Source organism: Microtus oregoni, unplaced genomic scaffold (assembly GCF_018167655.1).
Source record: "Microtus oregoni isolate MIOR12 unplaced genomic scaffold, Mior012 000008F_ref0000371, whole genome shotgun sequence".
In the NCBI taxonomy this organism is placed as follows: Eukaryota; Metazoa; Chordata; class Mammalia; order Rodentia; family Cricetidae; genus Microtus; species Microtus oregoni.
Window position 1 is genome coordinate 48731911 of NW_024543067.1, and position 281742 is coordinate 49013652.

Sequence of the window (281742 nt, forward strand, 5' to 3'; positions counted from 1 at the left end):
ATACCCACATACATAAAATACAATAAGATAAATAAATCTAAAACTTTTTTTTTTTAAAAAAAAGCAAAACAAAACAGTTGTACCTTGGAATTTGAGGGGTAATGGTTTCAGAAAGTCCCAGATATACCCAAACCCCTGGATTCTCAAGTCCCATATATACATGGTGTTTGTTTATAATTTAAGCATATCTTCGTATATGTTTAAATCTCCTCTAGATTACTGTTACTGTTTAATGCAATGTACAGACGGTGGAAGCAGTCATTGCAGCCTGTTGTCTACGGAATAGTGACAAGGAAAATGTCTGGATGTGTTTAGTTCAGATGCAGTTTTTACAAACTATTTTTGAAGGCAGTGGTTTTTGAAATTGTCACAAATGAATCCTATTCCTGGTAGTGACTGTTTGGGCTGAACGGGTGTTCCTTCTTTCCTTGGCATTCGGGATCCTTCTCTCTCACTTGGTCTCGACTACAGACATTCTGTCTGCGGAATGACACTTTATGGACACCCGTGGACTAAACATACATGTTACACTCGTTCCATAACTGCATGCAGACATAGGTTAGAGACAACAATGATCACTTTAAATATTCTTAAACTTTTAGCGGTTTTTGAACACTAAAACTGTTTCAAAGTGACAGACATTGGAAATACAACTTCCTTTGGGTGTCAACAGCATTTTGGGACTAAAAATAAAACTTCTATACATTGAAAATTTACGTCCCCTTTCCCCCTATGATTTGTGTGTTGACACCCAATCCCTAATGTGTGGCTATGTGGAGGTGGCTTTTTGGGAGGTGACTAAGTTATAAAGAGGAACTGTCACGAATAGGAATAATACCCCATATAAAAAGACTCCAGAGAGCTGCTTGGTCCCTGGACCTGTGTGAGAGGACAGTGAACAGGTGCTCCTGTGAATCAGGAATGAACAATGAGTTCTCCCAAACACCAAATCTATGGCACTTTGATATTGGTCTTCTGGCCTCTAGAACTCGGAACACTGTGTTTCTGCTGTTTTTAAGTCAGCCAGCCTACAATCATTTGTCATAGCTTTTCACGTGGACCATGACACCCACCTGCTCTGAAGGACTGTGGTCAGGTCCATAACAGAAGTGGGGGATGAGGAGGATCCTTCCATAGAATCCCACACCCCACGGGGTTGCTGTCCTCCTGTTTTGCTCCATTGTTTATCAGAAGTTACAATGTTACAGATGTTACAGTTGTTCAGGACACAGGCCCAGAAGGGTGGAGTGAGGAAAACCCCGGATTAGTAGCCAGGATGACGAAAATGCCTGTTTGTTGGGGGCCTCGATTTAGCTGAATGTTTGTGAGTCAGCTGAGAACTTTAAACCTGGGCACTGCAGGAACTAGATGCCAGTTCTCCTCCAGCCAATGCTGTGTAACAAAAGAACTCTGGACCAGCTTCTGGGATGTGGAATGGATCACTGTGCGAGATACTCAGTGTTGCAGCTCTGTATAGGAAACAAATCTCTTTAGAGGGCTAAGGAAGGGCTGGAGACATGGCTCTCACGGAAGACACAGGTGAAGCTTGCCAGCAACCATGTCAGGTAGCTCACATGGCAACCAGCTCATCGTTGCCTGTAACTCCAGTGTCAGGGTGTCTTAGACTCTCTTCTGGCATCTCTGGGTACCAGCACATATGTGATACATATACACACATACATGTATATACACACATACACATAAGATAATTTCTTCAAAGCAGTGAACTAACAGTGTGAACACCCTGTTCTTACAGCAGTCGGGCGTGCATATGTGCCTCCTTGTTCTCCCTAATAGTACTCTCATAGTACTTTGTATATTTTTAAACTGATGTGAGAACTTTCTAGTTGATTACTTATAAACACACCTAGCTTTCCTCATTTCTCTTTTTATGCCTGGGCCCTTCGTTCCAAATCTTCATTTTTTTCTCTGTTAGAAGGCAGTAGGAAATCCATATATGTATGTAGACATATGTACTTATTTCACTAATGGTCACTGGTTCTGTTTTGAATGTTGATAGCAGGGGAGATGCAATATAAAAAAAGGAAGAAAACAAAGCATCAATTTAAGCTGTTTTTATATCACCTTCTAAAATTTTGTCCGTTTGTTCCTAATAAATAATTAACCTTATTTTTCCCCTGGTTAGGATTAGAAGACAGATTACAGGACCACTTGAAGATGCAAAAACCCATAGTTGTCCAAATCCCTTACTTAAAGGACACATTATTTACATGCATATCCTCCTAATATCTTCTAGATACTATCCAGATAGTATACGATATCAAATGCAAAGGCAAACACTATGCAATTAGTTGTTATAATACATAATTAGGTAAAATGACAATAAAAAGAGTTTGTATACATTCAGGAAAGTTGTATTATTTATTTATTTTTATTTATGTTTGTGGGTGTGTGTAAGTGTGTGTTCTGTGTGTGCAGGTGTCTGAGGAGGACAGAAAAGAGCATCAGATCCTTGGGACCTGGAATTCAAGGCAGTCGTGAGCTTCCCAAAATGAGCGCTGAGCGGTTAGAATTAAAGGAAGTTGTGAGTCTTCCACATGAGTGCTGGGCACCCAACCTGGTTTCTTTGCGAGAACAGCAATTGTTCTTAACCTCTGGTTGTTTCTCCACCCCACAATTTCAAAAAGTTTCTGAATATTTTCAGTTATGGCTGGAGGAATCCACAAGTGTGTATCTATGGTGTAACAGCTTGCCTATGCAACATGAAAATAAGCACGTGCGTGTGTGTGTGTGTGTGAACACACACATATATTGGGATTATATGCTTAATATATTTTAAAATTTAGGGTGCAAGTTTAAAATGTTGGAAGTCAGTGTTCATACCTCATTTCATTTTCTTCAGGTAGACCTACGTGGTCCAGATGTTACTCTGTTCAGCTCAGCACAGAGCACTGGAGACAAAACTTCTTGAGGGGGTTTCTAGACTTACTAATTCTGTAACAGTCCTTGCAACAACAAGGGCTTTTTCTAGTTTTACTCATCTTTGTTACAAAACAGAGGAACAAGCTCCCTTACAGGGAAGCCATTTGAAGCAAGCTTCTCTATTGGGCAGAAAACAGAGCTGGAAAGTACAGAAAACCATACTGTGGGACTTCAAATGAAGCTAGATTCTTGTTCTCCATTGTAGTATTGGGTCACCTTTCTGGGGAGAAGAGAGTCAAGTACACCAGATAAGGTCCTGCAGAGGGCTGCTGCTGTAACTCCCTGGATACAGTTTACCCATGGCTTTGTCTCTTACTTACAGCTGGCTTAGACAATGCTGAAAACATCATGACCAACACCTTGAAACCACTCTGACACTGTACTGCAGCATGTGCATTTGGTACAGAAACAAGTAGGCAGTTTTCCTGTGGGTCCCGTGAGAGATCTCTGGTGCAGGAGAATTGTCTGTATTCTGTCAATCATGTTTTAAATAAATGCTGATTGGCCAGGCAGGAAATATAGGCAGGAAAACCAGACAGGAAGTAGAAATGATGCAATGAGAAAAGGAGAATTCTGGGAAGGAGGAAGCTGATTCCTCCCACTCCTGCCCAGACCACCAAAGCAGCAGGATGTGATCTTCCCCACTGAAAAAGGTACTGAGCCACATGGCTAACATAGATCAGAAAAATGGGTTAATCAAGATGTGAGAGTTAGCCAGTGAGAGGCTAGAGCTATTGGGCCAATCAGCTTATAATTTATAGAGACCTATGTGTGATTTTCTTTGGGGCTAATCAGCAGGGGGTACTGGGCAGGACAGAAACTCCCAACAAGCAGGCCGGACCCACTCATGTTACAGATCTCAGTGGATCAAAGTGGGATGCACCAGCCCGATGGCCTGACTTTGATTCCTAGGACCCATGCAGAGAAGCCAGACACGGAGGTAGGCACCTATAATGAGAGACAGAGGCAGGAGAGATTTGGGGAAGTTTGTGGACCAGCTAGCCTGATGTCCAAAGAGTGGTAGAAATACAGAGAGATTCTGGCTCAAAAATTAAGGTGAAAGGAAAGAACCAACTCATAAAAGTCGGCCTCTGATCTCTATACTTGTGTGATAGCATGCATACATGAACACATGTGTACACACACACACACACACACACACACACACACGCCCTAACAGTAATAAAGACAATTTCACTGTGGGAAAGCCCTTGATCTGGCAGTAAATAAGAACACAATGTCTTCAGTTCTGAGAGAAGAAGGCACAATTTATTTAAGTCAAATTATTTTACAACATAGTCTTCATTGGACAGTTGTCAGCTTAACACTTATAGTTTAAAAAGTCACGATTACTTGCAAAATTATATATATATTTTTCTGTCTAAAAATATATTGCATATATGGAGCGGGAGAAGCCCTCGTGTCCACGAGGCAGAGTTTGTTCTTTTCAGGTTATTGCAGCCCTGTTATTTACAGACATTTCCGAAGCTCTGCAGATCTAAACGCACCTTTCCTTTTGTTTCGGCATTCCTGTTAACTAACTGTACCACGGCTTTTCTTACTAAGAACACAGCGACTTTAAACGCCCTGTATCTTTTCATCAATAGTCACATTATGCTTATTTAAAAAAAAACCCAGCTATAAAAATGTACAAATAGCCCAAATGTACAGATTGACAAAAGATGTACAAATTATATTTAAAAAAATAACAATGATTGATTTGATAGTAAAACTGCATTTGTGACCGAGGTCAACTCGTTTATTCACTCTTTTTAATTTTTAATTATTCATTTTTTAATACTGTGAGATATAGGAAAATAACTCTGCATAATTTATACAGTAAGTTGCCTTCTGATTGTTTGACCGTGATTGGGTGGTCTGACAAACGCACAGCGTTTGCGAATCTGTCTGAGTTTAGAAATCCCTACGACTTCTCAAAGTTCTGGGACCCACTGTCATTAAAAAAAAATAGTTATTTAAATCCTCTGTCCTTCAGGAGTCTCCGTACTTGTGTTAAACCTTAGCTCCTATTCTGACTATGTCTGGAGAGAATGGTCAGCCAAGTGCATATTGTCCAAAATGAGAGGGATTTTGTAATACCCATGGCTTCTTAAATACACACATACACACATATCTTTCTTTTAAATTCCAGTTGGGCAAAAACTTCATTGGCCTCACAGCCAGTGTTCCAGTTGCCATGTGCTGAATTAAGTCCTCCTAAGATAAGATTATAAACATCCTGCCTTGATTTTCACTAAGTCTCAAACATGACTGGTCAAGTCCATGATTCATTTTCCTAAGGAATCCTACAATGATGAGACCCGTGTGCTTGAGAAGAAACTGCTTTGGTCATAAAACTTATAAAAGAAAATTTATACTTCTTTCTCAGAACCATGGTATAACCATTCCATTAACCTAAATATTTGACTCATCGGATGATAGGAGGTTGAGAGTCCAAACTGGGGTACTGGCCCATGGAATGGTTCGTTTTTGTTTTTCAGGTAGAGGAAGCAAAAGTTTTTGACATTAAAAATAATATTTTTTTTAAAAGAACAAATGCAAAAGTTTCATCCAAAAGAAAGAACGTCCAGTTTTCTTGTCTCTTCAAGGCCGCTTATGCCTTTTAGAGTCCAGAGTATCCAGGAAAAGGGGGAGCTGGAACTTTAGCCAGAAGGCCACCGATGGTAAGTTCTAGTAGTAGCTGCCCAAGTGTGAAGGCACATGGGTGTTGGGATGGCGGGGGACGCTGGGGTTGGGGTAGATCCCAGCGGTGGGGGAGGTCCAGTATTGTGATGCAGCTCCGAAAAAGCTGGAGGAAGTGACAGGCATGGAGGACGGGTGGGGAGAGACAAAGTTCACCTTCTGTTGATGGGCATGGTAGGAAGGCATGTAGGAGATGTCAGACGGGTACTTGTACATGGAAGACTCGGTGGGGTGCGGCTGCAGGGCCTGGGCAATGCCGTGGAAGTCAAATTTGTAGGCATACCTTTTGCCGTGCACTTTGGTCATAATGTTTTTATCGTAATAATATCGGAGGGCCCGGCTCAGCTTGTCATAATTCATGTTGGGCTTGCTCTTCCGCTCTCCCCAGCGCCTGGCCACCTCATCGGGGTCCGTCATTTTGAACTCCCCATTGGTCCCCTCCCAGGTGATACAGCTGGCATTTGCACTGTCGGACAGTAGCTCCAGGAGGAACTGCCACAGTTGGATCTGCCCACTTCCTGCAGGCGGTGAGGAAACAAAAGAAATTGGTCTCAATGCTGATTCTTAAACATGGCAATTTGGGTCCTTTCTAAGAAACCCTTGATTTCCTCTTGTGTCGGAATCATGGAGACAACCCTCTTTTACCCTTTCCTTTAGAAAATAGAGGTAGGCCCGTAAGAATTGTACATATTCACAGGGCACAGGGTGATATTTTGGCAAGTGTGCACAGTGATTGATGTTCAAAGTGGGGTAATTAGCATGCCCATTGCTTCAAATGCTAGAGCATCATTAAAAATCCTCTCATCCAGCTAGTTTGAAAGATACAATAAAAACGGATAACTCCACTGCTTGCCACTGAGATTAGTGTATCACACAAGGTTAGGTCTTAAGACAGATTGTCCCAAAGGTTGGTAATGAAGTGTTGGCTTTGTCCCAGTAAGCTGTTATGCTCAGCGAAGCCAACTCCTCACATCCTTTTGCTAAGATTTTTGATTCTTTTCTCCTTAGGCCCAAGTCACTATCTAATCTCTACTTAGGACTAAAGTTCTTAGGCTACTTTTGGCCTTAAAGAGTGTCAAGCATCCCAGAACCTCTTGGGTGTTGCTGTGAGGAGTCACAGGGAGAAGGGACATCATGGACGTGGGGTACACCAACCTGGGCTTTTCTCCAGCAGAGTTCTAGGGTATAGCTTTTAGTGTTCATTTCTGCACAGAAGAATGTGGGCAGAGGTAAAAATTGCAGGAGGGGATGCTGGGTGGCCTCTTTATCTTCTGGGCAAGAACGGCCCCATGTTAAAGAGCTGGGAGAAGGCCCAGACAGCCTGTGTTTCCTGTGGTGCTGCAGATGCAGCAGGCATGTAGGCCTGGCTGTGTTGTCTTTAGTTCCCAATCTCCACAGTTTGGGCTTAGGAGAACACATTTGAGAATGGGTTTGAATGGTAAATCCTTAACACATTGTCGAGTCGACTTGATGTGCAACTCTTTAGGGACACACTTCGTTTGAAAAGGTTGGATAACTACAACACTCATATCAAAACCTGAGCACTTGGGGACATTTATTCACAAGCCCTGTATGAGGAGTACCCGAGAGCATCTTTCCTCACTACAACTTCTACTTGGGTCTTTACCGCGAGCATAAACCGCTGTACAAAGATGCAGGGCACACATTTGTTCTCCAGAAATGCCTTCAGCCAGTGGGCACTGCTACCCACTAACAGGCCCTGTTGTCTGTGCACAACGGAACGTTTGACTCAGGAAGCACACACAGCTTTCCAGACAGGGCTGGACTCAGGACTAAGGTTTCTGTGACCTTCCAGATGCAGTGAACATTCTGGAAAGAAAGGCTTGCAGGCTGAGGTTACTCACCAGGGTTGGCTAGGCGGCTGCTGGTTGGGCCCAGGATCTGGTAAGGATCTAAAGAAACAGCGACAACAAAAGAGGTTTGCTTCAGTCATCGTCAGACAATTGGACAGCAGCATAAACCCTCAATGGCTCTCCCTTTTGTCTCATAAATAAACTTGATTTTGATTTCATAGGAAAGCTTGACAAAGACCTTGGCCACGATTATGGCCCAATCAACATGGAACAGCAGCGGCATCATTTCTTCATGTTTGGTTTCTAAACTTTTAGATTATGCTGTCCTTACCCCAAACAAAATCACCCACACATTTGCAGAGCTGCTGGCTAATATTCAGTCACACAGTGAATAAAACTGGAGGATTGCTTGTTAAACGGGCTTCAAGGAGGCCCCGCGGTGAGTACTAGACGTTAGTCCCTTTCCAGTGCTGAAGACCTTACACATGGCTGAGGTTTCTGATGAACCATACAATCCACCAGGCAGCCTGGGTTCTCGTCCCAGCTATGTCATGAACTAAACAAGTTTCAGGCAATTTCTGAGTATCAGTTTTCTCAGCTAAAAAGAGTGGGTCGGGTACCGGGCCTCAGTTCCCTTCTACGAGAACACTCTGTGATTTTAAGCTTGGAAATAGCAACACTAATCAGAGTTTGTATTTTAGCTATGAAATGGTTGCTTGTAAAAACACTGTTTTTCCCCAATTATAATTGTAGTTATAAACAAATTAATACAGCTTCTTCTTAAAATCTTGAATTAACTTGTACATTTCTTAAAGCATTTTAGTCCATATTCTTTTTATTAACTTATTTATTTATTTATAAACTGACATAGTTTGGGCAGATGATATTGGATTTTCCCCCCCAGAACTTTTTAAAAATTTGCTCTACCTGACTTGGTTTTCGCTTGAATTTCACCCTTTATTCACCCAACTTGTTGTTGGGTGGAATGTTTGCCCATCCCAAAGCAAATGACTTGTTCAGCTCTTAATTCAGCTATATCACATGTAAAAGACAGATCTGTGAAGGGCCTTCGTGTGGGACCTTTCCCCAGAAGACAAAGTGGCCAGAGGGGAAGCTGAACAGAGGGTGCTGGCTCAGAGGAGAATTGAGCCAAGGTAGGGTTGTCAACTTCCTCTTTGCTGCAAGCGTGCAAGTATGAGCAAGGGCCGAGGTGGGGGCCGGGAGGTATGTCCTATTAGGTCATGCAGTAGAGGGTATTAGTGATTGCAGTCTATATGTCATTTCAGTGTTAAGTGTCTCTAGGTTCATGGCTTCAAAGGTCTTCCCTCTTATCTGTTGAGAAGATCCATCACCAGGTGAGAGCATCTGCAAAGTATGGCTTAGTGCAGTGTAAAAGGCTTGGAAAAGAAGTGGGGACTCTTTGGCTTCAGGCCCACTTGTCTTGTAATAATTCCTTTCTCCCACTTGATTTTTTCTACAAAATAAGGCATTGGGCCATTTCAGCTTGAAGTCCCTTTTCTGTCTGATATTTAACAAATGGTTTCCTGGGTCCAGTACTTGCTACTTAATTCACAGATACTCTCTTAGAAGAGACAATGTGTGAAGTAGAGTTGCCCTTGGTATACATAGGGAGTAGATGCTAAGACCTACCAAGGCTATTAAAATCTGTGACGGCTCAAGTTCATTACGGACAATGAGGTATTTGCATATAATCTATGCATATCCATTCATGTCCTTTAAATTATCCCTAGATTGCCAATTGGATACAAGTGCTACGCAAATAGCTGTATTGTATTGTTGAAGGGATAATGAGAGAAAGCAAGACTGTATCCATTCAGTACAGATGCACAAGTTTGTATCCATTTGGTACAGATGCAGATGCTTTCCTGAGTGCTATTGTCTGCGGTTGGTTAGTGCCTTTCTGTGGAACAATCCTTTTCTACACTATAAATATGTATTACTCTCATTGGTTAATAACAAGCTTACAGCTTATACCTGGGTAGGAAGTTAGGCAGGAAAAGTCAAACTGAGAATGATGGGAAGAAGGAAGGTGAAGTCAGAATAGCAGTCAGTCACCAGGAAGCACTGCTAAAGGACAGGTAAAACCAGAAGTCACGTGGAAATGCATAAATTAATAGAAATGGGTTAATTTAAGTTGTAAGAGCTAGTTAGTAATCAACCTGCACTATTGGCCAAGCATTTATAAATAATATTAAGTCTTGGTGTGGTAATTTGGAAACAGTTGTTGGAACGGGGAGCAAGTGGTTGGGATAGAAAAACTTTTGTTTACAGATTCCCAGATGGAACACACAGATGTGGAGGGCCAGCTGTGCACCATCTCATTCCTCCACTGACTGTGGAATCCACAACCGTATAACACACAAAGGCGAGGCTAGACTTCTGAACCAGGTACCTGGCTGGGGTCGCTGTTCAGTGTTCTTGCCCATGGTCTGTGCTCCTCCAAGGGGAGGACCTGTGGAGAAGAAAGCAAAGGTGGTAAGTGGACTGTTCTTCATGGGGCAGGAAAGTGCCCTTGTCTCTTATCCTCCAGAAGGAGGGCACATGAACTGCCATCCATCCACTCTCTCATTGACTCACGTATTCATGTTATTGTGAATGCTTCTCACATTGCTATGCTGGCATTGGCAGGAGATTTAGCAGCAAATATATATATATATATATATATATATATATATATATATAGTTTTTTTCTAGACAGGGTTTCTCTGTAGCTTTGGAACCTGTCCTGGAACTATCTCTTGTAGACCAGGCTGGGTCGAACTCACAGAGATCCACCTGCCTCTGCCTCCCGAGTGCTGGGATTAAAGGCCTGCACCAGCAAATTTATATTTTAACAGAAAATCCAACACTGAACAATGCCTGCTAATTCAGGGTTGTAAAATCCATTCGAAAAGCGGGACCTGGACTGGGGGAGTGGGTAAAAGTGCTTGCTGCAGAAGCATGAGGGCATGGGTCCAGATCCTGAGCATCCATGTACAAACAGCATGGTGTGGCTGCATGCATCTGTAGCGTGGGGCTCAGAAAGGGCTTGGCTGGCAGAGACAAGAAGATTGCTGAGGCTTGCTGCCAGTCAAGCTAGCCAAGAAATGGTGAGTTCCGGGTTTAATGAGAGACCTTGTCTCAATGGACAAGACAGAGTGACAGACCAATGTCTTCCTTTGGTCTCCATGTGTATGCATGGGTGCGTGCACACCCGTGTGCCCCCCAAAATGCACACATGTCTCCCCCACACAAATAGATCAGTTAAAACTAGGGTCTTTGCCCACGTCTCTCCTGAGGAAGTGACATTTGAGCCCAAATCACCTGCTTCCTGTGATTCTGTGTTTTATAGGGTTCCTCCATGGTGTCTCATGCATGCCCTCTCCATTCCTCCCTGCCTTGCCCATCTTGAATGGGTGCTGCTTTTTGTGTGCTCTATGGCTCGGCGTGACTGGCACCCTCACCTCTCTTCCCGCTGACCCATCCTGCTGCTTAGCACTTTGGTGATTTCTCACTATCCCGGCATCATTCACTATCCCTTGCTCACCTTTTATCCATCACACATCCTAAACTTTAGGGATCTGGGGTTCTCACTGCCAAACATGCCACTATGGTCTCCTCCGACCTCCACCCATCCAGGCTTACCTGTCTTCTCTTGCTCCCTAGACTGAAACCTGCCCTGTCCTTGTAGAGCTAACTCAAATGGCAGCAGGTGCACGGGCATTCCTTCCCACCACCCAGATGAAAATAGTTATGTCTGTGTGTGATTTCTCTCGCCTGCCTAAATATCTGGTCCATGCCTGGCTCATCTTCGTGTGTCCCCAGGGTCACATGCTGCATGCAGAATGAAAACACATGCATACTCGTCACTGAGATAGATACTGGTTATTGCTTGTACAAGCACAGTCTCATTCTTAAACTAATTTCCTTTATCTCCTTTTTATTTCCCAGCAGTTTTACTTCTTGGGAACAATAATATAGACACATTGGCTGAGGACTGATTCATCCTCCTTCACTACCCCTGTAATGGGAGATACTGGGTAGGTTTCAACAAACCTTCATCTCATCCTTGTTGGATAAACTAACGTCTTTGACACATAGCATCTCCTCATGTTTTAGCCTTTGGGCCAGTCTCTCTAACTGGGGCTAGGAACATTGGCATGATTAAGCCTTGTCAAGTGGAGAATCCAAGTCCTAGAGGTTCATTGTCCTGTCTGAAATAACAAAATCCAGAACAGTCACTCTTCCTTTACGAATCAACTTGTCCCAAGAAACCTTCAAACTTTCTAAGCTCTAAACCCAAGAGCAGCAAAACAAATGTCAGAAGTCTGAACAGCCCCTGCAGAGTCAGACTGATAGCTAATTGGACAGCAGGGAGACAAATGCTTGTTCCTAGTGTGTGTCTCACAGCCCTATTCCCGCCCCTCAACTTCTGGCTCCCAGGAAGTATTTCTCTCCCATAGAATGGTTCGCTATTTACTTACTTTTGTTGATGCCAGAGTTCATAGTATTGCTCCATCCTCCTCTCCTGACTGAGTCATAAGAAGGGTCTGTTGAGAAATAACAAATAGGGGTGCATTAGCTTTGCCTGATGCAGGAAGGCTATATGAAGATGCTCTCTTGGTGATCAGAAGAGGCTAAATTTATTTTGGCAATCGCTTGCTAAGCACCACCAAATCCCTGAAGGATGCTCTTCCCTGAGGACTGGGGGTTGGCTGAGAGAAAACACATTAGCTCTAATTTTGAGACTCATCTTATCCGAGAGCTGAAGCAGTAGGAAGGATCCTGAACTTGAAGTTGGAGGATTGGCTCAAATTCTGTCCCTGTCACTATTCTTTGTGAGATGTGGGATGGATCACAGACTTCCCTGATCCTTCTTTTTATGAAAAAAATTTTATATGAATTATCTGCCTGATGGGCTTATGCTCATAAGCAGGTGAGAATATCTGCCAGCTACCTTGTAAGATTTCCTAAAAATATAAATTACCATGAACTAAGGGGGAAAACCTGTTCAAAGATGACTAGTAAGGATCTCGGGCAGCTCTGAAGAGCTGAGGAGTGGTCTCCATATGAAAGGCTCCCTGGCCATGATGCTCCTGGAAGGCCAGCTCTAGCATCACCTCTTGACACCAGTGCTATAGAATGACCCAGAGGTGTGTCTGCACTGTAGGCTGCCCACAGTCTCTAAGACATTTCAGGAAAGGGTCCTGGTGTGACAGCCACACAGAAAGAGGAAAGGTCAGAGGGATAGCTAGAACTAGGGCTGAGTAGGGAATGAGAAGACGAGATGTCCCAGCTAGGAGAGGCTAGTACCAGGGCTGGGCAGGGAATGAGCAGACAGAGATGTCCCAGCTAGGAGAGGCTAGTACCAGGGCTGAGCAGGGAATGAGCAGACAGAGATGTCCCAGCTAGGAGAGGCTGGTACTCTACGGATCCTGAACTTTGTTATACTCAACTTTTCTGGTTCCACAACCATGTCCAGAAATTGCTTAAGTAACTGCCTAGAAACAGTCCCCATTTCCTTTCTCATTGTGTTAGTACCCTTGTGACATGGCACAGGCCTAGTAGAAAGGTAAAGGATACCGAATAATGACTCTGAAAGTCTTTCCCTGAACAACAAAGGAACCATAAAATCCATCGAAATAAATGGAACACAAACTTCCTCAAACAACTGTCTGACAGGGCATAGCGCAAACCATCCCCTTTGGCCTGTCCTGAGCATCTCAGACAAATTAGAATAAGGGCTGGGAGGGTTGATGGATGGATGGGTGAATGATGGATGGGTGGATGGATGGTTGGATGGGTAGATATATCTGATTGCCTGGCTTCACTACTACTGGCTAAGAGGAACCAAAAGACAGGAAGTGTCCTTGTGGAAAAATCCATGTGCACATGCACATTCCTCATGGCTCTGGAAAAGTCAGTTCAGTTTTTAAAATTATAGTCTTTAGCAATTGGCACAGAAAGCAAAACAGAACACGAGGGGGGTGAGGCTGGAGAGGGCGGCGGGGACCAGGACGAGGAGACACAACTCAACTTCTTCAAGTTGTAGGTTTTATTCTTGACCTACTTTTTTCTTTATTTTCTGAAAACAAATTCTTCTTGCTTCAAAACAAGCACATGGTAAGCCAACAAGCAGTGGTTCTGAGCTTGGAATGAGGCTGATGACTTTATGAACACTCTCTGAGGGGGGTCTGTGGAGTCCCAAGGACTGTCTGTCGCTTTAAGATGAGCCACAGGTGACTGGAGAGTCAACTAAGTGTTTCTTTGGTCAGGAACAGGTTGCTGGCTTCATCTCCTGTCACTGATTTGGGACCAACTTAGTGTACTGTGTCATGTACATGAAGTGCTAGGGAAAGCCAGCCATATAGAATAAGATCCTTCCATGTAGACATGACACATTCCCTAAAATAGTCAGGGATTGTCATCATGTGCCAAAGATGGAAAAGGTAGGTAGCATTGGGAGCCCTTGGGACTTGAAGGAGACCTGTCTGGAAGTGGGGAGTGAGCCACACAGCCAGAGACAGAGGTGGGTGGTGTGAGGCTGTGGGTGTGGATGGCATATTAGGATGTGGCGGGAGAGAAGAAAAGGACCAGGAAGAGAGGGTTGAGTGTTCGTTCAGGACCTTGTAGGAGCTAAGCCAGCAGCATCTCTGTGGCCTTCATGATTCAAACAATAGGATCCAGGGAGGTTCCCAGTGTATAGAGATATTGAGAAAATAGACTGTAAAGATTGTGTGGAATGCACAGAGGACCTAAGGGGTAGAAGCTGGGCTAGAGGAACAGAAGAGAAAGTGAAATTGAAAGTGATGAATGTGAGTGTCTTTTATAGGGTTACTGTTGGTGCAATGAAACGCTATGACCAAACAAGTTGGGGAGAAAGGGGTTTATTTCGGCTTACACTTCCAGGTCATAGTCCATCACTGAGGGACTTTAAGACAGACACTCAAGCAGGGCAGGAACCTGGAGGCAGGAGCTGATGCAGAGGCTGTGAAGAAGTGCTGCTTACTGGCTTGCTGAACATGACTTGCCCAGCCTGCTTTCACAATGGGGATGTTCTATTGGGATCTCACCAAGGCCAGCTGGCCTAGGTCTGAAAAAGCATGGGATAAATCCGGACTAGCTGAACATAGCAGACAATGAGGAATACTGAGAATTCAAGAACAATTGCAGTGGGTTTTTGACCCTACTGCACGTACTGGCTTTGTGGGAGCCTAGGCAGTTTGAATGCACACCTTACGAGACCTGGATAGAGGTGGGCAGTCCTTGGGCTTCCCACAGGTCAGGGAACCCTGATTGCTCTTCGAGCAGATGAGGGAGGGGGACTTGATCGGGGGAGGGGGAGGGAAATGGGAAGCGGTTGTGGGGACGAGGCAGAAATCCTTAATAAATAAATAAATTAAAAAAAAAAAAAGAACGCAGGACCGCGAGTCCAGAGGTGTCACCACTCACAGTGTGCAGGACCCTCCCCATTGATCACTAATTGAGAAAATCCCTTACAACTGGATCGTAAGCAGGCATTTTCTCAACCAAGGTTTCCTCCTTTCAGATGACTCTAGCTTAGGCCAAGTTGACATAATACTATCCAGGACAGAAGTAAAAAGGAGAGGACCCCCCACTAAGTTACAGGAGCTGGTGTATGACATCTGAAGTCTGAAGTGCCACTAAAATCTGTCTTAAAGTTTCCAACCTGCACTTGTCTCAGAAAGCTGTTCCGTAACTGTTCAGAATAGTTGCTTTTTCAGTCCATTCAGGGCGGTAGCTTGCAGTTACCATCAACTTCTTGTCACCTTTCCTTGTACTATTTTATTCTAGTTCTCAGGACAGAGCAAATGGACGAAAGTTCCAGAACATAGGAATGAATTTTCTGGGTTGTCACCACATTCTTCGGTAACTAAACATTTTGAAGTTGAAGCTTGAGGAAGGGCGTGACAGTCTGTCTTTTCTAAGATTCAGCAGACCAAGGGGGTGGGGGACGTGAGCTCCCACGAGCATGTCTTATGTCAAAGCCTAGCAATTCAACCCATTACTCAGCTCTCCCCTAGGTGAAAACAGAGGAGTTCTGACGCAAGGCTACTCCACCATCAGCCTATGCAGTGCTCTCCCTCTGAAGTGCACAGAGCACCGAGCAGCTGAGGCATCTGCGGGCATCTTCAGCCAATATGTGGCCCCGTCAAGGGAATCAGACGTGAAAAACATGGACTTGCCTCCTGTCTGCCTTCTTATTCCTCTCTACAGGCGTGGAAATCCTTTCCCTGGCCCCCAAGTCTGCGAAGCACAGCCAGTGCCCACTCACTACACAGTCCCAGTAAATGCCCCATGAAGGGGCTAGGGTACAGGAGGCATCTCCCTCATGTAGGACTGAATTAAAACTGGTGCTTTGAGAATGAAGTATCAAGATGGGAAAAGCCAGCCAAGAGCATCTGTCTATCTGCCTTGGATGTTTGCAGAACAGAGAGTCTTAGAGAAGAAGTGAGATGTTCAAGTCAACACAGCCCAGGGACCAGCATGACTCAGAGCTTTGAAAAAAAGGTATCATCAGGTCCAAGACCCACACCACTGTCACACATCTGAAAACACTTGGAGCAGAAAGGCGCTGACCTGTTTGTCAAGGACACCCCCACCCATTTCTCTCTATCCTTTTTACCCCCCCCTTTCCCATTTCCTCCCTATTACCTCATTATTCATCAATTCGTGTTTGTTGTTCGTATTCCACACATGCAGTTCAGGGCCTCACGGGGGGGGGGGGGGGCTTTCATGGTTCGGAGTGTGGGGCGACAGTGAGACCATGGCCTTGCAATGGTGTTGTGGACGGAACGAATGACTAGATAGACAATGTCTTCTCCTTGTTAAATACGCACAACCCCTGTTGTTGTCCACTAGCAGAAAAGAATCCAAGACTTACCCTCCTGAATGAGGTCTCCAGATAATTTAGGCCTGTGGTGTGGGGATTATAGACTATGTCAACACTGTCTGGGCAGTGGTCCACCGATTCTGAAGTGGAAGCTGAAAGTGTGCCCTCCAGGGAGATCAGGAGCTGGGTATCGCTCGTTTATGCGCTTGGATCAGCAGGGGACAGCCCATAGGATGGTGGTCCTTTAAGGTCATATTGTCTTGTGAAGCCATCACAATCGAAGTACATTCTGATATATATAGACCTGAAATGGCATTTATCAGAACTGGTCCCGTTGTTAAACAGGGCAATGGTATCACTAAAACGAGCGATTGTTTTCTCCTACTAAATGTCCTCCAAGTGGAAACTTCGCAATGTAGTCAGCCCTAGTGCCAGACACACAGACAGGCATCTCTGCAACTAACACGGAAAGGCTGGAGCAGGGCGCAAGACTGCTGCACAGCTTCCTACAAACACCCGGGGCCCCAGAGCCTGGTGCTGCCTGGGAATGCCCAGGGCCAGTGAGTGCAGACTCCTCTTACAAGCAGTGGTGGCTCCAAGCAGCGGAAGGCACACAAACAGATGCCACACATGTGGCACATGGAGTCTGTGTCTTGACAGCTGGCTTTGGAGAAGAAAAATTTGAGGTGGCCAAAGACTCGGCGTCAAAAATGTGACAGTTCAGGCCAACCCCCGAGTGACACTCTTGGGCCTTCTCTGTGGTGGCAGATGGCTTTATCAGCAGAAAATGATGCCCTAATTCTGACAAACTCCCTTTCTGCTCCAGGGAAGGCTGACACCCCCTGGATTTAAGGAGCACTGAGATGACAAACCCTATTGTGTTCTCTTTGCTGAGCAGCCACCAGTGGGCTTTGCCTAAGGTTTCTGGTTTCAGGCAGTCCTGAGGCCAGGTTTCGCCAAAGCAAAGAGACCTGGGCCTCATGCCGGGGATTCTGGACTTTGCCAGCCATTGTGGATAATTCAGCTTCCCATCTATGGCGCCCTGAACAGTTTCTCCATTATGCAATGCTCAGTGTGGCTGAATGCGACATTAAATGGCCTCTTAGATTCCAAGACATCCTCCCAGGGTAGAGTAATATGAGCTCCGAGCCCTGTTGGAGGGGGAAGGCTTTTGCTGGCTGTGATCATGGCATAGACACAGCGGTGTTAAATCAGTCTTGGAAATATGGCATTCATCTCTGGAAAGACCTTGTTTTCTGCTCTGATGCCTGCAGTCAACTGTCTGAGGCCCAGGTGCTTCAGACTCTACACAGCTCTTTACTCGGTCATGACATCATTCCCAGCCACCAGCAGCACACACAGAAGCCTCTGTTTTGGTCCCTTATTCCACTGGGCCCTGCTCTCTATGACTTGGTGGAAAAGGATGCACTTTCCTTGAAACTTCTCATTGAATTTCTGGTTTTTGTTGGGCAGGGCTGGCAGTCTCCATGCTGTTTATGCTTGGAAAACCTGGATCTGCTTGCCAATTTCTCGGGGTAATCAGAGAGTCCAATAGGTAAGGCGTGGTCTTTGGGGGCATGTGCCTGTGTGACCTTCTCAGCTGGTTCTCTGTCTGAGGTCTTGTGCTTCTAGTAGTTTCTATGTCTGTAGAGGTAGCTCTTCTGACCACCAACCTGACTGGGATTCTCTGCAATGGACTCTTCTTTGGGCTGAACCCCTCCTGCAAAAGCCAGCTTTGCTTGCTGAATCCCTGGTTTACAACTCAGGACCAGCATCTCAACTTCAACCACCTCTATGATGCCTCTGTTCACATGAGTCCTGACCTGCTCTTGTCTGACCTACTGGCCTGAGTCCTACTTTAAGTCCACTGCAAAGGTCACTAACCCAGAATATGTACAGTCTAAGCAGAGTTCAGGGCTCTGTCCTGGGGATGCCCTTTCTTACTAGAGTCTCATGGTGATTTCTGGGGTCAGCTGAAGTCTAATCTCAACTATGTCCCTATTCATCTGAGTTCTTTGGTCATGGTAGTCTGTCTTTTTGAACTTCAATTTCTGCTTCTCCAAAAATCAGAATAATAAGCCTGGTGGTGGTAGTGCACTCTTTTATTCATAGTACTCAGGAGGTAGAGGCAAAGAAATCTCTGGTCCACAGAACGAGTTCCAGCATAGCCAGGTCTTTACAGAGAAACTGGTCTGGTGGTGGTGGTGGGGGAAGCAAGACAACAAATGCCTTACAAACTCGCTGTGAGGATCGCCTGTGTTTTCCATAAAAGGGAATTTAAAAATGTACAAGACAGACACATCGTTTGTTCCATCTTGCCTTTATCACCACAGTCAAAGGCGGTCACAAAGCTCATTCAGGAAGGCCTTGAGAAGGAAGAGAAGCCCAAGAGTCCCAAAGGGTCTGGTGCCCTTGGACAGTGATTCAAGATGTGATTTTCTTCCAGAGGAAGAGATGGATCCGCCAGAACCCTGGTTTGAGAAACATGATCTCGGAACACAGAGATGGGCAGAAGCTAGGCATGATCAGCTTTTGCTTCTTCCATGACTGTGGGCTGTCTAGGTTCCTGTTTAATTGGTCCTGAGACTCAAGGTGAGTCCCCTCCTCATTTAATCAATTCTCTAAGGCTCACCCAGCCTTCCCTTCTGTGGCATTTTTGTTCCACAGAGCTACAGGAGATCTTGGCATCCCCCAAGACTGCAGAAAGAGGGAGGTAAAAAGGGCAGCCTTTGCTCTAGCTTGGAACTCATAGACGCAAGAGAAAACATCCTGGCTCACATATCCTTTTCTCAAAGATCTTGTCCTGGAATTCAAACAGTCCCTCAGCCTCAGGACCAGCCCCGCTTCATAGAGCACAATGGAGGTAGTGTTTAAAATATTCTATGTGCAGAGGGAAAAGAAGACACGTGAGGAAAATGCTGGAAAGAAATGTTGGCTTTGAAATACAACAAGTTTGACAAAGTAAGGGGCACCGGTTCTGGGCACAGCCTCACCACCATCCCACAAGGCAGTCTGCAGAGCCTGGGTCCTTCTTTTTCTCTGCCCTGTGGGCTTTCTGTCTAAATGGCGCAGATGTCGGAATGGACTGTTTATTTTGATAAGGCCTCAAAGTGGAGCTCGGGGACGCATGTGGAATAGGAATTCAGACTGACTAGATGAATTGGGTGTTTGCCAAAATTCCCGTCCACACTGGGTCGTGTAGACACAACTAAATTGCATACTTCTTTGGTCAGATGGACCTCAGGATTAAGAGGATTCCAGATAGGAAAAAGGAAAACATAACAGCTCACTTAGGTAGTGAAATGTTGTTTATGTTTGGCCCCCTGGTTCTGCAGAGAGGCCACTCTGCCCACAAGATGCCCTATCCTCATCATTTGACTTTTGCATGCCCTTCTTCCAAGTCCTCCAAGTCAAGACTCACTGGTCACTTGTTCTGTGTTTACCACTCCTTGTGTGCTCAACCGTCCAGTGTCATTCTTAAGCATGATACCTTGCTGGCTAGTCCAGTGTCTTTCTCAAGTAAGACACTTCACTAGCTAGGTGATCTCTACAGCAGAGGGACTGGATTTTTGTCAACGTTGTCCCCTCCTGTTCCACCCCTGTACTAGCTCACTGGATTTAATGCACACATCCCACTGCACATTCATTAACTTATCAAAGTTTTATTGATTGTCTGCTCTGTTGCCAGATGCATTTATGTGTCTAGAATACAACATCGACTAGGCAAACACCCTTGCTCTGTGGAGCTTAATTCAAAACACATAGTAAACACTGCAGTAGATTAGAAGAAGGTGCTGGATGTGATGCAGCAAAGCAGGCCAGGGGAGGAAGGCAGTGCTGGGTACAATGGCCTCACTGAAAACATATAATTTGAGCAAAGATTTGGGCTGTCTAACGTGAGCTTTCTGTAGCACCATCGCTCCCTCTGACCAGCACTTAGACTGTCCTCTGTGGAGAGCAAAGACTTCCAGGACAGTCAGTTCCTTTTTGTTAGTTCACATCTAGTGGGAGTTGCTTGATGTTGGAGGGCAGTAACATTAAAAACCCTACAGGGTCTTTTCACTGTTTGGATGAGGGACAGAAAAGGGTGAGTAGGCCCAGTAGTTAAACAGTCAGCTGCTTTCTGCTTATTCAGCTTTGGGCCCATTCCCTAATCTGTGACTTACGATGGCTAGTCAACATTTCCTGAGACCGGCCTTTTGACAGACAGCTAAAGAGCTAACGTGGTTTCCAGGGAAGGACAGATCTTTGGAGACGTCATGGGGAAAGAAGACAGGTCAAGTCAAGCTAAAGGAAACGACGTTGCTCTGCTCTGACCTGGTAGGTGAGCAGGCCATGCCGAACATGGAATCTTACCTCTGCGTATCTGAGAAAATGATCCCAGTTTTGGTAGTAGACTGTGGTCCTACTCTATCACAGAATGGAAGGCCCTGTTTCAGACTTTAAGGGACCCCAGACATGATCTAAGCCAGACATGCAAATGAGCATAGGACCCAAGGTCCAAAGCTGGGAGACAGCATATGTAGCCACGTAAGAATTTTAATAGAAATTGAAAATATGACTCAGAGTATCAAAAACCAACTTTCTTTCAAGTGATCTAGGCTATTGGGCAGTCCTGCTGAATGCCCGTGCAAGCAAGCTAACACTTTTGAGGCTCGCAGATTTTTCAAAATTATACCAAGAACAGCTTTTTTGTCTCTTTGGAAGAATGATAGCTGAATCTTACCAAGCACTGGACTGTTGGGATTTTGGCATGCCATTTAATGCTTTAAAGATATTCTGGGGGAAACAATCACATTTCCCCCAGACAGTAGAACTACTTACTACCAAGGGGGAGAACTCAGGATTTGGAGGCTCCACCTCTGTCTTCCACTTTCCATCTCATCAGCTCTGTGCTGTGTGAACCCAGGCGAGTAACTTCACCTCTCTGACTTCAGTTCATGAAAGGGATATTCTTGTGGGAAACCATTGTTTATTTGTAGATTTCAGACTTCGTAAGAGCTAACAGTATATTTAATCCGCACAATGATCATTGGAGAATGGATGAGTTCACATGAGGTTTCACATCCTCCAAGGTGTGCTTTGGAATTCTAGTTAATCTTTTCTGCGACTGTGCGTGCGTGCGTGCGTGCGTGCGTGTGTGTGTTAGTGTACCCACCTTGGTATGGGCATGTGAAGGGCGGGCGTGAGTATCTGCCTCTATTAGTAGCATTTAGTAGCATTAGTGTTATTATTTGGGGACATGGTCATTCCCTGAACCTGAAGTTCACTGTCTGGTCAGTGACTAGTGAGCCCCCAGGTTCCAGCTGTCTCTATTCCCAGGCTGGAATTCCACCTTGCCTGTTTTTGTTTGTTTGTTAAATGTGAGTACTTGGGGCCTGACCTTAAGTCTTCATGTCTGCGCAGTACTTTTCCCAGTGAGCCATTTCCCCAAATCCCTCTTTCCCAGGTTTTATTCATAGGGGCTAAGGAATTAATTTTTAGTGTGCTAACTAAGCTAATTTCTTCTGGTTTCTTCTTTTGTGGAGTAAGACTGAGTAAATATTTAACTCAATTGAAAAAGACTAGATTTTTCTTTCCCAGCAAATCCATCAGTTGTCAATGTTATTTACTGAAAATCTACAGGCTGGGAGGAAAGAATACTGGACAAAGCTCACAATTAGGGATGACAAGGTAATCTGTAATTAAGTCCAGAAATAGCGTGAGGATGTGGGGCTCAGGGAAGGGACTCCATGTGTAGAAGTAAGGCAAACACACTCTATGCCAGGTACGATTGATTTGGGCTTTGAAGGTTTGTTGGATTTTGACATGTAAGTAATTATCCTACTAAATATTATTATTCTTTCTTTAGCTTATGCCTGACAGGAATTCAAACAGCACTAAAGGGACAGGAGAGGCTCTCAATCTTCATTCGTGGGACCTACTGATCCCTGAGAGAGAGGACAAGTCCCTTACACTCCTTTTCCAGCCCCAGAGTCTCTTCGTCAAAGATTTTATCCTCTTTTCCTTCAGGAGAAATGAGCATTTTGTGATCTTCCATTGAGTCTTCTCTGAAGAGAGGAAGTTTTTGCATCTATAAATGTGCTCAGAAAAGATCTTTATGTGAAAATAACAAAGGATGCTACTTAGAGCACGGTTTGTTAACTAGAAGATGCACTCTTTTTATCTGTCTCAAGATATATAGGTGATAGACAGATATTAGATAGAAAGAAGCATGGAGAAAATTAAGGGTTTTGTAATTATAGTTTTTCCTTTGTATCTGAGCGTGACTTGTGTTTTTATCACACACCAAAACCCCCAGATGCTCATTCTTTGCTTTGGTTGTTAGTCTACCCTTTAATGACTGAGCCATCTCTCCAACCTTAAAATTCTTTATAAAATGATGCAATACTATGGTAGAACCCACGCTCATCCTCCTATAGATTACCAGTCATTTCATTACACTGCCTCACAACTTGGGTATCACTTCGATGCACACACATCACCGTATAAATAAGGCACAAAACCCCACTGTACCACTGCAAAAGTCTCTAAAAATCACTTATAATATCTGACACTTTGTAAGTCATTGTAATCCTATGCTGTTTAGAAAATGACAAGAAACTTGATTGTTCAATGGGATGCATGCCTATCCATCAATGGTTGGTTGAAGCCGCCGATGTGGGAGCCCTGGATATGAAAGGTTAGCTGCACTTTACCGAGGCCACTGCCCCTAAACAAGCCTGGGATATCTAAACCAGTATATTGGGAAAGACAAGCACCTCTGGGCTACTCTGTGTTGAGGTAGCCACCAGCTACCACTTGTAGACAATCTTCCTTTTCTTGCCAGTTAACTTGAGTCCCTTCTTCAGTCAACTGGACTGCTTTTAGTTTTCATCACAAACCAGACCACATGGTGAAGGTGTTAATTATCTAAGATCAATTTTGTTCTGACTTTTAACTTCATTGTGCGGAGTGAGACAGATCTCTAAATCAAAGAGAAACTTGGTAGAGATGGCAGGACAAATATAGCAACAGCCAGGCTAGAGATGAATTCAGAAGGCCAAGCCTACTTAACAAGTGTGTATTGCCACTGAGAAATTTGTGTCAGGGTTGGAACTTCAGCCACAGAGCACCCACAGTCAGGAGGCCCCAGCCTGCCAGTGTGGGAGGAACAGGAGGAAACTGAGTCAGGTTGGAAAGCTACCCAGGATGTCATTACCCACAGATACTTGCCCTTAGCAGTGTACCTTTGCCCCCCCCCCCGACTCAAGTGCTTACAGAAATCATGTTTTTTTTCTTTAATAAAAAATGCACCGAGGTACATGCATTTCCTTAGCATTGCCAGAAACATGGGTACCTGCAGCTGCCTTTATTTCTCCAGGAAGCATCTAAGAGCAGCTCTGATAGGTATTTTTAGCAAAGACAGGTGCAAGGAAGGCAGGTAGATCTAAATGAGAACTCCTGAGGTGGTCAAAATGACCTGAGGGGGTGGTGTCTCCTGGCCCAGGGACAAGAGGAAAACCCTGTAGTGTAAACCAATAGGCTAAGGTCATCATTAAATGTAGGAATAAAGTGTAGGCTCTTAAGGAGAAGGTGGATTGGGGATAGCACTGCAGAAACAATGGAAGCCTTCAATTCTAAGGACTCGCCACCCAGCTGCAACTCATTTCCTCTGTTCCCTAGTACAGGCAAGCTCAAATGTAGAGAGGAGTCTAGGTGAGGTAGCATCATCCTGGCAGGTCTTGTTGATGGACAGAGAAGTCTAGGTGAGGTAGCATCCTGGCAGGTCTTGTTGATGTGTATCTCATCCAAGGAGAACCATAAAACCGGATTTCCTGGACCACTGTCCACATCTCCCATTTTTCAGATTAAATTGATTGCAATGCTTGGTAATAATGTTACTCAGCATGATGCATCTTTTATGAAAGCTCATTGTTTTTCATTTCTCTTGAGTGAAATATTGGGCTCACAAAGCTATATGTACCATTATGTAAATTATAAAGTGTGGGCTCTGAAGGTAAGGGCAGAGTGAGGGCAGCATTGCAGAAACAACGGAAGCTACTAGTTCAAGGACCCAGCACTCCGCTATGGAAAGCTTTGTGAAACAAACTAACATGCCTCTTGGAACACAGAGAAAACTGAGAATTTTTGGACCACTGTAAGAATTAATACAGCCACGTAGATTTAAAAAGTACGCAACCCCACCTTCCTGAGGAATGGGTCTTTCGGCATTGTGTGATGGCTGATCATGTCAGGTTGACAAGATCAAGCAGACATCACAGGCCAGGCTGTGAGGAACTACCTTGATTAAGTTTATTGTGATGGAAGTGGGTGGCGCCATTCCCTAGGCTTCCATCCTGGACTGGATTAAAGAGAGAAGGGAGCTGAGCCGAGCAACCATTGTTCTCTGTTTCCTGACTGGGTGCATTGTGACCAATTGCCTTAAGCTCCTACCTCCAGGACCTCCCCACCACGATTAATACTAAACTGTGAACCTGAAGAAACCCTTTCTTCCACAAGCTGCTTTTGTCAAGGCTTTTATCGCAGCACCAACAATAATGGAGACATAGCGAAATGGAAACACTAAAGGAAAATTCAGAGCCTTTTCTCTGCCCTGGCTGGTGGGGGGTGGGGTGCTGAGGGAGGATCTTCGGGCTCCTTCAGCCAATAGCCGCTGAAGTATGACAACACTGTGCTGCGGGAGTGTCTTCCACTCCTTCAGCCAATAGCTGCTAAAATACCAACCCACGGGGGGGTGGGGGGGGGGGTGGGGGGGGGGTGGGGGGGGTGGGAGGGTGGGGTGGGGGGGGTGAAGTGGGGGGTGGGGGGTGGTCTATTTATCTTTAAAAAAGGGCAGCAAGCATAGGCCTGCTCTCTTGGTTCCGGTGCTTGGTTCAGGCTCCTGCTCTAGGGACTAGACTCCTTTTCTGATGGTTGGTGTTTTGTGAATTTTACCCCCCCCCCCCAAAATACCCCTTTAAATCCTAACTAGTGTGGGATTGTTTTGCGCATTAGTGGGGGAATGGTGAGGACAGATCTGCTTCGCGTCAAACCAGCGTGTTGATTTGGGCTCCCCATGTATAAAACAGGAACAATGATAATACTAAGTTAATAAGGTTTTATGATATAGATAGCAAAATTGCTGCAAATAAGGTATTTAATAAATATATGTTATAAATGTTACAAAGGGGGAGTATAAAAATATAGAAACAGGAATGTTGAGGAGAGAAGAAAAGCATTTTTCCTGGGGAGTCATTCTTTCCTTGGCTCCCTTCTGCATGGGCACAGACTGAGAAGCGTGTGTGGAGGGGGAGTGGCTGATAAAATACAATGCAGCATCTGGGCCCAAAAGACGAAAAAACCATTAGTCCCTTAGCATGGACATCTGCATGTTGAGACTTCCTTCCTTGTTACTTTGGGATGGGACCAATCACAGCTTCAGAGGGGATCATAGGAAGTGGAAGTCAAGGCTAGGGGAGAGGGGAGCAGAGGAGAGCAGAGAAGAGGGGAGGCCACACCCTGCAGTTCCCACAGGCAATGCAGCCAAACCACCAATCTCCCAACTAGAAATGGGATCTTTGGGGAGTGAGTGAAGGCCCACTTTTCACCTGCCTATCCAGTGGTTCCTATCTCCAGCATGCTTTGGTCATATAGGAGGAGAATCCTTCCTCTGGAATCTGTAGAGTGCTAAATTAGAAAAACAGTGGTAGAAACAAAACTCCCCGGAAAAGGGGCAGAGGAGACTAGAACCAGGTGAAGCCATGAGGCCTGGGCCTCTGAAGGTACAAGTAGGTACCTGGGTATGGGTGGTGTAAGTTGGGGAGTCAGTCCAACCTTTGAGAGTAGGTAGAATTCCATTCAGAAATGAGGAAGGAAATGTATCCTATGTGGCAATGCTATCCCACCTAAGGCCCCACAGTTGTCCGCAGGTGTGGGGGCTTAAACCTACGTGGGTCCTACAGTGATGAATCTGGGTTTCAGATATGAACATCTTAGAAGAGTAGGTGGTTGCTGCACAGCTCCTCACAGGACAATGTCAAAATTCCCAAGGACCCAGTGTGGCCTTCTTCCAGGAACGGCAGACCTCCTCTGAACTCTAAGCTGTCACCTCTCACAGGTTAGTCTGCAGTGTGAGGCAGATGTAACTGTGTGGGTGAGTCCTTTCCTTGGTGAGAGGATTAGTGAGATACTCAAACTTATGCTGAGGGCTGTGGTAGTGGGCGATGTGTGTGTGTGTGTGTGTGTGTGTGTGTGTGTGTGTGTTACAAAAAAAAACCCACACAAAAGTAATGTGTACATACCCAACGCCAAGACAGAAGTCCCCCAGCCCAAATCTACCTATTTCTCATGGAGGAAAGCGGGTTTTAATACTTCAAATCTTTTGCTCATTAGCCTGGAACAAATTTACACTTGTCTTAGGAAACATGCAAACTGTTTCCAGTAATTTTGAGAGCCTGTGTGCTTGTCACCGTGTGGCCACACGTGTGCAATAACAGAGCACACAGCACACCCGTGGAAGGGAATAACAGTTCTTTTACTTAGAGAAAGGAAGAATAATGGTTACTTAGAAAGTGTCCCAGACAAGCTGTCAAATTGAATTCAGAGAGTTGGAGTCTGACTCCAGGGCCGGGCTGGCTGGCTGGACTCCCCTGAGATTGGAGTTTCCTGCCTGCCAGGGCTTAGAGACAAGGATTCTTTGTTTTCAGTCTCTCTCTCTCTCTCTCTCTCTCTCTCTCTCTCTCTCTCTCTCTCTCCCTCTTGTCTCTCAAAATAAATAAATAAATAAAAACAAAAATAAGAAAGCCAACACATCTCTGAAAGAGGGTCAGATTGAAAACAGACAAACTATCAACTCTGGAATTTCAAAGATATCAGTTAAAAAACAACTGGAGAGAGAAAGCAGCTGTTTGCCCACAATATCCATATCATCCATCTGCCTCTGGACCACAGAGATAGCTGGGAAATACACATCTGCAGACCCACCCAGCGGCACACACACAAATGCTCACATTCTACACATTCTACTCTAACTGTTCAAGCCTGAAGACCTGGGTTCAAGTCCTAGAACTTACATGGTAGAAGGAACTAATTCTATATGGGTTGTCTCTGACTTCCACATTCGAGTTATGGCGTAAAACATTAAAAATAAGAAAGGTATAATCCTGTGCAGGCTGAAACGCTCTTACACAAAATGCTTGCGGTCAGAAGTGTTTCTGGTCATGGAATTTTTCAGGTTAGTGTGTGACTTTGGCTGGGTCCATACATTTTATGGCCTCTCATTTCTTGTCATATAAAAGGTACCCAGTAGAACTTTAGCTGTAGTATTTCCTAACTTTTGGTCCCTTTCTTACCCTCAGAGACCTTGAATGTGACAAGCGACTTTGCCATTTGGGAATGTGGTTTTATGGCATTTCTTGGCATTTCTTGGGGGTCTCTCCCTAGAAGTTTTTGAGCAACGTGACTGTCTCTGCTCTAACAGTGTCCTGCACAGCGCTGCACAACCCATTGGCCCACAGTACCTTCACATCGTTAGCAGCTGGCAACCCTCAAATATACTGGAATATTTTCCTAACAATGATGTTAATTACTATTATAATTTTTTGTCATAAATCACAATAATGTGCTGTTACTAATATAATTTTATCAAGCATTTTTTTTGGCATGTCAGACATCATGCTGACTTAGAAGGCCATGGCAATTATCCTCATTTTATACATGAGGAAATGGGGTGTTGGGGCTTAATCAAAAATGTCTCCCACGGGCTCATGTTTTGGATGCTTGCTACCCAGTGGGTGGTACAATTTCTTGGAATCTTTAAGAGACAGTGACTGGCTGCAAGCAGTGTATGGCTAGAGGTAGACCATTGGAGGGTATATCTTAACCCTTAGTCCATGTCTAGCTATCGTCCTCCCGGCCTCCTGATCTACCATGTGAATGTCACTACCACATGCCTCCTCTTGGCCATCACACACTCCCATGCTTTCTTTACCATGTTGCCCTGAAGTCTCCCTAAAACCACATCGTTTTTATCTTTTCCTGTTGAGTTATTTCTGCTGGGTATTGGGACAGGAACACAAACACTACCCCGAGACAGAGAACAGCAAACCCTTGCCCATGGTTGCACCGTCGTTTCAGGAGTGTAACACTGAACTAGGAGGTGAATGTTTATCTTAGGTGAACAGAAAACACCCGCCAATGAATGCGGATGCTCAGTGCTGAGATTCTAATGTGGGAAGCAGCCTCTGAGGGAGCAAAGAAAACCTACACTGGGGTGAGGCCTGTTCTGCCTCCAAACACGGGTGTCATCTAAGGAGCGCGGTGAGCCCTTGGCCTTATTGTCCTTGTCTGCAGAGTGGGGACAGAAAGGTAACAGACCTGTGGTCTCACGGTGCTGGTGTGAGGCACAGATGGACAATGGATGTGGAAATGTTTGCTGAAGGCTACAGAGAATGACTGCTCTTTCATGATTGGCCCTTGTCCTTATTATTTTTCAAAGAAGCTCTCTTAAGCATGGTCCATAAATGCCAGTCGAGCATCCAGCATTTGGGACACAGAGGTGATCAGTTCCTCTCCTCTCCATCCTTGGCAAGTAAGGAGACAGGCTTTTTACCAGCCAGTCAAGGATGGGGCTTCTGCAGACATCCACCGTTGGCAGCCGAGTCAGTGGTTTTCGGTTTTCACATTTCGGCATCGGATCTCAAAGGCTCTCACTGGGGAGCTCAGCACTCCACCGGCCCTTGGCAGTTGTGAGTTTCAGGAGTCAATAAACAAGGAGCTCAATATCCTCTGCCTTTTGGAGAGCTAGAGGTATTTCGACAGATGCAGGATTAGGGCTAAGGAAATTATCGGGGGGGGGGGGGGGCTTGAGTATCAGCCTCAGTATCCCCTCAGGGCTCAGAACTGGATGTCTGTACATGAAGTAGGGCTTGTCAAGCTAGGTAGCAGGTTAGGAGAAGCCTGGAAATCTTAAGAGGAAGAAAAAAAACCACACTCCTAGGGCCCTTTAGGTACCCAGTAGAGATTTAGAATAAATCCATTCTGCTTGGTCCTGGGCATCACTATTTGTTTTTATTTTTGCATTTATATTTTGCATTTGTATTATAAGAGGCTCTCTATGCAGTCAAAACCAAGGGGGATGGCCAAGTGGAGGCTATGTAGGAATTCATTTCTGGAAAGACAAGAGGGATGTAGCTGGAGGCAGCATGAAAAACTACAGAGACAGAGAGAAATGTTGCAAAACTTTGAATTTCCGCACCGAATTACATTTAGGAAAAAATAGCTAGAAGTGAAAGACTGTATTTTTAAGGAGAAAAAGCTTTGGCAATGAGGGCCCTTAAATTATACATATTTTAAAATTTTACAAATACATAATGCTTATGTACAGACTTTGGGAACTCAGAGCAATATTACAAAGCATATATGCAATCTGTGACAGCCAAGTCAAAGACATCGGTATATCCATTACTTCACGAATTTAATCCCTGGGGCTGGGGAGAAGGCTCACGTGGTAAATTGCCTGTGGATCAAGCATGGAAAACTGACTTCAGATCCCTGGTACCCATTATTAGCCTGCTGCAGTGTGGGTCTATGATCCCAAAGTGGAGGAGACAGAGGTGGGAGAAACCAGTATGATGGAATGGATGAGTTCTGGGTTCAGTGAAGAACTCTGTCTTGAAAATTAGAGTAGAAGCAGGCAAGGAAACACCTGACGTCAGTCTCCAGTCTCCACATGCATGGGAACACATGCATCCACACGCACACACACCCTCAAACACATAGTTACACATATGCAATTGTTTTTAATTGTGATATCCAAAATCATCCTACAGATACGGTGTTTTGAAATATTGAATCAACCGTTGACAGCCATAGCTTTCCTACTATGTTCTTGAAGTTGTTCCTTGGTCCCCACCGGTCACTCCATCTCTGCAACCTTCCCAACTCATGTCCTTCCCAGCCTCTAGTAACAACCACCTCTCTCTCCTATGATGCTGACTTCTAGTGAAAAGGGGACTGTCCTTGTAACACACTGAGGAGCTACAGAACCGTTTAGGGAGACACTTTCATTTTGTTCCACCTTTCTTTATGGAATGGAAACAATAACAGCTAGTTTGCAGAAAGGTGCAAAGCTCAAAAGCAAAGTTTGTGCACATGCCTGACACACTCTAAAATCCCGTGCAAGTGACAGCTAAGGCTGCTGTGGAAGCAGGTGACAATAACTTATGTCCTCGTTCAGTTTTTTAAATGCATTTAACTTGGCAGCAAAGGGAGAGAGAGAATGCCCAACAGTTCTATCTGGGTTCAACCAAGACTCTCCACATGTTTAAAGACATCAAGACCTGCGAAAATTGATTTCTGAAATGTCATCTTACTTTCTGCACAAAAGAACCCTTCGATATCTGCAGCCAGTTTGCTGGGAGACAGGCTAGAAGGGTGGTCACGTCCTTCTGAACGAAACAGCATCCTGGTTGATAAGTACCGAGAAGGCACTGACAGGCATCGTTTCCTCTTTTCTTTGTGCCTGATGCCAGTCAGCACCTGCCCTTTGCGGAGCAGGGAGCAGAGGCACCCATGGGCACACGCCCAGCTCTGATTCGAGTGCTGTGTGTGCCTCCTATTCAAAAAAAGACGGAGTCAAGGTGGCATTGATGTCTTCTATTTCTTTTTCCATTTAATATTTAAAAAAATAAAGATAGCTATTAGGGAAGAAGAGAGGCAGAGAGGTGGGAAGAGGGCGAAAGGGAGGGGGCAGTTTGTCAGCTTTGTATTGCTAATGTATTTTGTTCTGTGGCAGACTGGGTAGTACAGGGGGAAGGCAGCCGCTTAAGTGGAGAGCTTTACTGGGGACAAAAGATGCACCTGCAAAGCATGGGCTTAATCGTCTCTAGAGGCCAGGGCTGAGGCTGGGAGATAAATGCCCAGCACCACCTGAATGGGGCAGCCGGTGCGTTCGCCTGGATGCGGCAGTCAATTCATTTCAGAAGAGGCTTGCTACCCAGTAGGAGCTGGCGGCTCCTGCAAGCAGCCTGAATGAGGCAGCGGCGAAACAAATGCACTCTCAGCACAAAAGGGCCAGCAGAGGAGGGGCACCGCCTGGCAGGTAGAGCAGAGGACTGGGGGCTGAGCAGGACTTCTCAGCGGGAAGGAGTTGGTTAGCCACGCTTTTCAATGTTGCTAAACCAGTTTTTCAGCCAAAACCTGTATTTTAACCCAGTATGAACAAATAGCCATTGGTTTTTATCTAGCCCTAAATCTCATTGGTTTATTCTGATGGTACCAGCATGCTGTACACTAAATCCTAATACAGTAGTTCAAAAGCTTGCCCTCCCGTTCCCCTCGCCTTCTTTCCTCCCCTCTTTTACACTCCCCCGCCTTTCTCTTTCCTCCTTGCTCTCCTTCTCTTTCTCCCTCCCTTCAGTGGTACCTTCCCTTCATTCTTTACAAATCTACAAATCCTGGCTCCATTATCAGCCATCCAGAGCACACCTTAGAGCTCGGCACCTGACCTCAGAGCCTGAGGACCGGGATGCGATGAAACCAAGTGACTGGACCTCAGTGTATTTGTCATGAAAATAAATATTCTCCACTACAGACGTGTGTGACATGATGTTACAAGAGGTTATCAAGCTGTAGAGTGAGTGGGCGGAGCTTCAGTTCTCATGAGGAATCAACTATCTGACTTGGGGAGTCAGTAGCCAAAAGAAGAGTAGGTTGGGTAAAAGAGAAGGAAGGAAAAACAAAAACTCCTAAAAGTAGAATCATTATGTTGTATAATCCTTCCACTAAAGGTCCTGGTCATTATCAAATCGTAAACTGTTACTAGGAAGCACAGAGTTCTGTATGACTGAGGTGTGATCTTGAGAGAGACATATGGGGATCTTTGGGTCTCTGTTCCCTTCAGACTTCATGAGAATTTGGAATCAAATGGTCTCGTTTCAGAGAAAAGCCTGCAAGAGTGCCAATCCATTTGGTCTCTGTCCAATTTTCTGACAGGTATAGGTTAAGAGAAACTAGGGCAGGAGAGTGTCCAGGAAGAGAGATGCCTGTCGAATTCCCATCTTCCCACCAGTCCTACTCAAAGGTTTTCATCCCAGGACTCCCCTGTTGCTGTGGGAAGACTTGCCTTCACGCTTTCTTTGGCTTCTAATAATTATTTGCTTTCATTTTTTCTCTATTAGTTAACCAGATATCATGAACTATTCATCCATCCAAATACTAAAATCAGACAGTATCTGGTCAAATTCTATAATATTAATGTCATTAATAAATGAGTGTGCTCCTCCTCCATGTGTGTGTGTGTTTGTGCGTGTGTGTGTGTGTGTGTGTGTGAGAGAGAGAGAGAGAGAGAGAGAGAGAGAGAGAGAGAGAGAGAGATATGCTGGACCAAACCCTGGCCTTCTTTACACACTCACTAAAACCATTTTTTTAAAAGACAGTTTTCTTTTTTTCTGACCAAAATTAAATGAAATCAAATGAGATGGTTTGATTAAACCAACGCAAACTAGACCAGACCAACCTCTACTAGACCAAATCGTCAAACCACGGCTTTAAATATGAATGGACAATGCGGGATGCTTTCCAAAAGAAAACCCCAAAATGCAAATTCCCAAGGTAGACGCACACTTCATTATCCTCAGCAGGAGGGCCCCAAAAGTTAGCTTGGAAGGTAAGCAGAGTCCACTGTTCTTCTGTAAAGGCAACACCCTTTGCTCTCAGGGTCATGGCTTTAAATTCTATCCTTGGGATGTTTTTATGAGCTATTTCAAAGCCTCTCTTGGGGTTTTGAAACTAGTGGCAGAAAGAGGAAAAACAGGTATTTTAGTTTTTTTTTTAAATTTTGTTTACTAAAAAATAATTTCCTGAGCAAGAAATTGGTATCCAGACCTGGCACTAAGCACCTGTCTGAACAGTATGGAGCTGTGTCTGGTGGTGGAAATGCATCTGGGCACACGATGGGGGCAGACTTACCTTCCTTGACACTCAGCCTTGAGGACTGGTCTGTGTGGGAGGTCGTATTGTAGGCCAGCAGTGAACCTGAAATAAAAGTTAAAAACTAAATATCATGCTTCAGCTTAAGTCTAGAATGTTCCCCAAATATCTGTGTGTTAAAGCCAGGGTTCCCAACAACTTTAGAGATGGGACCGAGTAGGAGGCTTGTTGATCCTTGAGTGGGCGGCTTCTCAAGTGGATTGTGGGACCCCCCCTCTGGGATGGTGATGCTGTAACAGGATCTTTTCCAGTGTCTAGGAAAGCAGAAACCAACATGCACAGGGTTGCACATTGATTGCTCCGGCATCTCAGAGTGCTGCTGTATGGTCTAAAATGAAGTTGTGGTGCAAACATCTCTGCATCGGACTCCAGAGGAGCCGTTTGGGACGGATGATTTATTTATCTTTTGTTCTTGTTGTCATTGCGTGTAAAACACATGCTCCCTTCTTTCTTAAAACAAGATTTGTCCCTTTGTTTAAAGTGAGGCCAAGAGTTTTATTTTGTAAGATGGAGGCATCTTTGGGATTCTTCTCATGATTCTCCTGGGGACATTTTGAAAAGCCATCAAAACTAGGGCTGGGATCTGCTTTTACAAAGGACACCATGAGCTTAACACATGTGTTTGAGGCTAAGAAAGCCTTTCTAAACAACTGTTTTCCCTGGGGCATGTGGCCAAGGGGACTGACTGTTGGCCAGGCTGGAATGGCTTGATGGCTTGTCACCCAGTCTCTTCTTAGCCTTCAGTCATGGAGGGGCTTAGAAGCAGAGTGTTGTCTGGTGTGTGTGTGTGTGTGTGTGTGTGTGTGTGTGTGTATGTGTGTATCCATTCCCGTCGCCTTGAATTTTTGAGTGTTCTGGTTAAGTATCCAGAGAAACTCTGGGTCCTACCAGGGCAACTTAGGATTCCTGGCTTGGGTATCTATCCTTTCTAGCTCTGAAATAGGTCCCAGATGAAACCAGAAGGAGATAGATGGGTGCCATTTAGAGGCCGCTCTATGCCAAAGTGCAGATATGTGGGTAGCATTTTCTAAGTGACACATCTACCCAAACACAACATTCCATTCTCAAGAATATCGGTGATGAGAAAGCGACAGATTCGTTCAGTTTAAGCTGTGGTTCTTCGAAGTGACAAGTCCATCTGAGTATAGGTCCATCAGTATAGCTCCTCTTGGTCACAGGGCCCTCATCTGTACTGGGGAAAGAGTTAATACCTACTGAAGTGGATGGAGGCTGTGAGGCTTTTATAAAACCAAGTCTAGAAGGTGTGCCGCCCAGACCCTTACTTGTTTTAAGCATTCAGAAGAGGCTAGCAGCTATCATGATTACTTTTAGTTACAGAGGATGGAAACCCTTTACACAAGAGCTTGCGGGCACTGGCGCTGCCGTCTGGGATTCCAGCTAGGATTGGATTCTACCGCAATGAGAAATAATCCTCCATGACTGGACAGAGCTTCAGAAATGGAACCAAATGTTCCAAGAGAATACCCAAAACCTTTCAGAGGTAGGACCAAGAATGTCTCTGCCTCTGTCCCGGGCATTTTCTCCCTTGGGCAGAACCTTGCTGCTCGAGCAAATAAAGAAAAATGATGGTCTCTGAGCAGCCACGAGTCATTAGTACAACGTTAGGCCAGAGACGGGGCTCAGATAAACCACGTTTATTAAATTTCCCATGGTCAGAGTTCCTCTCTGAGCACACGTGAAGCCACAGGAAACTCCCAGAATGCCAAGAGAAAGGGTCGCCTGACCTCTACAAAGCCTGCATGAAATACATATTTCATGGTAACCTAGGGGAGAGATTTTGCCCCAAGACTGTCTTGGTTCAAGTTTCACTAGGGGAGAGGAAACCTCAGTGGGGGAAGGGGCGGCTGGTCTCTCCCATGGGTACAAATTTTCTTTTAACTGGTTTTTATTTTACCAGGTCCTCAGGCTACCTGCATTCTCTCTCTCTCTCTCTCTCTCTCTCTCTCTCTCTCTCTCTCTCTCTCTCTCTTTCTCTCTTTAAGGCAATTTCTCCAGTTGTAGGAAAGTCCTTCCTGGAGTCTGGCCTCCCACGTGGTGGCTTTAGTTTTCTTCTTCCTGCCTTGAGGTTCTAACCTAAGCAATCCTAGTACCGCTGAGTCCTGTGGAGTTTTCCCAATACCAACAGCCACAGTCAATGGCTAGATAGAACTGGAACCACATTTGCACTGCCAGGCACTCGTGTGTGTGTGTGTGTGTGTGTGTGTGTGTGTGTGTGTGCATGTGTGAGTGCTCTCCTACACCCCCTTCCTTAGGACACTTCCATCCTTTTCAGAGTCTTTCACTGAGACCTGGGGCCAGCTGATTAGGAGGAAGTGGGGATGGAGGGTGGAGGGGTGGGACAGCAAGTGTATGCTGCTGTCACTGACTTTTTTACATGGGTTCTGGGGATCAAAGCAGGTCTTCATGCTAGCGTGGCAAGCACTTTCTCAAAGCTATCTCCACATTCTCCCAAACATTATCACTTAGTCCTTGCAGGAGCCATGCAAAGCCATATATATTCTCCTTCCATAGCTGAGGTCAACATTCAAAGAAGTCAAGACAGATGTACAGGAGACAGGATCAACTGACTGGCTACTCTATAAAACATGTCCTTGGTTCAGAAGCTGAAGCAGCCTTTAGCTTAAACCAACACAGCTAAGATGGGCAAGAAAGTGTGTCTGTTTATTCCAACACTCCAGAGATTAAGACAAGAGGATCACGGAAAGTGCCAGTAGCTGAGATAGAGAGACTCTGTCTCAGAAAGATAGATAGATAGATAGATAGATAGATGGATGGATAGATCAATGAAGGTAGTAAAGACAGAAGAAGGAAGGAAGGAAGGAAGGAAGGAAGGAAGGAAAATAAATGGTGCTGGAAAGCGAATGGAGGTGCTGCCTTAGGGCTAGCTGTACATTGCAATCTTCATAGCTCCCTGCAAGCTATGCCTTCATTTAAACTGTTGTCCACTCAGCTATGTCATATGTCTGTATGACAGGATACATACATGTGCATATATATGTATCTGTTGATCGGAGACAAATCACTTTCAAATTCATGAAGCGGTAGCTTCTGGGAGTGAAGTAGCCATCCAAGGCAAGAGCTTGGGGACAAAATTAATTTTTTTCCTTTTCTTTCCTCCTTTCCTCCATCCCCTTTTCTCCCATTCCACTCCTTCCTCCTCCATTTTTCTTTACTGAGACGGGTTCTCACGTATCCCAGGCTGCCTTAACATTCATTACATAGCCCCGGATAATCTTAAATTTCTGATTCTGCTGCCTCCACCTCCCAAGTGCTATAAATTACAGCCACCATGCCTAGTTTTAGGGTGCACAGGATCAAACCCAGAGTGTCCTGGATACTAGGCAGGCGCTCTACCACCTAAGCTACATCCCCAGAACAACAACATCATTTTTTTTTTGTCTCGAGTTCATCCTAAAGTGCACTTCTGGGATATGAACAGAGGTGGGAAGGGACAGATGGGAAGGGGTTTTGCAGGACCGATGCCCTGAGCTTCCCTCAGCTCTGTGATCTCTCTAACTTGCTTTTCGTCTGGGACACCTGGGGCAGTGGAGGCAAGGGAACCAATGCCAGGGCATTTGTCTATGCCTCCCTTCTTTGCGTTACTATAGAACCCAGCAGCATCTACCTCCCCAGGCCCAAGACAACCAGTAGATCCCTAGCTCCCTTTCTCTGGGCTTCAGCCAGCTGCAACACTGAGTGCAGAGGCACTCCCAGGGCAGAGGAGGGGAGTCGGACCCTATACACTGAACACCAGACCAGCTACTAGTGAGGCCACTGGCCCTTTATCTTATTGGAATCCTGCCCTCCTTTCTTGGCCAGACCCAGCCGGAAGGCTTAGCACTTCCTCAGCTCAACAACAGGGCCATCAACTTTGCTCCACCATCTGAGGTTGCAGGTGCGAATACCACAGAATGCGGAATGTGTTTTCCATTAAGTTTAAATTAAAAATGGGAGTCGAGATTGATATCTTCTCTGGGGTGTCCCTGTCACTTGATGTATTTCATCCTCTGGGGCTGCCACTGTTTGAAAATGCGCGTTCTTCGTATATGTCCCAGGTCAGAGCCGGATGGACATTCCACCCAGTTCCTTTAAAAAACGAAAAGGAACAACAAAACCCTTTTTCTTCTGCTTCTGGCGTTCAGCCCAAGAGATTTGGGTTCCTAAACATCCCCAAACTCCCCCCAGTGGCCCTGGGATTGAACTGTCAGTTGGGGACAGATAGCACTGCCTCCCCAAGGTCAGCCTCATTGATCTTGGCCTGGGAAGAGGTAGATCTCACTGTCCACATTCTCGGCAAGAAACAGTGCCTCTGTACAGGGGGTGTGTCTGAAAGATTCTGGCAGGGCTGTCAATCACACTTCGGATTTGGAGAGGAGATCAGGGTGAGTGAGAGGGTGGGTTTGGTTTAATGGGCCTCATTCTAGAAGGCTTCAGAGGATAAAGGCTGTATTCGTTGGTACAGTACAAATGGAAAGCTTTGGTGGGGGGACAGGCTGGTTTGGCCTTCAAGGTGGAGACTGGACACGAGATTAGCTTGGGAGATGAGAAGAGAGATTTGCCTACATTCACATTCTAATTCATGTGTATTTGAGCATCTTGCACCAAAGTTGGCAGGTCGTCTGCAGCAGTGACCTTAACTCAGGCTGAAAGCTTCAGCTGCCCAAGTCTCAGAGGTCAGAGCAGGTGCTTTGCATGGGCCAGATGCCTTTGGATGGACTCCTGAAGCTAGCCTGCCTTCCTTGCTTAGGTCATGAAGCAGGGATCATAGAGTTGTGTCTATGGTGTCCACAAGGGGGTGTCCTTTCTATTTGTAGTGAATGACACTTGGGCTGGTGCCTGCCTGAGCTTTGTTCCCTCAGACGCTTCAGCTTGACTCCAATAACTGTGGGTACCCTGTCACACCCCCTCCATCTTCCTCCTGACGTCATACAGGTGCTGCACCTGGAACAGCTGAAACGGCCAGATGTGCAAAGTCAGTACGTTTAGGCAGGGCTCATCCACTGGGCAGGTGTAGAGGGGATCAGGATACTATTATTTCTTCCTTATTACGAGAGACCCCTCTTTAATTTAAAATTAAGTTTATGAAACTTAAAATATAGCTTTCTTTCTAGACAACAAGAATAGTCAAATGTCTCCTGTGAAAGTAAATCTGATGCTGGAACGTCTGAAAAAAGTGCCTTTAACCCATTGAGCCATCTCACTGGCCCCGCTTCCAACAATCCATGCTTTGGCTCCCCCCAGGTTCCCCTGTGCTGACATCCCTCTACCCTGTATCCTCCATCAGTACTGAGGGTCTCAGATCTTTCCCCTCTACCTCTTGCCCAAAGGGGGAGTGTTTAGGCCCCAACTGCTTTCCAACAGGATGATGCTAACGATCAGCCCAGACTCCCCTTACTCCAACCTTGCGCCAAGCCCTAACCTCTTTCTTAAACATGAGGCAGCCTTTGCAAGTCAGTCTGGGAAAACCATCAAGGTCTGAAGGCATGTTGTACCGCGGAAAAACGTTCTCAGCCACTGTGGAGGCGACAGTATCTGACAAATGGCCTCCTGTAGAGTCCACGCAGATAACCAGTACCAGTAACCCGTGGGTTCTAGAGGCTGAAACCCCAAGGGGGAAAAGTAGATTCAAAAAGAAAAGTGGAAAGGAAAGAAAATCGGAAAAATTTCCAGTTAGATCATTTTAAATCTAGATGCCTCCGAAGATTATTACAATCTCCGTTGCATTTCAAGAAAATTTAATATAGCTACTGTAATTTTTTTCTTGGCCCACAGGCACAGTTTTCCACTCTACTTTGTGTCCTAGGCACGTACATCGTACACTTTACCACAATAACCATCTTAGCACCAGAAAAGCGCTCTTGTGTAGACCTATTGCAGTTATCACCAGCCTCTCAGGAAATTTGGCTTGGGCTTTCAACGTGCATACTGGCTCTACCTCTTCTCAACTCTGGGAACCCTCTCCCAGCCATCCCCTTCTGGAAACTTTATTGTACGGCATCTTCCGTGATCTTTACACATGTTCTTAGGAGGAGAGAATCCGGTTTTTCTGGCTATGGTCTAGCCTCCAAACACCACACTCTGCTCCCTGCTTCCTCGCTAGCTGCTCACCCCTCTACCTCCACTTATCTGCCCGTGCAGGCGGCCTCCCAAGGGTGATGGTGAGCCCTGGCTGGTTCAGTGCATTCCCGGACCTTCTGAGCAGCAGGTATCTGGCTCATGTCAGTGTTTGTGGCTCTGCCTCTTTGGTGAAAGAAAGAAGAAGTGGGGACTTGGGCTGTGCATGGGTGGGTCAGAGGTCATGTGGTGTGAATGGGCTTCCCTCTTACAAAGCCCATTTTTTTTCTTTTTTTTTAAATTTATTTATTTATTATGTTACAATATTCTGTCTGTATGCCTGAAGGCCAGAAGAGGGCGCCAGACCTCTTTACAGATGGTTGTGAGTCACCATGTGGTTGCTGGGAATTGAACTCAGGACCTTTGGAAGAGCAGGCAATGCTCTTAACCACTGAGCCATCTCTCCAGCCCCCCAAAGCCCATTTTTTTAAACATATTCTTCACAAGTATCCACCATGAAAACGAACATTTTGGGGTCCTTTGTGCAGAGCTCACCGAGGTCTCTGTCATAACTTCTTCCTTGAGGATCTCTCAACCTCCTACACAGTGGAAGCTGGAGGAGTCTAGAAGTCAGGCTTGGCTGCACCCTGCACTGCTGGCCTCTGGGTCCCATGTGCACACTCAGTGTCTACTGTCTCCCTTGCCCTGCCCGTGTGTATCATGGCAGAATTTTGTTTAAAGAGCCTTTGCTTTTGTTTTTTGTTTTTCCTTTCACCAGGCATTTAAAGGCTGAGAAATAAAGTCATTATTAAATGCCAATCATCCAAAAGGGAGAGAAGACTAGGTTAGAAAACGGCCCCCTTTTAAAATTGTTATTTCTTGGACTGACCTCATATTGCAGCAAACTCAGACATGAGGTCATGGCTGTAGAGCTAGCGTCCCCTCTCCCAGCATTGCCAGCTGCCTTAGAGAGGAGGCTGGGTGGCTCAGAGGCCCTGCTGGAAACATCCAAATGCATTTATTTTTATTTTTGATTTCCCAACCAGTGTGTGCTGGCCCTGCTCTCCATAGCACTCTCTTACACTGAGACCATGGACTGCAATGATAGCAACTGAACATGCACTGGAGATGCAGTGCGGGGAAGACCAACCCAGAGCCCATGAAAAGCAGCCCCACAGTGTTGTCCGAGAGTCTCAGCATCCAAAGGGATCTTAGAGCCATCAAACCTTCCCAAAGCTCAACTCTTGCAATACTCCTAGCAAACTAAACTGTCCACAGAGGCCAGTGCATCTTGGTCTGCACACCCTCTCTTTGATCACCCTCACACAATATGACTGCACATCTGCCTTCCTGTGGCTTCAGCTCATCTTTGCAGACCCCTGAGCAGACCTTCAACACTTGGAGCTAGCATGGGGACAGCGCCTGGCATGGATTTCTGATAGAGAGTTAAGGCTGCGGTCACTAGTAAATCCAAAGAAATCCCATTCCATATCTGTAGAAATCCCCATGGAACTGGTGGGTACTTGGTACTAGGGAGCCTCCTATTGGGTCACTCTTTCTTTACTAAGCTTTGCCTCCCCCAACATTCTCTCTACTGTGAAGGTTGTTCTGGGAAGGTTTCTGGTGTCTCTTAATAAACCCATGCCAACAAGCTCATTTTGTGACAGTGGGGGAGGCTGCCCTGTAGGGTAGGGAGGGGAATCAAAATGATTGATAGGATGGGAGCTCCCACAATCTTAGATTCCATATATTACATATCTATGTTCAGAATTTCCAGTAAGAACTCTGTTTCCTCAGAAAACCTCCAACCAGAAACTCTATCTCTGCAGTTTTGGGTAGCTCAAGGTTCTGGAAGAGATATCTTCCTAGAGCCTAGTCTCTGGTGTCATCCTCCCCAGGTCCAAGCTCCCTGTTTTTGTTTGTTTGTTTGTTTTTTTTTTCTATTTTTGATTTGCTTCCCTTGACACTCCTGGATTGGGTCTTTCCCTGTGGGATTTGTAGGAACCCATGCGACCTTGGTGAGGTTCCTATAGTGAGGATGCTGCTTCTTGGCATATGTCCTTTGTGACTGGTGTAAAAGTGTGCACCTCCTCCCCTTGGCTGGCTCCTGGGGACCCCACGGGACCTCCCGCAAGCCGGAGAGCGCGTGGTCCACTTACTTTCCCTGAGGTAATTGAGATGTGACAAGAGCACTTCGGTGTTGTAGACGGAGGTGGCTCGGAGGAAGTCCTCCTTGTTCATTTTACACAGTTCCTTGCCATCCATGGTTTGGAATAAGGAGGTATCGATCTCCATCAAGCCATATTCCTTTATGGCCCACTCCAGCCACTGCCGGACATGCTCCTGTGTCCACAGTGTGGGGTCTGCAGAGGAGAGATGAAAAACATTAGCGTGAATGCCTGCCTCCGGCAGCCGAGGCTACCCCTTCTCCAGTTCTTCCCTCTCTCTCCTCTTGGGCCCCACTTTCCTCTTCCTCTCTCTTCTTCTCGTTTATCTTCTCTCTACTAGATCTCCTCTCTTCTTCCATCTCCCGTTTCCTCATCTGTTTTCCCTTTTCTTTCCCCCTGTTCACTGTATCTTTTTTTCTCCCCTTGTCTTTCCCTCTTATACTTCTCTCTTTTCTCCCTCACCCCTCACCTCCCTTCCAGATGGTCCCCCTCAGAACACCCCATCTGGCTCCACCCCCATCTGGCAATGCCTGAATCACTTAGCACTGGGAAAGGTTCTTAGTTACCTCAACATATACCCTGGCAGGATGCTATTTAAAATTTTTGGAGGGCAACTGAGACCTTGACCTAAGAAATCACGGCATCAAAATGAAAATAAACAATCCCTCAGGCCCAGGGACCAATGCCTCTGGAAAGGGGAGCCATCTGTGTCTTAAGAATATTAATGAGTGCAAGGAGGCGCACTGGTCTCTCAGATGCCTATAGAAGAGAAATATGTACGCTCATGCTTTCCCTGCAGCTCCATCTGGGCAGCTGGGAAACCCAATGATGCTATTGTTTGACATAAACCTAAGCTGGGCTTCCTTCTTCCAGGGCATAGCTGTGTTAAGATTTCTAGCAGACCATCCCTAAACATTTTCAGGATATGTAAATACTCATCGATGACAAATGGGGCTATAGACAGAAGCCTCTTTAACCGTGAATGAGCAAGAATAACACAGGACCAAGGCCTCTGTTCTCACTCGCCCTTTTCCTTCCTTTCCTTTCTCTCTCATCTTTTCCTGAAGTAGCAACTGTCTCAGGTGGGAGATGTTACAAGTGCCAGGCTTCCACGGACACGGTGGTGCATACCAGTAACCCCAACACTTGAGAAACTGAGGCAGGAGGACTATGCATTTGAGGCACCCTGTGCTACCGAGTGCCTCCCCCCCCAAACACACACACACACACACACACACACACACACACACGTGTGCGCACACACATCTATCACTATGAAATATAGGCACTAAAGCAATAAGTAAGAAGTGAGTTTGTGTTGGTAGTTCATGGAGCCTTGGGTAGAAGGGTCTGGGGTGAATTTGGAGAGTCAGGGGAGGAGGGTTCCTGGAGAAGAGATGGTATTTTTTTGCAGGGCAGCTGGTTGCTCCCAGTTTCTGCTTTTCTACTTGGCCTGCTTCACCTAGCACGCTTAGTTAGCAGGAAAACTTGTGCTCCTTTCTAACCAACTCACATTCCTCTCATTCTAGGGCCTGAAAAAGCTCTGGGCACAAGAGAAGTAGGCTCTCAATGGCCAGCATTGGCAGTGGGGAGGAAATCAGGTGCCGGAATCACTACGGGTTGTAAGAGAAATCCTTGAGAGGTTGAAAGGGAGCCCAGAACAAAGCTTGGGAGTCATATGTGACAGCTCCCACATGCCATACCAAGAATCCAGGGTGTACCTACCTAGTGATGACACAGGCCAGCTCTTTATCTGTCCCAGCTTTTCTACCAAGTGAATCTACAGAATGGTTTTGTTATACCCATTTTATAGATGAATAGGGAGTCATGGAAGTTTTGCCTTAGGAACTACTGCTGGGCTTCCCATAGAAGTCTTCAAAAGACGTCACGTAGTTGGAGAAGCAGATCCCTTGTGATCCCTCAGTCTCGTTATGTCAGGATCCTGCCTGAACTCATTTGGGACTGTAAAGCCCTGTGCAGAACCAAGAATTCCTCTGCCTCCAGCCCCCTTGGACATGTGAGTACTTGTGTCCTTCAGATAAACTTCTGGCTTTGTTCTTATACCTTTACTTTTCAAACCAAGCAAGGACTGTGGGTAGGTGGAAAGCTCAGAATTCTAAAGAAGGGTACCCAAGAGGGAGTTGGACTATATTATTTCATCTGTAGTGTCTCCTAGTTCCTGACTTGTACAATCCAAGACTCCACATTCAATTTTATGCCCTATATTTTATTTATTTTATTGTTTCCTCTCTTCGCATTGAGCTTGATCACAATGTTAATTCTCTCCCTCTCCAGCACTACGAATTATAAATCTTCCACTCTGGATCATGCTAAACTCTTCCAAATGTATTTCCTGGATGATTTGGCCCTTGTTCCTTCCCATCTCGATGTGGAAATGGTGATTAACTAGAGTCCTCATTTATACTTGTCCTAAAATCCCATCATAAATTCAATCGGTTGTTCCACTAATGTTTTATTGCCTTGATTTGTGGACTTGCCCAAAGGAGACTTTCCCCTGTGTCCAGGATGCTGACCTGGAGGAAGCCAAACTGTGTAAGGGTAATGCTTACAGATCTAGCCAGCGGGGGAACAACCCAGCAGATCTGGGCTCTTGAATTCATTATGCCAAATGTTTTGAAACAGCTTGATAAGAATTCACGTTATTTTCTCTTTTACTGCCTTGGTTAAGCCAGTCCACTAAAGACCAACCTTTGCCAATCCCCTGAAAAGCATTTCGACACATTTTAAAGAGTAGAGCAGCCTGGTCTCCCATCCTTCTTCCCATATTCACTTCCTTATGACAACCCAAACAAGAGGATGACAATAGACTGGTTCTAAGGCAATCTCCAAGCCCCCAATGGTTCTTCCCCTCAAGATTTCCTTCCTGTGCTGAGGTTGGAGCAGGAGATTTTGATAGCAAATGCCTGACCTGTCTTGTGGTGTGGAGAGAGTTCACACCATGTTTTCTTCGGTATGATTTTCCTGTCTGTAAGCAGGGAGGAGACCCCCTGGGCTCACTGTCACCAGCCTGTCTACCAAGGATGGTGACACACCAAACCATGTGACATTGTAGTAGAGGAAGCCATCTACGTTATACCTGGTACCTGTGAAACCCTGCTACATGAAGCTCTCCTGGCGAGGCGTAGATGGCACACACCTGCAGCTAGCCCCAGGACTCGGGAGGCGGGGTGGCCGGAGGACCGCTGAGAGGTCCTGCCTGGCTTACACAGAGAGTTCTAGGACAGCCTGTGCTACTCAGTGAACACCCGTCTCAAACAACCCAAACAAGCAAGCAGATAAATAAAACAGGTGGAGCTCTCCTTGCAATCAGCTCCCAAGCTTGAAGAAGATGCAGCCCAGGCAGCTTTTAATTCTATGAACTGCAGAACAACACCCCTTCCTCCTCTGCCTGGATTCCAGTATCTTCTACACCCTCTGCTGTGGGGAATTTAACCCAGAACTCAGAAATGTGGCTGTCACTCTTAGGAAAGCAGTCACAGCTTCCATGGCAGCAAACACTCGGGACAGAGGAAAGATGTGCCCGTCACAAAATCATCCTTCAATCTGACAGACAAATCCTCCAAACTCCCACAGAGATAACTAAGTGCTCTGAGACACGACTGTGTCTACACATTTACAAATGGAGGAAGCCAGCCTCTCCGGGGAAGTTATTTCGGTAAGATTAGCTTTAGCCCCCGCCCTGTAATTCACTTCGTTCAAGCTCTGGACATTTTGCCCCTTCCACCTGGCACCCACTCTAAAGTGGCAATTTTCAAATTCCCTCCATGTCCAGGCTGCAGAGTACATTGAAGTTGGCCCAGGTAACATCCATCCAATAGGTGGGAGGATTTAACAATAGCCCCCCTCTCTCCCATAACCAACAGCACCGATACCTAGGGGGGAAAAAAAGAGGCTATTTCTACATAATGATATAACTTGTGGCACACACGTGGAGGCGTTCCGTTTGTTAAATATAGTTATTTCTATTTTAAAACTGAAAGAGCTGGCTGTAATTTTGGGAAGGTGGAACCTAGCAGAGGCCAGGGAGTACACGCCTGAGGGAAGGGTGGACACGGAGAGCTGCACTCCTTACAGGAAGGAATGGCGGTGTGTGAGGCCGCCCCGTCCTGCTCTCTGGGTAGGTTTCATGCTGGGGTAATAGGCCACTCATGGGAAATCTGCCTTGTGCTGTGTCTGAGAGTGGGGCTTCTGGGATCTGCGTGCCAGGGTTCTAGTGACATTTGAGATCATGCCTTGGTTGGTAGCTAGAGAGTCTGGAGGGATGAACAACGTTCCCTGGTTTGTATTTCCCTAAAAGACGAGGAAGCTGGGTAGGGTTTCCATGTTCCAAGGGACAGGCCTAGCCCTCCCCTGCAGTGCCCGAGAAATGGCAACGTGGGCACTAGCTAGGCAGATGGTTCCCAAGGTACCTGCAGGCACAATGACTCTCCGTTCGTTGGTGGTCATGTTGGGAGGAGGGGGGCCGTTCTTCTCATCCATGTAGCTATTATAGTTCATGGGGTTGGTTTCGGCTCCGCCCACCAGCTTGTTGCATTTGCTGACACTGCAGTCCACTGGAGACTCCCTGGGGTGAGAGGAGACAAAGGTCACCACGGGGACAGATCACTCTAGCTTCAGCAGGGTTTGCCAGTCACTTAGACACACCCAAGGGACAATGATGGTAATGACGACTGTCCTCCATGCAAAACCCAGCCTGAATCTGTCATAAGCACGGGGCCTCCTGGTTGAACGCATTTCAGGGGCCCGCAGCCCTCCCAATCTGTCTGCCGTGTCTAGTTTCAACCAGATCACCAGTGACCAGCCCTTCCCACGTTTCACTAGTCCTTTTAAGAGAAGGACAGGGCCGGGCAGTGGTGGCGCACGCCTTTAATCTCAGCACTCGGGAGGCAGAGGCAGGCGGATCTCTGTGAGTTTGAGGCCAGCCTGGTCTACAAGAGCTAGTTCCAGGACAGGAACCAAAAAAAGCTACGGAGAAACCCTGTCTCGAAAATCACAAAAGAGAGAGAGAGAGAGAGAGAGAGAGAGAGAGAGAGAGAGAAGGACAGGCCCTCTCCACGGTCACTTTATGTCTTCCTCAGTTACAGGACCGACCACAGTATGAGATGGTCAGTCTGTCCTGTGTCTTGTCATTGCCATTTCTTGAGATAGTGCCATCACTTGCTATTGTACACATACCATTTAATGCATATTCATACCGTTTGCTTTGTCTGAACTTCCACATAATCCTTCCAGATCTGTGGAGCAAGGGTTACTACATCCCCTCTATGGATACCAAAACGGAAAGATGTGGTGACTGGAAGAACTGCACAGCTAGTAAAGGTGGATGCGGGACTCAGTTCCCAGGGTTAACCTTCTCAACTAAAGCCCACATGGAGAAGAGTTTGGCGATGCAAGGAAGAAGAATAGAACCCACGACTGCCTCCCTGATCTGTAATGACTCTTGTAGCGTTTTACGGGCCTGAGCAGTTGGTTCCCAGGAGAAGCAACAGGGACGTGCATAAGGGAGAAAACACATCACCCGTCTTGGACTGAAACAACACAGCCCAGTTAGCATCTGATATTTGCAGCAAATGGCACTGAGCAATGGACTGGGGTGCTAGGCTGACAGACCCCCTGTGGTCAGCTGATGCAGCTGAGTACACACAGAACACTCTACGGATCTCCAGTGACCGTCAGCATAACATCATGGCGCTCTCCGCATGCCAGGAGAGATGCCATCCTGACCTGCCCAGCTGTCGCTCAGTCCTTCCAAGAAGCAGAACCATAGCAGACTCCTAGACGGTGCAGTGGGGGCTGTTGGGGTACGATAATGCCGGGCAGCAAGCATCATCCTGGGAGGTGACCAGAACCATAGCAGACTCCTAGACGGTGCAGTGGGGGCTGTTGGGGTACGATAATGCCGGGCAGCAAGCATCATCCTGGGAGGTGACCAGTTCTCTTGAGAGCACCAAACCCAGCCTTCAACCCGAGGAGATCAGACAAGGTCTAGATTACAGTCCGCCAGCTGGGCACGCTAACCTCTTCCTTATCCCCTGGCCTGGCTGCTGTCTCCAGTCACTCTGCTCGGTCTTCTGCAGTGGGTAGAAACGGAGTGAGAGCCCCTAAGGAGTGCTGGGGAGTCACCCATCCCCACAGTCAGGAGTGCAGTCACCAACCCAGAAGGAGGGGGAGCAGTCCAGGGATCCTGAGAGTCAGGCAGAGCGGGGAGGCCTGAGCACATTCAATAAAGAAAATTAAATGAATTTGTTTCTTAATCTGAAAGGAAAAAAATATTGCAGATCACTTATCATGGCTGGGAGATAAATGCTCCACTGAGATATTAGAAGGCAGACGGTAATTTTTTCCTGATGTCTTACCGGGGAGAACATGGGCTGAAAATGAAAATAAGATGTATAACTTACATATGTTAGAATTTAAGGTTTTACTATTTGCCTACTGTTTTTCCAGGCAGAGAACCAAGAACCAGCCGTCAGAGTCCCAGATTGTTGAAGGTTTAATGTCCCCATGGCAGTCGGAGGGGAGGCAGTAGCACGTCGGGGCTTTTCACCAGCGCTTGGCCCTTTGGCTTCTGCCGCTGAAGGACTTGGCTTGAGATGAAGCAGCCTCAGTCAGACCAGGGTGCCTGTGTCTAAGCTGAGCTGGCCCGAGCACACTGCCCTACCCCCCAGGAAAACTATGCGCATGCATGCATACACACTCACACACACACATTTCGCCGCCCACGGCATACACACACATAATGAAAACATTCAGACTCTAACTTTACTACATATGTACACACACGCACACAATTTGCTACACTCTACACACTTTACCACACATACTACGTGCACAATGCCAGCACGTCCTACATAACCATATACTCCACTACATATACACATGTTCATACATCTGTGCACATACATGCTACTTCACATAGTACACATAAACACACATATACACATATGCATGGCCCATCATATACCTATACAAACAATACAAATATGCACACATATATCTCCTATACACATCCATACAGTCACACATACTCTAGCATATAAAATACATATTATATACACGCTACTACCTATATGTATACAATATATGCATTTACACAATTGTAGGCTGTCACACACATATAGTTATATAAATGTACATTCTCCATCACAGACATGCATGTATATGCTAACACACACACACACACACACACACACACACACACGAGCTCATACCACCACAGTCTTGTTGTCTTCCCCAGATTCTTGTTAGATGAGAAACCATCCAAATGCCAGAGAAGCCTGAAGAATTAAGTTGGCCTGAAACCAAGATAGTGGGGTTTTCATTGGCTGGCGGAGGTGGCGGTGGGGAGGATGAACAGCACACACACGCTTCCTGTGCAGGGTGCCCAGAGCCAGACAGCCAGGTTCAGTGGTAGCAGAAGAAGAGATGCCTTTTCCGAAGCCTCCCTTTCTTAATTTTAATGAATATCGGGGAGAAGAACTTTAAAACACTATTTTTCTTAGGAGTTGGGTCTTGGAATTTTGGCATTTAAAATTGGCTTCTTACCAGGCAGAGGTTAGAACCTGAGAAGTGCCCAAATTAATGGCTTTTGTGATTTGGAGCTGTGCACAGTGGGTATGGGTGGCAAAGTTGTCCCCACTCTGCAGAGTTAAAAAAAAAAAGATGAAAAAGAAGAAGAAAAGATGAGGCACGAAACAAAGCTTGCCTGATAGTGAGCAATGGCGGGCATGCCCTGGGCATGGCCAGGAAGCAGAGGCAGAAGAGCAGGGTCCCTGGGTTCCATGGCTGGCAGTGTCTAGCTGACCAGTGAGTGGCACTCCATTCGCTAGCCCACAGAAATCCTAGCTGTCGCCCCTCCTCCAGCCTTCTTCCTGCTGTCCCCAAGAGGCCTGCTACCTGCCTGGCTACCCCTCCCTGGCCTTCTTTGGAATAAGGCCCCTTTCTTTGTCTCAGACAGTTACCATCAGGGCCTGCAAAGGGACTTTCTTAGAGAAAAGGTTTGACACCCACCTGGGACATTTGTCCTCTTAGAGCCTGACTATTCTACTCTGGCTCAGGGTGGGAAAGGAGGAAACCATACCTCGCTGACTTGGGCACTTGCCTGCCAGGTTCGCTTCCATCCTCTTTGCCTCAACCAGATGGCACAGTCATGCGTCTGGTGACCACTGCCTGTCCAGGTGAAGTCTAACATAAAGGCTGCTCTTTAATGAGGCAGCTGTCGCCTGTGAAGAGGGCTTGAGGAAAACAAGAGAGGGGGAGGTGGGGAGCCCTGGAGAGGGAAGAGGTTTGGCCATTCATTTTGTCCATACGGCGTCTGCTAATTTGTATTGAGACCTGCACTTAGAGCAAGCAAGGGCTTGGGGCCCACAGGCAGCTGACTGTGCTGGGGCAGGTGACAAGAGGCCTTGAGGCTGCCACAATAGAGCAGGGAGGAAGTGATGGCTTGAGAGTTTAACTCTGAGCATCTCCACCTTAGCGCTAGCAAAGGCCGCAGACGGCAGGTCACAGCAATATGACATAACTATCCTAGGCAGACGTTTCTGTTTCTGTGTGTTTATTGAACACAACTTAAAAAGGCTGCCAGCGGTTCACGTAAGTGCCTTCAGAGTTTTAAGCAATATGGAAAGAGGTGTGAGCTCCTAAGAGGAGGGAAAGGGGTCCCCAATATCCTATTTCACTGAGAGCACCTGGACACATGGTGTATTGTCAGATCACAGATCTGCTGACAGTCAAGGGCCACCCAATACCCACAAAGCCTTGCCCGGCTCCCTGAGCCACGTGATTGCATTAGAGTCTATCCGCGTGTCTTTCATGTAGCATGCCCATTGCACACCTGAGGGATCTGAGCTGCCTTTAGGGTTTCTGTGGGATCCATGTGTGGAGGTGATTGATTGCTTTTGGTAAGAAAGTGTAGTTTCAAGAAAAGAAGCAAAACAAAAACTACACACAAAGCCACCACCACCCTAGCTTTCCACACAGGTGGCATGTGCCCTATCCGCCCGTGCAAGGTTTAGAATTTAGAAATGCAGGAAGGTGCCAGAGAGCTGCAAGTGACAGAGTGAAGGAGGCTCATTTTTCTGAGTGTGGAACAGGCTTCTCTGGGTGTTACATGCCTCCTGATGATGCTGGTCTCTGCAGGATGTCTCAGAGCAAGTGATGCTGAGTTCAGATCCTGAATGCTAGGTACCTAAACCAAGTTCTTGGGTTTGCTCCCCCTTGAACTGATAGTATTTCCTTCATGCACCGATTTCTCCAGTTCCCCTGGTCGAGACAGGATACAGCTGAGAGTTATTTGCAGACCACAGCTTGGATCAAGTTTCTGAAGTTTCTATCCAACACAGAACCTATGGGCTGTGCTGTTTGGAGGGCAACCCAGAGAACCAGATTCAACCACAACAGGAAAACAGGAAGGGAGACAGAGGAAACCTTCCACAACTCAGACAACCCAGACGATCTCTGATGCCTCAGCTCTATCTCAGCCCCTTCGCAAGACCCTTTGACCCTGGTCCAGATGGCTTGCTGCTACGATAAAAGGCAAGAGGGTATTGCAGCTTCAGAGACATGGATACCTCCTTCCCGTCAAAGACTCAAACATCTATGGAGCTTCCAATTAGCAGAAAGAAGTAACTCAGAAACCCACACTTCTCAAGGAACCTGGGAGGGATGGATGCCCTGTGAATCACTGGGCAGTTTGAAACATTCTGCCCCAGCGCGGTCCAATCCAAGTAGATTGTGAGTTACATGTTTGGGTCACATGTGTTGTTTTCACCTTACTGGTGGCTGAGATTTTTTAAAATATATATATATATATATATATATATATATATATATATATATATGAGAGACTGGAGAGATGGCTCAGCAGCTAAGGGCACTTGTTCCTGCAGAGGACCACATGGTGACTCACAACCATCTCTAACTCCAATTCTGAAGGATCTGATGCCCCCTTCTGACCTCCACAAGCACAAGGCATCCACATGGCACACACACACATACACACACACACACACACACACACTCATGCACATAAATAAATAAACGAATCTAAGATGGTGAAATGAGTTATAATAATAGGGTAAATGGAGTAAATGCATTGTTATATTAATATAACAACAGATGATTAATTCACCGACAGCCACCTAGACGTCATGCATTTTATCATACTACAACTTTTTAATCCATTGTGTATATTACATCATAGCTCATCTCATTCACAGTCTAGCCACAGTGCCAGTGCTCAGGGCTAGTGAGTGAATACTGCATTAGAGTTCTAGGTGACAGACGCAGGCCTGTCCCATCAGCCAAGAACCCCCAAGCTGTCTGCTCTGCTTTGTTCTCTTGTTGGAAGTTTAGAGCATTTGTACATCCTCCTCTACATCTACAAGCTTATTCTGTGTGGCCGTGCATGTGTATATATCCATGTAGGGATGCACACATGCCATGGCACGGGTATGGAAACCAGAGGGCAAGTGGAAGGAGTTGGTTCTCTCATTCTACCATGTTCTGGGGGCAGAACTCAGGTCTTCAGGCATGGTGGCAGGTACTTTGACCCACTAAACAATCTCACTGGCCCTCCCCTACAGTGTGTGTTATCATCAACGGGCTTTCTGAAAATGATCAAATCATATACAGGTCTTGGTACCCCCCCAGAAATGGAAGGTATGATCCTATTGCTGAATGTGGCACTTGTTTTGGTTACAGGGCACAAAGAAATAGAGCGAGAATTGAGTGAGGGATTTTCTCCCTGCCGGCCGGCGTTTGTGTTGCTAGAAGGCTCTGTGCAGGCTCTTGGGGGAGAACAGGTATCAGTGGTCTCATTCTGCTATGAGGCATGCTTGCTGTGCAATATGACTGGTCAGGCACTATGTGCCCCCTGATGCCATAGTGGCATGAGCCATAGTGGCATGACTCTACGATGGGTAACAGTCACTCTGTGATTGCAAGCCTACTGCCTGACAAGAGATTCATATCTGGTACCATCAACCTGGTCAAAAACCTGTGGCTGCCGGGATAATGGACCCAATAAGAACATAAGGTTGTTGTTTCCCTAAATGACCATGTTGTCCAATTTAAGTATTTGTGTTTATATCCATAGACTTGAGCCGCTCCCGGTCTAGAACAGAAAAGTTTTGTACAGAGAATGACTGTTAGTGCAAGACTCATATCTCCTCAAGTGCTGAGAAGTGACTGCTGAGCTCTTGACTCCTTGAAGTCAAGACTCCTTTAAGTGGGACATCTATAGCTTACACGTGCCAAGCGTACAGAATGCTGAGAAGATGGGATGAAGAGCTGAGGGATAAGGAGAAGGCCTGCCATAAAATGCTGACACACAGATACAGCATGGCTATTGAAATCACAAGCACACAGCAGCAGTGGATACTGGTGAAAGTCTGGACCCTTCAGCCTTCATTCACTGATAGAGGAGGTGCCCACAAGACACTGCTTCTTCTGGCGGAGGGGTTCAGAGGGAACGCAAATGGAATAACAGAGGGTAAGGGGGTAAATATAAGCACAATATGCGACAAACCAAGTACTGTTGTTGATGGTGTTACTTAGAAAATAAGAGAAGTGCAGTGTTCAGGATGGGTAATTTAAATGGACTATCATCTGTGTATTCATCTCATTTCTTGTCCTCTCTCTCTCTCTCTCTCTCTCTCTCTCTCTCTGTGTGTGTGTGTGTGTGTGTGTGTGTGTGTATGTGTGTGTGTACTGTATGTACTTGTATATGCATGCGTTTCTGTGCTACTGTGCATGCCTCTGGAGATCAAAGGACAACTTTGGGTGTTGTTCCTCGGGAGTCATTTACCATTTTGTGATATAGAATCTGCATCTTTCCCAGTAGGCCAATGTCCTCAACCACTGGGATTAGAGGTGCAAGCCACGAAGCCTGGTGTCTTTATGTGCCATCTCTTTCGCATAGTTAAGTAATAATAAGTCAAGGCCAGGCATGGTCTTCTCTTAAATAAAAGCATCTTTCTGACAGTCCCTGACCCTGGCTTTCTACCGTCCTTCATGTGAGTGCTTTGAGGATATGATTAGGCGCAGACCATGGCTGTGCCTACCTAGCTGCCTCTAAGTTTACTAGACCTTTGCTTCTGAAGAAGACATGAGACTATTTCAGCCGTTCAGAACCTCCTCGGTTACCTGCTAAGTCAGAACAAGGGGGACCAGTTGATGTTACTTTGTACAACCAAAGCCAGGGAAATATTCACCCAGCTTACGGAGGCACTTAGACAGGCTTCCTCTAGCCGGCGTCTGTGTGATCAAAGCCAGGTAAGACCCCAAAAAGTGGGTCCGGAAAGTCTGTTTACTTGCAGGATTTTCTGAGCTTTGTAACACTATCCTGGAGGGTCCAGGAGTCCTCAGGAAGCAGGGAAGGGGACAGTGGGCTTAGAGATGCCGACTTCTTAGCACCCATCTGTGCTTCAAATCCACGGGCTAACTCAGCCTGGGCATTGATACCAGTGGGAAGTCTTCCATAGGAATCTGTTCCTCAAATGTTCTAAAGCCTGAGAAGTTTGGGTATCAGTATGAGGCCATAAGCAGAAAATCCCATACCTGATCTTACCAGAGAAGCAACAGTCCAACAGCAAATACACAGGACTCTAACTTCAGTGCTGGGCAGTGAGCACAGGTGTAGCAGTGACTATCAGGTTTAGCCTGTGTCCCCATCTGTAAGATATCTCGCTATGTGTACAAGCATTGCAGAATCTGAGAGAATCTGAAACACATGCCAGTTGTTTCAGGAAAGGGAGACCCAACTTCTACCTACACGACATGACCTTGAAGAGGCAATCTAACTTTGGCCCACTTTCCTGTGCCTCACTTAGCTTTTTCCTTAAAATCTACAGGAGCTCTGCTCCCTGCCCACATGCTAGTCAGGGTGGAGACAAGAACTCTATTCTGTTTTAGGTTGGGGGACTGTCAGGCAAAGGCCAGAGAGAACCATATGTATAAATGGAGTAGGAACGTTCTGGAAAAGAAGGACTCTGGGGAAGATAAGCTAAGGTAGTGGTGCGCTAGGGTATTCAGGAACAGCTAGAGTCTTGTGTGATGGGGGAGAGGAAGGGAGGAATGGAGCCAGGGAGAATATGGGGCAGGCGGTGGGACTTGGCTAAGGACTTTAGGTTCTGTTATAAGATGCTGAAGGGTTTTGAGAAAGAAGGTTACTCTTATGAAAGGCTGACCTTCACTGTTGCCTGTTGGGAGACTATACCATGGGAAGGTAAGGGGAAAAGGGGGCGTGGGGTGCCTCTGCAGTGGCCCAAGCTTAGGCTTGGCAGACACTAGTAGTTTGAATCAGGCTGCAACAAGACCATGGACGCTCCAATATTGGGATCTGGGTTTTCAATAAGGAGCAGGAGCACCCTGTGACCTAGGCAGATTGGGAGACATTTCTGTACTGGCTTCATCACCAGAGGGTGCTGGCAGAATGGGATCATAGTGTGGGATGATGACGCACAGGCGGAGAGGGAGTAGCAGGAAGACGCCCGAGGAACCAGAAAGCCTGGACTGGTGGCAGCATGGTCTCTTTTGGCTTCCTTTCTACAGTCACAAGGTTAGAATATTGGCCTTCTAGGAGAGTGGCAGGGAGCAAGCGATACAAGACTGTGGATAAAGGTACTTGATAAACTGTACTCTGAGACTGGACCTACAGGAATCATGGCATAATCACCATTCTGCAAAGAGAAGCACTATGGAGGGCCGCAAGCTCAGAGACTCTGCACCCTGGAAGGGTGGCCGAGGTTTCACTTCCTGGTTTTAGTTAAATGGGATAGAAGGGTAGCAGGACTGAGGATTCTGGAAGGCAGCTCAGAGATAACTGCGAGGAGGAACTCCCTCCCTGCAGCACCACCAGCCCGCTCCTGCCTTCCGTGACTCACTTTCACAGTTAAGCCTCCTGGAGTTGATACCTAAGCCCCAATTCCAGCCCCAAATCCTATGGGCTTTGGCTTCCAAAACCCAGGAGACATTTTCATCTAGAGGTCATACCACTTGTTCAGAGAGGTTCCTAAAGGACATAGCGATGTCCCCCGAGGCACCACCTCTCCCCATCTGCCTGGGGCTGCTGACTGCACCCCCCCCCCCCCCCCCGTTTCAAATGTCCAGACCCAGCAGCCTCTGTTCTCTTCTCTCACCTGATTTGCTCCACTGTTAATTAAGTGTAAACTCTGGTAATTGCCCCTTTGATATGCCTCTTATGTGTCTCTCCTCGATTTCTGTAATCATTGCTGTCACCCTAACCCAGAACTTTGATTTTTTTAAAATCTGGGCTATTCTTATCTTTCTGCCTCTCCTGTCCCCAGTCCTGCAGACAACGATTGTTAGTTACCTCATCGGCCCCAACTCATGGCTCTGAGGCTGTTTGGTGTCATGCCAGTACTGAAGGCCAGCCTCAGCCTATGGAATGGGCTGGCTTCTCACCCTATCTGCCAAGGCCTTGTCTCTCTTTCTTTTTCTTTTTTTTTTTTTCATTTCTTGTCCCTTTGCTTCAGGGTGAGTGGATTACCTGGGAATCCACTGGGAATTATCAGGCAATGAAGAAGGCTAAAGGTTCCCCTTTGTGTCTCTGTATACAGTGGTCACCGACATTGTGGGGCACTTTGGAGTCACAGACACCGCCCTGCTCCTTTCCCTATGACAGCACACTCACTAAACCTGTGAAACAACAGGTGTCCTGGCTCTGGTTCAGACAAGATGAAGGTGCTACTCAGATAGGTTTAGACAGCTTAGCCAAAATGTAGAGGCAGGTCCTGAAGCCTGGGCCAGCCGTCCACGGGTTTGTGCTTCTTTCTTCGGTAGTTTGCCTGTCTCTGGATTCTCCTCCCCATTCCATAAGCGAAGCCCTACCTGGCCCGGACACCTTCCCTAACGCCCCTCCCACGCACTTCCGACGTACGAGGCTTGCTTCCTGCACGCATCCATCTTCCTTACCACTTCTGCACTTTCACTAGAAGAATGGTTGGGTCATCTTCACTCTTGTGAGTCGTGCCCAGAGAGGCTAAACATCCTCAATGACACAGGAAGGGCACCTTACTGCTGTTACTTCTCCAGAGGGGCTGGACTTGGCCCAGAGCCTGACACTAAACATGCATTTCTGAGTATCTGCCATGGGGTCTTGGGGCCTGATCCCCAACTTGGCTTCTGTGGGCTACACCTGGACCCTGAGAGCCAGACTGGCTTCCTGATCTTGTCCCACTCAGAGACCTCACTTGCCACAACGGACAAGGAGATGACACACACTCCCAGGTCAGCCCAGAGTGCCATCTGCTACTTCGTGCAGATCTCTCTGCCGGGGCGGCCTGGGGGGACCTGTCCTCAGGCTTCCCCAGCGGCATGAAGGTCAGCTCTGGCAGGCTTACCGAGATCCATTCATGTGGTCATACTCCCGCTTGACGTTGACCCTGACTGGCTGGTTGATCCACTCCTGCTGTGGTGGCAGTGGGTTGATTTTGTGGGGCTGCCCGTAGTCAGGACTCCCCGAAGCAGTCATGTCTGCCTTGGGGAGATGGGCTGCCGCTCCGTATGCTGAATCAAAGAGGGACTGGTCGTCACTCACCACCGACAGAGCCTCCTGCAAGCAGGGAGAAGAGACAAAGTTTAATGTCACTTTTCACCCAGGCTCATGGCACCCCTACTCTAAAGATGTCCCAGTGACGTGGGACTGCCCAGTCATGAAGCAGCAATTGCCCATGTTGAATGGATTCACGGTGTCAGGGGCAGGCTAACCCCTATGCCAGTTTAAGGAGTTCATTTGTAGGTGACTTTGGGATGAAAGGTGTCTGAGCAGTGGCATGGAAGAACCCTAAAAAAGGTGCTCTTGTTGAGTGTGCAGGCTAGGAGTCTCACAAGAGAAAGCGGAGATGGGAGGCTGAGCACAGTAGTGGAGCAGATGGTCCAAGCGTGGGTTCTGATTGCCAGACAGACAGCAGCACAGCTTACTAACTGTGTAGGACAGTTAAGTTGCTGGTGGAGATGAAAATGAGCGTTTCACAAGGGAGGCCAGGTAGAGCCACTCGAGAGGCTGTCGAGGTCTGAGCCACACAAGGGAATCAGGGAAGCCAGAACTTCAGCTAGGTTGATTTCACTGTCCTCATAGGTAAGCAAGAGTAGCTCTTTTGCTAAATTGCTAGGTGGATTAAATGGACAATTCTGGCCCAAGTGTTTGGAAGGAACACTGTGGTGTGCTGAGATCTTGCTATGAGGTATGAGCATGCCCTGCAGATCTTAGAGTTGGTTTTTCAGCTACATAACTCAGAAGAAAGCTCAGATGTATAGAAGAGGCAGGCAGTGTAAGGTCTCAGAAAGAGACTGTGGTCTTCCAGCTCACACCGTCTCCTCACCCGGTTAAGGTGAGGCTTTTGGTAGTGGGTTGAGAAAAGCAGCATACTCTTCCTAGAGACTGTGTGCCCACCAAAGCTTGGGGACAAGAGCCCCCCAATTACTCCAAATCACAGTTAGCTACAGGGATCCAAGGTCATGGTCTGGAGTACAACATTCATCAGAGCCAAGGAAGGCACAGACAAAAGCTGATCATGTTCCAGAAGAAATGGTAGCAATCTATAAATGCCTCAACATCTACACATCCTATTACATGAAATCTAGTTGTGAAAAAGAGGAATATACGGGAAATAGCGATAGCAAAGTCAAGCCCAGAGCAATACTCCAGAGATACTAGCAAGGATAACCATTAGCATTCAAATAACACTTCTGTTGGATTCTTGCTTCATCCTGGATTCCACTTCCTCTCAAATTCACATGCCAAAGCCCTAACCAACCCCCTTAGATTATGGCTCTACCATACGGCTTTTAAGGATATGATGAAATAAAAAAAGAGAACATGAAGGCAGGCTCTACATCCAATTGACTCTCTCATTATAATAAGAGATTTGGACACACAAAGACCCCAAGGATGGCTGTATGTCGGAGGACTGACCACATGAGGGACATAGGAAAAATGATTATCTGTAAGCCAGAACAAGAAGCTTCAGAGGAAGTCAACCCTGCTGACGCTCTGACATTGAATTTCCAGTTTTGAGAACTGTGAGAAAATAAATTTATGTTGTTCAAGCCACTCAGCCTGTGATGTGTTGCTATGGCAACCCTGCCTTTACAAAGAATGGAATAATAGATGATGAAACCCTTTTAAGTATTGAGGTTTGCCCACTTTCCCTCCATAATTCATATCTTAGCCTGGATGGTGTTCTCTAAGTCAAATATGCTTCGTATGCCTGGTTGTCTTTCATTCAGACCTAATGTGAGCTGGGACCCTCCTGTTTTCACCTGCTGGCCCTGTGTAATGTTCAGGTGAAGGCTGTGGATCTGGGGACCATTTGTATTTTGGTTATTAGATCCACTCTTCATTTCAGTGAAGGTGCTGCTCTAGATTTGTGTCCCAAACAAATTTAAACTTCTCCCTTGGCATCTAGTGTACAGCTCCAAGTTGAAAAAAAATGAAGTTATGACTTTACAGAGGGCTGAGCATGAGTCTTTGCCATGACTTAGGTACCACCCTAGCTTCAACAGTCTACTTCAATAATAAAAATGCAGATCAAGCCCCACTTTTGATGGCAGGTGTCAGCTGTGGAGAGCAGTCTCCGCCCCTGGTTAATCACTGCTCCGTCTTGGGAGCCCCAGCAGAACCCTGGAGACCTGAGAGGCAGAAGCAGACCCAGGATGCGCTGTTGGTCCCCATCATTATTGCCTTAAAAACAGGGAGGTCAGAAGCAGGAAATGTGGGACACACAGATGAGGCAACCAGGACACACAGCAAAGAGCTCTCACCAGGAAACAAATGGGGAGCTAAGGCTTGGGAGGCAGAACTTTCTGAGGTTTCTTAAGGAAGTGAGGTGTGCGGTAAGAAGAAACATATCAAGGCATCTGCAAGAGCAGAAAGGGCATGAAACCAGTTGGAATTAATTTTAGAATAAAAATTTCCTTTAAAATATCACAGGTGACTTTAGTTAGGAGGTAATGTCACAGGAGAAGAGTGAGTGCCCTGATTTGTTCCCAGACGCCCCATACTTCTGACCCTTGTTCCTAGGCAGCTCCATGTGCACAGATTTGTCTTCCCTCATGGTGCTCTTACCCTCTTCCCTCCGCCAGTCCCTGGTGCATATTATCAGGCCAGACCCAGTTCCTCCCAAGGCTGTGAATACAGCTTGGCCCCAGACATTCTTCCTCCAAGAACTCTCTGTATTTCTACCAGGGAAAATCTATGCTCAGTCACTTACTTTCCAAGAGCTCAGCCCTGCCCTCTCTGTCATGTGATTTGTAACTTCTCGCTACAGCCTCTGTGTAGTTCCAACTGCTTTCACTGGGCTCTTTTTCTTTAGCAGTACAAACTTTCCTGAAAATGGCCTGAGTTTCTGGAGTTTTTAACATAAACAGACACACAGACACACAGAAAGACACACAAATACACAGATGCTCAGACAGACGCACAGATACACAGACACACAGGCACAGATACACAAACACAGATATACAAACACAGACACACAGATATGCACAGACACACAGACATATACGCAGATACACAGATGAACAGACACATAAATATACAGACACACATATACAAGCACACACAGACATATAGACACACAGATACATACAGAGATACACAAACACACAGACACACAGATACACAGACACACACACACACACAAACACACAGACACACACAGAGACACTCCACATGCATATGTGCACACACACACTAGGGGGACTGATTCTATTTGCAATCATTGCTAGACAAAGGGCTTTCTCTTTAGTGTGGAGAACAGACTGTGTAGATGAATGAGGCTAGAAAGAGAGATTATAAAGAAAAAAGTTGTTTTGCTTCCCGTCTGGCTTTTGGACTGAATCTGAAAGTCAACCTAGTTAGGATAAGTTGTCAACAGCAATACAGTAACATATTTGGGAAGTTGGGGTCCCAAACAACATGATTTAGGGCCCAGGTGAAAAATTACAATTGTGTAGGACATTTTTGCCATGTCTGCAAGAAAACAGCATCCCTTTGTCATTCAAGCCAGAGACCATGCCCTTAGTGTCCTGCCTCTTCCATGAGGGACAGTGACAGAGAAGCATCCTCTCCAAACTGCCTTGGAGATAATGGGCATCAATGTCGGCGACAGGAGACTAGGAGATTACAGAGAAAGAAATTAGTGCTGGGTGACGGTGGCAGAACTTTGTGTCACCACTGGAGACTGACAGAAGTCACCGTGGGTAATGAGATGCCAGAGCTGGTACCAAGGTGCAGCTGCAGCAGGCAGGTGAGAATCACTGTGCCAGGGCATTCCTGCTCTCCCTGCAACCCTGCCTCATCAGCAAAGGATGCTACTTACTGGGCGTTCTAGGAAGCTCATTACTTGAGCTTTAAAGTTTTCAATGTTTAAACTCAAAGCCCTTGCTTATTCTTCAAACTCTTTGTAGGAGTAAACATCACGCTCTGGTGAGATGTTGGTAACACCTATCTTTGGCACAACAGGCAGGATATAAGAACATCATTGGGGGAGCTCACCACCATTCTTGGGGGAGCTCACCACCATTCCTGGCTTCTAACAAGTTTACCTCTCTTAGAGACTTGGGACAACAATGATTGCATTCAGAAAATACAGATAATTCTTGAAAAGACCTGTTGAGTCAATGTTACTTAAAAATGGGTTTCCTACTTTTGTGTGATGCTAAGTTCTAAGATTTCTTCTCACCCCAACATTGGTCACTAGGAGGAAGCTCCAAACAGGCTCAGGAGTTGGTTCCTCAGAAGTCAGGATGGGCTGGTCCCTCAGCCCCAGAGCTGTACACCCAGAAGATGACACCTGGTCCCTACTCCAAGCTGTTAAGTGTTCTAGCACATCGGTACCCTGTGGTATCCCCTTTCCCTAGAGCTCTTTCAGAGGAACTGTTGTGGTAGCAGGCTGAGCTCTGAGCCAAAGCAGTGGAGTGGCAGGCAGCCTGCTTTTGCCCAGAGAAACTTCCTTCCCACAATCCTCTGTTGGTACAGGGAGCCAGTGGATGTACACCACCATATGCCCCAATGAAGACTGCCTTCCTTACCTAGTATGGATAAGGTACGCTTCCCATATCACTTCTAATAAACTGGGTCTTAAATTATTGAAATAAACAGAAATACCAGACAATTATCAAAGCTCTTACTAATTGGAAAATTAGGTTTATATGAAACATATGATTCAGCACTCGCAGCAATATGACAGCAGTATCTGTTTTCATCTCTTAAATTTTTTCAAATGATAAAACAGACATTAAGATAAGTGAAGTAACATGTTCATGCATACAGAAAATGAGGACTGTAGTGGCATTTCATTTGTATTTTAATAAATAAAGCTTTCCTGAAGATCAGAAAAGTAAAACAGCCACACTGGCCAGCCGTACAGACTAGGCAGCAATGACACACACCTTTAATCCCAGTAGCCACACTAGCTGGCCATAGAAACCAGGCGGTAGTGGTGCACACCTTTAATCCCAGAGCTAGAGAGGATTATAAAACGGGAGGAGGCAACTCTCAGCTCTGTCTCATTCTGAGATTCCTGGAGGCAGGATCACCATTTTCGGACTGAAGTTGAAGTAAGAACTAGTGGTTGACTGCTTTGCTCTTGTGATCGTCAGGTTGAACCCCAATATCTGTCTCTGAGTTTTTAATTAATCATGCATCAGAGGATGATATGGGATTTCAATCCAGGCCTTCTGCTTGGGCACAGAAGCACTGCCACTCCCTGGGTCCTTTGAGTCAGAGAGGGTCTAACGACCAAACCAAGCGTGGTTGTTGTCTCTCCAGTTCCCAGTGCCATGTCCTTACACTGCTGGAAACTTGTTTCTCACCTGTAGCTTTGGGGATGTTACAAGCCCTACCTGGTAGGCTGTAAATGAAAGCAGAATCTGGGTACACTGCCTAGTCATCTCTTCCATGCTCTACACTCAGGTTTAATGCTGGTGCCAAGAGATGGCCTGAGCATGTTTGTGTTGGAGATGGTGGGGAGGGGATGGATGGATGGAGTGGACTAGATGGAGCCTGAGCAGTTGTTTCCTTGTCCCCTCTGTGTTTTCTCAGAAGGCCCATAGTTCAAGGAGAGAGGCAAATTTGCTAGTTATCTTTTTCTTTTTGAATCCAGGACAACCTTCCATTTTCTGACCTTAGATATCAAAGATGTCTAGATGTGGCCTTGGGACTGCAGGGCTTTCAATAGTAGCACCTGGACATCTGGGCTCAGCCACAGCCCTAGCTGCCCAGTTCTCCAGCTTGCAGATGGGGCATTTTGAAAGTCCCAAGCCTCCATGGTCATGTGAGATAATTCTCCCAATAAGCTTAATTATAATCTGCTCATCAACTTGTCTCTCTTATTGATCCTGTTTCTCTGGGAATCCTAATTCAGCTGGAGAGCTGGCTCCAGAGTGCCAGGAAGAATTCCTCACGGAAGAATGCAGAGTAAGTCAGGCCTTGGAGATGCTGTTGCCTATTCCAGGAAATAGGTGGTATTTATCTACTCCACTATATGTTCCCCATACAACCTCAGACTCCCTTCTGTATTTCTCTAACTACAGTTTGTCTAAACCTGAGTTAGCCCTCAATGTATCCTCCAGTGCAGGGCATTTTATCCCCACTTGGAGAAGCGCTCTCTGACACTTTAAGGTGAAAAGAATGATTTCCTTCCCAGGGTTCCTGTATTACAACAGTCCCCCGCCACAGCTGCTGCCATCCTATATCCCCGTAAGTACTTTATACCAGAAGGCTACAATCATGAACCATCACTGCCCGTGGACTCGTGAGCTTATTTATTTTCCTATTATTACATTTAAACCCATAGGTGACCCACAATATCCCATTCAAGTCTCCCCTCCTATGCCTAGAATAGCACTTGGAACTGGTAGGCACTAAGAAGATGACTTTGAATGAACGAGTCAGAGAGGTATTTGATTGATGAATGAGAAATCATTTGACTGTGATTTACCAACTTTCAACAACTTTGCACCATTGAAAATGTTCCAACTCCATGTAGGAACTAGGAAAAGAGCGCCACGAGAGAGGGCACATTTTGTCTCGTTTCCAGGGTGGACTCAGGATCCTGTCCAGGGCTTATGCAGTGCACGCTTGTTAGATGAATTTACTAGGTAGTAGGTATTTGAGGAAAGCTCAGCAGGCTTGTTTGGGATGCAAAGCAGCTAAATCTGAACCTTATGTAACTCGTTGACCATGGATGGCCATTTTCCAAGTACTAGCCACAATTCTTATGCTATTATTTACATCCCTTAGAAAGAGAATATACATGAGGAAGTCAAGTGGTCATTTGGGATGCGCTCTGGACCTCTGACTTGCTCTCTCCCCACGTCCTCATTGCTGTTTTGGAGCAAAAAAATTGGTCATGTAAAGGTAGACTTTTAAAAATCTTCTCCTTTTGGCCATGGTGGATCTTGTTTCTCTGATAGCACCTTCCCTTCTGAATCTCTCTCTCTCTCTCTCTCTCTCTCTCTCTCTCTCTCTCTCTTTCTCTCCTCTCTCTCTCTCTCACTCTGTATCTCTCTCTCTTCTCTCTGACTGGCTTGGGCACTGCCATTTTCCAGCCCCACCTCCCACAGTGTTGACCAGGAGCTCCTGGCAAACTCTGCCTTGGCTCTGCCTGAGGCCAAGGAGAAGAAAGCATCCTACGAATCCTGTCAGGATGTTTGGGGGACTCCCACTAAATCATGCAAGCTCAGGTGCTCAGGAGTCACTGGAAATAAAGACCAGCACTCTGGCTTTTGTTTGTTCTTGTTTTTCTTTTAGCTGACATCAAACAGAAGGTTTCGTTTCAAAGGCTAAAGACCTAGCTGGTGAGATAATTGTTAGAATCTGAAACAAGCATATGTTCAGTTTCTAAGCAGAATCTGCTTCACCATGCTGCATTTCCTCCTCCAAAGTGAGGGATGCTGTTCCATCTCTCCAGCTTGAGTCGAGGCCTCTGGATGGCAGAGACAAGACTCTTTCAATAGCTTCACAGCCAAGAGAGGGGATATCCGTGGCCAGCATAATGGAGACAGTAGTGCCAGCACCTGTTTGTATTTACATTGTTTACACAGCACAGGCTCAGCAAATCCCAGAACCAAGCAAGTGTCGGATTCGCTAATACAATTTTACGTCTCTTGGGATTAGTCACGTAGATACACGTGCTCATCTATATATACATACACACGTTTATTCCCCTTACATTCATAAATACATCTCGCTTTTGTCTTCCTTAGCTACATTACCAGCTGCTTTCCGTGTCAGTTGAATGAAGGTCATTGTCTAAATATTGTCATAGGATGAATGATGAGCCAACAAGTCCATCCCCCAAAAGCTTAGCTAAGGCAGACATAGACAAAGATTTAGAGAGGCAAAGAGAGGTATTCAGAGTGCTTGATGGTCTCCACACTCTATTCAGGAACATTCCAAAGAAATTTTCATCACACATCATCCTACGTACAGGAGGATTGAAATAAGATTCATGGGTCCCTGTGATAGAAGACAAACTCCAGATGCCTTTTCCATTTCCACCTGCATTAAGTCGAGTTTCCATTTCTAACCGAGGGAAGGGACAAGACATGGGGCAAAGAGGCCGTAATTTCCCATGGACTCATCCCTCTTGCTTCCCTTTGTCCTGCCCTAGATCTTGTAAGGATGGTTTCAGTGTCTGATGAACTTTGCTGGAGGTGAAGGGGAGACGTCCAATTCCCTGTGGCTATCCCTGTTCAGTGGATCCACGGAGCTCCCAGACCAGTGCTCTGCACCGCTAATCTCCGGCATATTCGCTACTCAGCTACTGAGGGTCACTGTGGGGAACACAGGAGGTTTGGCATTTTATTGCATTCTTTGCATAATGATATGAATTTCCTTCTCTTGTCAACCCGAGGGCATACCAAATGCTGACAACTCTCTTCCGAGCTGAGCTGCCTTCTTTGCTTTACGAACTGTTCTGCATCAGGAGAAACTCCAGCCTGCAGTGGGACTCTCCAAAGCACCATGAAGTTCCAAGAGGGGGCCCTGCTGTGTTCTAGGGCAAGCCTTCTGTTTCCCTTTCCTCATTTGTCACTAGCCACGTGCCCACTCCTTGCCCATTATTTTCCTCCCCTAGAGGCCCAAAGGGGAAGGGAATGAGAAGATAATTTAATGGAAAGTGGGATAAGGAACAAAGTTGGAAACACCTGTTGGTCGCCATGCTAGCGAGCCTTAGTAGTATTTTACCCAAATGGCCGTATCGGTGTTTACCATGTCTTTATTTCCTTTCCTTCTCTAATAGCTACTTTTCTCATTTCTGGAACCAAAATACCTGAGAAGAAGCAAATTAAAAGGGAAAGGGGTTATTCTGACTTATGGTTTGAGGTGTTCCCATTCACTGTGGTGGGGACGGTATGGTGGCAGGAAAATGAGGTGGCTGTTCACATTGCATTCATGGTCAGGAGGCAAAGAACGACAGTTACTACTGTCCAGGTTGCTTTGTCCCCTGGAATCCCAGCCCACGGGATGGTGCCACCCATATTCAAGTAGATCTTCCTTTATCAGTTAAACCTTTCTGGAAACATCCTCACAGACTGACCCAGAGACATGTTCTGATGGAGACTCGAAATCAACCAAATAGCAGTGAAGATTAACCACTGCACCCTTGGAGCCACAAGGAACTTTGTGGCCTTGTCACCAAATTTAGAGTCTGAGAAGTGGTCTTGCTTGACCTCGGAGGCTAGACTCTAGAACAGCTCTAGCACTTCTGCCCACTCTGTGTTAGTCCTTGCGAGTCATCACCAGGCTACAAGGATGGCCAAAGTAGTTCAAAAACTGTGTGGAGAGGACCACACACCCACACAGGGAGGCATTGAGGCCTTCAGCTCTCAGTTAGAATTAACCTCCAGTCTGTAAGTGACCACTAACTAGTAAATAGAGTGGGTGCGGCTCCTGAGCCCTGTGCCTCAAGGTCTGGCAGTCCTTCTTATATGTAGCCATAGTGATTGGAAATGTTCTATGGCTAATCGGTGGCAAGAGAACGCATACTCAGAGAATATTGGGGGTGATTGAGTATCCTTTTACTATGGCTTGTCACACAGCAGAAGTTAGCACCATGACTAAGAGAGTGGAGAAACTGAAGCACAGAGAGTAGTCTAGGTTTACACAGTGAAAGGAATCAATGTTGGGTAAGCTCCCCTGATGACTGTTGTAGAGTTATTCTCCATCAGGGAAGAAGCAGGTGTGGCCATAGCGCAGAAGCACAGTGCTCACCTGAGTTGGTACACTCCTAGACTTATCTCCAATACCATGAAGCAAAACACCAAGCAAACAAAGACCATGTCTTTCGACTAGATGGCTAAAGAGCCAGGTGGCCCACTCCTGTGTCCCAACACTTGGGACGCTAAGGTTAGAAGGACTCAGCGTTTGAGGAGTTGGTCTAGGTCACTTAACGAGATCTGTTTTTAAAAAGTAAAACTGAAATCGGTATTATTTGATCTGTTTCCAAGAGAATTGCAACCATGGACCTTCAAGATGTGACTTGGGAGTCTCATGGTACTGAGAAGGAAAGCAAGGCTTAAGGCGACACAAGACTTGTCTAAGGTGCCTTAACTCTGGAATTTTTGCTCTAGTTGCCAGGCTGAGGGATCACATGCTCTTCAGCCATTTCTAGTTTGCCCTCTCTTGTCCTAGGACACACACACACACACACACACACACACACACACACACAGCCCAACCGTTCTCAGAGCATTGGGAAGCTTGGCTTGCCCTGAGTCATCTTCTTGCTCACCTCCCATTCCCCCCTCCGAGATCTTTCTCTTTTGCCATGGTGTGAATGTGTCTCCTGTGGTCCCTGCCTTCAGGAATAGACTACTGTCACCATCCCTAAAAGTGGTTTAGTCACAAGGACACCCAGTTCAGCTCCTCTTCCTCAAAGTACTTCTCTGTCGCTCTTTCTTTATTCCTCCACTCTTGTCCCCCCCCCCCCCACCTTTCCCCACGTTCTGTCTTTCACTCTGTGAGAACAGCACAAGAAGCCCTTACTAGATACAGTCCCTTGGCCTTACATCCTCCCATCTGCAGAACTCTTGAGCCAAATAAATATCTTTTTATTAGAATAGGAAGCTTGTGGCACACGAAGACAGTCTCCCTATCTCAAATTGCCACTTAGTGGGGAGGGGCTTCTGCAATGGATGGCCCAGAGAAAGGTGGGGAATGAGAGCCCAGTGACAAAAGGATTCCTTGTAGATGAAAAGATTGTTTCTTAATACACTAAGAGGATGGGCCTCAGTAGCTTCAGAGGCCAGGATCCCTGAGGCCTCTCGGAACACGCCACACAACAGGACCCAGCGCCAGGCCTCGGACTAACTCTGCCTCCCATCAGATGCTCCTCCAGGTCTCTCATGGGTGGGTGGATGCCTTTGTCTATTCACTCTGAGTTTTCACCGTCACTTTTTTGACTGTAACCACATTTAAAAGGCATTTCTAAAGATCAAAGTCCAGCTCTCCTCCCACAGAGGATGATCATAGCGCTGAAGAGAAAAAGTGCTGAGCGTGGAAACTCACAGGAAGGGGGATAGGAGACTTTTCTGTGTCCCCAGAAGAGGATATTTCATGCTACGGTTTCACTTTCTGTTTCTCCCCCCCCCCCATACACACGTGCACGATGTATGTATGTGTTGACGTGCATACTGCATACATATGTGGCAGTCAGAGGTTGATGGCAGGTGACCTCCTTGTTCATTCTCTTTTTTTTAATTAACTCTTTTTCATGCAATATATTTTTGATCATAATCTTTCCCCTCTCCCCTTTCGATCTGACACTCACCAGTTTGGAAAGACTGGTTGGCTAATGAGCTCCAGGAATCCTTCTGTCTCTGTATTTCCAGAGTTAGGGCTATAGAACACACACTTCCTCATCTGGGTTTAATATGGGTGCCGGGGAACCGAACTTGGGTCCTCATTCTTGTAAAGCAATCTGTTATCGACTCAACTCTCTCCCTAATCCCTGCTTTCTAGTTCATCTTGATGAATCTGACCATGCAGAAATCTGCTATTTTTAGAGGACAGTGGAGACAGGGGTCTTGGTAAAGTTCTGTTGAGTTTATATTCTCCCATCTAACCGTCTGGGGACAGTCCCTTGAGATACCGAAGTGGAGGTGACCTAAGGCAGACCCCATGTTGTCACAGGACTGGGTAGAGTGAAGGTAGGCTGTTGACTGACTGTGGCTAAGAGCTTGGAAATGCTTTCCCCCATGCTGACAGGCCTGGTACCAGAAAGGGTTAAAAAAAAAACTCTGGGTGCCACAGGAGGTGATGATAGAAGACAATGCTCAGTCAAGAGCAGAGCCAGGGACCACAGGTCAGCCTAGCTCAGGTGCGCTGCCCTTTGGAGGCCACTGAGACACAGCAGACGCATGGTTTCTACTTGCTGTAGGACTCAGTTCTGCCTGATTTCTGCAGGTGGCAGTACCAGTCACATGAAATACTGCTGGACTCATTTTCTCCACCAAACTCATGCTGAAACTTAACCCCACAAAGGTATATTTTAATTGTATATGGAGGTAAGGGTCCTACAGAGCAGTCTGGACTACATGAGGTCTTGAGGGTGGGGCCCTTGTGATTGGATTAATGATTTTATCAGTAGAGGAAGAAAGACCCTGTCTCATTAGTTGCCCACACCGACTCGTAATTGAGAACTCCCACAGTAAGTGTTCTCATCAGACCCCAGTAGATGCTGACGTCATGCTCTGGGGCATAAAGTCCTCTAGCACCATGACGAAAGTAACCTTTATTGTTCATACGTCACCCAGTTCTGCTTTTTAGTTATAGCGATGGAAGACAGACCAAGACACTTTCCCCTGGTTGAGCCCCTCCTCTCTCAGTCCCATCTCAGAGGACTGCGGATCTTCTAGAACATTGCTCCAAAACAGAGTGCAGGGATTTGGGGTGTGCGTTCCGGGAGCATCAAGAGGTGTGAATGTGTCCCTGACCTGGAGAATAGTTTCCTGACAGCAGAGATCGGACTGAGGATGGAGAAGGTGAGCCAGGAGAAGCCTGTCTCCTGCATAGCAGCCCTGGCTGTGTTTGCTGCCATCAAGGTTATGGAGAAGACACAAGGAAGAAAAGTCCCATACTTTTCTCCTGGTTTTGCTGGCTGCTGTATTTAAAATGTGCTCTAATTGGGGCTGTAGTGGTGCACACCTTTAATCCCAGCGCTTGGGAGGCAGAGGCAGGCGGATCTCAGTGAGTTCAAGGCCAGCCTGGTCTACAAAGCAAGACCCAGGATAGCCAGGACTGTTACACAGAGAAACTCTGTCTCAAAAAACCAAAAGAAAACAAAAATGTATTCTAACTAAAGGCATCAGCTACCAGTCGAGATTTGGGATGGTGTGAAGCTGTATTGGTTGGGGGCTTTGGGCAGGTTACCTGTTTTCTTAGTTTCTGGAGCTTGTGAGCTATCTTCATGTGTTTTGATGATGTCAAATGCTCCGATTTCCCTGACCACACAAAGTTGAAACTTGGAAGCACGACCGCAGAGCTTCCCATATCATAGCCTGGATTCCTCTGACTGAGGAGTTGACAAAGAAACATAGAAGCCTGGAGCCAGGACAGAGGTACTGAGCTTTCCTGCCCCTTCCCTTGAGAGACAGGCCTTTAAGAAATCCCCGAGGCTTAGTCTGTAAGAGTTCTACCTGTCAGTTGGACCAGGACCTCAATCAAGGCCCGAAGAGATACCTGAAGACTCTGAATGACTAGGGAAGGAGATGAGGAGAGCATGTAAATCTGAAAGCCTGCTCCCTACCCGGGGACAGACAGATGCTTGTCCTTCAGGGAAGTGACATACTTCCTGTCGATTTGCCTAAGCATTGGGGAGAGGAGAAATCATAGGTGGCTGGTGCCTGGGAGGTATTTCTTTGACTCCTGGGGTCATGGGAGCTTTCTTTTTGCGCATATAGTGATTCTGATACCATCAGCTCCCTGAAGAGCAGGGCAGTACCAGCCTCCCTCTTCTGCTTCTCCCTTTGTGGCTAAAGTACTTCCCAGCATCTAGTGGGTAGACAACCTATTATCCCGATGAATAAAAGTCACAGAGCATGATGGGTAGGGCAGAGACACGTTCCCGCTCACCCAACACTTCTTCCACAGACTGACATCTTGCCTTCTGTGCTTTAAGCATGTTTCAGGAAGCCTTGACCATGACTCTCCATCCTGGCCTGGTCTTCTCTTTCAAAGCCAGCCACCTCCTATGGCTATTTCCAATGCAAAGCCACTGAGTGCCCTTGTCAAACAACAATTTGAGGACTTTTTCTCAAAAGCCATAGCCTGATCCTTCAGTTTTCTCATGTAACAGTTACCATGGCAAACAGCGACCTCAGAATCACCAGAAGCCCTGGGGGAAACATCCACATGAGGGGACCTCTGCTCCCGTCCCCCACCAGTCCTTGAGGAACTGCCTACAACAGGGGTTCAGACCCCACAGGGGCTGCCTATCAGATACTTACAATAAAATTTATAAGAGCAGCAATACTACACTCATGAAATAGCACTAAAATAATTTTATGGTTGGGGTCACCACAACATGAGGAACTGTATTAAGGGGTCACAGCCTTAGGAATGCTGGGAACCACTGACCAAGAAGGAGGAGGAAAGCAAAGGCAGCCCTGTGAAGCTACGCTTCCTGCTCACATTGACCAATAGGGAGGTCTGAGCCAATAGGCTGAGCTGGGAGATGGTCATTTCAGCTTGATGGGCAGAGCAGGCACAGAGACTCCACGTTCCTTCATTTCCTCCTGAGTTGTGGAGACGAGAGATTCCTGGATCCACTTCCCAGGTCTCCATTACTGTTTCTTTTCTATGATTCACGGCTGGGAGGCAGGCTTGGTGACCTCATGAACATCAAGTGGGGAGCAACTCAGCCTTGAGTCCTGAGGGTGCAGTATTTCTAGCTAGCACATCTGGATGAAGCATTCTATCCAAGGTGTTTAGTTTTTCTGTGGCCCCGGGGCATATGGTTACCATATTGTTACGGCTACATGTGGCAAAAAACCCTATGGATGGGAGGAGTGGAAGGAGGTGGTGTCTGAGGAGGGCCGTTTCTGGCCTGGCTCAGCAGCTCAGGGCCTCTGCCCATCTCCTGTGCTGTTTGTCCTGGTCCTCTTTAGCCTCACCTGTCTTGTGTTCTCATTCGATCTCTCTCGCTTCTTCTGCATCCTGCTGTCCAGTTTGAAACGCTCCTCTCAGATACCAGAATTCCCTGCCCCTCTGCTGTCACTCGTCACCTTTAGGTGAATGCCTGCTTGTTGGGTGTCTGTAAACACTAGGGTGAGAAGCAGTTTTCCTCCCTTGTGCTGAATCCAGCTTTCCCCTCACACAGTTGCCTTGGCCATCCCCTCTGTCTAGTCAAAGCCGACCCAGTCACAAACTACTCATCTTTCCAGCCCACTTCCCGACACTGTAGCAACCTCTCACGTGGCCCGAGGCCTGCCGCATGCTCCATCTTCACTAGCAATTTGGTGCTTTATCTCTTTACGTCACACTATTTCTTTCATTTTGATCTCCAAGTTATGTTTTTCCTTGTAGTTTTATATACATTTCCATTCTACCTCACTATCTAGATCGAAAGTGCTTCAGAAATAGATATTTGTTTAGGCTTTTCTATACATGTTTATTAGCACTTACTACCTATGTGCCTTGCTTCTTCATCCATAGAATGGGCACAATGATAGACGATCCTCCAAAGGATTGCCTTGAGTTAGTGTGTCTAAAGGACCCTTGCTGTGTTGGCTGCTAGAGCGGAGCACCCAACTGTCATCTCGGATGTTCCCGTCAGCATCAGAGTGTCAGAATCTGAATTCTGCACCTACTGGATGAAAATCCTGCGACCTTATATGAATTCTTTAATCTGTCTGTGCCTCAGTCCCCTCTTTGGTAAAAATGTTTAGGTTGCTGCCAAAGAGTATCTAATAATAGTTCCCCAACTCTGGCATATTAGGCTGTAGGCATTTTCTAAACATAATCTTATTGCTACTTATGAGTCCTGCTATAGGAAAACACCTCATCTGTTTACAACATTAGAGGATCAAGGTAGATGGCTTGCAAACTCACTCCCAGGGTTTTGAATCTAAATCTAAAGTCTGTTATTCCAGTAATCCTACAGTCCTGTTTGCTTGGAACCTTTCACTTCATGCCTGCTGGTCTTGAAAAGGCTTAGTAACCACTGTCTACACCAACTGAGATGACACATTATATAGCCATCCAGTCTACTTGCAAACATGGATATTTCTGTGCGTGTCAGCTCTGCGGGCTCCTCAGTGGCCATCGTTGCTCTCAACTCCAGGGGGAAGGTAAGGGGAACCGAGGACAGCCTGGTGTGTGCAGGAGAAGCCAGTGTCCTCTCATCATAAGGTTCAGACATCATCTCCGGTGCACAGCTGGTCTCTCAGCTGGCAGCCACCCTCAAAGCTGTCACCCACTGAGCTGGCCTTCATCCTCGTTTTACTCAAGTGCCAAAACGATTCAGTCTGGCACCACGACCTCCTGTCTCTCAGCATCCATCTATAGGAAAAGCAGATATTTTGTGAACAGGCCCTGCCATGGCTTGCCAATGAAAACACTGAAGTAGCATTGCGTGGAGAGACCATTTTTGTCAGCCTCAATAAAGCCATTGGAACAGCTACTCCGGTTGAAGCCCGCTGATGGTTCCTAGGGACTTGGGACTGGTCTAGTTACTCCACAGAAGGCTCTTAGTGTTCTACTCTTGGAAAGTTCCAGAGTTTCTTGCCCAGCAGAAGCCATACTTGTCATGGAAGCCATACCTGTCATGGTAGCTATGAGACTCAACCGTTCACTTTCCAAAACTTTAGGACAAATGGGAAATTAATTACAAGATGGAGACGAAGTGACCAAGACTCATTAAAAAGTTTTTTTTCTCTTCTTCAAGACTCCAATATCTATTACCTTGGCTATCATATTATCATATTGCTATGCTTTTTTGTTTCTGCATACTTGCCATCTCCCATACTTAGGATTCTCTCACTGATTCTCCGAGAGGGCCAGTCAAGGGTAGCAACTTTCTCAAAGATGGAAGCAAACTCCCCATGGGGTCCATTTGTTCTCCTGGTTCCCTCTGATCCTGAGCCAAGAAAGGTTAGATAGATAGCCTCTGTTTATAAATTCTAGGTTTGCTGGATAGTATATTTGTTAGTCTTTCCCAGAATCTGTATCGTGTTTTAGGTGTTATCAAGACTTCTCCGGCCAATCAAGCAGACATGGCACCTCAGAAAACAACCAGAGAGTTGCCTCCCAGCCTGAGGAGAAGGTGGCAAGGCGTGAGGTAAAGGGACTATCGAAAAGGGGGATTTCAGAGGACAAGAAAGCAATGAGCTGAGTGGGAATGCGAATGTGAACACTTCACTGACCAAGGGACTTTCCTGGTCACAAATAGCTAACAAGAGTCCTGGCTGAGCATGTCATCTCACTCTCTAGAATACACATGCTGGGGAGCGTTGGATCACAATGGCTTGGCCATTTCTCCCCAAAGTTCGTGTATTGACAACACATGACCCAAATTCACATCTGATGGTATCTTGAGGAGAGTATTTTGGGGAGTAATTAAAGTTAGATGAGTTCAGGAGAACAGAGTACCTGTGATTGTACCAGTGGCTTTAGGAGAAAAAGGAGAGAGATGTGTTTCAGGATGCTCTGTCTCCCCATCGATGGCCTCCTGCACACTATGATCCTGCAAGATGGCATTCTCCAGATGCCAGTACAAAGCTCTTAGATTTACCAACCCACAGAACTATAAGAGACAGTGTTTCTTCTTCATAAATTGCTTCACCTGTGGCATTTTGTTATAGCCACTGAAAACAGACTTAGAGGTGCTGAGGCTTGCCACCGTCAAAGGCCAATATCTAAGGCACTTCCATTGAAAAAAATGCTGTGGCTCTCAGCTGAAGGGATTTAGGAGGTAAGATCCCACAGAGATGGGGCACTGGGTTCTGGTGGGCTGGCGACTCAAGCCCTAAAGCTCAAGTCTTAGTGGTCTGAATAAATATAGTTGAAGCTAGAGGTGGTAGCTTGGGGCTAGAGGTAGCGTAACACATGACTGGTTCTCCTTAAAGGTGAAGCCATTAGGCATTGACTTGTTCGGCTTGGGGACAGGCGCTTCCCTTACTCCTATCGGGTTAACGGTGCTTGCTAGAAACCAGGATCTATACTGCTGCCATCCCCTCCTTCCTCCATCGTCACCTGCTATCCTTTCTGTGACTTCATCCGCCTCCCTCCTTGGATATTGCCCAAACATCACCTAGGTAATCATCCTACCAGCCCAGCTCTAGCAAGTGGTTCCAACCTGCGGGATGCTGCAGGCTGCCCTGACCCTCTGGAAGGAAGACTTATGTAATACTAACCTCCGAGACCCAGCCTTCAACACTGGTTTAACAGGGAAAAGATTCATCTGAAACATCTTCTCCTAGAACCCAAAGGGATGACTGGACCAGAATCCAGTGGTAATACGGGGGGCCGGGATGGGGAGGGCTTTCCCCTCACTCTAGTGGCAGATTTGCCCACACTCAATACTTTAAATTTAAGCAAGTGCTTAAGTATCGGCCTTTGATATTTATGTAGAGAACTATGTGGGTTAAGTGAGAGAAGAAGAGGGCTGAAAGTGTGCGGGAAGCTTAAGCAGGACGTTCTGGAACATGAGGTTGAATGTATTATAATTATGCTCTTCCAGGACTTCTCTGATCTAATTTGTGGACTTCCGTGGGCTCGGACTCAGAGCGAGCACAGGTGCTGTCTCTGGGTTCCATTGTTTGCTATGTGGTAGGAGATTCACTCTCAGTCCCGTGCAGGATGCTCCCAAACTCAATGGAGCAGCGCTTGGGATCTGGAGCCAGAAAACAAGATCACTCTCTGCTCACTCATTCCCACGTATACATCCTGAAACAGAAGTGCTCCCCACTCGGGTTTTCTTCTTTCCAGTCCTATGAAATCCACACACATTCAGTGGAAGACACACTTTCAGATCTTTTTGTTCTTTTCCAGGGCTAGGGGTTCTTGGTACAATCCTCTCTAAAGATGCAGACAGCAGCAGGGAGCCATAGCTACCAGCCAGGCAGCCACATGATGGAAGGGAACCCGTGGACCCTCTGTTGGGGACTGAGCGGCTCACCAGTGTTGAGAGTCTTTAGAAAGCACCACAGACATCCATTGCATTTACAGGGGCGCAATCCCATTTCAAATCATAAGACATCTGTGTTCCACGATTTCAATAGTCAGTCTTGCTTCCCACCCCCACTACATACAGGTCCCGGGGGGTTCATGGAAGTCTGGTCCCTGCATGTATAGGATGCAGACAAGAAGGCCAAGTTGGTGACAAGAAGGCATCCGCTCCTTTATAATTCCAGGGTGAGGGAGTCAAGACTCATGCTCGCTCCTAGGTAGGGGTGAGAGGCCCAGCCAGAGGGTCTGGCTGTGGCTCAGCAAGAGGAAAATCCTGTCAGAATGGCTTAACGATCTTCTAATATTCCCATGCAATTAAGGCCACATCTGTCTCCCAGGCCCCTGCACTCCTGTGCGAGCCCACAGACAGGAACCAAACAGTCTGTCTTGTCGATCTGGAAGGCAACAAAGAGCTCCATTCATAACTCGGGGCACTTTCACCATTTTTTTTTTTTTCAAAGTAAAATAGAGTTTTCACTTTGAGAGTAACCTGTGTGGCAAGAAAGCGAAGGATTTTTCCCCCCTAATAAATCAAATTCAACAGCCTAATAAAATGCTGGCTCCCCTTCCCCCATCCTCTCCTTCCCCCTCCCAACCCCTGTTCCACTCTGCCAGCAATCCTGGGACTAGAGAGGAGTGGGCAAGCCAAGGAGACAGAGGAACGTGAGCTGAGAGTGGAGGGAACCTCAGATTGAGGAGCAGGATTTCTGAGGGCAAGACTGTGCGTGTGGTGGGGGCGTGTAAGAAGTAAGGGTGGGGGCGCAGAGTGCGTAGGCAGAACTCCCCTACTATACCCACTTTCTTAGCTCTTTCAAGTTTGCTTCCTCAGTCCAGCCCCAAACATAAAGCCAAACTCCCACATCTTCCTTTTCCCGGGAAGGGAACTAGGGACCCCAGTTGGGGACCTAGCTGGGAAGAAGTAGGGTAAGGGCTCTTGGGCTACACCTGTAGCTGGAAACCCAGCAAGAGCTGGTGCATCTTTCAGAGCGAGGCTGTGTGTGCGCTCTCCCCTGCCTTTGAAGCCTCCAGAGAGTGAGTTTGCAGGAGATAAATGCTGATAAGCATTGAGTTGGTGCTTATCCGCAGCAAACACAATCTTTTGAGGTTCTCTCTGCTCTTGCAGGCAAGAGAGACTCTAATCAGAGATCAGCAGGGAAAATGCAAAGCCAAGCGGCATGGGCTGCTGCCTTTTTCTTTTTCTTTTGCTCCAATTTGTACACTGGAGAGCCCAGCGCGGATACTGGCAGACAGGACTTGAAAGCAAGTTACTGCCGAGGTTTTGCTCTATTTATTTCGTCGTTATTGTTTTGTTTTGTGGGTTTTTGGTCTTTGGTTTTGGTATGGACATCCGGGGATGAAGTCTTTTCAATCATGGACATAAAATACCAGAGTCAAACACTGACAACAATGGTATAACCTTTCGCTGTTGCTCAAAGTGCTTTTACAGTCTTGGCATTATCTGACCCTCATGACAACTCCCTAATGCAGCCAGGACAGATGGTTTACAAGCCTCAACGCCATACATCTAGACGTGGGGTGCCTGGAGTATAAACCAGATCTTTCCAGTTTCTGAATAGGCGCTGCTGGGCTATCCTGTGCAGAGGCTTGGCAATTAGATTACTAGAAGTGAGAGTGGCCTTGAACTTCAGCAGACCACCTGGAAGCACTTGGGAGACGCTGGCAGAGGTGGATGGAGGCAGATAGCAGGTTATCTGAGCTGTGCATCCTGAGTAATGACCTTCAGCTGCCCTGCATCTCAGTGCACCAGCTCCATGTGATTTCTGGAGGGGGATGCAGTTAGGAAGAAGCAGATGCTGACGGTGTCATGTGCTGGTGGGAAGAGTACTGGGTCTGGATCTCTGATTTCTGATCGACTGTGGGCTGTTTAATAGGCATCATTTCTCAGAATCTCAAGTTCTCCTTCTATAAATGAGAGCTATGTCGCCTAGGCAGGAGGATGGATGGAAAAGAAGGCAAGGAAGCAAGCGTCTGATCCCCTGTGAGAGAATAACCTAAATGAGTTCTCTGAGAATTGAGCTACGACAGCATCAAGTTTCATGTAAAAGTTGCCACAATGGAAGACTAAGGCGAGAAGCACAATGGTAGAGCTTGGGTAGCCTCGCTCATCCCTCTCGGCCCCAGTGTCCAATGTGCTGACTTGAGAACCTAACTCAAAGAAACACACAGGTGACTATATACATATCCATAAAGGTGATAGTTTATCTCCAGGAAAGTTTTGATAAAGCTGATTCTGGATCTGGTGGCTGAGTCCTCGATTGTATGTAAAATAAGCTTCGGGAACCCATGGCATTTGGATAGAGTAGACAGTAAGCTTCACAAGCATGGTGGCAAAAGGGCCTGGGACTGGCCTGAAAGAAAGTGTCTGCAGGCAAGAATGGGAGTTATGGTTCAAGGGAGTCATTTTAAGTTCCTCAATATGCCCTTGACAGAGTCCTGTAGCAGCATGGGAAAGTTGGGAATTACCGTTGGTCAGCAAGGCTTTCCCTCAATCTCTCTGACTCTTACAAGAATGTGTGTGTGTGTGTGTGTGTGTGTGTTTTACTTATTTTTTAAATTAATTTTATGGGTAAAGGGATATCTCAGTCAGTAAAACTTAGGAATCTGAGTTTAAACCCACAGAAGCCATTAAAAGTTTCTATTACCCTAGGGAAGGGGCAATAGAGCAGAGACAGAAGGGTCCCTAGAGGTCACTGTCCAATCACTAGTAATACATTCAGTAAGACACTCTCTTAAATGATAAGGTATAGATAGTATAGTCAAATAAGTAAGACGTTGACCTCCAGTCTTCCCACGCACACATATGTATGAGATGCATCCCCATCCATACACTGCATACACACACACACACAAACACACACACACACACATATGCACACCCACCCACATGCACAAATGCACATGCACACACTCACAAATTTAAAAAAAATGAAAATATGGAAAACAGGAATGCTCAAAGATATGCTCATGGTTTGGAAGGAAGGGTTAGATTCTCACTGATGGATTAAGTTACTGTATTTCTTTTCAGAGGCGCTTGGCATTAAATCTGGAACTTCATGTATATTATACTATTGAGTTACATCCACAGCCCTTGGTGTTTGCTTTAGTTTAGGTACTTTTGGTTTGTTTGCTTGCTTGCTTTCCTATTTGTTTCTCTTTTCTGGAGACAGGGTCTCCCTGTGTTGCTCAGGCTGATCCAACTCATACATTCAAAGCATCATACTCCCCCAACTGATTGCGAATACAAGTGCGTGGTACTGCGGCTGGCTCACTGAACTTCTCAGATTTGGACAGAAGAGAAGAATATCATGCTGCCAAAAGTTTGTGCTCTGGCCTGGGGCAAGTCATCTATGGAGAAAGGCAAAACGAGTCCTTTGGTCAAGCTTTACTTTGGGCTCCATACTTTATCAGCGCCAGTGAAGGTGGGTGCATTAATGTTTTCAGGGGAGCCAAAGAATGTGAACAGTTCACAAATGAGAGCGTGGAATCAAGCGGGCACCCAGGCCTCTCCTCTTAGTCCCTCAAACTCCACCACTCTCTCTATAGGATCTCTTGTAGACTAGACCGGCCTCCAGCTCACTGCATAGTCAGGAATGACCTTGAATTTCAGATCTCCTTGCCTCCTGCTCCTACCTCCTGAGTGTTGGAACTGATAGGCATGAGCTGGTTTCTATGCAGTGCTGGGGATGGCCCCCCAAGGCTTCACGTGAGCGAGATAAGGAATCCACAGTGTGAGCAGAACGCCAGGCCCCTTGTCTCTCTCCTGTATTAGCTGCCTTCCTTAGACTCCCACTGAGGACGTAAACCACCATCTCTGAGCAGCTTTGCGGATTTAATAACTCGGTCTGGGATGGGATTTCAGATGATCAGGCCCACTGAAGAGTTAAATCTAACGCAAAAAGACGTCTCCTGAGTTTCAAAAGGTAACCAGACTCCTCTAATTACATAAACCTATACTTTTGGAGAATGTCTGGCTAGGGAGACAGCCTCGTCCTGAGGTTGGTGGGTAATGCTTGCTTTGGGGCACCAGCTGGGGGTGCAGAAGGATGGGGGTCCTCTTGTTTATGACCCCCCACTTGCATACACAGAAACAAATAACAGTGTATTTTGAAAGCTACTAAACCTGTGCTATAAATACTCAGCTCATGCAAATGTTCTTCTAACAGAAAGTGTGCACACAGATAACACAACAGCCATCTACTCTTCGAGCATTTGAGACTGTTTCCCCACTGATCGTTCACATAAACAGCGTTTACAGAGTTCTTGTCTTGGGGAGCTAATAAACAACAGAGTTTACTGCCATCCTGTAGCTGTGTCTAGTTCAAGATTTGATATGTCTTTCTTTATTTCTTTCTTTTTTGCAGTTGGGGACATTTTTATCTATACTAGGCATGTGTCTGGCCTTTCTGCATTGGATACAAGCTCAGAAATCTTTCCAAGTTCCTATATTCTCAACCAGTGTTGCTCAAGTGACAAACACTGACTCGAGATATCGAGTCACCAGGTGAAATTTCAGGTGTGACAAGCCTACGGTAAGTACAGCTTTCATTTATGACCTCTAGGCATTCCAAAGTCTCATGGCTCCTACTAGCACCCAAAGCTGTGGTTCAGGGGCACACATTTCTCTTCCAGGGGAAGCTTTGAAAGGCTCCAGAGTAGGGGCTACTGCCTGTTCCCTTCCTAACGAGTTCTGACTATCATGCGTATTTTTCAATGAGCGTGTGCAACTTGGCAGACAAAGAAACAAAGTACAATGTGCTTGACTGTGTGGGGCAGGGAGCTGGGGACCCAGGGAGTGGCTGTGTGTTCAGCTCTAATAGCTTGTGTTTCCTGTTTAGTGGGGTTAGGTGAAAAGTTTAAAGAGGACTCACTGCCACCCTGGATAGCCAGTCTCAGCAACGATGCCCAAGTTTGGTCTCTGGATCCCATAGGGAGGGTTGAGCATCAGGATACAGGACCAACCACCCTGAATTCCAGGTGCAAGCTTCAATGCTGTCCTATTCTTCTCTAAGATGAAATGAAACTACCTCCCAAAGCCAGAGAGTCTTGAATGGTCATGTGAAAAACTTCTCATTCTTCAGACTGTTTTGTCTCAGGAATCTGAATGTCTCAGAGGGCTTGTTGTCTAAGGTGAAAGAAGGCGCCAAAAGATCTGGGGGAAATTATCTTTAAGAAAAAAAAACCACACATTCTCTCTAAATACCCACCTCTAGTCATTTGGCCACTAGGAGCCCCGTGCACAAAGAGTATCAAGGCTTCCTTGTGTGTTTGCCTTCCTTCTTGCCAAGATGCCCAGCCACTCAGTTAATTGGGATAACTCTTTATCATCGAGCTGAGCCTTTAAGCAATTCCAGAAACTCCACAGTCTCAAAGTGCTTCCAAGTTGAGGGTCAGCTTCCCAAAGAGTCGAGCTGAATGCCATCCCGGGAAGTACATTGCTTTCTTAGATGTCTCGCATTCTCAAAACAATGTCTTCACCTTGACCGTTTCAGTGCATAGGCTAGTCACCATTACCTGGGTGTCACTCGAGAGGAAGTTAGCTACCCAGGGAGGAACCAGAAAGAGTCTGGCCTGTGTGACTCCCACTTGTGGTCTCGGTCTCTCTCTTTAATGGCAATGGCAGAAGATATACTCTCTATATTTCCTTCTTTCTACCCAGCTCTGAGAGCAGCGACAACAAGAGAAATTTGTGGGCTACTTCATCCAAGACTTACCTAACAGGAGCCTCCCTGCACCTATAAAATGATCACTCTAGTAAACCGGGGACAGGGATAGGTACATTCCCCCACACCTCCTTGTGGGTAAAGAAACAAAGGTTCTGACAGGCTAAGGATCTCATTCAAGGTCAAGCACTGGCAATGGAATAGGGAAAATGCACCACTCTAGACTGCAGCTATCAGGCCCTTCCCGTGGGGGCCAGATGCTCTCTGATGCATTCTTGGTCCTCGAGCACAGTGGCCACAAATACATTAACGCTCTCACATAGATGTTACTTTTCTTTCCCTTTTGATCTCACCCTTTGGTTAGCGTGGGCAGTTTTAAGGCAAGATCTTTATCTTCCCATTCTTTGCTGTTTGAACTTGTAGTGGGCTCATTAGGGGTCCAGAGGCTTTTGCTGATTGATGGCATGCACTGGACATGAGCCTGCTGGCTTTGACATTTCCAAACTGCACACTTCCTTCAGTGACAGCGTGCCAAAGCAATGGGCCTCACTGCCATTTTCTCAAAACCAGGAAATGAAACTGGCCACCAAGAGCAAGTGACCGCGAGCCAGGGCATTGGTGCAAACCAAGCAAAACATGGTGTCGGCCGCCTAGGTCACAAGGAAGAATGTATCTCGTTTGCAGCTATCTTTGAAGAAAGGCTCTAGTCCTGCTCCTCATCCTGGCTCTGTCAAATCCTGCCTGCACTCCTAAGCAGGTTTAATTGTGCATGATAGTCAACCTAAGCCATGTCTTTTATTCTAACCACGGACCCTGCGTCTGCACAAGTTGGACTAACTCTAATCATTTGCACTGACTGTTCTGCCTGAGGCAGGGCTCTTTAATGTGCAGAATAACACAGTTCCTCTCCCAGCTGCCTTGTTCTGTCTCTCTTCCACCATACCACTCCTGGCCCTAAGACTGTCTTGATAGCAAGTCAAGTATCTGGCAATGTTTTCAACAGTTTTCTCCATGTGTGGTTACAGAGGTGTTTTCAGTATAAGCTTTCTGCATCTCCAGCAGCCAACCCTAGTCATCATCATGTGCTCTGTCACCCTCCTCAGTGTGCTGATGGCAGGCCAGATAGAAGAAGCATGTGCGAGCTGACTCGTCTCTGGAGAGAGCCATTTTATTTGAGCCTTTTTTCATTCTGATGATAGATCATGATGTGGGGGGATATGAGCACAAAGAGAAAGAGACAAAGAGAGATACACACAGGACAAAGAGAGAGAGAGAGAGAAAGAGAGAGAGAGAGAGAGAGAGAAGAGAGAGACACAGAGAGAAGGGCAGACAGAGACAGATAAGGAGAGAGAGAGAGATAGAAGAGAGAGACACAGAGAGAAGGGCAGACAGAGACAGACAAGGAGAGAGAGAGAGAGAGAGAGAGAGAGAGAGATCTTGAATGTTTTTCTGGCCACCTTTGAAAAAACAAGGAAAAGGAGCCACAGACTAAAGAGATTTGGTTAATTAGACAAATAAAGATAAGGGCATCAGATAAAAAGCCTACTGGATCTTGAATTTGCACGGCTTTGGGAATTTTCCATGCAGAGCATCTTCTACCACCATGATCTTCCCACCTGCTATATCCAAAAGTCATCTTTGTAGCTTGACTTCTGATACCCAACGAATTCAGATCTGAATATTATTGCCATTATTTTTCATCTTGTCTGGATCAAAATTTGGCCATGTTCACTCAGGGTAACAAAACTCAAAGGAACTAGAGAAAGCCCCAAACAACAAGCCACCACAAAGCCCCTCAAATGATAGAACCATGCAGAGTGACAGAGACGCCGTGTGTCACTGTTGTCCCCACCAGACCTGTGCCTGTTTCCTAGGCTGACTGCATCGAAGTCACTTAAGGTGCTTACAAAAGCCTCAAACACTCCAGAGTGAGTGACGGAGACACTTGGGTCCAGAAAAAGTAGAATTAATGTTTGTTTGTTTGTTTTTCCTCCCAAATGAGTTTTGCAGGTGGAAGCTTCAGAGTTACCGAATAAGCTGTAGGCACTCAGTGGAAGAACAGTCAGATTGATTAGGAAAATGCTGGTGACCATAGGGCCACTCATCTTTCTTCGAGCAGCCGCACACGCATTAGCATGGCCACGCACCTGACAAAGGCCAAGGTAAAGAGATCTTGTCAACTTCCCCACCGAATCCCCTATTCATTAAAACTCCTGCAGTTACCCTCAGTCACATTGGGAAGCAACATTGCAGTTTCTCAGAAAGCACCATGACCAGTCAGTCACAGATGGACTCTACCTGGCCAGGTCTTGTTAGTCACTGTTTCTGTCAGAAATCTCTCTAACTCTTAGGAATAGGAAATGTGGTCCGTCAAACCGACCTCACATACCCAGGAGGTCACTGGATTTTCCTTTTTGCTAGCTAATCGATTCTTAGAATCATAACTTGCTTTGGTTATGTGTTGGAAGCAATGAAGCATATTCCTCCCTTCATCTTAGGCGTTTATGTGTGAATGTCTTGTCCTCGGGGGGACTTTTCTAAAACCACCAACCTAAATGACACTCAGCCTGCAGCTCCTTCGTGGATATCATATCACGTGTAATGCATATCACGTTAAGAAATATGTATTTCTATGTCTCTCTCCCATCACATTTAGCTCTGTGAGGGCAGAACCATCCCTGGGACCATGCCTAGGCCATAGACAGTGCTCTGCAGCTATTTATCCTGTAAATGAACTACACAGCGTTTGAGCGCCCGGTCTTCAGGTGCTCTCCACATTCCTGAGACAGTGTCTCTCACCCTGTAGGTCTCAGACATCTATCTGTCTCTGCCCTTCTGACACTGGCGTCACTCACATGCCACCACACTTGACTGCTTTGTGGCAGTTCTAGATATGGAACCTAAGTCCTTGTGCTTACGAGGCCAGCATTTTACCAACTGACGTGACTTTGACAATGGTTCTGTGTGGGAATCAGGATTTCCTGAAAAGCTTGTTCAGGATGCATGGTTCTGCTTGGACACAAAGCTCAGGGATAGAGCGCCCGCCTAGGATACTCAAGGCCCTGGGTTCTACCGTCAGTGATGCAGAAAAGCAAAGGCCTGCGTTGTTCTATGTGATACCTCAGATCTCCCAAGTGAGAAAGAGGGGAGGTCTGGAATAACGTGTTAGTGACTGGCTGAGAAGGAGAAAGGAGATGGCTACCTCCATCTGTCTCTCGGCTTCTGGACAGGCATTAGTGTCTCTATGTCACTGTTCAGCAGATGGAAGTCCCACTTGCCACCTACCCTTTTCTACTCCAAAATTACCCTCTGAGATGTCTACTGAAGCATTCTGAAATCCCAAGATGAGAGGAGACACAAGTAAAAACACAGCTGCCCCTTCTAGCGTGATGGGTTTCTAGCACGTGGCTGGGAACTTCAGTTTTGCCAAGCGATGTTTTTCGCATAACTCCGCTGTGAGAGTTTTCTCCTGAGCCTGCCCCTTTAATACAAAGTTAAACGACTGCTTGCTTTGCTAGCTACACTTTCCTACTTGACCTTTTGTTTTGTGGTGGAAACTTTACACAAGCCGACCATCAAGACAGGCATGCTGGCTCCCTTTTTTATCTATCTGCAGCCAGGCAGTTTGGGCACAGGGGAGGGGTTGGCACACTTGTGACCCTCACAATTAGCTCCTGGGACTCCCTCCAGGGAAGCACAAGCATTAGTCTGGCCCCAGGGTGTGCAGTACAGGAAGCAGAGGGCACGGGCTAATGTGCATGTCACCATGTGGCTTATGGTCACAGTCTAACCCTACCTTCAAGCCTTCACAAGCTGCAAGAGCAACAGGAAATGGCCAGGGGTATATATAGCCACATTGTGTTTATCCAAAGGTGCTGTTTTGCACAGATTATGATGAGCTTCTTGCATTGGAAAGGACATGACATCCTCCTTCCCCCCCAAAGGCCTCTTTCCCCCAGAAACACTTATATAATGGATTTCTCCCTTGAGAGGGAAGAGGCTCATTGCACCCTCCTTGGCTTCTTCATTTTCATGTGACAGGACTCGTGAACTTTCTTCTGCAAGGGATTTCTGGATAGCTTCAATAGAGGTTCATAGGGGAAGGGAAATGGTGACAGGAAAATGCAGGTTGAGCCCGTCAACACAGCACTCCTGGAGAAACCATTCATTCTACAAACTGATCCCCCCAAGTGTTAATTAGATCTTGCTTTTCCCTATTGAACTCCCCTGAAAAACTAATCCATCTACCCCTTCATGGTGTATCTGCTATACACCCCTTGGACTGGCTGTTCCATGGTCCTGCCATAGGCAGAAGTGACAGAAAACCCATGGGAATTGAGAACTCTATGGCTCCGAACCATTTGTTCTCAAGGACACCATCTGAAGGAAAGGACAACCTGTGTCCTCTGAGTCAGATCTGTCCCGAATACAGAGCCTTTCTTTGCTGCTGTGGAAGCCAGTGAATCAATCAGCACCCTCGGACCTGATGCATGTCTTCTACATTGGCCCATAGCTTCAGTTATGCTGGTTACTGGGCCCTGCTTTCTACTAAACAAGCCCAGACACGAGTCTTAAAAATGGTGCCACTGAGGAAGAGCTGAACCCATGGAGGTGGACACCCAAGCTTTGGTGGGCACAAGCATACTGGTCAACTGGACAACTCAGGAGTCAGTCCTCTTTAAGATCTCCCTTTTCCCAGGACTATGGGATTGTGAGGATGAGAGATTGTGAGTGGAGACCAGCAGGCAGCACAGTACCCACACAGCAAGGGCATCATAACGCAGTTAGTGATGAAGGAATCCTGTGGAAAATGTGTCTGGATTTCAACCCTAACCTTTCTCATGCTAACTTGATCTGCTAATTCCTTCAACTAGGTGCAGAGTTGAAATTATGTGCAGCAAACTCTCTGATAAAATACCACTTAATAAATGGGGCTTCTAAAAATTCTTGGTTCTTCCTACTCTGAAGAGACATAGGATACATTTTGGAAAAACTGGCAAGCTCTTAGCACAAACATCTTGGAGAACGAGATTGAAACATTTTTACCCCTTGAGTTCTGCCAGCCAGTGCCAAACTCATCCCAAGAACCCATTTGGAAAAGTAGAATGGAAAGCCTCTGTTTAGACACTTTAAGGAACATGGTGGGGGGGGGGGGCAGTGGCAGGAGACGGATGGCTCTGTGGATAAACTGCTTGCTGTGTAAATATGAGGACCTGAATCCAAACTCTAGTACCTATGCAAAGGCCAGGAGTGGCGGCGATCATCTGGGTGGACCCAGTCAGAATTCATAGGCAGTGGTTATACCAGCAGCCAAGCTCCAGGTTCAATGAGAAATTGTGTCTCAGAAACTAAGATGGATCGAGGCAAAGGTAAGATTCCAGATGCTAACCTCTGAAACTCCCACACCCTTGCAGGTGAGCGTGCCTACACACATGTGCAAACACCACACAGATACACATACAAGAAGACAAAAGCAAAGCTGGTACTTGATAAGGTGCCAGTGCATCTTATACCCGGTACAAGGAAGCCAAAGGCAGTAAAAGGAGACCCACGTTTTTCTGAGCCCCACGTGCGCTTTGGAACCTCTGGACAGCCTTGTGTCTTCCATGGGAAGCCCACATTTTGCACTGGCCTCCACCTTGATCCTTTTCCTCCCCAAGCTATTGTTCAGTCTCACTTCTGAAAGCTGAGCACACACTGGCAAGGCCCAAGGCCTGCGGCTGTGTGTGCCTGAGATTAAGATTTTATCTGTTCTTTGACAACGTGCAGAGGAAATCCTGTTCCTAAACTCAGGGCCGTGAGAGGAGAGCAGCCAGCAGTTCGTCCCTCCCACCTGGGAGACAGAGCAGGACACCTGACCTGCCGGGAACATGGGCTCATTGTTTAGATGTAGAACAAGCTCCTTTCCGGTCCTTAGGTTAGTCAACCTCTCGCCTACATTCTTATTTTCTTTGAACTGTGGAGCCTAACGGTCCCCTGGCAGAGCTGGGTTGGGGTCCTGATGTACCGGCACATAAGGTTCCCTGTAGAGGAAATTCATAATACTGTCTAGTAGGATTTAGGAGAGTTCCTTTCCACTCCCCATGAGCCATGAGGTTCCCAGGCAGCCATGTCCTCACTGCAAGGATCCAAGTACTAAGGGAAGTCCACGATGCTAAAGGGTGTGTTCTCTGGTGGTTGGAGAAGAGGTTGTGGGAAGTTGTAGGCTCCTATCATTTCCTTCATCCTGGGGCTTGGTGGCCAGCAACTCTAGCAGGCAAGCTCCGGATGACTATTAGGGGATTAGCAGAAAGTGGCTAGTTTCTATAGCTTGTCATATCCCTGTTATAATGGAGGCATTGCAGGCTAACTTGGTAAAGTTGGCGATGTCTGTTAGTATAGAGGGCAGCGAGGACATGCTCTTCTCCATACTTGAAGGAGGATATTCTACCCTAGAACTGCCTGGGTGTTCACTCCAATTCTGTTATTTCCCATCCCTTCCTTTCCTGCTGAACTGAGGCAGAACTGGATTGTCAGCTAGTCCACAAGTATGCCCAGAACTCTGCACAAGAGAGAGGAGGTGCAGAACTTGCCGGCAGGGGGAGGGGGATGGGAGGGGCTTATTCCCACAGAAGCCACAGCAGTTACAGAAGAAACGATATGAACAAAATGTCAGTGTGAACACGCGGAGCACTGCACAGCGGCGGCAGGAGAGAGAGAGAGCCATCTCTAGGGGTGATATGCCCCAGAGCTTGTCCTGTGGCCTCAGCATCCTCACCTGCACAGCAAGGGAGCACAGAGAACCGCCAAGACCTTCAGCATTCTGCCTTTCCGTGGCTGATTAAAGAGTTGCAATTGACCCGATGAAGCTATAACTCTCCCTGCTATAGCAGTAAAGGGAATTAGTGAGCGTGATGCCTGGTCAGCTCACCTGTGTCCAGGTGTGGTCGAGCCCTAGCTGCTTCCTTCGCAGGGGCAAGCGGGAGAGGAGCCACGTTATCTACCTACGTGGAGGGAGTGTGCTAGCAAACCCTGAGACTCCATCACCTATATTCAGGCCTGCCCTTCTGATTCATCCTAAAGCTGGACTCCGCAGGGGGCTGACTGGAGTACCACCTTCTTGTTTGGTCTTGTTTTGTTTTAGCTCATGAGGAAAATGAACTTGCTCATCAGTCTGGAACTGGACAGAGGGGAAGTGGGTCCTGGGAGGGAAGCTTTACTTCTGCCCAGCACAGGGACAGAGGAGAAAGTAGGAATGCCTCATCTCCCTTCCCCCTTCAGTTCCTCGCTCTGCCACAGAAATGAAGTCAAGGAAGCCTGGGCTTAGAGAGCAGGAGCCCAACCTGCTCTAGGGTTGAGTTGCAACCAGCTTCAGGGATTGGAACCACTGAATGTACGGATGTGGGGGAGCCAAGAGAGCTCAGAGAGCATCTCTTCCCAGGGCCATCATACCCTTAGCCTGACATCAGTCACAGAGGAACCATTTGCACCATGGAAATAGGTGAACATTACATAAATCCACATAGGGGGCTGTTAAGCACTTATTGGCACCTGTGGCTGGAACTTCCTGCTTCTCATTAATCCCATTTATTGTGGAGCCACTCTCCAACTCTGGGTGTTGAGGGCTCAGTCTGGAGCAGGCTAGCCCCTGAGGTTGATGTTCACCTCTCCAGGCAAGCACGAGTTAGACCCAGCCTTTGAGTTGGGTGTGGATCTTAGCTGACTTCGTCATAGGAACCCACTGGGATGGGAACTGAACTGCTGAGCTCAGTATCTAGGCTTGCCAGAGCCACACACTCTTCCTTTGGAGGCCGTGAAGCTGTTTTACCTAGCTCTCTTCTAGTCTCTGACTTCTAACATCTGTTGTCCCAGCCACCACGCATTCAGGAGCCGCTCTTTCTCAGGCAAGGCACTGAATGCTTTGTATCCGTTATCGCCTCGAGTTTCATCCTCACCAGAGCCTTATGAAATGATTTCCTCATTTTCTAGTTCACGGAGGTGAGGCCTGGGAGGTTGACCAGATTATAAGTGGCACGGCTCAGAGACGAACTTGGACTTCACTCGCTACAGGGTCTGCTCTCTCCAAAGTCTGTGGCCTTGCTCCTGTTACACTACTCCAGCTGGCCATAGCAAACGAGACTCTTCCTTGATAACCTACCCCAGTCCATCGATACCAACTCCAAACAGGACTATCCAGTGGGACACAACTCCCAGGGCTACCGGGTAGCCACAGCACCCTTCCCAAAGACATCCTACCTCCCCCACAGTACACACTTCCTCTTCCCTCTGCCCCAGCCGTGGTCCCTCCCCTCCTTCAACCTCTACTCAAAACTTACTTCCTCCTTGAAGCTTTCTCTCATTAACCCCACCCAGTGTTGATCAATTCACTCACTTTGCTTTTATTCTAATAATGAATTCAAATTCACTCCAGATTGCTTTTGTCTCGTTTTTACCGTTGGGGTGAATTTTGATCGTCATTAATCGGTTCCGCCTACTACAGTCGTGCAAGATCTGTGCACAAAGTCACCTGGCTAGGGCTGTGTCTGTCTGCAGGCTTCCTATTCAGAGATGGGAAGCTCTTGACCTGGTCAGATGACTCAAATATCTGTTCTGTACTTGCTACAGATACCCCTGGCATAAAGAATAAGCAGAAGGAGAAATGGCCCAGGCGCAGGCGTCTCCAGCCTTCATATTGGAAGAAAACTTTGAGAACTTCCTTGACCCTGCTTGGGTACACACAGGACCTGTTCTTTCTAAGAGAGTCTTTCCCACTGCATCCCCCCCTCCCTACTCCTTCGGGGTGACTTGGGAGTTGAAATGCTTGATGGGGTAGCTGGTGTGGGGTCTGCAGAGGTAACTTTCCGTCTCACTGCGGGTGTTTTAGAAGCGTAAATATGTAGGTGTGTACAGTGGGCATGGGTGGGGAGAGGAGAGGTCTGGCCCGGGAGTGAGACAGCAGTTATATCCGCAGGGCATGGTTCAGCAGCCCCAGGTGATTTAGGTGGGGAGGCTGGGCCTCCGCTCTCCTGGATGAAGAGGGCAGCAATGTGGTAGTTGCAGCTGCTCTGTTTTGCATCTGAGAGCTTGTTTCAGAGAGCTCAGCCCGGGTCAGAGCCACTGCTGAGCGGAGCGTCCCATCTCCTGGCCAGACCTCCTCCTCCCCTTCCCAGTGTTATCCTTGGGGCCCTACTCCCCCATGCCTAGAATATGGACTAACTCCTCTCTACCATACAGAACCATCTAGGTGCCATGTTGCCTGCTTCTGTGTCCTGAACGTTAACAGGCTCCCCCACACGGACCGCCACTTTTAGACTGGCACACGGTTTTCACAAGACAGGGTTTGTGGTTTCAGTTTTTTTTTTTCCTTCATAAGTTTGCAGCTGCTAGTTTTGAAACCACCACCGGCCCTGAGGCAATTCAGTCAAAGAGAGAGAAGGAGGGAGGGGAAGAGAGAAAGAGAGTGAACCAATAGAGGGGACGATGTCTTTCTAAGCAGCCTTTCGTCCATCCTGAAGGTCTCTGGCCCAGCCTAGCTCAGGAAAGTGAGATGCCACCTGTGATGACGGTGCTCTACTTCTCCGCCGGGCCTCAGATGGGCACACTTGAGATCTGTGGATCAGAGTGACTTCGACGAAATGAGTTTCACCGGCCTAAGTGGCTGCCTGGGAGGTAACAGGTGAAATGCCAAAGGCCAGGCCCTTCATTTCTGACCTGCAGTGTCTCACAGCTACCAGGTCCTGTTGAATGTGGGTGTATGGGCGGGCATAACCTATAGGGTATTCCTGGGGCAGGAGAAGCCAAGGTCCAGAAGACCCTGAGTGATCTGGCACATGACACAGGGATCCTGTTGGAGCCTCATTTTTGTGACTCATTTTTGCATACCCAACCATGAGTAGTTAGCCGAACACAGGCTTGAGGTAAGAACAGAAACCAGAAACAAACCGAATCCAGAAAAAAAAATAGCAGTCTGGTCTTCCCCTCCCCCCTCCCATGCTGCCTGCATTTCTGGCCATTAATTTCAGTTTTTATAAGAGCCACGAGAACAAGGAGAGCTGGAGCCTGGTGTCACACCCCAGGCATGGCATGGAGAACTGTCAGCAGACCCCTGTAAGCCAAGCACGGTGGTGGTAGTGTGCCTCTCCTTTCCGTCATTCCGGCCTGAAGCCCTGGCTGTCTGGAACTGGAAATGGCACTTTTGCCATTGATATGAGGAAGGATCCTGGTGCTGCCTCCAGGGAAAGGAAAGGAGAACAGAGAAGGTGTGGCCGCCAATCGGACCTGAGAGGGTGGGGCCAAACCATCTCCACTTCCTTTGCCTGTCCACTAGAATCCCCCACCCATCCCAATCTCCTGTCACTTGTCTGTTCTCCAGTCTCCCCTCCACCTTTCTCACCACCCATCCCTTCAAGGTGATTGGAGCCTCTGACGGCCTGAGATAGGTTTTTTGTTTATTCTTTGAACAAGCCAACCTCATAACTACCTAACATGCAGGAGGTGCCCTTCAAAGTTTATTTAGCTGAACTGAATATGATATTGGTTATCCTCTTATCAAAACATGCACTAATTTTCCTGCCGCACATCAGAGATGCGAATTCTCCATACCCTATGCCAAAGGCTCTTTGGGGTCAGGCCACAAGCTGTTACCCCAACTCTCCACTAAGGTCACTCCCACTGATATGGAATACCCTTTCTTTGTTATTGCTTCCCCATGTGCTGATTCCTCTCCTTAGTGCTGACTGTTCCGCAAATCCTAGGTCATTTGCAACACCAGTTCCATGAGCACCTCTTCTGGAGGCCATGCTCATCCCTGGTCCTTCCCTATATAGGCACTCATTCCTTTGACGGCCTCTTGTGATGCTTCCCAATACCATTACTAACACATTGGTGCTTTTAGCATGACAGTTGCCCATTGTCTGCAAGAAACGAGTCCATGGAAGGCCAGGAGAAGGTCTCATGCTCAACCGACATCACCAGTACTGCCCACTTCATAGAAATAGCAGGTGCTCCATTGACATTTGACGATAGAAGTGTTGAAGGATGCATGGGATCTGTTACCTATTCCAGATTTCAAGAAGGGGATTTCTGAACCTTTCTTCCCACTCTGGACCACATGGTCACCTTCTATGGCACAGCATACTTATGGCACCAGGAAAGCATTTAAAAAATATTCCATTCCTGAAACATCTCTGCCATTGTTCCCTACATTCCTGGGCAGCCAGGTTGGCCAAGGCCTTGGTTCATGACATGCAGATGTGACATCTGTGCCCTCCTCCACAAAGTCCTCTCACATGAATCAAAGCCGATGGGGATTTTCCTGTTCCTCTGAATTATTTTCAATGGCCCTGATTACACTTTCCGGGCCTCACTTGCTGTGTTCTTTGCCACTGTCCCGCCCTTGTTTTGGATTTGGGGACCACCAAGATGACTTGTTAAATGTTTGTGGTCCCCTCTAAATTCATGCTAAACCCTCACCCTCGGCGCTACGGCGTGAGGAGGGCAGATGGTGGAAGGGTGATTAGATGGGAAGAAGATCCTCATAGACAGAATGACAGCGTGTGCCCTGTTCCCACTATATGAAGATATGGAGGCCCCAGTAATCTACAGACAGAAGGAGGGTGGCTTTCACCAGAAACCTAAAAGCAATGTTCATTGTTCATAAGCCACTCAGTCCAGTATACTTTCTTACAGCGACCTGACATGGATACTTCTCCTTCTAACTCTTTAGAAACACCCCCTCTCCACGGCTCCCAGTGCTTGGTATAGATGAAGAATACAAAGTCGGTGGTTGTGCTGGACAGCCCTAGAGCATTGCCTTTCTGCCCATTCACTGTTCCTCCCTCATCCTCCAGCGATGAGTTTTGTCCCTCAGCTGCCATGTAGCTGCTGGGCTAGCAATATGAGTTACCATCTCAAAGGTTACAATCTTGTCTAAAAATTCTTTTAAAGATCTGTTTATTTGTTTTTATGTATATGAGTGCTTTTGCCTGCTTGCATGTATGAACTCTACTTGTGAGCCTGGTGCCTGTGGAGGTGAGAAGAGGGTGTCAGAGCCCCTGGAACAGGAGTTGCAGATGTATGTAAGCCATCATGAAGGTGCTGTGGACTGAAACCAGATCCTCTGTAAGGGCAACCAGCACACTCAACTGTTGAGATGTTTCCCCAGTCCCTACAGTTCTTGTTATAAAGCAAAGGTCTGACAATTTATATAGTTTGACCACAGAGTCATCTTCCCTGTGGAAGCCATGCAAAACTCTTGGCTCAGAACTGCTTTTTTTTAAAAAAAAAAAATGTCCAATTTCTCTTTGGAAGGCAGAGCTACAGTTCCTAGAATCTAAGCAGACATCTACACTTGGAGGTGGCCAGCCTTCTGGCTTTATAAACCCTGCCGTTCGAGTGAGGTATCTGTATGAGATCACCATGCTGCCCTATTTCCCACCTGAGCGCCTTTCTCTTGCCCTCCTCCTCCTCTGGTTCAGGTATCTCAGAGGAGTCCTCTGACCCAGGGCAATATTTCCCCCTGCTTTTTATCCTTCTCTCTCCCATACTATACCAACATTTGCCACAGAACCTTGCTGGGTGAAGATCAAATATTAAATATCAGATATCATGCAATCATGTCAATGGTAACAAGTTTCCTGGTGCTCAAAGGAAGAAGGATATGGTAAGGTTTCAGGCAGGTGGGAGCTGGTGATGGACTCTGGGCAATGGGGTCTTTCAGGGCATCTTGTTATACCTGGCCCATCTACATTAGAACAGGGAAGCTCTGACTCTAGACCCTTTCAGTGGGGGCTGCCATCACTTTGGTGAACCTATTCCTAAGACAGAAAGGCAAAGACAGATGGGCCCTTCAGTTGGCAATATTTGACTTGAGCCAACTAACTGGTTTTAAGTTCAACATTTAGAAAGTCACCCAGATGGGAGCAGGAGAGGTGGCTCATCAGGGAAGAGTATTTGTGTATTTCCAGAGGACCCAAGTTCTCTTCTAGCCCCCACATCAAGTGGCTCACGACAACTGTTTGTAACTCCAGATCTAGAGGATCTGTTACACTATTCTGGCCTTGCAGACATGCGCGTGAGCACACGCCTACACCCACCCACCCACGCTACTCTTTGAAAAGAAAGCCACCCAGTCACTCTTCTTCCCAAACACAAGCTTCCAGAGAGCCAGGAGCCTGTGAGTTTCAGATTCATTTCCATCAACATGTTTGGTTCATGCAGCTGAGCATCTAACCCCATTTTCTTAGAAACAGGAAATCCCAGTGTGCTGAGAGTAAACAGATCCCAGCCCCAAAAGGTTTGAGTTCCTTTAGGAACTCCCTGACCACAAGAGTCTAGGGGGCCAAGTGCTGGGGCTAGGCACACTCGGCCGCCCATAACCAACTTGTTATATAGAGTTGCTCTCACTGCAGCTTGGCAGCTGAACCACCGGCCTGAACCTTTCTGGAGGCTGGTAGTAATTTGAGACATAAAGCAAAGGGTGTCAAGTGTCTTTGATAACTTGGCAGGCATTTCCCCTATGATTCCCATTATAGAGTCTTCCATTTGAAATTGCTTTTCTTTTTAGTCTTTTTATCTCCCTTGGGAGCAGAAATGTAAACCGTGTCTATCTTACCCTCCATTCCCTCCTCACATTCTAGTACAGGGCAAAGAACAGGTGGCCCTGAGTAAGCACCAGAGGGATGAGCGGATGCTCTAATGAAGAGCCGGAGTCGAGGGTGCGGCAAGAATGGAAGCTTTAGACCCCCAGGGCTCTGCCAGCCTTCTTGTAGGGCAAACATACAGCGTTGTCAGTCTTAAGGACCTCACAGAGAATTCCACTCACAACCTCAGACCTGGCTCACCAGGAATCCAGGTTTTGCAGGGGCCACCAGGAGCTTCCAGCCTCTCTGGGGTAGTTGAACACTGCGGGTTAGACCGGGTTAGAAGAGAATTCAGGGCTGCCATTCCTGGTGGAGGGGGAAGGGCAGGGGAACCTGAGGGGGCTTCTGCTACACAGAGGTCTTGCTGGTCGGTTCACTAGACAAAGAGCCCTCAGAAAGCTACCTTCCAAACCCCCGCCACACACAGAGAGGACGGAGAGGCCTGGCCTCTTTCTGACAAGGAGCCTGCTGACCCGGTTGGTGGGAGGGGCAGAAGAGTGGCAGACAGCTGCCCTGAGATGAAAGTTTTGCAGGAGTCATGGTGCAGGGATTGGGAGCCTGACAAGGACAGGTAAAGATCAAGTCTTCTGTAATTAGGCGTTGCTCTCCGCAGATATGTGTTAATCAAGCCGCCTATGCGAAGAGGCCTCCTGGTAACACACAGTTGGGAGATGCTGTGTCTTGACGCTATCAGATCAAGTCCAGCAGGCTGGCCCCCAATCTGCTCTCAGCCCAGCTTCCATCTGGGCTGCATTAAGAAACACAAGGAGGTGAGCTAAGGCCCAGTCTGCCTCGTCCAGGGTTTCTGGTTTTATGACTCTAGAGGACTTTGTGACTTCTATAATGTCACCTTTTCTACAGGTCACAAGAATGGGTTTTAGAGCCTACACCAAATATTAAAACAAAATATCAAGATGTCTAGCTTGGCTTGAGCATTCTATCCGAGGCCCAGAAGCCAGAATAGCCAGGACAACACATGCCACTCAAAAGTCGACTATAATGTAGCTCCTCATGGAGTGATTGTCTAGTATGCTAAAGACCTGGGTTCCCCAGGCACTACAAAAGAAAAACGAAACAAAACCTCAGAACTTTTACCGATTAACTTAATGGTTTAAGTGCACAACTATCAGTTATAGTGAAAAGGGATAATATTCGGTGATACAGGAAAACGTCCACAATTAATAATAAGAAAACAAGAGATTTCAAAGTAGTTGATTCCGAATATATTAAAATTAGACATGTATGTCTATATATTTGCACTGAGGAGATTGTTAGGAAATACACCAAAAACATTAATAGATTGTTATCTGGGTTGCAAGAACATTTTTCTGTTGTGGTTTTGTTTGCTTTTCAAATTGCATATGAAATTTAATGCAATGAGATTGTATTTTGGAAGTAATTATTTTTTTAGAAACTTCTTTAAGATACGCAACACAATTAATGAGTTTGTTTGTTTTTAAGTATCCAAGACACTCTGGGTCCAGCATACCCAGAGTGAACCTCCTTAAGGACTGTCCAGAGCAGCTTTGGTCAGGGGCTCAGAGAACTTCACCTTCCTTCCCAATGTCTGCCTTTGCCTCTTTCCCCCTCCTCGTCCCTCACAGCTCTTGCTCATTTTGGTTGGTGACTATTGAGGATCCTGTTAAAGCACCTGGCTTTCCAGCTCTCCTGTCTGCCTGCATTATTCCCCAGGAGCAAGGGCCAGTGCAGATGGGATTCTGCTTGCACAGTTTATATGAGTCTCGGTTGTCACTAGCTGATCTCCCCGCCCCTGTGCTCTCAGTACAGATGGAAGCCATACCACCGCTTAGATTTCAGCAGTTCCTAAATACCACAGTATCAGAAACTGGCAACCAGACAGTCCTAAGAAAGGTATTCAAGCTATAGATAAGCTGACAAATATTTAACATATGCATATGTATTTAGTATCTATAGAAAGGTGTGCATACTTACATATATATACATATACACATACATGAGAAAATAAAGCACACACAATACTTGGTCTTGATCATGTCATGAGACTCTATATATTCTTCACCTAACTGATGAAGAACCAATGCTCTGAGATACTAAATCACATGCTGGAAGTGACAGGACCAGCACCTAAACACTGTCCCAAAGGTCTCCAACCCCAGCCGTTTTGGAGCAAAGTGCTATTCTCCCTCCTCCCAGCAACACAGGCAGGCTGCTGGGGTAGTAGCGAGTTCTAAAGCTCCGTAATTACTGGGTTCAACTCAGTTTCCAGAAGAACCATGACAAAATTTGTGGAAATGTTCACAACAGCTCTCTACTTCCAGGTTCTGAGATCAGAAACGGAAGTTTCAAAATACCGAAAGTTCGTTTATGTTAAACACACTGGGTAAGCTAAAAGCAGGAAGTTCAAGAAAGCCTGATCTCAGGAGGTTTTTCAGCCCAATTTGGATCCACATCTGCGCTTCTGGATTTTCCACTGAGTCGACCCTCAGCTGCTCCTCTCTGACTGCATCGCGCTGTTGAGGAGCTAGCTGGGCAGGGCTAAATAAATACAGCCTGCTGCCATCCACTGACATCTGCCCAGCTAGCGGCCAGGCGCAAGGTAGTGAGCTGGGTGAACAGCGGAGAGAAACGATTGCAATTTGAAAAATATGGAAGTTTCTTTTCAGAAGGGCAAAACAAAGCAAACAAAAGCGCTCAACAATAAGTCATCAGAAGAATGGCCTCTATTCTTGCCTCCAGGTGCAGGAAATGAGTGGGAATCCTGCCACCCCCTCTTTCCCGCACAGACCTGGTCCTCCTGCTAGTCATATTCTGGCAGCGGAGGGAAAGGGAAGGGACGTGGTAGTCCAGTGGGTTGGAGATGCCAGCTTCTGTGGGCACCTCAGAATAGTCTAGGGAACAATGTCTGCACCCCCATGCCCACAGCTTGAGTAACTGTGGAAGCTTAGGCCACACAGTCCATGCATGGCAGGAGCTAGAATAGCCATGCAAGTCCATCCCATCGGGTAGCCTTTTTTGTCCAGTGCCAACCTCTCAGCATCCAGATGCATCCATAGACATGCTAGCACTTTCAAAGTACATGCTGGCTATTGTAGGGTTATGTATTTCAGTGTGACTGGTGCTGTGTTTAATTGGATCTTTCTCCATTGCAAATATAGTTTCCTAGGGATCCCTTGTCCGTGAGGTCTCCCAAACAAAAAGGCTGGAGGGCTCCCATGTACGCCGCTCCTGAATCCCTAGTACCACGTCAGAAGTCGATGGTTTTGGACAACAAGCAGGTGCAGCTGAGCTCCTCTCCTCACGAGCTAGACCTCATTCTTTTGAAGCTCAATTTCTAATCAGCCACACCCAGTTGAAACCACTCAGGAGAGGCCGTAGACCGCATCCTAGGGCACCCTCTTGTCAGCTTGAGGAGGTTGAGGCCCACACAGGTTACTACTGTCTCACTTTGTCAAGCTGTTCAGATGGAGGGCAAAGGGGATAGGACATGACACACAGAGCAGCCGAATGACCTCCAGGCAACTGTTTAACCTCGCCAAATCTCAGTTTCAGCACCAGAGAGCACTCATGGTAAGAAGCTCCTCATAGACCAGCAAAAGAAGCGAAGGGATCCTCCTCAGCCGTCCAGCATAGCCCATTAGTGTCTCCAGCCTCACTCTTCCCTTGGGGGGTAAACTCTAAGTGTCCTGGAAGTTATATGCCTGAGCTACAAGAGAATTTCCAGAATTAGTAAGAACAATTCCCCTAACTGTGATGAACACTTTTTTTTGGAGTGTTTTACACTTAGCAAACACTAAGTAAAAAATAAAATAATAAAATATTGGTGGTGGGTTGGGGGCAGGGACCACTATTGATCTGCTGGACTTCTCTGCTGACCACTTTGGAACCAGGAACCTGTTCCTTAGCCACATCACAGGTGTTCATTCCTGACTGGGTCCTTGGGCTTGAGCTACACTTGGAGCAGGGGTGAAGAGGGTGCTCTCTTGGGTGGCTCGAAGCTGAAGTGGGAGGAAGCAAGGTCTTTCATGTGGTGGAGCTGGGCCTTCTTTGAGGAGAGCTGTTTGTTTCCCGGAAGCCGAACCATGGGCAGAGGCAGAAGTCTCACCGCTTCTTCCCGCCTTGGAAAATTACACAGTGCACCTCTTTGCTTGGCCAATGGCTTCCAGAAGGGTGCCTAGCTGCCGTGCTGGGGTTGCCTGTCCTACCCCTTCCGAATGCAAAACAACGGTGTGCCCAGAGCCCACAGTGAGCCCATGCCCACAGTGAGCACTCGCCCTGTCCTCTTTCCCCTCCCTGCCCTGGAAAAAGCACACACGATGGTAAACAAGTCATTAGATTCAAGATTCTGCCCAATTTAGACGCTTTGTCTCCGTTTTCTCCAGAGTAAACCCTTGGTCACACCCACCCCAAACCCAGCTAAGACCAAAAGGAATGCAGGGCCCTGTGGCCAGGCTAACCACAGCTGACCCAGAGATGCCCAGGGCTGGACATTCTCCTAGGCTGGGAGAACACAGCCGGGAGGCTGGAGTTTGCCATCCTGGCCCAGAGGGTGGGTTCAACCCCCACCCTACAGCGTTTAGTCTTGGAACCGCCTTCCCAAACTCTCAAGACTGAAAACTCCACACCCTTTGAAGTCTGGCAAGAGTGCCCCATGATCTCCCTTATTCCCGTGCTTCCGCACAGGCAGGCTTCTAGAAAACAGAGGTAGGAGAAAATGAAAATCAATGGCCACATCCTAACCAGACAGAAGAAAAACTGCTGCTCCCCATGGCCCCCACCTCCAGCTCTGGCATGAGGGGCTGGGGAAATGGGCCCCTCTCCACTGTTTGAGGGTCTGTTTATTTTGCACTCTGTAAAGGGAAACCAGGCCCTTTCTGACGTTTTTTGACTTGGAGGAGGCGGGGCGAGCAGAGGTCTTGAATTTAAAGTCAAAACCAGATCGACTTCTCTAAACCTCCTGGAGCTTTGGCTATGACCTCCTAAATGGGCTGCATTGTGCGAACCAGGTTTGCTCTTCTACCAAGAATGAGCTTCCATGTCTAACGGGCTGACTCTCAAGCCCTCCGTACACCACCAACTACAGTGACCTTTTTCTACCTCCTGACCATGCAAATGCTCCCCAGATGACACTCCCAAGCAGTCTGGTGGGCCTTTCTTGTCCCACTCTACCCCTAGACAGCCTCGCCTTTTCTCTCATCCACATCTCGTTCACTAACCCTGCTCCTGTGTGGACAGTGGATTCTTTCAAACAATAAATCAGAGACTTTCTTTGTCCTGGAAATGTGCCACTTGCCCTCCATGTTATCCTTATCAGCAGACCGCAGTGCAGCAAGAGGAGGCCCCAGTGTGCTCGGGACACATGGGATATCAGTGCAAAATGTTTTCTTCACTTTTGTCCCCCCCCCAGCCTTGAATTCAAAGCATGACCTTTGTGGGTGGAATTCAATCAGGTCATCTCTCAGATTCCCTAGTGGGGAAATGAAAGTGGCACCGGCCAAACCTATTGTTTCCACAGCAAGAAGCCAGAAGTGCTATTTTCTCACTAGATCATGCAGCAGAATGAGGTAGGTGGGGGCTAGTGAAGGTAAAGGGACCCTGGTGATTCTTTAAGTCACTGTTGGTAAAACATAAGCAGCGTCCTGGTACACCTACAAGACTTCCATGGCAGCTTTTCAGCAAATGGCATGACTCAGTTCCAGTCCTTCTCTGTGGATCTCGCTACTTTTCGTGTAAGTCATTTTCTACTTGGACAGTTGTGAAAATAGTTTTTCCTCCTTTCTTCAAACGTCAAGAGAGCAATACAGTTAGGAAAAGGGGTGAAGGAAAGTGGAAACACCAGAAGGCCAGAGGAACTGCAAAAATAAACTCCCACTAATGTTAACACTCATGTATTCCAAGGCAGGAATAATTAATAGTATATGTTTCATCACTTAGCAACTCAGAGCTCTTATTCTGAAAAGCTCAAACTGTTTCACACATGTTGTGAGCAAGGACTTTGGGATCAGAGAGACCCTACTAGTTGCAAATTCTTTGGTCAGTTGCTTGAGTTTTGTGAACCTCAGCTCCTGTCACTGGGAAAATGATTATCATAGATGGAATCCATATAGCCTTGATGAGAAGGTAGAGCTAGAAGTCTTCTTTGTGCTCAGCATCACACCAGCACTAACACTACCAAGATCAACACCAGAACCACACCAACATCAGCATCACCAATATCAGCTCCACACCAACATCAGCACCATACAGCATCAACACCACACCAATATCAACTCCACATCAGCATCAGCACCACCAACATCAGCTGCACACCAACATTAGCTGCACACCATCAGCAACACACAGTATTATTACCACACCAACATCAGCATCATACAATATTAATACCACGCAATAAACATAAGCACCACACAGCATCAACTCTACACCAATATCAGGTCCACGTATCAACACCACCAATATCAGCTGCACACCAACATCAGCTCCACACCAACATCAGCTGCACATCAACATCAGCATCTCACAGCATCAGCACCACACCAACATCAGCTCCACAACATCAGCTCAACACAACATCAGCTTCACACAACAACAGCTCCACACCAACATCAACACCACACAACATCAGCTCCACAACAACATCAACACCACACAACAGCTCCACACAACATCAACACCACACAACATTAGCTCCACACAACATCAACACCACACAACATCAGCTCCACACAACATCAACACCACACAACATCAGCTCCACACCAATATCAACACCACACAATATCAGCTCCACACAACATCAGCACCACACCAACATCAACACCACACCAACATCAACACCACACCATCAGCAACATCATTGCTGAGTCTTTCTGCCAGTGTTGTTTTAAATAATACTGAGGTAAAAAGCACAGAAATTCCAAAAAGATCTTGAAAGCCAATGCCAGTCTTGTATCTCTATAGACTTTTAGATCAGAGAGTTTCCTCTGAAATTCTAGCAAACACTAGATAGAGATAGCATGCCTCACGCTTGCTAGGAAGCCTTTTTTGATCTTGCAAAATGCTTTTACTGCCATCTTCATTACAACATCACTCTGAGGTAAATTATCATTGGCAGAATCTCCATGATCTGCAGTTGAGGAAACCTAAGGCAGGGGAGATCCAGGCCCCGTCAAAGAGAGGTTCTTGTCAAAGCCAGTGAGTGAATGTTCTAGAACTCTGGCTGCCCAGAAAAATCTTGACTTTACCAGTTGGGAGTTACAGTAAGCTGAAACAAGGGTAGAATCTTCCAAGGCAGAAGACAACCATCCAGAATTATCCTACCCTTGAAGTTTATAGATGTGCTAGTCTAATTAGAGGGGTCTAAACAGTCACTCTAGGTCTCAGTAAAGCACCTGTCTGATAATACCTTCAAGGATAATAGTCTTTTCAAATATTCTTCATTACTCTCTACTTTTATCAAATATAAAAATGGCTAAGGGGATGACTTGTGGCCACACAGATAGTGCCATGACAGGACCATGGTTAGAATGACTAAGCTTCTGAGACCTAATTTAGCAGGGCCTGGAGTGGCCACGGAGTGAAGCAGGCGTTTCATCTATCCAGTCACTAGCAAAGACTTACCAAAAGCCTGCTCTCTTTCATACTCGCTCCCGCTTATCATTCAGGGTTCAGCACAAATGTTACTTCCTTAGGGAAACCTTTGACCTCTGAGACTAGGTTAGGTCCCCATGTCAGACTCTGAGGCACTCCCCAGTTCCCCTTTCACACAGAACCCTTAGGGCTAAATACCTGCTTGCTCAGCTTGAGTACAACTTCTGCCAGAGCAGGAACTACAGCTATTCTTTTCACTACTGTACCTTGGTCTCTGGCACATGGAAGCTATTCAGGGAATACATAAAGACATGTCATGTGCTTATGACACAAAGAAGAACTGGCAAAGTCCAGGCCTTCCCAGCGCTCAGGGCAAGCCTTACAAAGAAACATCCAGACCCTGAAAACATGATGGCGCCTTCACCTCATGCACATCATCTGAGAGGGATGGAGGGAAAGTATTTCAAGGCGGGAGAAGTTATGGTGAAAATGCACAGCTACAGGACCACTCTAAATCCTACAAGTAACCAGGATGAGGCTGCTTGACCCTGGACACTCGCTGTGGCCTGTGGGCAGGTGTACATTTTATTCTTCCTGGAGGGTGGTTTTGGTATGAATCAGGACCACAATAGTCCACCACCCTCAAAACTGGTAAGGTAGTTAGACCTCAGGGGAACTCGACCTCATTTTCTTGGAAGAGTCTGTCCATTTTCGTTTTAAACAACCCGACTCACAAGTTCATGCTAGAGATGCAGTGATAGACACAGAATTGGCCTCCACAATGACGTGGACCTGAACATGTACGATCCAAAAGCCACCATGGGTCTCATCAAGAGAGAGAACTTAGCAATGAGGCCAAATGTTTCCAGGAGAAGGATAGAGGGTTTAATCTGATAATGATTCCAAAGCTCTATGGAGTACAGCATGACATCCATAATGCCATTAGCTACGGGACAGGGCAGGAAGGCTGTAGATAAGTTACTTTACCTCTTAGGATACTAAGAATATACATCTTTGAAACCAAAGCACCCCCAAAATAAATTAGGTTTAGAAAGAATACTCTAGAGGGAAATTGACTTTCCTGGACCATCCAGCTGGTTATTTCCCCAATTAAGTTACTTTGTTCACATTGATAGTTAAGGAGAAGTCCTCTTACAAAGAGTCACAGAGATGTGTGAACTAAAGAAACAAACCATCTGTTAAGAGTATGGAGCCCTACGCAATAGGAAATCATATTTTCATGGTGGCATAAAGCAGAAAGCATTAGAGCTGAAAACAACCTTAAGAAGAATTTGTGTCCATGCCAGTATTTTTCAAAGAGGAAACCAAAGTTACTGTGTTATGTAAGGGCTACTCTTTGGCCAACCTTATTTTTCCAACAAGAAGGTATATACCAAGACCCATATTGTTCTTCAACAAATCGAGTACATATTCAGTCATGACTTGTAAATACCCTTTCGGTAAAATTCTATTACCTCCATTATCACACAAGGGAAAATTTAGCATTATATTTTTAGTGGTCTGCAGAGATTTGGTTGTGGAAACCAGGCCAGCATGGATGGTAACCGGGAAACACTGAACATCAACTGCACCTCATTTTGAAATTCATCATAGGGTAATGGTGGTAGTTAAGCCTGGTGGCTCATAACTGTAAAGGGGGACAGAGACAAAAGAACCATGACTTCAAGGTCAGTGTTATTACATAGTGTGGTTGAGATCACAGGGCTACAAGAGACTGTCTCAGAAAGCAATAAGACGACAATAACAAAAGGATTAATGGAAGAACCGATCTCCATGTACACAACAAACCCACTGCTCATTAAAAGAACGCATGTAAGCAGATCCTTCCAACTCAACCCAGAGTTTAAGATGATGGTTTGGGCAGTAATTTTATTGGTATTATTTAAAATTACATTAAATTGGATTAAAAAGTGCTTCCTTGAGTTGAGTGTAGTGGTACACGCTTACAGTTTCAACACTGGACAGGATGAGGCAAGAGACCAACAATTCGAGGCTATCCTGGGCTCTGTGGTAAAAAAAAAAAAATTACTTTTATCTCAAAAAAAATTCCTTCTTTGCACTAGGGGCATCTCACATCTCAATATAGCCACTCTCACTGTCATATTGGTCAGGGAAGAACAGGATATCTTCCTTCTAGCAGAAGGTTCATTTGGACAACAAATAAAGAAAAGGGCCTTAATCTTCCATTTGCTTTGGCCTCTAAGACAGGGACAAGAAGGCTCAGAATCACTAATAAGGTTTCCTAAATCTCTTCTTTTAAAATGTATTTTGTCCCTTTAATCCCATGAGCTCAGGGGTGTGTAATGGCTTTAAGATATCAGGGATGTATCATGCCTTTAATCCCAGAACTCAGGAGGCAGGTGGTTAACCAAGAGTTTGAGGCCAACCTAATCTATGTAGCAAGTTCCAGACCATCCAGGATTATAAGTGAGACTCTAGCTCAGTCTCCCTTCCCTTCCCAAAAAGGTGCATCCAGCAGTCATATCTCTAGGGGAGTTTCTTAATCATGAATAACTTAAAATCGGTGTGTTTGACTTTCTTATAGCACCTTTAAAATATTACTCCCTGTTGTAAGCTAATTGCTGAATGCCCCCTGTGGGCTTGTGTTCTGAGGGCTCATTTTCCCAGCTGATTGTGATGTTTAGGGAAGATATGGAAATTATGGGAGGCAAATGATGGCTCAAGGAAGTTGGTCCCTAGGGACAGGTCTTCAAAAGCTAAAACCCCATTCCTGACTGTAGAATGTTCTTGGGTTCCTGGTCCACTTTGAAGCAAGGAGGCATCACCACACAATTGCAATGACAAGAACTCTACCATGGTTCTCCCCTAGGATGGACTGAGACTCCCTGAAGCTATAAGCCCTAACAATTCTTTACCTGTATAAGTCTGTTTTGTTAAGTATTTGACCACCAGACACAGAACTATCAAATATAACCCCTTTACTCAAATAGAACCCAAGAATATGTTCCTGAAAAGACCAGAAAGCAATATATTAGCTGTCTGAATATGTTGTAAATATCTGGGCATGACATGAGCCATGGTAAAGATTTAGGACACTGTGTTTGTCAGAAACTGTCTACAATTAAACCTTATAAAACAGTTGATACCAACTAACAGAAGAATTCTGAAAGGTGCCTTTGCTTCCATTCAGTGATGTGACTTTTCTAATTTGAATGTGTGTGTGTGTGTGTGTGTGTATTTGGTAATTGTGATATTTAGTAATCTTTTTACCTTTGATCTCAGATTTTTGGGGGAAAGGCAGAATGTTCATTCAATGAGGTATATAGATTTGGAGAATAACTTTGTTTTATTTTCCAGGAGAGGAAGGCAGCAGGCTTGATCTTGCTTTAACAGTAGTAGTGTTCAGCTACATGGACTTGGAAATGTCATTCCTGTTGGTCAGGAATAAAGTCAATGCATGCAGTAGTTCAACCCTACACAGAAAATGAATGACCCAAGGAGTTCTTAATTTCAGACTGAAATACACGCACAACGCTTAAAATGCAAAGAGGAAACTTAATTTCCCATCTTTCCATTTGACTAATTCAGTCCAGGTAGGGTGGGGCAAACTTTCTTCTTCTTCGCACCAGCTCTGATGACATCATCATATTTGATGGCTTAGTGCAACACTAGGACAGAGATGTGACCTTCTTAAAGTGCTGAGAAGGCCGCAAGAGTAAAGAAAACCCTCCTTGGGCTCATTGGGTGAGGGCCACCATTATTCCCGACATTGACCCCAACAAAAAAAAATAGGGTTGGGGAGATACTGAGAAGAGAGGCCCCAGGAGAATGGGACGAGGCACCCAGATAGCATCTGTCCTGCCAAAAACGGGGATTTCACAACTCTTCCCAGGGAATGATCTGGAAAGGTCATGTGTTTTATAGGTGAGCATGTCCTGGCTCTAGAAAGGCAGACATAAACCTGAAAACAATGGGCCTACGTAGCTCAGGTTGGACCGGCTGTTTCTCTAATGGTCTTTGCTTTTGTTTGTTTGACATGAGTCTCTTTATCAACAGCACAAGCCTGGAATTCCTGAGTCCACAGTCACATCCTGCCATCTCTTTATGCTTTTTACGCAAAAACCCCATTGATTGAGTTGGGAGTTTCACAACCAAAACAATAGCCGGATACAAGGGAGGGAAAAGAGGAATAAGAACGTTTGATCTGTGGGGTGCACTGCTAGAGATGAAGTCTATGTGAACAAAGAGATATGAGTTAAGTAGCTAATTGGCCAATCCAACCAAATTCAACCATTTTTGGAAGTCTTAGTTCTGGGGGCGAGGGAGCAACGTTTGTTGTTACATTTAAATGCTGACCAGGAGGAAAATAGTATAACTTGTGTGTCCTTTACTTTTATAAAAAGCCCTCTCTCTCTCTCTCTCTCTCTCTCTCTCTCTCTCTCTCTCTCTCTCTCTCGACATAAGGCCTTGCTATGTAGCTCATCCTGCCCTGGAACTTAGTTCTCCTGCCTCACTCTCCTCAGTGCGGAATTAAAGGTGTATACAGCCATGATCAAAAATGACAAAGTACCTTTCCTTCGTGCATCTTTTGTGTCTGATACTTAATAATACAGGTAGAAAGTGCTATTGTGATATTAATTGTTATTATCATTGTCATCCTTACTTTGCAGATAGGAACTGAGAGGAAAGTTTGTGTTCAGGCTATGATCACAAAACTGAAAATGAGTGGGATTGAATTTAGGTATTCAAGCCTAATGCTTAAAAATCTGTGTGTGTGTGTGTGTGTGTGTGTGTGTGTGTGTGTTCATGACATAGAATGATCGTGAAGGCCAGAGAACAAGCTCAGATGTCGGTCCACGTCTTCCATCCTGTTTTAGACAGGGTCTCCCCTTGTTAGCTGGCCTACAAGCTTCTGGGGACTTGCTCCCACGTCTCAGTCTCTCACATGATTATAGGAATACTGGGATTATTGATGTGCACTCTTGCAGGCAGCTTTATACGAAATCTGAGGATTCAAATTTGGGGCCTCACATTTGGATGGCAACCACTTTCTTTACTGAATCATCTCCCTAGCCCCAGTCTTCAAATTTTCAAAAAATCCTTTTGTCACCACCATGGTATCTGACAAAACACTACAGTAAGCCTCTACCAATTCCACTAAGAATTTGCATCACCTTTCTTAGGCAAGAAGTAACTCGACCGCACACGGCATTGTTTGCGCATTGCGTTGTGTGAACATGAAGTTACATGTTCAAACTTCAACTGACAGAATATTAGTAGGGAGTTCCTCACAAGAAAGAGAAGTGGGCAGGCTCTCTCCTCTCTCTCTCTCTCTCTCTCTCTCTCTCTCTCTCTCTCTCTCTCTCTCTCTCAAGAGTCCAACTGAGGCTCCGAGTTTGGTATACCCCTGGCAATATGATTATCCTTCAAATCAGCAGCCCGGTTGTTATTTGAACTGGAGTTATGAATCGATGCTTTTCTTCAAGAAACCCTCAGCATCCCAGTCCTCCAGACTGTTACAAAGTCCACAGGGGCAAGGAGCACATTCTGCTCGTCTCAGTTCTTTTGTGCAGACAGAAAAGATGAAGTTAAGAAAGACAGACTAGCATGTCCAATGGCACCCAGCTGGCCTAAGCAAGACCAGGCACAAAACCTGGGGCTCACTTAAGTTTTTTAGAGGACAGACACATAGACTCCAGAAACTTCTATGAGCGCTAGAGAGCTTGTACAGAGGTGTACCTAGACTGGCTTGCCACCCATGTTCCTCATGACCAAGAAGGAAATGAAGAATGAGGCTTGTGGTGATTACAGACCTCTTAACTCCCTCTAATCAGAAGGAATTTAAAAACCCATTCAAATTAGTATCTCAAAACGGCCAGTCTACCTGTTCCCTCTCTGATGAGGCTGCCTCGCTAAACGAGTGCCCATGAGCTCCAGTTGAATGAAGTAGGAGACACTCGTGTGTTTTACAACACTCCTTTCTCCCTTCCAGAAAAGTCTGAGCGCTGAGACCCCACTAGACCTTACTATAAGACATTCACCTCTGCCCTTATTTTTCATCTCTAAGACATTTCTTTCTCCACACTCCATAAATGCTCTTGCATTGTGCAGAGTAATAAAACAGCCTCTCCTGTTTCCAATTATTTTGTAACAATTAAGCATGCAAATGTGGGAGTGACATTTAATAAACTTCTATGGACATTTAGGAGGACAGAAAAAATGAACCAACAAAATTCGGAATCATCAAAGGGCTCTTACAAAACCAGTATTTTGAGCCTTTAATTGAAAATGAATCAGAAACAGGCGTGTGAAATTTCCCATGAAATACACATAGGGTTTTAAAAAAAATTTTTAAGAGGGTGCTTTGGGAAGGGAAGAGTCTGGGTCAAACCCAGTCCACACTGATGGGAAGAAAAAGATTAATTGCAACAAACTCTGGCAGGCCCCACTGCCTGAGAATGGCTGGTCCACAAGACTCTTGGGGGTCAAAGGCAGGGAGAGCGGGGGGGGGGGGGTTGAGGGAGTGGGCTGTGTTGTTTCCTTCACTACAGTGCAGACCCAGACAATCCATACAGATCTCTGACTCTCCAGAAGGAACAGCTTAGCAGCCCAGAGCAGCAAACCCCAACCGCAGGATCCATCCCCAAAGCTTTCTGGGAAAGATGGTTTGTATGCCCTTTTCCTAAAGCAGAGGAAGAGAATGTTCATTATCTTCTGGGAAATACAGGAAGTACAGGTATCCCTAAAGCCTTGGACCCTATAGGGGTGTCCTAAAGATCATCGCTGAGTGAGATTTCATTATGGAATTTGTGGACTCTATTAGGGAGGAAGATGGAGTCATAACTGAGCAGTTCTTTACAGTGTGTCAAGGGCTAAAGGGAATTTTGTAAGAGAATTCAGGGGTCTTTTTTCTAGAAGGCCTGACAGTATCAGACCTGGGTACAAAGACGGAGGCAGACTGAAGTATCTGAAAACCAACAATATACGCGATGACTCAAGTCTCCTCCTTCCACTTGGTATCACCAACCCTGGCTACCCCAGTGCAGATGCACACCTTCACCCACGCTCTTCTTCCCAGAGAGTATCTAAATTATATTGTTCTTTGAAGAACATCCTTTCAACCTGCTTCTTTCTAGAGCTGTTACCATGAAGAACTGGGTTAAAGAATTTCCTATCACTTAACCACAATGAATTGCTCTTCTTGAGATGCCCCTGACAAAGAGTAGATGCCAGTGGGAGTATTTTCTTGTTCTAAGACACTGGTTATCATAAACAAAAAGCCCACCTTCGTAATGTGATTGCTTAGCTCCTCAAAGTGGTACCTACAGAATGGGTGTCCTTCCCAGTTCTTCATCTGGAGCATGACAGCAGTCAGGAATGGAACCAGAACCAGATCAAGGATCAAAGTCCTTGTAAGCCCCAGTGCCTTCACTCTGGGAACTACATTTATTATGGAATGTGTCCTTTAGGGGATATAGATCCATAATCTATGCTGATGGTCGATTTGCTCGCTTCTCACTTCCCAAGACACTGAATCTTGAGACCTAATCTGTCTTTTCTGCCCAATGCCCTCTTACTCTGCAAGAGTTCAAAGGAGGGGCATATCAAGAAGACGCTGTGCCAGTTGCTGTGAGAGGCGAGACAGACACACAAACAGTTGCCTTCATTTTCCATGTTTTAAAAATGAAATGAAACCACAAGTCAAATATATTCAGGTGGGCCTCTGAGCCCTGATAGTCTCACACGGGCCTCCCCACATGCTGACAGAATGCTGTGGGAGAAGAATGTGAAGGTGAGCATCTGGCCTTAGGCGTGGAGAATGGAACTTTAAAATAATAGATGCATTAGTGCTAAATTATGTTTGCTCCCAAGGATCCTCAGAGCTATGGTTTTCTTTGTTCTGCCAAAGGAAAAGGGAAATCTATCAGGAAGCTGGGCCAGTCCACAGGAAGTCTCACTTGGGCTGATAAAAGGAACTGATGTGCAGTGGCTTTGGATGCTGCTATAGTCAGTGCGCCTTGAAATAACAAGAACCGCTGCTCAAGAGAAACTGGAGACCGGAGTCAGCCTTGCTCGGCCGTTTCCTTTAGCCTTCACAGAACACTCCCTTCTTTGTGTTCTCATAACTGCCCAAATCTGTCCTCTTACTTAAAGTTTGTGTGTAGTTTTGGGAGCGCAGGAGTGAACGAGGATGAAGCAGAGAGCAGGAGTTAGAGGAGGAGGGGACAAAGAGCAAACGAGGGAGACAGAAGAGGAAGCGTGGTCAAGTCCAAGTATCTGCTCGCTTTCTATCGAGTAGAGTACCCGCCTTGTTTCTCCTCTGTGGCTCGTTATGGTAAAATAGAGCCCAGCAATTTCACAGTCTGTCTCTTGCCCGCCTGCTCCCACACCTGCAACAAAGTCGGGCTGGTTTTTTCCCCTGGATACACGGGGCTAAAGTCTTCCTATATAATTGGTGGTGGGGTCTGACCAGCAAGAGCTGTGCTCACAAGTCACGGTGGGCGACTAGAAACAGCAGAACCTATGCATTCCTCACAAGGTGCGTGAGCGCTCAGCCTCATGGTGCAGGCAGTTGGATGAAAAGTCTAGGCCCGCCTAGGCGAGAGAGCGCGTTCAGATCCCACCTGAACAGTTTGCAAAACCCCAGCTAAAAACAAATAGCAAATAAGAAACAAAACAAAACAAAACAAAACAAAAAAACATTGCTTTGATTGCTGTTCAGAGGCAAAGCGCTTGTCTAGAACATGTGCAGAGCCTCGGATCCAACGCCAGTAGGCAAAACAAAGAAGGAAGCAGGAGAGTTAGGCTTTGAATCCTAAACCACATGGACACGCATCTGTCAGTTTGGTGATTTTTCACACTGACTAAACTCCATAAACGTTGGATGCAATCAGGATCGGGTCCACGTAATGGCTTTCCCCTTTCTACCCAATAAATGACCTTGAATCAGCTACTCAGTTGCTCCAAATGGAAACAATACAGACCCATAGGATTGGTACAAGGACCAAGGCTAAGTATATCTTAAGGGCCAGAAATCACTGCCTAAAGGCAGATTAACAACCAGGTTTTTTTTCCTTATGACTCCGCTTATCCAAGTTTTTATGACCCTTAGGTGGAAAATGAATAATGCATCCAATCTAAGGTAAGGACTAGAAGAAAAGAGGCTTTAGTTGGGCCACAGGGTCCACACATGGCCAATGACACTACTTCACACCGAACTGGGGCCTTCTGGGCAGACTATGTTTGCCCAGAGCACGGCACCACTTCCTGTTTTAAGAAGCTGAAAAAAATTAAAAGCCTTCCAGAAAACTCATTAAGAAACTCAACATTCTTCTTAGACATCAAATAAGTTCTCAAAAAATATTGTTTTCTTAAGAGTTAAGTGTAAATGAATAAAAACCAGACAAATTCAATTTCCCTTCAATTAAAGAGGATTTTTTAAAAAGTCCAGAGTAAAGTTTTTGGAGCCAAATGTGTTTTGGGGTTTTAAACAAGACTAAATTTTTAAGAGTCTGAGACCCCAGTGCAGGATTGGGCCCTATTCTTAGATGGTGTCAATACACAGGGCTCAAACCATTGCCCCATGAATTGCCAGTGGAGAAAAAAGGGCTCCCAGAAACTCACAAAGCACCTTGTAACAGCCCAGCGGTGGCTGGTCTTGGGCGTCACCTGATAGAACAACTTAACCTTGAGATCTTAGAGCTACACTAGGCCAGAAAGAAGGTCAAAGGGTTCAGCCACCTACACTCCAAAATCAGACACAGGAGTGCACAACCTGGCCAGGATGAATTTTGGGATTGGAAGAGAATGTTGCCATTGTAACTCAGTTTACACATGAACAGATTAAACAAAGAAATGGCGTGTGAGTAGCAGAAGCCAGGGGACTTGCCCAAGAGCCAGGAATTGCTTTGAGGTGCAGCCAGGACTAGCAACGCTGCATGTGAATTCTCAGCCACACTCTGTCACAGAAAGGGGGTCTCAAGTCTCTGGGATCCGTGCATTTTGGTCAGAATGGTTTCTATAAATCTGTTTCCAACAGACCATTTTAATTTTTGCATATTTTAAATTGTAAAAATAATACATACTAATGATTAAGGAATAATATGCTCCCTGAATTCATGATATAAAAGATAAACATCTACTTTTTCATATTCAAGGGTACCTGGTTTTAATTTGCATATACCTCTAGAAATTATTTGGACATAAAAAGATCATATATACATGTGCTTAGATTTCTTCCAAAAACGGAATGACTATGCAGCTTGTCATTTTCATTTTTATACATAACTATATTTCAGTGCGAGCTTTCTAGATCAGAGTCTATAAGAATTATTTTATTCCATTTAACATTGGCACGACATCCTCTTGTGCATATCCTCCCTTATTATTTATCTAGTACTATCCTGATAATAAACTTCAATCATTTTTCATGTTTTGCCATTATAAAGCTGCTGCTATAAGCATCTTGTAGCTACATCTTAGGTATCTGAATGAACACAGATAAGGGTAAGGCAGTCACCCTTTCCAGCATGGCACAGTATTACTTTCTCGTTGTTCACTTAGGTCACGCTGGTAAGAGACGCACTATTTTCATTTAAAGATCTTTACGTAGGCACAGGCTTGGGAGTCTAAGCTGATTGTTTATTTGTATTTCTTCTTCCCGTACCTTTGTCCATTTCCTATCAAATAGTCTTTTTCTATTGTAAGTGGTCTTTGGGCCTGACAATGAGTCCGAGACACAGTCTCGGAGAGCTCTCGTTGACCTCCCCAGTTTGCCTGTGTGTTGTGTGGTACGAGTGAAGAAGCAGAGCGCCTTGGCCATGCTACTCTCTCCCTGAGTCACAGGGGGCCCTGGTTTTTTGTTTTGTTTTGTTTTGTTTTGTTTTACTTTGCTTGCTGTGTTAATATAGACATTGAAGTCCTGGGGAGAGAAAGAAGGAGGAATTTCCTTGACTCAAGCTCTAGATTTCCAAAAATGTCTAGATAAGGGGCTAGTATCCCCTCAGATAGAGGGGCTGTGGAGCTCTACACCACTGTCACCTTGCGACATTATGCCTAATGTCTCCATAGCATTAATCTAGGTATAAGTAGTCCCTCCAAATGGCCATTGCCTTCTTTGGAATCACGGATCATCAGAACTCAAAATAAGGAAGTAGAGAAACTTCTACTCTCTAGAAATCTCAAGAAGTGGAGACATCTTGTTTCCGTTGACAGAGGCGGGTCATTTCTAGAGCACTGACGTTGCTAGGACTATTCAACCTGGGTGAAGGAATAAATGATTGAGTATGGATGAAATGGTGAGTATCTAAATCAGAAAAGACTCTGTGGACATACACATTTCAACCCAAGCATATGCTTCTGTGGATTATAACAGAGTCAACATAAAGACAAGTTAGAAACTGAGCAATTTTTAACATTAACCTGATTGTTTTGCCTTTTTGCTGCATGAATGGTAGGATACAATTGCCCGCTTTCAGACTAGGTCTCCTTTCCACACAAAATCAATGAATCCGTGAATATTCAGATTGAACACATCTACGTCTGGTATGTTAGATCCTAGTAGATTTGTGAAAGTCACACGTGTCTAGAAAATCAAGGTTACAGCTCCCATGGCACCCGTAATTAAGGCTTCTTGCGTGTGAGCACTGAAATGTGACCTAAGGTCTTTCGTGACCTCAGATGCAAAGCTCCGACCGAGTACATGAGCCTGCTCTTGGGAAATCATTCCACAGTACTCAAGTCTGTGTCTTCCTTGAGGTTTTGAAAACTTTCATACTTGGAGATTTTGATCATAAAGTAAATGGCAGGTATGTTGTTCCCTAAAGATAGGAAATACCTTAAAGCCTTTGGGTTTGAGTGATTTTGAAAGTGCTGGAAAGTGGAAGTACTGGAAGTGTGCTCTCCCTTCTGTCTCAGCCCCTCCTGGGATGAGGGACAAAAGTCTCTGAATCTTGGTTTGATCAGATGAAATGTCAGCTCTTGGGATGGAGGCAATGGGCCAGACCTCTTCATGAGAGAAGGTCACACTTCTTTGAATTTCCATAGAAATTTGAATTGAGTCTCAGGGAAAAAACCCTTTTTCATGGTCAGTATCACCATCTGTTGACTGGTAAAAAGAGCTGCCCTTGTCACTAGGATAGCCCTCCCAATTAAAGAGATAGCTCATGGCGAGATTCCCCAGAACACTGGGCAAAAGGTCATATTTGAGGGAGCAAATGCAGCGAGCAATGTTTTTAAACATTTTTTCACAGTTTTGGGGATCCGATCAAGATCCGTGCGTACTCTGCACATGCTTAACCTCTGAGCCAAATCCCTAGTCCTTGGATTTTTGAAATATGGTCTTGGCATGTAGCTCAGTCTGACTGTGAAATAACCGTGTGTCTTGGGCTGTCCTTGGACTTGGGGTACTCCGGTCTCTACCTGCTAAGTGTTGAGAACGCAGGCAAGGGTAACGCTCCACTCTTGGCTAATCATATGTTTATCAAACCCAAAGCGATGGAATTTTCCCTCCCCCACTCAATGCCTGCTTAGTAAGCATCATCTTGCAGACCTTTCTGCTTCCTCAAACTCAACACTTGCTGCCTAGTCCTGATGATTTACTAGAAGCTTCTAGTCGAGTTTATAAAAACCCGTCTTCTCCATTGACTGAAGGGATTTGTACAGCTATGAAGACAATCATAAAAAATTTTAAAAATAATTATTTCTTATTGTATATTTTTTTAAAACTTGAGTTCTTTATCACAATATTTAAAGCTTTCCATATTCTTCTCTTTAATCTTTCCACCTCCTCCCCAATGCATTTCCTCTCCAAAGCTCTTGATCATATTACCATGTGCAAGTCTATCCATACCTCAAGGCCAGCTTCCAGATTCACTTATGCTAAGGGAGCATACGAATGTGCTTTGCAAGGGCCAAGAAACTGCACGTGCAACTCTTCTGATTGCATCTTTGCATGCGTGTGTGCAGTGTGGGTTGTCCTTTGCTTGCACGGGCTGCCATGACACCTAGCAATCCCATTGGTGCATGCAGCTCGTCCTCTAGTTGAGAATCCCAGACAGGTCACCACGTCTGACTCTGCACAGCAATTGTGCAGTTACATCAATATGGTTGGTCAGCAGACAGTGTCCACTTCACACAAAATACTGGTATTCTAGAGATTGCTACATCTCAAAGATGCGAGACCCAGGAGTAACAGCAAGGGGAATGGATGGTGATTCCTTTTATTACCCCTGGAGAAACCGAAGTGTATTATTAAGTGACATCATTTGGTAACACCATCTATTAATGAAGTGACTAACATGAATGACATGAATATGGCAGAAATGAAAGAAACAGAAAATGAAACAGCGTGTAGCCTTCTGCAGAGAAAAACACCTGCAGAACTTTGTAATGACTAAAAATAATGTATTATAGCCAGGCATGATGGTGCATTCCTGTAATCCCAGCACCCAGAAGGTGAAAGCCGAGAGCTCAGAAGTCCAGCATCATCCTTAAATACATGGTGAGTTTGAGACAGACTTTCCCCCAAACAAACAAAAGCATGCTGGACAGATGGCTCAGTGGTTAAAGTGCTTGCCACAAAAGTTTTAGAAACTGAGTTTGAATGCCCAGAGTTACATATAAATCCAGACAGACAAAGCACAAGTCTTTACTCCCAGGGGCTCTACTGCGAGATGGAAGGCAAAACAGGAGATTCTTTGGAAGACCCTGAGCCAGCAAGACTATTGTATATAGCAGCTAACAGCAAAGAGACCCTATCTCAAACAAGGTAGGAGGTGAGTACCAACACTCTAGGCCATCCCATTATCTCCATGTGTGTGTCCATGCTCACACACACATCATACACACACACACACACACACACACACACAAGATAAACAACGAAAACAAAAAGGTAGACAAGCTTTGAAATTCTGTCTTCAAAAATTCATATTATTCAAAACAAAAATATTATATGCCAACATCATTTAGCCAATCATCTAACTGAAATCCAGCAGTAGGCTTCCCATTCTAAATCCAGAAAGACAAATGATCCCATCTGAAAGCCTATCAAACTTTAGATTGTAAAACTTTAGTTTGTGGATATTTTTATGAGGTTTAAGGTAGGAAAAGGGGAAGTTTATTAATGCAAATATTTTTCTGAGATTTTTTATGTTTTTAGTGGGAGGGAATTGGACTAATGCTATATTTCTGGGGTGGGGGAAAGGTTTGATATCAGCCAAACAATTTTTAAAACCAATACCAACCTAACTGCTCAATTTCAAACTAAAGAAGACACTGAAAATTTAAATAATATGTCGTATTTAATGGGGTTGTTACTAAAGACTGTTTGCTTCCCTGTTTAGAAAACAGATCTATTAGGTGTGTCCTAATATATCCGAGAGTGTTTTATTTAAAGAGGCAAAAATTCATTCTTTATACCTGCCCACCATCAAAAGAGGGACCTCTTGGTTATTTAAATAATGGTATATTTTGGGTAGTTCTTGATAATGGAAACTTTTTTTACATTGCATACAGTCAAAGCAGATTCATTTTAAAAAAGCAGTTGTGTTTTCCAACCCTATCCGGAATTTTGGACATTGTCACTTTTTGTTGCTGTTGTGGTGTTGTTGCTGCTGTTGGTGGTTGTTGTTGTTGTGGTGGTGGTGGTGGTGTGTGTGTGTCTCTGTGTGTGTAGATGTAATTTAAGATAGGAAGAATACATCTGCCACCAAATTACAGAGTGTCATCAGTTTAAGGCACCAGCTATTTCATGATTTCTCCGTGTGAAGCTATTTCTGCATTCTTGTATGATTTTTAACTAACGTGACAAATGATGCCCGCGTGCTATAGTGGAAAGTGCACTACTTTGCTTCCTTGGAACCCCGAATTTTCACTTTGCGCCCTGTGATATTGCATGTCCCACTTCGTGTCCTGGGCTCCGTTTTCCTATGGGAAAAACAAAAGTGTCAGGATGTATGTTCCCCAAATCTCTAAAGCTGCAAATCTGTAACTCTGAATAGCAGGAGAAGAATGCTCTCCAGTGGCAAGAGTTCACTTGGTAGTCACTTCAGGGAGCAATCACGTGGGCAAGGGGGTGGACAAAATAACCATCTTGTGTGCCTGGAGTCCTTGGGAATCTAGGCGATACTGAGGTGGAGTAGTGAAAGGGTGACAAGCCCACCTGGAGGGCAGAAGCCAAAGTTGCCCTTTGGATGTGCTCCTTCTTGACTGCCTCTCCCTAGGGCTCCTTCCCAAGTTTCTCCTCCCTGAGAGCAGCAGCCTGCCCTCTGCGCGGCATAAGACTCTCCTCTGGTTCAGAGACCACAGCTGCAACCCCAACTTCACTCTTTCCTCTATCACCATTTAGTGGTTCTGCAGAAGGGCTATCTCAACTCCTTATTCACAGTGTTACCCTAGTTCTTCTGCCTGCTCCAGCACCATCACATGTGAGCCCTAAAACATATTCTACGTGTGTCTATCACCTTCTCTACAGCCAATCAATTGCTGTTTCCCCCAAAGACGTGAAGTAGAGCCTCAGGCATGAGAAGTGCATCACAAACACAAAGCAAAGTCATGAAATATGGGTAAGGATAAATTCAGACCTATATTCTACTGTTGTGACCAACAAACCTTTTCTAGTTCTAACCCATGACCAAGTTCAGTGAACGCGCATCCACCTAAAGTGGCAGATTTTATCTCATCCTTACTGTGACTGTAGACCTACTTTGCAGATGAGAAAACTGAGACTCAGGAGCAAAGAGCCTGACTAGGACACACACACAGTAAGTAGTAGAAATGAGGGTGAACCCAGGCTTTCTCCGAGTCCTTCCTTCCTCGCTTTCCTCATTTCTCAATTTTCTGCACCGGTCTAACTCCTCTCTGGTTCATACCCAATCTTTGATGGGGCTCTTTACATTCATGCCTCTACAGATGGCATCAATCTGATCAAAGGAAGCCTGCCTAGAACGAAGATGGGGTTTTGAAACCAGGTCATTTCTTCAAGCAGCGAGCAGTATCACGTGCTTTCCAACACTGATAATATCACTGTGGGGAGCAGGGGTGGGGTAGGGCGTTGTTTAACATCGCAGGTTAACTTGTCTAAAGCTGAAGAAGAGCAACGAGATTATGAGGCTCCCCTTGTGAATTCTCCCAAGAGACATCCTTGGATAGGTAGAGAACATGATTTGGAAGGACAACACGATCGGGGGTTTCTAATGCCAAAGGGCTCTGTGAGCACTGCTGTAAAGAAAACCAGACTTCCCTGGCATCCTGAGCCAGGTACATCCTGGGCACCCAGACCCACCGGCATTTTCAAATTTGGTGACTGAGGAAGATGCACACAGGTGTGTAAAATCGCATCGGAGGAATCACTCAAAGCTGATTGCTCCAGGTGGATCAATCTGGCAACTCCTACTCTGAGTTTACGTCTACAAATGGGTGTCTTCTGACCTCTGTCAGCATAGGGCAGGAGAACGGGATAGTGGATCAGCAGCTGGAAACACAAGTGTAAGGCAGTCCCTTGGGATTTTTTTTTTATGAAGATTGAGGCTCAAAGCAGTTTATAGCTGTGAATTCATACACCAAGATCAGAAGTTGGTGGACCTTTCTTCCAATCCAGTACCTGTTAGTATTACTGCAAGCATGACACTGGACCATCCTGTAAGTGGGGGCTGCAATCCCCAAGTCTCAAGGTTACATGTAAACAGGAGCCCATGGCATCTACATAGCTAAAATGCTGAAGGCTACACTAAAGACCTAATCTTCCAGAGCCTTGGCATACAGAAGAGTTTGGAAAGAAAGAGATTGACCTATAGTGGCTGTGGTGTCGGGTCACCCAGGTGAGAAGCAAGGTGATCCTTGGGAGGCTTTGGAGGGGCTGGTGAGCTCCAATCATTCATCCTACAGGAGTCCGCACTCCCATCTTCGGTATGAAGTGCCAAACCTCTGGTCTAAGGCTGATTTCAATGCCCATCCCAATGTGTACATAAAGCGAGGTTAACACATCTGGGTATACAGACCACAGCTTCCTCCAAGGCTCAGGGCCTGTGTTTAGAGGTCTGAACACTGCATAGATATTGCTTCATTTCTCTTCAGAGTGTCCACATCAAGCCTCTGGAGCCATATTGCCACCCTTCTGAATCCAAGGGGAGTCTTCCGGGAGGGGGCGAGTAGATCGTGTTCTGAATGGGGATGTGGAGGATCTATGAGGAGCATCTGCTGACTGAACCTGGGGATGTAGGCTCTTGCCTGAACTCACCAACAGGAAGCAAGGAACCAGGTGAAAAGGCCCAGTGACCTCCACTCTCAGGTCTCTAGAGCAGGGCCTTCACCCACCCACTCAAGTTTGATAAAACCGTGCCGATTAGATGGTCTTAAAAACCCTTCCAATCAGTTATTTCATCTGTTTTCAAGTTCCTGCAGTTGGTGCCTTTTACCTAAGTCAGCATGTTGAGAGACAGAGACAGAGAGAACTTAGAAAATAAAAACACTTTGTCCCCACCCAGGAGATAACAATCTGTTGAATTCTCTAAGCCCAACACCTTAGCCTCCTTTCAGTCAAGTCATGGGTAGGAAGTCCATTCCTCTGAGTTCTGGGGAATGGCTGGCTCTGCCTGTCCCCTACCTCACCAGCCTGATGGTTTTTCCAGACCAACTCCTGCTTGGTGTTGTATGGCAACCTTGAAGCTAATGTCTGGTCTCATTCATTCTCCTAAGTCCTCTTAAGGCTAGTCACGTAAGGGGGTGTCCCTCTTCTCTGCTCCTAGCCCCACTTCCCCCTTTCTGAAGAGTCAGTCGTTCTGAAGCGTGACAGGGAACCCAGACTCACGGGTCTTCTGGGCTGCCCTTTGCAACCTAGACCCAGGCGGGGCGGCGCAGATAGGGGGTGGAATCGACAAGACAGCCCCGGGCCACGGGCTCAGAACCAGCCATCGCAGGCGGGTGGTTGAAAAGGAGTTTAATTCTTACTGAGAGGACAGTTCCTGGAACCCTTGTTTTGAAGCTGGCGCATGCACAGAGTGCTAGATTTGGGGTTCAGGGGAGCGGCGGAGCCAGGAGATTCCCAGCCGGAGTCGCTGCGAGGCGGGCCGTTAGTCCGGGCAACCAGCGTCGGCAGAACGCAGGGCAGCAGCAGTGTGAGGGGAAGAGAAACCAGTCTGGCTGACTTGTAAACAGGGGCTTCCATCTGGACCCGCCGCCTTAGCCGGATCCTCAGACAACACTCTCTTGCACTCCTCCCCACCACCAGCTAGCCCTGTAACTGTCTCCGGAGATTGGGGACCCCAGCTAGCAACGAATGCTGCCCCTGCCCGCGCCGCTCTCGGCCTCTGGCAAGAGGAAGCTGGCGGCCAGGCGAGTGCCCGGCGCCGGGGCCAGGGCGCCCGGTTGCCGGGTGGGAAGCGACCCGGCGATATCCCGCCCTAGACTCTGGTCCGCGCCCCGGTTCCCCAGGTTTCGGCTGCCGGGTCTCGCAGCCCCGCATGCGGCGCGGTGGAAGCTTGCGGGACTCCACTGTGGCGCAAAGAGTGAGGGATAGATCGCCCTCGGCGGGAAGGCTGGTCGGCCTCCTCGGAAAGGGGGGACTCGCCACCCGCCCAGAGGAGACCGCGCAAGTCGGAGCGCGGAAGGAAGGGTGAGCAGCCACGTCTTCCGGGACCCCGGCGTCCAGTCCTCCCTCAGCCCCAGTCGGCCCGAGTCCCGAGCCCACTACCCCCTGCTTACCTTAATAGTCCCGTCCATTTGGCCAAGTCTGCAGCCGAGCCCCCCAATATTCCACACATTGACCCGGTTACAGCCTGACCTCGTAGCCCCTTCAGATTAGCACGGTGCGGCCTCTCTGGCGCCCTGGGCCCTCCCTGAGTGCCCCCTGCGAGCGCCCTGCCCTCGCTCCCCTGTGCACGTTTGTTGTTGTAGCGGATCGAAAAAGAGACAGTTAACCGGATGAAACTTTTTTTCAGCTAATTTTGGGAAGTGACTTCACTTTGCGATCGGGGAGGAAGTCCTATCTCTCTCTCTCTCTCTCTCTCTCTCTCTCTCTCTTTCTCTCCTCTCCTCGCCCTCTCCTCTCTCTTCTCTGCTCTCTCTTGTCTTCCCTCCCCCACACCCCCTCTTCCTCTCCTTGCCTAGTCCTGCTTTTCGCATCACTCGCAATATAAATATACGCGGAGATGCCCAGATACATTCATGCACTGCGCACACAGGATACTTGCTCCTGGGAGATAAGAGCTGGCCAGGAACAATGACGGGGTCTACGCCCAGTGGCCCAGTGTCCGCGCCCTGATTCCTGCAGTCTGCAACTCCCCCACCACCTCCCCCCCCCCCCCCCACCAAATCCAAAGCCAAACGCCTCTGGCCTCTTTCCTTTCCCTTGGGCCTTTGGCCGAAGGTGGCCCTCCTGACTCATTCACTTTCCGTTTCTTCCCACAGATACATCCATTAATGCCTTTTCCAGCCGGAGTCAAACTTTTCGGGGATGGGAGGAAGAAGGCGGGAGAGTTTACTAGGGAAGGGGATAAGGGGATAACCTGGCGCCGACTGCTAGAGAATATTCGGATGTAGATCAAGGTAAACCGACAGAGAGAGAGAGAGAGAGAGAGAGAGAGAGAGAGAGAGAGAGAGAGAGAGAGAGAGAGAGAAGCAGGGAAGGAAGGAAGGAAGGAGGAAGGAAGGAAGGGACCCGAAAGATCGAAAGAACTTTTAGCATCAAGTGCTGAACTCCGGAGCGGCTTGATGCGAATTCTGGGTGCCGCGGACCTGAGCTGTCAAGGGTGTGTGATTCAACACCTCCAACTTCTTAGGAAAGCGGTGCCCACGCGTGTGCGCCTCTACTCCCGGCTCCCCACGCCTGCTAAGGAGGGGACCAGACGCATCTTGGGCTACTTATCTACGCCTTTTGGTGTTAAATCCTCTCTCTAACTTGTGTGTATTCGACTGCCAAACCTAAGCTCAGCATCAAGTTCTGCCCGTAATACGTAATACTATCGCAGCAGTATACCAAGAAACTACTTTTGGGCGAACATGCCCTCAACACCATTCTGCAGCCCTGGGGAGCGCGGCACCCCGCGGTTGAGCACAGTCCCAACCTTCTTTGCTGACTCCCAGAGGTCCGAGAGTTTGAGCTGGGGACTGTCATCCCCACCCAGCGGCGTGGCCGCTTTACCCGCCTAGTTTTCTCTGAGAGCTCCTGCCTCCCCTGCTGGACCTTGGGGCGGGCGGTCTAGTTAGGCTGCCTCTGGGTACCCGCGCTCACGGCCTGACTCCCTTCTCCCCCGACGTCCAAAACAAATTACCTTATCCACGCTCTTCAGACCACGCTGTGGACTTTCTCACTTTTATTTAAGAGTCCTCCCGGGAAAAGAGGGGGGGAAATCCAGAGCAGATCCGAATAAATTGGAAAAAAATTCAAAAGGGTGTCCACGGCAGCAAAAAGGTGACTTATAAATTCTTTATTTCTTCAGGAGCAATTGTGCTCCCTCGCCTCCCTCCCTTCCCCTCCCTCCTATCCAAATTAGTCTCATCAATTCAGCTCCAATTTGGGGTTCGAATACAGACACGGGTCTGAACGTGACCAGACCTGGAGTGGCGGCGCAGACTGCCAGCAATTGAGACTCGGTTTACTGTGGGGGGTGGGGTGGGGGCCGGGCCCACTCCCCCTCCTCCTGTCTGCTTCTCAATCCAGGGGTCTGCTCCGGGGCTCCCCTGGGACCGCCACATCTGGTTACCGCTAGCGGGGTCAGTCCCCCCCTTTGCCTGGGGCCACCAGTTCTGGAGTTCAATTAAAAGAAATCAGGCTTAACCCTTTCCTGCCTGCGGCCGGGCCGCCCGCCCTCTTGCTCTTCCAACTTCAGCGTTTCCACATGCTTTCCAGAGAGGAAAGAGGTTAAAGGGAAAGGAAGAATGAATTACATCCTTTCAAACCCCAAATTGTTTCCTTTTCAGCCCAGACTCTACAGACATTCAAAGGACAACGTAGTTTTCAGGACGGTGCACCCAAGCCTTACCGTGCCTCTCTCTGCCCCCAAAGGACTGTTTACTTTGCCACGAGGTCCCCCTTCCAGGCACTAGACAGTCACAGAGGCCACTAACAGTCACTCCACACGTAGTAACTAACTCAGTCCCCCTTAGAAAGCACCAAGTAGCAGACAACCATCAGGTTTTTCTTTCCAACTTCTGTTGATCTGACAAATGATTGTCATCTTCTCTACAGTGACCAGCAGTCGCTGGAAAAACCCCTAACTTCTCTGAGCCCAATTTCTTCTCTCATCAGTGCTGATCAACGAGAGTCCAGACCAAAAGGAAGACTTGAACTCTCATCTTAGCTGGGAAACTAAAGAGTACTTTTCTCTCTGCCTGCAAAACTGGCACTAAAAATACACTTTCTCATTTTTTGGGCGGGAGGAGGAGGCTAGCGTGTGTACACACACACACACACACACACACACACACCTCCCCCTCCCCCGCATAGTTGGACATAGGGACCCTTGCAATCTTTGGCTATTTGCCACCAAACCCTCCATTCACAGGGATCTCCACCCAGAATAAGGCACCGTCCACGGTTTGGAGCAGGTTTGGGATAGGATGTCAGATTCCTTCCATCCTATGTTACTGCGCTGGTGGGCAAGTTTGCTTGCTTATGTAACTCTGGGTTTGGTACTCCACTCCATCCTCCTCCTGGTTCTTTTTTAAATCCCGAAGGGGGGAAAGGCCCTAACCAAACACAACAGTAAACAAGTCTGCCCTGTTTAATGTGGTTACCACCAGACATCTGGAAAGATGGTTTGATCCTGGCAGTTCACATTGTTTTCATGAGCAGCCAAAGAGAATATTTTGAATGTTTGCATTGAGACAAATTGATAGAGAGCCTGCGGTGAGGCCTGCTGCAAATGAAAACTGTCTTGTGCTGGGAGAGGGCAGGTCCCTCCCCTTCTCTCACTTCTCACTCCCCTTCCCTTTCCTAGCCCTCTTCCTTCTCCTTCTCCCCCCTCCTTTCTGGCTCTCTGTGGCTGTTATCCGTCCTTTCCTTTCCCCTGTCTACCAGTCTCGCTCAAGAATGGCAGCCCCTGCCCACACTGTGGTGGACGCCCTCTTGGCGCTCCTAGGACTGTAGGCTTCACTGTTTCTCAGACTGGGCCTGGCTGGGAGCTAGAAGTTGGTAAGGTACCGCCGCTGAGGTTCCGCTAGTTCATTCTTCCCCTGATTTTCAAGTCAGGGGAAGCTCAGAGCCAAAGATGCCAGGCTACACATTTCTTCTTTTTAAGCCACCAACTGGAAAAAAAAAATTTCAACAGCAAAACATCCTGGCTCACATTTCTAAGTTGTATAGAAGATGTGCACACGTGGGTGAATATTTAGGAAGCATTTGAATTTGGAGAATATTCATTAAAGCGTTGATGAAGCGACTTGCTTTGTACTATACACACTTGACAATTTCAAAGACGCGGAAGTCCTGCTTCCCCAGGGAGGAGAACGGCCAACAAAACGTGTCTTGGCTCGCTCAATGTCAGCCCTTTTGACCGGGTCAAGACTTTCCAGACGCAGGCTTCCCGGGCTCCTTTGGTCCCAGCCTGGAACTGGAGTGGGAGGACCTAACAATCCGAGCCTGAGGTGCCTCCGGATCCTGTAACAACTGGGTCATTTGAAGCTCCTAAAGGTGCCAGGTCTGGCAAAGCGTCTCGGGCCAAACCTTCTCCCAGCGCTCTCTTTTCCCCATAGTTCAGAGGGTATCTAGCTGGCAAAGCAGGAGGTGGTGGCTGGGAAGGGGGCGGGGGTAGGGGTGGGCCGGCGAGCGCCAAAACTCCAGACTGCACAACTGCAGCTTCAAGTGTCTGGCCTCTCGCTCGAGGCCATAATTAATTTGAGATTTATTTTTATTGGAGAACTCGAGTCTCGTCTGACCTTAGCTAAACAAGGCAGCTTGAGCCGCCCCTGGATGCGCTTGAATGCTGGGGACTATTTCTGCAGGAAGGCTCTGCAGGCGCGCCTGCTTTGAATTTGTTTCTCAGACTTCATCCACTCACAGATTGAAGGAAGATTTAGAGCCTCTGCTCACCCTGACCACTCCCCAAGCTCATTCTTGCTTTAGCACGGACCCAGTTCAAAACGCTACGTGGGAGGCCACAGCGCCTGCAGAGCCGCACGCGGAGGGGGGAGGCAGGCCAGGAAGGGTCTCAAAGACCCGAGTTTCAGGCAGTTGGAAGCCGAACCCCCAGACCACTCGGCGTCATTGAGGAAACCCCCAAGGGGGTCAGAGGCTGACCAGAGAGCGCAGGCTGACAGGAGGTGGAGACCAGCGGCGACCCTCATCCAGTAGCGGCGCCGATGGAGACTATGGAGGTTGCGGGTGGGTTCAGCTTCTGGAATCTCAGCAAAGTCGACCTCCCAGCAGTCAGTCCTATACAATATTCACTCCAAATATATCGACCACTGTGCTTGAAGCGCAGCTTCAGGACCTGCATGCCAGATACTTATGAGCAGTGACTCTACACAGGTTCAGGATCCAGCAGCTTCCCCTTGTCTGGGAGTTAAAGGTGGGTGAGGAGGACATCTCCCCTCAGAAAACCCCTTGGGCAGAATCCGCAGACTGGTAGGCTGGAAAGCAGAAGAAAACAGCAAAAAGCAGAAAAAGCAGAAACCTGTCAGGCTTGTGCAGGTGTGTGTGTGTGTGTGTGTGTGTGTCAGATCTCAAGGATTTGCCCCATCCCTAGATGGAATTCGTATTTCTTCCAGCACTATGCTATTACTGGAAAGAGTTACTGCACTGGCTCTTCTTGTCCCTTTTCCACCCACCTCTCATCCCGGATGCCATGTTTGAAAATTCGGGCTGGACCACCCAGCTCCCTGGTTTCTTAACTTCTCTGAGTCAGTAACCCCTTTTGTACGATGACCTCTGCACAATGCATCTCCAAAGCTATGGTAAACATGCTTGGACGTCACCACACGGTCCTTGGTGTCTGTGTCTTGAACTTGCCCCTTAGAAACTGTCACATTAATCTCTCTGTGCAAAACAAACCTCCTCTGGGCCACAGTAACAGTAATAGTATAGTTCAGAAACAAAGCTTAGAACAGGGCCTGGCACAGGGAGGGAGCTGTAAATATCACCATAGGGAGGCATCAAGGACTCCTTGCAGGGTTCTCTGGCTCCCAGTCTGAGCCCTCAGTCTTCAGTAAGCAGCATCCCGAGACTGGGTGGAAAGGACTCCTTGTCCTTTAGGGCAGGATTCAGCTCCTGGTGCCTGGGGCCAGGTCACCTGGGCTCCCTTGTTTTTCAACAACCCCAAGCTGGTGCAGACCAGGAACAACAGGGGCTTGGCAGTTTGTGCCCCTCTGGCAAATGGTTGGTGAAGGAAGCCTGCAGAACAGACCAAAGATTGTCCCTGCCATGCAGAGATCTTTCACCATCAATGTGCTCCTTTGTGCAACAATACAAACTTTGTGGCTGCTGAGAAATCCATTTTCCTCCCTGAGAAGAGCTCCTGCGGCAAGCGGCTCCTGTGGCAACCCACATCTCTCCCAGGGCTTCTTTGCCCACCACAGGTTGGTGTGCTACACAGTCCTGGACCAGCTTGCTTCTCCATGACCTTTAACCCTGGGTTAGACCCTGGGCTTCCCCTTTGCCCTTTTGGTGTGTGTGTGTGTGTGTGTGTGTGGTGGGGGGGTTATTATCCCTGAGGTTCTGGTTCCTGGTGTGTGAGCTGGAAGGATTCTGCAGCCCAGGATGAGGGTCATTTAGAACACTGGGTGTCAAAAGTTGGAAGAGACCATAGTTTGGCTTTTTATGCTGGGAGAGGTTGGGGGGGGGGTAGAAGGAGCTATACCTCTGTAAAACTGGAGACCAGAGCTCTGCCTCCTCCAGTCTGATCTCATAGTTTATCCAGGCACCTCTTGGGAGCCATCCATCCATCTCTGCAAGGGCTAATTATTGACATGATTTCACTCCAGTTTCTCCCCCATCCCTCCCATCACTGCTTAGTCACCCTTCCTGGAGCAATCCTCCTGGACCTTTTCCCGAAGGGAACATCACTGCCTCTGATTGCAGGTAGACCGAGAGAAGGTGCTGTCCATTACCAACAAGTTTCTGAGCCCTGTTAGACACATAATTAGTGCTCTGCGGACCCAGCAGACAGGCCCATGCTCTACCTTCCTTTTTCCAAAAGCAGGAGAATGCTGAGTCGGAGTGTGACGACAGGACACTTGGGTTAGAACTTCTGGGTGAAGAAAGGAACCCAGTCCTAAAGGAGGTACCTTTGCAACCTCCAGTGGGTCTTTCCTCCTCCACCGTGTTCTTGGCTGTGTGAAGTGAGGCCCAGTCTCTACCCTGGGAAGGCCATCCAGGGTACACTCTCCGCCCCATCCACCAGAGAATTTTCACTAAACGTGTAACCCAGATGTCCCAGTCTGGGTTTGTTTACATTCTTGGGAACGGTTGTGGAAAGGGGAAAACAACCCTTTGGATGAGCTGTCAAACACAGCAATCTGAGCATTGGAGGGGTAGGCAGGCTTAGGTGGGTTTGACGGCCAAGCAAGTCCGTCCAGTAAGAGAAATAATTGTGCTCCTAGACTTGCACATAGTGGCACGCATGCTCACGTGCACCTCCATGCACGCTGAACAGGCCAAGGAAATCTGCACACATCCACTCATCTGCAAACATGTGCACACCCTTCAACCAGGGCACCCACTGTGTGCCAGACGCCCAATGGGCCACACAGGTGTGCATCCGCACAAACACCACCCAGTAGGCTCACTCAGTCTCCCCAAAGGGAGATCCTGATGACAGAATAGCTAAGGACTTCCCTTCTTCCCCCGCCCCCTTTTTTCCTGGAAGGAGAACCAGATCAAAGGCCTGGAGTACAGATGGAGGAGACCTGTTTAAAGGTGTGGTCTTGTCTTCCCTTGATGTAAGACGATGTGTCACGGACAGTCTGAAACACCTTGTACTAAAGAGGAAAAATCCTCAAGGTTTCAGAAGCAACCTAAGTAGGAGAAATTTGAGTCACTAAAAAGTGGAGAAAAGGTGAGGGCCTGCTGGTCTCAACAGAGAAGACGGCCACGGAATATGGAGGGCTCATATCTGTCTGGTCCTTTGAAAATCGTCTGTGTACGGGACTTCAGGCCAGGATATGGTAAGGGCTGAACCAGCTCCCACACTCTCTTAAGTACAAACCAGACACTCTAGCCTTCTTAGTGACTTGGGTGGTGAGGCATGCTGATCAGAGGCCAGAGAGAGTCTTCAGGAAGGGGAGTGTATTCTTTCCAAGCTAGTTGTCTGCAGAGAACAGGTCATAAGAGTCACTAACAGGCCCTGGGGCAGGGACTTTATGGTGCTCCCAGTACCCTCACACTAAGCCAGGTTAGTGACACACTTTCCATCCATTTCTGGGTATGGAGTCTTAGGAAAGAAGACTCAGGTTCTGAGGTCTGTGGAGGCCCCTTTCAGAGGAACTAACATCTCCCCCTTTTGAAAGAAAACAGGTCCAGAGCAGAGCGCAGAATGCTGTGCAGAGGGCTCTCATTTTCACGGCCGAGGAAGTGGATCATACAGTCAGAACAGTTGGACCGGAGAAGCAAAACCAGTTGAGGTGTCAGGTGCATCTGCCCAGGCGGGTCTGTCGCCTTCTCCCTCCTTTCCTTCCTTCTCTGAAACCATCTTTAACCAGGCAATCCTGCAGCTTCTCCAGCAGTCAATGTGTTTCTGATAAATCACTTTTCTCCCTACTAACAAATTCCAGGTTTTTTGACTTCTGAAGTCATAACATAGGCACACGCACCAGTTCAGCTAGGAGGTGTGTATTCTCTGGTTCACGCATTTCCTTTCCTGATTCAAACCCCAGCACCTTTTTTTTCACTCTCAAAATTTTCTTGAAACCCGGTGCTGATTTGCAAGTAGAGCAAGAGAGGTAGAAAATAGAGGAATGGGAGAAGGGACAGCTCAGAGAGCCCCATATTTTGTGATCACTACCAGGGCAGTGGTGACTGGAGGGGGGAAGAAAGGAGAGAGAGAGAGGGAGGGAGGGGAACAGCAGCATAGAAAGAGACAGACACGCATTGAGAAGGGATCCCACCCAGTCAATAGAAGCAGGACACTCACCTTTCAGGACACCCTTGACAGCTAAGCCCCGAGCTCCAGGAAGTCCTAACTGTGACCTCCATGGTATTCTATATCCCAACTCTGGGAACTTTGACAATGGGGAATTAAACCTGGTGGGTGCCTACAGTTGAAAGTTACACCCACAGCTTCAGCTCAGCTTATCTTGAGAGGTTGCTGGAGCCACCAGAGTCTTAGCGAGCCAGCAAGGCAGGCAGGCAAAGAAAACTGCAGCAGCTCTGTGCGTCCTCTTCCTCAGGCTTTTCCCCTCTTGTAATTTGATTTCCGTTTTCTTATCCATATTTCAGCTGCTGTCTGACGAACTGTTCTAAGGAGACAGCCACCCATCTGCCCCCAGCTGCCTTTCCAGAAACCTCCCTATGTTACCAGGAAACCTCTAGGAATACTTAGAACCCACAGAGGCATTACACACAGACACACAGCTAGGAGACCAGGCTGAACCCTTCTGGGAAAGTTTGAACTTAGTGCTGTGTAAATAAAGGCTTTCCAGACTTGGCGTCCCTGCAGTCCTTATTCATTTGCACCCAGGCTCCTGTTTTCCCGCTTGCCACTTATCTGAGCCCCTCTGGAATACACTTTCTGGCCACCTTCTTTCTTAGCTATCTTTAAGATCTTTAAGAGCTGGGTAAGACACACCCACCATAGAGACTTTTTTTCTTTCTGGGGGTTTGGATTTTCAGAGCTCAAGCATTGGAAAGCACTCATTAACAAGTTGTTTTGATCTTAGTTTGTGTTTTCTTGAGATTTCGAATGTTACTCATTTCTTCTCTTCTCCTGGTAGAAGAACCTTCGATAGGGGCTCAGGTTTCAGAGACCATGGTCAGGTCGGAGCCCAGCCCCCCAGCCCCCCAACCAGGCCTTTCTCCCCAAGGCTGCCTGTCAATACTGTCCAGTTGCCTTTGTGTATCAGGGTGGGCAGATTTCACACCTTTGCCCTCTCCTTGATGGAGTCTGCAGGGGAACCGCTCACCAGGCCTGCCTGGGTAGCCCTTAGGTAACAGAGTAGTGAACCTTAGATTTTAATTTCGGTGTCTGAGAAGAGGCAGAGGTGATGGGGAGTAGAAATGGAAGTGCATCAGTGTGTAGAAATAAGCAGACAGCGGCACACACGTGTGTGCCCAGTGCTCTTTCTACCCCCTCCCCACTGGAGTACTGAGATTCCTGGATGCTCTCCTTCTGGACGCTTCAACCAATCTAGTTTCCTATCATTCCTCTCCATTCCCCCCTTTCCCAAGTGGCTCTGGAAATTTCCGACCAAAAGGCAATTGACAAAATTCCACTTCAGGAGAAAGCACACTTATTTACCCAGATCTGCCCACGTGGGGGGCTCTGCTGAAGGCCGGAGGGCTATTCATTATTTCCTTTTCAACAATATCCCGATTTTCTCTCCTGTCCCTCCCCCAAAGCGCCACATATTGAAACATTTTGCTCCTTAATAAGAGCAGACCCAAGAGCTCGAAGGTGAAAGGCCAGCCTGGGACCGTGACTGGAGCTGCCCGGGCTCCTTGCCCACAGCCATGTTACCCCTCCCAACACATTCCTGACCACAGCTTAGGAAAACAAGGCTGCAGAGGAACGGAGGGGGCTAAAGGACTAGAGCCACAGTCCCTGGAATTCTGTTCTTTGGATTCTTGGGGAGATGTCTTCTTTCCCAAACGTCAACATACTAGTTCAAACAATGGTCAGTAAAAATGACCGTGTACATGTGCATCCTGTATTTGAAAGATAAACTGTCTTTTGAAAAGGAGAGAGGGGTTTGAAGGGCTTCAGCTTGACTAGAGGAAGCAAGGACAAAACAAATTGTTTAGTGTCTCAACATCTCTGGTCTGACTCTGACACCCCCTGCCCCCCATCTCTCCTTTCTATTTGTTTACCTAGGTTTGCAATGTTGGTAGTAGGGACTGGACCTAGGGCTAGGTAAGCACTCTACTACAGAGCTATATAATGGGCCCTCTTTTTTACTTTACGTTTTGAGAAAGGGTCTCATTAAGTTGACCAGGCTAACCTTGAACTTGAGGCCCCAAGATCACACATTTGTGTTACCAGGTTCTAACTTTTTTTCGGGAGGGGAGAGACTTCTAAAGGATCATTTAGTTGCTTCCCTCTTAGCCAGTGGTTCTCACCCTTCCTAATGTTGCCACCCTTAAGTACAGCACCTCATGTTGTGGTGACCCCTCCCCCAATCATAAAATTATTTTTGTTGCTACTTCATAACTGCAGTTTTGCTACTGTTGCAATTGCTGTGAATTGTAATGCAAATATCTGATATGCAGGATATCTGATAAGTGAACCCTGCGAAGGTGTGATTTGACCCCCAGTGGGGTCAGGGCCCACAGGTTGAGAACTACTGCTCTAAGCGCCTCCATCTTTGTGTTTCCATAGTCGCCAGGCCATAATCATTTGCAGAAATATCTCCTGGATGTTTTCCTCCTAATTTGCTCATTAGCTCCCTAAAATGGGCACAGAGGTAATTTGGTTCAAAGATGAATACCTAATGTCCACATAAATGACAACAGGTACAGGAAAAAAAAAGAAACAATTACCTTTACCTAATGATCTTTCTCCTTATGGGTTACTAAAGAAAAGAATACAACATAACCCAGAGAATCACATTGATGCTGACAGCAAAGTTTTACCGACTTCATTCTGTTTCACTGTCTGCTTTGCACCTGCTTTTCACACCTGGCTCCAGGGCTCATTTGCTTCTTTTACACATGCGTGGTTTAACCAATGACCTGCAGTGATCCCACTCTCAGAGGATGGAGGTGGTACCTGTTCGAGGCTCTGTCACAAAACCTTGATATCTGTGTCTTAGTTCTTACTTCTCTCATGATTGCAGGAGCCAGAATGGCTATTCATTCTCAGAGGTAACAAGCAACCAAACCCGTGGTCTAAGAAAACATGTGAGTAGACAATGAACAGAGCACACTAGAGAGCCCCTTTCCCATATAAACATGCATCTATCTGAAGCCTGGCGTGTGCAAGCCTGTGCACAAGTGCAAGTGGATGTGTGTGCGTACACAAATTTGTCGTAGCTGCCAGAGGCTGAAGCAAGTGGGGAGGGTGGGGGAGGGTGAAGAGGGAGGACTCATTAAAGCTAGCCTGCACCTCCAGGGCTTTCCAAAAAGAAGGGTGTAGAGTCCATTCTTGACAGTTGGTTTCACTGAACTGATTCTTGACTGATTCAAGCCTGTAGACTTTCCACCCAGAGGCTAAGAAGCAACACTAGGGAAGCAGGAGAACAAGGAAGAGCTGAAGATTGGCCTTTAGGGGAAAGGAGAAGAAATCTGGGTGGTACACCATGGTTCGTCCAGCAGTTCTGTGATTCTAAGCAAGACAATAAGGACTCAATTTCTAGTCTGGCAAGTGGTGCTGATGCCCTTAGATGATTATGAAATGTGGTCCAATCTGAATACTTTACATTCTGTGAAAGTATTTAGCCGAGAGTATTAACCTGGAGAAGGGCAGGAATGAATGGCAGATCAATGTGCTAAGGTCTTAGGAACTTTACACTCCAGCCTTGATTCTGTTCCTAATCCTGGTATTCTTGACTGAGCTGTGTCACTGCAGAATGTCTATGCTGATGCCTTGGGATACTCACCTTAAAGGACTCCAGAATGTGAAAGACTGTAGTAGACAGGGTATTTAAAGAGGTCACACCGTAATAAATAAATAAATAAATAAATAAATAAATAAAGGCAAACAGTTGGGCTCTAATTCAATATGGTAAGAGTCTTTGTATGAAGAGGGAATTAGGGGCTGGAGAGATGGCTCAGCGGTTAAGAGCATTGCCTGTTCTTCCAAAGGTTCTGAGTTCAATTCCCAGCAACCACATGGTGGCTCACAGCCATCTGTAATGAGGTCTGGTGCCCTCTTCTGGACTGCAGGCATACACGCAAAACAGAATATTGTATACATAATAAATAAATAAATAAATATTAAAAAAAGAAGAAGAAGAGGGAATTAGGACCCAAGAAAGACCGAACCGAGAAGAAAAACTTTGTAGAGATGCAAAGGAAGAAGACACCATCTTCCAGCTAAGGAGAGGGGCCCGACCTCCTAGACATGTGGTCTTGGGCTTTTACTGTCCAGCGTGGTGAGAAAATACATTTCTGCTGCTTAAGCATCCCAGGTCAGTATTTTGTTTGGTAGACCTACCAAAGATTATTTCATTTTGCCATGATTTGCTTTTCCAAGCCAGTCAAAGGGACTTGACAATGTTGACCATGACAATGTTGACTGTTTGTTTACATCTTCTGGGACCTACTGCGGCATCAGTACTGGTTTATTATAGATCAGCAGGATTTTTGTTCATTTGCTGGTTACTTTTGTTTCATCTTTGGTATTCTTTCCACCCTAAATAAAATCCAAAGGCACATTAGCCGTAGCCTCTCTCATGTTTTTTTTTTTCCTCTTAACCTTTTCCTTGTAATGATGGGGAAAGAGGAAAGTTCTTTGAACACACAATTTCAGATTTTCAAAGGGAACCAACAAGGAGGCACCTTCCTTATCTCCCAGTTTCTGAGGTCTCTTGTGGCCCTTGACAAGGTGCAGGTATACACCCAGTTCCTGGATATTTCAGGGAGAGAAAAGGCATGGGAAATCTGGATAGGGAGAGAAGTCCAGGAAATAGAGGCAAACACCAAAACAAAGTCCAGTGACAGAGTGGTTGGACAGAGGTGTGACCTGGCAGGAACTTTGGTTCCTATCACGTGGAGCTTGTCCCACCCCCTGGCATTCTGACCCACAGTCTCAGTGGACAAAAGGGTCTTAGAAGGGATAGCAGGGAGCTGATGGGGCAAAGGGTCTGTATGCAAAGAGCTGCAGCTGAGTACCCTGCCCAAGGCAGGCAGACACTCTCTCAGCTTACCAGCCCAACATGTACAGGGTTTGTCGAGAGGGACAATGACCAGTGAGAGCCATCGAAGACTGTTCTGAGACCAAGGGGCACGCCCAGGTCAAAGATTTTATCAGCCGCAGCTCCAGTCCTTCAATTCCCTCAGCAAGATATTTTTCTTAGTTCTATTTTAAAATAGATATCAAATAATAATAGTTTTGTTAGATAATCCACGTTACCTATTCTAACTAAAATTCTCATAACTCTGTATCTGGTCTAATCTGAAGCTCTTAATTTTTTTAGGTGGGTGGGATGTGTTTTCTATTACTTTCTCTGTATAAAATTGTGGAACTAATCTTTTTCAATAATTCCAGCATAATTCTAGAAAAAGCTGCTTTTTCTGACTGAATAGCGCAGTTGTTTCATTCATTCCTGTATGTGTGCTGGGAGGGAGGGCCAGTCAACAGAAGGGTCCTGAGCAATATCGATTTGTTATCACAGAGAAGGCAAGAGATTGCAACGTGTATGTTATCTTTGCTTCATCAATCTGGCCTTACTCAAGCCTGAAAAGGAAGAAAGAGAACAGAATTAAAAGAAAGCACTAGGTTCAGGACCTCTTGTAGGAAAAAAATCACCATTACTGAGAGGTCATCAGCAACTCTAAAGGGTTCAGAGCTTGATTTCAAAGAGCAAGAGAAGGGGTCCACCCGTTGGAGCTCTGACGGAGAAGAGGATGACTGCATTCATTGAAACTGAAACAGTGCCCCAAACCTTTGGAGGACATGCCTCAGAACTGCAGAGCACAAGCCCTGAAGCCACCTAACATAGACTGTCTGAATATTGATGCTATATTATTTGCCCTGAGCTTCCTCTGTGAGCTCAACTGGGGTGGGGTATGGGGAGCAGGAGAGAAAGAAAGAAAAATCTGGATAGAAGCAACCCAGCACCAGTTATATTTGACATGGAGTCTCTTGCATTTATATGCAGGAAGTTCGTTGGATATGTAAATAATATCCCTGATACAAATGTCTGAGGATATTCTTTGGAGAAACAAGTAAGACCCACTAACTAGTCTGATACATTCTTGCCATTACTTCAGTGACCTTCAACTTTAAAAGACAGGAGTGTGGATGGGTGGGTGGGTTGGGGTCGGAGTAACGGGCTCCAGATAAACACTGTCTCTCCGTATTCCTTCATTATATGTCACAGCTGAACACAAAACAATGTGCTCAAGTTAACACAATAAACACTGGGACTCACAGCCTTGAGCGTCCCTCTGAGGGAACCTGGTTTCCCTAGATAAGAGATCAAGCGTGAAAGGCATGCTTTCATTTTCTTGATGTATGTTTTTAAACCAGATTTTGGTGAACTATGTGTCTCTTGGATTTTGGGAAATCTAAGACAGGAAAAGGGGGACATATATTTACCTTAAGATTCTGCTTTTTTTTTTTAAGTGACCGGACTTGGCGGGGTGTGTGTAACACATTTGCTTCAAAATGGTAGGCACTTGGGAAAGAAAAAAAGGTGGGGAGAGAGGTTAGATTTCCTTCTATCCAGCTTGCAAACTACGTCTCAGGCAAATGGTCTTTAACTGTTGATTAGACCTTACCGAAAGCATCTGGGAGGAAAAGATGGCTGTGAATGATCTGAGAGGACCCTGCTCTTCAATTGTGTAAGCCTGCCTCCATCTCTCCTCTCTCCACAAGCTCCTGCCTACGAGTGAGTTGGCCAGGCAATGATGGCCCATGCCTTTAATCCCAGCACTTGGGAGGCAGAGGCAGGTGGATCTCAGTGAGTTCAAGGCCAGCCTGTTCTACAAAGTGAGTCCCAGGACAATCAGAACTACTCAAAGAAACCCAGTCTTGGGGGCAAAAGGAGGAAAAAGAACACATGAGTTGGTTCCTATGGTTGCAGGAGCATGCTTGATTTTAAATAGAGCCCAGTCACCGTGGCCTCTATCAGCTCAGCTGGCTACCACTGCTCGCCATCTTGTTCCTTCGAGGCTCACATCCTGTCCATTTTAACTACCATTTTATCTAAATGGTCCCAAACTATGAAACATCAGAACCAAGCGGGAGGGAAAACCTCAGAGGCCAGCACAGACAAGGGCTCAAGGGTACTTCTAGCTCCAAGCTTGGGGAGCCTGACCCCCAACTCTGTTTTTACATGCTTTTATTCCTAGCTGATTCTAGGGTGCAGTCAGGGATGAGGACCGGGGGCCCTCAATTTGCTATGGCAGCGAGACGCATGGTGAAAGTCCAGCGGTTGTTTGGAGGGATTTCCTCCATGGACCAGCCTGGGTGGATGATGGTCACGGTTTTCGGTTGGGCACTCCTTTCCATTTGGTTTGTATTTCTAGAAGAGAAACGAGCCCTGGCTGTGGGGCCCAGAAGCCGGCCAGATGATAAGCACTTGCAATCTTGAGCGCTTATCTTCGCCTGTATCTGGCCCTCTTGCATTTATAAAGTAAATCGGGAAATCTCCCCGCAACAGGCTTTCCTGTGGAGGCTGGCATTTCCTGCCCTCCCCAGTGGGGACAGGAATGGAGGGAACACAGGGCTGAAACTCAGGCCTTCTCATTGCAGCTCCTCTGTAACCGCTTAACTGCTGCAGGGAATGTGGAAGTCACCGAGAACCGAAATGCACTGGGCTGGAGCTGTGGAGGCAGATGGGGCCACACAGCACCACCCTTGCACAAAATAAGAAACACACACACACACACACACACACCCCACAAAAGCACATTTAGCATATGTGTGTATGTGTGTATTACTTGGGGAAAATGGTTAATATTAATCAATGAAACTGATCTGCTACTGAAAAACTGCCATTAAATTGCTTAAAGTTAAAGTATATTTTAATGTACTGGGGAAATAGCATAAAATCCCGATTAAACATTTCTTTCCACTAGAGACAGGGTGTCATTATATAGTTCTGGTTGTACTGGAACTCATTATATAGACCAGATTGGTCTCAAAACTCAGGGAGATCGTCTGCCTGTCTCTGCCTTCCAAGTGCTGGGATTAACTATGTGTGCCACTATTCTGGCATGGTTAAATATATTTTTTTTAAAAAAATTATAATCTATGTTGCCTTTGTAAAGGGAATAGACCCTTCCCACCCACTCACGTTTATCTTAGTGCACGTTTGATTCCAATGTGACTGAATTTGCTATCGGACGGTCACCCTAACAAACAGGCAAAGGTCTCATTTCTCTCAGAAGACGTGAGTTGGGGCAGAGTGACCTTACTCTCCCATCATAACCCCTCATAACACAGCTGGTGCAACTGGGAGGATTTGACAGAAATTTGTGCCTAGTTTCTAGATGATCAGAGTATCGAATATGAACTGTTTCTTTGTTGTTGAAAATGATTTAAATATGTATTTTATTACTAAGCATGGTTACCATTGTCACTATCTTTAGCTTGCTGAACACCCAGTATCCCAAGCAAACCCCACACCTGAGCAGGGAGTTTATGGAAGCTTGTGTAGCAGTGCAGCCCAGGGAGAGCCCACTTGGCCTGTGTGTAAGTTCGCTCTTCTGTTCTCTGAGTTGCTCTTGACTCCGATGCCAGAGCTGACTGCGTAGCTGCTGTCTGTGATGGTTGGTGGCTGAGGCTTCCCTAACAATGCCGGTTCCCTGGTTTTCATTATGTCCGGCTCATTTTTCATGCTTACAACTTTCAGTGTAAGTCAATGAATAAACAAAGGATTTAGTGTCACCCCCTATTTCCCTCCTTTACAGCCCGGGAAGGAGAGTTACAAAGACAGGACGGAGGGGTCACACACCCAGCTTTGTTTCTGAGCCATGCAGCCTTGGTGTTCTGCTCAGGCTCAGCGCTGGTTCGAGGTTAGCCACTGAACTGTAGACACTGAGCTGGTTTTCCCTGCTGTGGTCCAGTGTTCCATCTAAAATCCACCTTGCATTCAACGGTTAGATGTCTTAGGTCGCTGAGGTCTGTGAGTCCTTCACTCTTTCTCCCTTTTCATGGCTTTGATATTTTGGAGCATGTTGGGGGAACACGCTGAGAGACCACACTCTACAGGTGTTTGGATTTGTCTGGAGTTTATTTATAATCAAACCGAAGTTATGCAATTTGGAAGGGTGAAGCCCCCTTTGTGGCATGTTAAACCAGGAGTGCAAGACCCTGATTTGTCTTCATCGTGTTTGTAGCATTTGGTTTTGTGTTATTCTCGCACAATGCTTAGGATAGGACAAAAGAGAGTGTGGAGTTCACAGTTCTGAAACTCCAGGCTGTCGTTAAGAGCTTTCCGCTTTGGGGGTTTAGCAAGGGCACTGAACTGCAGCAGTGGAAAATGGGCCTGGACGGAACTAGGAAGCAGAGAGAAGAAAGACGTGATTGAGAAAATGACAGTCCCCTTCCAGAGCACACCTCTAGTGGCCAGAGGACCTTGCCAAGTGTTCTACCTTCAGCCACAAAAGGACCACAGCATCTCTTTGTAGCACTCCAGAGGCTATCCCTTTAGCACATTAACTTCTGAGGAATGCTATCTGTATCCAAACCATAGCAGCAGTAATGCTAACCTTGATTTTTGAACAAAACGCTCCTGGCCAAGATTTTTTTATTATAAACTTACTATTTTTGACAAGAGTTTGAAAGAAGATACTTCTCAATTGGCAACTACTTTTGAGGGGAGACAAATGCCTGGTTCTCCTTCCTTTTTCTTTGCCTCATTGAGTTTAGCATTTGTTGGTGGGTTTTACATTGAGAAATAATTACAGCTGCGTTTTAAGGGTGATTTCACTTATCCGCTCTACAGTTGTTTTTTGGAATGTGTTTGTATGGAAGAGTTGTTCTGGGTCAGGCATGATGCTACCCACTGCATTCCCAGTACTCAGTAGGTTAAGACAGAGGAGGAGAATTCCAGACCAGCTTGGGATCCCCTGTCAAAATCAAAACAACAGAGAATTTTTTCTTCCTTTCTCCTTTACATATTTGTTCAGCTCTCTGTTCCTATCTGCATAGATTTATATGACATAAACCACTATTTTTTGGGGGGGGATTCTAATCCATTACTGTCACCATTTATGTTGTTCCTTATCTTGTTGGAGGAACTAATGTTTGAACTCAGCTGCTGGCATCGTTATTTAGCATGACCCGAATGGTGCAGTACTGAAAACATAAAATATGGGTTCTTAAGAGATTAAAAGTACTAAGTCTCCAAAGTGAGACCCGGAAGTCCTATAATAATGTGTATGCATAGGTATTAATCTCTCTTTCTCTCTTTCTCTCTGTGTGTGCGCGCGCACACACACACACACACACACACACACACACACAATATTTGTGGGTTTTTTTTTTTGATGTAGGGTTTCTCTGTGTAGCCCAGGTTGTCCTGGAACTTACTCTGTGGCCCAGGCTGTCCTGGTACTCACTCTGTGGCCCAGGCTGTTCTCTGCCTCCTGAGTGCTGGGATTGAAGGCACGTGCCACCATGCCTGGCTTGTCTCTATATTTTAATTATATCTGTTCTCCTTCTCTTTTCTTTTCAGGCTGGGTTTCTTGTAGCCCAAGCTGATCTCACACTCGCTCTACCAATTGAGCTATGTTCCCAGCACTAACTTTTCTTTGTAAAATAAAGATCTCTAGAAATGTAATTATATATTAAGGACTCAAAATGGAACTGACCTAGTGGAGTTGTCAGGGCCACTGTGATCTCTTACCTAACATCAGAAGTGTGCTTCTGTGGCAGGAGCCCAGCTTTGGGCAAAGAGTTCTGGGTTTGGGGCACATCTCTGCTCTGCACCGCCTGCAGGACTCCGGCCGAGCTGCTTATCTGACATTCCCAAGCCTCCATTCTCCTGTCACAAAAGTAAGAGTTGGTGACAGCCACCATATCTAAGGACTATAGTAAAGATCAAGTTATTATATATAGAAGCATGTCGTACGCTGGCTGGAACTCTACTTTTAGTATTAGCCATATTAATAAACATTAACATTAAATTCCCCGGGGTACAATTCTCTTAATTAATGAAATATGGCTGCAACAAACTGTGAAGTAGTCAGTTTTGGTCACGCTGGCCTAAGTGTGCATCACCAGAAGAAAATTCAGGGAAAGAAAAATCCCGAATCCTTTACATCAACGTCAGTCCCCGCAAAAGGGGTACGTTCATAAATTTTCACTGTCAGACCGAGTCAGGCAACATGATAAGCAGCCTATTCCAGAGCTGTGTATTAATGCAAAAAAATAGCTTTTGGTTCCTGGGCACAACCCCTCAGGCGCGAGAGGGGCAGCAGTTGTGTTTGCCTTCCAGAATTCATCTTGAGCAGCGGATAGACTGTCCCCTTTACTCATTTAATAATGAGTAGTATTAGTATAATGTCCACATCTTCCTGGCTTTTGGATGGTTGCAGGAAATGCAGTCGCTTTTACTGGCTCCAAATGCTCATCTTTTGGCCACAGAGAAGATCTCTGGCATGGTTGTAGCTGGAGAAAGGTGTCGTCATCACCCGGCACATAGGATTGTATACTTTGGGATCCGTGAGTGAGAGCGGCTGGAATCTGAGGAGAAATGAAAAGCTGTTTGCACTCAGAGCCTCTGAGTGCTCCGGAGGTCTGACCTTACACCCTGACTCAGGCAGGAGTTTGTACATCTCCTGACCGCGGGGAGCCAGGTTTGCTGGGAGCTCAGGTCGTTTAAGAACCTTTAAAAGTTTAGAGCAGGATAGACCGGAAAGGATCGCACAGGCTCAGGGGAGGTTTAGAAAACACTGGGAACCTTTGTTCAGGTACCAACACAGCTGGAGACCTTGGGACCTGGAAGAGCTCAAAGCAGGCTGGGCTCTTTCCATGGTGGGTGAGTTTGAGTCTGTCTTCTCCAATTCCATTTCCTGCCTCTAACTGCCACAGCTTGATCGTTGAGACTTAGCCACCCGTGACTGCTGAGGGAAATAGGGGGAAAATTGAGCGGCAGCAATCATCTCCTCTCCAGGCACAGGGCGAAGTGGGAGATGACTGAGCTCCGAGCAGGGCCTATCAGTCTTGAAACCGACAGTCTTGAAACCCATCAGCGTTGGCTTGGGAATGCTGGGAGCCTTGCGGGGAGCTCTTTCTGCACAACAGGTCTTCTTCTTTGCACTCAGGGATAGAGAAGGACAGAAGCAATGCTTGGTCAAAGGGCAATGCTTAAGTTCTCGGGAGGGAGCCAACCAATCAGTAGGTAGAAATGGGACCAGGAAGGGTAGAAGGCGGGGTTTCTGTCCTGCTTGCTAATGTATTGTCCTATCTGGGCATTCACCTCTGCTTTTCAATTATGAAAATCATTTTCTGTCTCTCAAGCCTCAGTTTTTCTAGTCTTGTAAGTGGGACTTTTCCGCTGAAAGTAGAATGAGCTACTATGAATGCGATACCCTGAAGAGTATATCCCAGGTCCCTGTGCAGTAAGCCCTTAAAACCCGATTCAAAACAAAAACAATTTCCCAGTGGCTAAAAATACCCTATTGACATAGGCCTGTCTGCACCCCCTGATCTTACATTTTACGTGCAACAATTTATGTTTTTCCATTTTCGTTGGCTAGGATTCTGTGTTTTGAAGGTAAGGTGTGGGGAGTCCTTCCGAAGTTCAGTGGGAGACAGGGAATCGGATATAGTTTTTCTCTTTGGAAGCGACTTTCATCCAGATTTAGAAAAAAAAATGTTTAGGCTCCACTTGCTACTGTAACCTCTAGTCCTCTGCCAAGTGGCAACACAACAAAGGCAGCCTCCTTTTCAAGTTTCTGGTTAATAAAACAACACAAGGCAAGACAAATAAACAGAAACAGAAGGCTGGGGCTCACATAACTTAGTGTTCACATGTGTAGAGCTAGGCCCAGCCTCTTCTTGGACGGCAGACGATGTGTCTGTCCATTGGCCACCCTCCCTAAGATGGACTTCGAAGATTGAGGCTCTGCTAGTCTTCACACAGACGCAAGGGGAGTCTGGGAGACTTGCACAGACCTGTGGCCTCATTGTGGTTTGTTGTTGCTGTTTGCCATGTCCTCCAGCTCCGGGATCTGTGCTCATGAGGAAGCTTAGTGATTGCCTGAATCTCCAGGCCACAGCTATAGATGCGCTGGCTGAGGGAGTGCACTCGAATGGACGGGAGTGCCATGCCATTTGGGAGACTTTGTGTAGAAGAGGGACGACACATGGCATATTTTCATGACAAGGTCAAGCTCCTTTTTTGTTTGTGATATCCCCTCTTAGAAATCACTTGTGAGTCAGGTGAGAACTTGGGGATTCTTTCTAGAATCTGGAGGTGAGGGATGGAGAGGAGCAGGCTGTACTTATCCGTGTGATGCAGGGTTCTGGAAGATTCATGGAGTTCTTGAAGCTGGCTGATCCCACGCTTAGCTGCAGGGCCTGGGAGGGGATCTGAGTATTATTGGGAGGTATAACCCTTGTTTCCATCCCTCCCATTTTATCCCTTGATCGGGAAAAGAACTCATCTCACCTCTGTTTTCTTCCGGGAATCATGGGGGAAGTGACTTTCATCACAGGACTTCATGCAAACTCCCAGTATTTCCCAGCAGTCTCTTCTGATGTGTGGAGGGGATTTCTCAGCTCTCCATCGCTGCTCTCAGGGGACATCTTCCGGCCATTATGAGGTAGTAGCTGTGGACCAGCTGCTGCTAAGCCCTGGAAACAAAGAGTAAATCCTGCACTTGAAGAAGGAATAGAGATTTATGAAGTTCCAGAGGAGAAGCTGTTCATACAAAGAGGGGGGGCCAACTTCCTTGCGACGTGTTAAATAACAAACGACGGGTGCAGAGTGGCTTTATGTTCCAAGGAACAAACGAGATGACAGGAGACACGGGGTGGTGCGGTTTGGGGGGACACCTGCCCTGTCAGGATTCGACTGTGTGGAATTTGCATCATGAGGTTCTCACGCCTTTTGCTTTTCTTTACCCTGTAGCTTCTCCTATTTTTTGGTCAGTTTTTGTAGGACCCCACGTGGGGGAATATAGCTCCTGTATTTCTCTCAGAATCCCCATTGGATCTCAGTTCCTTAGTGAGTGTTTTTTTCAGGCCACGTACAACTCAACCATCTGAAAGTTTGACGGTGTCCTCAGCTAGAAGCGGACATTGAACCACACGCCTCATACGCCTGCTAGAGAAGTGCTGTACGACTTAGTGATAGCCCAACCCTAAAAAACTTTTCAGTCTTAAACATCTACGGGGGGCTGGAGGCTGAGCACCGACAGAGCTCCCCGTCTGTCCTGTACTGTGGGCTGGTGTGCAGCTCTTTCTTACGTTATCTGCTCCCTAGGGACCCTCGAGCCAGCCTCTGCTCCAGGCATAAGTCAGATTTGGCAACCTGAATAGAACAAGCCCATTCTCCCCACAAAGGCTTGGCTCGGGAGTGGTTATAATAATTGCTGTGTAGTGGCTTTGACAAATAGCACAGGCTGTCAGCACCTTCCTCACTTCTGTGTGGGTGCGCACTGTGAGGCTGTGTGCACATGCGCTTGTGGAAGTTGTACGAGTGTCTGTTGGCCCATGTGTGTGGTGGTCAGTGTAAGGTGGCTTTCTCAATCGCTCTCTGCCTTTGGGTTTTTTTTTTTTTGTTTTGTTTTGTTTTATTTTTGAGACAGGGTTTGTTTCTTGCTGAACCTGGAGCTCATTAGCTCAACTAGACTGACTTGACTAATGAACTCTAGGGATCTGCCTGCCCTATCAGGCAGCACCAGGGTTACAGATGTACTCTGTCATGCTTAGCTTTATAGTGGGTTCTGGGGATACTAACTCGGGTCCTCATGCTGGCACAGCGGGTACCTTATTGACTGCAAAATCCTCCCAGCCCCATATCCTTGCTTTTTAATAATAAAATGAAAAGAGAGTGCATGTGCATTCATGTGTGTGTGCATACCTGTGGGGGGGTGTTCATGTGCATATGTGTGTGTGCATACCTGCGCATGTGTGCATGTGCATTCATGTGTGTGTGCATACATGTGTGGGGGTATTCATGTGCATATGTGTGTGTACATACCTGCGCGTGTGTATGCGTGCCTGTGCATGTGTGCATGTGCATTCATGTGTGTGTGCATACCTGTGGGGGGTGTTCATGTGCATATGTGTGTGTGCATGCCTGTGCCTGTGTGCATGTGCATTCATGTGTGTGTGCATACATGTGTGGGGGTATTCATGTGCATATGTGTGTGTACATACCTGCGCGTGTGTATGCGTGCCTGTGCGTGTGTGCATGTGCATTCATGTGTGTGTGCATACCTGTGGGGGGTGTTCATGTGCATATGTGTGTGTGCATGCCTGTGCCTGTGTGTGCATGTGCATGTGCGTGTGTATGCATGTCTGTGCGTGTGTGCATGTGTATGTGTGCATTCCTGTGTGTGCATGTGCATGTGTGTGTGCATTCCTGTGTGTGCATGTGTGTGTGCATATCTTGCATATGTGTGCATGTGTGCGTGCATTCATGTGTGTGCATGTGCATGTGTGTGTGCATTCCTGTGTGTGCATGTGCATGTGTGTGTATATCTTGCATTTGTGTGCATGTGCATGTGCATGTGTGTATATCTTGCATGTGTGTATATCTTGCATGTGTGTATATCTTGCATGTGTGTGCATGTGCATGTGTGTGTGAATTCCTGTGTGTGCATGTGTGTGTGCATATCTTGCATGTGTGTATATCTTGCATGTGTGTATATCTTGCATGTGTGTGCATGTGCATGTGTGTGTGAATTCCTGTGTGTGCATGTGTGTGTGCATATCTTGCATGTGTGTGTGCATATCTTGCATGTGTGTGCATGTGTGTGTGTGCATTCCTGTGTGAGCATGTGTGTGTGTGTGTGAGAGAGAGAGAGAGAGAGAGTTCACGCACTGGCGCACACGCACTGAAGTCAGAAGAGGGTGTCAGCTCTCTTGGAGGTTCAGTCACAGGTGTTTGTAGGATGCCAGGCTCATTATTTGGGTGCTGGGATCAGAACTGCAGTCCTCAGGGTTTCAGAGTGAGTCCTCTCAACCCTTGACTCTTCTCTCCATCCCCTCACTCTGTGTTTCTCTTCACTTTGATGAAGAACAGTAAGTTGTCACCATCTCTCTTCCCTTCCCCTTCCCTCATTCTGTCCCTCCTTCTTTCTTTCTCTGTCTCCTCCTTAGTGTTCACTGGTGACTGTCCTCTGATCCTAAAGGAGGCTCCCTTGAGAACCAAGTTGCGGCCCAGACAAAGGTTGATAAAGACTGAGTCCTGGTTGTGTGTCCTTGGAGTCTTGCCAACTTCTGTGTGAATCCAGCTGAGGGGCAGATAAAGCTCATCGTTGTTCGAGCTGTCTGATAGGAGACGGCAGTCAGTGTGTTGTGAATTAGAGCCGACAAGAGGCAGTTGATAGAAACTGAAATCTTGCTCAGAGTCCAGCTGGGCCCTCAGGTACCAAGCGTGTGTCTACCCCACCTTTGCATCTTGGTTTCTGAGGTAGAGGAGTGTGGGAGCTTCCATGTTTGTCAGTCAGCTACATGTGTGAGAACCTAGCGCAAAACATGTCGGACCATTGCTGTCACCCCCATTTGTTAGTTAAGTCCCTTAACCTTCTATACTGACCAATGACAACATAGGACAACTTTTCCAAGAGGTGATGTTGCGCTAGGCCCAATGCTGATGCTTGGATGGCCTTGCTCCTTTAATCTGCAGTGCAGCCCCACGAGTATGCAGTTACACGCCCAATTTGTAGAGGAAGATAATAATTAGAAAACTCAATAAACGCTTTCAGTGTTACTGCAACTGATGATGGTGGTGTTTACTAATAAATATTTCATAAACATTTGAGAATGATACTAACTGCCTGAGGGTAAGTTCGAGAAACTGTCACTTCCCCCAAATTGCTGCTGGTCTCAGCCTCTGAACGAGACTTGCTCCAGCGTGAGCATTTGCTCAGCCAGGCATTCTTATTCAGTTTGCTTTTACTGCCTCCTATTTCCCTTCATGAGTGACCACTGCACTTGTCTTCCTGATAGAGGCAGTTTGTGCTGGTGCTGGTTTGCACCAAACCTACAAAAGGTTTTTGGTGTGTGTGTGTAGTGGATATCAGGTTCTGAGATTGGCACAGCTTCTGCTTTAGAAGGGTACTCTCCTACTTGTCTGGACCAAGACCTTTTGTCCTTTCATATTTTTTATGTCACACAGGGGGGTAATGTGCTGTTGGCATCTGACAGTAGGTTCCTGCCACTAACTAACTAACTAAGTTGCTGTTAAATGTCCTCTCATGTGAAGGATAGCCCCTAACATCCAAGAATTGAGCATCCTCAGACATTACCTGTGCTGAGGAAAATAAACTAGTTTAGACTTGCCAAGGACCAGTGTTGAGCTTTGATTTGTAGCCCCCTGCTGCTCGATCAGTGACAGGGTAGACTGTCTTGACCTAGGATGCTATGGGGTGTCCTTGAGCATACAGAAAATGGGGCCCACACTGGGGCTTAGTCCTGAAGGTGGCCAAGTGTCTTTCTACTAGAGGAGAACCAGGCTTACAAGATGAAGAGCTCTCACACTTGAAAGAATTGAGGTTGGTTTATATACACCCCTTACTAGATTGGGTGGTCTCCAGAGCAGTGTGGTTAGCTGCAGGTAAAATTTAGGCCATAAAGACTCATCCTCTCCTCCTCCTTATCCTTTCAGGTGTACTTCTGTTGCTGAGACCTGATGGTTCCCAGGTCTCACCCAGGACACCTTTATTTCTGGTCTCATTCTCTTGACTATTTAGGGTAAGGCCCTTTATCATGGTCCATCTGTCTTGTTCTTCTCAGGGGCCTCACACACACACACACACACACACACACACACACACACACGCACGACATCTCACATGCTTAGATTTGCTTTTCTGATACCCAGGAGCTTCGGTTAAAGTTTAAATAACAAAACCTTAAATCTTCTTTTCTCTTAATCGTTTTGGTATATGAGGTCATATTCTTCAGTGCCATACGATGCTTCTGGGTGCTGAGGAGTTAAGCTGGATGAGGAGGAAAGAAAGATAGAATCACAAAGATAGCCATGTCAAGATCTGATTTCATTACATCAGAGAGGTCCTAGATTTTTCTCACCCAACTCTTTAGAGTTAGAAAGGAGGTAGGGGTGGTAGAGAATGGTTTTATAGGTTTTGCCAGATGTCTCTAACATCTGGCAACTGGATGCTCATTTTTTTTTAAAGAATTTTTGGTTGTTATGCTCATAGGATGGAGATGGGGAGTTGAAAGCCTGCTTTTCTAGTGACCCCGAGACTGTATGGTTTTGAGGTTAAGGGTTAAAGGCACACCTCCCCCACCTCGTGCCTCCATTTCATTATTTGGAGGTGAAGCATTCCCTGTTTCCAATAACATGAGTTTCTAGCGATTCTAAACTATATATTGCAGAGTACTTACTGAATGACAGGCCCTGTACTAGGCTCACTGGTCATATTTTCTTCCTTTGTCTCTGTCTCTCTATATCATTACTGTTCTAAAAGAGTTTTTTTTTTTCAATGCTTCTTTAAAAATGCCTTTCTTTCTTTTTTGGTATCTGAGTGAATATCCTGCTTTAGACAAAACATATTGTTCCCATATTTAGTAGTTTTCCTATTACCAGCTCCAGCGTGACGCTTTTGTTGCTGTTTGCTTGTTTACCATGTGGTTTTGATGTCGTGTCTGATGTTATACACATCCAAGAGCTCAGCTTGCTTAGAGAAGCTTCTAGGTTAATGGTGTCAGTTATGCCTATGAAAGCCCTCACATAGTATCAGTGTACACACTCCAAACTCACTGCCTGGGACCTGCACTGCATATGTTTCGGGCTCCAGATGTGTGGAACAATTGATACATTTGAAGAAAGCTCTATATATTTTACTGGGAAGTGACTCTTGTATGTGAGGCAGCCTGGTGAAAACGGAGACAGCATTCAGTGCTCAAATTTATGCTTCAGAAAAGGAGATCCCGAGCCAAGTTGGGTACTGCATATTTGCAGTCCCAGCCCTTGGGAAACCGAGGCAAGAGAATCCCAAGTCTGGGGCCAGCCTGGGCTACATAAATAATGTCATGAAAATATGTTGGGCCTATGGACCTGCAAGCTGACAGAGAAGGTGTGAATGGAATCTCACCTCTTTCAACATTCTGGGACCAGCACCAACAGTTCATTTATTAAGAACAAATTTCTGGTCATTTGAGTTGTTTTCCCACTGACTTACAGGTAGCTCTGGTTTAGGGAGACTTTCTGGGGTCTCCAGGTTGTTTGCAGTAGCAGAGGGAAGCAAAAATAGAAGATAGATATTAAGACTAAAAAAGTTTATAACAATAACCTTGAGTAAGAGTCAGCGAGAAACAAAAAAAGTTTAAATTTTAGGAGGTTAGGAAAGATTGTGATTTGGTATCCACACATAGGCAACCCAGATAGCGTCTACAAAGATTCTGGGAGATGTAGACACAGAATTCTATTCTCTGCCCTTCTAGACCATTCCACCTTTGCAGTGGAGAGAGACCTGGAATTGTTAGCACAGAACCTAGAAGATCGGGGGTCTGTAACTGATGAATGAGCACACCAGTGCCCTGGAAGGCTCTCTCCTCATCTGTTTCTAGAAGATCTATCTCATTGTTTGAACATTGTTTGGGACTTAGCACACCTTAGAATATTTACCGGAAGTTGGACTGCTTTGGCATGGGTAGGCTCTCTGTGTTCAGGTCGGCCAGCAGGTGTGGCATCTTGTTTTCGTAAACCAGTGGGAATTGTTTGGTTTGTCAGGAGGACCTCAGCTTCAGAGTGGGGAAGGCATGAGCAAGAGAGAGAAGACAATGTTTTCTGGAACTTTTCCTGCATGCACAATGATGTGTGTCTATCCCTTCAACTCTCAGAAAAGAAAGTTCAAGGCAGGAGAAGAATCAACAATCAACTTCTAACATGGAGTGGATCTTGTTGTTATTATCATTGTTGTGTTTTTATCCCAAATGTTAAAAAGAGCATTTTGTGAATGCTTTTATAACGAACAAAGAAAACAGAATAATGACTGTGTAGGATATCAGCTTTCGCTCACTGTTTAGATATCACTACCCCTTGGGGTTCACCAAGCACTGTCTACTCTATAAAGTTTCCATTATTTCATTTGGTCAGAAAATTCTGTCAGTTCATATTTTACTAAGCTTGAAAAATTTTTAACTAGCCTTTTCCATATCTATCAAGTTCAAAGAGATGGCATAGTTCATGTATCAAGTGTCCATAAAGTTTAGCTACAGAAATGAGGATTACATTTCCTATATTCATTGAAAATGTCTTCTTTGTTCAGTGGATGGCTTCTTTTAGGGTCATGGGCGTTTGCTGTTATTGTGTGGTGGACTTAATTCCTACACTCTGCCTAGGTAACTCCAGCATCTTTATGTTCCTGACGATCACCTAAGATGAAAGCATTAAACTAAGGTAGACTTTAAGTATCTGGGTGTCTGTTTAATATAGCCCCTCTCCGTAATACTTATTTCTGGTGCTGGGCATCAAAGAAAAAAAATGAAAAGTCGGCCCTGTCCTCTTAAAAATACGTCAAGGGCCCGCAACTCTTTAACAACACAGGAAATGTCAGATATTATATGGATATAAATAACTCAGTAAAACAGGGTTACAAGAACATCTGGCTTTGCACAGTTCCACGTACTCTGCAGGCTCAGAGATATTCCAGTAATGCTATCCAGTCACTGGGCTGTGGGGCACAGAAGGGAATTTGAGTGTCGAGTGAAAACTGGGCTTGTAAAAAGGTCTGAGTTGTTATCTGTCTAATCCATCCTAATCTGTTCAGTCATTTGCTCTGGGGGCTCTTAAGAGAGGAACACTGACCCTCTCTGGAAGCCAGTCTCTTAGACAGATACCCTGGGGACCCCAAGGTTAGGAGTGGAGGGCAGAAGGTTAACGGTCCGAAGGAGCAAGCTGCCCCAATGATAGCTAGGAGATCATTTTAAAAGGACGTCTCAATTTCCCAAGAACTTCCAGGTCTCTTTGGACTCTGATGTTTTGGAAGCCATCTGCAGGGGCAATGGCCTGCCTCTGCTTTGTTCTGGCTATTGTGCCTCTTGCCCCATAGGCTCAATTCTCTACCTCACTCCACTGATCCATAGTCTCCAATGGAAATTTTTCCTTTGACTTTTAAGGTCTGGTTTCTTGGGGAAACTACCACTGGGGGAAGCTGTGCATTTCAGACGAGTTGATATTTATTTCACATACACCAACTTAAAAAGCAAGTAAAAATCCCAAACACATACACACATGAAATCACACACACATCACACATGTATACCCATACATGAATGCACACACATACATGCATACACACAAGCACACACATGCACATACATGCATGTACACACACACACACAGGACAGCTGAGGTTTATGGTTTTTCTCTACATCTAAATTATGAGATTCAACATAATTAAGAATAATAAAGAGCAAAATTATCTGTATCAAAGTAGAGCAGAGAGAAATAAAAACATAGCTGTGTCTTAGATCCCCTGGGCTCATTGCCCAATCATGTTGCCACTTAATTCCTCTGTGGATATTGGTGGTTATTGTGGGCCAAGCACCATCATGGGTGAGTCTCCAAACCTCATCTGGCCTTCAAGTGGGCTAGCATCTAGTGGAGCTTCTCAACATGACCGAAGGCAATGGAGGCAACACTATGTTGTACGATTCAATAAAGTGCAACCTTTATTATAAAATAAGATGAACTGTTTGAAATTATTTGATAAAAATAATTCACTTGAATATCTCTTGCCATCTGTTGGCATATCTATTTGTATTTCTATCTTTTTACGGCTTCAACAGTGTTCTTTTTAAATTATTATTTTTTAAGTTTTTAATCTTTTTAATAATTTGCCTTGTTTATTTTTTAAAATACATTTTTGTTAAAATAGAATTGCATCACTTTCTCCCTCTCCTTTCTTCCCTTTAGTCCTCCCATGCCCCACTCCTACCTAAACTGATAGCCTCTTTTTCTTTGATTATTTTTGTTACATATACACATATTTATGTATTTGTGTGCACAAATGTGTAAATAAAACGTGAGCGTGTTTTTAGCTGCTTGTGTGGTTTTAGAACTGATCACTCTGCATTGAATGAGCAATAAAGGGGATCATTGCTTGTTGAGGCTAATTCCTCCTCTGCCACAGTCACAAGTTACCTATAGTTCTCGGGGCAGGACAGACCCATGAAATTTCCCCCTTCCATGTTAACATGACAATTGCCTTTGTTCCATATTGTTTATTCAGCCATTCCTCAGAGAGACTGTTTGACGACGGACATCCTGGGATTTGGGCTTTTATTGTCTTTCCGCCCCATCTTCTTCTATGCTCCCTGAGCCATACTTGCAGGACTTGTTACATGGATGCATCTGTTGGGCTTGGCTCCCCATGGCCTGTTGATCTCTGCATTGTGTCCAGTCGTGGCTCTCTGTGAAGGTCTTCATCAGCTGTAAGTAGGGGCTTCTTTGACGAAAGGTGGTAACTACACTTACCCGTGGGTATAAGCAGAAAATTGGAATATTGTAAGGTATTATGCCGGTCCAGAGAAGTGGAGGTAATAGATTCTTTTCTAAGGTCCATGACCTCATTATCTCTGGGAATCTGGCTATACTTCTATTGCCTTGCATTATTTCCCTCCTCTTGAGTAGGCTTTAAGACCAACTAGACAGCTGTGGGTTACCAAGACCATGTGAGTACCACTTATTGCACCCTTATGGATAATTCCTTCTTTTTTTGTTTATTTCATTTTATTTATTTATTTTTGACAAGGTCTCACTGTGTAACCCTGGCTGGCCTCAAACTCACAGCACCATGGTTAATACCAAAAATGGGACGGAAAAGACCACTGACTCAAATCATCAGAGCCAAATTAATTAAATTAAGCTTTTTCATTCATGTCAGTGGTCAGCACTGAATGTGAGTGAGAAAGACAAGGCTTTTATAGCTCAGGAATAGAGGGTTTACAATGGGAGGAAATAGGTGAGATTGTGGAAACAGGTGATCAAACAAGGTAACTCCAATAGGTAGGTAGAATAAGGTAGTCATGGGTGGTCATACAACTTTTTGATACAAAGGTGGGGTTGCAAGGTGGTTATACGCAACTTTTTGAAACAAAGACGTGATTGCCATTCCTAGAACAGGCAGCTGAGAACCCTTTATGGTTAAGATTGCAGGTGGGGTATAGCCCAATCCTCAAGAAACATAGATTGAATCATGAAAAGGAATGAGCTTAGTTTGTCTTTGCTATAAGACAGCTTTTAAGCCTAAGATGGAGGCAGGGTGGTTCTTTACCACCTGCCTCTGCTTCCTGAGTGCTGGGACTAAAGGCATGCATGGCCATTGAACCCTGTTGCAGCAGCATTCTTATGTCTAGGACACAAACATCTTTGGAAGGGTTTCTCTGGATCCTACCTTCATCAAGGTGGCGTATGGCAGCAAGAACAAGAGGCAGCGGCCATTGCACCCACAGTCAGGAAGCAGGGATGAGCTTCTCATGCTCAGTTGCTGTCTCCTTGGTACTCAGTCTGAAACACCGGCCTGTGGGATGGGACCACCTACTTCTCTGGTGAATTTTCTGCACTTAACCTAATCTAGAAAATTCTCAGAGACTTGTCCCTTAGTAAGAGTTTATCCTGTCAAGTTCATAGTATTGACCATCACCAAGAGAGTTTCTGGAACTTATCTGATTGCAGAAGAGGAGGCCTAAAGCTCAGGAGCTGACCGGAATCAGTCTGCATCACCAGGAAATGGCAGCGCTCCAGGACAGGAAGTGGCAGCACTCCAGCACAGGAAGTGGCAGCCCATGTCAGGAAGTGGCAGTGTTAAACCCAGCCTGTTATGCACCATGAGGAAATAGAGGGATAACATTTATGGTTAAGATTTTATTAATTCACCACATAATCAGGTCACTAATCAATCAGGACCGCGGGACAAGGACTCGGGAGCTTTGTTTCTCCTGACAGGCCCGAGCGGGGGCAGAAATGGGGTATATAAGCAGAAAAACTCAAACATTTGTTGCCAAGTTACAGTTACAATTTTCACCAATCAGGACGTAGAGATCAGGGGCTTCCTTGAATGTCCCATCATTGTCAACTGATATACAACACAAACCTTTCAGTCCAACCAATCAGATTCACTGTTCCTTCTGTTGTTGGCAACGGCCATAATGTTTCTAGAGAACTAAAGATGCATAACAGCTATTTCTATGGTTTAAAGGGGAGGTTGGTCAGCCATTGGAAAGTTTTCAGTTCCTCTAGGCCTTGGAAACCTGGACTTTATTTCACCTTATAGGTAAAATGGAGTCTGAAGTCAAAATGGCAGTACTTAAGCTTTTGGCTGCTTCCTTCAGCAATGAGGCTGATTTCTTTCAAAGCAGAAAAGAAGACTGAGTTAATCTGAAAGATTTAGTATTTGCAAGGTTCCTGAAGGTGCCAAAGTGCATACTTCAAGGTATATATTTTGTGTTCTTCTTCAAATAACCATATTCTTTCCATTCCTTAGCTAACTGACTGACTCAACTACTATGAATTAAACTCTGGCATAAACAATTTCAGATGGCATGATTGGTTTTTCTTTTGTTTTTTTTTTTTTTTTTTTTTACTGCTGGGGATAAAACCCAGGGCTTCCCACATGCTAAGAACAGTTCTATCAACAAGCCACATCCACAGCCTCAACCACTGTGCATCCAGAATGTTCTGTAGCTGTTAGGGTCTGGTCAAGGATACACCTTGCTTTCAAGTCAGAGAAGGAAAGACCAGTAAACAACAGCAAAATATAGTGCATGGGCATTATGAGGTCCGTTTTAGAGCTGAGAAGCAAGGTAAAGATTTGGGTAGAATGCAAGGTCCCAATGTGATGTGTTAGAAGTTATTAACAAACCAGAGTAAGCTTCCCTCAGAATATTCGCAAGTCTGGTAGCATCTTGCATGCCAACCTCTCCTGACTGGCTCTCCGTCTCACGTTAATTGGATGCGATTCCTGTTCCCTTCCATACATACTCTGTAGATTTGACCTCAAAGTGGTCTGACAAAATAGTCATACTGTAGACGGAATAGGCTGTGTGGTGAGTTCCCTAGCATGTGGAGAAAGTTTCTTAAGCTTATATGATGGCAGGAGCCCAACTGTCCCAGCCTCTGCCACAGACCAACTCCCTGCTGAGGTCACCTCCCAATCTGCTTGCTTTTCTGTGATTATACTCTGGCCCTTCCCTTCTTGTGCTCTTCCAGGGACTTGATGGAACAGGCTACACCCAAGGCTCCTTCAGGATTGTGACACTGGCTCGTACATTCCAGGAAATTCGAACTGACAGAAGCCCCTGCCTTCTGCTGTTGCAAAAGTGGCTTTAGTGGAGCAAGATGCCAGCCTGAAGTCCTTGGCTGAGCTAGAAGTCTGCAGCTCCTTAGCCAGAAATGGGAGTGCCTGGGGGCTGAGTGCCCTGGCAGCCCTGACATAAAACACTCAGGTGAGGCATTTTCCATCTGGCTAAGCAGCCCTCATTATATTGTCAAACAAGACTGCACTGTGCAGGAGAAACAGAGATGGACTCATGTTGGATTGGGACGAGAGCAGGGAATTGTTTGACACTGAGGTAAACGTCTCTGAAACTGGGATGCCAGGCAGTGTTTCCACAGAAGGAAGGGCAGGGAGGGTACAGCATGGAGGCTTTGGTTGCCTCCTGGTGCTTCCCAAGCCCGCCCTGCCTGTGGCGGGTCGCAAAGAGGCCAGGGTAGTAACAAGGGCCCTCCAACCTGCACAGAGTTTCCCCTCCACCACTGCTCAGAACCTTCTTCTTGATGCTGGAGCCCCTGACTGTTGCTTTCTCACATCCCTCCTTCTGGAGACGCCTGGAAAAATGATCTTGCTGCTGCTAAATGTTGTTTTTAAGAATTTTTTTTAAAAGTTTTTTTTGCCTATAGGAATAGTGATTGAACTTAAGCCCTCATGTACATCAGGCAAATAGCCCAACACTGAGCTGTATTCCCATATATCTCCAGATATTTTTATTACCTTTTATATTTTTAGTTTTACTTTTTTTTTTTTTTTTTAAAAAAAAGGGATCATCATGTTTTCAAAGTAGGTCTTGAACTTGTGATCCTCCTGCCTCTGACTTCCAAGTTGCTGGGGTGACAAAATTTTGCCAGTGAGCTTAGCTTAAAATAGCTTTTATAAACTTTCCTAGATAGGAAAAATTTAACATTAGTTATTCAGTCCTAAGGATGCTCAAAAACCATGTACATGCCAATGCTACTGAGTAGCTAGTTGAGTTCGTATAGGAGGTTGTAAACCAGGTGAAACCCCTCCAGACGACTATGCCAGGGCCTTCCTGGCAGAGAATATTTGCATTTTAGATTGTTTAGAGCTAATGTTTAGAAATCAAATCTTCTTTTTTATTTTAAATCAATACTGGGCATTGAACTTAGGGCCTAATACGTGTTAGTCAAGTGCACCGCCACTGAACGACAATCCCAGCCCAAAGTCATTGGTTTCCTTCCTTTCTCTTCCTCCTTCCATTTTAGGAGATTGGGTGATGATTGAATCTAGGACCTCATGTGTGCAAGGCAATCCATCCCATCTCTGATCTACACCAGCCTGGTGAATCCCCTCCCTTTTAGCCACTGACTTCTGTCCTAATTTTACTTTGAATCAGTACTGTGTGTTTCTCATCCAGAACTCTTATTGCTTCTTTTCTTTGTTTCATGTTTGTGTCTCTGGTGGTGTGTGTGAGTGAAGGTCTAAGGTTTATGTTGGAAAACCTCCATTGCTCTTCCACCTGATTCTTTGAGTCAGGATCTCTCAATCAAACCTAGACCTCACTGGATACCCTCATTTGTCAGCTTGCTCCATGGAGCCCGTCAACCTTCCCAGGCATCTCCTCTGACCAAGCCCCTCCCAGTTGTTTTAATCGTAAGTTCTTTTCCATTAGAACTTTTAAGACAGAATCCCTGGAACTAGTTCTTATAGACAAGGCTGGCTTTGAAATAACAGAGATCCACCTGCCTCTGCCTCCGGAGTGCTGGGATTAAAGGCATGCACCACCACTGCTCTGCTTGAGACAGAATCTTAATGAGTTAGCCTGGCTGGCGCAAACTCACAGAGATCCTCCTATCTCTGCCTTCTGAGCATTGGAACTAAAGGTGTTTGCCACCAAGCACCGTAGCCTTGAATTTCAAAGTTACCTGTATAGGGGGTGCCATTCATCCACTTAGAACCCAGCTCTGGGTGGCACCTTCATACTCTTGACCCCTTCTGATGCAGCAGCCTCCTCCAGCCACAGAGACTGGCTCAAATGTGATCTTATGTACTAAGCTGGTCCTACTGGGTGGATACAGGTACCTTTTCTCCTGTGCAGTAAGGATAAGACGCCTGGAATGACCACCGCTGTTCTGTGGATGGGAGAGAAGTTAATCTCAGGATGAAGGGCAGGAAAGGAAGATTTGCGGGGAAAGAACACTGATTGGTCACGCTTAACCTTGTTAGTGCTGTTAGCCTCAGCCTAGCCCCTGTCAATCACTCTGAATTGGGTTGTCTGTACCTGATAGCACAAAGAATTATTGACCAATATAACTTCTCTCTTACTGGAAGATTGATGTCTTTTCCTTATACATAACTCATAACTCATAACACAAAGATGAAAATGAAAATCAGCTACAATTTTGACAAAAAGGATAATAGCCACGACAACTTCGGTGTTCTTTTCTCATTTTTCATGGACAGGAGGTAGAAAGTGAGATTTATTGTGCCGAATATTCTTATTGTATGAAATTTCATGTGTCCCTATCGGGTCATTAAAAATGATATCCAAAATGACATTGTATTTTGGCTATTGACTATAGTTATTTTCATAGCTGGTATCTCTCAACTGCTTTTCAATCTGCTTCATGCTTTGTGTATTACTTGGTAATCTCTCTCAGTTTTACTTGTGGGTTTTTTTTTTTTTTGCTGTTGTTTGGTTTCCCTCCCTCCCTCCTTCTCTCCCTCTCTCCCTCCCTCCCTCCTTCCCTCCCTTCCTTCCTTCCTTTTTCTCCCGCTCCTCTTCTTCTTCCCCTTATAGGATTTCACTCTGTAGCTAACCCTGGCTGGAACGGAGGGCAGGGAAGAGCTCCCTGCAGGACCAATCTGGTATGGCTTGGCTGCTAGTGTCTAGAAGAGCCTGGGAGGTAGGTGAGACCTTTCTCTGCAGAGGGAAAGCTCTGGGCAAAGAAAAACTTTAAGGTCACTGTGGCTGGAATTTGGAGAGCAATGGTAAGGGACAGGAGAGAAGGCAGGGTTACCACAGAAGGGACCTTAGAGGTCATAGAACTTTGGTCTCTCTCTCTCTCTCTCTCTCTCTCTCTCTTTTAAAAGAAAAATAAGAAGCCAAAGAGTTTTCATCTAGAGAGTAAACAGTAAAGGTGTCAGGTTGGCAAAGCTCGACAGGATAGCGGGCTGGTGGAGGATGGGGGACCTTAGCAACCTGGCTGTGAATGGTGTTTGTAGAAATGGACAGATGGTCCAGAAGGATACCGAGGAGGTTCTGAGCAGGGTTAAGTGTGGACAAATGGGAAAGAGGGTCCCCTTAGTGTCTGTCTCTGCTTGTGTATGGATGCTGTGTACCCAGGGAGAGGTATAGGAGGAGGGCCCGCTTGTTCATCCTGGTTGTCCAGCTGGCTTAGCCCTGAAATAACCACACAGAAACTTTATTATTTAAAACACTGCATGGCCCATTAGTTCTAGCTTCTTATTGGCTAACTCTTACATCTTAATTTAACCCATTTCTAGTAATCTGTGTATCACCACGTGGCAATGGCTTACTGGGTAAAATTCCTAGTGTCTGTTTCTGGCGGCTCCATGGCATCTCCCTGACTCTGCTTTCTTCCTCCCAGAATTCAGTTCCATCTTTCCTGCCTACCTAAATTCTGCCCTATCAACAGGCCAAGGCAGTTTCTTTATTCATTAACCAAGAAAAGCAAAACACAGACAGAAAGACCTCCCACACCAGAAAGGATCATGGGAGCCCCAGGGAGAGGGCCACGAAGCATGGACATGGTCTGTGTGGCCAGGAGCTTATGAGAAAGTCTTGGCTAGAGAGGCACATTTGGAAGCCTTTCAAGTGACAGCCCAAAGGAGGGAGATTAAGAGGAACCCAGTTGCCCTACTGGTCCAGTAGAGCACCCACGTCTGCTGACTGGCTAGAGAGGGTGACACATAGGGATATCAGAGAGGAGAAAAGATTAAACAGTGATGTCACCACACCCAACCCAAAGAAAGGGAGCCTGTAAAAAAAAAAAAAGAGTTAGAGCTTTCCCGTGCCAGCAGGGTCTACTAAGGGCAGGACAAACATGCCTGTGAGATTTTTAAAGCATTTGAGCCTTCAGTTTTATTAAGAGCTGTGTATCAGCACCATTTATAATTGTGTAAGGAGAGATGCGGAAACAGGCTTGATGGAAAACATCTAAGAATTCCGCTGGGAGAGGGAACAGTGAGCAAAGGGTTCTCAACTTTGTCTACAACTATTCCATGAGACGCAGAAACCAGAGATGTGGTGGGCAGACTGCGTGTTGCAAGGACTGGACAGAGTTGTGTACTGTTGACCAGAAGTAGCTGTGTGAAAGTGAAGAATAGCCATAGTTAATTCTGCAAAATCCTGAGAAAATAATATTCCATGCTCAGCGGAGAAAGGAGTGGTTTGGGAGTGGAATATCTCATTTTTAAACTCACCTATGGGCTTTTTTTTTTACAACTTTGAAAACACTTTATTAAGGTGCTATTCTTTAATAATACAAAGTGAAGAGTAAAGTTGCTTTAAAAATATTTATTTATTTTTATTTACACGTGTGTCCTGTGTAAGCTGATGTGCACCATGTACATGCAGATACCTGCAGAAGCCAGAAGGTGTAGGCTCTCCTGGAGCTGGAGAACCAAAATGGGGACCCTCTGCAAGACAGGAAGTACTCTTAAGGGCCAAGTCATCTCTCAAGCCCTAAAGCCCTTTTTCAGTTTGACATATTTAAAGACAAACTCTCTGCAGGTTAGACTGATCTGGTACTCACTGTGGTGCCCAGACTAGCTTCCAGCATGCAGCAATTCCCTTGCAGCAGCCCCTCAAGCACCAGCCCGGCAGGTAAACCCTACCATGCTGGGCTAACTACTGCTGCCTTGGGAAGCAATGCCTATAGATGCTGTGGCTCCTGAGTCTTCTTACTTTGCCACGTTCCTCTTTCTGAGTTTTTGATCCAGATGGTAGCTGGGCAATACCGTTTCCCCTCTGCATTATCGCTGTTAAAACCACTTCTGACATTGGCGGTTCATGTACCCACGGTAAAAACAACCACTCAGGTGCAATTTCCCAGCTTGCTGCTTGCCGCTGACCCTGGCTTCAGGCTTCCTCATTCTTGGGCTGGGTGACCCCCATCTCAAAACATGGTAGAGTACTTTGTCTCATGAACAATTACATGGCTGAGAGTGCTTTCCCATCACCACAACTGAAAGACGGCGGCGATAAGGGCACGCTTGTTTGTTCTTTCTTCAAAAATTGCCCACTGTAGGGAGCACAGCTTCCTACTGTGCGCCCATTGGGCCTTTTCCCTGTCAGCCTTCCATTCACAGTGGCTTTCCAGAATGAGGCTGTTTGTTCCCACTTGTGTCTGGGGTGTAGTAAACCATTTTGGTCTAAGTGCCTTCCTCTGAGGTGGCATTCTGGGTGATCCCCCTGTTTCAGCCTTTCTCGTTTGTTCTCAGGATCTTCGCTGTGCAGATACAAGGCCTGTATTTGCAGCCTCCATCGCTAACATGGGTGCTCTGAGTTTTCATCATGACCCACTTCTGGAAGAACTTTTGTGTTTCTTCGACAATGGCCCTTTGCTTTGTCTGTAATGTCAGTTCTGCTCCCTGCCCACCACCCCATTCAGTGTTATTCTGCGAGTATATCTTTCACCCCGTTGAAATTACTCGCTGTCTATCTTAGTTCTCTTCCAGTTCCCCATGCCCACTTTCCTCCCCTCCTCCCTCTTTCCCTCCCCCATCTCTTCTGGCATTCAGCTGACATCATTATCATTCTTCTAGTCGGTGATTATACACCCTCACCACCATCAGGTCCACGGGCCACCAAACGAGCTGCCGGCCAGTACGCACAGTGTGTGGGCTGTCTGTGTGCACTCTGTGTACCCTTGGATGGCTTGAATTTCCTCTGCTCCCATCAGGCAGGCATCGGGCTCATGGGCACTGAACCAATCCCCAGTGTCTGGGGGGGTTCTTATCGTTTCTGTGTTGCCATTGAGCGCTCCCTTTATGGGGGGCAATGCACCCACTCTGTCCACTTTCACTTGAAACCTCCAGGTGACCGCCTGACCACAGACCTGTGTGAATTAGGAGGCGCACTGACTGGTCCTGATCCTGCATCCCAAAGCAGGGCGGAGTGGGAACAGGTTGCAGGTTTGCCTTGTCCCCACGTCCTTGACAGCTTCATTCATTCAAGTTCAGTGGGGACGTCCTTTCAGATTCTGTCAATTTTATTAAGACTTGGGCCCCGTGAATGTTTGTCTTTCCCTGTCTTAACAAGAATGTTAACGAGCAGAAGAAGTTTTAGATAGTTAAGATCCAGGCCAGGTGGAGTTTCCTGGTCACATTTTAAAATGTGTGTGGTGGTGCCATACAGCAAAGCCTAACAAAGTCAAGAGAGAGGTTTTAGCACAGAAAAGGGTGAGCAGGAAGCGTGGCAGCAGGTGCCTTGTGGGTTCGTGGGTGTGTCACCCTCCCATGGCTGCCCTCCCCTTGGAATGAATGTTGCTTTTTGTTGTGCTTGGAAGGGCTCCTACAAACCCAAACTCCCTTCATCCTTAGTTATGCAGATCTCTTTCTTTGAACTATTCGGGGATTACCCACACCCCCTAAAATGGTCCCATTCCCTTCTGATAGAGTGTTTAATCTGCTTACAAATCAGTGCTGTGGAGCCCCACAACCCTGGGACACACCCATTGAAAAAAACACACATTTGAATATGCATAGAGGCTGGAAGTAGAAGCGGCCTGAAGGGGAAGAAAAAGTAAAGGGGGGGGGGGGAAGAGAGGGTAACAGGAAGGAGAAAGACAAAACCGCATGTTTTCTCTCATATGTTCAAAAATAAAGGTATACTATATATACATAAATATACATATGTACACACACACACACACACACACACACACACACACACATATATATATATATATATATATATGATGTAAATACAGAAGAGTGTCCAATTGGAAAGAAGAATGAGAGTAGAGAGAGAGAGAGGTGGAGAAGGGACTAGGAGAGCAGTTAGGGCTGATGTAAGCAAGGTGCAATGATAAATGTGTTTATGAAAATGTCATAATAAAAGCTGTTATTATATATGCTGTGTTGGTTACTTTCCATGCTGCTGTGATAAAATAGCTTGATGATAACAGCTTAATGGCAAAAAGGTGTATTCATCTCTGTTAGAGGGTATAGTCCACCATGGTGGAGGGACCATCGAGGCAGGAGCTGGAGGTTTGTGGTCACATTGCCTCTGCAGTCAGGAAGAAGGGAATAGATGGAGAATTTTGTCCTCCTGATTCAGACCAGGACTCCAGCCCATGGAATGGTATTCACCACAGTCAATATGGGTCTTCCTACCCCAACCTGATCTAGATAATCTACCACAGGTATGCCTAGAGATTTGTCCTCTGGATAATTCCAGATCCTGTAAGGTCACCAAACTTAACTATCCTGTATGCTGACCAAACATTTAGCGTAAAAAAAAAAAATCCTCCCTTGACTTTTCTTCCTAGCAGAGAGGAGAAGTACCTCGTACCACTAGCCCTGTGGTTCTTCACTAATCCTTAAATATATGCCAATGAGGTGGATCTTGGTAGGTGGGGTTAGTTGCTGAAGGAACCAGAAACTTTCAGCTTCTGCCCCTGACTTCTGAAGAATGGAGGAGGGGCTAGAGGTTGAGTTTAATTATCAATAATAATAATAATAATAATAATAATAATAATAATAATAATGATAACGTAATCCACCTTGCTCATGAAGTAAAGCTTCCATGACAACCCTGAGCTATGGCACTTACACAGCCTTAAGGTTGTCACCAAGCCGCAGTCCACGTGCTGGGAGAGAGGTAACTGAACATCACCAACACAGGCTCGGGGTCGTTTTGTGGGCCTCGCCCTATTTAGTCTTCTCCTGAATACTCATTTGTATCCTCTGAGTCTTTTAATAATGGCTGGCAAGAGATAGACTTTCAGTTTTAGGACCCATTCTTACAAATTCTGAAACCAGTGCTGGGGAACCCCCATCGATCGTCTGTTGGTGGAAAGTGTGGTAGACCCTTCTTCCTGATGGACCACTGAAGTGGGGTTTTCTTTTGGGGCAGCCTGCAGTTTGGGGAACCTGACAAGACTCTAGCGGATAACGTGAACGTGAAGTTGAGTTGGAAGAAATCCAACGGGTGCAGGAGAAAGCCACATATTTGCCATCAAAGTTCTTGGAAATATAGGAAAAGCAAAATTGTTCATTGATTTGCTTGCTTTGCTTAGCTGGTCTAATTGTGTGTCAGAGGAGGGGGTGCTGGCACACTGAGTAGAAATTCCATAGGTTTAGCTGCTTCCTGAGTGAAATGCTCATGGAACAATCAAAGGGAAGAGCTTTAAGGGCTCTCTGGAGTACTTACCAATATTTCCGAGTACACCTGGAAGTCAGAACTTATTCCGTTCATCTAAGAGTCACCAATATGCATTGAGAACCTACATACTGCAGGCACTGAAACAGGTGTTGGCGTCATTGCTGTGAACAAGACATTCTCTGTCATAATGAAACCCAGCACTCTGCATGCTGACTATAAAACTTATCCCTCCAAAGACATTCTTGGGCATCACACAGATTATACTTTATTGCTGGATACAGATGAATAACAAAATTATGTGAGCTTAGACTTCAACTTGGGCTACCTCGAGAAAACGAAGGAGGGAGTTAAGTAAGGGAATCTCACTGGATGTAAGGAAACTCTCTACAAACAACAAAAGAAATTATATAAAACTGAGTCATTGCTTAAGTAAACTCCAGTGTAAAAGAATGGGCTCCTAGACTTGAAAAAAAGAAAAAAAAAGCCAAGTCCATCAATTCAAAGTAGACACCAAGATTCAGTTGAGTTGGTTACTAAGTGTGTCTGGTTACTGGTAAATGCCTCAGATCCTGGACACAGACTGTTTGAATGTGAAGCTTCCTTCACTCCATTCCCTAATGAGGTGCTTAAAATTGGACCATATACTTAATTTCTGAACCTTAGTTTTCCCATATGTCAAATGTATGCAATAGTAGTATTTGTCCCAAAACGCTGAATTAAGGATGAAATGGATTAACACATGAAAATATTTAGAGTAGGGTCTTGTATATAGCAAGTATTTAAATACTGGGTTAGAGTGGGCACTATTTTTTTTAAATTAGTATTTCAAAATTAGGGAGAACAAATCTCTGAATGTCCAGATGGAAAGAACATTTAAATAAGAAGTAACGGATCTGAAGCTGTCTTTTCAACTCCAACAGTAAAAATTAGGAAATAGTGATATGATTTAACAACTAGTGACTCTGAGCAGGAACTGGTGTGGGAGGTCTTTATGTATGTGTGTTGCTTTTATTGATTAATGTGGGTAACTACATCCATAAAACCCGAGAGAGCATTTTTGTTTTCAGATGGGCTCTGCTTGCTAGCAGCAAGTAGGAGCGCTGTGACTCCTCTAAGAAAGGTCCTCCTGATTCAGCAGTAGCAGAAAACAAAAACAAAACAAAGCAAAATGAAAACAAAAATAAAACAACCCCTCACCTACCACCCCTGCATAGTTTCGAAAGGGAGGCTTCCTGGTCTGTGCTGCCAGCATAAACTCTAGCTCTTTCAGGAGGCCGAGCACTTGAATGGGGTTTGTGAGCAAGTGCTACAATCTGCTTAATGGTGTGACATAGAGCCACTGCATACCTGGAACTGGAGCAGTGTGCACAGCTTGCAGAGGTGGTGAACATGCTTCTGCCATGTTGGATTGGTGGAGCCAAAAGGCAAAGCAGCCTTGGTCCTAGCCATGCCCATTTAGCATTAAAAAAAAGTGCTCCTGGGCAGAAAATAATTACAGATAGGCAATAAAGACAAATTCAGATGTAAAAGACCTCTAAATGGATCACAGTGTTAGATAAATGTATGTAGGCTTGAGAGAGAAGAAAAAGAGTATAAACAATTATAATATAAAAGAGTACAGACAGTCATAGATTAAAGGAGTAAAGATAATAAAATAAATATTAAACTTGTAGAAAAAGTAATAGAGTAAGAAAAATAAGCCACATAAAGATGGAATATAAACAGAGAGTCTGGATTATGTTTATTATTGTGTTCTTTGAATTTTTCACTGTGAATGAGCTAAGTACAGAGACATTTCATTGTAAGGGCTGCTAAGCTAAACCAACATATATGTTTTAAAGGTATCTTGACTTCAAAATTTGGGTGTAAGGATTTGTTGTTTTGAAAAAGAGGTTCTGTTTTTGTTTCCACAGAGGATGAAAACCCATGGATTCCTGTAGCAGTGTAAATGAAGGCAGACAGAAATTATAAGAATATATTTAGCTTTAATTAGGGAAAGACTCACAGAACCTGTGGTTCCAGCGGAGAACAGGAAAGCAGAAGAGGCGGGGGAGAGCACACCAGCAATATTTATTAGTAAAAAATATCCTCAGGTGACCCTGCCCTACAAGCAAGGTGATTGGCTGGGGCTACGCCTACAGATTCCTTCCAAACTAATGTGATTTCATGGACCAAGAACTCCCAAAAGGTCACTGTGAATTACCCCAAAAATACTTTACCTAACAAAAAGCAAGAAGTAGTTTGGAGAGAACTATGCCCAACTTCCCAAATATTGTTTATAAATGCTTGTTTACATTTAAAGGAGATTATGCTATAGAGATGGGTACTTTGCATTGGTATGGATCTTGCTTTATTGATAAAATTTAAGGTCAATTTTGTTATATGTATATTTCTGTTCTTGATTAAAGCATTATATTTAAGTTAATTTAAAAATGTAATGTATAATTAAGAAATACAGGTTAATAGATAGTCATCTATTATAGTCAAGCTTGTCATCATGTTAGTTAGATTTTCTAGATATATAGAGATATATTTCAGTTAGATAGGTATTCTTCAAATCTTTCAGGGATCTTCAGAATATAGAACATAAAATGTTTTAATAGCTTAGGACTTTTCACAACATGAGACACATTTGCTACTGGCAGCACAAATAACTTCAAGAGGAAAATGGGCATTAAAGAGGCTCCTTATAAGCTTATTAGCCATTTGGGCAAGAACTGCTCTTCTTTCAACTGCTTGATGAACTGGACATACAGGACCCACAGAAAAATGACTGCTGAATCTGCCTAAAGAAGTTGAGACAAGGGCTGGAGAGATGGCTCAGAAGTTAAGAGCACTGACTGCTCTTTCAGAGGTCCTGAGTTCAATTTCCAGCAACCACATGGTGGCTCATGAGATCTGGTGCCCTCTTCTGGCCTGCAGGCATGGAGGCTGAACACTGTGTACATAATAAATAAATAAATCTCTAAAATAAAAAAATAGGGTTTGGAAAAAAAAAGAAGTTGAGACAATCCTTCAGGGTTCTTGCTTCATGAAAGAGTCTTCCAGACATTTTGCTGGACACAGAAGAAAGTGACTGACAGGCTGCCAATATAGGCAAAGCTGTCTTTGAAATTTCTGCTTCATGGAAAAGTCTGCCAGATGCTATGGGCCTAGAGGCTGAAGATGGATGCTCCAACATTACAGAAAAACTTTGGGTGACTGTCCAGGCTACGAGATGTCTCTGTCAATTCTAGAGATTTAGAAGTTGTTTACAATCCACTTTCTATTTACTTAGGTAATATATTCTTCTGGAATTTTTGATGGAGATGAAGAATAAATAGTTACAGTTATAGTTTTTCTTAGTTATGATAAAATATAAATAAATATAAATATTATAACTATAATTCTTGTTTGATAACTGTTTTGCTATATGTAATTTTACTCGGTTAAATTAAAAATCTTCCTCTTATTTAAACAGAAAAGGGGAAATGGTGTGGAAAGTCTTTATGTGTGTGTATTGCTTTTATTGGGTAATGAATAAAGCTGTTTTGGCCAGTGGCTTAGCAGAATGGAGCTAGGTGGGAAAACTAAACTGAATGCTGGAAGAAAGAAGGCAGAGTCAGTGAGAAGTCATGTAACCACCTGCAGAATGCAGATGCCTCTGCTGGAGCCCACAGGAACCTTGCCAGTAAGCCACAGCCACGTGGTGATACACAGATTAATGCAGATGGGTTAGTTTAGGAGAAATATGCTTAAGCTCTTGGCCAAATAGTATTGCAAATAAAATAGTTTCTGTGTGACTATTTTGTGTCTGGGCAGCTGGGAATAAGTGAATAGCCTTCTCCAACAAGAAACCTTGTACATTAATGGCTTGGGAAAGGATACGGTAGTGATTCCCGAAAGTGAATGTACACACCACAGGAAGGTCAAGAAATGTGGGATATTTCTTTACACTGTGTGAAGATATGTCACTGTGACTGATTTATTAAAGAGCTGAATGGTCATTAGATGGGCAGGAAGAGGTTAGGTGGGATTTCTGAGGACAGCGAGATCTGGGAAGAAGAAAGGAGAAGTTTTCAGCCCAAAGCAGAGGGAAGAGACATGCAGGAGGAGAGGTGAAAGCCACCAGTCATGTAGCAACATGTAGATGGATAGAATTAGGCTAATGTAAGTTATAAGACCTAGTAGAACAAACCTAAGCTATAGGCTGAGCATTTGCAACTAATTCTAAGGCTTCGTGCCATTTTTTGGGAGCTGGCAGGACAGAGAAAGACTCGTTACAAAAGAAGTGCTAATTCTGCTTTCCAGTGAAGCAATTGGAGCATGTGAGGCAATGCAAGTAAGGACAAGTTTTGTAAAAACTGCCTTCTGGCCAACTAGGAGCAGGGGAGACACCATGCTCTAAATATCATGTCATATTGGAATAGGGGAGAGGTGGGGACAGAACACCTTGGCAGGAGAAAAGAGAGGTCAGTTTTTCCAAGCAACAGCAGAGATTGTATTCCAAATTATGTGTCTTAGAAAAAAAGAGGTAACCTTTAAGGAAGAGGAGATTCCAGTGAACTCTTTGGAACCCACTCCCTATGGTAGGATGCCTTGCTCAACCTTGATGCAGGGTGGAGGTGCTTGGTCCTGCCTCAACATGATAAGCCAGGCTTTGTTGACTCCCCATGGGGGGACTTACCTTTTCTGAGGAATGAATGGGGGATAGAAAAGGAGGTTGGGGGAGAGAATGGGAGGAAAAGAGGGAGGGGAAACTGTGATTGGTATGTAAAATATATAAAACATTTAAGATAAAAAAGAAGGGAAAATACAGCTACACCATAAATTAAGAAAAAAGAACAAGCAAATAACTTAAAATCGGTGACAAACATAAGTTAAAAGAGCAGCCATGGGAGAGCAAGTAACGGTGAGATGTTCAATCACACAGAATGCTCAGTACACGAAACTCTGGGTGAATTATTCATCTTCCTTCTCCTGCTCCTCCTCCACATTGTTGTTACTATAATAAATATAAGTAGACTGGATTATTGGATAAAAAACAGACTATCAGACTGAAGTTTCAGAAAGTTGACTAATTTATATGCTGTCCCTTAGGAAAACAGAGAAAATGACTAAGGCAAGGAGAGATGCTTCTGTTCTTCTAGAGGACCTGGGTTTGATTCCCAGCACCCACATGTAGGACCACAACCATCCATAACTCCACTTCTAGTGTGTCTGACACCATTATCAAAGGGCACTAGGCACACACATAATGCACAGACATTCATGCTGGCAAACACAATACATATAAAATTATAAACTTAAATAAAAAAATAAAATAAAGGAGACGGGGTCTGGAGAAATGGTTCAGCAGCTAAGAGTGCTTGCTGCTCTTGGAAAGGATCAGAGTTTGGGTCCCAGCTCTCCTATGAGGCAACCAACAATCACATGTAACTCCAGCACCAGGGGATCGAATTCTACCTGCTGACTTCTGTGGATATTCACATGCATGTGAACATATGCATCTACACATACACACACAACTCTAAAGTCACAAGAAATAATATAAAGAGAGGAATAAGCATTAGAGCAGATCAATGCTGACAAAAAAGTAAAAGAAGACAAAATTAATTGTATAACAGTTTAAAGGCACATAGCAGTAAGAACTGGTGTGTAAACCTAGAAAGCGTAATTGAATTGACAAGATATATATATATATAGAACATAATGAACTTACATTTAACAATCAATGCTAAGGCAAAAAAAGCTGACAAAAATGCATTCAATAACTCACAGTATAATGTGGACTAAAGCAAATAGGGTTATAGATAAATGTTATAACCAAGAATAAGATTTAACTATATATTCATATGTGCATGTATTAGGCTTATATATGTAGGGACTTAGACAAAATTCAATTTTATACATATGTTTATATCCTCAGATTAAATGTGAATTTTCTTATAAGGGACATTAACAAAAATATAGCATGCCTTGACAAATTGAGAAGCTAATATTTTGTCTTAAATGATTATATTCAGATTATAATTTATTTTAAGTAAAAATAAGTAATTAAGCAATCCAAGAACTGTGTGTGTGTGTGTGTGTGTGTGTGTGTGTGTGGGTGGGTGTGTGTGGGTGGGTGGGTGTAGGTCGACATTGAGGTCAGACATCCTCCTTAACTGCTCCCTACCTTGGATTTTGAGACGGTCCTCCTACAAACCTGCTATTCACTGATTCCACAGCAAGCCGCATGCATCCTCCTGTCTCACCTACCCTATGCCAAGATTGCAAGTGTGTCACTGGCTTTTTCCATAGATGCTGGTGAACCAAACTCAGTCTCTCTTTTTAGACGAGTGTGGGGATTCCAAACTCAGTTTCTCCTGCTTTCATCATAAACACTTTGCAGACTGAGCTATCTCTCCAGCCCCTCAAAAACCTTCTTTACTGGTAAATTAAGACTCTAAGATTATCCTAAATTAAAAACAGAATAAAAGGCAAGATTGAAAAGCCTCTAGGCCCCATGTGTGGTCTTGGGACTTGACACAGGAAGGTGTCAAGAAGCAATTCTCCATCCTGAGTTTGCTTTGTGTTGGGCTTTAGGTATTATCTGGCTACCAGCATAGGAGAAGACAATGGTGAGCAGAAGAAACTTGACTTTAGCCTGGAGAAGAGGCAAATTCAGGCTTTCAATGCCTTCGCAGATGGCTTGAGAACAATATTTACAAGCTGTTGGTGGAACAATTATGCTTCTCTACATATGAAATCAAAAGGACCCTGTGAGAATTCCAAAGACCTTCTTTTTGCAAAAACTGTTAAGTTTTCAAGAAAGTTAGATAAAAATATTTAACTTATTAGATAAAAATATAATCAGCTTTGATTTAAAATGGAATGCTTTATTATTTACAATTAACACATCTCCTTTTTAATCTTCATAAATAACTTTGAATATTTTAATTGTTTTTTTTTTCAAAAGACAAAATCTTATCATGTGCTCTTTACTGGCCTGGAACTTGGTATGTAGCTCAAGCTGGTCTTGAACTCACAGAGATCCACCTGCCTTTGCCCCTTGAGTGCTGGGATTAAAAGGGTAAACCACCATGCCCAAAAACTTAAATTAAAAAAAAAAATTCTTAAATTCCATGAGCTCATACTGTTACTGTCTTCTTTCTTTTTTCCTTTTTTCTTTTATTACTTTATAAATAATACCAATCAAAATTCCCACTTCCTCCCCTCCTCCCACTTTCCTCCTTCCCCCCTCCCACACCCTCCCCCCACTCTCTCCAGGCCTAAGAGGGGGCAAGGCACCCTGCTCTGTAGAAAATCCAAGGCCCTCCTCCCCTACATCCAGGCTTAGGAAGGTATACATCCAAAGAGAATAGGATTCCAAAAAGCCAGTACATGCAGTAGAGACAAATCCCAGTGTCATTATCATTGGCCCCTTAGTCTGCCTCAATTGTCAACCACATTCAGAGGACCCAGTTTGATCCCCTGCTCGTTCAGTCCCAGTCCAGCTGGAGTTGGTGAGCTCCCATTAGCTCATACTGTCTTCTTTCTAACATTTTCTTTAATTTAGGTGCCAATGAAATATATTGATGATATTTTGATATAATTATCTTTTCTCTTTAATACTGTCAGTAGAACATAAGTTCCATATAGAACAGTGTAATTAATGACTTGGTTGAAATATGGGCATAGAGAAAATTTTAAGGACCAAATGTGCATGTCGCAGAGGGTTATTTTTGTTTAATTTTTCTAACTTAAACATTGCCGCTAAAAGAGGTATCAGGGGGCCAAGAGTAGAGTGTTTGCTTAGCATGCAGAGGACTGTGAATTTGTTTCCCAGCACTGAAAAATAAATGTAAAAAAAGCTGGGGGTAGGGGAAACATCAAGATTTCAAAATAAGAATTGAATTGTCTTTGATAGTTTCCTTCCTCGGTGCTATCAGAAATATTGATTTCCACTGCCCCCCCCCCCCCCCCCCCCCAGTAAGTGCTGTTGGAGTCAGGTTTTCTCTGTGTAGCTCTGGCTATTCTGGAATTCACTCTGTAGACCAGGCCAATCTCAAACTCACAGAAACCTGCCTGCATTTGCTTCCCAAGTACTGGGATTAAAGGTGTGTGTGTCTCTATGATCGACTTCCACTGGTTTTTATATCGTGTTATAAAGATGCCCAAGTAAGCAGTATATAGAGCATTTTTATGCACAGTTGCTTATATTGAGTTAAACTTCTAAACATTTAGACATATGTTCTATTCTTCCACGTACATCCTTGATATGGCTCCTGCAAATGTTAAGGACAGGTCTGTCTCCAGAGCCTGGCCAGCACAGTGGCATACTAGCCTATACAAGGGGATCTGCATCAGAGAATGTTTTAAAATCTGAAAATCTATTCAGAATCTTTGTACACACAGTATAACACTTACTTTCACTCCTTAAGTATTGGCATCATTTTGCTCCTGCAGCACAGAAATCACACCATGAATTGAATACCCAGACTGCTTGGGAGCAGAGAGCTTCAGATTTTGGAATATTTTCATAGAGATAATATAATAGCTTGAGGACAGGCCCAAGTCAAACACAAAATTCATTAATGTTCTGCATATATGTATATACCTAGTAGCAAGGTATTTAGTGCAATTTAAAAATAATTTTGTACATGAAACCTAGTTTTATGTGTGGATTTTCCACTTGGGTTGCCATTTAAGCTTACAAACTATTTTTTAGCTGAGAGCTTGGACTTCAGAGTTAGAGTGGGTCAACCTGTGTTCATTTTTTCCTTTGGTGTACAATGGAAAATGACATTTCAGCACAACCTTGGCAAGAACAGAGACTTTTAAATAGGGGGAAAATCTGAATGGCTCAGGGCATCTGCTGCCCTTGTAGTCTCTGAAGTCTTTCTCATTTGTCCATTGCAAAGTGGTGAATGATGGTGATGGTGATGGTGGTGGTGATGATGGTGATGATGGTGATTATGATGGTGGTGATGATGATGATGGTGATGATGATGATGGTGGTGGTGATGATGGTGATGATGGTAGTGATGATGATGGTGATGATGATGGTGGTGATGATGGTGGTGGTGGTGATGATGGTGATTATGATGATGGTGAAGATGATGATGGTGGTGATTATGATGGTGGTGATGATGATGATGGTGATGATGGTGATGGTGGTGATGATGGTAATAGTGGTGATGATAATGATGGTGATAACTGAGAACATGAAGGATTTGGAACAGGCCAGCCTTATATCAACACAACATAGCTCTATAAATTCCTGGAGGCAGACCATGACTACTCCTCATTCTGTGTCTTCAGGTCTAGTGCAATTGCTGGAAGTAAGTGTTTGTGTGATAGGAAGTTTCTATAAGTTTCAAGAGACAGTTTTGCCTGGTGTTTGAGAAGTTGGTCTGAATGTATAATGCCTGGTGGACCAAGGGTATGCTGGATAAGAATTCTGTCTCAGATGTCCTGCCTTGTGCACTCCTGGGGGTACTGGTGTGAAGGAGAACCAAATTAAGACATGTAAAGGCATGGATAATCCCTCATCACTCAGCAGACACTATATATGTCGTAGCCTGTTCAGTGGGGCCAGAATTTGATTAACTTTAGATGAACTGAATGCCCACCTAGGTTTCGAGAAGGCACATGGATGTGGACTCTATGGCAAGTGTACAGAAAGAATGGGGCCTAGTCTGTGCCTGGCCTGGACGAGTATAGTAAGGGACTTTGAATGAGCAATCATGGATCTGGGAGCAGTTTATCTTTTAACACAGTCCTGGGGGTTGTGGGTACGTAGAGCAGAAATCTCTACTTCAGTTTTGGACAGAGTGTGGGTGGGGTGAACTGCCACAGGGACACTTTTTAAAGGGATGTGGGGGTGAGATTCATTAGGTTCTAGTGACACTGGCTATCATCTGCCTGCTGAGTGTGTAAAAGGGAGTAGAGAAGAAGTCCTACACATTGAACACCAGTGTTCCTCTTTACAACATCAGCAGGAAAGATCCCAGCATCTGGGCCCCTGTTTCTGCCAGGTCATTATGTTTCTTATAACCTGAGCATCCTTCGGTGTTCCTGTTTGTCTTAGCTTATGGCCAACCAGGCACGACCTATGGGTTAATGGGGCACAGGTTTATCTTCCAAAACAGTCCTTCCTCTCCTAGACTTCCTCACAAGTTTCCTGTTTCCATCAGCACCAACATGCCCCTCATGGTGGCAGTGAGCACTCCCCCAGGCTGTTTTCTTCCTCCCTTTCTTCTCTTCCTTCCAGTTCCATCCTTATCTCTTTGCTACATTCCCCACTTGTCCCAAATCCTTAGACTTCCTCTTCAAGTTCCAAACTAGGATTTCAGAGAGCTTAAGACAGCCACATCCTTTATTAGGGGCAGAAACCTTCATGGGTTAATTTTATCATTGAATATGTGGTTATTTTGGTGTCTTGTTTGGTTTTTGAAAGCCGAAGAGCATTAAATAGCTGTCATCTTCTACCAACTAGATCTGGTATAACAGCATCACAATCCGTGCTTCTCAGTGGGGACAAAGCATGAAACAAAATTTGACACTATGTTTGCTTATTTCTGTGATGTTGGAAACCAAACTCGGGGCCTTTTACATGCTAGATCCTTAGCTTTTGAGATCTTAAATGTTGTACAAGATGGAAGTATCAGCTGTTTATATTATGGAGTGAATTAGCTTCTGTCTCATACCCTATGCACACCTCATGAAAGCTGTGTCATTTTCAGAACTAAGATGTTTGAAAATGGAGAAAAGGTGACCTTGGTAGTCTTGTATGAAGTTATGCACCAGAACTATGACACTATGACTTTATCTATCTATCTATCTATCTATCTATCTATCTATCTATCTATCTTCCATCCATTTATAATGGTCTGATGGTCTGTTGGTTTCTCTATCTTTTCTACAACATCTATCCATTATTTAACATGGGGGCCTACGAGTAAAAGTCATTTCTAGATGACACTATTCTTATTTTCAGGGGATCCAAGAGTAACTGCGCAGCCAGTGCTTGCATGGAGCTCAAGACATAGGAAGGCTGAGCATACAACTCTGAATCTCAGGAAAATGTACCAGGAAAGCACAGACAATTGAGCATGAACTGAAAGGGTGAATCTAGGCTTTCTAATTATAAATAATAGGGCAGGGGTCTGGTGAGGTGGGGCAGGTTACAGCCCAGACTGTGGGAGAGCCAGACAGGACTTGAGGAGAGAAAGCAGCTCCTTGGGTGGTGGCTGCGGCATATACAAGAGACATAAGAGGGCCACAAGGTGTCACTGTCCTAGGGTGGGGTGGGGGAGTCATTGAGATCATAGTCGGTGAGTGTGGGAGGGAGCACCTCATCTGACCGAAGTCAGATCAATACTGTGATGCTCACAGTTTTCCTATAAAATCGAAAATTTTATAGGATGGAGAGATGAGAAGGGAGGTGTTAAAGCCCAATGTCACAGGAAGGGATGAAGCAAGCCTTTTGAGATATTTGGGTTGTCCTTTGATCTGGGTGTTTAAAGGAGTGGGAAATCCCATGGGACACCTCTCATCCTGGCTCTGGTGGCCTGTGCACAGTGATCAAACAGAAACAAAAGCAAATGGGGGACGTGGATTCATCAGAGCAAGTGAATCCGAGGTCCGATAACTCGAGTCTGATTTTCCTGTATGGATTTGACAGGGATTGAATTAAGCCCAACTTGCCAGAGCCTCCACTCTCACGTGATTGCCTCTTTGGGGTTGATCCCTTTGGAAGAGAAAGAGTAAGAAAGAAGGAAGCTTCCTTATTCAAAGACCACTGGTGTCTGCTGAGGGGGGTACAGACATTAGTCTGTCTGTGGCCAGTTCTTATTAGAGCCGTCCTTAGGACATAACGGATGGGTTGTGTATGGTGGCCCATGACTTGAATTCCAGCACAGAGGAGGATGGAGGCGACAGAATAAACAAGAAGGGTGCAAGAGAGGGCGGCTCCTGAGAGAGACTCCTGCTACCTGCCGGGGAAGCCTAGCGCAGAGTCAGGCGCCCTCTCTGCAGTTTTGGTAGGTTCTGCCAAACTTTATTATCTGTTTGTTTTTACATTTCAATGATGCCTAATTCATGGGCACAGGGGCAGAGACAGGGAAAGGCAGAGGCAGGACTTTAGATGTGGCTTCAGGATCTTAGATCTCCCTATGATGGAATCAGAGGGTTGCAGTTGGAGCATGAGACCAGTAGGGGGCAGACTCCCGGAAGGTCAGAGGCAGTGTAGCTCTGCAGCACTTAACTCTTCCAGAAAGAAAGGGCCCTGGAGGTATCTCAAGGCTGCACTCTGTGGACAGTGCACAAATGCTGGTGGCAAATTCAGGACACCCAAATTAGGGTCTTCCTGGGCGGATTTTCTACTCATAAAGAAAACGGAACAGGAGCCTTTGGATTCTCACACATCTCTAGGCAAAGGCTGCTCTAAGTAGACCCAGTCTTAGAATGTGTTCCCCGTCTTTGCTGTTAATAAAATATTTCCAGTGTTAGCTTTTGTATTTCAAGTTCTGCAGCATGTCTGCTGTATTCTTTACACTCAGACCCAGCAGGGCCGTTATTTAGGGCAGCAGGTGGGGTTGACCTGACCTTGGGTGCGACAGAGATGTCCCTCCTTATCCTTACACACTGCAGACAGTAAGTAATCCTCTCCCCACTCCAGCAAAGCTTCAGGCCTCAGGCACCTCAATTGCTGAGCTCAGGTCCTGGTTGCAGTCAGGATAGGGGAATGGAGGATAGGGTTGGGAGTGTTAAAATAAAAGGCACCCATGAGGGCCTTTTTATTTGAGGATTCTAAATTCTGTCTTGAATCCTAGGCCAGTTAGAGCATTAAAATAACTTGTTCCCAAAAGCGTGTCTCTGAAGTCAGCTACAAGGAGCCATGCTGCTTACGCCAAGACACTGGTCATTGCCCATGACCTCTGTCCCTCCCCCTTCGCCCTCTTGGTCTTTCAGCTTCTTTATCTTCACAGTGCTGGCAAGTCACAGTTTGTTCTATGACATGCACACAGAAGTCAGGGGACAACTTGTGGGATTTTTTTTCTCCTCCTTATGTGATTCCTCAAGACCAGACTCGGGTCATCAGGCTTGGTGGCAAGTGTCTCTTTACAAGGCCATCTCCACCTACTTTTAGCCTTCTGCTTTTCTCTGCTTCTCTCTCGTCTCTTCTCATTTCTCCACCCCACCCCACCCCCAACTTTTGGAAGCTGCTTGAGTTCAGATCTTGGATGTCTCGCAAAGGTCCCTTTGTTAAAGATTTGGGAGCGCATCCTTTGTGTTACCGGAGCTGGTACAACCTTTGGGTGTGGGGGTCAAGCGGAAGGAAGCCCAGGCATTGGTGGAGTGCTTTTGGAGGAATCTTCAGGCTCTCAGCTCCTCCCTGCCTTCATCTCTCTCTGCTTCCTGGCTGGGTGAAGTGGGCAGCCTTGTTTCAACACTCAGGCCCTTTACTGACTCACAGGGTCACAGAACAGCAGGTCACCAATGATGGACGGAGACAAAATGAATTACACCCTTTAAATTGATCATGTTCATCACCTGTCGCAGAAAGTCAATAGAGAATCTTCTTCCCGCCTTTCATTGCTTGTCCCTCTTTGAAGGTATATTTTCTGTCTCACATTGACTAGGGACATAGCTGTGTGGTCAGACTCCAATCTAGATGGTGCAGTGCATATAAGCTCTGGAAAACACTTCCATCTTCAGCGCATTGCCTTTTGTAACTGGTGGGCGGGAGGGATCAGATAATCGAGGAAAGCCCTGTCTCAGGGGAAGAGACCAAGATCCAGCCCCGGGAAACAATGAATTCTGCCTCCTTTCTCAAGACGATGAGCCACAACCCCACCACTACCAGAAGCACAACACAGGCTGTGTTTCCTCACTAGCTCAGGACCTGGAGCTATCTCAAACCCTCCTTTCCTACTTGATTGTGTAAGCCCGGCAGAGCTTCGTCTGTACTGCGTGCCCTGTCTTATCAGCCTTGCTCCAGGCTTGGCCTCCTCCTCCAGTCTCCCATGTAGAGCCTAGACCCCCACTGAGAGCTCCCTGCCAGCCTTCAGTGTCCTACCCTACTGGCCTCTCTTACTTTCCCAGCTGAGCGCTTCACTTCGGCTGCTCTTGCATCTCACAGACACTTGGGAGTCCCTGGTTCTCTACTTCCTTTAGGCTACCAACCTGCTCCACTCCGTCTTCCCCTCCCATGCGTTATTCTGTGGGCGACTGTCTGAGCGACAACTTGATTCTAAATGTCTATCTTTATCAGTAAAGTAGTACGGTGCTCTACAAGTGCCTTCCCAGTCCTTAAAGTATGTGTGTGTGTTTAACGTATTTTGCACCTGACCTGCAAGCTGAACCCTGTAGCCTGGCTCTATGCTGCTAGTTGTTGCCTTTGGTCCCCCACCTTAGAAATCACAGATTCCAACCTTATTGACTTTTCCCCAACTGGTTTCCTAAAGCTACAGTTTTATTACTGAAGTGCCCGCTCTCCTACCTCAGCTGGTACAGGGCTTCTCATCGGCGTCTTTTCCCCACATGTTTTTAGTTGAATCCTTCTTCCATGCCCCTTACTGTCTTGATTAAACCTCTTCCCCTCTCTCCCAGCCCCCACTATGCTCATTTAGCTATGGTCTTACTGTGTTACTTATTCCCATTTTGGTGGAAAAGTGTATTATCTTTCAGGTACTTATCTGTCTCCATACCCCCTTGCTTCCTTCCCACTCTGCCCCTCACTCTTTCTAACTAGTATCTTTGAGGCTGGACCCCTTCAGGACCATTTCTTCCTTCTTCCCAGAAAAAGGACCATCAGCAGCTTTGCCTTCTGTCTGCCCCTGCGTTGCCAAGCCAACATCCGAGAGATCTACAGGACTGGGGGTCCAGGAAAAGTCATATTTCTTTGCTTGGAGCCCCTGAGAGTACTGGGAGACTGTGAGGCCAGCAGGGGAGCACCTGCCTTCCTCCAGAGTTTGTGAGAGAGTCAAGTAATACTTAGGGGGCAAAGGGCCAGCTTGAGGGGCTCTGGACTTCATCTAACTTCCCAGTTGTAGATCAAGGCAGCTGCTGAGGTTTGGAGGATAATGCGGCTGCTTCCACATTGGTCCTCAATACCAAATAGACTGTTTTCTTTCTTTGTGCCGACACTGTCTGTCCAGGTGACAGGCGGCTGAGCCTGGTCCCAGAGTAGTTCAGAGCAGTCTCCAGGCCCCCTGCAGGGCTAACGATTTGCCAGAGACTGCTTTGGCCAGACTTTACTCGAGTTAGGACAGAGGCTGCTGCTTTCACTTGGGGACCTTATCTTTGGAAGCAACAGCGATGCTAGAAAGAGGTCTGAAGATCTGACACTTGTCATTTCTTTTCTGGCTCAACTGTCAATCTCAAGGGGCACCTAGCATGACCAGGCTGATGAATATTAGCTGCCCTTGAAAGCTTTGTGCGCTTTGAAGGAGAACTGAAGGATAATACTTTAACATTCTGTTTTCATTTGTTCGTTTGTTGTTTTGTTGTCTAAGTTACCTCTGAATTGGATTCTAGCGGGACCCAAAGTCTCACAGGGTGGGGATAGAGATTTTTTCATGGATTTTGGGTGAATAATCCTTCTAGGCCTCCTTCGACAGCCCCTGCAGTCATAGCTGTACCTGAAAGTCTTTGGCAAAAAGACCATAATGTTTTCTCAACAGAGAAGCTGAGATTCCCTGGGAAGGGCCTGTCCTGCCTCTTCCTTGGTGATGGTCCTGGAAGCCCTCTTCCACGGTAGTGTTCCTTATTATCTGAAAAGGAGAGGTCTCAAGTCACCAAAAGGCGGAATCTCAGCAGGACATACGGGACCTTCCCATCCCAGGGCGCTCTCACTGCACCCGCCCTTTGCCCGCGTGTCCTCCCCAGACCTCGGCACACCCTCGGCCTCATTGCTTCAGAACAGCTCCCATGGAGCCTCTTCTGCCAAGGTTCTGGTGCCTCCCTATGGAACCCTGCTCTGTCGTGATATCACCCTCCACCCCATCTGATACCCCTTATGCCAGGCTCTCTCCTTTAGCCATCTTTGAGTGTCTCGGGAAAAGGGCTGGTGTCTGCCCATCTCTGTCTCTAGAAGCTCCTAGACAAAAGGCTGTGAGACCAGGCAGATTTCTCTGAACTCATCTCATGGTAGTTCGGATGAAGTATTCAGGGCAGAAGAGACTAGGAGGGGCTGCCTATCCTCAGACTTCAGCCTGTTAGCTTAATCACGACAAGCGGGCTGTCAGCTACATTGTACTACCTGCATCTGGCCAGCAGGGGTCTCTGCAAAGTAAAGTTCGTTTCTCTGCTAATTCCAAGGGACGAAACCAGATAGGGAGCAGTCTCTGGTGGAAAGGGTACTCAGGCTGAGAACTGCTGTCTTGAGAAGCCTCTTTCGGAAGAAAAATGCCCTTTTAATGAGATTTCCTTCTGGAAGCAGTGTTTCCGGACCCCTCTCCACAAAGAACACGGCTTCTTGGCGTTGCCCTTCTACGCCAAACTTACTCGTCCTTTTCTTAAAATGCACCGTGTCTAGAGGAACTCACCTTTTAAGTAACATGCATATAACTTATCTAGTTAGAGAGTGCTTTCTGAACTGACTTTCCTCTCCTACTTCTGTAGGTAAATAACATGATTTAGAAGAAAAAAATTAAGAATATTAAGAATTTGTAGTTAGAGAAAATTGGTATTCTTTTAAAACTCAGTAGTTTTCTGTGGCTTGCAGACTGTCCAAATACAGTTTACTGGCTTCTTTCATCGCCAATGTGACATTTCATTTCACCATCTTTTCCCCCACAATGAGGAGTCATCGTATACCTGCCAGAAGGCTTTATCAAAACAAGAACAGGCATTGAAGAGACTGTGGAGAAACTCGAACCTTTTCACAGTTGATGGGAATACAGAATGGTACAGCTATCATGACAACTGAAGACTACCAGATGCCCCGGTGATCTTCTTCCGGGGCTTCCCCAGAAGAACCGACAGCAGCATGTCGGAGAGATGCTTGCACTCGTGGATCAGATGCGAAAATATCCTAGGAATCAAATGCGGTAGATACTTACAATGAAATATTATTTACCCTCGGCAATAAGGAAGCCCTACTGCATAAGACAGTACAGATGAACCCGAGAACCTGCCTTTTATGGGTCTGGACTACCAAGAATGAGAGTCTGACTTGAATTTCTATTAACTGAGTATCTATGCCGGGCCAGTCAGTTTCTTCTTTGCTCTCCCAGCAGAGGCACAGCTGTCAGTAAGCAGGGGCCTAGGGTGCAATCTCGTTGGGTCTCCAGGTACTATCACCTGGGCTCAAACCCGACTTCGCCAATCGCCAGCTGTGGTACTTCTTAACTCACTGTGGGCTGGCTTCCTGTTGTTGCAGAGTGGATAATAATATAATGTAAAAACAGGGTCTGTGAGGACCTGGGTTGGTGCATCTGAAAACAAAGATGCAAGGTAGTAAGGGGGGAAAAAGAAAAAGGACAGCCTCTTCCCCCGTGCCATGGCTCTGTGTACTCTCTAGCCAGGCCTGGGAGACTTTATCTGCAGTAACTGGGTGTGTTGATATAGTTCCCGAAACACTACTGTAAAACAGCTACCTACACAGCAGTTAGGCTGTGTAAGGCATTTGGAGCATCTCTGGACTTTGCTGTTGCAGGAGCTGGGGTCCTGGAACCAGTTTCACAATGATAGCAAAGGGATGTATAAAATCTTGTATTTTATCTTGTGTAAAGAGAGAAATTGAGTCGGAGGGGTTAAGTAACATGCCTGTGCTGGATTTGAGTTCAAGGCCGGCTTTGTGTCCACTGTGTGGCAGGCATATCCACATCAGCCTGGTGTCTGGACTGGATTAGTAATGGAGCCACAGTGAGTGCCTAGACAGGAACTTGGCCATCAGGCCTGGCAGTCCCAGGCGCCATATCCTATTGTGCTGCACCCCTCCCGATTGGCCTGAAGGGGGCACCATTGAGCCGTATTTTTCAAGTTCCAGGGCAAAGGACTCCACGGTGCCATCTGAAATTGCACAGGCTGAAAAGACAACTAAAGAGGCTGAAACCCTAACGGCTACGACTTTTATCTTTATGACAAAACAGATCTTAAAAACAAACTCGCTCTACTGCAGGAACCAGAGGACTTCTCAGAAGTCAAGGTTTTTGAAACCTGTGTTTTTTTGTTTTTTGTTTTTTTGCTTTGCTTTTCTCGACATACTTTATAGAGAAAGTTACAAAACTATCTTAAAACAAAACAAAAAAGCAGCCGAGAGACACACACCTACTCTGAAGGCAGTGTCAAGTGCAGGCTGCGGCCTTAACCTTGTCAAGGAAGGTGTCTCAGAGCTGGTCTTTCAAGGACAGGATAAAACAAATGTTTAACTCTGGTTAATGCTAACAGGAATGGAGCCATTAGGGAGCACAGGAGTCCTGGAAGACAGTTAGGACTGGTTTTTCCTTTGCCTATCTGCCTGAGCCGAGGTTCTAAACTGAGTGTCTCCTCTAGCGGCTTTCAACAGGCAAGGCCGACCGGCCCACAGCGTCAGTCGGCACCCACCTGGGGCATGATCACATCCACTCTGGGGTGCTTGAGCTGACTCCAGACTGGCCTCCTCCTCAGTGAGTCTCCTGAACTGAGACGAAAACTTTCTAGAAGAAGCCACACAGCCCCCACAATTGCCCTTTGTCTGTGCACAATGGTGAGTAGTGTCCTTGCTGCCACTGTCTAGTCTCATGAGAGTAAAAGGCAGACCCTGCTCTGTAGAGGACACTTCTAGAGACCAGGGTACAGTTTAGCGATGGGAGAGTGTCTGTCTAGCACGCAAGATGCCTTGAGTTCTACCCTCAGTACAAAAGATGGAGGGAAGAGAGAAAACAGGAGAAGAGAGAGTATCTAATCCCACTACTTCTGAGAACCACTCGACCATCTCTGAATTAAAGAAACTCCATTTAGCTTCCCCAGCAACCTGTGAACAACCTGTTTAACAGGGCACAGAGCAGGTAGAGTGGCTTAAAGGCTATGTATCTACTAGTGCGCCTTTGATGAGACCCCAGGCTCTTTAAATTGCCAGTGTTAAGTTTCTGAGCAGTGGCCAGGGATGAAGGTCAAATATATGTAGCTTCATCCAGTCCCTGCCCTTGTCCTTTGCAGGGCAGAGAATGCTCTATGCCCCACCTCCACACCTTTGTCCACTCTCCCAAGTTTGCTCTCATCAAAGAGGTCTTTGCTTCTGGCAAAATGACCAGGCCCTGTCTGGAAGAACATGAGGAGCTCCAGAAGGTCTTGTGAATCTTCCCGAGGATCCCCCATCCTGGTCGTAAGCTTTGTGCTTACCATTTGCCATCTGCAGCTCTGCCCTTAGTCCCCAGCATCGAGAGATGGCTAGGGTGGCCTCTAATGTCTTAATGAGATTCAGTTGATAGCCCTTTCCCTGGGAGAGAGAGAGAGAGAGAGAGAGAGAGAGAGAGAGAGAGAGAGAGAAGGAGGGAGGGAGGGAGGGACAGGGGGAGAGAAAGAGAGAGAGAGAGAGAGAGAGAGAGAGAAGGAGGGAGGGAGGGAGGGACAGGGGGAGAGAAAGAGAGAGAGAGAGAGAGAAGGAGGGAGGGAGGGAGGGACGGTGGGGGAGAGAAAGAGAGAGAGAGAAAGAGAGAGAGAGAGAGAGAGAGAAGGAGGGAGGGAGAGAAGGAAGGAGGGAGGGAGGGACGGGGGAGAGAGAAAGAGAGAGAGAAGGAGGGAGGGAGGGACGGTGGGGGGAGAGAGAGAGAGAAAGAGAGAGAGATCAAAGGGAGAGATGTGGGAATGAGTGGCTGTCTTTCAGTTTGGCTTAGAGCAAGCCCTGGTCCTGAGCAAATGGGCTCTGAGACCACCCACAGTGAAATGGCTGGGAAGCAGTGTGTTCTGATACAGTGGCCCCTGACACTGGCTTTGAAACCAACACAGACCCTCCCTGGTCTACCTGCATAAGCTTTGTATCAGCTATACACCCCACAAACACTTCGATGACCTCACTGCAGGCGGAGGCCACGAAGGTGATTGGAGAATCAGACATCACTAAACAAGGCTTACTTCCTGCTGTTTACAGGGGACCACTTGAGAAGTGACCTCTGAAAGGATTTAAAGAAGAATGACAAAACAATAAAAAACATTAGTCATTTAATTTTTTTTTAATGTCACACCCCTGCATATTTTTTGAAATCAACAGATATAGTCAACACTCTGCAGGCTTTTTGACAGGGGCTTTCCTTTTTCATCGTTTCTGAGATGTGTTTCTGCCTTATATTTAACAAGAAATTTCACACCTCCCTTGGAGTTTGTCATACCTGTGAAGACTGAGCTCAACCCCACTTGAGGTTTCAGGGAGCTCTAGAAGGTGTCAGTAGATAAGATCCTGAGGAGTGACAACCGGGGAATCTTCTGCAGCCCTGTGGGAGTCATCTGATGATGTCTAGCCCCCGCCCCCTGGAAAAAATCCAAACATATCCAGCAGATCCAGAGGCAGCTGGATTGTCCCCAGCAGGTCTTCCTCAGTGAGTGGGGACACAGATAGGATGTCACACTGCCAGATAGCACACCTTCTTCATCCCTGCGTTTTACCCGACTTCGAAGGATACAAATCCATGGCTGAGGAGAACTCTGCTTTGGTCTTCATGCATGAGCTGGCTAAAGTATATAGGAACTGGGTGGAGAGAACTGAATATAGCAGGGATAGTAAAGGATGTTATAGGCGAGCCCTTCCCCTTTGCTCTTTTCCTTCCGCCCTTCTTTTTTTTTTCTCTCTCTCCCACTTTTACACCCTCCAGTTTACATTTGGGTGACTCGAGTGTCCTCTTTGCTCATAGGGAATATAATCCCCTCTGTTCTTCATGGTCTTTCCAGTCAGGAGAGAGGGAACTGGCCAGCTCCTGTGGTGCCCATTCTTTACAGGACAATAGTGAAGCCATTTCCCCCAAGTTAGCAAGAGAAATGAATATTTTTTTTAAACCTCCAGAGTGGGAAAGAGTTCAGCACTAACATGGCTGATGTGCCCATAAGGTCTGGTTGAGCTCACAGATTCCGGTTTAGGTCTGCACTCTATTTTTTTTATTGGATTATTTGTTCTTTTGATCACCAATTTCTTGAGTTCTTTGCATATTTTGAAGATCAGACCTCTGTCTGATATGGGGTTGGTGAAGATCGTTTTGTCTTGTTGACCGTGTCCTTTGCTTTACAGCAGCTTTTCAGTTTTAGGAGGTCCCATTTATTAATTGTTTCTCTCAGTGTCTGTGCTACTGGGGTTACATTTAGGAAGTGGTCTCCTGGAGCGCAGGGATTCCTTTCATGTCCCAGAAGTCATGCAGCAGGTGGAGCCGTGGGAGGCTCTAGGTGTGACACCAGCAGAGATTCAGGATGGGTACTGGGGTACGATGGGGTGTGGGTCGGCCTAACGGGTCACACTGCCGACTCCAGCCCTGGCAGCCAGCCCACTGGCCTAACAATTCATGCATCTCACTGTGCCTTCCTTTCGTTTTATTTAGTAACTGCACTCAGCCCAGGAAATTCTGGCTTCCAACCCTGAGTGTTTTGACTCAGGGACTGAGCTGTCTGATTTCTTGGACAAACACAATCTTGAGGAGTTTTTCTCTTTACACAATGGCTAGGATCTGGGAATGTCATGGCTTCCCATTCAGACCTTGCCCCCCTCCTATTCCTCCACCCCTTCCTCCAGACGTCAAACTACTTAAAATAAATATTCCCTTTGGTTTTAGGGGCCTTTCCTTTGGATTAGTCACCTTTGTCTCTGGGTTAGAGGGCAGCTGTGAGTACAGACCAGCCTGTGGCCGCTAGGAAGGGGCAGGAAGAGAAGCTGCCTCCAAACCTGGTTTAGATTTGGGGGTCTGGGCATTTGTTAAGGCTTTGAGGGTCCCACTCCATTGACAGGAGATGCTTTTGACCTCTAGGTTTCCCTGCTTGGACTGACCACAAATTGTCTCTTTTTTTCCAGCTTCCATCCTAACCTGTGCCACCCCCCCAGCTCTCTCAGGCCCATTCCCTAGGCAAACTGGCCATGTCTGTCTTCCCTCCACCCACTGGGAACTTTCCAAGTCCAGTTCCACTGCTCAGCAAGGCAAATTGGGTCCTCCACCATATAGCTGAACCTACCTCCGTCAGCCCGACTTCCCCTCACTTCCCCTTTATGCTCTCTTCTGTGCCCACCCACCCTAAGGGTTTGCTTCAGCCTACCAGGCCTCCTGCTTGCTGTTGGGCTTATCTGTATACCAAAAGCCCTTTTTGCATTTAATGTGAGGCCCTCCTACACAGTCTCTGGTCACGAGGCCTCTAAAGAACACGTACTGCGTTATGCTGTGCCCTGACTCACGACTTTTCCATTCATCTGAATAGCAGCCAGCTCACTGCTATCGGTTTCCCACCCGAGTACAATCACCAGCTCCCCTGACTTCCTTTTCTTCTTCTCTTCCTTCTTTATCCCCTTTTCCCTCCCTTTGGGGAGCTAATATGATCTTTAAAACCTGTTCTGACCCTGGTGTGCTAGAAAAAGAAAATGGTTTGCATGTTAATTTTCGCATGATCAGATAGCTGCAAGTTATGCCTGTTATCTCATTTAAATATTTTATGTAAAGCCCTGTGACATAAATGCCATTTCTCATTTTCACATGAGAAAAACTGAGAATGACATTGAGTTGAAACAAATGTCACGGGTCACGGGGTTAGCAACATTGTCCAGTATTGGTATCTCCAACATTCCAAACCCAGGCTTTGTCGCATTGTCCTATAGCAAGGACCTGGGACTCGGTGTAGAAGCAGGGCTGAGAGGCCTGGGACAGAGGCTGGCGACAAAGCTGGCTCTTCTCTTCCCTTCCCTTACATTTGTGAGATGCAAGGAGGCATGACAACAGCTGGTCCACGGGGACCACCATCAAGTACAACAACTACCTGCCTTTATTAGGTACTAAACATCCTTCTCTACTTTGATTGCCTATCCCATCCCCAAATGTATTATGCTTTCCTAGTTACAGAAAGCCAGCCCTGGGAGAGTGGAAAGGTGCTGCAGATAGTGTTGGAAGAGAGCCAAAGGGGGTGGGGGTGGGGGGGCATAAGAGCATAGCATATTGTGGGATGGAGCAAGAAAGGGCTGGGCAAAGCGGGCATTGAAGGAATGCCCATGTCCTGGAGGCCCCATGGCATGAGATAACCATAGTACTCTCCACAGCCTGCTGTTGGCCCCCTGCCCTCTGCTGCTCTGGGCTTTATTCTTCTCCTTTCATCCAGAAATAGAGCCACTGGGCGCATGGCCAATGCGTGGTTATTAAAACATCTACTGAGTAGGGGACACGAGGTGGCACAGAATTGCAAACTTTGGCCCTTTCTTAAGAAGTGGTGGCCAGGAAGGTATAAATATAAGCCGAGTATTCTTTATTCAACCAACATTCTTGGCCCAGAAATATTTTAGAATTTGGATGGGGGTGGTATCTTAAAATATTTGCATACACATAATGAAATAGCTTGGGAATGGGATTTAAGGCCAAACATGAAATTCACTATTTATATGCACATGGTACACACAGCCTGAAGCCATTTTAGACTCCATCTTAAGTGATTTTTGTGACTGAAACAAGATAACATGATGTGGGAGTTTCTTCCTGTGGAATCACGTTAGTGTTCAAGAAAGCATGGATTCTGGAACACTTTGGATTTTGGAGTTGCGGATTAGGATGTTCAACCTGTGATGGATTCTTGTGATGGATTCCTGTGCTGACCCAGTGGTTTGCTGGATGTCTGGGGTAAGAAAGGGCACTGAACCAACAGAAGGTCACGTGGTGAAGGGTTCTGCTGCTTAAGATTACTACTATAGGATCAAGGGTACATGGGGAACCTGACGAGGTGTGTGTACTAGTTTATGTGGGATGGGCTGCAAGCATGGAGCATCCCCGACACAAAACCATGCTCACTCCCTGTACGCATGTGTGTTGCAGTCGCTTTACTCCCATTGATGTATTGGGACACGTTGGCCTAGCAGATCAGTTCTATTTGTGGAGACATGTGGGCCAGGATCTTGAAAGCAAGTCTTGCCCAGAAAGTCCAGTGTCTGTTGCTGCCCTGTTATACTGGGATAACACGAATGCATCAAACTTGCAATGAGCTGGCCTATTCACAGGGCTTTCTGAGAACAAGCAAAAGGAAAGCTATGCTCAGCAGCCGCAAGCTTGCTCCTTTCGACAATAACTGACTTTTTGGTTTTAACTGAAGAAGAACCACTGGAAGCGGGCACCCTAAGAGTTCAGTAAATGCTGAACCTACTATGAGTTGGGGTCCTTTAGTAACCTGATCTCTATAAGCCGCTTTTTAAACCAAAGGACCTCAATTTATTTGATGTCTCATGGAATCAGTATGAATCCTGAACCAGTATCCAATAGACTTCAGAAAGTCTGATTTTCCCCTCCTGCTAGTGGACAATTTACCCTTGTAAAAGGCCCAAATCCCTCTGGGGAAGAACTGGAGAAAGATCAACAGGAAAAACCCTTAGGTATTTTAAGCAAAGTCATTCCTTGGGGCACCCATCCTTCCTTTCATTTTAGGGGTTCTGGGTCTGCAGACCAGCTCAGGTCTGGAAATTGGTTCATGGATTGAGATTCTCTTTTGCCGCAATCCAATGTAGGCTTTCTTTCATTTGTTTGAGACATTTTCTGCTTAGACAGATCAACAAGGATGCAGTAGACTTCTTATCTACTACATGCCTGGGAACACCATGATTGATTAGGCAGGACCATAGGTCCATATGAATCTTTCAACATAAAATTCACTTTCCTGTGATGAGGGTTATGGACATTGCCTTGTCTATGCTGCCCATCATGATAACTAGGGTCACCTTGTCTCTGATGATCCAATGCTGACAGTTGACCCCTGCTACCCTGTGGTCCATCTAAAGCCACTGCATTTAATCCGTGAGCAGCAGCATCTCCAGCCTTTAGGTCTGGCACAAGGGAAGGAGCGAAGTGAATCTCTTCAGACATGCTGTTGTTCCTCCCTCTCACCATCTTGCACCTTACAGCATCAGTGAAGGGTCTGTCTTCTAGGCCTTCCTGTTGCAGAGGATTAGGTTTTCCACAGCTTACCACCCTAACATTGCAGTTTCTCCGAACCTTAGGATCCATCCCTTCATCAACACTAATCCAAGAGCTAGGAAGCATCTCCAGCTCCTTGTCAGTAGGCCATCCTTTGACAGACACTTCAACTGTTCAAACAAACTTTTGACATTCTTTTCAAAAATGTGTAAGCTTCCATATTAAACTTAGAATCTCCATTCAATGGGGTCTATATCAATAAACTCATCCTGATCCAATTTCATGCTTCTTCCACCATTACCTGTGCCTTCAAATCCATTCCCTCACGTATTCCCCAGACTTTTGCTTGAATGAATTAGCAAATTCATTAAGCTCTTCCATAGTGTAGTGCACCTCACCATGTACCACACTTTCTATCTCCCCTCTAGGAGCCTGCTTAACCTTAGGTCCGATTATAGGTCTAGAGAAACTATTGGTGGGCCCTGAGGGGCATTGGTATTGTCTTACCTGGCATCTCCTTCAGGAAAAGTCACACTGCTGGATTAGCAGACAATGAAGGATTAATTAATTTCCTCCGTCAGAAGTGAAAAGGCCGCATTTCAAGGGGAGGGCATATGAGTACATTTTCTGCTGAGAGTGGAGACACTTTTTCTCAGGTGAGAAAAAAATCTGAGGATTCAAAGTTCTCAACCTCAGTAGACTCCTCCCACAGATCTCCCTCCAAAGGTACAGGATCCCATTTAAAAAAAAATAATCAATCAATGCCCTCACTTTAACCTCCAACACCCTCCATGGCTAGGACTTGAATTTTTTATTGTAATTCAACCAATATTATAATAAGGGTTTTGGTTTGATTTTTCTACAACTTAGCTCTGTGACTGCTGGAGAGAAGATTCTCTTCCAGGCGCACTCAGGAACCTTTAAACTGTTCGTGCAAATCTGAAGCTGGTCAGTTTTACCACTGAGTTCATTGCTGTTTTTCTTCATATTCTGGGATGCTAAAAGTTGGTTAATTTTATCATGGAGCTCATTCTTTTCCTTTGTCAGTTTACCTAGAGATGCTAAGAGCAATCAGCTAGCATCATTATTTTCCTCATTCTTTTCATAAATTGTCAAAAATTTTTATATACACAGTCACCAGATACCTTGCAATTCCCAACTGGTGAAGCAGAATAATCAAAAATGTCTCCTTGAGTTTGTAAATTAGGTCACACGGAGGGCTTGCAGTGCTCTCTGAGCTTCTAGGAGAGACTTCAGTGGCTGGAAAAGGCCTCAGTAGCCATAGATATTGGCGAATTGAGAAGCTTATTCCAAATACATGAGTGATTTATTCTTATACTTCTGTTGCCCTAGAGCTACTCCTGGCACCAAATTCTCCTCTCCTCCAGCCCTAGGACTGGCGTCTGCTTTACCACCTCCTCTGACACATGTTGGCTCCCCTACTGTCGAATGTTACATTTGAGAAGTTGCACTGTCTTACCTGGTTTGTTCCAGGTCCAGAGGAAGTCAAGAGAAGAGTTATGATAAAGCCCACCGGCTCCCAGAGTGCATCCCCAATCTCCGACCTTTTTTCCAGGTCAGTGGAAATTAGTACCAGTGTCTTGAAGTTGCGATTTCTTTTAAACTAAGAAAGTCAGGTTGAGACACTAGGGTATCTCAGTGGTAGAGCAGAGCTTCACATGTGTGAGGCCCTGGGTTCCGTCTGCAGCACTGTTCTCTGGACACGGATGCTTTTACGTTTGATTCTTTCTTTTTTCTCCTGGTTTCCAGATTTCTCCTTCTGCTCTGACCCTCTGCCTTGGATTCTGACCCAACCTTCTTGGGTGAGACCTTTAAGAAACGAGAGTGGTGGACTTTGGAATCCCAACTTCTAAAGGGTTTCAAACGCACATCTGCAGGTGGGCAGCTGTCTAACGTGGTTAGAATAAAAGATATGGTCTCAAGCTTGGGAATCTTCTTGGTTGTTCAGTTTGTTCCTTGTTTCTGGATATTTGTTTGCACTGTGACACTCCGAGACTGTATTAATAAAATTAACATTTAATCAGGGAAGCCGAGAAGTAACCAGCTGACCTTCCTTTTTGGCCAAAGACCCAGCAAGAGAAGCGTCTCTCCATACATCCTAAACCTAAAAGACCATGAATCTTTAAGTCTCTCCCTACTCTTTCCTGTGTGTCTCTCCACTGTATTCCTGGGTCCTCTGTACACCCTCTGGCTAATTCTTATCAACTAGTCGACCGCTGTGCTCCCTAACCCAAGGTTAGTTTTATTAACACAATCTTGGAGTTTCATGATGTGATCAACTACCCCACAGCAGCTCATCTTTGTTTTCTGTGAATTGATTGGTCTGCCTCAGAGCCCAGCTGATCCATTCAATGAAAACTTTGTAAAAATAAGATTTCTGCTCTTTGAAGATGGATGAGCTTGTCTCTATCCTAAGGTGTTACTGTTATTCTGGGGTAGATGAAGATGCAATGGTCTATGCCAGCTTTCTACTATGCCTGACTGTTCCCATCAATATAAGGGCATCCTTTGTGGGAGCAGCCTGCACCCTCGGCGGGGCTGATGCAGCCCAGTACAGAACCTTAACTAGCATAACCAGTTCTGTTCTTGTCTCTGTCTGGGCCACATTACCCCATTCTTTTCTAAACTCGGATTCTCTGATCTCTGTCCCTTTTCTGAATCTGAATTCCTGTCCCTGTAAATAAGGCCTATCCTACTGAGAGACGGTGGATATGAAATAAATATGGCCCTCATGCCACAATTGAAAGATATCTTTCTCATTTCTTAATACCATTTAATTATCAGCTCCTGAGAAATGCTATAACATGGAAGGAAACCCAGAGATGAAGTCAGTAGTTGAGAAGCAGGAAAAGTCTGAATCAAGGCCTAAAGAACCTACGAAAAGGGAGAGATGGGAGGGGTTTACATGGCTTCATCGGTCTGCCATCTAAGAGCTAGGATTCCTAGGCCTCAGGTATCTTGGAAACTTTCCTTCTCCCACATCTTTGCTGCCATCCCATTTGCCCTAAGGCCATCCCTGGGCTTCCGAGGGCATGCTTTCTTGGGCACATACACTTGGTATTTTCTTGAGGCATGGTTACCTAATCCCTCCAGTCTCTGCAGAACTTGGAGGCTAGAAAAAGGAGAATAGGTTCTCTTCTCGCCTGTAGCTTCCTTCCTGAGAGAAGTTAAGAAAGTTGACAGCCTTGCCTGGAGACATTTGCTGAAATCATGTTTTCAGAGACAAGTTAAATCTGATGCAATGTGAACCGACCACCAAACTGTGAGACCATAGATTCTCAGGCTCAGAGACCCTATGGGAAATCACTATAGGACCCCACAGCCTGGGAAAGTGGCCCAGAGGTTTTATGGAGTGACTAATATCCTACAGGGATCATACGGGTCCCTGGACTTGCAGCAGGCTCACCAGAGCAGACCCTGGCGGAACAGCACCCCTGGGAATGTTGATGTCCATCTGGAGGAAACTGGTCACTGAGTTCCAGTCAAGACGTCTCCCACCCCAGCTCTCACCCCAGCCAGTGACTTACACATCATTTCATATTTTCTATTGAGAAACCCCAACACATCTAAAAAAGCAGGGACAAAGAGAAACAGGGTGCTGCTGCAGAGAAAACAGGGTGGAAGAGGAGGCGGAAGCTGGATCTCCAAGTGTCACATTTCCAAAGCCTTCCTCCACTCAGGTCCCTGGCAGACAGTCGTGTGCTTACATATACACAGCCACCTTCTGCTCTGAGAGCTCCTTGGCCTTTTTTCCAGGAAGCCCCGTAGGAACCTTTGTCTGGTTATTGCTTTCTGTGAGGTAAAATGTCTCCACACCTCCACTCCCTCTGTGCAACTCAAACACAGAACCCCACACTGCCAGCCCGGGTCCCTGGTGAGTGGGCACATCGCTGAGATCTGGTTCTTCTGTACTGAGGACAGATATAGGCTGCAGCTGCGAGGACTCTGGGGAGGGAGGGACTCATGAAGCTGTGATACCTGGAACACATATGATGCCCAGTGCTTCGAATCTAGCCTTAGTGCCCACAGGACTCCGCCAACCACCTGAGCTTTAGATTCTACCTATGTCAACGCAGTGAGGGTCATGTCAGCTGTTTTGCACGTGATCATTGGTCCCCTCATTTTCTTCTAGAGTAATGATAGTCTGCCTCCTTTTATAGTATACACTTCTTTAATTAACTGATTTGCTCAAGGTGATAAGGCCAGAACCCGTGGCTCCGAACCCCAACCCAGGGCTGGTTAGGAAAGACTCACTGTGGTCCTCCTCTGAGCAGGACCTCCTTAGAGCCCCAGCCATGAGGACAACAGTGGTATGCCTCCTTTCCTCTGAACCTGGACTCCACTGAGGATATAAAACGGATACAAGAAGGCTGAGCAACCCCTCGCTTCTTGGGGACCAGCTATGGCAGCTGGCTTTCCTCACTGAAACCCTCTGGGTTGTAGCTGCAGAAGGCTGGACTAGGCATGGGGAAGAAGGAAGAAAGCCCAGAGGAGGAACTGACAGATGACACTCTCCCTAGCAGGTCTGGCTGAATGTTGATAAGCCATCTTCAGCCGTGGCCCTGGAGCTGTCTGCCCTTGCTTCCTCTTAAAGTCACGACTCAGGAATATGTTCACATCCTCAGGATGGCACAGGGGCTAAATATAATCCTGATATGCGGCCCCAAACTGGGTGTGGTGACTCCTACTCATCATCCTACTGTTCCAAGGTTGAGGGAGGAGAATTTCTGTGAGTTCAAGGCCAGCCTGAACTATATATTAAGTTTCATGCCAGCCTGGGTTAGAGAGTGAGGCTTTGTCTCCAAAACACAACACTAGCAACAACAACAACAAACAATGAAACCGAAAACAGTCCAGAAAGTCTCTGTGGTAGCAAAGCAGAATATTGAGAATCAAAAGCAAGGAGCCTAGACACGGAGGCTGCGGCAGGGTGAGAGGCAGAAGAGAGGGTTGAAGCTGGACAAGAGGCACACACACACACAGAGATGAAGTCACAACCATGAGGTTAACATTTAACATGGATGAACCAATGGGCTGGCTGTTTCACGCCAGGTCACAGCCTGCTCTCCTTCTACACCTAACTGAGCGTGTCCCCACACTTAACATTCTGCTGTTTTCCCCAGAGACGGAACAGCTGCCTTTAGTTATCAGTTCTGTGCTGGTGACCTTCACCCCTGACTCTGACCTCTGGTCCCTGGTTAGTCCAATCTTTCATGTTGCCGTTGGCAGTGGTTTTCCAACATTGCCCTGACGAGTCCTGAAGATCAGAGTGTGGGAATGGGGGAATGAGAGCTGGAGGTCCCTGAACTCCTCCTTGAAAACCACTGTCACTCCTTCTCGATTAGTTTTCTGTTGGCTTTCCTCTGAATCTTTTATTTAAAAAGATTTCTGCTGCTTGGTACGTGTGGTGGGGCTGAGGGTACAGCTGGGAGATAGTGCATCTGCCTAGTAGGCACAAGGCCCCGGGTTCCATCCCTGCATGTGTTGGGAGGAGGGTGTTGGTGGCCACTGCCTGGTGAGAAGAAAACATCTTTGGTAAAATTTCAACTACCTTAAGTTAAATGTGCCTCACCCCAATCCTTTCCCTCTCCATCTGGTCCTATGAAATCTTCCCAGGCCCTCAAAGGTAGGGACATGATTCTGCCAACACACACCACCCCTTCTGCTGCCTGGGACATGCTCTCAGAGGCCTCGGGGTTCTCCTGGGTCTGGGATGCTGTGAAGTCATTTTCCCTCGAGGCTGGCACCATTGCACAAGCTTTTTTTCCACCGACATCGCTTGCTGCCCATCTGCAAAGGGACCAGCCATGGCTCTCCTCTGACCACAGTTTTGGAGCCCTGGCCCAGTCTCTTCCAGGGCTGACCTCCTCCTCACCATGTGAGCTGCAGACTTTCCTGGGTTGACTCTTACTCTTCTAGTTTTACCTAGAAATGTTTTCACGGTTTGAAAATTTTCCGAACTTGCTCATTCTCAAGAGGTCTTCAGGCTGAATGTTTTGTGTGTGTGTGTTTTTTTCCAGAGACCTCGAAGGATTCTAGTCCACTCCCTTTTCTGGGTACTTGCCCACTTTTAACTGTAAGGCATAGTTTAGCTCAGGTTGTGCAATGACTAGCCAGAGCCTGGCCTTGTGTTAGGTATCCACTAAGACCTCTGATGAGTGCCTAGGCCATCAAAGAAACAATGAAAGTTCCTGGCTACCGAACCCCATGACCCCTGCCTTGGGACAGAATGCTTAGGATCAGAAGACAGGTAAGTTCCCAGACTCATCTACGTGGCTCTTAGTTACACCGCATTCCTAAGGTACTACTGGCCTCCTAGGCTCCCATTAGCCCGTGCCTAAAGCACAAGCCTCAGGCAGGCACAGTAAATGCACGTTACCGTCTTTACAGTCTGTGCACAGCCTTGATGCCACGCGTGTGTGCTTTTGCTATTGCTTTGGCTTGCTTACAGCTTCCCGGGTCAAGCGTACCAGCAAGCAGGCCTTCAGCACCCAAACCCTACTGCCCCCCACCCCCGAAGTGCTGCTGTGGCTCTTCCTTATTCATTTCGCTCTAGCACTCCTGGTCTCTGTCTTTCAGAAGCACCAGGCTTATTTTCAGCCAGTGTCTCTGCAGGGAATACTCTTTAACAACTTTCACTCGGTCATTTTCCCAAATCCTCCCGGTTACTTCCTAAGAAATGCCCTCCCTGATTGCCCCACCACACTATGTGCTCCCCAAAGAATACCATGTGTTCCTTTCCAGAGTTCATCACAATGGCAACTATAGGGCTAGTCCCTGGTAGGCTATGTAGCAGCTCATACAGGAACCTAGCTGGCTCTCTTGTACATTTCGCTGTTCCTGGCACTGAAGTCTGTAGTGTCTGGCTTGCAGCAGAATGTAGGACTTCTGACAATGGACAATAGAGGTATTTGGGATTGGATGTTGGAGTCAGGGCCACATAGGATTTTATCTTCAGCATCATCTCCTAGAATCTTGACCTCACTATTGGTGGCAGCCTTTTATTTTGTCTTGAGCCAAGGACCAAATTGTAGAGGACACCCCTATACCATGGTGTTTGCTTCCATTCCTTGCAATAAAATGCAAACTCTGGCTAAAATTCTCCATTTTTACAGGATTCAGGGCAGAGTCTCTTCTCCACCTCCCAATGGTTTCCTCCTCCCACCAGGCTGGCAGAGATTAGAAGCAGCAGATGAATACCAAGACAGGGACTCTGCTGCCTCTGCATGCTTGCCATCTCTGGGACAGATGGAAAGGAGAACCAGGACAGGGTAGATGTTTTCATCAGAGCTCAGAGTTCGTGAGGATCTGGTGGGAGCACAATAGAGATGGACAGTAATCAGCCATACGGGGGGGGGGGAGCATCTCTGTATGTGCACTTTCTATCCATCCATTCATCCATCCACCTATCCATCCACCTACCACTCATCCATTCATCCATGCATCCACCCATGCATCCACCCACCCGCCCACCCATCCACCCACCCATCCATCCACCCACCCATCCATCCATTCATCCATCCACCCACCCATCCATCCACCCATTCATTCATATATTCATTTATCCACCCATTCATCCATCCATCCACCCACCCACATGTCTATTCATCCATTCACCCACCCACATATCCATTCATCCATCCATCCACCCACCCACCCATCCACACATCCATCCATCCATCCATCCACCCATCAATCCACCCTGTTATCCATTCATATATCCATCCATCCATCCATCCATTCACCTACTCATAAATACAATGCCTCTGGGTACATCAGGATCAGAAGCAGCATGATTTTTTCTGCTCCCAGAGCCCAGAGACTGATGGGTGACTCGGACACCAAAGGACGCCTGTCAACCATTAACTGTACAAGGAGCCACCAAAGGAACAATCAAGGTTCCTGGCTACAGAATCCTATGTTTCCTGCCTTGGGCCAGGAGGCTTAGGACCAGAATAAGGTCAGATTCTCAGACTCATCTCCCTACCCCCACCCCACCCACTGTACCTGCTGGATGCCATTTCTAAGCCACTCTCCATTCCTTCTGGCTGTTTTCTGTGATGTGGCTTCTTCCTGTGCTGGTCCTTGCCTACTTCTGCTCTCTAGTGCTCACCATGCTGGAGAGCCTGGAAACAAGCTTCCAGTAGCTTTACCCTAATGAGGGCTCTGGATTTCCATGCTCTGGGTCAATTTCCAAACCATTAGAGGTCACAGACTTGGAGGGTTAGGAAAGAACTTACAGAAGCCCTCATTGTTGTTTAGTGTTTATTTACCCCTCTGTTTCTGTCTGTCTGTCTGTCTGTCTCTCATCTACCATCATCCCTTATTTTTCCCTCCTCTGTGATTTTCCTAATAAGGAGCCTGAGAACAGGAAGAAGGAGAAGCCCCAGGCTCATGCAAAGACCTTGCTTCATACAGACCAGGCCCCACAGCCCTGTAGCTTTCTCTTCATCCTCCCCTGCTTTTGTCTTGGTTTTCTTTGTTCTGTCAGACTCCCGAGAGAAGGAAGTAGGCAATTTACTTCAGGTGGAGAGGACCTTGGAACATCTGGACTGAGCGTTTGGATACACAGTAGATAGTTTTGCTAGCTTCTCCCCACCCTTTCTGGATGGAATGGGAAGAAGACATTTGCATGTAATGTTTGGGTATTCTTTCTCCCCATGCATCAAGGGAGCTGTATCAAGCGGCTACCTGTGGTAGCGAGCCCAGGGATCCTGTGCAAACAGTATGGGCTGGGAACAAATCACTGTGGAGATATTTCACTAGCTGTACAATCATGGGAAAGTGACTTCCTTATTTGGAGACTTGCTTTCTCATTCATCAAGGAGAGAGGGCATAACAATGCTTTTGCTGATTGCTCCTGCTTTGAGTGTTGAATCCATTCAAGTATCTAAAACATGGGAAACAATGTCTAAGTCTTACTCCTTGTTTAACTGATCACATCAGCCCTAAGCCCCTTCCGTTCTGAGCACTGTATGGGGGCTGGAGCCTGTGTGGGGTGCAGAGATGCAGCATCCAGGGGTGGGTAGATCTTCATAGACTTGGTCCCCCCTCGCCTGGGGTGGGAGCTGATCTGAGCCTTTAACCAGGCCCTCTCCACAGGAGCCCGTCAGGAACTCAGGAACTGGGCCTGCTGTGCAGAGTGTCTGGATGCTCTCAGCTCTCTGGCCCGACCTTTCTTCTTGTCTTATAGGATCACTTATCAGCCCAGGCAGATGAGGCTCTGCTTTCCTCTCTGGCCCTGCCTTCCTCCATAAACACTGGAGTCCAAGACAAGGCAGCCACTTCCAAACCTGCAGATGCGCTTCACGGCAGGCTCTTTCCTTCCTCGATCCCCTCCCTGCACATGCTGTAGTCTTTATCAAAAAGGCGGGTGGCTCTTGTGTGGGTCTGGCTGCCCTTGGCTCCCCAAATGTGCAGATGAGCCAGATGTCCCCATCAGAAGGAAATTACAGCATGTTTAAGGGCATACAGGAAGGGCTGTCCCGATGCTCCACTTCCCCCATTATTCATGTCAACTCCCTCTGCTGCAAACCCCCTTATTTTAGGGTTTTCATCCACGTTCAGAGGTTAGACCCGTCCTCATGCCCTTCACTCTGACACCTTTGAGAATCTGCAGGTGGAGGCTGCTTGGAGACAGTATTCTCCAACAAGGAACTCTTCTCCTGCAACCTTTGCTGCTGTGTCCAGGAGGTACGCCAGGCAGAGATTTCAGGCCAAAGGTGGGGAGGGCCCTTCTAGCAGCAGAGAACCTTTGAGGAGATGAAGGCTTTCAGAATCACTTTGGATCACTCTCTAATAGTAATGTCAATATTCAGAACTTAGGGTTCCCCTGCCCCGCCTCAATGGGGATTGAACCCAGGGTCTTAGACATTTTAGGCAAGTTCTCTACCACTGAGCTACATTTCCAGAACTCTTCCCTTTTTTAGAAAATATTTAGAAGATGAGAAGATGGTTCTGATGTTAAAGCACTTACGGAAGACTTGGTTCCTAGCACTCGCAGGGCAGTTTACAACTTAACTTCAGTTCCAGGGGCTCAGACATCATCTTCTGGCCCAGTATGATGCAGACACACAGGCGAGTAAAACACATGTGCAAAATAAAATAAATTTAAAAGTCTTATTATTTTCTTTTCTTATTATTTATTTGTTCATTTCTGAGACAGAGATTCGCTAAGTTGTCTGGTTTCACCTTAACCTCACTCTGTCGAAGATAGGTCTTGAACTTGAAAGTCTCTGCCTCAGTTTCCTAAGTAGTCAGGAATGCACACTGACCACCAGACTCGGTCCTCCTCATTTGTGCCTTCCCACCCTCCTCTTCATGGGCAACGTCTTTGACCCTCTGCTCTTTTTCATTCGGGTCTCAGACATCTCAGCCTGGCTCAGGACCTTAAACGGCATTTCTGATGTGCAATGATACTTCATCTGTATTTTAATGAATAAAACTTGCCTGAAGTTCAGAGAGTAAAACAGCTGCACTGATCAGCCTTACAGACCAGGCAGTGGTGGCACACACCTTTAATCCCAGTAGCCACACTAGTTTGCCATAAATACCAGTGGTAGTGGTGCATGCCTTTAATCCCAGCACTAGAGAGGAATATAAAAAGGGAAGAGACAGTTCTCAGTCAGTTTCATTCTGAGATTTCTGGAGGCAGGATCGCTATTTCGGACTGAAGTAGAGAGGTAAGAGTCAGTGGCTTTTCTGACCTTCAGGCTGCAACCCAATTTCTGTCTCTGGGTTTTTATAATCGTGCTACACTGATGTGTTAAGCTCACACCTCTAACTCTGACCCAAACTTTCTGTGACCTCAGGCACTCAGAAGATTCAGGAAACAGGCACATTGGGATCACGTGCACGTGCGGAAGTCTGGCCTGAGCTGCATCACCATTTCTTCCTCATCTCCCACACCATAATCTTACTTCCATACTTCTGCTTCCCAAGACTTCTTGTGGAGTCCTGCTTGGCTTCTCTGTACCTGCCGTTTGCATCTGCCAGCAGGTCCTGGTAGTTGCTACTGCTATTCCTGTTCGCACTTGAATGTATCCCGTGTGCATTTTTCCTGGTTGAGCCACCTCTGTGTCTCGCTTGAGCTTCCACAATGGCCTCCCCTCCAGTCCTTCTCACTCTGTGCTTGCTTCCCTGTCACAGAAGCCAGAGTGAAGGGAAGTGATCTTCTTCCCTCTCCTTCTGTCTTTTCTGAAAATGTTCTGTCCTCAGAGGGCTTGCTCTGCTGCCCCTCCCCCAGCTTGCCCCAGGATGTGGAGAACATTCCTCCTCTGGTGCCCATAGTGACCCCTGACTTTCAGCTTGCTGTCTCTTGTCTTTCCCCTCTAACTCTGAGTCTAGTGTCCACCACAGTTGCTCTGTAGTGGGACAGACTGTTGACCCTGGTCTGGTCAGCTTTAACTGTCAGCTCCACAAGACTTAGAGTCATCTGGAAAGAAACTCTCTATTGAGGAATTGTCCAGTCAGACCAGTCTGTAGGGGTGTTGTCTCGATTGCTAATTGATGTACCAAGGGTGGTACACAACTTAAGGCAGGTGGTTCTGAATTGTATAAGAAAGCTAGCTGAGTATAATCTGGCCAGTGAGCTAGGGAGCAAGCAGCACCCCCACCATGAAATCTGAATGAATGAAACTTATGCCCTGGCAATGCTGAAGCAGGCATGGGCAGCCCGTATATGGCAGTTCTGTTGAACTTGTCCATATTGGGTTTCATGGTCTAAGTTGATGAGGACAACTCACCAGGTCTCTTCCTCAAGAGGGCACCAGATCTCATTATAGATGGTTGTGAGCCATCATGTGGTTGCTGGGAGTTGAACTCAGGACCTTTGGATGGCTCTTACTCACTGAGCCATCTCTCCAACCCATGGCTTTTTTTGTATTGATTTGTTTCCTTGGTTGGAGGTATTGTTGGTGGGAAATCAAACAGGCTGCCTGAGTTCCCAATGATGGGGCACGATCTGGCGCTTCCCTCCCTACAGTTGCTTTCAGTGGGAATATTTTATCATGGAAACAGAAAGGAAACTAGAACAGACTAGACCCACTGTCACTTGTGGGTCAGATGTCATATTTTAGGAAATACTGGGTATAGCCTGGGCTTTGCTTTCCTATGCAATCTTAGATTTCTTGTCTGTGTCCTCATCACTTGGCTGACTTCCTTGTCTACTATGTTTGCTCATTCTTGGGGGTTTTCCTAGGACCTCACATGGCCCATAGGGAACAGGTATGATGCAAATAACTTTGAGAATGTGGGACTCATTTTGGGTTTATTTCTATTTGATTATCACAGTTGTCCTGTGAGACAACTTTTACTGTTGTGAAATAAAAAATACCCACTTTGCTGTTATTGAAGGAATTCAGGTGTCAGAGAGTTAGATTTGCTCTTAAGTTCAGACTTAGGTGGAGAAGCCTAGATGACCGTGTCTGACTAAACCTGAGCGTGTGTGTGTGTGTGTAGGGATGTCTGTGTGAGTGTTTGAGTGCGGTGAGAGTGTGTATGTGTGTTTGTAGGAGTATCTGTGTGAGTGTGGGTGAGTATGTATGAGTGTGTGTATAGGAGTATTTGTGTGAGTGTGTGTATATGTGAATGTTGTGTGAGTATGTATGAGTGTGTGTGTAGGGGTATCTATGTGAGTGTGTGCATGTGTGAGTGGTGAGTGTCTGTATGTAGGGGTGTCTTGTGAGTGTGTGTGTGTGTGTGTGTGTGTGTGTGTGTAGGGGTGGGGCACAGGAATATCTGCTTTTCCTCCCTGGCCATCTGTGTCTACCTCCTCTCCCAACCTAGACCTAAGTCAGTCAAATTCAGCGCTGCTACAAAAACATTCTCTTGAGGGCCTCGGGAGTTCTCAGTGCCCGGTCCTGGACAGTCCCAGGCTTGCCCATGTCCCCAATCAGCCTGATAAAAATCAACTGAAGCGCATGCCTTCACATAAACATGAATACCGCACGCACGTGTGCCTGAGTCGCTTCAGAGTGTAATCCACCTGATCTAGACCGTTCAGGCTCCTGCTGCCCTGGCCTGGCGCATCCTGGTAAGGCCACCATAGATCCACCTCCCTCCATCCTTCCTCTCCACAGCAAGTTTCTGCCTGCACCATACAGAGAGGAGACCGAGTATTTCTACAGGACAGGAAGGGTGAGGAAGAAGCACTGAAGGAGCTGCTACTGGTGAGCAGTGGGCACCTCCAGAGGTGGCATGCCTGAGCTCCTGGGAAAGGACAGGTGGAGAAAGACGAGTTCCTGTTCAGAGCCCACACCTTGGTGTTATACTTGATCCCACCGTCGCCACAAGAACAGATGTGAGTGCTTCCCAGGAATTCAGGTGGCCACATGCCATCAGCAGCTGCCTCTGAGGGACAGAGTGCTGAAGCTACCGTGGGGCTCGAGCAGGGGCAGAGAGACACCTGGGGTTAGGCAGTGTGACCAACCTAGCATCTTTTGACTATTAGTCAGTCTTGCTGTAACGCATGGCCTCATATGTAGTGCCTCAGGGCTGGTCTTTCATCTCCCTGGGTAGGCAGGCTGGGAGCCAGAATGCAGCGAAATGGAAACACTTTTGACAATGATTACCTAGGAATCCTTTCACCTCAGTTAGAACACTAAACACACTGCCTCTGCCCACAGGGTTTCCTGCTATTCACTGGTGGTTGCCGACCTGCCCTGCTGTGGGCATCAAGACCCTGGACTAAGCCCTGACGCTCAAAGCCTGGGAGGGTTGCTTTAAGAGAGTGAGCAGCAGGCCTCTGAGTGAGCTGGGAGATGCGAGCATCCCTGAAACCACTTGTTTCAACACCCCAGCTACCCACTGACACCCACTCCGAACTCCTGTGCACATGGAAGTGTGCATACGCGTGCAGACTTAATTTGCACCAGGCAATCCCATTTAGTTTTGTTGCTTGGGTACAGCTCTCCCAGTAAACCTTGGGCTTCTCTTTTAAAAAATGACAAGCATGGAGAAATGATTTCACAGACAAGCTGAAATGTTGGGTGTCTCTGTGCCGTTTGCTCAAGAAGTAAGTGCAGGTGTCTCTGGGCTGTGGGTCCCAGGGAGCTTTGCACGGTTCCTTCTGGCATTGGCAGTGTCGTGGGAGAGTTTTACAAATGCGATAGGATGATGTCCGTACCTGAGCTGGCTGTTGGACTGGTTGAATAAAATACGAAATATATGTTTGTATAATTGAACTATTTTCATACTATTATAATACAAACTACACCATGAGGGGCAGGAAGAGGAAAGGAGAGAGTAGAAGAGAGGTAAGGAGGAATACAAAAGGAAGAACATGGACCTCATCATCTCTGAGTTAGCCTTTGTTTGGCTGTGTCTAGAGGACACACACAATGAAAACACCTGCTGCTACTTCTCATTCTGCTCCTGCACTTACTGACCTGGTAGCGTGGGCTTCACTGTGTCCGCAGGTCAGATGGTCCATTGTCCATGGGCACACTATCTGATGACACATTAAGATGGACATGAACCTTGGAAACCAGTTTCTACCCAAAACTACCAGGGCTACTCTATACACACAGAAGACAGCATTCAGAAGTGTGGAGAGCTACATCTGGGGGAGGGCTGAGCCTACTAAACCCACCCCTGGCAGCTCTGTTTCCCCGACTTCCCCTATGCCCATGAACCCATGAACTCCACTCTGAGCCAGCCCCGATGGCAGCACCTTGTATGCTGTGACAGTGGACCCCTTGTTTCTTTAGAGGCTTGAGGAGGCACATGCCACTCTCAAACTCTGTGTGTGTTATGATCTGCGTCACAGGGCTCTTTTTCACCTGTGGTGCTGACTCTGACCCTTGGCACTAGGAAGTCACCTTGAGCTTTTGGCCTCATCTTTAGGTCTACTCCCCAAACTAAAATCCTAGCTTAGAGTAATAGAACATTCTAGGTCATCTTTCATCCCTGAGAGCTGGATCCAGCTTTCTGTACAGCCTTCCCATCCCCAGGCCTGACTGTAGCTGGTGCTCATGCCCCCTCAGCTGGTCTCTGGCACCAAGCTACTCCTGGCACCTTGGGACTCTGCTGCTGAATTTTACTAGCTTCTCTCCTGGGCAATCTACGCTCTGCTTTACCCCAGGCCTTTCTTCTGCCCTCTACCATCTGCCTGAAGATCATGGCACCAACACTTGTTCATATGAGAGCAACCAGCAACAGCAGACACAGATACAATGTCTCACCAGGATTCTTGGTACATGGATGCGCAGCCTAGGGAGAACCTCTTAGGGCCCAGAACCTAGTGTTTGCAAGCTTCCCCATTGGACTAGAATAGGTTACTGTAGACTCCCACATTCTGTGCCACATGAAGAAATGGGGTTCAGTGCACAACACAGAGAGAGCATAGAAGCAAAGCTAACCACACAGCAGATACCCAGCGCCCCACCCTCAACCCCACACGCGTGGCTGTCCCTGCCAGCCTCGTATGAGACTTTTACCAGCCTCTGGGCCCTTTGCAAACCACAGGGCCCCAGGTTGCAGGTGGTAATTTGCATAGAGAGGCATTCCTCTCCCTGGAGGTTAGGCCTATCTAAGTTTCTTTTTGGTACAGGGGGAGCTGAACAGAGTCTTTAAAAAGAAAGAAAAACAAGACGGGTAACTGTGCCTGGACCCAGGCAGTAAGGTGTTCCAAAGTCTCTGTGGCTATTTCTGGCCCCATTGTCGTCTGGGTCGCGGAGGAAGGCCTCCTGGTAATTCTTTGCTTGAAAGACAGAAACAGAACATTGTTCCTGACGGCTTTGATTTAATGGCCAAAAACAGTTATAGGAAACTGTTGCGCAGATGTTCTGTGAAACTCAGAAAAGACTGGGTCTTTGAGAAGGGCTATTTTTAGACAAATGCTTCCTACCATTGGGGGCTTCGGTGCTTACAAAAGGGGATGTAAAAGCAGAGAAAATGTGGGAGGGAGCGAAGGAGGGAGAGAAAGAGAGTCGGAGGGAAGGAGGGAGGGAGAGAAGAAAAGAAGAACATTTGGGCTTTGGAGCCTTGGTGTATTTTGACAATCACGGTTTTCTTTCCGGTCCATCTTCCCATGGTGTGCTGGGTGCTAGGAAACATACATTATCTCCTCATTCATGACCTTCCATCAAGCTCCAGGAACAGGCAGTGTGGCTGGCTTTCTGATCTCTTCACTTTCTCACCTCCCTGTACACAAATTGATACTTTCTCTTCATCCGTCTCTTCCATCCATTTCCCTCTAATCATTCATCTCAGACTCAGCCACGAGCCTCCTCTCCTCCTGGAAGTCTTCCCTGTAATCTCTAGGACAAAATGGTCCTCCCTTTCCATCGTGCAGTGAACTTGGTCATGACTGTCCTGCCTCTGCGCCTGGCCCTCTACTCAGACTGGAAGCTCCCAGCGGCTGTGGCCTCTTGCTGTTGACACCACTTAGCACTTCTGGGTGCCATGGCGAGCCCAGAAACAGTGTGTGTAAGTATCGGTGTATGTGTGGAACAGGGAATGAGCACGTGAGGATATTCATTGGGTAAACCCTTTCAAGTGTCACCTCCTGTGGCAGAAATTTATCTGTTTCAGCTTTTCCAATCAAACTCAAATCGTTGCTATGATTAAGGCCATAGCCCAGTGACTACAGTCTGGGGAAGCATTTGCTGTTTCCAGGAAGCCGGGACTTTGGGACAGTCATTTGGAGGACTGGTGTGGGAACACTTTCTGTTGCAGGTATCATCTATTCTTTAATTCTGAGTCCTTTGTTTTCTGGCTCCCACTGAGGACAGAACTTTTCTAGAGTTCTGAGAGGGTGGAACTTCCAGAGAGCATTGGGCGTGTGGACCCAGGGAAGGGCCACTGGCCGTGGAAAGGATACACCAGTAGGTCAGGGGGTCTCAGAGCACCTCACTTTCCGCTGCTGCTGGGGCCACATCCAGTTGGAACAAGAGGACTGTGAAGTTGCCCAGATGAAGACTGACTGGTGACGTCGTAGCCGAGTGAGCATAGCAAGTTCTGGAAGGATGAGCTCCTTCTCTTGGCTCGCTCTCCTTCATGGTCTCCATAACTTGACCAGCTCCCTCTAACCATTTTCCAGAGGAACCCTCTTCTGGCTGAGGTTAGGGACGCTCTGATCCATGGAACAAGGGTCACCCTAGCCCTCACGGGGGCCAATGACCACATCACTGCACTCTGGGCAGGAGCTTCTGAGTTTCCTGGAAGCTGAATCCAGCCAGAGCCGCTTGTTGTGCGGTTTATGGCCTTTTAGTGAATGTTTCCATCTCCTTTTATTTTTGTAGAGACTTTTAAACGCACACACACACACACACACACACACACACACACACACACACTGCTATAGTAACTGTGCACTATAAATAATAAAAAAAATCATGCTTACTCTAGTGGAAAACAGTTCTGTTGTTGTTTGTTTTGCTAATTTAAATAGGGTCTCATGTAGCCCAGGTTAACCTCAAACTTGCTACGTAGCTAAGGATGACCTTGAGATCCTGATCTTCCTGCTTCTACCTCCTGAGTGCCCAGAGTGTTAAATGTTGGGGTTATGGGCATGCATGGGCACGCCTCATTCTTGTGGCACTAGGGTTCGAATCCAAGTCTCTCTCCATGTTAGGTATATACTCTGCCACTTGGGCTCCATCCCAGCCAGGGCTCTGTGCATGCTAGGTGAGTGTACTCTGTCAGTTGGGCTCCATCCCAGCCAGGGAAACTCTGCCAAAGCACAGAATGTATAAAATGCTTTCTGCAGAAGCGATGTCTTCCTAAAGCACTTGTCACTCTGATGCTGAGCTCTGTATCTTTGCTTTGGTTTTACGGAGGAAGTCTGCACTGGCCAGAGAGGTGGAGTAACTTGCTCAGGATCACACAGCAGTGTGAGCGTGAAATGCTTACAATCTGTTTGGGTTTGCCTGAAACCAGAGGACAGGTTCTGAAAGATTTCACCACCCCTTGCTGTTTCCTGGGATTTTTGTTTGCTTGCTCAGTTTTTCTGGTGTCAGGGATGGAACCCAAGGCCCTGTCCACACTCGGCAAGCCCTCATCACTGAGCTGCCTTCCAAGCCTCCCCAGGGAAGTTTTAACTGGGCTTTCCTTGGGATTCTTGAGTAATGTTTTCCTTTTAGTCTTTGCACAGTTTGGGTAGTGTTTGGACTTAGGCTTCTCATTTTGACCATTACTATCCGCAGATCGAGACAGAGCCACCGAGGTAGACACCCTGGACCAAACGACAATGTGGGGACCACCAGAAGATGAGCCGTGATGGTTTAGAAACACGAGCAACAACAATGCAGTTACCCCTTTATCTGTGGTTTTGCTTTCCATCATTTCAGTTACCTATGGTCAACCACAGTCTGAAGATATAAATGGAAAATTCCAGAAATAAAAAAAGTCTGTGAGTTATAAATAATTGTTAACTGCTGTTAACCTCTTACTAATTTATAAATAAAACACTAACCTAGGAATGTATGTATGGACCACCATACCATCCACACAGGACTCTGCAAGTGTCTGGCTGTGTGGAGATTATTTCTGGTCCAGCACAAGTAGTCTTTTGAAAGTTCCTTTGTTTTCCTCCTTCCCTATCTCCTATCTGAGAGCCATAAGTACAGGCATCAGCAAATATTCGCGGCATACTTCCGTGTGTCAGCTGGGAAGGCTGTGCTGTGGTGGCAGGTGCCAAACCTCAGTGTCGTGCAGTCAGTGACACTTCTTACTCCTGCTGTGTGAACACTGGAGGCTGCTGGATGTGTGTGTGGGAGGGTGGCGGGGAGAGGATGGGTGGGGCTTTTTTGCAACCTAGGACTAGGCTGAGAAGCAGCTGTCACCTGACGCGTGCCAGAGGATAAAACATACAATGGCTGAAATTCCTCAGCGACTGCCAGAAGTGACCCCGCCTGAATCCCATCAGAGAAAGCAAGTCCTATGGCTGTGGCCTCTCCCAGCATCAGGGCAGGGAAGTAAGATCCAACCGTACACTCTGGGAAAGGACCGGAATATCTGTTGATAACGTCTCATGGACTTAATATTGGGTTAAGTGCTATTGAACAAATGATGGTCCATCTGCATCTTGCTTTCAAGAAACTTTCCGTGTATCTGGGATGCAACCTATCTGAAATGGTTGGAGAACACTCTGAGATGGTGTAAGGTCCTGTACCTCGTCAAACCACATAGGAGGGGCAGTAGGATTTTAGATGATGCTTTCAGCCCCGCAAAGGCGAGTAAATTAAGACCTGGAAAACGTGGCCTAAGTAGTGTGAGGTTTAAACAGAAAGAGCAACTGCCTAACTTACAAGATAAGACGAATCCTTACACTTGATGGCTTTTGTTACCTTAACTCTGTGTCATCTAGCTCTTTGCAAGCCTCCCTTGAACATTTGTATCAGCTTGTTTCTTCCTCCGATAAGCAACCAGCATTCAAAACACAGAATCTCACTTTATCTTCTATTGTCAGTTCTTATCTTGTATCTGGGGCACAGAAGGGCGTGTGGCTTGTTGTTTGGATGAGCTAATCCTGCTGAGCCATCTCGAAACAGCCTCTATGAGAGCAAAGTGCACCGAGATCCATCGGAGACCACCCACAGAAGCATCCTTAGTCCAGGACTCAGGACCCCTTCTCAGTGAGGGTCCCAGTACTCCTGCTCTTTCCCCATCAACGGGGCTGCCCTGAGCACACTCAGCTCACAGCGTACCTCCTCTTCCTTGGACATCTCCCTTCAGCTGGACCTTTGCTGGACTATCCCAGGAAGGAAATATCCTACTCTTCTAAAGCAGCAATTACACTTCCCAGATGACATCTTGTCCAGCCTGGCGAGAATTCAAGACTTCTAAAAGATGTGAGTGTTTAATGCTTGGAGACCTCTACATTCAGGGTTCTCCAATCTACTGCTGCCGGTTACTCTATGGAAAGAGACCCTCTCGCAGCTTAGCAAATCCACCAGCCGCGGCGGGCTAGGACGCAGGTGTTTTTGACTCAGCTCTTCTGCTCTGGACACATAGGTGCAGGTTTCCAATTTGACCTGCTGATGAATCTCACATTGACTTTGTATTTGCCCTTATATTGAAACAATATTTAGAGCGAGACAGAAACAACCAGAGGCCACCAAAATAAACGTGGTGGTTTCTATGGCAAGAGGTGAGCAACCCCACAGCCAACACAAAACAGGAGTTCCCATAGAAACCCCAGCTCAACAAGAACATTCAACCTCCATTAATGATATCTGGGCCACACGGGTAGGGCTTGGAATCCCAGGGGAAGCAGGCCAACTCTTCAGACTGGCACAAGGGGGGAGTCACTGAGTGGAAGCTGTCTTTGCTTTATAGGCATCTGAAGGCAATTCTAGCTCAGCTCAAACTTGTATGTGATTTCTGAGCCCCAGGCCTACCGCCTGTGAGGTAGGGTAACAACCATACTGTGTTTGTCCAAAATATCAAAAATGAGAGTGATAACACTGGGTGAACGGTTCACAGATGTCAGACCCATGGAGGAACATCCAAGAGATCCTTTCTACGTCTAAACCCCAGACAGGAAAAGGGGGGGGGGCGTTCCAAGAATACTGACTCAGACATCTAAATTCATCCACCATTTAGGGTTTTGAAGAGAGAAGATAGAATTGGGGACCACAGAGGTACACAGTGGTACACAGAGGTACAGAGTGGGTGGAGGCCCCATGGAAGGTGAGGAAAGAAAACAGACACATCTCGCACATAGGGGCTTGGTTAAAATCTTCTGATGAATACTGCCTCTCACTTCTCCCATCTGAAAGCAATGGTCTCCAAAAATAATAAACTAAGGGCTGAAAATCAGCCTAACATTGTGGCCGAGGAGATGGGCTCGAGAGCCAGACTAGCTTGGATCTGAACTAGCTAGTCACCTACTGTTGTGCCCACTCGGGACAATTATTTACCCCCGTGTAACTTCAGTTTTGACCTCGCCAAAATGAAAGCCATAATGTCACCATTTGTGAGTTAAGTCGCATAATTGATATCGAGTATTTATTTCCGTATTCGTCAAGCCATACTGTTGGTTCTTCGGGTAGTCTCTGGTAGGGAAGTACTTCTGGGATTTGTGTTGAAACCCAAATGGATTTGGGGATCCTTGCTTGGTTTTTGCTCTACCTCTTCCCTGACAAACGTGGGCTTCTTTTCAAGCAGTCTGAATTAATTAATCTTTTCACTAATCAGTTCTGAAATGCTCAAAAGAGAAAGGGGGAGTTAAGTTGCCTGGGAGGAGCTCAGCGAATCAAGACCAACTTAAGGATGTCACAAGCTGAAGCCATCGTGTTTCTTTAGTTGGCCCTGTGACGCATAAAAGCAGGAATAGGTGAGCCTCCAGAGTCTTATTAGGGTCAGCACAACTGGAAACCTCAGCTTCCTGCCGGTCAGCGAGGTCCCACCAGGCCTTGTATGGAAATACGAGCTTTGCTTCCACAGTACCTTTGTGGCATTGTTACAACTGGGATCATAATTAGCTAAGGCAAGGCCCTACTTCCTGTTTTTTGAAGCCACGTTTGCTGTAACCTAGGATAAATAAACTCCAAAGCAATCCTTAGACCAGGAAGCCTGTTTGGGACCCGTATCCTGCCCGGGAGGGGAGGTAGGATCTGATGAGCTCATGGGCCTCTCTATCCTAACTGCTGTGGCAGCTGCTGTTCAGATACTGGCAGGAGCCTCACAACAGCGAACTGTCCAAGGAGAGGGAGATGGAAGGTCCAGTTGATTTTGCTCCATGTTCATCTCTATCAGCATAGGAAAATGAGAGAGTTATCAAAGCATCCTTGTTTACTCTGCCCAGGTGGAGATGAAAATTAACAGAAAATTTGAACCTTCATGACTGTAAAGGATCAGTCACAATAACAAAACACAAAGCTACATGCAGCAACATAAAAGAAATACAAACATGGGAAAAGAAAAACAAAAAAGAAAACAAACCCTTTGTGGTAAACAGCCAAGAAGCCCTGAAGTCCATCACCTCATTGAGTTCTTGGCTAGGCTTCAGTAGGATTGAGGTACCATTAAGCCTCTATGTAAAGGTGACAGATGGACTCAGCACTAGGACATTAAAACAGAACCAGACCTCTTGCTCAGTGTGGAACAGAGTCAAACAGAGCTGGGCGTGCGGGCCACACACAAAGTTCTCCTTCTAGCCAAGTGACTACAATCGCCATTGTCTGGTCAAAGATGGAAATTTATTTGGCCTTATGGTCTATGGAGAAGACTCTAAAGTTAGAATGCCAAGGAGTCAAATCAGGTCTTATGTGTACAGGCTGGCTATTACCCAAATCAATCAATCTGAATTTCAGTTACATCATGCATTGAATGGAAAGAATACAGTCGGACACGAATTGCAACCTAGAAAGGAATCCATACATGTGCGAAGCAGTTCATCTCCCTCCTTTCCCACCCCACTCTGATCTCTACTCAAACTTCTTGGCTTGCCTGTACTGTAGAAATTTCTTTCCTAAGCTACATTTGGCTGCAGGGTAATGGGGAAAGACAGGGTTGGCATTGGGAGGATACACCCAACCCCTGGATGTGGGTGGCATTGGATGGAGCTAGAAGAGTAGTGATGTCTTTGGCTCTCTTTCTTTGTTCCCAAGTGCCTCCTTAGGACCATTTCTCTACCTCTTTTCCAGTTTATGGGGAATGGGAAGGAACTGAAGAGAGGTTGCCCCTTTCCTAAGCCTGACCACAGGGTATCCAGTTTTGTGGTCATTTATCTTGTTCCTTGCCTCTTGGGTGGGGGGGGGGGGATATCAGGGCAGATTTGAAAACCATTTTCCACAAAACTGATGCTACAAGTCAACAAGAAGACCATGCCCAGCCTTCCAGACAGGATTTTCTGAAGAACAAAGATCTGATTCATAACAACTCATTGACTGCTTTATTTGTGATTTTTCTCCCCTAATATTATAAATACAGGCAACAGGAATGCAGGTTTCCCTGATGAGGAGTTACACAAATCATTTTTTTTTTACATTTTCTCAATATTTCCTGTGCACCCCCCCCCATCTCCAACCCAACATACTCCATCACTACAGGGACGAAAACGGGAACTGCTTTTGTCTGGAAAAGAGGGAGACCTGCCTGAGGGGGAGAGAGAGAATTTGCAGAATGCTGTTGTCCACCATCCTCCACTCATGCCTCTCCTCCCTGAGCCTGATGCCAGAGGATGGGTGGGCATCTGGAGCCTGGCACCATCTCTTTGCACCAGGAAGGATGAGGCTGGATCTACAGACATCTGCAAAGGAAGCTCCCCATCCTGCACCCCACCCTACCTGGTTGTTTGTGAGGTGGCTGTGAGCTGCGTAGGCAGACGGCCACAGAGTATGCAGCCCGTCAGCAATTTCTGAGAAGATTTGGAAATGTGATTCGGCTACAGGAAGTGCTGGAGTGACTGACATAACAACCGTACTGTTACTTAAATGTTTGGCACATTCACCTGCACGTCATAAATGCATTGAATTGTGTGGCCTGCTGCTACAATGACCGTAGGTTCTACGAGGCTGAGAATAACACCTGGCCAAGGTTTCTGGTAGCCTTGGGACTCTGAGCAAAGAAGAAAAAAACAGCAGGCAAGAATTTCATCAGAGGATAGGAAGACTGGTGTGCAGAAATATTTTAAGACGTGTGTGTGTGTGTGTGTGTGTGTGTGTGTGTGTATGCGTGCGCCCATGTGTGCATGTGTGTGGGGGGGCGCACATGACTCATGCATGTAATCTCAGAACTCTGAAGGTAGAGGCAGGAGGATCTGGAGTCATCCTCAGCTACATAGTAAGTTGGAAGCTAGCCTGAGCTATGGAATACAAATACACTGTCTCAAAAATAAAACAACAAAACTCAAGCCTAAACCCCAAACATTTTCATCTGCCTATACTTTGAAGCTACCATTCATTCCTTTCAATTCCAATGGCATGCTCTCTGTTTTATAATTTATAGCAAAATTTTCATGGCTTTCTTGTAAGTTATAGCAGGAAAAGAAAATCAAAATTTCATTTCTGGAAATCTGGTGTTCTGAATGATTTCATTTCGACATAATGATATTGTAGGGAAAATCACCAGAGTCCAGAGCAAATGGTCTCTTCTGCTTAAAAACAAAAGACTAAGGGACTAGAGAAATTGCTTGGCAGTTAGGGCCCTTGCTGCTCCTGAACCTGGTTTGGCTCCCAGAACCCACATCCTAGTCACATCTGTGTGTGACATCACTTCCAGATGATCTGATGCCCTCCTCTGACTTCCATGGGTTCCCGTAAGCACACGATTCATATAAACTCATGCACACACACACATCCATCAATATAAAAATTAAAATAATCATATTTGTAAAAGAAAGCTTAAAAAGTAAAGGAAAGAAAAGAAGAGAGGGATAGAAAAGAGAATAAAGAAGAAATTCAGATAATAAAGTCAGAATGAATGTCAGAACAGTGGGTGAGTGCCCATCCTAGCTCTACAGTTGGTCACATACTCAGAAGATCTCCATTTCAATTTATTTTTATTGTAGCGCTCACTATAATTTGAACAGTATACTTTAATTTTTATTTATTCACTCACCGTAATTACACAATAAGTCTGATTTCATGCTGTGTAGAACAAAGAAATTAGCAACATTGTATTTCTTCACGTTTTAACCTACATCTACTAGCATTGCCAAGGTGCACTGAGTTGTTTTTACTCTGTGTGTAGATTTATCCTAAAAGATGAAATTTATGTTAGGATGATGTGTAGTTATGGTAAGTTAATTAATTATAGAACTAAATTGTGTCCCCAGACTTATAGAAGGAGGTAGGATTCTGTGCTCCTGAAATAATGGACCATTGAAAACTACTCCAAATTTCTTGTAAGGTCAGACGGACTCTCCGTCGTGCGTATTGTGATGGTTAGACTCAGACTGCGTTCTCCCTACGAAATTCCGTCTCAGACTTCTGTGTTTTCAGACTTCTGTGTTCCCTGGAGTTTGTGGTTGCTTTTTTTTTTGTTTGTTTGTTTCATTTACTTTATTTTTTTTAATTTATTCATTTATTAATGATTTCTGCTTCCTCCCCGCAACCGCTTCCCATTTCCCTCCCCCTCCCCCCATCAAGTCCCCCTCCCTCATCAGCTCAAAGAGCAATCAGGGTTCCCTGACCTGTGGGAAGCCCAAGGACTGCCCACCTCTTCTCCTAACACCCAGTCCTGTCAATCCAGAGCTTGGTACCAGTCTTACTCACTTGTTGGTAATGGCAATACCCCAGCTTCTTTTTGAAAGCTTTTTGTATCTTCTCTTAAGTTTGAATGAAATTTTAGCTTCAAGGTGATGAACTTCTTCAGTTTTTTTGGCATTACCTCCCTTTTATTTTCTTCTTTTCTGTGAATTAAGAAGCAAATGCTGGGTATCTTACATTGATCTTTTGTCTCCTAACATATCATTCTACATTTACACATTTATATAAAAAAATGCTTTCTCTTCCAAGGGACTTAATTGACCTTTATTTACTCACTTGTGTTATTGAACTCTTATTTGGCCACCTTGGTTTTTAGCTTTAACAATGAATTTACCTATCAGTCATTTGCTTAGTACTGTGGTTTGAACAGGAATGGCCACCAGAGACTCATGTGTTTGAATTCTTGGCCCACAGGGAGTGATACCACTAGGAGATGTGTACTTTTTGGAGGAAGCGTATTACTGTGGAGGCAGACTTAAATGCTCAAGCATGGCCGAGTATCACAATTTCCTTCTGCTGCTTGTGGATTAAGATGTAGAACTCTCAGTTCCTTCTCCAGCACCATGTCTGTCTACATTCCGCCATGTTTCCCACCATGACAATGATGGATTAAATCTCTGAAACTACAAGCCAGCCCCAGTTAAATGATTTCCTTTACAAGAGTTCTGTGGTCATGGTGGTTCTTCATAGCGATAGAAACCCTAACTGAAAGTCTTAGTTAATGTCTTTTTGGTTTGGGGATACATCAAAGAATGAAGCTTACAGAGTATCTTTTCTTTTAATACTAGGGAGCCAAACAGTAAAGAACTGAGCAGGTAAAAGCAGTATGTCATGTAATGGTACCTTCTGTGTAAGAAAACAGAGCAGAGAAGGTAGGATGGATAGGATGGGGATGCTGAGGATGAGGATGAGTAGAAAAAACTCCTGTTCAAGAGCAGAGAATCTCTGGCCTAAGTAGACACCAAAGATTTCAGGTGGGCTGGTTCAATCGCTTTGACTAAGGAAGGTGGGTTCACTTCAAGCCATGTTTAAGAGGTGGCAGAATAATTCTTCCTTTAATAGACACTGTACTTTCCCTTCCCTGGGTCCCCACCCTTGACAGCACCTCACAGATCACAACCATGAGAGGTACCATGTCTACTGCTCTCCTGAATTCAGAAACAGTCCCTTTCTTCTTCTTACTTATTTTTATAGCATGCTTTCTTCAACTCTTTGGACTTTCCCCCCAACTTTGGGCTTCCTTCCCCTTTTTCTAAAGCCTCTTCTCCACCACCATGAGGCTGCCTGTCAGCTACGTAGCTGACCTCCATTCCACCTCGAACAGCGTGGCCTTTCCCTTTCTCTCTTCCACTCCCCTCCTCTGGGCCACAGTTGAGGTTCTACAGATTGCCAGCCCTAGTTGGATATTTGTTTTAAACTATAATAAAGTTCCCTTTGTGTTTTCATTGGACTCCTCTCAAATCATTTTGTTAATGAGACCAAGAGCACCCAAAGGGGCCCCGATTTCCTCTGGATCGAGGATGGGTGGTTTTAACCTGTCAGAGGTGGTCAAGTGTGGTAGTTTGTTGTAATTGGCCCCAATAAGCTGCTTGGGAGTGGCACTATTAGAAGGTGTGGCTTTGTTGGAGTGGGTGTGACGTTGTTGGAGGAAGAATGTCACTGTGGGGGCGGACTTTGAGGTTTCCTATGCTCAGGATATTGTCCAGTGTGTCAGTCGACTTCCTACTGCCTGCAAGATGTAGGACTCTCAGTTATTCTCCAACACAACATGTGCCTGCACAGCGCCATGCTCTCTGCCAATCACGATCATAAACTGAAGCTCTGACACTGGAAGTGAGCCAGCCCAGTTAAATGTTTTCCTTTATAAGAGTTGTTATGGTCATGGTGCGTCTTCACAGCAATAGAAACCCTAACTTAGACTCAGGAAACTTTATAAGAAGTTGCTATCTTCCTGTGACATATATTAGGTGAGGGAGCAAACTCTGTAAACCTATAATATGAAGAATGAGTGCCAGGGCCTGGAGACTGAAGCTTCCTTGCTCACTGGTGTTTTTCATGGTGGCCATAAATGATGTTTTGAAACAATCTTAACTTTGTCTGAAGTTTTAAGAGGTTCACGTTTTGTTCTACTTGAGGCCATCACAGAATTCATTTGCAATGAACATTGAAGGTTCTCAAATAAAGCAAGATCTACTCTTTTCTAATGTACACCTAATTGTATATAACATGTCTGTATTTTTAACCAAATAAATTATACTTAGAATTTCCAGAGGACTACACGTCAGGTGAAACTGTGGTGATGCAAAGATAAGCAAGGCAGAGTTTCTGTCCTGACTGTGAAGGAGTAAGGCATCAGCATGGCAGTGATTACAGGTCTGTTCTGCACATACGTGGGGACGGGGGAAATGTGAATATTCTGTTCACAGTGATGCTGATACTATATCCACTGAAGGAGGAGAACAAGTATGGAGGAGCAGAGGAGTAAGGACTGGAGAAGACGAGCGATACCAGCGTTGGGGACAGGATGGAGAACATTCCCAGTGGTTATTCTCCACTGCAGAACCCATCAACAAGTGGATTTCCAACAGGAGTTGGAAAAGTTCGATTGTGAAAGCCCAAGGGGAGGACCGGTCTACTAATTTAAATTCCCTGAGTGACATGGAGGCGAAGGAAGGAAGGAATCATGAAGAAGACTTTCAGCAAACATTTCTTTTGACTTAAAATACCCATTTTCCCAGTGTCCTTCTTTTGTTTCTCTTGCTATGGTAAATATCACGACCAAAAGCAACTTGGGGAGGAAAGGGTTTATTTCAGCGTACACTTCCAGAAAATAGTCCATCACTGAGGGAAGTCAGGGCTGGAAATAAAGTCGGAACTCAAGCGAATCCATGGAAGAACAGAACTTACTGGCTAGGTTCCTCTTGCCCATGCTCAGTCAGCTTTCTTTTTTTTTTTTTTTTTAATTTATTAAGGATTTCTGCCTCTTCCCCACCGCCGCCTCCCATTTCCCTCCCCCAATCAAGTCCCCCTCCCTCGTCAGCCCAAAGAGCAATCAGGGTTCCCTGCCCTGTGGGAAGTCCAAGGACCACCCACCTCCATCCAGGTCTAGTAAGGTGAGCATCCAAACTGCCTAGGCCCCCACAAAGCCAGTACGTGCAGTAGGATCAAAAACTCATTGCCATTGTTCTTGAGTTCTCAGTAGTCCTCATTGTCTGCTATGTTCAGCAAGTCCGAAAATATATAAAGAACTCAAGAAACTAGACCGTAAAAGGCTAATCAACTCAGTCAGCTTTCTTAAAAACGCTAGGTCCACCCATGCAGGGGTGACACTATCTGTGGTGGGCTGGCCAATTTGTATCAATCCACAATTAATACAATTCTACACAGATATGGCCAAGGGCCAATCCGATCCGGGTAGTCCTTCTGTTGAGACCCTCTGTCATTATGTGATCCTTTGTTGAGTCAAGTTGACAATGAAAAAGCTGATCAGGACACCAAATATTTGTGATTCTCAGAAGAGACACACGGAACGTGGGGTGCAGTCTAAGCCCAGTGGATTAGATGTCCTTCCAACCTTGACTCAAGTGAATTAGATAGCATTTCTCTATGTTTGGCTATTGTTCTTGCATGGAACCAAAGTTTGCTTTTCTCTAACACTCCTCAGCTGGCCCTTAGTTGTTAGTTTAAAGTAAAACACTCATCTACATTTCAGGCCTTTGCATATTTAAAAGCAGCCAAGGAGATTGGCCCAGTATTGAACTCATGGATTCCTAGTGCTGACTGGAACCATAGGCTCTGGCTTGTCCAGCACAAGAACCTCCTACACAGCATCCTTGTCAGCTGCTTAGATAGTATGATTGCCATTTACCCAAGGCTTTCCTATACTCATTTCTGTTCTGAATGGCTCCAGCCATTCAAAGGCTCTCGAGATGCTCAAAAGCTCTTCACCATTTTCCTCTGAAGCATGCTCCCCTGTTGTGTTTATCTGCTGATCCAAATCATGTGATGCTGGTGTGTTATGAGGCAGCCACAGACCCAACAATGAGCTACTCTGACAGGCTCCAGAAAAGAGGAGCAGGCAGGATTCATCTGAGAGATCACAATACCTCCAATACCTTTCCTGGACAAACCACTTCACGTTAAGTGAATTCTCTATCTCCATTATCTCATTTTAATTTTCAACATCTCAACTGAGAAGAGATCTTTTGCTGAGAGCAGAGGCTATAGAGAGGGCATGGTATATTGCTCAATTTGATATTGTTGTGTTTGGTGACACTGCTGGAGAGAGGGAGACATAGATAAGAGGTGCTCACTGTTTCGATGTCCCCATTCTCTGGACTCCCACTTGCTGATACGTGGGTATCAGCATCACCTAAGATAAGATGAGATGTGTTGGGACTGTGTCAGTCATACTCCCCCTATTTCTCACCAGAATTGTGAGTCCCCAGGTTGGGTAGAATTGATGATAAAAGCAAGCCATCAGAAGCCTGTCTGTATCTTCTGCGTGCATGTGCTCCAGAAGAGTCTCTGGTAGAAGGTGTTAGCATTTTTGTCAGACTTTAGAGATAAGCAGGAATAAAATTCAAAATCTGTGCCTAATCTCCAGATATGTGTTGAATGTACCATGAACAGCTTAGATTGCCTGGGGCTTGAGGGAGTCCATCTTCTCAGACATGGGCATGGTTTCCCAGGAACTCAGCAGTGTAGAAATTGCACATTGGAGCTTCAGGCAACCCAACATATGGATCTATCATCCCACAAACTGGACCATTAGACTCCAGGGATTCTTGTGCACTTTAAACTGCAGGCAAGTTGAGTCCCCCATGTTCAGAGTCGAAGATGGTCTCCCCAGTCACTCAGTGACATGGAACACAATCTTAGCAGGGTCTTTGAAAAGAGAAAAGATGAGCCTTTCTGTTCCCAAGGAGACAAAGTGTGCTTTTAAGTTTTCCTAGCTTCTCTCTGCTGACGCCTGCAGGAAGAAAGAGATTTACTGGGAACTCGAGGGTCAGTTTTTTACCTTGGAGGCAAGGAGTCTGACATCAGGAGCACACACAGGACACCTGAGACATGGAGCCCGACATCAGGAGCACACACAGGACACCTGAGACATGGAGCCCGACATCAGGAGCACACACAGGACACCTGAGACATGGAGCCCGACATCAGGAGCACACACAGGACACCTGAGACATGGAGCCCGACATCAGGAGTACACACAGGACACCTGAGATATGGAGCCTGTCATCAGGAGCACACACAGAGGTACCTGAGACATGGAGCCTGACATCAGGAGTACACACAGGACACCCGAGCCATGGACCCTGACATTGGGAGTACACAAAGGGGGACCTGCTTGGTCCCTGAGCTGCCCAGTGGAACTTTCACTTCCAGAAGGAGACAGGAGCTCAGTGTACAGTGTTGGAAGCATCCAATCTCCCATCTTTCCAGGAGAAGATAAAAGGCACCACACTGCATTGTTTCAGAGAAAAGGAAGTGGAGATTATTAAAGGCAAACAAATGAAAGGATGAAGTGAAATAGAAAATCCCTTTCATCTGGAACTCACCGAGCAGGCAAGGATGGGCAGCTGAGACTCGGGAGCAGATGATCAATGCACCACAAGTCTCCAATTTGGAGGCTTTCTAGAAATCAGCTCTAATCCTTCACTTCGCAGATAGCAACTCTACCAGCGAGACCCTACCTCTAATGCATACCTGGTTAGGGAAAGCGGTAGTTGAATCCAATCTCAGGACCTAGAAGTGTCAGTATGGTATGACATTACTAGATCTGTCATTTTGACAAAACACCATTCTGGTCTCAATTTCTTGCATTTGAGGCAGATAGGTGAGAATTTTCAGACAGATATTTTTTAAAAAATACTGCGGAAGGCTGGCTTTATAGTTAAGATTTATGACTAAAAAAATTACACTAAAATACCATCGTCAGTGCAGGTCTGCTTTATTTAATGCAACATAAAAATGCTTATTCACATCGGAAAGAGCAGAAAGAAATAAGAATCTATGGCAACATTTTCACTGCCATCTCTAGATGAGGGTTGAATCTTCTTGTCTTGACATTTTCTAGTTTTCCAGTTTTTAAACGATTGATACATTTTATTTTTAGTTTATAAATACTAAATTGAAGAAAAAAGTAGAAGACCAAGTTGCTTTTGGATTTGAGATTAGAATCTCTAGGGCTGGGGCTCTAGCCCAGCAGCTCATCCAGTATGTTCAACGCCCCAGGTTCTACCTCTCTGCCCCAGAACTGCCAAAAGAGAAGAACTCATTGACTTTCAGTCTTGGAAAGTGATATGTAAAGGAAGAGCATAACATCCACACGGAATCTTCCCCCTGAAGGTGCTTGCATTTTGATCATTTTCATGGCAGACTTTCTCCAGAATCTTCTGTATCTTTGTCCCATCAGAATGCTGAGCACACTTAGAACAAGAAGAAATAATACTTTAAAAAATTATTTTAATTTTACTCTTTGTCTTTGTTAGGGTTTCTATTGCTGTGAAGAGACACCATGACAACAGCAACTCTTACACACAATACATTTAATTGGGGTGATTTGCTTACAGTTTAGAGGTTTAGTCCATTATCATCATGGCAGGGAGCATGACAGCGTGCAGACAGATGTGGTGCTGGAACTGAGAGTACTACATCTTGTAGGCAGCAGGAAGTCGAGTGACTGTCACAATGAGGGAAGTTTTAGTGAAAGAGACCTCAAAGCCTGCCCTGACAGTGACACACTTCCTCCTAATAGTCCCACACCCTTTGGGGGCCATTTTTTTTTCTTCAAATCACCACACTCTTCTTGCGTCTTTTTGCCCTCTTCAGAAGTATTCCCTATCCAAACACTCAGTATTTCAATTTCAAAAGTGCAGGCTCTTTCATTATTTTATTTTTTTTAGTATGACAGAGAGAGGAGGGAAGGGGCAAGGAGAGAGAGAGAGAGAGAGAGAGAGAGAGAGAGAGAGAGAGAGAGATTACATGGGTGAGAATATCAGAGGATTACTTTCAGGAATGGGTTGTCTCCTTCCACCTATCATGGTTTCTAGCCTCCAACTCAGGCTGGCACAGTAAGCACCGTCACCCCCTGAGCCATCTGGTAGACCTCATACACACCCCTATTTTTTTATACCACCAAATTCAAATCAAAAGTACTAGACAGCATTGTGTCGTGCCTCTGTCAGGGATGAGCTGGGATATAAAATGAAAGAAGCTGCCTGATTAGCTAAGTGTCTTTAGATAATAAGATAAATGGTCCATAGTCATGAGCTGTTTGCAGAGAGTAAGATCAGTATCTTTGATGGCTTCAGATGCTTTCCGGCTGGTTCAAGACTTGCACTCAAAGTTATGTGATTTTCCTTAGTTGGTTTTAAAGAGCTCTTGGGGCAGATGTGCTGGCAAACCATTAGCTTTTGTAGCCAACATCTTCCTTGCCATACTCTGTCCTAGTCTGAAATCAGGGCGAGGAGAAGATTGCTGTCCACCTGCTCACTGTGAAGAATGCTCTTCAGCCAGAAGCAAATCGTAACAGTTCGGGCAGCTTTTAGATCTAAAACCCAAACGATCTCCAATGTGAAGGTGTGGTCTACTAACTTAGACAATTCTTCAGCAGGCACCAAGGCAAAGGTTAAGGTGTGCCCTGGGAAATTCAGCCCCTCCTTTGGATATCATTTGGCTTTTGTCTGTGCAGACATTGTGTTCACTGCTCTGTCTGGGCAGACCACTCTGTTCACTACTATGATCTCCACAGTGCTAAACAGCCAATAATAATATTCAAGGAACACCAAAAGGCAGCGTCTTAGCCAAGTTTGTGGGTGGTGAAGAAACTGTCTGTCTCAAGAGTCAACTAAAACTGTGAAATGTGAGGAAATCATACTGTCTACCTTCCTTCAAGGGTCATATTATTGAAAAAAAATTAAAAAAAAAACTTTGTAGGACTTACTTCCAAGGGAGACTATGTAGCCCTCAAATCCGGACTTAGACTGGAAACCACAGTTTCTTTTATGTTACTCCTCCTCAAGGAAAAATAAAATGGGGAATGTATCCAGACAAAGGATCAGGAATACCAGACCAGATGGAGACCAAGTTACCCAGATAATAGCCCCAAAGAGTAGTGACTCATTTTGTCTGTTTACACAGCCTGAATTTCCTGGTCAATTGTCATCTCTTCACTTTGTGCTACATAAAAGGTAAATTATTCTCCTGACAGGTTTATTTTTGTGTTGATTGGGGGAAAACGGTTCATTGTGCAACAGTTTTATGGTGTCTACCAGAGATGACTAGAACTGCCAGAGTTTGGTATTTCATTATGCGACACCAGCAGAAGCAATGAAAAGATCAAAGAACAAAGCCTGGGGCTCCAAGTGCAGCTCAGTGTGAGAACATTTGCTTCGTACAGATAAGACCTGGGTCTGATTCCCAGCACCACAAAAAAATTAAGAAATAATTAGATAATCTGGGTTCTATAATCCAACATTCAAATACTCATTTATCGATCCCTTTATCCATTGACCCACCCTTCTGTCCTTCATCTAGCTGTTTATCACTCATGGATCCATTTATCCATCCATCCATCCATCCATCCACTAACTCATTTTACCCACTCACTCACACATCCATCCATCATCCATTCATCTATCCACAGATTCATCCATCTCTCAAGTATTTATTTAGCTTTGATTTAGATTACAGGCAAGGACACAGGATAAATGTTGAAGGAACAATGGTAAAAGGACTAATGCTTCTACTACAAGCAAAAACATGAAATATTGAAAAATAAAAATTTTGCTATATGAGGGAAATAGTATGTGATTAAAACCTGTAGTGGGAATCCAGAATCTAATGAGAGACAAAATACAGGAATGGCCAAAGGCTGTCTCCTTGAAGAGAGAGAATCAGATTTCTGTGAAAGGCACAAGAGTGGGAGACATCAGGACCTCTTAGCTCATCTTCCTAAGTCCCTGAACACAGGAGTGGTCTTTGCTATATTCAAGAAGGAAAGGAAGTATCTAGAATAAAGACATTTGTAACAAACATGGCATTCTGTTGACGGATGTTCCAAAAAGGCTCAAAAACATGCTGATCTATTTCCAATCATTCATCAGCCTCAAGCCAGCATGATGAATGCATTAATAGTCAGCAAAGGTGGCGGTCTATAAATCTCTCAGCACACTCATGGCTGCGGAGGGCTGTGGTTGCTGGACTTAGGAGACAGCCAAAGTCATGGTGAGCGCTCTGTGGTGAGCTGATGCTCCTTCTGCTCTCTGGTCTATGGGACCTGAAATATCCAGGGCAGTCCACTGCTTTTGGTGAGAAAATGGGAGGTTTTTTCTGACAACAGACAAGCTTAATTAGAATTTTGCCTTTTCAACGTGGTCACTTAGCCAGTGATACTCCTCCAGCCTCATTCATGATGAGCTGCACGCAGCTGACATTCGAATGTAGGCTGACCATTTAATATTGAAGCTATGTAACACCAAGAGATTCATCTCTCTAACTCTGTTTACTTACTAGAGAGGTGATGAGGTTGCAAAGCCCCAAGGATGCTTTCTATCCCACAGACTTTTGGCTTCAGAAGTTCTTGGTCATGGTGTTCCTGCTCTGAGAGGCATCTTTACTCAGTAGATGAAACTAAGTTAGCCTGTGGGAGGAGATGCCCAAGACACAGAGCTCAGGCCACCACTTCCCAAGGACTCTGGAGAATGGAGAGCCCAGAGCATTCCCATAATCCCTTGCAGCCTCCCACCAAAGAGAGAGAGTTGAGGATCATTTTTGTCTATCATCGACTAGGGAGTGCATTAATGGTAGTGCCCCCCCCCCCCCCATTAAAGGAGGCTGCTGGGGAAACCCAAAGAGGTGCTCCTGTTTTGGTGTCTTGGAAAGATCTGATTTTGAGATTAAGCTCAGGTTGCGATCAGTGGGCAGTTACTAAAAGGAAAAGGAAGACAGTTCACATTCCTCTGTGTGGGCCACCAAACTGAGCTGCTGCTGTCTGCTAGACTCAGCAGGACAACACTCTCTCTAGCAAGCACTTCCTAATTACCTTACTAGGCATTGCACCAACCTCTTCTGTCCCGATGAACAGCCCAGCATTCAGCCATGAGGCAGTCAGAACCCTAGCTTTCCTCTGATATGCAGGAGTCTTTAGGAATGGAGTAAGAAGCAGTCTTGGGTTCAGCCATAATGCCAGCCGTTAGCCCCTTGTTCGTTCCCAGCTGCCCTGACCCGAGATAATCACACAGAAACTATATTATTTGCAATACTGTTTGGCCAATAGCTTAAGCATATTTCTGGCTAACCCATATCTTAAATTAACCCATTTTTATCATTTTACATTTTACTACAGGACTTGTGGCCTACCGGCAAGGTTCCAGCTGGCAGCTCACGTCTTTTCCCTCTGGTGGCTACATGGCGTCCCACTCACTCTTCCTTCTTTTGCGAGCATTCAGTTTAGTTTTTCCATCTAGCTCTATTCTGCTAAGCCACTGGCCATAACAGATTTATTCATTAACCAATAAACGCAACACGTAGACAGAAGGACTTCTCACACCAATTAGCTACAATCTTTCCTCTCAGCAGTGGCTTAAATACATTGTGCTCATTGATTTTCTAGCTTTCACAAAAATCTTCTGGGTATGTTATGTAACTCAGCAATTGTAAAGAAAGTGCCCATGGTAACATAGAAAGAAACAGGGCTAGGCTGTGACCAGGTAACATTTGGCTTTAAATGTGCTCTAGGCTCCTATGCTTTAATGTCATCTTTATCAGGTGGAGACTCTGGGTTTCAAATCCACACCTTTTGGTTTGTAGATCCTACCACCATGTGTTGTTCATCTTGTCTCTGTGACGAGGAATGTCCTGTGAGTTAGACTGATGGTGTGAACAAGTGAGAGATATTTTGAGAGAGAAGAGACAGGGGGACAGAAGTACAGGGAGAGAAGTGGGGCACTAGGAAGTCAGCTCTCACCCTCTGCTTGCATCTGAATCTGTGGGTTGCCAAGGCTGCTCATCAGCCAGGATAGGAACGGTGTGAAGATGCATCAGCAACCATCATACAAACCGCTCTGCAGAAGAAGCATCTGGGGCTCTGTTTCTAGCCCATTCCATATGGCAGAAAGGAAGTTCACAACAGAAAGCTGGTGCAGGAAAGAAGGGTGCAACACATTACCAGGTCCCGGAGGACGATGCCAAGAAGTCCATTTTCCCTTTAGATAGACTTTCTGGCGCATGCAGAAGGACGAATGCCTGGGTGCCAGATGTGAGCGTGCAGATGTGTGCCACCTCAGTTCCAGCTGGGGCTCAGGACAGGGCCTCGGCTTTTGATCATGTGAAGGAAGGCGATTCATTACAAAGCACAGGATAAGAGCTTCCAGAGCGCGGGTGTGACTAGACACAGGCTCTCCGCTCCTCTCCTTCCTTTCATCTTAGCTTTCTGTGGCCGCGCTGATATTTGGTGACAACTGTGCCTATCATGGAGTCTGAGTTTTTACCTCTACCATTTTGATATTTTGTTCAGGTGTTGCTTTCCTGTGAAAAGGAAGTCTTACAAAGCATCAGAAGAGAGTTTTCTCCCCCACAAATAAGTGAGAAGAATAATATAATATGCAAAGTGCAGAAAGTCATTAGTGTTTTGCACGGGGCTTCTTTATAATGGTGCCCCTCATTTCAGACTTAGTTCTCCATGTGCAAAGTGGCATAAACAACTCTTACGTTTTGGCCCCTGTGGTGGAATCGAGAGATGATTGGCAGTGACGAGCTGAAGGCCCTCGCCACTCATTTTATCCAGGAATTTACTGCCTTTCCTTCTTTACTGTGCTTTGCACAGTAGCCTGATAGGATGAGAAAGGGGAAACGGCTTCTTCACAGCTAGAACAGCCCTGGCTTGGAGGCCATTGCCCTGGAAATTCACGCATGCTCTACTGTCTCGGTGGAACCGTCTGAATCACATTGGCATCCTTCATTTAAGCTAACCTGCAAACATATGGCTAAGAAAAAAAAGCTGCTCTTTTTTTGGCATAATTCTCTGTTGTTACTTGCTTTAATTGTCAGCTCAATAAAGCTAGACTCACCTAGGAAGAGGGTATCAGTGAGAGATAACCTCATTAAAGTTGGACCTTGGGCATGCCCGTGAGGGAAGTTTTAAAAACTGGATGAATGGAGGAGAGACGACTCCTCCTGAATGTGGATAGCCCATTTTATGGGTTGGGCCCAGGTTCACGCATGTGAAGGAAAAGGCTAGCCGAGTAGTAACATGTATGCCGTCTTGTCTTAGACTCTTGACTTCAGATGTGATGTGACTAAAAGCTTCAAGTTCTTGCTATGACTTCTCTGCACAGGGCGGGACTGTCACTTGGAATTCTGAGCTAAAGCTTGTCTCCTTGAAGTTGCTTTCTGTCAGCAAGCCACCTCTATGGAATGCAGAGACCATGCTGCCTGCCATAATTCAATACTCTCTTCTGGATTTCAGGTGTGAGCCACCGCGTCCAGTGTATGCAGGGCTGGGTTTGAACCCAGGATGTCCTAGGTGTTAGACAAGCACTGTACCAACTGAGCCACCTCCCTAGCCTTAGTTTATAACCCCTTGTTTTGAAGGATTATTTGTCTTTGCTCTGGGCCATCTGGGATCACGGCACTTATTCCCGTTATGGTTTATTTAATACAAATTGAGACAGAGTAATTGTTTTTTATTGTGGCATAACTTTTATTATCACAACGTCTTAGAAGACTGTGTGGGTAAGCGTTCGTGTGTATGGAAGCCAGAGGCTGATGTCACATGTCTTAATCACTTTCCACCTCATTTCCTTTTGAAACATGTATGTCCCTCTCTTATGTGCCTCACTTCCCACACCAGTGTGATCTTGTTCCATTTTCGTGTCTACAAGAGGGCCTGGCGCAGAACTTACTAAACTAAACTGGCTGAACCAGTACCAAGGAATTGGGTTTTTTTTTCTTTTTTTTTCTTTTTTCCAAGTCATGCTCATTCACAGGAGACTCTTGATTCAAGACCATCTGAACAGCATTTTTCTGAACTCTGAGCTTGTCCACGCGTCGAGACCAGCTGCATTTCTCTGAACCTGGAGCTTGTCCATCTAGCACTACTGACTGCGTTTTCCCAAACCCGGAGCTTGCCCACGAGATGTGATGCACCAGCTAGACCTTTCTGTTTCTACTTCCCCAGTACTAAGACTCCAGGCACATGATGCTACATCTAACTTTTCTGTGGGTACTGGGGATTGAACTCAGATCTTTCTGCTTGCACAGAAACCACTCTCCAAAGGTAGGAATCTAGCTTCACTACTTCTTTTGTATGTAGATATCTACCCAATGCTGTGTTTCTGAAGATACTGTCGAAAATAAAATTTTCTGCTTTCCTGAGTATTCATTCTCTAGGGCCTAGAGGCTAGGCACTTTGCACTTTGTGCTAGCAATGCTTCTTCTTCTTCTTCTTCTTCTTCTTCTTCTTCTTCTTCTTCTTCTTCTTCTTTTTTTTACCATTTGGATTTCTTTTCTCCTCTGTACTGTGACAGCTTGCAGAAGAGGATGGCCCTAAGGTCCTACAGGTGACTGTATATGATTCTACAAGTGCAGGGCAAAAAGTCTCTCAATTATCTGATACACTTTGATAGAACAAAAATGGACATCTATTTTTTCCAGTTATATTGTACACATAGTGGTTACGATTGCAAAGAGTTGTGATGGATTTAATTGACCACGCACCGTTTAAGCTGGGCAGCATGCCTGAACTAACTGACAAGTTGAGGTTGCTTAGCTTCAGACTTCTCTCACAGCTGACATTCTGCTCTCTGGAGATGGCTGGCTTGTGTGTGGCTCTTCTCACAGCAATGCGATCTGGTTAGATCCCTCGGCCTGAGAACAGTGCCCGGTGTACAACATTAATTAAACTAAACTGCCTGAGCCAATCGCAAAGCATGGCTTTCATCCAAGTCCTGTTTATACACAGGAGAGGCACATGAGCGTTAAATACTGTTTTAGCCACAAGCTTATAGGAACTGCGCTACTAACACGTACAATGAAGGATAAACACGATGGCTTTCTGAATGACGCTGAAGGTCTTTGTGGACTTCCAAGTAGAGTATTTGTGTCTCCATTAAGAAGGAAAGGAAGCAATTGTGCAAATCTTGACTCATCCATTACTCAATATAAATGGAATCTTAGGGTCAAAGTCTTGAAACTGCAGGCAGATAAAGACTTTCCCAATGTTTTTCTATTCACAGAAATGAGATTTCTCTGTGACATTCTTATCATCATCCCTGTGAATGAAAAGGGAAGAAAAGATGCTGTGTGTGTTTATCTAGAGTGGCTTCTAGACTTCCGTGTTGCTTATATTTTCTCAAAATGATACACGTTTATATTTCTGCCTTTTAATCTCTACATCACAGAAAAATCAAATCCACCAACACTCACCTATGCCAGAAATCACCCAAGGCCATCAGCGCCACCAAGGCTCATCTTAGGTGATGTTAGGCATCACCTGAAATTACCAGGGCCATTATTAATTCTCACCTATGGCAGGCATCACCGAAGTCATCAGCGCCACCAATGCTCTTCCGTGGCAAAGGTCACCTGCAACCAGGTTTAGGTGAAGAGACACTTTAGCACTATTTTTCAGAAACCCCAGCTTCCTCTTTGGCCAGCTCCCCTCCACATACAGTCAGGGCAGCGTGACTACATTTCTTTCAAACCCGGTTAGAGAGTGGAGGCTGGTGAGATCATCTGGCATGATATGGACCCAAATCGTCTGATTTTTGTGAAGGGATGCACTGTGATGTTCACAGTGTACACACGTGGTTATCAGCACACACACAGTGTGAACCATACACACTTCACACATCGGGTTAATAAAGAACAACAAGAAATATAAGTCCAGAAGACATTCCCCTGAGAGAGTGAGAGACTGGAGACCTTCCCCTGAGTGATTTACAGCAACCTGCCCTTCCCCTGACTCACGGCCTAGGTGAACACAATTCCACTGAGAAAGTAATAGAAGTAGTCACATGTCTAGTAGAGCACCCCAAGTATCTAGCTTGCTCTCCTGGGTTTACCTTCCTCCCAAATCTGCCCCTGGCTCAGTTATATTTATTTGAGGTATCACTTGAAGGATAAAAACAATCAGGTGTGATTTGGTGCTGCCACAGACAGCGACACTGTTTGCTGGGCTTTTGACTGCTGCCCTAGTGCCAGAGGCTGCCTGGAGACCGCCTCTTCTGCTTCTCTTGCTTGACCACACCTCCTGTTTCAGGAGGCAGCTCTATTAGGAGCATTATGGTCTCTGCATCCTCTTTAGCCCGGAGCGGAGGATTCTCGCAGGTAGTAGCTGGAAAGAGCCCGCAGGACCTTCGGAGAAGCTCGCTTCATTCCTCGCCCATCTCTCTGGCAAAGTCGTAAGTGAGGGCTGAGTTTCGGTTGAAAACTTTCATCCCATTTTTTCCTCTCCTCCCCTATATTTTGTGAATTAAAGGGTAAATTGGGAAAGTTTTAAGAAACAACAGGTTTCTTTTCCTTTCCTAAAAAACCTCTTTCCCTATTTACCTACTCCATTGTTTAACAATATTTTTCAAAATTACTTCCTAACCTCATTAGACAAGTTCAAAATCAAGACTTTTGTCACCTCCGCCCCCAAAGGCAAAACCACTCACGTTGTAAATCCTTGCAAATGACACTTCACAAACGTGAATGTCCTTTGCAGACCCTTCCGGAGAAATAAAACTGCACTTAGAAACGCGCTTTTCTTTTTTCCTTCTTGGTGAAAGTCTACTGTTTCGCCTTTCCTGCCCCCTCCCCCTTTTCAGCGATTTAATGAATGACTTTCATGGGGGGGGGTGTAAATCGCCCTCCTTTAGGACCTTCTGAAGGCAAGCCAGCCTATTGGGTCGTTTCTTCTACCTTGTGACTTACGTCCTGCAAAAGCCCGACAATTCTTGCAGACCCTGTAGGTCGGTAGTTGTGGGGGTGTCTGCAGGTTAGAGGGGTCTTCTTCCCTGCACTGAGGGTTTGGGCCCCAGCTACCGAGGGAGGCTGGAGTTGGGACAGCAATTCCACTTTCCAAGTGTCTTCTTGTTACTCTAATAATATCTGCTAAAAACCTTTTAAAGCAGACTTTGCTGCAAGGGGACTGTCCAAAGATGCTGGGTGGCATTAGATCATGATTCCATTGTAAAACTCCCCCCCTTTTTTGGTTTTCATCCCAAAGCTGTTTTCCTTCTGATTTTGTATCGCTGCATGGAACTGGGTGGGAAACAACAGGAAATTCAGATCCCGAAACGTACCTCTGGCCGCTCCGTTTGATTTGTAAAATTACTGACACTTTTAACTCTTTCATCAACTGGGGTCTGGATTACTTCAGCACCTTTTTAATCTAGTGAGAAACCCCTTTGGTTTGGCAGGCTCCGGATCACGCAGGGCGGGCTGGGTGACCTCTATTCCTCTATTACCTGCTGTTCCCAGAACCCAGGCCAGAGAGGGCTGTAAGGGGTTAATTCGCAAGAAGTGCTTTGAAGATGAAAAGGTCTTTTCATGTGCTAACTATTGTAGCTATTAATATTAATATTCGAAGAAACGCACCGCTTTTCCACAGCTTCTATACTTACCCATCAGTAGTGGAATAACAAACTTCAGGCAGCAGCCACGCTGCTTCTTCTGTCTTGGATCTGCTGCTGGAGACTCGAGACGCGTGTCTGATTACCAAGGGGCTCTTCGCTTCACAGGGCACCTTACACCCAGGTGCTAGTTGCCAGAGGTGCCAGGGAGGGCTAGAGCAGAATGGGACAATCCCCTAGCACCTGGCAGGGTGACCTTGGAGTCTCCTCTAAGCTTACACTTCCAATTGCCTATTCAAATTCCTAAGAGTGTTAGAGTTCAAAGACCAGGAGGGTCAGAGCTGAAATTTGGTAGGAGTTAAGCGGGTAAGTGCTTGGATCCTATGCGAGGCAGCAGCGTTTGTAATGGAGGAGAGGGCAGTCAGTAAGTAAGGAGTGTAGATCTTTGAAAAATAAAAGAGCCAACAGGGTCAGAGTAGTCTGATGAAATATTGGAAAGCACTGGGTATGTGGGTACAGGTTCCAAGGGGAAGGCTGGGCCAAGGGAATCAGATGTGGTGGGGACAGGTCCTGGGCACAGATTTCTGCCTGTGATCACAGATAGCCTCAGTGTGTGGGCAAATTTCTCACCCTTAACTATGGTTCTGCTGAATCTGATGAAATTTTTTTTAAGTAATTGACAGTTTCATACATTTCTATAAAGAATTGTAGTCAACCTCATCGCTTTCTTCCTTTTCTTAGGGAATCCATCTCAACACCAATACCCTTGTGCTTTTCCTGTCTTCTTTTTAGGTGTGGGTCTTGTAACTTTATTTCTTGGTGAACAGACACACAGTCTCTGGCAAGGATCCTTTTCTAATTGCCTATTTTAATTCCTCAGTGGCTCACATCAAGTAGCAGAAGAGATGGGTATATGCCAAAAGTTGGGGCTTGCTCCCTCCCTTCCTTTGTCCGCCCCCTTCTGTCCCTTCCTTCTTCCCTTCCTCTTTCTGCTTCATGGGAATTTTAAAGCATTTAATATATGAGTGACACTAATATTTGAAGCAGCAATTTAATGGCATTTAAAGTGACAGTTGTTTCTTTAATCCCGGGGAAACTCCTGTGTGAGATCCTCCTTGGCCTCCTTAACTCTACTAAGACTGTAGCTTCACAGGACTCCTTTTTAACAACTCCTTCATTGGAGGAGCTTTTGTTCGCCTAGTGGGGTGCAATTGGATTTGAGGTGCTCTACATGGGCCTCTTCCTTTAAATCACCAGGGTGAGCTCTTGATGGAACCAGATCAGAATCAAGGAAATGAGAACCCAGGGCTGGGTCTCCAATCACAGGAAGCAGAAACTCTGTGATACACAAAAGCCGCCAGGGTTTTGCAAGGTATCTGGGAGGGTATTGGGGATCAGGCCTATTTTCCAAAGATGAATTTGTAAATTAATTACCCCTTGCTGAGAAGACACTGACTCTGGAGAAAACTGCATGTCTGGAATGCCTGAGTGAGCTATCCTTCCCAGCGTGGTCACTTCGCCCTGCTTCTGCTTTGTGCCCTGCCTTGTTTAGAGAGGACTGCAGAATATATCTATATCAATTTTATATAATTTATTTTAGAAAGCAATATTTTTCTGGAAAAAGTTGAAAATAAAAGACAATACAATTTTAAATGGTGTGATACAGTCTATGAATATTTTCTGAATTCTAGTGACACCAAACAAAACAGGGTCTCGAGCAGAGTGGGGGAGAGGGAAGAATGTTTGAGATCATTTTTTTTCCTCCTTATAGCAGAAAATGGTGAATTTAATGGCCCCATGGTGTAGGTGTGGTTCCTAAATCTCCAGGGGAAGCTGGGCCATCATTTCTTGGTGGGAGTAAGGCAGGGAATTTTCAGTGCCAACCAGGAGTTTACCCTTCATGGGGAAATAAGATTTTTCTCTTTTGTAAACTAGAAGCAGGAAAGTTTGTAAAACCAGTTCAAAGAGTTTTTAAAAGTCTATGAGTCTTAACAATCGGGACAAGTCAGTCTTCAAAATCATCTTTTGGTGCCTCTGGGTCTTTAAAGGACCCCTGTTACTGTGGAGGGGTCTGTTGCCATTTTGGTCCCCTATAGGAAGATATTCCTATATCCCCTGTCGTGGAATCACTTAAAGGATCCTGTGGGCTTCAGTTTCTTGAGGTTATCAGAGGCTAAAGAACTAGCCTGTTTCTTGGGCAAGACAGAAGCCTTGGCCATCCTTTGGCGAGGAGACTCGGCCCTTCTCATGTACATTTCTTTCTGGCCAGGTGTGTCTTGCATCTATGGTGTGCAGCCTTGTGCTCTCAGCGGATGTCTTTGCTTCTATTTCCCAGGTGACTCTGCTTCCTAAGTACCTGTCTTAGTAGACTGCTCCAAAGGGTACTCAGGTGAGTCCTGCAGTGCTGCCGAGTGAGGTCCTGAGACCCGTAGCATCATCCTCACACGCTCGTGGTAGAGCCTGGAGCTGCTTTGTAACCAGAACTGTGCGATTCAGTTCATGTGCGCTTCATAGTTTAGGTGCTCCGGCCTCAAAAGCAATGACAGCTACAAAAATGGAAGTCCAGAGAAACAGGAACCTTGGCAATGCTTTCCAGAGCAGCCAAGTAGCTACCCTGTGTTGATAACTAGTTTAGTATAAGTGTTACTACACACACACACACACACACACACACACACAACTCAGGAAGCTGCTGCAGTAGTTCCTGGTTTGTGTGTTTGTGTGACAGCAGCTACAGTCTTTCCACAAGCTCTATTGAGCTGTAAGAATGTACTTGCTTCCTGAGTGTATGCATAACAATGGTGCCCTGTGCCTAGCACTCCGGGGAAACTATAGCTCCTTCCTCCTGCGAAAATTCTTGACTAAGGATATTCAGTGTGTGATCCTAAATGGGATTAAGTTTTTGAATGACTTAAATGTCATTTAATCTATTTAGATTTAGATCATGGGGTTCTAGGTCTCTACTCCCCCCTCTTTCTTGCCTTCCTTTTTTTCCCCAAACAAGGCCTCAGTGGCTTGCCTGAAACCCACAGAGATCTGCCTGCCTCTGCATCCTGGGATTAAAGATATGCACGACTACATCTACTTTTTAAATCAGTACCCTCTGCTACCTCAATCTGTAAAAATAGTACTAACATAATAATTATACTAAAACTCATCTTTCTTACGAACAGTAAATGCCAGGTACTGCTGATGACATAGCAATAAAATAATTTATTGGCCATTTTAAGTATTATAAGGATGCAACTAAATATTTTCCTTCTGTATACCCCTCCTCAGCAACCCAAAGGGTTGTATTCTTATCTTCATTTTATAGTTGAAGAAACTCAGACGGCTAGGTTAGGAAATCCTGTCATGACGGCACATGCAGGAAGGAGAGCCAAGTCCACCCACAGTCTGTAGCTCCAAAGCTCTTGACACCTCAGTTCTCTGGCCTTAGTTTCTTGAAATGAGATAATTTGATTCATGTCTCTTTCTGAGTCCAAAATTCACTGGCTCTGCGAAACCGCTCTTAGCCATAGAGCGCCAGCGAGCTGTTTCGCATTACACTGGGAAATTGGAACCTTAGAATTTGGGCAATAAAACAAATAAAACCCCACCATGCAAATCACAATTAGACATACTCCATGAAGTTGCTTGCCAGATTTGAGAGATACATGTCAGCTGGTGTCTTTCAATTCCGTTTTCAAACTATCCAGTCCCCTGTTGTTCCCCCACTCTTCCTATTTATGACCTCTCTTGTTTGTTGGGATCTTCTGAGGACGAGCAAGAACCCGATTTAAATTCTAGATTGCAAATGCAGGCCAGGTTGAAAAGAAATTACTTAAGATTCCAGGATCTTGAAGAATTTCTTTAGCAGCAAGCATTGGGTAAGAGTTGACATTTTGTCTTATAATTCTTCTTTGGGTTTGGCTTGGCCAAGGATCTGTTTGACCCTGACCTCTAAGACATCCCTTGTTGAGAAGAAGAAGGGTTTAACATTATTCTTCTAGATTCATTCCTCTTTTTGGTTTCCATGTTTGAAGTCTAAAACGATCTTAGTTTAATCAGCTGCCAGCCCCTAACTTGGTCACAGTGCTGCAGTGCGACTGAAGGCCTCTTGTGTTCGATTGTTGCTCTTCAGGGTCCTTTATGGGACGGAAGAACAATATCATCAGTGCACTTTCCTTACCGCCGAGGCCAGTTTCCTTATGACATGCTCTATCTGCGCGACTAGAAGGAGTAGGTTGTCCGTTTCTGATGTGTCTCTCAGCGACGACAGTTGTCACTGTCCTAGTTGAGTTTGGAGGCAATCCGAGCTCAGCAGAACCTTTGTGTCTGTTCTTGACTGTTCATTCTGCCAGCATGATGGCTAAGGGCTTTTTCTTTCCAGGATGAAAGGCAAAATCATCTATGAAGCTAGGAAATTCTTATTTCCTAGCTCTATAATGTACTAGAGTAAAACCACTGTTAAAGATACTTTCTTTTTAAATTATATATTTATGTGTGTGAAGGGGGCAGCTGCCTGCAGAGGAAAGTGGAGGGTCTCAGATGCCTTGGGGATGAAAGGCAGGAGGTTGTGAGGTGCCCAAAGTAGGTGCTAGGAACTGGACACAGGTCCTCTGTGACAGGTGTATTAACTCTTAACCACCGAGATATCTCTCCAGCTCCCTTCAGCCACCTTTTAGCCCTCTCTAGAAAACATCAGTGACCTATGTCCCTAGGAAGAGCGAAAGACTATATTCCTATAAAGTCATAATGGCATGAGCTCATTTTAGTATCGTAAGGAGGATTGGTCATACACATTCATTTAGGACTTGACAATCCTAGGTTTAATTAGAAATTTCAGAGGCAGAAGAATAAGAGGTGGGCATGCGTCATTTTATTTAAGAAGGGGCTAGGGACAGTTGCCAGTGAAGCTGGAGAGAAGAAGATACGTTGATTATGCGGTCATTGTTGCTGCCTCAGAACATTGTGAAGGAGAGATTGACTGCTGAAGGAGTGGGCAGCACGCAGAAGTCAGAACATGGCCTTTATGGGCCAATGCCACTGTTAAAAGATACTTACACTGGGAGCCCGCGGTCCGTACTGAAGAGAGTGAGGCTCCTCCTGTCTTAGTGAGGCAGAACGACTGCCCTCAGTTCTAACCATTCATTCACATTCAGTCTGTCTCTCAGTGGTCCCAGCTTTCCTAAGGCTGCCACCCTTTAACACAGCTCCTCAACTTGTGGTAACCCCCAACCATGAACGTATTTTTGTTGCTACTTCATAACTATCATTTTGCTACTGTTGTGAATCATAATGTAAATATCTGTGTTTTTTGATGGTCTTAGTTGACCCCTGCGCAAAGGTCATCTGACTCTTTAAAGGGGTCCTAACCCACAGGTTAAGAAACTGCTGCTTTACAGCAATGTTTCCTAGGAGCATGGTAAAGATGCTCCATTATTTAATATGAGCTCTCTTAAAGCATTTTCAGAACCGGCCTTTGTTGCTTTGCTACACTAGCAGAAGAAGAAGATACCTTCCAAACAGACTGGAGAAATGCCATGGGCCATGTGTGGGAACTGGGATATGATGGAGGAAGACAGACAAAATAGTGTGGTACATTAGGTAGATTGGAGACAAACATAGCATTGGTTGTAGACAACATTTTAAACTATCCATTGATTGTATTCATATGACCGTTCCTTTCTCTGTTGCATTTAGGAAACCCAAGTTTACTGTTACAAGTGGACACCTTCCATAACACATAATGACAAAGTTTTGTCCTAAGAGATCTGTGTCCTTCTGGGTATGTTCTGGCACATTCCTTCACTGAGTCAGCAGGCAGGTTCCATGATTGGCATGGTCTCTCTTTCAGGAGACTCTGGACTCTAGGAGAGAGGGTGGTGGAGTACCATACTCTTTTCCAATTTAGTGTCACTCATAAGAGGACAATCAGGGTGACCGCAGAGCTCAGGACATGTTTCTATGGCATAGTCAGACCTCCGTTTCCAACTAGCCAAACATGGAGAATATTCAGGAAAAAATCACACCACTTTGAACATGTATAAGACTTCTTTTTCTTGTCAATATTGGCTAGCCTGGGCTGCATAGGGAGCTCCTGGCCAGTCTGAACTATACAAAAAGACCCAGTTTATTTGTTTTACCACTTGAGGCTTTGCTGAGTTACTTTTCCTACATTTAGGAGCTTATTTGTTGATGAAGAAAACAACAAAACCAACTACAAAATAACACAGAGCAGTTCAAAAGAGGCACCTCACCAAACAAACATAAAAACGGCAATTGATGTCTACACATACGTAATGAGAACAAAAGACATCTTTCAAATTCTGGTTTTCAAAAGTCAAAGTATTTAGCATTCAGAAATGGCAAAATAGTCCAGCATTCAGAAAAATATCTTTTAAAAAAAGTCACCAATTTTTAGATTTTTCTATTGTGAATTTAAAATATGTTAAAGAAGAGTGATTTCAGAATATGAGGGTTTTTAAAAACATTTGCAATAAATGCATGCTATCATGTTAACCATTTGGAGAGTTTTTTTATTTGCTTTGAAATATTAGTTCACTCTGTAGCCCAGGATGGCCATGAACTCATGTTCCTGTCTCCCTCTTTTGAGCGCCAGAATCGTTAAGTGCATACCACTATGCCTGGGATGTAGAAAAAAATAATCACGTATGGTTTATTAGGACATTTGTTTAAAGGCATACGTTTCCTTTACGGGCAGATCATTTAAATGAAAAGCCCTTGACTGATGTCTCATTGCCCTCTGATGGAATCAGGCAGGACAGAGTTGTGTGAAGTGGATTCAACCCTGACCAAGGCTTATCTGTCCCCATTCTTCTCTTCCTTTGCCCCCACTCATCTCTGTTGCCTGCTAATCCCTTGGCTTTATGTATCACTGTCACTGGACCTGGGTAAGAAGGGGTGTGGGCTTGCAGGTCCTGGCAGTGTTCCAAGGCTCCTGGACCAGGTGGAAGTAGAAAAGGCCACATACTTTACAAAGACAAAAACTCTCTGGGAGTGAATGGGAAAGCTAGTTTTCAAGGAGTACATTGGATACGAGACATTTCCATAGGCCAAACTGTTGGCTGGTTTCCTCTACCGAGAGCTTACCTGAAGAAGGCAGAGAAGCAAAGGGAAAGGAGGAAGCCATAGGGCCAACTCTAACTGGGCAGCGGGCAGGGTGGTCTAGACTTCCTCCACATCTAAAAGGGATTAACACGAACCAAAGGCTGTGTGCAGGTTTTCTCTAATCCGCAGTATTTATTTGCATGTCAGTCACGTGGCAAGACTCTGCAGAAACCCAGGGAGAGATTAAGTTCTGCTCTGGGGAGCTTGAATTCTAGTGAGGTAGAGTCTGAGAGGGAAGAAAGGCTAAGTGCAGAGGTGCGGTTGCTTGCATAGGACCCTGGGAACAGGTTTCTTCCATAAGGTGACTTGAAATAGTGATGTGACCAGAGCGAAACAGGTTTTGCTTAGAGATGGACACGGGGCACACTCATTTCAGGTGGTTTTTATCCAGACCTGGTCTATGCAGAGCCTCCAATTTATAAAACAGGTGCAATCCCATCTGACCCATCTCTTTCATTCTTAGGCAGAGAATTGTTTACCCACCCACCGGCCCTGCCACCCACTCAGTCACGGATTTAAAAACATTTGAGTTTCTGTCATGCAAAGTGAAAAAAAAAAAAGGCATAGTGCCTACCTTCAACCGGTTCAGGATGGAGGGGGGGGGAAGGGGAGGGGGAGATAAATAGAAACAGATGTTGGGAGGTTGGGAGAGCCGAGCGATAAGTGCAGACAATAGGAAGATAATACGCTGGCGACTGTCGGAAGGGAGTAGCTCGCTCCTGCTGGGGTGAAGAGTGGCTGAGTGAGGGGTGGGGGCACAGGGTCTGACACAGGCCTGGAGGCCTTAGGAGATGTGGGACTCACAGTTCTGGAGGAACCGGAGGACAGAGGGCATTTCCAGAAACATGGCGACCAAAGAAGTACAGCGGAGGGAGAAACTGAGGTATGCAGTGGAAGGCTTTGGAGGCTACAGCAGGGCTCTGTGGGGGGTGGAAGGTTGGGAGAATGGCTTAGTAGTCTCCTTTTGGAAGCACCCGTTCTGCTGATTTGCCAATGCTAGCTAGTTCTGTTGAGGAAAAATGAGTTTAGCTGTGCATGGCCCACTGTTACCATACGTTCCCATCATCCCTGCACCGAGACAGGGTTCAGGGCTGCTTCTCAGCTGCACAGTAAGGCTTAAAATCACACAGTTGTTTTCTATTTAGGTAATACACACGTGCAAAACCAAGACAAAATGTTCAAGTCCGGTTGATGTTCAAGAAGTTGTCATGTGGGAGGGAGTTCCTGTTGGCCAAAAAGCCAAGGGGGGGGAAAGAACTCACACACCCACGGATACACACACCACACACACACACACACACACACACACACACACACACACACACCCCTTTTGGATCTTCAGAAAGGGTTAGGTCTCCAGCAGCTGTTCTGTGTCACAATCTACAAGCTGGAAAAGGGGCAGGTTCTTTTTTTCTTTCTCCAAAAAAATAATAAAGCAGCAATCGCTTTCTGTCTCAGAGTTATTTCCTGCGATGAGAGCCCTTGAGATCCCTGGCAACTCCTTCTTTCTAGTTTCCTCCCTGGGCAAAGGGCTTTTCCCCAAGGGAAGTGTCATTCATGCTGTGGAGAGGATGGTCCAGCATAGAATGCAGCAGATGTTCGGCCAGAGGTTCCCTCCCTCCCTCCGTCCAGTGTTGCTATGAAGGGGAGTGCTGTCTGGCTGGCAGACAGAAACTCTTGTTGTCTTGGAGCTGGGCTCTGGCACAGGGCTGCCAGTTCGCAAAGTTCTTTCTCTTGTGAATATGGAAGTAAACTGGGCATTCAAAAGGGTGGCGGTCCGTTGCTGCTGAGGGAGTCTAAGTGATTCACAGGACCGCACAGTGGCATCTCCCTCTGTGGTCGTCCATGACTCCCTATTCCATGTGCCCGGCAGAACCAACCACTGCTTATATTTTCCATATTTTTTGGTAAAGTAGCGATCACACTATGATAGAGTTACATGTGAATTTGTCTTCTCCACTTCTGAAGCCACAGGCTCCAGACTCTGCCTTTCTCAGCCCTCTGCTCCCTGTTAGAAGCCAGGGGCCAGGAGGTCAGGAATCTGTATTTGTTTACTAGTGTGTCTCAAGGGCCCAGCACATTGCTTCATAGGAGGCGTAGCGTAACTATTGAAGGAATAAATAGATTCCTAATAGAGCCCGCTGTGGAGCTAGGAGAGGGAGGACAGGCCTGCAGGGACACCAGAAGGTCGAATGGCTCCCGTGAAGTAGCATTCCCTCTTGCCTGGATATTTCCAGTACAAAGGTACAGGTCATCCTGCAGGACCCTGAAGGGCTGGCCGGCTTTTCTTCAGGGACTTTCATCGTGATAAGCCATTTGCAGTGTGGCATAGTCAATGCAGCTTTTGGGTCTCATCCTTGTAGAGATCTGTATGTTTTGAAGGTGCTTTGTTAAGAGCTTTAAAGTTAATTTTCAGATGAAAACAAAACCAAAAACTAGCAAGAGGGAATGCTTCAGCGAGGGAGGGACCGTCAGGTATCTGGATACTATCATCCCACACCAGGTTGGGACAGACCCATGAGGATCCATGTTGTCTGTATCAAATTTTCAGTCTGAGACATGGAGCTGCTCACTAATTTTAGGAAGAGCACTGAATGGGCCAGAGGTGACAGACAGGTAAAAACAGTGTTTTTGGACCGGCCATCCTGGATCTTTTTCAGTCATTCAGTGTCTCTTCTGAGGAGTTCTTCCCGGGTCCATCAGCGGCAGCGGAAACAAGGATGAAACCTAGTGACCTAGAACTCTTACTTACCTGGTTTTTAACAGACTGATTTTTGTTTGTTTGTTTGTTTTTGGCTAATGTTATTTGGATTATCCTGTGTTTTGAGGAGGTAGGCCATCTTTTTAAATTCATCAGTTAGCTTGTTTTTCCTGTGTCTTTTACATCATGCGCCTTGTTCCCATTCATTTCCCCGCCTTTCGCATTCGTTCTCTGCCACTGCATACTCCCCAAATAAAAAAAAAATTAAGAGAAAAAAAGGAAATAAAAATTAAAAAGGGAAAAAAACTTTAAAAAAAATCTTGTCATGGAAACTGTGGTGTGATACAGTGAGTCACGCCGGGAACCCCTTTGTCCTTGTATCTTTACTCCCAGGTGTTCATTGCAGAGTCAGTGGTCTGGTTGGAGGCCTCTGGCTTCTACTACCTTCTCAATGCTGGGCCCTCGCTAGACCCCCCTTCCTGAATATCCTGTTGTTGCCCTATGTTTTGGAGATCCTGCAGCATTGGGTCCGCAGGTCATCTGCTCCAGCAGATCACAGATGAGGGGGAGGATGGGGCGGGCCAAACCATCACACTAGGTCCAGGCCTGGGCAGCTGTAGGGTCGGTCAGCCAGATGAGAAGTGGGGACAGCTCTCCCATGTTCACAACTTCAGGGCTGACTCACCCACACCTGCTCGGACAGGGCTGGCTCTCTTCTGTGGCCCTGGTGAGGTGTAGGGCCTGTTCTTCTAAGTGGTGCAGCTGGTTGGGGGGTCAGGGCTAGTTCTCCCACTCTTATGACCGTAGGGGCAGCTCTCACACCTCCTCAGACATTGATGGGCAGGCCAGAGGGATTCATTCCCCCAACTTATGCCACCACAAGACAGATGTGAAGTGGGGAGACCGTTCCTGTGCTGAGAGCCTCAGGGCTGGCAAACCCACACCTGCACTAACAGAGTTGGCTCTCTTGTGCCAGTGCAGGGACTGCTCTCAGGAGGGCTGCAGCTGCTGGGGGTCATGGAGAGATCTCAGGCTTTTATGACCACAGGACTAGCTCTTTCACTTGCCCCAGGCATTGCTGGGGCCTAGGGATGGGAAGGAAGAGGAGGAAAGACATCTCATTAAGGTACATTACTTCAAAGCAAAACCCCACAGCTCTAGGATAAGTTCTGCCTTATAAACTCAAATTTTTCACCCAACGGATGCTGTGGCTCAGTTGGTCAAGTCCTTGGCGAGCAGAATTGCATATTGTCAAGTCCAGACTACAATTTCTGTGAAAGTGGGTATGCCGTTGACTATTAGGCACTATTAAGAGAGTGAATTGGAATTGTGATTGAACATAAAACCCACCTCTGAACTTTCTGTGTTTTCTTGAAATAGGTTGATTGATTTGAGCATACACAGGAATGAAGGGGCAAGGGCAGACAGGAACTGGAGAGCAGCTAGGATGAAATGTCACTTCCCAACAATAGGAATTTGGCCTCTGAACGATAGGCCTCGGAATGTAATCTTCTCAATCATTCAAGAGAGGCACATTTTCATGTGTAGTATTGAATTTATGAAAGTGTCTGAACTTTTGCACTCTGGAGAGCACTCAACTCAACAGAAATGTTTGATGTATCAGTGATTTTCTTGGTGACCGGCAGCTCATTGGAAAAATCCCTCTAAATTAGAACATTCCAGAACATTCTTCTCATTCAGGCCTCCGATACAGATAATAGCTCTCAGCCAGAATGATTTTTCTAGCCCTTCTCTTGATATCAAATAAATTTGTCCAGCCTGTTTTACGAGCTTCTGCCTGTCTCTGTGCCTGGGGCTGGAGGCTCCTTGTGGAAGCATTTTCCTTTTCCGTTCCCTAATGCAGCCTCTGTAAAGGCTTCTATCAATAATTTATTTACTTCATATGGAATTCCTGCAGTGTGCCAGATCTGGGTGGAGTTGGGGACATGTGAAACATTCATGGAGATCTTATTTTAAAAGACACACAAGACTTGGTCCCTGTCCAGAAATCCAGTCAAAGGGATCTTTTTTTTTAAAAAACCCTGTCACTTTCTGCAGCACACAGACAAGGTCTGTGACCCACGCTGGCTGGCTGCGGCTAGGGTCTGTCCCACCCTGTCCTTCCCTGGGTTAGGTTTCCTACCTTTCTGCATCCTGTTGACTTTTCAGCCTCACAAAGAAGCTAACAAGTTGGCTCCTGGGGGAGATGCCGGGGTCTAAGATTTGGATGCCTTGCGGGGGTTAATGTCCCTGTGCCCGTTTACAGCCAGAGGCCCAGTCAATCTTTTCTTCTGCACAGGTGTGGAGCACATAATGAGCTACTATGTGGATTCTGCCGGGGGCAGCCCCACCACCTTCTCCACCCCACGTCCTGCAATGCTGGTGAGTGATGAGCTCTTCCCCGCCTCCTTCCCTGACCTGCCCAGTCTCTACACATTTCTTCCCACCCTTGGAGACTCGGAGAAGCCAGGGATTTAACTCTGGACCTCTTGGGGGAGTTGTAATGTGAGGTTCTCTACGTTTTACACGAATATAAAGGAGAAATTCAGGACTCCAGGATCTGGTGGCGGTAGCTTCAGTGGACGCGACTCCTCCTAAGGAGATATCGCATGATGCCTAGACCCATGCTGCACCGCCCAGTTTTGGGACGTGCTCCTGTCAACAGGAGAGGCCAGGGATGTAGCTAAGTTCCCACAGTACTCCAACAGCTTCACAGCAAAGACAGGAAGCTCTTAAGTCAGGTGTCCTTCAGTCGAAGATGCTGGTCCTCACATTTGAGGGTGGATCATCCTATATGCCCAGACTGCTTGAAGCTGCTCTGGTTTGCTTGTAAACCATTGCTTTGAATACCAAGACAATGTCTCTATTCCAGGGGGTTGCACTTAACAGCTGTCTCAATAGACAAATAAGTAGTATTTTCTAGTTCTGAAAGATGACCAGGTAGCCGAGTCTCAAATTTTGAGCTAGAAGTCACATTAGTATTCTCTGGACCCTTGCTGTTCTAGACGCTTACTTGAAGCAATCCCAGTCATGGTTGTCAAAGCTCTGTAGCTCTCAAGTAACGGCCCATTGATGTTCTCTGCCTCAGGGCCAGTCTGTCAAAAGCAGGGCCTGAGTTTTCTGGCTTGTTAGGTCAGCTCCTTGGAGGAAACTGTAAAGAAGGATGTGATGTCACAGCCAGGAGGTAAAGAAACAACGCTTTTGGAAGTTGTCTGGCTTTTGTGTGGGAGAGGTTCAGCTTCCAGGTACTTACATGGGTGGTGTGCGGGACCCTTTCATCTGACGGAGGAAGTGCTCTTTCCTGTTATGCTATTCTGGCTAGCCCTCGTGGGCTCTGGAAGTTCCTCCAGTGCTGGTTTGTTAGTCCTCTCATGCGTCATCCTTCATCGCATGCCACCCTGCTGGCCTACCTGGAGAAGGGCAACCATGAGGGAGCTAAACAGTTAGAGTTTTAACTAAACATGACCTCGATTGTGACCATCTTCCTGAAAAGGAGGATGTGTGGAGGAGGCTGTCAGGAATTACTGACCTTATTTGGTGATCATGTGGCCAGGCTACTAGGAAGCACCCTGAGCACAGAAAGCAGAGGTAATAACTGCCCGCTCAACTCTTCTTGGAGCTGCAGGTTTGGAGACACATAGCAAAATGCCCAGGGCCAAGAATGGGCATCCTCTGTACTGTACCACATGGAATGTACTGGTGCCCAAGAGGTTAGGTGAAATCAACATTTAGAATTTTTTTGGTAAGACTCTATCTTTAGGAGACATCTCTGTTTGTTTGAGGGTGGAGTGACCATGTGGAAAAGTCTCTACTGTTACAACGTAATTCAGCCATACTTTATTTTTAAATATAAATATGATGTCTTTATTTTTCAAATAAAAACAATCTCAGAAATGGTCCTACAAAATTGTAAAAATACAAATTTGTAAATGTATCATATCAGTGAATGCTAGGCTGGCGAGATGGCTCAGGGGGTAGAGTTAGGTTTCCAGAACCCACATAAAGATGGTAGAAAAACTGACTCCATAACGCTGTTCTATTGCCTCCACACATGCCTCCTCCTCCACACATGCCTCCTCCACACATGCCTCCTCCTCCACACATGCCTCCTCCACACATGCCTCCTCCTCCACACATGCCTCCTCCTCCACACATGCCTCCTCCTCCACACATGCCTCCTCCTCCACACATGCCTCCTCCACACATGCCTCCTTCACAAATGCCTCCTCCACACATGCCTCCTCCTCCACACATGCCTCCTCTACACATGCCTCCTTCACACATGCCTCCTCCTCCACACATGCCTCCTCCTCCACACATGCCTCCTCCACACATGCCTCCTCCTCCACACATGCCTCCTTCACACATGCCTCCTCCTCCACACATGCCTCCTCCTCCACACATGCCTCCTCCTCCACACATGCCTCCTTCACACATGCCTCCTCCTCCACACATGCCTCCTCCTCCACACATGCCTCCTTCACACATGCCTCCTTCACACATGCCTCCTCCTCCACACATGCCTCCTCCTCCACACATGCCTCCTTCACACATGCCTCCTTCACACATGCCTCCTCCTCCACACATGCCTCCTTCACACATGCCTCCTTCACACATGCCTCCTCCTCCACACATGCCTCCTCCTCCACACATGCCTCCTCCTCCACACATGCCTCCTCCTCCACACATGCCTCCTCCTCCTCCACACATGCCTCCTCCACACATGCCTCCTTCACACATGCCTCCTCCACACATGCCTCCTCCACACATGCCTCCTCCACACATGCCTCCTCCACACATGCCTCCTTCACACATGCCTCTTCCTCCACACATGCCTCCTCCTCCACACATGCCTCCTCCTCCACACATGCCTCCTCCACACATGCCTCCTCCTCCACACATGCCTCCTCCTCCTCCACACATGCCTCCTCCACACATGCCTCCTCCACACATGCCTCCTCCACACATGCCTCCTCCACACATGCCTCCTCCTCCACACATGCCTCCTCCTCCACACATGCCTCCTCCTCCACTGTGCCTCTATATGCCCCTCCACATGTACCTCTACATGTGCCTGCACACGCGCCTCCATGCACATCACACTTACTTTAAAATGTATCTTAGTTTTGTAAGCCTTCTTGCCTTTGTCTGACAGCTGTTGTGTTATGTAGAGTAAAGCAATACCTATTTCTGACGATTGAGCCTGAGCTTCAAGCATGTTAGGGAATTATCCTTCTTCACAGGGATACACCTTCAGTCAGTCCTCTTTTTAATTAAAAAAAAAGTCTCACACAGGATCTACTTAATTTTCCCATATGGCTCTTAAATTCTCTGTAGCCTAGGCAGACCTTGAACTTGTGATCATCCAGTCTCACCCTGTTGTATCACTGGAATTACATGTCTCTGGCATCCAGTCTGGCCTCATTTGTATATTCTATTTTTCTTCCCATTGTGATTGATTTATTAACAGATCCCCCCCACATGCACACACACCTCTCTCTTTCTCTCTCCATCACACACCACACACTCACACTCTCTCTCACACACACGCACACACACATCCACACACTCTTCTCTCTCTTTCTCTCCCTCTTACACACACACACAAACCCCTCCTTGCTTCTGTCTTTAGATACTCTGACTAGCAGAAGGGGAACCCAATTTCCTCTTTCCTCTTGCCTTATTTATAGCAGGTATTAGGTGGAATTTGTGATCCCAGAGCAGGCAGCTGTGGAATGCCCCTGGATTATATTCCTTTTTTTTCTGCTAAAACACAATTCTTGAGACTGTGTAACTTGTAAACAAACACATAAGCACCAACAACCAAAGACATTCATTAGGTTCTATTCTAGGATCAGATAAGTCACAGAATACGGGACGGTCTCTACTGAAGACCCTTCTGCTGTAGTACAAAGATGAGGGAGTTACCTTAGGCGTGAGCATGCGTGAAAAGGGTGGATGAGCATGAGAGAGTGAAGGTGGGAAGTTGCTGGAGCTCAGCAGATTCTCAGCAGGAATCTGCTCCTACTGTCTGTGAGAGGAGAGCTGGGCCTTTGTTGTCCAGGCAACTTCAGTGGGTCCACGCTAGCACTTACCCTCACAGCGCTTAAACTCTTGCATGGTTTTAGAAAATAGACCAAATGAGAACAGCCTCGCCCATGATTGCTGCAGAAAGTACTCGAGCACTGGAGGCAGAACGGCCTTGTAGGTTAGTCCTTAAGCAGTGATGGTCAGCAAACTGTTAATGCTCTAAACCACACCAGTCTTGCCTACAGAACGGGTGACTATAACCTACCATGAAGGTCACAGTGCTGCTTCTCTGGGGACTCTCTTAGCCAATGCCTCCACGAACATGAGCTCAATTAATTCCATTTTCCTACCATTTCCCCATGTCCCTTCTGTTCTGGGTTCTTAAGTTGTGTTAAGAAGATTCTTGGAGTGGGGAGGAATAGAGACGATTTTTACGGGGGTGTCTCTACAAGGGTGTTGTCCGAACAAGATGGAATCACTAGGGTACAGGTGGTGACATTCGTGTTGGGAAATCTTGCTTCATGCTCCCCTGAATGAGAAAGAGCCCTCTTGCCACCAGATCAAAATTCTCTTGTCATAGGTTGGTGGTTTACAGCCCCATTGGGTAACCAGACCTGCTTCTCTTATCTAGAGTAGCTGAGTTTAATTGGGCGTCCTTGGGCAGCAATTCTGTTCTTAGTGGTGGTTTTGGCTGTGGATAGCCTGCCCGCCACTCTTGCTTAGGGAGTCCAGTTTTGAGTGTGTTCATGGAATAATCATGTCTCCAGGCTGTTTGTGTAGCCACCATGCTTGCTGCTGTGAAGCCATTCTAGGTATCACCCCAGCTCTGTGGGAGTCTCGCAGCATTGGAGTTAGTGATTTAAGAAAGTGCGAACACTGGAAAGAAAGTCAGAATCACAATAGAAACCATAAAATGTTTTCCCTTTTTCTTGTTTTTTGGGGGTGATGATGGCTCTATGGTGAAATTATGGAAGTATAATAGAGTGCATATATATGTATATGTTTATGTATGTATTTATCCATTCCCCTACCTTTCTAGCATCTTAGAGAACAGGGCTTTTTTTTTTTAACTATTAGAATCAGTCAGTGTAAACTAGATAATTTCAGAGTCAGGACACACACTGGATGGTACAACATCAGAAAATAAAGACCCTGCATGGTTAACTGAATTGCCTAACTTTTTAATGCCACAAAGCAAAGATACGACACATACCTCTTTTTAAATCTGTTTTTGTTTTTATCACTAAATTTATGAGACCAGGAAATTTATAAAGATAGAGTTACTGCTACAGTTCTGGAAGTTAAGACGATTCAAGATCAAGGCATTGATAGGTTCTGGGTCTTGTGTTGTCTCAGGCTCTCCTTCCAAGATGGCGCCTCATTGCTGCGCCTTCTAAAGGGACTAATGCTCTGTTCCCACATGGCCGAGGGCTGGGAGGGACTGAACTACTTTCTGGAGCCCTTTTACAAGGGCTCTTTCACCCTCAGTGAGGTGCCCCCCCCCCCCCACGACTGTCACCTCCTTTTCACGTTATGACATTGGTGAATGAGTCTCAGAAATAGGTTTGGGGGAACACATTCAACCATAGGAAGTCCTTGCTACTGTATTCATTTTTTGAGGCAGGGTCTGGAACTCACTTAGTAGACCAGACTGGCCTCAAACTGGCCTTCACCTCCTGAGTGCTGTTATTTAAGACGTGTGCTCTACTCATTTTTCAAAAAGATAACTTGGCAGTATATGAAAACTTAAAACCAACTTTCATTCTTGTATCCACATACCTTGCTTATGAAAAGCTGACCTCCCCTTATCTAGGAAGGGCTCAGAACTCCACTATACAGACTGCTGAGAAAACTGCAAATCTGCATTCTACCCCAAGGCTCCATGTCAGCATTACCACGTGAATTACATCATGGGGTACCTGCAACTGTCATCCCATCAGGGTGTGAGAACAGGTTTAAGGGATTCTGGCTGAGTGAGTGGCGACTTAGAGATTCCAGTAGTTCAAAACGGAGCAAATGACTTTCATCTTACTTCAGACTCCTCAACAAGACAGTAATATCTTCAGTCTCTTAGGGCCTTTTCATGTTCCAGGCCATCCATGCCCCTTGGCTGGGTCTCAGTGAGAGTCTGATGTGAGTGGAGAGGCCCGTGTGTTGTTGGCTGGCACGAAGGGGCCTTCATTGAAGCCTAAAGCCATGTGAAGGGCACACTAGACACTGTCTTCCTGGGCCCTCCCTCCTGCTTCTTTTTCTTTCTCAGAAGCCTGCAGAGGGTCAAGCCTGCCCTTTCCCCAGGGCCCAAGCCTGTCACCCTCATTGTTTTAAAAAGAATTTCCTGGCCTTGAGTCTAAAATTAAAATTGCCCCTTGGGACTTTGCTATTTTGTATGTTCCTGCCTCTCCTGGTGGCCATGCCACCCTCTTGTCCCTCCTCCTTCACAGTCACACTCAGGAGAGCTCAGAAGACTTTGGCTATACCTCCCTTCCCACCTCTCAGTAGGACAAGTGTGCCCAAGAATCAGCTCTTGTCCCTGTGCCCTTCTGAGGCCAAACACAGCCTGGTCGGAATTCATCCTTAGCATTGCCAGAAGAGTTCTAGCTGACATGCTTGTCAGTCAGGGTAAGGAAATGCTGCTTCACGCTGCATCTCCCAAGGCTGAGAGACCTCAGAATCTAGTAGAAGTCTGTGCTGATGCAAGGCAGTGTTTTATAATCTACACCACATGAGAGCCCGGTAGCTGCTCAGCCTCCAGAACTGCCTAAGCTTCATTTTCTCTTCTCTTCGGAATAGTAGGTCATCTGGGAGGAAAACACTGAACTTGACTTTGGGAAGCATGAGGACACGATGTGAACGTGACAGGGACACTGTAGTGAACTCACATTCTGACTCTGGCAACTTTTGGCCCAATAGGCTTTCTCCTCTTGTTGCATGGAGCTGTTGATCTGATGAAGTTACAAGGTCAGTTACAAGGTCAGGAGCAGGAATGTGTTCAGGTCAGCAAAATGGAGAGTTTGAGTTGGCAAGGAACTTGCAGATTGGCAAGCTATCCTCCTCCGGAAGCAAAAGCTTAGGGAGGTCAAGTGACAGGCCAGAGGTTACGGAGCTCTGTGGCAGTGGAACAGGACTTACACACGAGCTTCCTGCGTTATAGGCCTCTGTGTTCCTGGTAGAGGGTATGGGTGTCTGTGACATTCCCAGAACATGATACAGTTATCCTAGATGACAAATCACAAAGTCCATCCTGCCCAGTGCTGACTCCACTCTAATTCTGGATTGAAAAACAACTTGAAGTGGTGTGTGTGTGTGTGTGTGTGTGTGTGTGTGTGTGTGTGCCTTCTATGTTTATGGCTTGAGGCTAAACCATGGGCCTCAGTTGTCAACCGAAGGACAGGCAGTGTTTCTATACAGATGTAAGGAAAGGAGAGGGAGGAGGGAGTTAATAGACAAACACCTGCAACCTGAAGGCTGCTTGGCTGAAGCTGGAGAGGTGCCGGGAAAAGAGATCACACACTATCACAGATACACTGACTCCAGATGTTTGTGATTTGATAGTATAAAAATATTCCCTGAGTCCCTCTTTTAATTTGGGGGGACTTATGGGACTATGAACAACTAGAATGGCTTTGGGATGTAGCAAGACTAGAAGGGGAGGGGAAATGGTGGCTCTGGAGACACAGCTGCCTGCAGTCCAGAAGGAACAGTAGCTGCAAAGTTGCCAGACCTGACCCTGATGCGTGGTCAGAGTAGCAGAGGGATGGCACAGACAAGATAGCCTTTCCCCATTAGAAGAGGGGACGCGGTCCACTGAGGAAACGGCTAGGACATTTAGCCCATTCTTTGAGCACAACAGTGGCAAAGCTGTGTCTTTGGTCTCCTGCCTCTCAGAATTAGGTAGGAGAGATGTTTGGGTTGCAGGTTCCTGGATGCTCTCCCATAATGCTTTTCATTCAGTGATGTTTGCTGAATTGTTCTTCACACAGTAAAGAGAGAGAGGGAAAGCATGGTGGAAACTTCAAGGGGCTGTTATTTGTTGGCTACATGGTTCCCACTCTTTCTTAGTGGATACTTAGTTACCACCAGGTGCTTGAAGCTCTGCTGCTGGCCAACACATCTGCAGACACTGTTTTTCCTTCTATACCATTGACTTTGTGTTTATACCCTTATTTCTCCTGTCGTTACAGACCTGTAGATCTGAACTATCCCCCCACAGATTCGTATTTTAGAGGCTTGGCTCCCCAGCTTGTGTTATGATTTTGAAAGCCATTGCACCTTCAGGAGGTGGGGCCTGAATGACACAAGAGGTCACGAGGCGTGGCCCTGAAACATCCCTGTTCCAGCCTGGTTCTTCTTGGTCTGCTGCTGTGGAACAAGTTACCACAGCACACTACCATGACACGGACCGAGAGGCTTGACTTGGTCTTCCCTGGCATGGTGGACTGAGGTTTTGTGGACTTTTGAGGTCGAGTAAACCTTTCTTCCCTTGAGTCATGTCTGCCAGGCATTTTTGTACAGTGACAAGCAAAGCAACAGCCACAAGAACTGTCTTTTATCATCTTCCCTTTGCTTCACCTGCCGATTTCCTTGCATCTGTGCTCAAACCATGCTCTTTATGCAATCAGCTCTAGCTTCATTCTTTCCTGTCTGAAGAAACTTCTCTACCAAGTTGCTCTGCCATTCCTCTACCTGAACAGGACCCAAAGTGACACTGTCTTCCACCCTCCTTACATATGCCACACAGCTCAGTGTTTTCAATGGACCAGAGCAAGCCCTCGGTGTATCTTAGATTTCTTTTTCTTTTTTTCTTTCATTGCCTCATTCAAAAAAAAAAAATCATGCTGATTCTTTTTTCAGCATACCATATGGCTGTTTCCACCTTCGCCTTTGTGGTGGCACACATGTAAGTCTTTCTTCATAACTGGATTAGGCAAGATTAATGAGGCTTCAGGTGGGGTGGGTACTCGAAGTCAGCAATTAATCTGAAGACTATTTTAAATATAATTTAAAAAACCATGATTGAGGTAAAAGTGAATTATGGAAATAAACATTTAGTTTAAAGAATTCAAAAATAAAATGATGTCTGGGTCAAGAACACAGATTTGTGTTCTTGCCTCAGCTCACTGTGTAGCTTGACAGGATCCTTAATGACCGTGTAACCTCTTCTTCTTATTCTACTGCCCAATCCATCCTACGTAGCACCATCAAGTGAATCTGTCTAGAGTGTGCTGAGTTAATAAGTCACATACACATCCTCCTTCTGGTGTGCATGGCTTACTTCTAGCTCGGCTCTAATCATCCATGCTTACCCCATTGCAGGACGCCCAAGATCATGTTTTTCTCCAAGGTTTGCTCCCACCAACTAACAGTCTCCAGCTTTCTCTGACCCGCCCAAGCCTCTTTTTATTCCTCCTTCTGAAGTTGTGGTCTGTCTTGAACTGTAGGCCTGCCATCTTCTTCACTCTTTGATTGCTTGACTGTTCAGCGCCATCAATCCATGGTTCTCTTCTTAGTCCGCTTTCTCTAGAAATTCTTCTCTGCTACTTTCCCTTTGCCCTACAAAGGGTCCTTAGTGTTGCCACACCCTCTCACTAGAACTTCCTGTTTGTTTTTCTGTGTGCTCCTGTTGAGTGACAATGCTTGACCTGGGGGGACAAAGCCCTCTTCTACTCACACTAGATAGACATCTCATGACGGAGGAGAGTACGGATACCACCAAAGTCCATCTTGGTGAACCAATGAGTGTCATTGGGGTTACTTACAGGAGTATGGGTGAGGGGTTACTTATAGAAGCAGAAATGACTCAAAGGCAGCTGCATCACCAAGGCCCACCCCAGCAGGCATGACAGCTCACAGAATCTGAGCACCTCGAGCATGCTCCAAATCCTGCAAGCAGCTAAGGAGGTTGGAGCATGCCTTCCAAGTGACTCAGTTGCTCTTCCAGAGAGTTTGGCTGGTTTCTACTTCTTCCAGGCAGCTGGTCTGGTCTCAGAGTCTTCTTTGCAACTCAACTTTGCTTCTCAGAAAAGTTCTCGCAGCTTTAATTGATTACTGTGTCAGGAAGGGGCCTCGGGAATCTGGTCAGTTTCAGGGACCCCCTGAAACTAATTTGAGTAGTTTAACCTTCTTGCTTTAGAAGCTTCCCTGAAGAATGGAATGTTTCAATCTAGGAGAAAACCATTAGGCAGCAGCTCCTAAGGGTGTGGTTCATCTCACAGTCCTGTTATACTTTCAGCAGTCCACATAATACTTGGCATAGCCTAAGTGTACCTGACATATTAGTTCTGTGACATCACCTTGGCATAATTCATCAAGCACTTACTATGGAATAGACACATAGATTATGGAATTAGCTTTACCGAGGCAGAGTCTTGCTCTGTAGCATAGGCTGGGCTAAAACTAGTCATTCTCCTGCCTCAGCCTCCCAAATATGAAGAGTACAAATAAGTGTCACCATGGCTGGCTTCTAACAATCAGTTTTGAGCCACACAGCTTCGTGTTGTATATGTAGAAGAAGAGGCAGCTGGAAACCAACCAGACCAGGGTTAGATTTCGGTCTCCATCATTTTATAAGCAAGAGCGGCCTATGCCAATCTGCTTTCCTCCTCCAAGTGACAGTTTGCTCTTCTGTAAGATGGAGATAAGGGTGCTAGCTTTACAGGGTGGTGGTGGGGATCCAAAGTGGCCACCCTCATAGGATGTGTAGCATGCCAGCTGTCGCTGGCAGGTGTGTGGTGCACATCAGTTCCTTTCAGCAACCTTTGGGGATGAGCAAGTGAGAAACTGCCAGATGCTTCTCTTCAGACTGTGGCAGAGATGGGTCGTGTTGCGCAGACATCTCACCGAGGCTTCTCCATTGACAACCAAGAAAGGAGGGCGCAGGTGATGAGCCTTTCCGTGCGGCAACTTAGTTGAGGTGGTTCCCTTTAGACAATGAGATAGGGCTGCACCACCCAGATTTCGGACCCACTAATACCCTGCTTCTTTCTCCTTGACTGGGACAGTTTCGTAATGAATGGAAGCTGTTGATGTGGTTCCGTTGAGTAATAAGGTCATTCTTCTACTCTATGAAATGGCTAGCAAGTAGATTCGTGAAATGTCTAATAACAGGCAGGTGTTTAGAATACAGAACTGTGTGACAGGCTTCTCAGAAGCGTGTGCCAGCAGAGGTGCTTGCGGTTAGTGGCAGACCCCTACCTCTCGCTCTGAAAAACAGAGTCCTCGGCTTGATGGCAGGCAGTCACAGAGAGAACGTGTCTGAAAAACAGGGTTTTTTTTTTCTTTTTTTTCTGTTTTGGTTGCCTGTGTATGTAGGTGGGGTGTGTGTACACCTGTGTATGTTCTCCTACATGTTGGTGCATGCACATGTGTATGTTCTACGTGTTGGTGTGTGCACGTGTGTATGTTCTCCTCTGTGTTGGTGCACACGTGTGTATGTTCTCTTTCATGTTGGTGCATGCACGTGTGTATGTTCTACGTGTTGGTGTGTGCACGTGTGTATGTTCTCCTGGGTGTTGGTGCACACATGTGTGTATGTTCTCCTACATGTTGGTGCATGCACGTGTGTATGTTCTACGTGTTGGTGTGTGCACGTGTGTATGTTCTACGTGTTGGTGTGTGCACGTGTGTATGTTCTCCTGGGTGTTGGTGCACACATGTGTGTATGTTCTCTTTCATGTTGGTGCATGCATGTGTGTATGTTCTGTGTGTTGGTGTGTGTATTGTGTATGTTCTCCTGGGCATTGGTGCGTGCACGTGTGTATGTTCTCTGCATGTTGGTGCATGCATGTGTGTGGATGGCAGAGATTGGGCTTGGGCAGCTTTCTCTATTATTCTCCACTTTGTTTATTGAGGCAGTCTCTCTCTCTGATTTGGCTCACCAATTCACCTCGTTTGACTAGCCAGCTTCCAGGAGGACCCCATGTCTCTCTACTCATGGAGTTCTGGGATCACAAGTGGCCTATCCGATAGCTTTTGATGTGGGCTATGAGGTTCCAAACTCTTGTTGCCACGTGTGCAGAGCCAGAGCTTTAGCACTGAACCATCTCCTAAACCCCATGGTTTGTTTTTAAAAACATTTGCTTACTGTATGTGTGTGGTGTGCTGGGTGCCCATATTCTCACGGCAAGAATATGGAGGGAAGAAGAGGACATTCTGGAATAGATTCTGCCTGCTCCCTGGGTCCTGGGGATTGAATTAAAGTTGTTAGGCTTGGCAGCAAGTGCCTTTATTCTTTGAAGCTTCTTTAACTCCTCCAGTTTCTTTCTTTTTTTTATTAATTTTATTGATTTTATTTTTTTGTGTGTGTGATTTCCCTCTTCCTTTTCCTCCCTCTAAGTCCTCCTACATGCCCCATATATTCCTCCTTGCTCTCCTTCAGATTCATGGCTTTTTTTTCTAATTATTTCATGCATATATAAATATATGTTTATGCATATATATTCCTAAATATAACCTGTTCAGTATTGCCATGTTACTTGTATGTGCATTTTCGTATATGTGTATTTATACACACACATATATATTTCTAAATATAACCTGCTCAGTACATTAATGTTGCCTGTATATGTGTTTTCAAGCACTGGATAACTAATTTGTGTGCTCTTCCTTGGGGAGGACCACCTCTCCTGCTCCCAATTTTCCTCAGTCACCTACAGTTCTCTGTGTAGGGTTGCAGCCTTGTAGAATTTCCCCTGTCCAGTTTGACTTGGACATTGGTATGATCTTGTGAATCTCACAGTTTCTTTTTCAGAATAAAAACAGATTATCTTTTTTTGTTTGTTTTTTTTTACGGAAAACCTCATTTTAATTTAAAAATTTTATTTTGTGACACATCTCTTTAATTTCCTTGAACTTTCTACATAGCCAGGCAGCCTTCAAACTTGCTGTGATTCTGTTTCGGCCTCCTAGAGCTCAGGCAGATCTTGAACTTGCTCTTCTCCTGCTCCAGTCTCCTGTATAGCTAGTGCTATAGGCGTCTCCTGTATGCTATAGGCATCTCCTGTATGCTATAGGCATCTCCTGTATGCTATAGGCGTCTCCTGTATGCTATAGACATCTCCTGTATGCTATAGGCATCTCCTGTATGCTATAGGCGTCTCCTGTATGCTATAGGCGTCTCCTGTATGCTGTAGGGGTCTCCTGGTGCTATAGGCATGCGCCACCAGGCCCAGCTGACTCTTTGGTTAAGATAACACCCACCTTGTACTGATGACAAAACTTTACATAGAGTACTCATTGCATACATTTCATAAGTACATAATTTTATTCAATAAATTTTACATTTAATTTTGCTTTATATGTAATTTTCTTATATATTTTTAACATTTAATTTTTATTGTATGTATGTGGGTGCTGGCTTACATGTATGTCAGTGTACCACATGTGTGCTAAGTACCCAAAGAGACCAGAAGAGGACATTGGATCCCCTGGAACTGGAATTGCAGGTGGTTGTGAGGGGCCATGAGGGTGCTGGGAATTGAATGCAGGTCCTCTAGAAGAACAACTTACTTAACCACTGAGTCATCTCCCCAGCCCCTCAACTTTCCTACTTTATAAGGTTTAGATGAAGGGCCAGATCTGCACACCATGAGTAAGTAGTACAGCCTGTGCTTGAATTTTTATCTACCAGAATTCATCTGACTTCAAGGGAGAGACTTTTAAATACCGTGAAGTGTGGTTTTCTGCATAGCGTGTTTGGTTTTCTCACAGTATATATTGTGTGAATTTAATAAAGCTAGCAAGGAGGTTGCATAAATCTCCAAATAGTGCAGGAAATAGACTATTCTTAGCTAGCAACTGATATAATCAATACCTACCCTTACCAATTAATAACAAATGAAATGGGTTTTTATGGTAGAGATTCATTCTTTTCTCTTTCCTGTGGCATTTATTTATCACCTATTCTATGACACGGAGTCGTCTCATAAGGACATTCTTTTGTGATGTTTTTATAGAGGGAGATACTATAGATAGAAAAAGCCCAGAATGCGTAAGTCTTCCAGGTCAATATCCTGCCCTGCTGTTCACTGTGAAGGCTTTTGAACGTTGTAAAAGCTGGTGCTCAGGTGTGTGAAGGTATGGGTGGAAATGAATGAAGTCATAATCTAAATCAGTAGTTCCTCTCATTCCCTGTGAGTGGAAGGCAAAATATGTGGGAATGAGTGTCTGCTTTTGATGGACAGATCGTTTCTGCATACATGTAACTGGATGGCGTGCAGTCATTTTTAGAGTAGGATTGAACTATCGAGAACTATTCTCTCCTAATACATGCCCTTTTATTTTCACTGGTCACAGAGGCAGGGGCCTATTAACCTGTTTGAAGATCCTCGAACGACTTGCGGTTTCCAGGCCAGTTATCATCAGCAAAGACCTCTTTACCCAGTCTGGGATGAGACCGCCACTCAGGAAGTTCCGACTGGCCTTGAACACTGTGGCTCAGGTAGGAACGTAAACAAAAGCTGGGAATGTGGAGAGAGTTGAAGGGCAAGGGAAATCTGCTGAGGGCTACTTCTCTGAAATAACACCTCCACAGCTTCCCTGGGTACAGATGCTATTGTTCTCCCGTGGAAAGCCCCGTGTCTTCTCAATAACTTTGCACTACTTCATTGTCCAGCAGGAAGGTGAAACTACCAACCGGCCCAAGAGGGGTTGCTTTTGGTCTGTTTTGTAAATAGTTTCGTGCCTTCTGTGGACTTTCCTGTTGCTTCTCCGTTTCAGGTGGTTGTTGACAAACACATTTTGCCATCCTAAAGGATGAACTGGAAAGACAGAAGGTGGCGGATCAGCCTTCCATCAGGCTGACACATCTCTTGTATCTTCATTGCTCTCATTCTCCACTGGCATTTGCAGTCTCTTTTCTCCAGCCTTTTCCTGCTCGCCAACCATCTCTGCCAAGCACTTTCCCCAGTCCCCCTTCCCAATTTGCTAGCTACAGGGTGGCCCTCTCCTAAGGTGGAGTGAGACTCCCCAGGACCTGTCTGTAGCAAGTCTACCTGTTTGCCCCAGGACCAACCAAAGCAGCCCGAGCTGTTGCCTGTGTGCCTCTGTTTTCTGGGCTTACTTCCATTTCTTTTCAACTCTATTAGTCTCTGTTTACTTATTAGCATTTGAAGAAAATAATAAATGTATAACTTGAATTCGACGGTATGAAATTTCATTATCTTTGAAACCATGCTATAATGACATATATAAAATATAATATGCATACGCATACATATTATTCCATATATATTATTAATCCATATAATTGTTCTAAATCTGTCAGAATTTTATTCCAAATCTGTCAGATTTTATTTTTATTTTTTTGGTCAGGATACATTCCTAGCATAAGAAATGTCATGTGCCTGCATATTGAAATACGTATTTCTCAGGAATTAGACAAGTGAAGCTGTGAGACTGGGGGTAATTTCTGAAACTAAGTAGAATTCTTAGTTGTGGTGGTTATTTATTCTCCTCCTGACTTATAATAAATGACTTGTAAAACAGTGGGAAAATAAAACGAACATCTGCTTTGTTGCCCATGCTTCATCCTGCAGCAGAAATGAACAGTGAGACTCAGAAAAAGGTACTTGTTCCAGGCAGGGACTTGCTGTGGTGGGTGGGGTGTGCTTTGATGAGCAGGGCTGCTGTGGTGGGCAGGGCAGTATGGGAGGTTCTTTCTAGTTCCCTGGTTCATCTCTAGGATAAAATGGCATCAATATTTGTTGACTCCGTGAATGGTGATAATTTCAGTAGTTTATGACTCGCCTCAGGGCTGCGGATGCAATCATGTCTATGCTATCATTTTCTTGTTGCTATCTCAGTCCCTTCAAGTATTAAAAGCATAAACGCAAACCTCTCAGCTGCCCATCCTGTTCCACCAAGAGGCTGGGAAGATTCTGCATCTGTGCAAAGGTTAGATTCAAGACTTCAGATGTAAGGACGTGAAGTTCCAAACAAGTTGGGCAGTGGTAGGAGCAGTTGGGAGGCAGAGGCAGGCAAATCCCCAGGTTTGAGGTCAACCTGGTCTCTATAGTAATCTCCATTACAGCCAGGGTTACACAGAGAAACTCTGTTTCAAAGAACAAAACAAAAAGTCCAAACAAATTAGATTTCAACTATAAAAGCAGAAGACCCACACAGTCATGCCTGAGTTTGTATAATTCTTGAGTACCATTAATGCCACACGATTTAGGGTTTTTATCTACTAATTGCAACTGTGATTTGCTACTTGCCTTAAACTTTTGCTCTGACGGTACTTGTGCTTGCTACAAGTTGACTCTTATTTGTAGCTGAGGTTCTCTGCACACTCCCCAAAGTGGGAATGTCTTTGCTTCCCAAAAGACAGACATAGTTTTTCTCTTTCTGAATTGAGGAGCACACAATTGGCCAGAGGGGATGGCATCTTATTGTCCTTCTACTTCAGGGCCAGCGAGACAATTTCTGTGAAATATATGATTAACAAATCAATCTATTCTTAGCTTTAAAATGCAAAGAATTGTTAGCGATGTGCTACAGTGTGCTTTAGCTGACGGCTGCAAGACAAAAGCTGGGGTTCCTTTGGCTTGTGGCTTTGAGGTGGGATGGGAAGACTGGAGGGATAATAACTGTTCTTAGGACGGCCTGACATGCCTTCCATTGCAGCTTAGGCTATCCATGAGGTCTGACTTCCTACCAGTTGGTGGCAATCTATTTGCAACTATAGGCAGTACCTCCCACTTCCTCAGGCTCCCTCTGATGGAAAGCTCTGGGGAGAACCTTGTGCCTTCCTTGTCTGCCTCTTGCCTTGTGAGCTGTCCAGATGAAGGAGCAGCAGCGGGAATTCTCTCTGGTCTATGGCCCAGTTCTCCTCGGTGATGGGTTGTCCTTTGGAAGGCTATTGTGGGGTAATAAAGATGGGAGATGAAGACGTGTGAACGAATGATTTCTCCAGCTGTGGCACTTTTTTTTTTTTGGTGGAGCTATGCTGAATAAAAAGAAAGGGAGAAAAATACTCTAGGTTTTTTTTTTCTTTTTTCTTCATCTTCTTTCATCCATCCTATTTATAACTTCAGCTTCCTTCCCCTCCTCCGACTCATAGCTACTTCCCACTCCTGCTCTGCCTCACGTCCGTACTCTCAGAAGGGATGAATGGACTTCTTTTCCAAGGTTTACACATCTGTCAGTGACTGGAATACTGACAGGAGGAGCTGGTCGTGCACACCCAGGCTCCCTCATAGTGTCCTTCACCCGAGTGTTCTTTTCGTTCATTCATGAAGCGGCAGAGGCCGAGAAAGAGGAAGAGGAGGAGGAGGAGGAGGAGAGGAATGGAAGGAAGGAAGGCAAGAGAGAAGAAAGCTGAACTAAGGCTTGGGTAGGGAAAGCCTCACCAATAAGGGGAAGGGAGACTTGGCAGCTAGGAAAGCAAGGAACAGGTAAAAAGGGAACTGACAGAAAATAGAGAGGAAGGGTAAAGGGTGAAGAAGGTGAAAGATGACTGAGGGGGGAACAGAGAAGTGGGGAGCCCAGAAGATGACAAGGGAAGAAGGGGAGGAAAGAGAGTGTGAAAGGGAGAGAGAAAAATGATTCTGAGGACATTCGCGACACAGCTAAAAAGGGAAGTCGCATTTGCATGCAATTGCCCGTGCAGCTGTACGTTGCTTCACAATGATCTTGCAGTCATCATTTTCTTTCATTTTTACCTCCTCCTCCTCCCTCTGCCACGGCCCCCTCCTCGCTATCAGCCTGGAGCCATTATGGAGAGCCAATGGGGGCCGAGGGCTGGTGTTCTGCATGAATGAATGGGCCCTTTCTGTTTCAGCTTCTCGTCATCCCTCTGTCAGGGAACCGTGTGAATCAATGGAGCTCCTTAACAAGCTAGGGCTGTACTGTCTGTTACTGTTTATAGTCTGCCTGGAGTGCAGCCCACTGACCCGGCTTCTTTTCTGTCCCTCCGTTTCAGCACCTCCTTCTCCAGCATCATAAGAATCTTTGTGTACGTCAGGCCCCTGCTCCCTGTCTCTAAGAACTCACTAACACATTGCTGTCACGAGCCCTTAGGGCTAGTTCCTGCCCACATCCCTGTTGAGAAGTGACTGGGTAGATACAATCCATTCTCAGATGAGAAGATAAGCCTGGAAGTGGAGCCAAGCCCTGACCGGAGTCAGGCAATGCTTGTTTCTATTGGGAACCAGAAATCAGAGACCGCACTCCACGCTGAGACAACAGGACCAGAATTCGTCCATAGCTGCCAGCTGTCCATATGTGACTTTAGCTTCTCAGTTAGAGTCATCATGAGTGACCAAAGCATGTATCAGAAAACATGGTGCTCTAGCCTCCTTACAGTTTGGCATCATATTTTATTTTCATTTCAGGAATTATTTTTCAAATGCAGAGATGGTTTTAGTCTTGGATCAGCGTAATTTATAAGAGTAGCATTTTGATCAATGTACATCATGTCAAATCCTTGCGTCAGCTGGGAGGTAGTGCACAGCCACAGAGGCTAGAAAAGAACAGGTTTCATTCTCCTCGCCATGGTCCTTGATTTGAACTACCAGGTGCTGCTTTTTCCCTTCTATAATGTAGTTTGGCATATTGTGTTTGCTGAGTTCAGTAAAACCTTCATCTACCCTCATGCACAGAATCCTGCCTCTTTTCATCTGTCTTGAGAAAGAATGAAGAGATGGACCAAGAGTAAGGGAGAGTAAGGGACCTGGGCTTCTCTCTCTTTCTTTCTCTCTCTCTCTCTCTCTCTCTCTCTCTCTCCCTACCTACTTATTTTTTTTTTGAGAGGGTCTCTCTCTGTGTAGGAACCCAGGCTCTTAAAGGAGATTGCTTAGGTTTATGGTAGGTCTTCCTCACTGTGTGACCTCAGGCAACTTGATTTTGATTCTCCAGTTTCCTCATATACCAGGGAGATTCTCAAAGTATGTTCCACAGGTAGTGGCAGAAGCAACACAGAGAAGCAGGAGGCACAGGATAAAGAAGAAGGAGAAGAAGAAGAAGAAGAAGAAGAAGAAGAAGAAGAAGAGGAGGAGGAGGAGGAGGAGGAGGATCTTAGATATATAAAATTTAACTCTTGCTTTAGACTCACACACTTGAATCTCCAGAATCTGCTAAATCACAGGCTTTAAGGTTCTACTCCAGGGTTAGGGCTGAGAAATGTTTGTTTCTAATACTCTTCTAGGAGCTGCCCCAGTTACTGCTGCTGGAACTCTAGAGCTCACACTCTGAGAACCACGCAGTTCACATCTATGAAACTTGAAGCATGTCAGCATACAGTAAACATGATGTGCATGTCTGCTATTGTAAACCATTGCCTTCAAGTGCCTTTTGACTCATTGTCCCGTAAAGTATGTTTTGGAAATCAAAAAGTGCTTAAAGGTTGAGTCAGAAAGAGACCCACTGTTTGGCTGAACTCATTTGACTGCCAGGGGCACTTGGTGGGTCTCAAGAAGACAGATGGGGAAAGAGAAGACAGAGTCCTTGCCTGCAAACAACTTCTTTTTTTAATTGCATGTGTAGGGTACATTTTTTTTTTTTTTTGGTAATAGGGTAAATGGCTTCTATATGGAATAGCACACTTACATATGACACAGGCTTGGGAATATCGGGGAGTGACTTTAGATTTCACTATTTAAAATTTCTGAAGCAAATTTACTAATCAGATGGTGGAGTTGAGGAATGTCTTCCCCAAATAAACTTTAGAAGTTCATGTGGGAGACATGTTGAGAGGCCAGGTTCATGGTCTCTCTTGGGGCTCTGTCATCTGGCCCAGCGGCTGGGAGGGATCAAACCTGGGCAGTGTTTGGAAAGCTCCATCGACAGCCAGGTGGGATGTCTCAGCAGGAAAAGCAGAGCCTCCAGTTTGGCTTTCAAGTGTTGAGAGTGTTGAAGAAACGCCAGCCAGCAGGACTTCAATGGAGACTCACCTTGCCCCGGAATGTTTATGCTCCTAACAGGTTTCTCCTTTCAACTGACTGCCTAGGATGTTGGATGGCTGCGTGGCTGGTTTAAGAACCAGCGGTTTCAGCTCCAGCTGCAGCGCGTATCTGTTCTGTCTTTCTTCAGGACACAGTTTTCTTTTTCTAGAGCACTTTTTTTTTAGGTTCTTTGTTCTTCCAGACAATTCTGAGCCTGTGGGCCTGTGAGTATCCTGGATGTTGTAACATTGCATATTACTATATTGGACTAACCTGTCCCAGACAGAGTCTGAATTGTTCCTGTCAGAGACGACTTAGGGGAGCCTAGGGTGAGGCAAACCAGGAACCCTCCACTGGTCCCCATCCTCAACATTTTATTGAATTCTCTTGATTTCCCAACTCAATGTGGAACAGTCTAAACTTTCAAAAGGTAGTTCCTTGCAACTGGTTTGTTTATTATTACTATTACTGTTGTTATTATTGTTGTTGTTAATATTATTTTAAAATATGTATTTTCTTATTTTTGAGACACAGTCTCTATGTAGCCTGGCCTGGCCTGATGTAGCCCAACACCAGATAATCCTCTTCTTCTCAGCAAATAACGCCTGACCACTGAGGGAAATGGACAGCTTGTGTTTCTGAGAATCTGGTTTGGCCTGTGCTGTCTGGGACGGAGCTAGCTATAGTCCTGTCACAACTTTCATCTTCCTCAGAAGGTCACGCTTGGGGCCTCGCTGCCCTGATTAGGTAGCCCAGAGGATGGAGCCCAGGGAACCTTAAGGCTGAACAGTCTTGTCACTTGTCAGATACCCTATCTCATCACATCTCTGAGGGGTTTTAAGGAAAGAAAGAGGAAGTAGGTGAGCCTAGCCCCAATCCTCTTACCACCATCTCCTCCACACTTGCCGCCATCTTTTGCTTTTTCTAGCTAGGTATCTGTGTGCCCGAGCCATCTCTCTGCAAGTGAAGGTCGTCCTCTGACCAGCTGTGGGTGCCTGCTGCTGCCATGTTGACCCCGCTCTGCTGCCTGTCTTAGCCTCCCACCTTCTGCTTCTTCAACATTTTGATTGACATTCAGATTCCTTAACCGTTTGGTGTAAGGGTTTGAATCTCAATGCCACTGTGTTGTCCAGGCAGAGGGCTTAGCCTGGTGTGGTAGAAAGAGCAAGGATACAACATCATGTCCTGGAGTTTTTGTTAAGTTCCTTGGGTGTCCAATTTCTAACAGATGGGTCTTTTATTTTGAGTTCTCCTGCTGGTTCCACAGTACAAGACATAAAAGGTCATGGTTTATAGCCAATAATTGGAACCCTTGCCATCCAGCATAGTCTGAGTGTAAATTTAAAGGAGGCAGAGAAAGGAGGTGTCTGACGCTGACCTATTGAGTCCTGACTACTCTCTCACTGCCCCAGGCACACCCTACCCTTGAGCTCCCTCCTTCTCCTTCTCTTCCTCTCCTCAACATCGTATATCACATGTTTACATCTACCAGCATTACCCTTCTCTGTAATTTCACCAGCAGAAAGAGAGGGACACCTGGGAAGAAGAATCCAGACCCAGAGCAGTTAGGGGTTGGTGCTTATGCTCACTGGAATGATGCAAGGGGAAATGGGGCGGGGGGGGGGGGGCGGGGGGGGAGGTTGGCTCTGTGTGGTTTTGTGTGTGTGTGTGTGTGTGTGTGTGTATGAATCCCTTTTACAGATGCTGGGAGAGGAAGGAGACCCAGGTGCAGAAAGAGCTCCTCTCATCTTGGCAGGGCTAGTAGGGTGACAATTAGAGCACAAGCCTGCTTTGGCCTGACCACCTGATGGATAAATTCCTTGTTTCTCAAAAAAAGTCAAGGAAGTGACAGCATTGCACTGGAACTCCCAGGGGACTCTGGAGGGGGGAAAGTTCTCTTAACTTTTTCAAACCGCAAAATGTTTAGTCCGAGTTGGGAAAAGGTCCCCGGGGCACTGAGTTCTTATTGGATTTTAGCAGTTTGACCCCTCTTTTGGAACAGGGGCGGGGGCGGGGGCGGGGGCGGGGTGGCCCCTGCAGGCTGGCGTCGCCTTCTCGTCTCCTCTCTGCTCCCGCGGGCCGGGCTGCTAGCGGGCGCTGCGGATCTCTGTGAATGGAAGTGGTCGGGTGGGCGGATGATGTGAGAAGGCTGGAGCTGAGCTGAGCCGAGAGGGGGTGTGAGAGCCGAGGGGGTGGGGACGGCCAGGCAGGGACAGCCTGTGGTGCTCACGTCTGGCCGGGAGAGACTCTCTGCCTCCAGATGTTCAGTGTGTTTATAGCTGCCAGAGCAAGAGACCAGCTCCCTCGTTAAGAAGTTGCTTTCCTGAGCTGCAGCTTCTGCAGCTGGAGGCTGCGCCCTCCCTTCCCCCAGGCTGGTCCCTCACCCCGACCCCGCCTTCCTCCTCTGCAATCCTCCCAAAATACACGAGCACACAAAAAGAAAAACACCAGCAGATTTTTTATTTCAGAGAGTAAACACTTGGGCCGTGGGGGTCTGGAGGTTATGGGAAAAGAGGAAACCATCCAGCTAATCAGGCAGCACACACTTCCCCCGCTGAAATAAAACAGAAATCTTTGCTCCGCAGGGCTGCTGGGTTAACCCCGGCCCTGCCAGCCAGGCAGGGCCCCAGCCACCCATCCCAACGTGGGGTGCCCTGGCCTAGGCTTGGCAGCTGAAAAGCTGAATCTGGAAGGGGGAGAGGCGTGGACTGCTTGGCCTGCCTGCTGTCCCTTTGGTTTGTGGTGGTACATCTGTTTAAGAAATAAACGGTTGGAGCAGATGAGATTTTGGACTTAGATTTAGTTTGCAAGAGGCTAGTGGGAGTTTGAGATAGTTGGGCGAGCCAGCAGGTCACCCCTCCCTGCTCAGTCCTTGCAGTTTGCAAAGAAACAGAGCCTAACTTCCAGGGCCCAGCTCTTTAGACCTGCAATTGACAGACAAACCACGGAACCTTTGGGAACTTCAATTTCCTAATTTCTAATATCAGAGTGCCAACTCACAAAATTACTGTGAGACAGGAAACAAACAAGCAGATTGAATGTGGAAATGACCAAGGACCAGGCATGGATTCAGAGAGAAAACCAATTCAAGATTTTCCAGACTTCTGTGAATGCAAGGCCATCCAGCCATCTGCCTCCCTCCAACCCTTCCTTTCTCCCATCTCCTACCTCCTTTCCCTTCTACTAGTTCTTCCTCTACTAACGGCCTTCAGAGTCTATGTTCCTTCATTTACCCCCTTTGCTATCTGTCCAGAGAACATAAATATCCCATGGGGGCAGAAGTCAGGGGTCAAACAGGAGGCCTAATTGCACTATGGGAGAGATCACCTCTGCCCTGATGTGTGGGCAGCCTTTGGCCCCCAGAGCTCACCCCTGTGCTTGGCCTCTGCCTTTCAGCTCAGACCCTGCCCTATCTCACTGTCTGGAGAGCTGGTCCTCTCTTCTCTGCCTCACTGTGCCTTTTTATAGGGATCAGCTCTTCCTATTTCTGAACATCCTACTAAGACTTATTCTCAGCCTTTGAAGACTCTTACTTTTTAATAAAATGGATGTCCACAACCTCTATGCATGCATCCTTTCAGGTGGGATTTAAACCCCAACCTCCAAAGCTAATTTTTTTTTTTTTGCAAGTCAGAACTCTTCCTTGGTAAACTTTGTCAAGTAGGGCTCAGAAGCAGAAACACCCATGATTTTAAACATGTATAGAACCAGGTCCTAACTGCTTGGGCCTTCCACTGGATGCTCTGCTAGTACATTATCAACCCTGACTGCATTCTGCCAGGTATTAGGCCTGCTGATTGTCAAGAAATGGCAGGGAGGGTTGTTTTGGTTTTCTTGTTTGTTTGTTTTATCAGAACTGATTTTTAGAAAAGCATGATGTTGCTAAAAATATTACATGCAAGGAGTTTGCTTTCCCCTGCTTCTCCCAATGGTCTGAGACGCCAGAGAGGTTAGGATCTTCTGCAGTCAGAGGGGAGGTTCCATTGTGTCCTCCTGCAGTAGACAGGGAGCACAAATGCCTCTCTATCTTGCTTAACAGCAATGAATTCACTGGTGTCAACTTCCTTCCTTCAGATCCCTTTCCACTGCTCTTGTAGATCCCCAGAGATTGGATTTAAATCTGGATGCTGTTTCCATCCCATTGTCTTGGAGATAAGAATCATGGCCTTGCCCAGTGTCCAGACACATCTTTCTTCTTTATTTTGTGCTACTCAGGATATCTCTGCGAACTTCTTGAATCTGCTTCTTGAAAACTCTCCAGTGGCCCTTAGATTGTGCCCACCACCTTCACCTCACACAGTGGGAGATGGCGGCAGTAATGCCTGGGGCAATCTCCCTGTTGAGTCAGGGCCTAAGAGGCAATAATGGCAGGTGAATTGCTGAGTGTTACACAATCGCAGACAACTGTCTCTGCCTAGACATGGTTCTCTGGAGTCTTAGCCCTCCGTATCTGATCTCTGACCTCTCTTGAAACTGTTGACCAGGGTCTATTGCGATAAATTCACTTAGACAACTGGTAATTTTCCAATCTCTCCAATCTAGGGAGAGATGGCCTCCTGATTATCCTACGCAGACCCTGCTATGTGGGCCTTCCTGGTTTAATGTTAGCATATTCAGTCTTCCTCAGTATGTTCGATGAACAGTCCTAGCAGAACAAGACTTAGGACTGGCTCATGATCCTTGACTGAAGATTGTTTTTTTTAAATTAATTAGCTTTTTTATTTTATGTGCATTGTTGCTTTGCCTACATGCTTGTCTATGTGAGGATGTCAGATCCCCTGCAGCAGGAGTGACAGACAGTTATGAGCTGCCATGTGGGTGCTGGGAATTGAACCAGAGTCCTCTGGAAGAGCCGCCAGTGCTCTTAACTGCTGAGCCATCTCTCCAGCCCCAAGTATTGGATTTTTACAATGAAACTGGCCAGCTGCACCTGAAATCAGATATGCCTGAAGGCTGTCCTGGAAAGCCCAGGCGAGAGATAAGGGAGAACAAAAAAGAAGCTTCGTTCACTTCAAACCAGTCTGGAACAGGTAGGCGTTTTATCCTTTTTTAACAGAAAATTCTGAGTTTAAATTTCTTGAACAGTAAAGCCAGGGGATCATGATTTTTGACTCTCTTGTTTTTTGACACAGTTGCAGAGCCGGATGAGTTTCCTGTGAACATTTGCTTCTCTGGTAATTTCTCCTTGGAGGAAAGTATCAGATATGCTGATGCTGATACCGTGTTCTCTGGTGAAAGGGGAGTCTGAATAATCTTATTCTAGAACGTTCCAGTGAATGCTTTTTCTAGAACTGGGTGAGAGAGAGTTGCTGCTCTTTACACCTCCAGGGTGTTGAGGCCCCGTTCCAGGCAAGGTGATGTTATTCCTATTAAACAGAATGGACAACTGGACTGGAGGGAGAGATAGAAAAATTAGTTAAATTCGCTCTCTGATCCATTCTCTCACTGTATAAATTTTGTCTGCCGGGATAGTTTCTGTTTTCACTCTTCGTTGTCACCTCCTCCTTCCTGACTCATGTCACTGTCCTGTCCAGATAAGACGACGTCAGCATTCCTACCAATCAGAGACCCATGAAAATCTCGGAAATAGAGCAGGAAAATGAGCCACTGTCCCAAATGTTTTTGGATCTCCTCTTGGGTTTCTTTTGCTCGGACACTGGTTATTTAAGGCCATGAACAAACCCGGCCATTTGCAAGGCTTGTGTGCAGAGAGTGGGTATCCCTTTGTCGGGATTCGGCTGGGGTCGGGAGACTTTTCTTCCTCTACACCTAAATGTCCCATGCCCCTGTGCTGCTTACCCTCGCCTCCCCACCCCCCACTTTGGGAAAGCTCTGTGAGCAGATGAAGGAGACCTTGAATAAGACAAAAGCGTTCAAAGTTTCTGAAAGGCTATACCCTTGAAGCCGTCTGCAGTGTCCATAGCACGTGCTGAAGTTTACACAGAATGCTCAGACCTGAATAAAGGGACTAATTGTGGGGAAGCTGCTTTTCAGCGCACAGGAGGGGCTGTTCCCTGTGGGTTTTACTATCAAAAGGCTTTTAAAAGTGCAGTGTAGCCATTGTTGAATATTTCACAATGAAGTAAATACCATTTCTCTCCTTGCAGCTGTTCCCTGTGAGTGAGCATAGAGTGATTTTTATTCCCCTCCCCTCCTGGCAGAAGATGTCTGCTGTATAAATGCAAACACTTGGGTAATGAGATTATTTGTGTGCGAATTCTTTAGGAAAAGCATCTCTTTATTTTAAACTCAATGTGATGGAGGGCTGAGGCTCTGGAGCAGGGAGCTGCAGGGAGCGCCTGGCAAAGAATAGGATTGACATGTCTGAGAGTGGAGCCTGGGGGAAGACAGCGAGAAGGGCTGGGCTCTGGGTGCAGCACACTTGCCTCATTCCCCAGGGCTGCCAGCAGCTCTCAGCCATACTGAGTGGGTGATGGAGGAGGGAAATTCCATTTTTTTTTCTCAGTAAACAATTGCTTTCCCATCTGCTCTTTCAGGATTCCATTCTGATCTTACAGGTTTTTTTTTTTTTACGAATTTGATGGAACATTTTTTGTTCTCTATTTTTATTCCAAGGAGTTTCTCCAAGTTTTTTTTTTTTCTTAATAAAATACACAGGGAAGGAGAAAGGCCATTCTAACACTTGGTAATGCAGGTTATGTTCCCTGTGCCCTGTACCATCCACACTCTAGCTGGTGCTATGGTGGTTTGAGAATGTTCCCGAAGTTCCACAGACTGGAACCAGCCCCCCTTCTGTGGAGAGGACTCTGGTGTGAAGTCATTTGATCCTTAGTTGGTGTTGTGTTGTTCTCAGGAGAGTGTTGTGACTCTCATGAAAAGTACGTCTGAAGGGAGACAACTCCCTGGATTCCCTTTTTCCTGTCTTCCACATGGCCCTCCTCTCCGCTCTTCAATGTTTTTCCCAGTGTTACCTTCTTTGCCAGGAGGACCTTACTAGATCAGAGTGAATGCTGGTGGCTGCCCTTTGCTCTGTGTACTAAATAAACCTCTTTCCTTTACTACTTAGCTAGCTCCCAGTATTGTGTTGCAACACAAACAGAATAAGATACCAAATATTCACAGATCTTCCTTTGTTTACTTTTTCAGTTTTAAAAATTGTTTTACTACTTTTTACAGAAATTGAGCTCAGATACTCAGTGAGTTGGAATTAAGTAAAACCAATTAATGTTAAATATGAGTTATAGGTTTAACTCTTCTTAAAATAGCATCAGGAAAACATGGTAATAAATGGGGGAGATTTATATTACCTAGGAGGAAATTGGATTTTGAAATTAGTTATTAGAGGAGTTTGTGAGTTACTTCCTCTCAAATATCTCTCAGAATACCATTTTCCAAAGGATATTTCAGTAGGGGCTGAAATAAGTTTTTAGTGTTATCTATCTGATTGATTCTTTTACATAAGAAGTAAACTTTTAGAAGGGAATTTGATGGGGTGTGTTAGGAAACTCAAGTGTAAAGATTGGTAGGAAGGAAAGCCACCGAGTCCAGACTGCTCTTTTCATCCTGCTTCCAAGGGAAAAAGGAAATACTGGCTGGTTGTGTTGATTGTTGGAATGACCTGATAGGGGTCTTGGTTAAAATGCTTTGCAATGGGATTTTACCCCTCTTCGATTATTGGTCACTCAGTCCTTTTATGCCTTCCACATAGGGTGTCCAGTATCCATGGGCTAGTGGTCAGACAGAGGACAATATTTTCCCCATCTCTATAACCCATGTAGAAGTTTTGAAGGACAGAGTAGGGAGAGTCCATGCTGGTTGGTTGTTTCTAATGCAGTCTTTGTCCTCTGCCCGGCTGTGGCTTATTAGCTCTCACACCCACATGGTTTAAAGTAGTCACTGTGAAAACAACATGTCTTTCTGAAGATGATTTGCAAATTAAAGAATAGTAGGAAAAATAACCTAGTCGTATCTTCTGAACTTTTAACACTTGGAGGTGTTTCCTTGTGTTTTATTTTATTTTATTTTTCTGTGAATAATCACCTAGTTTACACACAGGTCCCTGGGTTAAGGGCCAGTCTTGTTGCTTGTCCCCCTGCTGCCAGGCCCTAATCTTCAGTCTACTGTGTTTTCTTGGTAAATTCATCATTAGGAAACTGGCAGTTACTGACTCTCTCCTTCCTATTTAAACTTGTGTGCCAGTTACGGCTCTATTGGTTTCTTAGTTGCAGAAAACTGATTGAAGTTTAAGAAGGAAATTATTGACTTCCTCCTGAGCAGGACAGTAGAGGAAGGAGCTGGGAGAACCCCTTCTCCATCCGTGTGTGTTTACGTGGATTTGTCCTAAGGTGCTGGGGCTGCAGGGTAAAAGGACTCTCTTTAAAGACCTCAGGGTCTATGACATGATTTGATAGAGAACTCGAGCAGACACAAGCCTGCTGGGCAGTGTCTCGTGAGCTCTAGGGAGGAGAGAAGGATGAGAAATGTTTATGCCACAGAAGAGAGGACGGGCACAATATGTTTCTCAATGGAGCCTTCAAGTGAAGTGCAGGTGGGGGTCCCGGGCGATTGTCTGTGGAGCAGTCTCCCCCTCCAAACTTGGACAGTCTGGCTCACGAAGGGCTTGTTTTACTGGTGTTTAGAATAGTGCTCACCCGGGTTCTGCTTTATGTATCCTAGATCACTGTTATTCTTTTCTTCCTACCCTGTGTTGATTTTCACCTCCCTGACCACGTCTGCCCCCCTCCCCTTGGCCCTTTTGCCTGCCTTCAGGGATGTGTTCAGCCTCCCCAACCCCCACACCCTGCCTCCCAACCTGAATGAGATAGTCCATTCCCGGGTCTGCTGCCCCTCACTTCATTAGTGTTCCTTATGTTTATAAAGCCAGAAGATAATATTTTTAGGTTCCATTTGGAGTTCCCCAGGCAGCCTCTCTCTAAGCCACTTAGGAAGTTTAGAGAAGAAGGTCATGGAAATGTTAGACTTTTTTTCCACTGAACTTTGGTTAAGTAAATGGTCTTAGGATGATGTCCATAGACCCCACTGGGAAGGTTTTTCTAGATGATGAGAAATTCTTTCTCCTTTTATTTCTCTTGCCTTTGCCTCTGGAAAGCTGAAGTTATTTTATTTATCAAATAATCAAGCTGTTTTGTTTATCAAATAATCATTTGAGATAAGCTTACTGGGCACTATGTACTATACAATTAATTCCTTTAAAACACATATTTTTAAACATGATTTCTTTATTATTTTTATTTTATGTTCATTCATGTTTTGCCTGTATGGAAGACTGTGTAAAGGTGTCGGGACCCCTGAAACTGGAGTTGCAGACAGTTGTTAGCGGCCATTTGGGTGCTGGGAATTGAACCCAGGTCCTTTGGGAAGAGCAGCCAGTGTTCTTAACCACTGAGCCCTCTCTCCAGCCCTAAAATGCATGTTTTAAGAGTATTTTCTTAGTATATCTCTTGAAGTGTGCAACTAACGTCACAATTGAACTTTAAAACACTTGTGTACTTTTAAAAACACATCCCAGGGCATCAACAGCCAGCGTCCCTCATCTTTCCCACTGCGGGCCAGTGCTGACTGCTTTGAAATCTGTCCTGGTGAATCTGTTGTTGAGTACTCACGTAAATGTAGGCATACAATTGGTGGCCCTTGGTGTCTGGCTTCCTTCCCTTAGCATGATGTCCTCAAAGCTTTTCCCTGTTCCGGGGTGAATCAGTATCTCATTCCTTTCCAATCATTAACATTCCTACTATGGCTATGCCACTTTTTATTTGCCCATCCTTTGATGGACATTTCGGTAGTTTCCACTTTGTGGTTACTATAAATAATGCTACTGTGAACATTCATGTGCAAATTTTTGCATGAACATGTTTTCATTTCTCTTGGGTATAGACCTGGCGGAGAATTTCTCAGTAGTCTCTGTTTAACTGTTTATGGGATAGACAGTTAGCTAGCTCTATTGGCTGCCCATGAGGTGTACGCAAGCAGTTCACCTTCCCTGTATTCTCAACCATACTTGCTTTTCTCTGTCTTTTGGATTACACCCCTCACAGTGAAAGTGAAGTGGTATCTTCTTGTGGGTTTGCTTTGTATTTCCTTAAGATTATTAATACTGGGCATATTTAAATGTGTTTATTAGACACTTGTATAACTTTTGTGAAAACTTGTTTATTCAAATACTTGACCCACTTTTCCACTGGGTTATTTATTCTTTTGACTATTGATTTTTAGGAGTCCTGTATGTAATAGTTTAGATGTAGGTCTCTCACTGGTGACATAATTTGCAAGTGTTTCTTCCTGTAATGTCAGTCACTCTTTGTCTTTCCTGATGCTAAAATTTTTACGAATTTTAGTTTTGATATAACCCAAATTCATCTCTTCATATGTGTGTTGTGAAAAGTTGTAAAGTCGTTAGTTTTTTCTACTGTCCCTGCAGAGTTGTATTGATTTAGTTGCTTCATTTAAGCCTCTGATTACTTTCAATTGGCTGTGGTGTTTCCTGTGAAGTAAGTGATAGGATTTCTTTTTGAAGCATACACTTATTCTGTTTATCTTATACCATTGTTTCCCCATTGCTGGGCTATTCTTGTGCACTGAAATTTTAAATACATGGGCCAACTACATTTATGCCATTTTTCTTGATTTAGGGCATACATTGTTATTTGCATTGAATAGCTCTAAAGACTGCTCTTTCTGACAGATGAATATTTTTAGGATTTGAGGATGCTTGAGTTGAAAGGTGTATGTGTAGGCATGTTTGTTACATATACTGAAAGGGGGAAAAAAAACCTTACCATCTGTTATTTACATCGAGCCAGACATAGTTAAAATTTTACATATATTACCCTATTTGAATTTTACCCCAAATCCTGTGAGTTATTATTAATTCTATTTTACAGCTGAGTAAGTTGATCTTTTCATGGTAATTTGTCGTAAGTAATACTGACTTTAAATATCAGAACTTCAGTTGGAGCTCAGGTCAGCCTGAATCTCTATAACCTTGTAGTGAGCAATGGGGAATCACAGGCAACAGGGAAAAGCATAAAGAACATGGTGGGAAGGACTTGGGAAGAAGCCACAGTCTGCAAATCTAGCTATGTACATGGTTATCCATTTCCTCATATCTAAATTGGTGCGCTCTGCTCCCCTCCTGTGCTACAGGGAAACCCAAACAAACAATATTTCATTTCGGAACTCCTTCAGCTTATTTGAAGTCAACAAAGCTAGCAGACGTTTGAAGTATAATTTCTTTGTATTTTTTAAAAGACTCAGTCAATAAATCTCATTGAAGGCAATCTCATATTGTCCTTGATAAATTCTAAAGAAAGTCACTAACAGTTATCTGATAAACATCCTGAACCTACAAGTTAACCACAGACAAGAGGATTAACACAATTAATATATTTAATCTGGGCATTTGGGAGGGATAAACCCTGAGTCTAAGGAAAGTGGAAATGTCTCTTGTATTGAAGTTGAACACATGTAATAGACTAGAAATTGCTCCTCAAGTCCCTTTCCCGTGTTGTTCCTTTTTCCTTTCTTTCTTGCAGGTGGCTTTACAAGATTGGGATGCGTAACTTTAGCACAGTGGAACATCTCCCAGAATATGGTGTTTGTGCATTTTTCACTCCAGTTTCAGTTATTCTGAAATGTCTGTTGGAATACAGGAACTACTGGATTCCCCAAAACGTGTAAAATGAAAACAAAGCCTTTAGTAAGACCAGCGCTGTGGCCGGCTGCTCCGTCTGTGAGGGTTTCCAATGCTTTCCTGCTCTGGCTTTAGGAGATGCACAATAGACACCAAACGGGATGCAGAGCTTTAACCCATGTCAGTTTCCCTCGCCCCCTAGTTCCCCTGGGAGGAATCTGAGTCCTCCCTCTGCTTCTCCTACTCTGCAGCTGGGAGGTCATGCTCAAGCTGAGGCAGATATGTCACTTGGAACTCCACTGGCTCCACCTTCCAAGGGCAACTCCGCTTATTCCTAAGAAAGAATGGGTAGGGACTGTGGCCTAAACAGCTCATCATCTGCCACCCCAAAGCCTTTTTTCCTCCCCCTATATTACTTTTTATTGGTGGGGAAATGATAGTGCAGCTGACTTGTGGCAGGAAAGTGATAACATGTCTAATAGAAATCCACAGAAGACAAAAGACATGACAGGAGAAAACTGCAGCTAAAGGTGGTAGATGGGACATAGGGGCAGTTTGAAACAGCTGCGCTAATATGGGTCTTCAGTAGTTTGTGCAGCTGTCTTGGATCAGAGTTCTACGAAGCATAGGAAAGAGCATCTCCATCCTGAATGATGGTACATATGGAGAGCCTGGGACGCTTTTCCTCCTCTTGGGTATCTCTGAGATGCTGTGCCATCAAGTGGGTTGGAATGCTCTTTGAGCTTCCATGCTAGACCAGCACTGTCACCCTGACTTCAGTCCAAGGAAAGGAGAGATGCCTATTCATAGTCAGTGCTGAGGTTTGATCCAGAAAGTTAGTGTGATGCAAACTCTGACCACAGCATGAAACGAGTATTTCCTAGTGAGGGATCCTGGTCGTGGAATTATATGGCTAGCTTAACCGGAAGCATTGCTTCAACCACCTGCTACCTAGAATGTATTGACAAGAACTATTAGTCCACTGCTCCTTCTAGCAAATTCGGAGCACTTCTTCCTCCTAATGAGAGGTGTCTTGTGTGTCTTGGTAAGCCTTTTAACATTTCTCAAAACTTCAGCTATTTTCAGAAAACAGATATTTCTAGTTCACATAACAAATGCTAGTCTCTAACACCTTACATGATATTGTGTTTATCCGATGTACTTAATTCTTGTATCCAGTAACTCTGACAGGGCACACTTCCAATATATATTTCTTCTGAATGTCTAGACCCTTTGATTAAAACCCATTGATTATAGCCACATTCTGTTTTGTTTTGATTGATACAATGGCATTCATATTTATACTCATTTACAATAATTCTCATTCACCCATGATTTCTGGTTTTATTTTTTATCAGCAGTGCACTCGTATAGGGAAGGCTATTTGATACACCCTTGACAAACTAGCAGGCGTGGCTTCTCCAGGCTCGATACTCAGTGGCTGTTTTATATTCATGCTAAGCCTATCTTCAGAAGACAAATCTATAGGAAAATGCAGACCTTTTTGTCTGTATTTATCGTCATATTTTCAATATGTCTGAAAGGTTGCATTAGTTTTCCTTTAGGCACCTCTGAGGATAGAAGGTGCTCCGGTGTGGGAGAGGCGGGTAAAACAACAGCTTATGGCCAGTCAGGAGCTGATCTGAAGATTTCAGGCCGCTATCATCATTGCAAAGTGGGCATTCCGCTTCAGCACACAGGCTGCCTGCTGGAACAAAGGAAAGCCAAACAAACCACGGTGCTTCTTCCCCAAGTCTCAGGTCAGAGGTTACAAACTCCTTTACTACTATTATTTATTATCTGAGTGTTCCTGGTTTTCTACATGAACATATCCATAAATATTAGAAAGCATGCCTTTTTAGGAGCTCGGACTTTGATGATAGATAGCGAGCAAAGAAAATGATATGAGGGATACCAAGAACCCTCAGGTAGTGGCTTCTGCGAATTATTATGGCTGCTTTTGAATGTGAGGGATTTGACCATCAGAAATCCACCTTATGGAGAACTGTACTTCCTCTTGAGTTTGAGGTCCGTAACTATTTCCTGGGAGACTTGAATTCAGGGTTGCTTCATCTGCTCACTTGTGTGGAACATCTAAGAAGATGAACGAGGAGTCCTCCTCCTCTCCTCCTCCCTTCCTCCTCCTCTTCCGTCCTCTCTTCCTTTTCTCCTCCCCTCCTCTTCTCCTCCTCCTTCTTTTTCTTCTGTTTTGAGCTTTCTCTCTCCATAGTTCAGGCTGCCTCCCCTTGCTATTTAGTATGTGTGTGTGTGGGGGGGGGGGTACACATGTGCCACAGTGAGCTGGTGGAGGCCAGAGGACAACCTGCGGAAGTTGGTTCTGTCCTTTCCCTGTGTGGGATCTGGGAAGCAAGCTCAGGTCATGTGACTTGTCAACAAGTACCCTCAGCGTCTCACTGACCCTGTCATTAACCTCCGGGCAGCCCTTCTTACTTCAGCCTCCCACTTGTGCTGGTGTTGTGATGGCACCTGGGATGACTTTTCTTAAAATCAGTTAGAAGGAAAGATTTTTTTTTCTTAAGTTCAAAAACAGCAAGAAAGAAGCTTTAAGCCCAGGAGCTGGCATGAAAAACCCAGGGATAGAACCATTCAGTAGGACTGGGAATGCTTAGCCTTGTCTCCTTCCTGTTTTTATTTGAGAAGTTGTATATGGAGTGTGTGTGTGGGCGGGAACACACAACACACACACGCTGCCCCTAAGTATGGTGGAGGATAAAGTTTATTACAGATAAAAGGGAGAGCAGAGGCAGAGGCAGGGACATCTGGGAGAGTCCAGAGTGGACATGACCAGACTGAACCTGGCCATGTGGAGAGAAGTGGAGGGGAATGGAGAGTGGAGAAAGGGGAGCCAGGCTTAGCAGCCACCATATTCAACACAAAATACTTTCATTTGTTCATTCTTTCTTTCTTTATTTATTTATTCATTTATGTATTTTTCCAACCATTATCAGGTATTTGCTATGTCCAAGCCATTGTGTTTTAAGCTGGAAATTAAAATTTTAATTTTATGTGGTTCCACCAGTTGGGAGGGGCAGGGGATAAGATTATCTTCAGTAATGTAGCAATTGCTCCATCAGCAGCCTGCATGGACACATTTGAAGGTTGCTTGTCCTGAGATCCCAGAGGAGGAAATGACTGATTTCAGCAGGGAAGACCCTGAACACCTTGTCTGGGAGGGAACGTTTGCTGATCAGTCTTGTCAGCATAGTGGAAACGAGACGAGGGCTTGTAAAAAAAAAATGCATAAAAGTGTATAATCCTAGATTTCCAAAAGTCCGGGGTTGCTCGCTAGACAGCAAGAGCCTTCTTTGGAAAAGAGGGAGAAATGACACCGAGGGGAAGACAGGATGACAAGCGGGCCTCTGCCTGCCTGGCTATAGGCAGCGCCTCATTATTTTTGCATGATGTTTACCAAGAGCTGGTGGGAACATTTGCTTGTATCCCACCTTTCCTTTGTATGTAATGCCTTTCCTGGAAGGCTGTGCTTGCCTTTTACATAGGGCCTGGGCCTCCAGTACAAAGGGACAGCAGCCCAAGACTCCTTGAGTATATCTCCCTTTGGCCCTGTCTAAGTCTTTCACCAATGTTTCATTCCAGTGGCTGGGATATGGGTAGATGCTCCCCAAAGACCACAAAGTACTAGAAACTTTTTCCTTCCTGAATAAGTGGTCTTCAAAAGAATGTCAGTTAGGTCTACATTGTCAAGCTGGGAATGACTAGAGTGTGAGCTGTGGGGGAAGTGGGACCGCGAATGAATTCCACCGTATTGATAAGGGTTTCTTCTCAAGGGCTATGGCTAATTGGTGATGCGGGGGTGGGGCTTCTGAGAAGCAGAAGATTGGATTGTCTATCTCCAGGCTCTTTGCAGAAGTTTCTGGCTGAGAGAAACTAATCAGGAGACCTGCATGGGGAGAGAGGCGTGTTATTTAATTAGCTTTACAATGGGCAGACTTGAAGGCACGTGGTGGGTTTAATAGAGGGAGATAGATGTCCTTTTTTGCGGGGCTAATTGTTGGGAAAGAGCAGGGTCTTTGTTGAAGCCCAGCATGAGAGCTCTGATCTCTTGCAGCCCGGGGCTGCCCCTACTTATAATTTTAGACAGAGCTATTCACGGCTGCTCTGCAGAGAAAAGAAGAACAAGAAGTGTATTGTGTGTGCAGGATCAGTGCCCAAACCTCCCCAAAGTCACTGGAAAGGAAAAGAGGAGAGAAAAGGCAAGCCCGAGGACCTGCCATGTGCCTTTTGGAGTAATTCTCCGTCATTTATTTACTGTGGCTTTTGAAAAGGACAAGGCTACACTTTTTTTTCTTAACCAACTTGGAGCTAAGGTGGGGTGAGTTAACCAAACACCCCCAGAAATACCAATTAACTCCACTTTCCCAACAATACGGCATTGGTCTTGCCAAGATGGAGTAGGCAAGCGAGGCGATGACGCGCGTCCCGTACTGCCAGCCTTGTTGGCAAGGCACCAGGCAAATGGCAGTGCCAAAATGCAAATTATGTAGCTGAAGCCCCCTGAATAGAAAATCTGTGCGGCTAGAGGGAGTTCCTGGAGCAGTGATGGTTCAGAATGACAGCCCAAAGAGTAGACTATCATAGCATTTCCTAGGGGCCTTCGGGGTAACAGGCTTACACAGGTAGCCATTCCCAGCAAGGAAAAGGTCATCTCACATTCAGATGGCAAACCCGGGCTTTTAGGGTTGCTGTATACATCCATAATTCTGTCACTGACATGGGTTAGAGATCAGTGTTGATGAATTCCTGCAAGAAATGGGAAGTTGAAGGAAGGGTGAAGCCAGCTCCTTTAAGAAAATACGATGCTCTTCAAGTTGTACAAAATTATTGCAGCAAAACTTTCACCCAAGAGAAGAGGACCCAGTTTGGGGAGGAGCCCTGAGGGTACGAACTCATCATTGCTGTTAAGTGGTATTCAGCTATGAACGTGTGTCTAGAACTTCCTCAGCAGTGCCTCACATCTCCACAATGGGAATCGGTCTCCTGTCATCTACAAGGGAATGGTATCAAGGATTTGTGTGATTTGCTTGCTCAGCACTATCTTTATCCGGGCATCTGATGTTAATGGCACACACCAAGAGGGGCGCCAGCGTCTACTAATCTGTTTGTGAAGAAAACAGCCTTCAGTGGTTTGGATTAACATTCTTGAAAAGTTTTGCGCTCACTAAATCAAAAGTCACATATCTGGTGTGGATAAGAGCAGGGTGGGGTGAGCCAGGGTCTCATGGAGCCCAAACTTGCTATGTAACCAAGTGTCTTAGTTTCTTTTCCTGTTTGTGTGATACAGGCAACTTAAGGGAGCCAAGGGTTTGGTTCTTTCTCACAGTTCAACGCATAGTTTGTCATGATGGGGAGGTGAAGGCAGCGGGAAAGTGGATCGGCTGTTCACATGGCACCCACTGTTTGGGGAGCAGGGAGGGAGGAGTGAGGAGCTCAGCTTCTCTTCTCCACCTATGTGGTCCAGGGACCCAGGCAGGGAATGGCACCACGTACCACCCACGGTGGATGGATCCTCCCACCCCAATTAGTGAAATAAAGATAATTTCTCAAAGGCACACCCAGAGGGCCATCTCCCAGGCGATTCTAGATTCTGCCATGTGGACAATTAACATTAACTATTACAGCAAAGGTGGCTTTGAACCTCCCCACCCTCTATCCTCTATCCTTTGAACGTCTGAATTGCAGGCGTATACTACCGCTGTAGGATCTAGTCTGATTTGTAAAGGTGGTAACAGTGGCTAAGAGTCATTGAATACTCCCTCTCTGTCACCCAATATAAACTCAACCCCTAGGTGGCAAAGAAGTAGAAAAGTAGAGTCCAGAGCTGGGGTATGAGCTTTGCCACTCTGCTTCTCTGCCGCCTAGGTGTTTTAGAGTTGAATGGTATGTTCTGCATAAGGAGGACAAAGCCTAAGAGGGTGCTTGGCAAAAAGCTACAAGAAGCGATCTTAGTGTTTGGGAACACGAGCATCATCTGGAATAGCCTCCTCACCTTTACAGCTCAGCTCAACTCGATTAAAAAAGTTCTCCAAGGTAGGAAGCACCATTAACTCTAAAATATCGGCATCTACGTGAGCACTGGGTCCTTTCTGGATGTGGAATAGCTGTTGCCAGCCATTGGTCTCTCTCAGAATTGTGGAACTCCCTATAAAAAAAAAAAAAAAAAAAAACCAAAAGTCTACAGTCTTTTTGATATTTTTTTAAAAAAATTTTCAACATTATTTAGAATTTTTAATTCCTGGAAAGGGGTCTCTCCTGGGAACCTGCCACTTGAGAGCTGCTTGCCTTTTGTTCTCTCCTTCCAGACAGCTGCCAGCTCCTCACCCAGCTGTGTTCCTCCCCCTTCCAATGGGTCCATCCGGGTGGGTGCGTCCCACCCTAGGTCCTTTTGTGAAGAAGTCTTTCAGGCCGATTTCCCAGTCTGGGAGAACACGTGTTTCAGATCACAGGCAGAAAGCGTCTAGAAGAAGGGACTTCTAATGGTTTCTTTTTTATTCCCCAACTCTCCTCCCCTGAGTTATCATTTCAAGTCAGAAGCTCTTGACCATGTGTGTTTCACAGGCCTGAAGGATTCCAGGGCATCCTTGCATGTCCTCCATGTGGGCTTTCCTACTCTCACATCACTGTCTCCAAGGAAGGAGCGTCAGCTCGTGGGAGCCAATCCCTAGTCCAGCAGAGCCTTGCGTCACCGCCAGTGCTTGTGGCCACTTTATTCCACCTTGAGGCTGAGGCATGGTGTGGAGGAGGCACAGCTGGTTCCTTGCAGATTAACTGACTTTGCATCTCTCTTTGAGCCTTCTTAAAGTAGCATTGCCTGTGAACTGTAATCCCAGTGAAGCAGACATATCCTTCTTGAGGCGGACTTTCATCTGTCAGCCATATAGGGGTGCCATATTTGGTGGTACTTGTGGTGGAGGCTTGTGTGTGTGTGTGTGGGGGGGGGGTCACAAATGTGAGTAAGTTTCTAGACTCCCTAAAATTGTTTTTCCAGATTTATGCCCTGTGTATTCATGAAATTTAGATTCCAGTCACACTTACACACACATACATACACACACAAACACACACTCAGCATCTAGATTTGAAGAATTTGAGAATTCAAGTGCTATGTGTTCTAGATCCTCTGTTATTAGTTGCTGTTAGTGTTGACTGATAAAGCTGGAATTCCTATTAATTCATTACAAAACCATAATGGGTCTCAAGGAAGGGTTCTTCATGTCAGCAAAATGTCTGTGGGTGACTGAAGGGAAGTACTCAGACTGTGTTTCCCAGCGTGACTTGTGTGAGTTTTCCTTGTTTTTCGGTAGTGGAAAAAGAGATGAAAACTACCATGCGTTTATTCACAATCCCAGTCACAGCCCATTTCTTGGTTCTTGTGGCTTGGGATCAGCCAGGTTTTCTGCTACTACATCTTGATTACCCCACACACAGATACAAAAGATGCAGCGAGTGTGATTCTATCACCACAAGAGAGGTTAGCCACCTTTCCCTGTCCCCGTGTGCTTGGCAGGCACCTGCAGTTCAGTGGCTGCCATGTCTTTCCCCTTCCCATCCTGCTCAACCATCCCCACCACGCTCATCCTATCTGTACTCCCCACCCCTTTATTCTTTATCGCTGAATACCTTATAGCAAATGGATTCATTTGAAGATGCACTGTTCCTAAAGGCACACAAACTTTAGTTCATTGCATGTATTTTCCTTTTCTTATAAATTACACACACACACATACACACACACACAGCAACTGGTGGTCAGTGAAATAGAAGATTCAGTCTGAGAAAGAGCTCCTGAGCAGAGTCTGAGGAATGAGCAGTGTGCTGTATAAATGCTCACACCGACAGTGAGATCCTTAGCTTGCCATGTGGTGAGCCAAAGGCTACTTTCCACAAACAACTACATGTGTGAGGACGCGGACGAAAAGTCAAATGAATATAGTGATCTTGCCAACATTTTAAGTAGCCATATGGATGCAAGGATAAGCAGAGCATGCAAAATAAATTAGAATAAAATGCCGGACGTATCTTTTTGGTTAGGAGAGAGTTGTTTAGTTCTTTAATGCAAACTTTGGGCAACCTTGTCTCATTTGTAGGCAAACCAAAACAAGTAAATGAGTTTTATTTTTCTCTGTACAGATCAGTAGTTGAGACTTTAAGAAGTTACCTGTTTATTAATGAAATATGGTTATTTATTGAGTTCCAACTACATTCATCTCCATGACACAGGGTATAACAGAAACTGAGGGGATAGACATGCGTGTTTCAACACATATCAAGCACGCATTCAGTCTGCTGAACACAAAACTGATGTCTCCTAGGGAGGAGATAAAGCTTCTAAAAGGAAATCCTTTTTTATGGCAGGTATTCTTGTGAGGAAAGAAACCCCGAGAAATACCCACACCTTTGCGCATGACCTGCCCCGCCATTGTTTGTGTCCCCCCCCCCCCCCCCCCCCGCCAGGATCCTGCCACTCGAATTCCCCCGACTCAACTGTGGCTCTTCTAGCATGAGGCTCTGTCTCA

General features: G+C 45.9%; 1 protein-coding gene and 1 long non-coding RNA gene across 2 annotated transcripts; one reads left to right on the plus strand and one right to left on the minus strand.

Annotated features, from left to right (window-relative positions):
• Window positions 1-4191: 4191 nt before the first annotated feature.
• Fli1 (Fli-1 proto-oncogene, ETS transcription factor) lies at window positions 4192-121636 on the minus strand. The gene is made up of 9 exons (XM_041657808.1): window positions 121301-121636; window positions 56912-57123; window positions 45959-46113; window positions 41520-41723; window positions 33265-33330; window positions 11945-12010; window positions 9874-9933; window positions 7512-7559; window positions 4192-6164 (listed from the first exon to the last, which is right to left on the minus strand). The coding sequence occupies exons 1-9, from the start codon at window positions 121316-121318 to the stop codon at window positions 5635-5637; spliced, it is 1359 nt and encodes a 452-aa protein (XP_041513742.1). The 5' UTR covers window positions 121319-121636; the 3' UTR covers window positions 4192-5634.
• A 106980-nt stretch (window positions 121637-228616) lies between these two features.
• LOC121451647 lies at window positions 228617-256797 on the plus strand. Its single transcript, XR_005974747.1, has 4 exons — window positions 228617-228705; window positions 241974-242056; window positions 255995-256139; window positions 256418-256797. It is a non-coding gene; the product is annotated as an uncharacterized LOC121451647 (long non-coding RNA).
• The last annotated feature ends 24945 nt before the right edge of the window (window positions 256798-281742 follow it).

Excerpts from the sequence above, each read along its gene's own strand:
- Fli1 (XM_041657808.1), bottom strand. Across the intron at positions 46,114-56,911 it reads GACCACATGAATGGATCTCG|GGAGTCTCCAGTGGACTGCA; the intron begins GTAAGCCTGCCA and ends CTCTCACCCCAG. Across the intron at positions 33,331-41,519 it reads TCTCAATTACCTCAGGGAAA|GTTCACTGCTGGCCTACAAT; the intron begins GTAAGTGGACCA and ends CTTTTATTTCAG.